A 288,358-nucleotide genomic window follows, 5' to 3' on the forward strand; every position below is an offset into this window, starting at 1 on the left:
GCCAACCATATGGCCTTGAGATGGAAATGGTCAGGATGAACAACTGGAACAAGCCTCTTTCCTCAGCACTGCAAAAGCCATCGTTTCCTTTTGCCAGGCTGGAGTGTCAGAGACTGAGAAATGGTCATTGGCTGGCAGAAGTGGGGCTCTTACCTGGAAGAAATGGCACTGATTTTTAACCACTATTTTTCATACCAAGGGGCTTATAGAGATCCTGTTTTTGTGTATATGAGAACTCAGAATCCTACAAGGTTTGTGTTAGTCTTCTCCAGGGAACTGATAGGATGTGTGTCAGTGTGTGTATGTGTGTGTGTGTAAACACATTTATAAGGAATTTTGGTGCACATGATTATGGAGACTGGCAAGTCCAAAATCTGCAGACCAGTGTCCCAGTTTGGCTACAAAGGCCAGACTCTGCTGCAGAAACTGGAAGAGCTGATGTTTTAATTCAAAGGCCACGGGGCAGGAGAATTCTCTCATACTTGGAAGAGGATCAGGCTAATGCTCTATTAAACGGACTAGATGAGGCCCATTCACATTAGGGAGGGTAATCAGCCTTATTCATTCTACCAATTTAAATGCTAATTTCATCCAAAAACACCCTCACCAAAATACTCAAAATAATGTTTGACAAAATATCTGGGCACTCTGTGACCCAGTCAAGTCAAGTTAATGTGTGAAATTAACCATTACAGGGTTCGTGCCAATTGGATGGTCAAGTAAGTATTCTGGGCCCGATGCTGAGGCAAATCGTTTAACCTCAGCAGAAACTTTGATTTTTGCATTGTAACCCACATCCAAACCATTAAAAATTGGATATTTTGAAAACAATTTAGCCAATTTACACTCCATTAGGTGGTACAGTACATACAAACAGAACATAAGAACATTCAGAGTTTTTTCAATCTTTGTCGTTTTTTTCTCCTTAATATTCAATACAACTAAATTTGAACAGTTTGGTGTTTTTATACACTCTTTGGGCTCTCTTACCTCTATACTTTTTTCATACTGTCCTCATAGCATAGAAGACTTTATCCTACATTTCTAGATAGATTATTCATTTCTTTGTTCATTTGGATTTGCAACTCAAATTCATTTCTCCACTAAGAAACTTCTGAACTTTCTCACTAAACAACAAAAACAAAACAATTCTGACTGCATTGAAACCTAATGCTAAATGACAAGTTAATGGGTGCAGCACACCAACATGGCACATGTATACACATGTAACAAACCTGCACGTTGTGCACATGTACCCTAAAACTTAAAGTATAATAATAATAAAATTAAAAAATAAAAAATAAAAATCAAAAAAAGAAAGACCACATATTATACTTCCACCTTTTGAATTCCATTTTTCTTTTTCTTTTTTCTTCTTTGATGTATTTTTAATATCCAAACTAAGTCTGTAAGCACTTAGAGAACAGAAATAGTATATTATTATCTATATATCTTTTCCAAGACCTAGCATAGTGCCCTGAACCTAAGTACTCAATGAAAATTGAATGAGTAAATGAATAAATAAATGTGAGTGAAAATGAAGTGAAATAATGTTTTTTACTAAGCAGTTATCTTAATAAAATATCACACGCCTCCTTGACTTTCTTTTCATCCTCTGACTTGCATATGCCTCATGAATCCTGGAAAGGTTTTGGAAGGCATTCAGCCTGCTAGTTACTACAACTGCCTAATCTTACCTTCCCTTGCCATGTCCATCCTAAGTCACCATCAGAAACGTCTGTTTAACATTTTCATATTGCAACACAAGAGATAGCATATTTCATATCTGGTGAAATGAACTCATATAAAATCCATCTATGTCTCTTTAATTGGGTTATTTTGACCTTTAAGACATTCAAGCACATCTCCTACAACTAGCTGTGTTCAGTTAAAGGAATGTAAATTATAAAATTAAAAGGACACATCTATTTTTCTTTTAAGTTTTTCAGATTCACATTAAACTTTTAATTATCTGACAATACACTATTTTAAGTCTCCTCTTACTGCCTTTGAAAGCAAAGAGAAAATGCCAGGTCTCTTAATTCTTACATATAAGCAAGCCACCCACAAGGACATGAGAATTATCTTCATTAAGTTTTGTTGGAAATTCAGGTTCTAATTTAATATTGAAAGTGCACTGGTGGCAGTACCAGAGGATTAAGTGAAATTATTCCTAGAATGAAATGATGGAAATTTCATTATCCACTTGACTTTGATCTTTGCTACCACTGAGCTAAAGGAGAGAGTATGAGAGAATATATATCCATCCAGTTAGACATACATATTAGCTGTCACTGCAACTCATTTAGAATGCATTTTCCAAGAACATCATAGATTCTAGGTAGAGAATGATGTTAATTGCAGGGGCTCTCACATCATACCTTGAGGCACCTCAAGGTAGTGAGAAAAACATTAACCTGACTCAACCAATCCTCCATGCATCTTTGAATTCACAACATTGAGGAAATTAATGTAAAATGAATCACCAGAAACTTGAGAGAAAATCTCTGAGACCTTGGGTTATGCAAATATTTCTTAAATTAAAACGATAATGCATAAAGAAAAAAATGGATATACTGGACTTGAGTAAATTTCGTCTTACTGTCCGCTTTTTAAAGGACATTGTTAAGCAAATGAAAAGCCAAGACATTGACTGGGAGAAAAATCTATGCAAAATACTCATGCAATGAAGTTCTTTATCCAAAATATATTTGAACTTTTATCCAAAATATATTTAAAATCTCTCAAAACTCAAAAATATTTAAAAAACCCAATGAGAAATGGGCAAGAGATTTGAACTGTTATTTACCTATAGAAAATATGGAGATGAAAAATAAGCACATAAAAATGCTAAGCATCATTATTTCTTAGGGAAATGTAAACAATTAAAGCCATGATAAGATACCACCACACACGTAATTAGAATTCTACAACAAGAGGCCGAGCGTGGTGGCTGAAGCCTGTAATCCCAGCACTGTGAAAGGCCAAGCTGGGCTGAACACTGAGGTCAGGATTTCAAGACCAGCCTGGGCAATGTGGTGAAACCCTCTCTCTACTAAAAATACAAAAATTAGTCAGGCGTGGTAACACAAACTTGTAATCCCAGCTACTTGGGAGGCTGAGGCTGGAGAATCGCTTGAACCCAGGAGGTGAAGGTTGCAGACAGCCCAGATTGTGCCACTGCACTCCACCCTGGGCATCAGAGCAAGACTCTATCTCTAAATAAATAAATAGTTAAAAAATAAAGAATTCTACAACAAGAGAATAACCATAACAAGTGTTGGTAAGGATGTGGTCTTGTTGGAAATCTTGTATAGGGTAAAAATCTAAAATGATATAAGCACTTCATGAAACAGTTTGGCAGTTTATGAGAATGATCAACATACACATACTGTATGATCTAGCCATTCTACTCTTTGTATATACCCAATATAAATTTAAAATATGTCCATACAAAAATGTGTGCCACATTTTCATAGCAGCTTTACTTGAAATAACTAATTATTGGAAATAATCCAAAGGTGATTATACAGGTGAGTGGATAAACAAATTGATATATACCCATGCAATGCACTACGACTCAATAATAAAATCAGCTATTGATACATGCAACAACATGGGTGAATCTGAAAATATTAATGTTGAAGAAAAGAGGTCAGTCAAAAAAGACTGCAGATCTTATCATTCCATTTGTATAAAATTCTAGAAAATGCTGAAGGATAGAAGGCATATCAGTGGTTGTCTAAAGATGTGGGAGGGAAGGAGAGTTAGCAAGGGAAATCATTTATATCCCTTTATAATCCATAGATGGAAACAAGGACATTTTGAGGGTGATGATTATGCTAATTCTTTTATTGTGGTGGTTTCTTTGGTGTATAAATATGTCAAAACTTAGCACATATAGGTATGCTAAAATGTCTATCATTTATAGCACAGCACAACTGTTAATATAATAAAAGATAATATTTGGGGGTTTCGGACTCAGGAATAATGTATCCAGCCTACAAATTTTAGTCTTGATGAAGAACAGGAATATATGAAGAACAGATATGTACAAAAATGTTTGAAAGGAATAAATAAGGCTGGAGACAAAACTGATAATAAATCTCCTTTAAAATAAAAAGTGAATGAGATCAAATTTTTTTTTTTTTTTGAGACAGAGTCTCACTGTCACCCAGGCTGGAGTGCAGTGGTGCGATCTCGGCTCACTGCAGGCTCCGCCTCCTGGGTTCACGCCATTCTCCTGCCTCAGCCTCCCGAGTAGCTGGGACTACAGGCGCCCACCACCTCGCCTGGCTAATTTTTTGTATTTTTAGCAGAGACGGGGTTTCACTGTTAGCCAGGATGGTCTCGATCTCCTGACCTCGTGATCCACCCGCCTCGGCCTCCCAAAGTGCTGGGATTACAGGCGTGAGCCACCGCGCCCGGCCGCAATCAAATGTTTTTAAAAAGAAAACAAGAGAAGAGACGTGATGTGAAATTCCAAGAAGGTGATTTCTGAAATGGCTCAGAAACTGTTGTTGGCAGTGCATGCTCATAAATAATTTTTAATCAAAATGTAAAAAACTAAAGACAGATATGAAAGGTCATTCCTGCTATGTTGACGACAATAAAAGACAAGACCCAAACCTACAAAAACAAAAACCCAGCATACTTTTGAATGGGCTTAGCGAGGAGTGATGGACTGAAGGAAGCTTTGGTGAACTGAATTCCAGAGAGAAACAAGCCCTCCATAAGTGAGCTAGAGTCACAGCGGCTTCCACACCTGCAGGAAGGCCCCTGGGCTGGGTACAAACAAGGAGGAGCAGGTGCTTTGTAGACCAAGGATCCCTTTGGAGGGATGAAGAGAAATCAGCTGCCTTACATAACAGTTGGGGCTAGTGAAAAAAAGAGCTTCAAACACAAAAACAAATCCTTTAACCTCACAATAGCTCCATCCCAGTTGCAAACTGTGTGGAAAAAGAAAAAGCAGTAATGGAGGGTGGGCTAAAGGGCAAAGAGAGCTCACATAGTCCCGCGCATTCTTTTTTTTTTTTTTTTTTTTTTTTTTTTTGAGACGGAGTCTCGCTCTGTCGCCCAGGCTGGAGTGCAGTGGCGCGCTCTCGGCTTACTGCAAGCTCTGCCTCCTGGGTTCACGCCATTCTCCTGCCTCAGCCTCCGGAGTAGCTGGGACTACAGGCGCCCGCCAACACGCCCGGCTAATTTTTTGTATTTTTAGTAGAGACGGGGTTTCACCGTGTTAGCCAAGATGGTCTCGATCTCCTGACCTCGTGATCCGCCCCCCTCGGCCTCCCAAAGTGCTGGGATTACAGGCTTGAGCCACCGCGCCCGGCCTGCGCATTCTTGCAGTGCTTGGATTCCAAAGTCCTGCCAGAATGGAATCTAAAGGTGAAACACCCCCGACACCATAAAAGGTGATGATATTGGTGGAGCTTTAGGGTTGGGCTTGCCACAGATGAAAAAAATCTAATAAGAGCTATGGCTCCCAGCCCCACTTTAGGAGGAATTCAAATGATCAACCCCTCACCTTAACCAAAGAGAATGAAGAGACTAGCAACTCCTTGATAAATGCACAAATCATTTTTTTAAAGATTCTTTAGTCTCCACCATTCTTTTATACAAAATGTTCAAATGCAATAAAAAATGATGACACATGCAAAGGAACAAGAAAACATAACCCTTAAGTTCAGATCAAGGAAGAGCAGTCAATAGAATGAGAATCACATGTGACTCAGTCATCAGAATTAACAGATAAGTACTAAAAATAAATAAATAAATAAAGCTACAAAATAATTTATAAGAAAAGATGAGTGTAATAAGTAGAGTATTTCAGGAAAGAAATGGAAACTAAAAATGAACTGAATGGGAATTCTAGAACTTAAAAATATATTTGTTTGAATGGGCTATTAGCAGCATAAATGCTGATAAGAAAGCATCACTACAGTTGAAAATAAATCAACGGAAATTGCCAAAAATAAAGAATAGAGACACCGATGTTTTAAAAAGATAATCAGAACATTAGTGACCTGTGCGATAATATCAAACAGTCCAATATACAGAAGATGAGAGATAAAATGGGGTAGAAAGAAAAAATGTTTGAAGAATTGATCAAAATTTTCTAAATTTGATGAAAAATATTAACACAGTTCAAAAAGTTTCAGTTCAAAAAGTTTCACGAACATAAGCTGAATAAATACAAAGTAAATCACATCTAGGCAAGTTGTTGAAATGCAATGATAAAAAAATCTTTTTTTTTTTAACTTTTAAGTTCAGGAGTACAAGTGCAGGTTTGTTACATAGGTAAACTTGTGTTGTGGAGGTTTGTTGTACAGATTATTTCATCCCCCAGGTGTTAAGCCTAGTAACCATTAGTTGTTTTTCCTGATCCTCTCCCTCCTCCCATCCTTCACCCTCTGAAAAGCCCCTGTATGTCTTGTTCCTCTCTGTGTGTCCTGTGTTCTCATCATTTAGCTTCCATTTATAGAATTAAGAACACGCAGTATTTGGTTTTCTGTTTCTGTGTTAGTTAGCTAAGGATGATGGCCTCCAGCTCCATCCATGTCCCCAAAAAGAACATGTTCTCATTCTTTTTTATGGCTGCATAGTATTCCATTGTATACATGTACCACATTTTCTTTACCCAGCCTATCATTGATGGGCATTTAGGTTGACTCCATGTCTTTGCTATTGTGAATAGTGCTGCAGTAAACATATGCATACATGTGTCTTTATAACAGAATGATTTATATTCCTTTGGGTATACACTTGGTAGTGGGATTGCTGGGTCAAATGGTATTTCTGTTTTTAGGTCTTTGAGTAATCACCACACTGTCTTCCACAATGGCTGAGCTAATTTACACTTCCACCAACAGTGTATAAGCGTCCCTTTTTCTCCACAATCTCGCCAGCATCTGTTATTTTGTTGACTTTTTAATAGTAGCCATTCTGACCAGTGTGAGACGGTATCTCATTGTGGTTTTGATTTGCATTTCTATAATGATCAGTGATGTTAAGCATTTTTTCATATGATTGTTGGCCATATGTATGTGATAAAGAGAAAATTTTAAAAGCAGCTAAAGAGGAAATCTATATTTTACATGCAGAGGAACTGTGATAGCAATAACTATATTGTCACTCATCAGAAACAAGGCTAACCCGAAGATAATGAAACAACGATGTCAACATGCCAAGGCAGAAAGAGGAAAAACAAAACAAAACTTCGTCACTCTAGAATTCCACGTCTAGCTAAGAGAACCTTCAAAAAGGAAGGCAAACTGAAGATACTTCACATAAACAAAACTTGAGCAAACTTGTCGCCAGTCCACCTGCAGTACAAAACACATACAGGAGTTTCTTCAGGCTCAAGGGAGCTCATACTGGTGGAAAATCAGGCAAATAGATGGATAAAGATAGAAAAGTCTGTTTTATCTTTTTATTTTATTTTTTTTAAAGGTAACTTACTGTTCTAAAGCAAAAATAGCAACAATGTACTATGGGGCTTACCCCATATGTAAAGTTAATTAAATCAGTAAATAAGTAAATTCAGTAAATAAATAAAATTTTTTATAAATTAATGACAACAATAGCACAATAGATAGAGGTGAGGTGTAGGTGACAATATGCAATGTAATGATAATTAATGAGAGATGAGAATAAATTAATTGTGCATAGTATAATTTTGACATCAAATACAGAGAAAGAGAGAGAGAGAGAGAACAGGCAGGAAAAAGAGGCACTTCAAAAATTTAAAGAAAGAAAATGAGGCTAGTAACCTAGTAGATGAGATAAAATGGAAGATTAGAAATACATGATTCATGGCTGGGCATGGTGGCTCACGCCTGTAATCCCAGCACTTTGGGAGGCTGAGGTGGGTGGATCACCTGAGGTCAGGAGTTCAAGACCAGCCTGGCCAAAATGGTGAACCCTCGTCCCTACTAAAAATACAAAAATTAGCTGGATGTGGTGACACATGCCTATAGTCCCAGCTACTCAGGAGGCTGAGGCAGGAGAATAGCTTGAACCTGGGAGGTGGAGGTTACAATGAGCTGAGATCGCACCACCACATTCCAGCCTTGGTAACAGAGTGAGATTCCATCCCCGCCCCTCCAAAAAAAAGGAAAGAAAGGAATACATGATTCATCCAAATGTAAGACTCTAGCTCATTTGTTTCTAACAATTTTTATAACTAAAAACATTGCATGTAACTCAAATTTATACCCAACTCATCAAAAATACTGATGATTTGACAATTCATTAGAAGTCTTTTAAATCCTTTGAATTTTCTGAGGTACACACAATAATGTGTTAATTTGTTTATGAATCCAAGTTCTAAAATATGCAAGCAGAACTGACTTTCTACTCCATGTCCTAGGAAATGGAAGTGACTTTATAGGCAAGCAAGTCCTTCATAAGATCTACTAATGCTACATCTTGGTAAAACAGATCTCATCAAGGTTTAATCCTTTTCCTATTTGGTATTAGGAGGAGAAAAGTACGGTTTTGAATATTTCTTTTTAAATTGTTCTTTGGGAGGGCACCAACATCTTATTCCCAGAAAATGGATAAAATATATCCAACTGTAGGCACTTTTTTCCTACATAAATTGAATTGTGGCTTATTTGATTTACAAAATTTTTAAAGGAAAAAAAGACAAATATACTGTAGCTACAAAACTAGTTTTTAAAGAATTGAAGGGAAATAGCCTCAGAATAACCCTAAATGTTCCTTTGATGGTGCATTCCCAAGGAAAATTTTTTAAAAATAAATAATTGTATATGTATTTGGTTAGTGCAAAAGCTGATTGTCTTTTCAGACATCTTTCTTGATGTGGTTGGAAATTGGAACAAGTTTGGAAAGCAATTTGACATTTTACAGCTTAGATATTTCCTCCTTTGCTTTCTACTTTCAGAAATGGAACACTTCATGATAGAGAGAACAGCCAGAGGCATGAAATTCAACCAGGAATAAATATTTTAAACTACAGGTAGCCTGTACCCTTCTGAATTACATCTGTTCATATGTTTTGTGCATTTCCTTCCCTTGTCATTCTATCCAATTTCCTTTGAAATGTATAGCAGAGCACGACGAAGAAAATGTTTTACAGTATTTCCAAAGGTACCAGTGAAAAATATGTTTTGTATATTCACTACTGTACTTTGATTTTTTTTGGTTGAACCAGGAAAATTACATTGAGTTGGTGGTTTTTCTGTTTTGTTTTGGTACAAAATTACTCTTTCCAAACAAGTCAAGAGGAGATGAAAGAAAACGATGTTCTATTAACGTAGTATTATTCCTTTAAATAATCATCAGAAGAAATGTCTAAAGTGTTTGTGGGGAAGTAAAAATTGCACCCTACATTACTGAGGATTTTGCATGCCAGAAAGCTTAACTTACTTACCATCCCATTCAAATACCAAACAAAAACCCATGGAAAATGTTCAACTTCCGCAAGGGGAAAGTCAATTTCAGTAATTGAATGGGCCAGGGACTTGTCCAGTTTTTGTTACTGCAACCAAAATGTACTGCAGATGTGTCTTTTGTATGTTAGCAAGGCCTTTCTTTCTAGTACTTGAGCAGATTTAACTGAGCCATGAAGCTCTTTCAAGGATTTCTCCTTGTCAAGTATTCCAGTTGCTTCATTGAGAACAAAAGCGGTGAGTTAGCATTCCTTTATAACCTCAGCATGTGTCTGCCCATCCAAGGGCCAGCCAAAACCATCTCTTCCCATCTCTTCATACCTTCCTTAAAAAAGGTTTTTTAGGAAGAAAATAATGGAATTTATCGTATTTTTTAAACCTAATGAATGACAACATATTTGTCATTAAAATTATTCCACTGAGCTACATGAAAATAATAATGTGGTAACAATAACCACATTTTGCTCCATACTTTATTCTAGAGACTGAACCACCTCTGAATACATTTGCTTTGTTTCTCAACACTCCTCCATTTTACAGAGGATTGAATGAAATCTTAAGGAGGTAAAGCAACTTGCCCAATCAAGTTCGTAAGTGGCAAAGGCTGGACTGGTCCTTCAACATGTGCAATTCCAAAGTGTATGCTTAAATTGAAATTTAATGCAGAAACTCCAATCACCTTGATACGTTCTTACACTTTTTAGAGACTAACAGCCTGTTTAGATTAGGACAAATCATCAAATGTCACAAGATAGAATTTCCATTTTATCCATGAAAAATTAAAGAATTTTTAACTTATTGTATTTCCTGCTTTAATTGCATCTGATTCTGATGGCTCCATTATTCTGTCTCTACTTTGTATAAATATACACATTCTGCATTGCAGAGAAATTAACTCAGACTCAGTTCATTTGGAATTTGTGATAATTTGACTGAGACTGGATGGGTTTAAATTAACTTTCCTATTATCTATGAAAAAAGAACTTTTGAAGAAAGCTAACACTATGAAAATGGTTTCCTGAAGCTTAATCTACCTAAGAAAATATAGCAATTCTCAAGAACCTGGCAGCTACAATTTGCATATAAATGATTAGTTCTCAAATATCTCATATGAAGTTATCAAAGACGGTTCCAAAATCTTGTCAGCACTCAAATATTAGTTGAAGTTACCCTAAAGAACTTACAAAAATAAAAATTAAAGAGCTCACCTATAATAACACAAGCTGTCCCCTTTCCCAATTATTTTCAATTGGTAAAAGTGTTTTACAAATTCACTTGTTTCCTATGTTGTTTGTTTTCAAGTCATGTCTTATGACCATCTTTGGAATTAGTGTGTGTAGCCTTTAAAAAGCAGGAGTTAGGTACTTTTAAAATTTTTACTAATACATAACAATTGTACATATTTAAGGGGTACGTGTGATTTTTTTTTTTTTTTTTTTTTTTTTTTGGTAGAGACAGAGTTTCCCTATGTTGCCTAGGCTGGTCTCAAACTTCTAGCCTCAAGCAATCCTCCTGCCTCAGGCTTCCAAAGTGCTGGGATTACAGGCCAGAGTCACCATCCCCAGCCCACATGTGACATTTTGATACACACATACAATGTATAATGATTCAATCTAGGTAACTGGGATATCCATCATCTCAAACATTTATCATTTATTTATTAAGGACATTCTCATTTATTAAGAACATTCCAAATTGTTTCTTATGAGTGATCTTGTTTGTTTTCATTTGTTTTAACCTAAGAGTTTGACTGAGAGACAAAGATTCTAATCAGGCTTTGCTTTTAATGCAGTTAGAATTCAGGCATATTATTTTGTCCCTAAACCTATTTCCAGTAAAAATAGATAAAATACCCAACTCACATGCAGCGGTAGAAACAAATGATATTAAGTAAATGAAAGAATTTAACACGGGACCTGGCATATTAGTAACAGCATCATGAGGGGAGTTTGCTTCTCTCCATCCTTCCCTTGTACACTATACAAGTCTCAGCATCCACGTGCTAGAAAGATGGCTGTACAGCGACTGATCCGCAAGTGCCAGATGACTATATCTACCACCTGGTGGCCAGCTGTGTCTTCCTCCCTCTCCCAGTTCAAGCCCTGTCCTGCCTCTTCTCTGTCCCAAACATGCCCTCTGGAAAGGACTCTCAAAGACTCAGAAGGGTCTTGGAGTCTTTGAGAAAGAACAAATCATAGGCTCTAGGACTAAAATACAATGGCTAAAACATAGTGATACAATCATGGAGGAATACCTGAAAAAGCTGTTCCCCTGTTCCAAAGTTCAGGAACCAGGCACCATGAAAAAATGAGGAAAGGGAAGCACGAAACTAAGCCATTTCAGGGAAAAGCATTATTCATTTGCTGCCTGGAGCCCTGGGGCTGTGACAGAAACTGTATCTTTCCTCTTGAGGCAGGCCTAAGGGATTGGTTAAGTAGTGACCATGCACATCCTGCCAATCAGATGAGAGAGAGTCTGATAATGAGATTCAGTCTGCAAATCCTCTCCCTACCTTTTTTTTTTTTTTTTTCCTTAGACAGGGTCTCACGCTGTCACCAGGCTGGAGTGCAGTGACACAATCTCCAGCTCACTGCAGCCTCCTCCTGGATTCCAGTGATTCTCAGGTTCCCAGCAAATCCCAAGTAGCTGAGTCTACAGGCATGTGCCACCATGGCCAACTAATTTTTTTGTATTTTTACCACAGACAGGGTTTCACCATGTTGGCCAGGTTGGTCTTGAACTCCTGGCCTCAAGTGATCTGCCCGCCTGGGCCTCGCAAAGTGCTGAGATTACAGGCATGAGACACCTGTGCCTGGCTTCTGCAACCTTTTTAAAAAGACACTTCCAGAATCTGAGAAGTGTTTTTCATGCCATTGTTATCAGGATGCATGGCAGATTCATGAAGAACTTTATAAAGCTGTAGACTTGCAATGTGATTTGTGCCTCAAATTCTGGGATGTATGGATAAGGACAGACATTAGGTTGAGTCAAGGAGAGCTTATTTTCATGTCAATTTGAACAATTAGGAAACCTGCCAGTGAAGTTATAAAAGCTGCTCTTCCCTAGGGCAAATAGCCAATAGGAACAGGGTAAAAGGCAGCAGACTAGAAACCAGATGCTTATAGGTAGTCGCTCACATTAAGCTTTGCAATCAATGTAATTGCACTGAGGTAGGAACTATTACCATCACCATGTTCATCCTCCTTCCTCCATCCATCCTCTTGCATCATCATCATCATTGTTGTATTTGATCTACAGACAACATGGTGAAGAATTTGAGACCTTAAATCCTGTAAGCCATAAGCTCAAATTCCTGTGGCTGGCACTGTAGGGACACTTCTGGTTTAAAGAAGGCAGGCCTGGCATTTGAGCTTGCTTCTGTCAATCATCACAGCTATGTCTGTGGGTACATTGGATACTGTCTTACGACATCAGTTTTCTCTGAAACATCAGAGGCTTAATGGAGAGAATAAATGCACAAGATCTAGAACTGTGTCTCACACAAAGAAGATACCCAAAGAAATACCTTCCACTTATGCTTACCCCTGCTAGCTGCCTTTTTCTCTTCCAGTGCACAGAAGAATTGTGAAAGGAATAGGAGTTGACGGCATACAATAGTATTGCTGCCAATGCTCGAAGTTTGGAGGCCCAGTCTTCCTCTTTAAAACACTCAAGGAAAGTAAGAAAAGAGATTGTATAAACAGCTCTGATTTTCCTGTCTCTTGCTGCACTTCTGAATTTCACCAGTAAAGAAGTCCGAGAGCCAGTGCAAACTGAAACTGCTTTCTGATCTGTGATCCAGCACAAACACAGGGACCAAATTATATTTCCAACCAATCAATCCAGGTCCTCTGAAAAAGAAAAGCATTTCCCTAGACTGATGAATGAACTTGAATTAAAAGAGAATGGTTTACATTGACAGGTGAGCCAAGGAATTCACAAACCACAAGACAGGGGCAAAAGTGTCTACCCCCAGGATAACCCTGATTTGCTCTCAAAGCGTGAAAGAAAAGACGTAGTACAATGCTTTTAAAGAGCAATGTTAAGGTACCTTTATAAAGGACTGAGTATCTACAGACATCTTTAAATAGAAACATCGGGACCTCGAGAAACATAATTTATCATATCCATTTTCGTCTATAAAAAGGATTCTTTGGCAGTCTGCCACAAAATCAACATATTCATATCACTTGGGATCTATTAATCTGACAAAATGTCAGCAATACAGAATGATTTGGGGCAGATATTTGGCAGCAAATATAAATATCTCCAGACTAATGTGTGGGGTTGGTGGTGGGGTGAAGGAAGATTCTGTTGGAATCTTTATAAGCTCAAATATCTGGCACGTATAGAATTTTCCTACTTGGCTACCTACAGAGGAATAATATTAGTAGGACCATTTGTACCAGAAAGATACGCTGCTTAGCTCTTTTCAAAAAATTTTGTGGCCGAGTGCAGTGGCTCACGCCTGTAATCCCAACATTTTGGGAGGCTGAGGCTGGTGGATCACCTGAGGTCAGGAGTTTGAGACCAGCCTGGCCATCACGGTGAAACTCTGTCTCTACTAAAAATACAAAAACTAGCAGGGCATGGTGGTGGGCGCCTGTAATCCGAGCTGCGTGGAAGGCCTAGGAGGGAGAAAATCTTTTACCCTGGAGGTAGAGGTTGCAGTGAGCCAAGATCTCACCACTGCACTCCAGCCTGGGCAACAGAGCAAGACTCTGTCTCAAAAAAATTATAATAATAAAATAAAAATAAAAAATTGTAAAACCTAGAATGTTACATAATAACTGCAGTAAAATCAGAAAGTAAGAATATTCAAAAAATAAAATGAGGCCGGGCCCGGTGGCTCATGCCTGTAATCCCAGCACTTTAGGAGGCCGAGGTGGGCAGATCACGAGGTCAGGAGATCGAGACCATCCTGGCTAACATGGAGAAACCTCTTCTCTACTAAAAATACAAAAATTAGCAGGGCATGGTGGCGGGCACCTGTAGTCCCAGCTAGTTGGGAGGTTGAGGCAAGAGAATGGCATGAACTCGGGAGGCGGAGCTTAAAGTGAGCTGAGATGGCGCCACTGCACTCCAGCCTGGGTGACACGGCGAGACTCCATCTCAAAAAATAAATAAAATAAATAAATAAATAAATAAAATGAAATAACCTACAATACCATTAATCCAGAAGTAACAACTATTGTCATTTTTGTGTATATCCTTCCAGACAGTTTTATATGTGTAACTATCTAGATTTCATTATTTATTACTAATGGGTCACCATATTTGTCTTATAAAAATGGAAACTTACTATATATACTCTTCTTCAACTAGCCACTCAAGACCATCATAGAAAACAAAAAATTCAAATAAACAAAAAAGAAAATGTTTTAAATCATCCAGTTCTCCAGTACTTGGTTTCTGTCTTCTCTAATATTTTCAACACATTTTTAAAACATTGACTAAAATATTTTGTATAAATGTCATTATTCTATACGACATGTTGTATTACCTCATTTCCTCATTAACCCTAAACAATCTTTCATGTCAAAAAACATGAGTATATGTTATCATTGTTGATGGGCTACTAGTCCAACTTTGAATATTTTTTGCATTTTTAGAAAAGATTTTTAGGTCAGAAAATACATAATTCACCCTCTGCAAAACACTGTCAGATAGCAAGCATTTCCCCATCACCTAGCTAGTGTTGGACCCTATCATTCATTTTACCATTGTCAGTTTCATAGAAGAAAAATGCTAAGTGTTTGCTAAATAAATGAAAATTCACCCTGAAAGATGTCCATGTTCATATGTTTAACAAATGCTTCTACAGCCTTTACTGCTTTTATTCCAATAAAATGCTTTTATACCCAAGCATCGTTCTAATACTCAATAGCTATTAATTAATCTAGTTCTCTTAACAACCCTATAAGATAGGTGCCGTGATAATTTTCTCCATTTGATAGATGGGGAAACCAAGGTATGAAAAACTGAGGTAACTAGATTGAGAGGATACAACTAATAAGCAAGGGAGCTGGAATTCAGACCAGGCAGCCTCTGACGTTCACCTCCAAATTTTGACACTTGGGTCCCTCACCCTTGTCCTTGGAGCAAGCAAAATCTCTTCACAAACTGGTCTCTTTTAGTGTCAGCAAAGCACTTATTCCTCAGTGGATTTTCCCTTAAATGATGAGATGGTTTGTCTGTGTCCCACCCAAATCTCATATTGAATTGTAGCTCCCATAATCCCCACGTGTTGTGGGAAGGACCCCGTGGGAGGTAATTGAATCATGAGGGCAGGTTTTCCCTATGTTGTTCTCATGAGAGTGAATAAGTCTCATGAGATCTGATGATTTTATAAAGGGCAGTTCCCCTGCACACGCTCTCTTGCCTGCCACCATGTAAGATGTGACTTTGCCCCTCCTTCGCCTTCCACCATGATTGTGAGGCCTCCCCAGCCATGTGGAACTGTGAGTCCATTAAACCTCCTTTTCTTTATAAATTACCCAGTCTCAGGTATTTCTTCATAGCAGTATGACAATGGACTAATACATATGATAACAATGTCCTAAGGCCAAGAGGGAAGCTTGGAAAATAAACAGGGGACAAAAATGACTATGATTACTATGATTGGGTTACAAAATGATAAATTATCCCCTGGGACTGGGTTACTGTCATTATGAGCAAAATTCAGGGTTCTGTCTGCAAATAAAAAGTGAGAGTGGTAGTGATGACTGTTGATTAACCAACAAAAGGTGTCTGCCACCACAGGTGTCAGTGCTCAGTGTCAGCAGTGACAGGTGCACATCTTCTGCTGGCCTGGCCTGCAGTGATAGCAACAGTGGACAGTGATGGCAAACAGAAAGGGGAATCTCTATCCAAGAACACAGGGGTCCTCCAGCTCAAGAAGAACATACCAGAGTTCTGGTCAGTTTCAGGATGAATGAAAATGGGACTGGCCTTTTGGTATAAGCCAGTTCTATGTTGTGCGTGCAACATCCCAAATGGAGGAATGGGACTCTCACAGAGTATGGAGAGCCTAAGAAAGGGCCGACCCAGAGATGAATCACACTAGTACGTGGAAAGGCTAGAATGGCACACAGCAGAAGTACCACCAATGGGACATTAAACTGAAAATAAAAGCAGTGTCCTAAGTGGTATGCTAAGCTAAAGACAAAACCAAGAATCAGAAACTGTGTAGGATGGTTTGAGGATGACATTCAGAAGCCTAAACTTGGCTGAGTGTAAGAAGAGACATGTCTTAAGTTCAGATATCTAAATGGGCCAAAGCGAGAATTTTAATGTATGTACAAGGCACAGGTCAAGATCCTGGGTCTTTAATGTATAGGAGAATTCCTATACACAAGAGAATTCCAAGCAGGAACAGCACCTCAAGTTCAAAGACAGGTACATCTGCATACTAATGTAGACCAGAGCTGTGTGCCTACTGCCCTAGATTGTCAATAACCAGTAAAGTCTAGACAATGTGAGCTCCTTTCCAGGCAAGTCAGGGCTCTGCAGTGGGCAGCAGGGCTTCTCTCCTGGGAGTGTTCTTCTTACTCAGTGCTCACTGCACCCATGTGCTTGCTGAGGCTTCTGGGGGTTGCAAGGCTGGGTGACTTATTCAAATGATGCAGCTTTTTCAAAGCTGTGAGCTGGAATTCACTGCAGTGTCCTTTTCATTTGCACCCTCGCCTGCTCAGTCTTACATAAAACCTGATTACACAAACCTATTTTGCTATTCAAGGTGCAATCTGCTGCCCAAAGCCCTAAGGAGTTTTCTTCATGCTTAACCAGTAAGGAACTGAAGCAAAGAGATCAATGAAATGATGTGCCTCTTTCTCCAATCTTAGGTCATTAAAGCTATATAGTAACTAAACAAATCATAAATATGGCAAGATCTTTGTCCCCAAGACAGAAAGAAAATCCAGATCCTAAAGAGGCATACACACAAACACACATGCACACACACACACACGTACATACACGTCTGTTAATTTAAGCCAGCAGGGAAGCTTTTCTTCTGCCACTCACCCTTTCGTACTTTACTTTTAACCTTTAAAGGATCAGAATATGTTTCTTATTGGAAAATGTAAAAATAAATCCATAGAAATGTCCCCCATGATTGAAAACAGAAGCTGGCCATTAACACATCCTCGTTGGAAAATAAAAGAAGAAAAAAAACTAATGGAAATTCAAATGAAATGGAACACCACCAATGCATTTTATCAACTGCATGTTGAGCAACCACACCCAACACATTTTATCAAAGGAATGACAGACACGCCGGACTGTTAATTACCTACAGGTTTCTCTTCTAAATTTATATCCCTCATGGGACAAAGGCTGAATGAAGAATATGCTGGCAACAAAGAGAGTGGTGGGGAGGAAGGTGGGTTAAGTCAGTGACTCAAAAATCCATGAACCTTCATTTCTTCATCTCTAAATGAGCCAAAGAACAACATGCCTACATAGAGTGGAGTTGGTACAATATTGGCAAGGTTATGTTCTTACAATCAAAACAACCTGATATCAGCCCTGAGCTTGGCTTATTTTTGTTGTTTTGCCTCCAGTTTTAAAAGAAAAGTCAAAGGAAAAAAGAAGTCATGAAAGTCTAAATTAGTCTCATGAGAGCCACACATAGCTTATTTTTTACTCTATTCTGTCTCTACTACTTGAGGACTAATCTTGGTTCCAGAGGAGCCTACAGAAAGTATTCATAAAGTCTGTATTTCTTTCTTTCTTTTCTTTCATTTCTTTTTTCTTTCTCTTTTCTTTCTCTTTCTCTCCTTTCTTTCTGTCTTTCTTTCTTTCTCTCCTTCCTTCCTTCCCTCCTTCCTTCCTTCCCTCCTTCCTTCCTTTTTCTCTCTCATTCTCTCTCTCTTTCCTGAATTCCCAGAAATAAACAGAATTTAAAAATCAACGTAAGATGATAATGGTCTTTTGAGGGTATTTATTTATGGTTGATAACAACAGCAACTTTTGCCAATGGCTGTGAATTTGGGGAAGAGTGCAGCTGAAAAGCCGAGCAAAAAGAAGAGTGTTTATACATGTGGGTGAATGCAGGTGTGTGGTGCAGGGAGGGAGAAAGTGATATAAAAATCTTCTTGCTTATTGGGGATCTATTATTAGTATGCATTCAAATAATGGAGTCTAACAGAAGGTGCTAAGCCTGGGGAGTACTGGAGTTTTGTTCTGCAAACATCTCTTTATCCATCATGGTTACCATTATTACCAGTGCACACTCTAACTCTAACTGGTTTTTGGAACATAGTGTGAGAAATTCCTTGAGAATATTTGATAATTGCAATCATAAGCAAGTGTGAAATATGGATTTTTTTATGGAAAACCACAGCACACTCCATTTTTCCTCCCTTCTGGGAGAGAGGGAGACACATCTAACTCTCAAAGTGCCTTGATTCTAAGGTCAGGAAGAAGTTTTCTATCATTCCTCCTTTCAAACAGACCTGTACAAGTATCTCTCAATTTTTCCTCTTAAGAAGGGGAGGCTCTGTGGGCTCTGCTCTGTCTGGGTTTATCAGGTTGGCCTCTTGCTTGGAGCAGATATAGCTTCCATCAGTGGGAGCGGGAAGTTGGGCGCCGTGGGATGGAAGCAAAAAAGGCGCAGCCAACAACAACAACGGAACTTTGTGTCAACACTGTCCTGTGCTGATGTGAATGAAATATAAATATTGCGCAGTAAGCCCTTTTTTAAAATTCTTCAAAATATTACACTCTTACATTACGGATGGCTAAGTGGAGGCAGCAGCCTTCTGTTTCATCCCAGCAGAAGTTAATAGTAGTCCAGGAGCTGGAAAACCAACTTCAGAAACACTTAATGTTTAGATCCACTTAGTGGTTGGAAAAAACAACTTTAGAAAAAAAAAAAAAAAAAAAAAAAAAAAACATGTTTAAGAGCTGCTCCAGCAAGTGGAAACAGCAATTCCTTATAAACAAACCTTTAACATGAAGCTATTTCTCAGTGGTGGAAAACCTAACTTCATAAAGTCAGATTTCTGAGATTTTTTTTTTCAGCTCCTCGGAGACTACAAAAGTAACCACATTCTGTCAGTTGATGCATCAAGTAAACAAATGCGAACAAGAGATTTTTCCGTATCGTATGTCAACTAATTGTGTGCTGGATAAAGCACATGTGAATCTTAGATGCATGTTAACTGTGGGGAAAATCATAAAGAAAATTAGTTATGATAAAAAGCACGCATGCTTTCAGCTCCGTAAACTACTCTATAGGGGACATGGACAGTTTTAAATGTGATGTAAGCAATTTGGGGGCTGTTTCCGGATGTATCTCTCCCTTTCCAGCTACCATAGTAGTTCTAATTAACCATGTCAGTCCTGAAGTTCTGGGTCTGACTGCAAGTTGAAAATTCTCTGCTCCTACCACTACCAGAACCCAGAGAAGCAGGGCGGTGTCATGCGACAGGCCAGACCCCACTTAAGAAATCATGCCCCTAGCCTCAGAATCCGAGGCCCTGTCTCTATGCAGAATAGAAACAATTCAGGTTTATACATTGAATGGCACTAGGACAGAACTCCTTGCCGAAAATCTCAATGAAATTCTACGATTAGAAATTAATACTCTTCAATTTTGCTAAAGAGCTACTCTTTAATGGAAAATATCTTTAGAAATGCCTTCATTGGGTTGTAGCAAAAATTTCTTGTTCTACTATTGTGCTAGCTCTACCTATTTTCTGCTAAGCAAATAAGAGCAGGTTATATAACCTGACTGTGCCTCAGTTTTCCAATCTGCAAAATGGGACAATTATACCTACTGCACAGTATTCGTGTAAATAATAAATAAGATTTATGTACGTAAGAAGCAGTGAGCTTAGTGTCTGACATGTAATAAGTGTTCAATACAAGGAGGATGATGTTCCCTGAATTTATTTAATCAGTTGTTTTTAGAAAGTATGCTTATCTCTCAAAGAAAATGAGTATTTTTCTGGAAAACGGGTCAGTGTTTAGGAGAGAGTTAGGGAGAGTTGCCTGTCTTAAGTTCAGATAAGCGGTGTTCAATGTGGTGAACCCAAGTTAGAATTGCTTTTTTATTATCTGAGCTTGAATTTCCATTTTGAATACATATTGCATATGTTTATATAGCTGCACACATATATAATATATAAGTGAGTAAAGCAAACACATATTGTGTACTGTTTTTTTTTCCAATGGGAACATGTTTGGAGATGGGAGACAGCCAGATAGCAACCACAGGTCTTTCGTATTGAGGAACACAAAGCAAAGAGGGAAGAGGATATTGAGATATAAGTGTTCGGAGATAGTCCTAGAACCTAAAGAAAGAAGCAAGTTCAAAAATAGACTCACCGGAGGTTCAGATGGGTCAGGGTCTTAGAGATCATTTTGTTCTGTACCCCTGGAGCTAAGGAACCCAAGTTTCAAGGCTGAGAAGTGATGCATCCAAGATCACCCAAGAGCTAAGGTAGGTATTGAACACAGGTGTGCTTAATCCCATTTCCCAGCTGTCTTTCATTACCTCATTTTACCTAGTCATTCTCTGACCTAGGACTCCTTTTATAAACAAACCCAGACAATGAAATGGTTCTTAAATTTTAACTTGTATCAGAATCACCTGGTGGGCTTGTTAAAACATTGCTGGACCCTTCCCCAGTATGTCTGATTCAGTGGCTTTTAGGTGAGGCCCAAGAATTTGCCTTTTTCTTTTTTTTTTTTTTTGAGACAGAGTCTCACTCAGTCGCCCAGGCTGGAGTGCAGTGGTGTAATCTCGGCTCACTGCAAGCTCTGCCTCCCAGGTTCATGCCATTCTCCTGCCTCAGCCTCCCGAGTAGCTGGGACTACAGGCACCCATCACTACGCCCAGCTAATTTTTTTGTATTTTTAGTAGAGACGGGGTTTCACTGTGTTAGCCAGGATGGTCTTGATCTCCTGACCTTGTGATCTACCCATCTTGGCCTCCCAAAGTGTTGGGATTACAGGCGTGAGCCACCACGCCCAGCAAGAATTTGCATTTCTAACAAGTCCCCTGGTGACCATGGATGTGATGCTGGTCTGGAGACTCCACTGCCACAATCACTGGCATATGTTTCAAAGTTAGCTGCCTATAACTGGCCACAGGTCTTTGAAATTAAAATAATTCTAATTTAGAAGCCCAGCTAGCTCAGTTGGTAGAGCATGAGATTTTTTCTTTTTTTCTTTTTTTTTTTTTTTGAGACAGGCTCCCTCTGTCGCCCAGGCTGGAGTGCAGTGGCACAATCTCAGTTAACTGCAACCTCTGCCTCCCAGGTTCAAGCGATTCTCCTGCCTCAGCCTCCCAAGGTAGCTGGGATTACAGACACATACCACCACACGTGGCTAATTTTGTATTTTTAGTAGAGACAGGATTTTACCATGTTGCCCAGGCTGGTCTCAAACTCCTGACCTTCTGACCTCAGGTGATCCACCCGCCTTGGCCTCCCAAAGTGCTGGGATTACAGGTGTGAGCCATCGTGCCCAGCTGAGATTCTTAAAATAATTTTAACTCAATTCTAATAGAGTAAATAAAATGGTGTGGTGGGGAAAATTTATTTCTGATGAGAAAGAGAAAGGAATGAAGAAAAGGAACTTCAAAGTATTGGACATGCACTGTAGATGGGGCACCTTATAAGGTGCTGTAGATACAGCAGTGAGCACAATAATTCTTTGGCTGCTATTGTGGAAAACAGACAATAAACAATATAAATAAATAAATCATATGCTATGTGGTAATGATTAGTGCCAGGGAGGAAGATAACAAAGGAAAGAGGAGTAAATAGGGGGCATGCAATTTGAATTACATGGTTAGGGAGGACCTCACTTAGAAGACGCAGTAAAGCAATGAGGAAGTTGCCCTGCGGCTATGTAGGTGAAGAGTTTTCCAGGCAGAAGAAACAGGTCTGAAGGCTGTGAGGTAGGAGCTTACCTGGTGTGCTTGACGGAGAGGCAGAGGGGCACTGGCTAGAGAGGTGAGCACAGGTCAGAGAACCAGAGATGAGATCGCAAAAGCAGGGAAAAAGGGTTGCAGGAGAGGAGGCAGATCATTGGCACCTTGAAGGTCATTGTAAAAACTTTGTTTTTTTCTGTGAAAGGAGAAAGCATGAAGAATGTCATGGTCTCACTTATTTAACAGGGTCTCTACGGCTGCTGGGTGGAGAACAAACTCAAGGACCTGGGAGACCACGTAAGGAGGCTATTGCCATAATCCAGGTCAGCTACCATGGAGGCTGGAGCTTAGTTAGGTGTTAGTGTTGCAGAGTCCAGGGACTTGCTGCCTGATGCACTAGAAACCAATACTATGACACTGGGTTTTTGAGAAAAGAAAAGCTTTTCATTGAGCTTTTCAAGGAGACAGGAGTTTAGCTCAAATCTGTCTCCTCATGCTGGTTTTACAGCAGTCATTTTATTACAAAAGGTTTACAAAGTGGATTCTGGGATTCATCTATGATGGGTAGAAGCAAAGGGGAGGTCTGGAAAGTCTTCTAGCACGTGCACTTCTTCATGCTGCCCCATAGATTGTATATGTAAATTTGAGGGTGGAATTAGTATAAAACATGCAGTGGAAATTTGGGTTGTGATGTCAACAAGCTCGTTCTGTGTGCAGACTCTAGTCGGCCAAATTGGTTTTAGCCAATTTTAGTCAGTTTTGACATCTTGCAAGCAGAAGGAGTTTCAGCCTTTTGGCAAGTTGTTTTTCTTTTCCTTCTCTGCCATCCTGCAAACTCAAGAATATTTGCTAGTCATTTTTTTTAAAACTCTTTGGGGCATGGTTTCATTAGTGATCGAAATGAGAATTGTTCAGATTCCACGTGCTTACTGCATACAGAGACAGCAGGCTGTGCTGACAGATTGGTCATAGGTGTAATAACAAGAGAAGAATCAAGGAAGTATGGAGTTGCCATTTCCTGAGATAAGCCAAGACCAGTGCAGCTCCTGATGCACACCATGGACCAATAAATGTGAGATAAGTAAATCTCAGTTTTAAAGGATGAAAAATCGGAAGCTCATAGAGGTTAGTTTATTTGCTTGAAATCATACCAAGACTAGGTGGCAGAGCTCGGAGGAAAAAACAGGCCAAAGATCCGTGATTTCTCCATGCAACCATCTAAGATGTTCCCAAAGACGTGAACCAGGGCCGAAGGAGGAGACCAACGGGCGCTCTGGTTTCCATTCTCAGCATATCATCGTTTCCCTTGCCCAGCCTGATCGAGGATCGGTCCAAGGGTCACAAACCAGCAACCTGTTAGCCTAATAAGAACTGCTGACATGTTTTGTTTGGCTCACATGGCTTAAAAAAAACAATTCATGTTTGAATGCCTTTAAACTGGGCTTGTATTTTCCACTTCAGCCACAACACACACCACTCCCTCTGGCTTAGAGCAGTGTCCTTCGGGATCCTGCCGGGTCCCTGAAGACATTTGATTTTTCAATCGGTGATTCAGACTAACAATCCAATGGGAATTTAGCTGTGAGGCAATGCAGTGTGCTAGAAAAAAAATTCATAATATCAGACAGCTATAGATTCACACCCAGCCCTATCATTTACCATGTGCATGACCTTGAACAAGCTTTTCCTCTCCTTCCCCATCTGTAAAGTGAACAGTATCCACTTTGAACTATTGTTGTGAGACCTGAATGAGAAAACCTATATAATGTACACAGCATAGGAAACACTAAATGTATGGCTATTATTATAAAGCAGGGATCAGTAGGCTTTTTCTGTAAAGAGCTAGATATTTTAGGCTTTGTGGGACACGTGATCCCTACCAGGACTCCTCAGCTCTGCCTTTGTATTATGAAAGCTGCCATGGAAAATACACAAATGAATAAGCATGGAAAAGAAAATCCCAGTGTAATTATATTTACAAACACAGGCGTGGCGGGGGGTGGGGGGATGGGATTTGGGGATAATTTACTAATCCTTGTTATAAAGTGCTATGATCTAAATGTTTGTGTTCCCCCAAATTCATATACTGAAATCCTAAAGCCCAGGGTGATGGAATTAGGAGGCCAATTTTAGAAAGGTGACTAGGTCATGGGGGCAGAGCCCTCAGGAATGGGATAAAAGAGACCCCCAAAAGACCCTCACCTCCTCTGCCATGTGAGGGTACAATGAGAAGAGAGTCATTGTATTAGTTCATTTTCACACTGCTATAAAGAACTGCCCAAGACTGGGTCTTTTATAAAGAAAATTGACTGACATTTTCACATGGCTGAGGAGATCTCAGGAAACTTACAATCATGGCAGAAGGTGAAGAAGAAGCAAGAACCTTCTTCACATGATGGCAGGAAGGAGAAGAGTGAGTAAGAGCTGGGAAAACTGCCTTCTAAAACCATCAGCTATTGTGACAACTCACTCACTATCATGAAAACCGCATGGGGGCAACTGCCGCCATGATCCCATCACCTCCCACCAGGTCCCTCCCTCGACACCTGGAGATTGCAATTCAAGATGAGATTTGGGTGAGGACACAAAGCCTAACCATATCAGTCGTGTATGAGGAAGTAGGCCCTCACTAGATATTGAGTCTGCTCGTGCCTTGATCTGGACTTCCAGCCTCCAAAACTACGAGAAATAAATTTCTGTTGTGTATAAGCCTCTTAGTTGTGATATGTTTGCTGTAACAGCCCAAACGGACTAAGACATAGAGCATTTTCATACCCCTCCTTATTCTGCTCTGTCACTTCCCCTCAATACCTCCCCACACCCCAAAGGAGCTCTTTAGTTATGGGGCAAAGACTTTTATACGCTTTTGATATAAGCTGTAAGGTGACATTACAATGATACTAGCTGCCATTTTCAAGTGTGCCCACCAGAAATGAGAAAGAAGGAAAAATCTTCAGTGGCCTTATTTCTTCTGTGAAATAAACCAAAACTGATTTTCCTAGGGAGTGAGGCATCTCCAGCAAGGCCAGCCTTTCTTCGGTCAGACGTCTGCAATTACAGATTGAACAGTGCTCTTCCCTGGACTTCCAGAATCTTAGGGACTCAAAGGCTTCCAAGGGAAAACTGCTTCTCCCCAGCAGATTCAAGGACTCAAAAGAGATGGAGCAAAATCTCCTGAGTGAAGCCTGCCCAGCAGCTCTGTCCCAACATCTGAAGGAACAGGAAGCTTCTACACCCTTGGCATTGAAGAGCCTCTGAGCAGCGATGTAGCCACATTTCCCATCCTTTGACCTAATCAGGGCTTTGATTTGCAGGCCATGAGGGAGAGGCTGCTGTGTTGTTCCCACTGGGCTATTTTTGGGACCTGGCATCAGAGGGAAGGACAGAGTTAGCAATCGGTGCTCCTGGGCAGTGCTGGGCAGGACCTCTGCGTAAGCCCTGTAGTAAACTTAGGTCATTTCCTCTTACAAATCTCCAGAGTTAAACAGCACCAGAAACTCTGAACGGGGGTCAGATATGGAGGAAGCCAAAGGCTTCATTTTTATCAAGAAATCTTTTTTTTCTCTCTCTCTACTCGCTTTCATCTCAAATTATCAGAAACGAAATTTGTAAAATAAAAGAACTTGCGGCTGGGCGTGGTGGCTCACGCCTGTAATCCCAGCACTTTGGGAGTCCAAAGCGGGTGGGCTATCTGAGGTCGGGAGTTCAAGACCAGCCTGACCAACATGGAGAAACCCCGTCTCTACTAAAAATACAAAAAAATTAGCTGGGCACGGTAGTGAATGCCTATAATCCCAGCTAGTTGGGAGCCTGAGGCAGGAGAATTTCTTGAACGCCGGAGGTGGAGGGTGCAGTGAGCTGAGATCGCACCATTGCACTCCAGCCTGGGCAACAAGAGCAAAACTCTATCTCAAAAGAAATAAATAAATAAGTAAAATAAAAGAACTTTCATGTTTTGGAGAGCATAAAATGGAGACCAAATTAATATACAAAAGGACAAAACCTTGGGTTGGCGGGGAGACGACAAACGCACTGAAACACTCATTGAGTTTCACTAACTCTTTCATTTTCTACCCAGGTATTAGCAGTTTGTTTCTAATCTAGGAAAAATAGGCTAAACTCGGCAAAAGGTGATTCTACCTTCCTTCTACACTATGGGCAACAGTCCTAATGATGAGGGAGGTTACTAAGAAAGGACACATCCTGAGTTGTCCTATGATACCCCTCAGAAGAGTCATCAGAGACACCACAGACTGCCTGTCATCAGGGCTGCCTTCATCAGTGTATATGCTGGACAGTCACACAGGAAGGATCTGGAAATTAGAAGGGCTCCGTGCTTGGTTTCCTGCTCTGCCATCACATCTTGAAATCCTTTATTATGTTTGACCTGTCTTCTCTTGTCCTTCCTTTTGTTTTTTTAAGATAGAGTCTCGCTGTTGTCACCCAGGCTGGAGTGCGGTAGCGTGATCTCAGCTCACTGCAACCTTGGCCTCCTGGATTCAAGCCATTCTTGTGCCACAGCCCCCCAAGTAGCTGGGATCACAGGCGTATGCCACCACACCCAGCTAATTTTTGTAATTTCAGTAGAGATGGGGTTTCACCATGTTGACCAGGCTGGTCTTGAACTCCTGGCCTCAAGCGATCTGCCAGCCTTGGCCTCCCAAAGTGCTGGGATTACAGGTCTGAGCCATCATGCCTGGCCTGTCTTCTCTTGTTCTTCTAAAACAGTGTCTCTCAACCATTTTTTCCCACATTTTCACTCTTCCAACAAGCCTTCTTAGGCATTTTTTAACTAATCAATCCTCCCATGAAATTGTACTATAACTATATAGTATTTCTGTTTATATATTTTATGTTTATGTTTTGTACATTAAAAGAATAAGGTTTTTTTTTGTTTGTTTCCCAATAAACAAATTTTTTTCCCTGTTGGGAATGATATTGCACCCAGTGAGAATGCAAATTCAAGATCTAGGTAACACATCTCAACCACAAGCATCTATGCAGGAACACGAGTGAAAGTAATAATAATAATAATAATTATTAATAGATATATGTTATTGAGTCAGGAACCATTCTAACTGCTTTACATTTATTAACTCATGTAATATTATTCTAAAATTTTATTCTAACACCCATTCTGCAAATGAGAAAACTGAGGCACAGAGAATTTAATGACTTGCCCAAGGCCAGTCATATAGCAAATGACAGAGCTGGAATTTGAACATGTGTTTCCTGGCTCTAGAACCCTATGAGAAGTGCAGGTTCAATCACTGAGCACACACCAAAAGGTGTACATTTCTCAGTATGCTGTTGGTAGAAAGAGACCTTTTGAATAAAGACACGGGGACAGCTCATTGGCACGTGCTGGTAAATCTTCAACTGCATGAAACCCTCTGCAGAAGAAGCAAAAGCTCTCCATGGGCCTAATGATGCACAATGTTCATGGTGATTTCTAATACTCGAAAAATGCTAAGTTTTCCTCGAGAAGGGAGGTATGGCTTTACAGAAAAATATTTCCAGATTGTCTCCTGGGACATGAGTTGGCCAATTCTTCTTTGCTTTCATTCTCAAAAAAAATGCTGCAGGGCTTGAATAGGAAGAATCTTGAGTTTGGGATTTTAACAACTTGTATGAACCTGGCAAAGTCACTTTTGGGAGCTTCAGTTTTCTCTGTAAAATAGGTGAATTAAATAATCTCCAACATTCCTTTAGGCTCTGAAGGAGACTTCTGTTAAACATACGCAAAAGCAACAAAAACACAAGCAAAATAATTGTCATTACATAATTCTAGCAAATGTTTACTATGGGACTTGTAACCATAAATGGCAGAGTGAAGCAGTTGACACAAATGAATAAACAATTAGACAAAATCAGAGAAGGGAATAATAGAAACTCAGGGAGCATGTCTAACCAAAGGGGGCTGTCAATAGCCCACTCCTGCGGGCTGATGCCAGGTGAGAATATGACCCCAGGGTCTACTCTGATTCTTTTTTTTTTTTTTTTTATTCAAAAGAAACTGAAAGGCCAGATGCAGTGGCTCACGCCTGTAATCCCATCACTTTGGGAGGCTGAGGCGGGTGGATCACAAGGTCAGGAGTTTGAGACCAGCCCGCCCAACACGGTGAAACCCTGTCTCTACTAAAAATACAAAAAAATTAGCTAGGCATGGTGGTGGGCGCCTGTAGTCCTGGCTACTCAGGAGGCTGAGGCAGGAGAATCGTTTAAATCCACGAGGCGGAGTTTGCAGTGAGCCAAGATTGTGCCACTGCACTCCAGCCTGGACGACAGAGCTAGACTTTGTTTCAAAAGAAAAGAAAAAAAAGAAACTGAAAAACTAAATTCTGTGCACTTTGCTAACTTGTATATGTAGTCAACTGTGGCAGGCAGACCCAACAGAAGCTCCCATGATTCCTGATACGTTGTGTGACCCCCTCAGCTGTAGGCTGAACTTGTGACTTGCTTCTAGCCAAGAGAATATGACCAAGAGGAAAAATCTTTTTTCTGGATGTAATTAAGATTCCAAGTCAGTTGATTCAGAGTTAATCAAAAAGCAAAGAATGATGGTGGATGAGCCTGACTTAATCAGGTGAGTGCCCTTAAAGGAGAAACTTGTCGCTCCCCGAAGTGAGATGAAGTAAGCAGCCATGGCAGAAAAGCCCAAAGGACAAGCAACTGTGCCTCTAGGGCCCTTGAGCAGCTTCCAGCTAACCAAATGTTGGAATCTTCAATCATACAACTGATAGCTGCACAAAGTGAATTTCATCCACAACCTGATTGAGCTTAGAAGTGGCTTCTTCCGGCCGGGCGTGGTGGCTCATATCTGTAAACCCAGCACTTTGGGAGGCCAAGGTGGGAGGATCACAAGGTCAAGAGATTGAGACCATCCTGGCCAATATGGTGAAACCCTGTCTCTACTAAAAATACAAAAAATTAGCTGGGCGTGGTGGCATGCAACTGTAGTCCCAGCTACTCGGGAGGCTGAGGCAGGAGTATTTCCTGAACCCAGGAGGCAGAGGTTGCAGTGAGCCAAGATCACACCACTACACTCCAGCCTGGGCGACAGAGTGAGACTCTGTCTCAAAAAATAAAAAAAAAATGAAAAAAAAAGAAGTGGCTTTTTTCCCCTGGTGCCTCCAGATGAAAATGCAGCCTGGCCAGCCTCTTGGATTGCAGCCTGGTAAGACCCTGAGCAGACTCGGCTAAGCCTGGACTCCTGAGCCGTGGAAATGATGAGATAATAAATGTACATTGTTTTAAGCTGCTGAGTATGTAGTAATTGGTTACACAACAGTAGAAAACTAATACAGCAGCTTATTCGAATTTCCAAAAACTCTTTGTAGGCCTAACAAACCTGAAAAAGAGATGTGGTCCACGGGTAACCATTGTGTGATCTATGATTGCAAAGTGTCCCAAAAATGTTACCCATTGCATACGGTATTAGTCATTCAGAGATGAAAGGCACAGTAGTGAGACAGAGAGAGATTTTACAATTCAAAAAATTGTGATAACTGCAGGACCCTGGGCTGTGGGAAGATGGACCTCAGGGAGAAACAGTTATTGGAATCTAACTGCAACCTGCATGAAAGCAGGAGCTGGCATTTTCCCATCTGATCTGGGTGCCTTTTAGAAGAACTGCCTTATCTCCAGTTTCTGTTTCTTGCCTCATCCTTATTATTTTCTTTTTCCCCATCACTCTATCTGCATTTTGCTTTAAAATTTACTCATCAGTGATTCCCAGTTTTGTTTTTTGTTTGTTTGTTTTCGAGACAGAGTCTTGCTCTGTTGCCCAGGCTGGAGTGCAGTGGTACAACCTCAGCTCACTGCAGCTTCTGCCTCCCCGGTTCAAGCCTTCTGAGTGGCTAGGACTACAGGCGTGTGCCACCAGGCCTGGCTAATTTTTGTATTTTTAGTAAAGACAGGGTTTTGCCATGTTGGCCAGGCTGGTCTCGAACTCCTAACCTCAAGTGATCCATCCACCTCGGCCTCCCAAAGTGCTGGGATTATAGGTGTGAGCCACCGCGCCCGCCCTGGTTCTCAGTTTTCTTAGAAACAGACAAAGGTATTGCCTCTGAGCCCAGTGATAAGAAAATTAGGCTTATCCCTTACCTTGTTAACTCAAGAGTATTTACAAGCTTTTTCAATTTTGTTATCAACTATCCAATGTTAGAATTTTCCTAGTTCAAAGATTACAACAGGATGGGGAGAGAAGAGGTGAGGTTTGGGCAAGTAACGGGTTCTTGGCGAGAGGCCATGTTCCCTAAACTGCATTATGACATCTGGAAAATTGGGACCGAATTTCAACAGTGTGACTTGGAACCAGCCATGTAGATTTTCTGAGCCCCAGTAACTTTAGGCCTAATTACCCCTTGTCTGATCTCAAAAACAAAAACAAACTAACTGGATTCCATGTTTCTACTGATGCCTCCGCAAGTACCTTCTCAGCACATCAGCTGAAGTGCTCTTCAAATATAATCCAGATCATACGTATCCAGTGGCGCTCTATCATGTTCAGATTAAAATCCCAACTCCTTCCCGCGGCCTAGGTGCACTGGATCACTACCTACTTTCTATTCTCTCCTAACACTCTCCCCTCCATCTCTCAGCTCTTGCTGTACTTTCTTTCTGCTCATGTAACATGCCACAGTCCTTCCCACCTTGAGGACTTTTGCACATAATGTCGCATCTGCCTGGGACTCCTTCCCCAGATAGTTGATGGCCTGTTCCCTCTATTCATTCAGGTCTTTGCTCAAGTGTCAATTCCTCAGAAAAGTCTTTCCTGACACCTAATCCAATACCCTTTCTCAAGCCTTCTTCTCTCCACTGGCCTGTTGTGCTTTGTTTTTCCTCAGCACTTATCACAACCTGAAATCACATCATACATTCTTTTTTCCCTTTTCATTTGTTGTCTATCTCCCCTACTAGAAGATAAGCAGGAATTTTTTTTTTTGTCGTATTCACCAGTATCTTACCAGTACCTTGATAAGTGTCTGACGTATAGTGGATGCTCAATAAGTATTTACAGAATTAACAAATGTGAGAGATAAGGAGATTGTATCAGTTAGTCATCAGGGTCCCTCTGTAGCTTCAAGTATACTGGTCCTGTCACCACATTCTAGAAACAAATATCAGCCTTCATAATTAGCCTGTATGCACTGATATGAGCATCTCAGTATTGTAAATATTTCTCAGTATGTAAATATTTCTATACCACTTGGTAAACTAGCTGCTACCCTGAGTCCCCTTACCATATCTTCTGCAGCCTCTTGAGCTCACCACAATCCCACAATTTAACTGTTAATCTTTGGGCAGAGCAGAGGGCCCCTTGTTTTCTGCTCCAGAATTATGGTCAATGTCCATTCCAGTTGTTCGATACCTGGGATGCATTGGTTGTTAAATATTTTAGCTATGATTCCTGGTGGCAGCTGTGCTATTCAAAGAAGAAGACACATGGAGGGGCACCCAGTCACCAAACAAAGAAAGGGAGGATTGAAAAGAAATAAAAGGAAAGGAAAAAGCTTCCTGAAGCCAAGAGCAGCTGTCTTTCAATGTGGTGGAATAAAACTTGCATCGTCATTCTGCTTGGGGAACAATAAATGGGAAATCTGGAAAATAAATACAAAGTACACACTTGTTTTTTGCACTACCAATACCACATGAAGAGCAGAGTAATTATGTATTCGAATATCATTGCTGGGAAAAACTCTGTGTGACCCAAAGTTCAATACTCAAACACATTGGTTCCAGGCAGGATTGCTTTTCATGGTGGTATACCCTTTCTCCTCTACTGCCTTGCTTCCAAAGGAAATTAGATACTGCTCCTATTTACCAGAATGGGAACTAATAAGGGCATCTTCTTGATTATAAAGCTACAAGATCAGCACTTTCCCTGTTGCTCATAAGAAACCACATAAAGTAAAACAACAGAAACCTGTAAGCATGTCCCCAGCTAATCACCCTGACCCAGCAGCAACTTTCTAGAGGAAGGAAAGTGACCAGAGTGAAACAAGATGATACCAGCACCATCTTTACTTTTTTCACGCTGCGTCTCCTGGTCTGGATGGATCCAGATGGACTCACGTGGCGTCCCAGCCCCTATAATTGCTTTACCAACTTCTCCAGGGTGGTGAAGGAGGGGATTAAAAACAATTCAGGGTTCTCACCCCCCAAATCTCATGGCCCAGAGACTAAATCTAGACTCCTACATTGTGTTCCAACTCCCCACTCCCTACCTCAGTCTCCTTTATCTATCAAACTTCTATCCAGGAGGTCAAAGGGATGAGCTGAGTCTCTTTGGAAGTTCTTTCCTCTTTCCAACTCACAGCATCCCTTACATTTTTTTCTATTTTAGGGCATGGTACTGAGCTGTTGCCTTGGGTCAGTGCTAAGCAAACCAACATCTGCATTTATCCTTGTGAGTGAAGGCCCTATTCCAACCCCTGGATTTCATAGCTGGCATCCTATTATGTGACCTGGATTTGTCAATCCCCCTAAATGGGATAAAATCCTTAAAGTCAGAGTTCCCACAACACCACCTACAACACACCTAGACTGCCCACATGTGCTCTGTCATCCAGAGTGGACTTTCTGGTGTGACTTGCTGGATCTTAATTTGGCATTTTTGTCCTTTGGAACCAGGACTTGGGATTGCACAGCTGCCATTACCAGGATTAATCTCCCCAGCAATCCCTTAGCCCTGTCTCACCTGCCTTTTCTCAGTAAACAGGTCCCAACGTGATTCTAACTTTATGAGCTCCCCAGCAGCCTCTTGCCTCTAACATCCCAACATATTTCATCTTCCAGCCCCTTTATTCTGGACCATGAAGCACTCCATCTACTTGAGTTGATAAAACGCACCTTGAGGATTTTTACCAGTTGGGAGAGCCCAAAATTACTCATAATTTTATTACTTACAACCTCGTCCCTGAAAACAAAAAGGGAAGATGTGTTCTCCATACTATTAACGGATGGACTAAGTGTCATTGTGTAGCCCGAGCAAAAGTTGTTTACCTCTTAGTGCCTCAGATTCAAGTTTTTATTTGTTTCATCTTGTTATGATAAAATGTGACTGGAGCATTTTGCTTTCACATATATTTATTTATGAAGATTTTGCTCCATTATGTAAAATAAAACCAAAAAGATCAGTTGGGGGGAAATGTAACATAAGTCCATCATTTAGTTAACTTTTCCAATCATATCTATTTGACTCTGACTTTCTGCCCAGATATGAAGGGAAAGGTTTTTTGTTTGTTTGTTTTGTTTTTTGTTTTTCCATTTCAAAAGCAACTATTGGCCAGGCACGGTGGCTCACGCCTGTAATCCCAGCACTTTGGGAGGCCAAGGCAGGCGGATCACCTGAGGTCAGGAGTTCAAGACCAGCCTGGTCAACATGGTGAAACCTCGTCTCTACTAAAAACAGAAAACATTAGCTGGGTGTGGTGGCAGGTGCCTGTAATCCCAGCTACTCGGGAGGCTGAGACAGGAGAATGACTTGAACCCAGGAAGCAGAGGTTGCAGTGAGTCGAGATTGCACCACTGCACTCCAGCCTGGGCAACAAAGAGCAAAACTCCATCTCAAATAAAAAAAAAAAAAGCAACTATCTTCCATTGAAAATAGTGCAAACCAAAAATGTGTCTTTTTTTGTTGTTTTGTCTAGCCATATTTGCTGTCTTTATCTCATAATGACCTTTCCCCAGCATGTTTTTCTGTTTCTCTTTAGTTAATGCCCAGTTTCTAAAAATAAAATGGCTAGTGGATCTTTGGATAATATTATTATTTCATTGGTACATACAATCAGGAAACGTATTTCTGTTTATACTTTTAAATCAGTTGAGAGTTGTAGATGAAGCCACATTCTGTCAGCACATTTTTTTTTTCCAAACCTGGAAAATGTAACAAAATCCAAAACAGCTGTAGGAAGTAGAGTATACACTCCATTTGCACTCAGCAGGAGAACTAACAGGAGGTAACGGGATACTTTCCACATGAAAAAGTTACAAAGAATTTAACCTGTAATAAAAATTCTGATAATCTCTAGGAATGAAAGGTGCTTGGATGATGGGTTAGGGGTTTTTCATAAGTTCAAAGATCTGGTTTTCCCTATAAATGCTATGCAAGAATCGGAGACGTCCATGTGGTCATTGTTATGTCTGATGGCCAACAAAAGTTCAGGCTTCATCATTAAGCCATTAAACTGTGACTGTGTGTGCATTTTAAGACCACGGATTACCTGCCCAAGCCTGTGTTTTCGAAAAGCATAGAAAGCAAAATCTCATCAGCTTATCACCATCTGCTCCAAGATAGAGACTCCAGTGCATGGGGATCCGTTTAAAAGTAGTTTCCTCTAAGATTCATTACGTGAAGCTCCTATAGCATAGAGCTTCTGAAACGTTGGTATGCACATGAAGAATTTTTGGACCTTGTTAATGCAGATTCTGATTCGGCTGGCCTGGGTGGGATTGGACCCGAGATGCTACATTTCTATCAAGCTTTCAGGTGGTCTTATGCTGCTAGTCCGTGGGCCACCATTGGGGTAGCAGGAGCACAGAGGATTTCTGCCACAACAACACTATCACATCTGTGGTAGGCAATCTCTGAAATGACTCCCAGTGATCCTACCTTTCTGATATTCAAGCCCACATGAAATTCCCTTCACTTGAGTGTAGGCTGGACCTATTAATAGTGACTCACTTCTACTCAACTGAATGCGGCAAAAGCAATGGTATGTTTCTTCTGAGGTTAGGTAATAAAAAGACTGTAACTTCAGTGTAGCTGTCACTCTCTCTCTCTCTCTCTCAAACCCCTACTCTCGATAAAGCAAGCAACCATCTACATTGTGAGTGGCCCCAGGGGGTCTCATATGTCTCCAGCCAATAGCTAGTAAGGACCTGGGCCATATGAGCAAGTTGGGAAGTGGATCATCCACTGGTCAAGCTTTGAGATGAATACAACCTCTTCTAACACCTTGTTCACAACCTCAAGAGAAATCCTGAGCCAGAGGTACCCAGTAAGGCCATGCCCAAATATCTGATACAGAGAAACAGAGAATAAACATTTGTTGTTTTAAGCATCTAAATATTGGAACAATCAGTTATGCAGCAATAGACAACTAATACAGCATCACTCATAAAACGTTCTTTACAAAAGTTAAATTTTTAAAAATCGGTACTTAGTGAATACTTTATTAGCCTTTACTAAGGGCCAAACATTTTGGATGCTCAAAATCCACACTTTTGTCACCCTACTTCTGAGGGTATCCATACACCACTGAGGCTGGACTCATCTTTCCTGATTGCTTTGAAATTAGGATTGAGATTTATAGACTCTCTTTATGTTGGGATTCAGATCAGTTTAGTTAGAGCTAACTCAGAGTGCAATTAGTTCAGGATCCTTTTATAATGTGAAATCCTGATCTTTTGAGGATAGCTTAAATTCGAACACAGTGTGAGATACGTGAGATATGGCCCTCTAGTCTACCAACTTAGCAGAAACTCGCTGATTTTCTAGAGCTTTGTGAGGCAAGAGCAAAGTAATTCTACTTTAAGAAAGACAACGCGTATGTCCAAAAGAGGCAGGGCAGAAGAGTTAAAAATAAACCAAAGATAGCTGTTCACCACCTTATTGACTTGCTTTTGATTCCTGTTCTTGGACACAGAGGTTCCCACCCATTTGTCTTAATCTGCACTTGAACTGACCTAGGTTCCTCATGAGGACTCAGTTTCAGAGAACTGAAATTCTCTGGCTCTTAATTTTCGCTTGTGATATCTGCACTTACTTTTTTCTATATTTACCTTACTTTTGTGCAATCAGATCTTTTTAGAAGGGAGGAGAGATCAAAGAAGAAAGATGTATTTGGAAACTTAAGGCAAAATTGTGATATGTTTTGATGGCTTGAAAGGATATACTATATGTATATCTGATTTCAAAATATGCTCACATAACTCTTCTCCTTTCCATGTCCATGGATATGACAGCGGCTTACTTAATTATTACCACATCTGGACTATGCTGCACTCATTAGTCTCCAGTCTCTTGATTTTCTGAATCACAGTGTCACTCTTCTGCACCCCAAAACTTGGACAGTGCTGCAGGGTCCATAGGATAAGCTCACCATTCACATCTCCCTAGGTGTCCCATTCAACATACCTTTCCAACATTATCATCCATTGCTCTTGTCCTTGGACCGTTCAATCCCGCAAATCCTTTTCTGTACCATTGTTCATGCCATTCGCCCTTCATATTCCATCTCTCTTTTCTTCCCACATAAAAAAAATTATCCTCAAATCATCCAGATCTAGACCAAATTCTGCCCACTCCAGGCCACAATGGTATCTCCCTTCTCTGAAGAAGTTGTGTTTAGTTTGTATGGCACTTGCTTAGAATCTTTCTTTGCCCCTTCCTTCCACTGCTGTAGGCAACTGTCATTTCCTTCTTGCACCAACTACATCCTCAGGTGCTCATGTATTATTATCATGCACTATCATTCAAGTGTTCACAGATTCCTTTCACAAAGAAATTATTAGTTCTGAGATTAAAGGGACGCTGTATTTACATTATTTACTTATTGATTAAACATCTAATTTCTCACATTTTAGAAACTCACTTAATTGATGCTTAATAAATATTTGGAGGGGGGAATCTAATTTATTTTTCCAAATTTTTTTCTTATTAACTTGTTTTAATTTTAGTTTTAATTTAAATATGTATTTATTTAGCTTATTTTTCCAACTGTCTTGAGCCTACCCAGAAACTTCTTTCTTGTACTAAGTAGTACAAAAAACACAGTAACTACATCAGTGACTAAACAAGACCATGAAGTGGCTAAATTATGTATATTTAAAAAAACCTGACCACACTCAAGGTGCCTTTTTCTGTCTACATGCTTAATTAGCCTATCTCATCAGACTCTGTATTTACTGGTGTGTGGGCACACCTCCTTCTCACGGATTTCAACCTGCCTTATCTATAGATAACAGTGAAGTTTAAGGAGAATGAAATATCTCACATTCTGAATATACTGCTTTAAAGCTTAGATTCACAGATTGTTAAAACTAGAAATAATATTCAGGACTTGTTTTCCCGTATCCTGATTTTATTGAGGACTGGAATGGCTGTGGGACTTGCAAATACTCATAGGGATATATGGAGTAGGGCACAAGGTCCTGATTCCCAGCCCTGGTTCTCACAGCCTCTCCGTGCTACTCCTAGTCCTCCAAACTCCAAGATACATCATTTGAGTCTTTTTTCTTTTTCTTTTTCTTTTTTTTGAGATGGAGTCTCACTCTTTCGCCCTGGCTGGAATGCAGTGGTGCAATCTTGGCTCACTGCAACCTACGCCTCCCAGAGTCAAGCGATTCTCCTGCTTCAGCCTCCCGAGTTGCCTCCCGAGTTGCTGGGACTACAGGCACGCGTCACCATGCCTGGCTAATTTTTGTAATTTTAGTAGAGACGGGGTTTCACCATATTGGCCAGGCTGGTCTCGAACTCCTGACCTTGTGATCCGCCCACCTTGGCTTCCCAAAGTGCTGGGATTACAGGCATGAGCCACCGTGCCCAGCCACAATTTGAATCTTTAACAAGGCTTTATGTGAGGATATTATTGATAGAAGTTGAGAAAAGTGATGTTAAAGCTAAGTCCTGGGAGGATTTACTAACTGGCATCAAAGGCTAAGATGGCAATGTATATTAAAATAAGTCTCTGAAAAGCAAAAGAAAAAGCATTGAAGGGCAACCAGAATGAAAGGCACCCACTTAAAATATGAATTACTAATGTCCACCCTACTCACACCACACAACTGCTACGTATGTGTGCACACACACACTTGCAGATGCTGATTTTGGCACTGTGTGGCCTTAAGTATTGATTGATCAAATTGAGCTAGCAAAAAAAAGTCTACAGTCCTGAATTTTTGATTTGTCAATCAAGGAAAGGGAACTACATCATTATTCAACAGTGAAGATTATGTTCAACTCATTTACATACATAGACAACTCATTTACATTGACTTATTTTAATACACATTGCCATCTTTTCCTTAGACGCCAGTTAGTAAATCTTCCCATGCTATATGACAGCCAGTCCTAGAGAAGAAGAAAATCACCTATCCCGGGAAAAGTGGGTAGGCACTGAGAAAGAAGAGCAATCAGCACACAAGATGAAGGCCATGGACCTTTGGAAACCTGTTGCCCAAATGAAGAAGGAAATCCTATTTTTGCTTGCTAATTTCAGGGAGAAAAAAATAAGGCATTATAACTATACATAAGGTGAGTTTTTGTTGCTGTTGTTGTTTTTGGAAATAGCATCTCACTCTGTTGCCCAGCATGGACTGCAGTGGCACAATCTGCACGTACTGCAACCTCTGCCTTTTGGGCCCAAGAGATTCTCCTGCCTCAGCCTCTCAAATAGCTGGGAATACAGGTGCATGCCACCATACCCGGTTATTTTTATTTTTATTTTTTTGTATTTGTAGTAGAGAGTGTTTCACCACATTGGCCAGGTTGGTCTCGAACTCCTGGCCCCAAGTGATCCACCTGCTTTGGCCTCCCAAAGTGCTGGGAATACAGATGTGGGCCACCCCACCCAGCCGAGGTAAGTGCAATTTTAAAATTAATGTCACAAAGGATTTTCTGGAATCAGTTTGCCCTGCTTGTATGCTTAATGTTTGATATAGAGCTAATTTAATATTTTCTGTAGGTTATGTGACAATCTCGATGATGGACTACTTGTCCACCATTTGAAGAAGTCAAAGAGGATTAGAACACACATGCATGCATACACACACATATTTTCAAACTGGTATCACAACATCTCAATAATTCATAGTGAAATTTGAGTAAAAGTTCACCAATACAAGTGTGACAAGAACATTAGTAGTGTCCTTAAATACCATCATTTTAATCATTCCCAAATATATCAGATTTAAGGATTAATTTATGTCAATCCCTGAAATTGTATTATTCTCTTTATCTCTTGCTAAAAGGAAACAAAATAAAAATTCCCCTCCTTCACTCAAAGACCTCAGAAGATAAAACTATGGAATTTTTCCTGACCACCTGGAAACCTTGGGCTTGTCTTCAGAAATACTATGTTCCATCACCATCTGCCACCAAAAAGCAATCAGGCACATCATAACCCTGTCACAGGGACATGTGTGTATATATGCCTCTGGATGAGTACGCATGAGAATCTGTGCATGTGAATGTACATGTGTGTACATATGAGTGTGTACAGGGGTGTGTGTATGTGTGAGTGCATTAAGAAAATCTTCCTAAGAAGGAAATGGAAAATTACTGGTCTAGATGGAAACTAAAAATAAAAACTTAACATATGAGAGATTTTTTTTCTTTTTTTTACAAACAGAAACATTTTATGTATGTTACTTTGCTCCAAGAATTTATGCCACAAAGATTCCTCAGTTTTATTGAAGAATATCATTTGTCCCCAGAACAATGTGAACTATGGTAAAAGGGAGATCTCAATCGTTTCTATCTTGGCTCCCAAGTCCTGTGACATCTGATGGTAATGTAAGTGTCCTGGAAACAGTAAACTATCTCATACATATTTATATTGGAAAATGTACCCATAAATATTCAGTTTGAAGCCCCCATCTGTACTGTTCTTCTGAGGTAGGTAAGATTATGCTAATCTCATAAAGGTAGTCACTAAGGTGCAAAGTGATTGGTTTAGCAAAACACAACTCTTTTACCTGCAAAACATTGTATTTAGAAAAAAAGCTCTGGGTTAAAATCTTGGCTTCACCACCTACTAGTTCTGTGATATAGAGCAAAATGGTTAACTTCTCCATGCCTCAATTTCTGCTTTCCAAACATTTAGTTGATAGTATGAATACCTGCTTTACAACATTATGGGTAAAAAATGAGTTAATGTATGATAATACATGATAATTTTAAGCTCTTAATAAATGTTTATTATTATTGCTGTAATTACTACAAATTTAGAACTAGCAATAGGACTTTTGACTCCTAGTCCTATATCCTTCACATTGGCAATGCGATATTGAGTGCCTTAACACTACAACCTACAAATACAGTTGTTTTCAGAAGAGGAAAACTTAGGTAACGGTCAGGCATTTAACAAACATGCATTGAGTGTCTCCTCGTGGCTTGATGAGTGTTGGAAATGGCGAACAAGATAGACATAGACTCTGCCTCTTTGAGTTATTGTTTCCGTAACCTATAAGAAACTTATTTATTGATTCTACTCAAAGAGAACAATGGTGGATACATTGGGATTTTAAAACATCATTCTTCAGTATTAACATCAAGTACGTGGCTTAAGGACAATTCAGGCATGCTCGATGTCCTTTTTCTAAATCTCAAGTACTTAAAGAAAATGTAAGGTAAGAACAAGATCTCTAAGGTGGCAAATGTTTCTTGAATTCATCAGTCTTTCGAAGCTCTTTTCCTTTACCTTCAAAGAAACTTATCCAGCCAACCAAAACTTTTCAGTAAGAAAGTGTGGTGCCCCAGAAGAGATACAAAATGTTTTTTTTTTTTCTTTTTCTAGAGGTTTACTGCTGATTGATCTAAAGATAGGGGAAGAAGTAAGGGAGGAAAATAACCCCAAATTCTCTTTGGATCAAGATGAAATGCTCTAGCAACATGAACCAGAGGGAGGCATCTAAGGGAAATGGTAATAAGCAACTGTTCATTGTTTTGGAACAAGTGCACCTTCTTTGCTCACTAACAATCTATCGTTGAGTGCCACGGTGCTGTTTCGTATCAAGATTGCAAAAACCATTACAAGCTGCATAGGTATTGGAGGCTCAACCAGATGTGATGAATTTCCATCGTTTTACTTAGTGCATGGAAAATATTACTAATGGCTGGTGTCAGGGAAGGCTTAACTGACCCCAATTGGCCAAACTCATCTGGGCGCATTTCTGTAAGTCAGACCCTTTAAATACTCTCTCTTGTTATTTCACAGGCCCCTCTCCCATTTTATGAGATGTTTGACTATATAAAGCTCATTTTAGCAAAGGAGAAATTCCATGACTGCATGAACAGGTGGTCTGGGAACTCGGGAGAGGACAGGGATATCTTTTCTTGAGACTGAATTTTATTTACAGCCAATTCTTGATCATCTTTGGACACACAAGACACACTTGAGCACAATGAAGAAAATAAAGTCTGAAAAATTCCATTCAGTCTTTTTCCCTGCCATTATCTTCACAAGAACTGCTAAAGGCTACAAAAATTACAAATCTAATTGAGCAAAATTTCATCTCCTGTTACAATTCAGGAGACGAATTCACTTCCTATTCCCTTTTTCCAGTGCATAAGCTGAGCTACAATCAAGCAGATAGAAGAAAAAGAGAGAAGGCCTTTTAAAATCCCTTATTCCTATACCTAGAGTTGACATTCAAGTTTTGATTTTAATATATGATTTGCACTTTGATTTTTCTTGGAGATATTGATAATAACACACATCAGATAAACACCTGACTTCCACTTTCTTAATATATCAAGGTTTCCAGAACAACCCAGTTCTTGCTACAGTCACAGACCTGTTCTTTCCTTTTAGTTTAGAAGGCCTCAGAATGCGTCAAATTCTTCATTTTCTGCCTCTAGAAGTCTTATTTACAAAAGACATCCTCTTTTGTAAACTGTCTTTAGATATTAGCTCATCAAGACCCAGAGTCGTTTCAGTTTAGAGGAACATGGAAAAATTTAAATGCTTTTCTAAATGTCATGTAACTTTATCTGAACTCCTATGTCTTTATGTGAACTCTTCTCATTGGCAACGCGTTGGAGATCCCCTGAGTATAAGTTTCCTTGCAAGAAGTTTTCTGGCATTTAAAATTTAGCCTTGAAATTATAAGTTAAAGAAAAGGTCAAGACAATAAAATGTGACTGTGAATTTGGAAATGAACAACATTTTAGTGAGCTTCCTATATTTTATTTTCTTAAATGTGCAGCTGATTAAACCAAATTTTAGTGTGCAGTGGCATTGAATTTTGAGAACTTCCTAACAGCTATTACACAAATGTACAATAGGCATTATTTTAAAAAATCAAAACTCACACACCTCTGGCCTCTGAATGCTTGTTTTAAAATATAGAATAGGAGTATCATTGGCCAGGTGTGGTGGCTCATGGCTGTAATCCCAGCACTTTGGGAGGCCGAGGCAGGTGGATCACAAGGTCAGGAGATTGAGACCATCCTGGCTAGCACAGTGAAACCCTGTCTCCACTAAAAATACAAAAAATTAGCCAGGCACGGTGGCGGGCGACTGTAGTCCCAGCTGCTTGGGAGGCTGAGGCAGGAGAATGGCGTGAACCCGGGAGGCAGAGCTGGCAGTGAGCCGAGATCGCGCCACTGCACTCCAGCCTGGGCAACAGAGAGAGAGTCTTGTCTCAAAAAAAAAAAAAAAAAAAAAAGAGTATCATTAATGAAAAACAAAGCCCTTACAGGTTTTACAGCTCTGTGACAAATTAAAGCTCAATAACAGCCTTTCACCATGCATGACAAGTACCTGCTTTTGCTGTGCAGTTGATGTATTTTCACTGGCTTCTTAATTGTTTCTGTTAATAGTGTGGGTCCCTGCAAAAGATTACTCGTTGTTAAACTGGGTACTCAATTGGAGGTTTTGCCTCAATATTATGAAAGTTGACAGAACTGAAGAAGGAAAAGAAAACAAAGTGTCTGTCTCAAGAGAACCACTACCAAGGCTGAAAACATCAAACATCATCACAAATAGTTGGTCTGAATTCTGCTGGGTCCTCCAGTCTTGTTTTTGAATGATCCTGAAAAACCAAGGTCTCAGAGCCGGCTTCAATAATTAGAGCATGGGATAAGTTTAAAACTGAAGGGAATAAATGAATGTGGCATGGAGGAAAGCGTTACTCGAGAAGTACCATGAGTATTTCCCAGGGCATGCTGCTGTCAGAAATCACTGCAGAAATATAATGGAATTTCTAATTGGCTTTAATTAGAAAAAAGTAAACACCGCCCTCAACATGTCATCATGTTTATATAGAAGCCCAACCAGCTGATTTTCTGCTGGGATGGCCCTGGAACCACTCAATTAAATCTCAGGGCACAGTTTCTTTTTATGAATGAAATACCATTAGTATGAGGCCAGATAATTTTTTTTTTTTCATCTGCTTCATTGGCTGTGTCTCTACAAGGACAAGTGACCAAACACAGCACCTTCCAATTTTAATTAACCAATTATAATTTCCAAGACTAGATCATTTAGGATTCTTCTTTTCAAGGCATTTACTTTTTTATTTTATTTATTTATTTATTTAGAGATGGAGTCTTGCTCTGTTGCCCAGGCTGAAGTGTAACGGCATGATCTCGGCTCACTGTAACCTCTGCGTCCCGGGTTCAAGAGATTCTCCTGCTTCAGCCTCCCGAGTAGCTGGGATCACAGGTGTGCCCTACCATGCCGATTAATTTTTGTATTTTTAGTGGAGGTAGAGTTTCACCATGTTGGCCTGGCTAGTCTCAAACTCCTGACCTCAAGTGATCCGCCCACCTTGGCCTTCCAAAGTGCTGGGATTGCAGGTGTGAGCCACTGTGTCCGGCCTGACTTCTTTATTTTAAAACCTTCCAATTTGCAAGACTAAGGAAACAAAAATACTTTATTTCTAGCATCCAATGATAACAGCAGAAAAATAAAAATTAAAAAATAAAAGAGAGAAAGAGAAGTTTACTTCTTAATATTTCAGGTATTTAATAGTTTTATAAAGTAAAACCGTAGGACTGTCAGATCCCATGAATTAAAATATTGATAGAATTTCTATGGAGCTGGAAAGAACCTTGGAAGTTATCTTCATGTTGCAGATTTTACAACAGATGCTCATTTTTCATAAATGTCATTGTTGAAGATATGGACATTTAAAAATAGCTTTGAGTCAGCCCTACAGTTTTTCAGATCTATGAAACATGAATCAGAGTTAAACAAATTGGGAGTTTTTTTGTTTGAGAAGCTTAGAAGTATTAATAAATAATCCTACACATTTTTCCCATGAAAAAGGAATGAGATTATGGTAAATATTTCTAGTAATTTAGAGCAAGGTAATATTATAAATTGTTATAATAAAAAGTTTTTCTGTTATTAATATGAAAGGAAGCAATAGTATTATAATTCTCAAAGTCCCTCAAACACCTGCATACTTTAAGCAAAGTGACAAGGGTCTGAAGAAAATTGGGTCACCCAAAAATGAAAGATAAACAATAAACAAAACAAAGCTGAATATCTTTTATAAGAAAGTACATATAATATTCTTGATATATTTCACATCACCTTCCAAGTGTCTAACCTACACATGTGTACTTGAGTTCTGTTCATCTTTCATTTCAAAACACAAAATGGACTGAAATTAAAAGATTCAAGAGCCAAATTTACCTAGAATAAGTGATAAAAACAAGACAGTGGAGTCGCTTCTACAGGGGCTTTTGTGTATATAATGAAAAGTGAAGTTCCACCTAACACACACACACACACACACACAATTATTTTTTAGCCTGTAGTATTCAAATTATATTTTACCTCCTATATTGAATCTTAAATTACTTCTTCCCTGAAAAACAGTAATCTTTACTGGTTTTATGGCAGAGTTGATTGTATCCAAGGCAAAATGCACCATCGGTCAGCATCAGATCTTACCACTTTTGATCATCAAGCACATTGCCTCTTAATTTATCAGGACTGTCAGATCCCAAAAGGGCAGCTTGTAAAACTTTTTTTAACCACCCTTCACACTAGACATCTCCAAACATCTTGGTTGGGAGGAGAAGTTCTTAAGGCATTTCTCCAGATAAATCAAGATGAAAATCTAGAATTAGACTACATTTCTAGTCTTCGAGCCACACAGTCAGGATGAGTGGGGAATACAGTGAGTGCTTGATATTTCTAGAACCATGAGTGTACTAGAGATACACGGGTGATGGCTAGTGCTCTGCAGCCCACACCGTCACTGCAGGCCAGCCACCACCTTACATGGCAGCTGCTTATGTGAAGGACCAGCTTGTGTAAATCCTGATACCAGCTCTTTGTCAGTGCCTAATGGTTATCTTCAGCTCAACATGAACACATCTAAAACTATCACCTTCTCTCTAAAACTTATCCAACATTCCCCATCTCAGTAAATGTCTCCAGCACTCATTCAGTTTTACAAGACAGATGCCTGGTAGATTTCTTAACCTTCTATCCTTTTTCACATTCAATCCATGACCAACTTTTTATGTTCATTTTTCTGAGTTAACTATCATATTTGTCTATCTCTTTCTCTATTGGCTGTCTTATCATAGTCAAAATTATCATCTTCTTTCCTAGCTTTTCTTCATGTACCAGTCTAATTCCATTGCAGTTCCCTGTAAATAGGGTGACTGTATGTCCTAGGTTGTCCAGGGCAGCAAGAGTTTTAATACCCGTAGTCTCAGCATAATTAGCAATGACACCACTTTTTATTCTCCAAATTGCCCTGGTCTAGATAATAAATTATGTTATTACAACACATACAAACAGTGTCTCCTTTTAAAACTGCAAGTCTAATTATACCATTTCCTACCTAAAACTCTTTAATGGTTTCTGCTAGTCCTTGGAACAAAGTCTAAACTCCTTGACCTGGTTTTTAAAACTCTGATTAGTCAGGGTTCTACCTTACTTGCCAGGCTCATCTTGGGTAAATCTTTAGCTGCCTCACATTCTAGGATTCTGTATTTCTCCTGTGATCATTCTAATCCCAATTTTTTTTGGAATTTCTTGGTTATTTGTTTATCCCATAGAGTTTAAGACCTAAATGCACAGATGATATCTAACTTCTCATTATTATATTCTCAGTACACAGTGCATATTAGTCATTCAAATATCATGGTCATAGCAGAAAGGAATACTTATTTGCAAACATACAGTTAAATGAGAGATAACATCCCCAGCAACCTGACCCTATTTGGTCAAAGTTGGATGACAAAGATGCTATATATAGCCAGAATTCAATTATAAAATTTTATGCAAATGTAAATAAGCTTCACCAAAGGGAGAAAATGGATGTCATCATTATTAATTTATCCTTGTATTATTATATATTTCATTATTGTTATGTCATCACTAAATAGACATCAAATGCAATCATTTGTCAATTATCTGTATGCAACATCCTCTTAGAATAATACCACAAGTATTTTACCACTTGGCCTTCCAGCATTAGAAGATAATGGCCTCATCCTACACAAACTTGATATAACTTAATTATATGAAGAAAAAACAATGAAGAAAATCTGCTGCTTAAGTTGTTATATATTCTAATGCATTTTAAGGTAAAATATGAATTTTCCTTTTTTATTAAAAGTTAAACATTAAACAACATTAAAAATGTCATAGAAGCATTAAAGATGCTATTCCAGATTATATATGCAATGAATAATGCCCCTTTTACTATGTCTTATTATTATAGATAATTTTTTACATATGAATACTTTGAAAACACAGATCAAAAAGACAATTGTTTTTGATCCGATCCTAACGAGATCAAAATTACTCTATTCTTTTTGCAGAAATCCAAATTCCATCTTTGCTGGCTGGGAGCTCTCTAGTCTGCCAATGAGCTGACACCAAAGCCTTCTTTTCCCAGTAGCTCATCATTCATCATGATCTTTAAGATGGCATTACATGTCAACCTATATATTTCTGGTTCCAAAAATAAATATTGCTGGTAAAGTAACAAAAACAACACAAAAAAAGCTATCTACACATTTTCTTCTCAAAACATATGCCAGCCCTTTCTCAAGACTGCAGAGGCTGAGTCTTGAAAGAACACCATACCTAGATCCCTGTGGCACATTTCTCAAATACGACGACCCCACTCTAAGTACGCTTGCTTCTGGTCAATTCTCTGTCTTTCATGTTTCAAGCACTGAGAAAATCCAGAAAGAAGACAATGAATAATGAGTAGTATTAGTTCTTAAATAAAACACATCATCTGTCATTTCCTCTTTAATAGTTCTCCAATGGGAATTGAGTCATTAACAAAAGAATTGTTCTAGGAGGCGTCATGACAAAAATTTCCTGCATTATGTAAGAATAACAATAGTATGAACCAAAGTATGCAAAAAAAGCTCTTACTCCCAAGCCTGAAAGCTTTTGAGTAATTGACAAGTTACATTTTTGAGATATAATTCACATATCATGAAATTCACTCATTAAACTATACAGTTTAGTGCTTTTTTAGTATTTTCACAAAATGGTGCAACCAACACCAATGTCTAATTCCAGAACGTTTCTATCACCCCCTAAATAAGCATTGTACTCGTGAGCAGTAATTCCCCATTTTCCCCTACCTCAACCCCTAACAAACATTAATCTTTCTGTCTCAGAGTGTTGGAATATTCTGGAGATTTCACATCAGTGGACTCAGAATGTATAACCATTTGTGCCTGGCTTCTTTCACTTAGCACAATGCTTTCAAGGTCCGTTCATGGTGCAGCATGCGTCAGTACTTCTTGTTATGACTGAATAATCCCATTGTATGGACATAGCACATTTTGTTTATCTGTTCATCCGTTGATGGACATTTTGGTTCTTCCTAGTTTTTTGGCTATATAAATAATGCTGCTACAAACATTCATGTCCAAATTTTTGCATTGACATGTTTTTCAGTTCTCTTGGGTATATACTTAGGAGTGACATTGCTGAATCGTCTGGTAACTTCATATTTAAATTTTTGAGGAACCACCAAAGTGTTTTCCATAGCAGCTGTACTATTTTACATTTCCACCAGCAATATATGAGTTCCAATTTCTTTATATCTTCACCAACAATTGTTATTTTCCTTTTTTTAAAAAAACAATTATAATCATTCTAGTGGGTTTGAAGGGGTATCTCATTATGGTTTTGATTTGCATTTCCCTACTGACTAATGATGTTGAACATTTTTTCATGTTTATTGGCCATTTATATATCTTCTTTGTAGAAATATCTATTCAAATACTTTGTCCATTTTTCTATTGTTAAATTGGGATTTTTATACTTTTATTGTTGAGTTGCAGGAATTCTTTATATATTCTGGATGTTTGTCCCTTTTGATATACGTAATTTGCAAATATTTTCTTCTGTTCAGTTTTCACTGTCTTGATGATGTCCTTTGAAACACAAAAGTCTCAATTTTAATGAAGTCCAATTCATCTATTTTTGTTGTTGTTGTTGCCTAAACTTTCGGTATCATATCTAAAAATCAGTTGTCTAATCCAAGGTCAAAAAGATTTATACTTTTTTTCCTAAGAGTTTAAAAAATTTAGTTTTCACAATTAGGTATTCGATCCATTTCGGGTTAATTTTTGTGTATGGTACGAAATGGTTTGGCTGTGTCCCCACCCAAATCTCACCTTGAATTGCAATAATCCCCACGTGTCAATGTGGGGCCACGTGAAGATAATTGAATCACAGGGGTGGTTTTCTGTATACTGTTCTTGTGATAGTGAGTAAGTCTCATGAGTTCTGGTGGTTTTATAAATGGAAGTTCCCCTGCACAAGCCTTACATTGCCTGCCTCAATGTAAGATGTGCCTTTGCTCCTCCTTTACCTTCTGCCATGATGGTGTGAGGACTCCCCAGCCATGTGGAACTGTGAGTCTATTAAAACTCTTCTCCTTTATAAATTACCCAGTCTCAGGTATGTCTTTATCAGCAGTGTAAGAACAGACTAATACATGGCGTAAGGTAAGAGTACAACTTTTCCCAGAGCTATTTTTTTGAAAAATCTATTCTTTCTTCATTGAATTATCTTGGCACTCTTGTCAAAAATTGACCATAAATATAAAGGGCTATTTCTGGGCTTTAAAATCGATTCCATTGATTTATATGTCTCTCATTATGCTACCACTTCCTTTTTTAGATTGTAGTTTGTAATAAGTTTTGAAATTGGGAAGTTTGATTCCTGCAACTTTGTTCTTCTTTTTCAAAATTTTTTGTCTAGTCAGGGTGCCTTGCATTGCTATATAAATTTGAGGATTCACTTGACAAATTCTAAAAATAATGGTAGCTAGGATCTTCAGAGTGATTGTATGTCATCTATAGATCAATTTGGGAAGTATTGACATCTTAAAAATGTTTTCTTCTAATCTATGAACACAGGACATCTGCCCATGTATTTAGGTATTATTTAATTTATTTCAACAATGTTTTATAGTTTTCAGTAAACAAGTTTTACAGTTCTTTTGCTTAATTTATTTCTAATTGTTTTATTCTTTTTAATGTTGTCATAAATGGAATTATTTTCTTAATTTCATTTTTGAATTATTCATTTCTATTATATGGAAGCACAACTGATTTTTGTATATTGATGTACCCTGCAACATTTCTGGACTCATTTATTACCTCTAATAGCCTTTTATTAGATACCTTAGAATTTTCTATATACAAGATCATGTTGTCTGCAGGTACAGTTTTATTTACCCTTTCTAAAATGGATGCTTTTTAAAAATTGCCTAATTACCCTCACTAAAACTTTCTGTATGTTAAATAGAAGTGACAAGAGTAGATATCCTTGTCTATTTCTGATATTTGGGAAAAAGATTTTATTCTGTTTTCATTAAGTATGACGTTAATAGGAAGTTTTATCAGAGTGAGGAAGTTCCTTACTCTTCCTAGTTTGAGTGTTTTTTTTGTGTTTTTTTTTAACATAAATAGTTGTTGAATTTTGCCAAGTGCTCTTTCTGCATCAATTGAAATGACCATGTAGAGAAGTTTTCTTTTATTTTATTAGTTTGGCCTATTACATACTGATTTTCATTTTGTGATCCCCCTTGCATTCCTGAGATAAATCTCACTTGATCATGTCATACAATCTTTTTATATGTTGCTGGATTGGTTTGCTAGTAGTTTGTTGAGTATTTCTGCAATTATATTAATAAGGGATATTGTCTGCAGTTTTATTTCCTTGTGATGCTTTGTGTGGTTTTGGTATTTGGTATAATGCCCTCATTGAAGGAGCTGGGCAATGTCTCCTCCTCCTATATTTCTTGAAAGAGGTTGTGAAGGATTGATGTTCATTCTTTTTTAAACATTTGGTAGGATTCATCAGTCATTCTTGTCATCATGTCCCAGGGTTTTCTTGTGAAAATTTTTTTACTACTAATTGTCACTTTATTGTTATAAGTATATTTAGCTTTTCTATTTCTTCTCAAGTCAGTTTAGGTAGTTTTCGTCTTTCTATGAATTTGTTGACATACAACTGCTTATATTATTTTTATTTCTTTAGGTTCAGTAATAAGTACTCCCATTCATACCTGATTTTGATCATTTACATTTCCTCCCTGTTTTTCTTGGTCAGCCTACCTAAACTTTGTCAATGTTGTTGATTTTTCCAAATAACCTACTTCTGATTTTATTTATGTCCTCTATTGTTTTTCTATTTTCTATTTTATTTACTTCTACTTCAATCATTATCATCTCTTTCTTTCTGTTTACTTTGCATTTAATTTGCTCTTGTTTTACTAGCTTCTAAAAGGGGAAAATCAGGCTATTGATTTGAGGTCTTTATTATTTCTTAATATAGGCATTTACCACTATCAATTTCCTTCTAAATGACTGTAATAGCTGCATTCTGTAAGTTTTAGTGTGTTGTGGTTTTGTTCTCATTTGTAAAAATAATTTATTTTCTTTATGCTTTCTCTTTTGGCTTTTTGGTTATTTAAGAGTGTTGGTTATTTAAGAGTGTTGTTTAATTTTCCAAATTTCCTTTTGTTATTAACTTCCCATTTCATTTTCTTATGATCAGAGAACATGCTTTGTATAATTTTAATTTTTTTACATTTATTGAGACATTTTATGGCTTCACATATGATTCATCTTGGGAAATGTACCTTCTGCACTTGAGAAGAATGTAATCTCAAGCTTTTGGGTAGGGTGCTAGCTATGTAGATCTCTTTTAGCTTTGCTATTCAGACATTCTATTTTCTACTGGTCTCTGTCCAGTTATTCTAGCCATTATTAAAAGTGAAATATCAATGTCTCCATCTATTAACATTGAACTATTTATGTCTTCCTTCAATTCTCTCAGTATTTGCCTCGTGCATTTTGGAACTCTGTTGTTCAGTACATATATGTTTATATCTAGTACGTCTTCTGATTAACTCTTTTATCATTAAAAAGTATCATTCTTTGTCACTAATGACAGTTAGTCTTAAGGCATATTTTGTCTGATATTAGTATAGTCATTGCAGCTCACTTTGGCACTTTACAACTCTGACTTAATCTTCACTTCCTGCTTGCATAGAGTCTCCAAGTTAGCCAGAAGTGAGAAATCAGACTTTCTAAGAAATTTCCTGGAAATTTACAAAATTCTATGTAGGCCTATTGCCTTCTAGAGTCTCAGAAATATGTTGGAGGTCTTCCAAGTCTCCATGGATATCTCATTTTCCAGCTTTTCTTTTTAAGATATTTATTCAGCTCCTTGTTTGGCCCAACTGTGTTATCAATGCCTCAGGCATCTGCAATGATGAGTAATTACTGCTGATTGTTTTCAACAAATGCCTTGAGAAAAAGGCCTTTCACACTGGCCAAGCTTTGAGTCAAATCAAATAAAAAGTCCTGTCAATTGGACTTCCAGGGTACTGCCCTACAGGAGTCAAATAAAGCTCAGGGATTGGGGTTTAGGGGAGCTCCAAACTCATTCTTCCCCTTCTAGTGGTTTCTAGGCTGCTGGTTGTCACCATGATTGCAGGGCTATGTTTTCAATGCTGCTGTAAATCCTGGAGGAGAGGATTTCACAGGGTAACTTACAACTGCACATAGATTGCTGTTCTTCCAAGAGACGCAGCAGGGTTTTTTCTGAGTAAATGCTCCTTGGATTTTTGCAAGGTTTCCCAGGTCTGAAAAAGCTGATTTGGGAAATTTTGCCAGTGTTCTTATTGCTTTTATAGAGAAGCAGATTTTTAGAAATCTTTACTCTTCCATTCATGCTGATGTTACCCTCATTACAGACATGGAGGTAGGCTATTCCTAGAAATTTTAGGAAAAAAACCCTTGTCGCCAAGTAACTCTGGAAGCCTGGTGTATGTTTCTATGCCTTCATTTCCAAATATCCTAAAAATAATGCAAGTGACCTCTTACAGGTAAGAAAAGACACTAATGAAAGTCACTATAGGTTTAATTGGCAATTAAGTTCTCTTCTTAACTGACTTTGAGTAGGAATTACTGTGGCTAGAGATGTGAGAAAGGTGAGCTCCAACTTGGTTTCTGTTCTCAGAAAGCTTTTAGTCAATTTTACGTGCTTATAGCATGTCTTCTATGGGAGTCCAAAAAGTTTAAAAAGTTTGTGGTGTCCGTGTTCCCAAGATGCTGGTTTGGCAAGGCGTGTGATAAAATCTAAAGGGCAAAGTGTGGAGATGAGAGTTGTCAATTATTCAATCAAGTTGTATAGACACCAATGTGGACTCTTCTGGTTTGAAAAGGCAGGGAAGAGTTCCAACTTGGAAGGCATTTTTCTATTTGAACCTGAGGATCAAGATTAACATCTTCTCTTACCAATATGTTCTGGATAGTTGTATTTTATTTTCAGGCTTTGATAAACCTGGAATGCCACTGCTTTATGGGTAGCCACGAGGGTGGACTTCACATGGGAATTCGGCTTTTGTGAGTCTAGCCTTAGTGCCGTTTCTTTCTCTTCTCTTCACTGTGCAAATGAACATAAACAATTCATTTCCCATTTGAAAACCTACCTATAAAATCAAGAAAAAAAATTTAAGTTCCCTTAACTAGTATCCTCTATGGTTTCTCTTAAGTCTTGATTTGTATTGCACAATAAGGTAGGATTTTTCCAAACTACATTAGGATGATAAATACAACAATGTATTTTATCCTAGAAGAAGTTAATTCCTATCTGGTAGCTTTGATAAATGTGCTTCTGATACCTCTTATTCTAATTATGCAATAAAATAACTAGGCTTTTTCAATTCACTTTTCTCAAGCAAACTTTATCTTACTGTCAGAGGCATGTGAACCACAGCAACTCCATCTTGAATAGGAGGTGGGTAAAATGAGGCTGAGACCCACTGGGCTGCATTCCCAGATGGTTAAGGCATTCTAAGTCACAGAATGAGACAGAAGGTTGGCACAAGATACAGGTCATAAAGACCTTGCTGATAAAACAGGTTGCAGTAAAGCAGCCAGCCAAAACCCACCAAAACCAATATGGCCACGAGAGTAACCGCCTGTTGTCCTCACTACTACACTCCCACCGGCACCATGACAGTTTACAAATGCCATACCAACATCAGGAAGTTACCCTATATGGTTTTAAAAGAGGAGACATAAATAATACACCACTCCTTGTTTAGCATATAATCAACAAATAACCAGGGCAACCAGCAGCCCTCTGGGCTTCTCTGTCTATGGAATAGCCATTCTTTTATTCCTTCACTTTCTTAATAAACTTGCTTTCACTTTATTCAATGGATTTTCCCTGAATTCTTTCTTGCAGGAGATCCAAGAACCCTCTCTTGGGGTCTGGATTAGGACCCCAGTAAAATTACCACACACCACTAGAGTAATTGACTTGTATTCTCTGTCCTCAAGATGGGAGGTTCTTGAGAACAGGAACTTGGTTTTATATTTCATTGTACCTCTGATATGTAGCATAAAACTTGGTGCATAATACGTGTCGATAGGTGTTGAACAAATTGTTGCAATTAAATTTAGTAAACATTGATTGAGTGCTTGCCATTTGTCAGCTAATGTTTTAGTAATGGGATACAGGTATGTGTTTAGATTCTCATTGAGAAAAGAAAATATAAGTGCACAAATGACATTAAGTAATGGCAGATGATGCTAATTCCTGTGAAAAATGTAAAACGGATAAATGGAGCAGAGAGTTACACAAAGAGACCTGGAGATTTCTTTCAGTCCAGACAGTTAGAGCCGGCCTCAGTGAAGAGATAACAGAGGAGACAGATTCATGATTGTAGGGAAGATTAATCCAGGCAGAAAAAGAAACAATTGCAAAGGCTCAGAATTGAGCCTGTTTTATTATGTCACACCCAACATGGAATTTCTTCCTAGAATTAGAGGAGAGGAGAGAATTTTTAGATTATGCATTTCTTTAATTGTTTTAATTGCAAATTTCTACTGCTGAAGAAAAGGAGCTTTCAGACAACAGAATATTTCTCCAAGACATGAAAACAGCTTTGCTCCTGGAGAATTATTTTAATTGTTCTGGTGGGAGGTACTGTAAAAAATATTTACTGGAGATTCACTTTAGGGCCACAAAATTAAAACAGCAATTTAGCAATAGGATCATAGTTAATGATGTTCGGAGATGTATTCGGTTGTTTCGGTTTATTTTATTTTACGGTAATTTAGCTGAGGTAGCTTTTATTTAATCAGAAATATTTACCCCTTTTCATTAATGATATGTGCTCTTACAATGAAATTTTTTTGCTTTTTTTTTTTTCTCCCAAGTACATCTTAATTAATGTTTAGCCAATTTTGTGCATTGAAAAGTGTAAAAGTATTCCCTGAGCTGAAATTCCTCTAAAAGAGTGGAATAGAGCATGCTTCTTACTGATCCCAAGTGTCCCAAATTCTGACCCAAATAAGACCTTTGGGGGTTCAAGCTCATTTACATTTCATAAAATGTAACTTCCTATTTCTGGAGAATAAAAGGCTTTGAAAGTCACAAGGAAATGGCTTCAAAGGCATCCAGGGCATGAAATAGCTTTAACAAATCCTGCTTGATGAGTTAAGTGTAAAGGAATCAGAAACATATGGATTACATTTCCCACAAAATACACATAGGCTTAACAGTGAAGAAGAAAAAGTGGCTGTGGCCCAGTGTGATTCAGGTTTTTTCGAACCTAAAACATTTGGAAAATAGTTCAAGATGGTTAATAAACCCCAAAGCAAGCCCGGTCTGTCCTTCCTACTGTAGGGAGGAATGTGCTGGATTTCAATGCAGTACAAGGGGGCGTCTGCTGGATTACTGACAACCCTCTTTGTCACACAAACAGTACCTCCTAGGGAGACAGAGAAAGGCAAGGCAGGTTTGCACTTGTCTGAGATAGACAGAATACTTTGGACCCCACTGGCAGAAAGTGCATGTTTGTTCGTCCTAACTCCTCCTAACAGCCATAACATTCTGACTGGGTCATTTTAAGTCATGGTTATGGAAAGGCTCCTTCTCTCCTTTCTTTCCATGGCCACCTCCATCTTACCCACTCATCCACCCCCATAAAAAAAAAAAAAGAAAAAGAAAAACATTAACATTTCTAAAATTGTTCTTTAAGAGATTGTTCTAATCTGAACTCATTTAGGAAATGGGGAGGTTGAATAAATTGCATTCCCAGGCTTAAATTACTGTGTCATTCTTGGTGACACAATGAACCCTTTCACCTAGCATTGTGTGCTAGGAAATTACAATTCCTGCCTTGAATGGACCTGCTAGAGAACAAGCAGAGGGTCACTTGCAGATCATTAGTCAGAGGGGATCCAGAGCCCATGAGTCAGGACCTCTCAGTGTTGCAGGAAGCAATCCTGACCACTTACCCCCAAGTCTCTTCAGGCCCACTGCCCTGGGGGAGCTACCACACACTGCAAAGGAATGTCCACACTGTGACTGCAGTGTGGGGGACCAGAGACCCACTGAGTCAGGCTGCTTTTTCAGGTGGAGGTCATTGCTGCTCTGTCAGGCAGGACCAGTACTCCTTTGTGATGCAAATTTTAGAGGAAGTGCTTTCCAGCAATGCTCCACTTTCTTCAACTTCACAAATTCTTTTTTTTTTTTTTTTGAGACGGAGTCTTGCTCTGTCACCCAGGCTGGAGTGCAGTGGCGCGATCTCGGCTCACTGCAAGCTCCACCTCCCGGGTTCACGCCATTCTCCTGCCTCAGCCTCTCCGAGTAGCTGGGACTACAGGCGCCCGCCACCATGCTCGGCTAACTTTTTTGTATTTTTAGTAGAGACGGGGTTTCACCGTGGTCTCGATCTCCTGACCTCGTGATCCACCTGCTTCGGCCTCCCAAAGTGCTGGGATTACAAGCGTGAGCCACCGCGCCCGGCCCAACTTCACGAATTCTTTAAGGTTATCATCTACTTTCCATTTTCACAATCACAACCATTATTCGGGGATTCTTATTCTACCCATTATGTACACAGTCTTCAACTTAAAGCACCAATCCAACTATATCACCTTTCAGTAACTCTTTCTTCAAACATTTGGTCATCCAACTACTGACCTGTCAGATTCTTACAAAAAAAAAAAAGACCAAGTAATATTGAAACCTGGGGAAGCCTTAGCATTTTCAATCTTAGAAGGCAACTGAAAACAACCTAAAGTGAGTAGTTATGTAAATGAGGTGTGTTTAGATTCTGAAGTTGATCAGACCAGGCTATCTGTGCCAGACTTCTGTAGGGACTCTGGAGTCTAGAGAGAAGGAAACTGAATATTCATGTGCTGCCTTAACCTTGGAGTCCTCAGGCTTCTAACTTGCAAGTTTTCTGCTTAGAACTCAGCATTTGGGGCAATGGCTTCCAGCATTTTTTTTTTTACTTTAAGTTCTGGGATACATGTGCTGAACGTGCAGATTTGTTACATAGGGATACATGTGTCATGGTGGTTTGCTGCACCCATCAACCCATCATCTAGATTTTAAGCTCCGCACGCATTAGGTATTTGTCCTAATACTCTCCCTCCCCTTTCCTCCTACCCTCCGACGGGCCCCGGTGTGTGATGTTCCCCTCCCTGTGTCCATGTGTTCTCATTGTTTAGCTCCCACTTATGAGTGAGAACATGCGGTATTTGATTTTCTGTTCCTGTGTTAGTTTGCTGAGGATGATGGTTTCCAGCTTCATCCATGTCCCTGCAAAGGACATGAACTCATTCTTTTTTATGGCTGCAGCATTTTTTAATATAAAAAATCTTACAGTTTACTATATTCACTTCCCCATTTTAGATCAATACTCAAGACCGAAGGCACCATCATGGCTCACTGCAGCGTTGACCTTCTGGGCACAAACCTTCCTCCTACCTCAGCCTCCCGAGTTTCTGGGACTACAGGCATGCTCGACTATACCCAGCTAACTTTTTGCTTATTTGTAAAGATGAGATCTCCCTATGTTGCCCAGTCTGGTCTCGAACTCCTGGGCTCAAGCAACTCTCCCACCTCAGCCTCCCAAAGTGCTGGAATTACAGGTGTGAGCCACCATGCCCAGCCACCATCTCTTATTCTAAACATATAAATCCAAACATCCTTTTGACAAAGTTGTCTTTTTTTGCGAGTTCTCTTCTTTTGCAACTCCTATTAACATCTAATAAAGACTAAGTTTATCCAAGTTAGTGAGATAATGTGCAATTTATGAATATACAGTATATATTCAATATTACTTTGCTACAATTAGCAAAACACCAAGAGGATTGTAGGTAGGCATGTCTGTGTATTTGAATATCATTTTATGTGATTTTCCTCTGTCTCCCTCCAACTAGAATGTAAAAACTTCATGGATGCTGTAAATTAGTTTATTTTGTTTACTTCTGTACACCCAGTTTCTAGAATAGTAAGCCCCCAAAAATATCTTTCTTGAATGAATAGATGAAATCCATTCTTCCATGGGGGTAATCCCATTGCAGAATAAACTCCTACGTCTTTAACCTTTCTACCCTATATTTCTCTGCCTCGCTGTGGTGACTAAGACCCGATTCTCCCAGAGGTAAAATTTCTCCTGCAGATCTTCCAAATCCATGAGTTTATCTGCCTGCAGTAAAACCTCTTTTCCCTTTGAAGTTCCTGCATTTGGCTCTCCTCTGCCCTGCCATGTCGTCCTCATCAATCCACTCCCCAGTACCCACTCTTCCTTCATCAAGGACTTTGACATGTGGCTTTCCATCTTCATTGACATTACAGTTCCTATCAACACTCTGCAAGGCTCCAATAGGCATAGGGATGACACCTCTGATGGCCGGCCCTCTTGGTTCCTCCACACTCTCAGCACTCCAGTCCCTTTTCCCTGCACACTTCATTAGCTCCTTGTTCCCACAATCAAATATCACCCTTATTACAGTAAATGCCACCTGTACTTCTTGGACCACAGCCACATACAGTTTTAGCTCTCTCTCAGGTGCTTCTCTTTACCTGTACTTCCCCTGCACACAATCTCCAACACTTTGGGCCTTTACTTATTCCCATAAGCCCCTCCTTCCTCACTTCCTTCCCTATGCAGCTCACAGTTCACCAGCTCAGAGACTTCTGTGAACCCAAAAAATCTGAGACAGGTCTCGGTTAGTTTAGAAAGTTTATTTTGCCAAGGTTGAGGACATATACCCATGACGCAGCCTCAGGAAGTCCTGATGACATGTGCCAAAGGTGGTCGTGGCATGGCTTGGTGTTAATACATTTTACGGAGACATGAGACATCAATTGATATGTGTAACATATACATTGGTATAGTCCAAAAAGCTAGGACAGCTTAAAGGAGGGGCTTCCAGGTCATAGGCAGATAAGAGACAAATGGTTGCATTCTTTTGAGCTTCTGATTAGCCTCTCCAAATAGATAATCAGATATGCATTTATCTCAGTGAGCAGAGGGGTGACTCTGAATAGAATGGGAGGCAGGTTTGCCCTAAGCAGTTCCCAGCTTGAGTGATTTTGGGGGCCCAACATTTATTTTCCTTTCACACTTGTTTGTCAGTACTTTGACCTCCCTAAGTTTAATGTTTTCGCTTTTTTGTTTGTTTTCTGTTCCAGCCACCCAGATAAGTCAAAATGTCACCTTTTTCCCTGCTTAGAGAAAATTATGCTGTCTTACAGATTGATGCCTTAAAAACACCTAACCCCTAACCTCAAGCCCCTAACCTCAAGGCATGCCTGATGCTGTCCAGCTATCTCTTGAATTTCTTTATTCAGCCTTCCTTTTCCAAAGGAACTATTTAAACCCTCTTAAGTCCTTCAACATTTTAACCCTGTCATTTGCCCCAACACTATGCAGGTAAGCACATCTTCCTGTTTCACAGAATAGCCAGCACACGGGAGCTCTTGACTTCCTTCTAGGCTTAGGAGCTAACCAGGGATGGATTCTCTTCATTCCATTCTAAAGGAAGAAGTGCAGCCCCCAACCTGCATTCTAAAACCCAACCTTTGATCCTTCTGATGGGCTTGGTTATCTTGATTGATTATCTCATTTCTCTTCCACGTTGTTAATTTCTCCATATATGTTGGCTCCTTTTCAATAGCATTTAAAGATGGGCAAGCCTATCTTACCAAGACAAAATAAACTCTCCTTGAAACCCACAACTTCTGCCACCCATCTTTTATCTCTGCTCCCTTTTACTGATAAATGTCCTTAAAAGAGTGTTTAGAGCTGGCCAGGTGCGGTGGCTCACGCCTGTAATCCCAGTACTTTGGGAGATCGAGGCGGGCGAATCACCTGAGGTCAGGAGTTCAAGAACAGCCCGGCCAACGTGGTGAAACCCTGTCTCTACTAAAAATACAAAATTAGCCTGGTGTTGTGGCACATGCCTGTAATCCTAGCTACTTGGGAGGCTGAGGCAGGAGAATCCCCTGAACCAGGGAAGAGGAGGTTGCAGTGAGCCGAGACCACGCCACTGCACTCCAGCCTGGGCAACAAGAGCGAAACTCAGTCTAAAAACAAAAAACAAACAAAAGAGTGTTTAGAGCTGCAATAACCACCGCCTCACTTTCCAGGGGACCACTTCTTCCTCCTGGAGCTCTCTTCCCTTGCAGTCTCCACATTTGCCACCTGCTTCTCTAGTTTGTCTACTCAGTGTCCTCTACAGCTGCCCTCTTCTAACCCTACCTGTCTTCCTGATGATGGTGTACCTCAGAACACCATTGTAGCAGAGACACATCTGTTTGCATCCCACCAACAATTTCAAGGTCACCTTGACATTTCCACAATACCCCCTCGTACTTTATCCACAGGTCATTACAATGAACATTTTCGAAATGGCAGCCAGAATTCAAAGATGAAAAAAAAAAAAACCATGATCGCTGCTCCCAAAAATCTCACAGTCTAGTGGAAAAAGCAAAAATGTACACATTGAATTACTGTACATAGCGTGTGGTAATAAGATGATTTCATAGCTACCTAAATTGTAGGGTAATTATGCAGATTAACCAATCTTGTTTCCACATTTTAATGACTCAATTTACAAAATAAGCTTTCAGACAGTTTCTCAGGATTACAATTCAAACAAAAAATTTTTCCTGTCTTCAAAAGTTATTCCTACTCATGGCCTATTGCATTAGTGAAATAACTATTTATTTTTACATATGACTAAAAGATTGCCACACATACTCCTAAATTAAACAACATACTTTTCAAAATATATCATTTTTGTTTCTACTTTGCAATTGGAAACAGATAATGAGACAAATTTAGAAACTAGTTGGCTGGCAAACTAATTTATCTGTCTCCTATATTAGCAAGTTTATAAGAATTTTGACATACCATAACATATGTATGTATTCAATCAAACCAAATTGGCCCATCAACAAATAGCAGCATGGGTTGAGAATAGCACTGAGTGTTGTTACAAATTATATTCCTGAGAAAACATTAAAAACAATTCTGAAGAAACTAAGTGAATGAATTACAAAAAAGAAAACATTTATAAACTAAGCAATAATATTTAATATTTGTTATAGAATTCCTTTCCAATGTTGTCATAAACTAGCTCTAAGCAAGCCATCAAGCCAAGTTTTCAGTTTTTGCCATCTTTTTACATCTTTGAAATAACATTTTCCTTAAATGAGATCATCATTTTACTCACCTTTTTTTTTTTGTTTGTTTTCTTTTTAGAGAGACGGAGTCTCACTCTGTCGCCCAGGCTGGAGTACAGTGGTGCAATCTTGGCTCACTGCAACCTCTGCCTCCCAGGCTCAAGTGATTCTCCTGCCTCAGCCTCCCAAGTGGCTGGGACTACAGACACACGCCGACACGCCTGGCTAATTTCTTTTGTATTTTAGTAGAGATCGTGTTTCACTGTGTTGCCCAGGCTGGTTTCGAACTCCTGAGCTCAGGCAATCCATCCACCTTGGCCTCCCAAAGTGCTAGGATTACAGGCGTGAGCCACTGCACCCGGCCATTTTACTCATTCTTATGGGATTAACTTTTAGTGACAGATATATTGTGTTCACTTGAAGAACAGAAACCCAGAGCCTAGAGGCTGCCTGTAGAATAGTCTCGCAAGTAGCTTTCTCTAAGAGATAGATTGGGATCTTTAAAGACAGGTCTCCTTGTCTCAACTTACTTCCTTTTCATGTACACTACCATGCGTGTCACAATATATAAAAGGTTAGTGTCATGGCTTTTATCTAAAACCACATTTTAGGCTTTATGAATTACCTGTTAAAGATGTAAGCAATGCTACTACAGTAGAAAGAAAAATGATCATTTTATTTCATTCAAGAATAAGTCTAGATAATAATAATTATAAATATTAGATAATACTTTGGTGTGTTGATGATAGATGGATAAAATAGATATACAAATCAATATATAATATTTACCTATATATCACTATGATTTACACCAATATATAAATATGTAATATATACCCATAGATTACATATAACATATAACATGTTTGTGATGGTTAATATTGAGTGTCAACTTGATTGGATTGAAGGATGCACAGTATTATTCCTGGGTGTGTCTGTGAGGGTGTTGCCAAAGGAGATTAACATTTGAGTCAGTGGACTAGGAGAGGTAGACCCACCCCCAATCTGGGTGGGCACCATCTAATCAGCTGCCAGTGCCGCTAGGATAAAGCAGGCAGGAGAAGATGGAAGAGCAGATTTGCCCAGTCTTCCCGCCTTCATCTTTCTCCTGTGCTGGATGCCTCTTGTTCTCAAACATCAGACTCCAAGTTCTTCAGCTTTTGGACTCCTGGACTTACACCAGTGGTTTGCCAGGGGCTCTCGGGCCATTGGCCACAGAATGAATGCTGCACTGTCGGCTTCCCTACGTCAGGTTTTGGGACTCAGACCCATCCACTACTGGCTTTCTCGCTCCTCAACTTGCAGACAGCCTATTGTGGGATTTTGCCTTGTGACCATGTGAGTCAATTCTCCTTAATAAACTCCCTTTCATATGTTGACGAAAAGAGTGGAACTCTGCAAAACATTTGAAGAGATTTATTCTGAGCCAAATGTGAGTGACCATGGCACATGACACAGCCCTCAGGAGGTCCTGGGAACATGTGCCCAAGGTGGTTGGGGCACAGCTTGGTTTTATACATTTTAGAGAGGCTTGAGACATCAATCAAATACACTTAAGAAATAAATTGGCTTCGTCCAGAAAAGTGGGACAACTCAAAGTGGGGAGTGGGCAGGGGGTGTGGCGGGGCTGGGGTGGGCGGTGTTCCAGGCTGTAGGTGAATTTAAACATTTTCTGGTTGACAATCGGTTGAGTTTGTCTAAAGACCTGGGATTAACAGAAAGGGAACGTTCAGGTTAAGATAAAGATTGTGGAGGCCAGGGTTTTCTTTTTTTTTTTTTTTTTTTGAGACAGAGTCTCGCTCTGTCACCCAGGCTGGAGTGCAGTGGCGCGATCTCGGCTCACTGCAAGCTCCGCCTCCCAGGTTCACGCCATTCTCCTACCTCAGCCTCCCGAGTAGCTGGGACTACAGGCGCCCACCACCACGCCCAGCTAAATTTTTTGTATTTTTAGTAGAGATGGGGTTTCGCTGTGTTAGCCGGGTTGGTCTTGATCTCCTGACCTCATGATCCACACCTCCCTCCGCCTCCCAAAGTGCTAGGATTACAGGCGTGAGCCACCACACCAAACCTGGAGTCTGATATTTGAGAACAAGAAGCATCCAGCACAGGAGAGATGAAGGCGGGAAGACTGGGCAAATCTGCTCTTCCATCTTCTCCTGCCTGCTTTATCCTAGCGGCACTGGCAGCTGATTAGATGGTGCCCACCCAGATTGGGGGTGGGTCTGCCTCTCCTAGTCCACTGACTCAAATGTTAATCTCCTTTGGCAACACCCTCACAGACACACGCAGGAATAATACTGTGCATCCTTCAATCCAATCAAGTTGACACTCAATATTAACCATCACAAACATGTTATATGTTATATATAATCTATAGGTATATATTACATATTTATATATTGGTGTAAATCATAGTGATATATAGGTAAATATTATATATTGATTTATATATCTATTTGATCCATCTATCATCAACACACCAAAGTATAAACTTCAAAAAGTTTTTTTGAAGTCTTATAGTGGCTGCCCTTAGAGACAATAGATGACAAATGTTTCCTATTAAGTTCTTAGTTAATCTTTTTAGGATTGGAAGAACCTGGGAGAAAAAGATGTAGCTATATTAATAGAGATTCTTTACAAATGCAAATTTTCTCCCACAAAGAACAGCTTTGCAGGGACAAAATATGGCAAAGAAACATGTTTTGGGGTAAGATATTTTGATTTTCTTCCTTATCTCATAATGTTATGCCAGAGTCAGGCTGGAAAATAAGTCATGATATACAGGGTTAAATAAAACCCATCTGATGAGAATTTACGGTTTGTAGGGCCTGACTCCCCAGACTTCTTAGAAAGGAATTTGGGCAAGATAAAAAAAATCAGAGTTTAGTCCATATATATATATATATATATCTTCTATTAATTCTGTCCCTCTAGAGAACCCTAATACAATTATATGTATTATATACACACGTATATAAATGGATATATATGCACACACATATGTATATACACACGTCTCCATTTTATAGATGAGGACACTAAGGCATAGAGAGACTGACAAACTTACCCAGAGTCATGAAGCTAGTATATTGCGTTGCTGGGATTTAAACCTAGGCTTTCTGGTTCCAGAAATAATGTCTTTCTTGTTCTAAAAGTGTCCATTTTCCTTGAATATTTAAGCAAATATAATATCTCTTAAGTTTTATCCTTCTTGGAAGTTTTATCAAACTTGGGAGCAAGTTAGCTTAGCTGAAACCGACTTGTCAGGATCAGCCAACTTTGTTCTATTATTGGTTTTGGTTTGGTTGTGCTCGTTTATTTATTGTGATGGTGGTAATTGTGTGTGCATATGTTATTAATGATGGTGAATTTTCTGTGAAGCAAAAGAAGTTTGAATTTCAGGGCCTCTTATTTGTCTGGGTCTTTTCTGTAGTCAAAGTCCCTAGTAATATGGTCACATGGTCATATGTTTTCATGAATTTTATAAAATTAATATATTTTGACTATAAACAGTTTAGGCCACTGTGTCTATCCACTCTGATTTCTCTTCATATCAGTTATTAAGTAGCCATAGACATATTGGTAGTTCAAATAAGAAGTTAAAATCAAAATACAATAAATCTGAGCTATGGGTGGGGGGGCGCTATGTAGGTAATTCAGTCATGTCCATGTATGCCTAAATTATTGCTAGACATCCCTACATAAGAATAGGTTCCAGGAAAATTTCTACAGTCTTCTCTACTGACTACACAATGTCATCACACAAAGAATGAGGGCAGAGGTTTAACAGGAATACAGCCAGATAATAGGCAATATAAAGTCCTTCCAAATAATATAGTTCAATATGTGAAAGAAAACATGATGGAGTTTTTCTCAATATCACAATAAGCCTAAAAATGTACATGTATTTTTAACAATTAATTAGAAACAAATAAAACTGTTCTAAATAATAATTTTCACAAAGTTTGCCTTTCAAGTAGGATATAGTATCTCTGGCAAATCTTTGCTCCTACTAAAACAACTAGGGAGAAAAAAGGATAAATTAGAAAATTATATTGTTAAAGTCATCAGAAAACTGTGGAAGCAATGAGAACTAGATGCAGCAAAATTCCAAACAGAGAGGAGCCCTTCCTAAGAGGGCTGGCAATCAACAGTTGTTTCTTCTGTGAGGGCATTTGCAAGTTTGGGCAAAGGCTGAGGCTCAGGCTTGGCACAGGTGGAGGAATTCCACTGCAGAAAACCAAGACGAATAATGCTTCTGAAAACTTCCTAATGGTAGATAGAGATCTGAAGGAATGCAGACACATGACCCCAAAGGACATTTGCTGAGTGCTGAGGCAGTATAGGAAGTGGGGTGTTTATCTGTTCAGGGTGCTTAGGTGACAAAATCCTTCCATAAATACAACAGATTTGCAAGGTTATGAACCTGTTTGGGTGGAAGGTTAAAGGGCTTAATTTAAAGGATCCAAAAGATACACATTATATTACTGAAGAAGTAGAGACTCATTAGACTTTTCATCAAAACCCTGGTAAAGCCACAGTAAAAAAGGATGGGGCTGAAAGGGAGAGTAAAATTTTGCTCAATTTCTTGGTACTTAGGATAAAATGTCCTGTTTTAAACCATGGCTCATCTCTTCCTCAAGATGTTTGTCAGATATTGAAGCTACATGGGGCTAGAGGCTAAATAGTTAAGCTCAAACTCAGAAAAATTGAATTGAAGGGTTTAAGGTCTGAGGAGACACACATCTACCAAGATCACAATCAGAAGATCAGTGATATAGCAGAGGTGGGCTGAATCTAACTAAAACTACAACCCAGCTCTGACCAAGCTCAACTACTGATTAGATTTAAATGACCTGGCCAGGCACAGTGGCTTATGCCTGTAATCCCAGCACTTTGGGAGGCCGAAGCAGGCAGATTGCTTGAGCTCAGGAGATTGACACCAGCTTGGGCAACATGGCAAGACCCTGTCTCCACTAAAAATACAAAAAACTAGCCAGGCATGGTAGTGCATGCCTGTAGTCTCAGCTACTCAGGAGGCTGAGGTGGGAGGATCGCTTGAGCCTGGGAAGCGGAGGTTGCAGTGAGCCAAGATCACACCACTGCACTCCAGCCTGGGTGAAAGAGTGAGGCCCTGTCTCAAATAAAATGAAATAAAATAACCTTCCCCTCGTATTATCTTCCCAAGAAAAGAAAGAACAATTCCCCTTGGGGAAAAATGACATTATAGTCATTATTTACAGATTTTTTAAATCTGTCATAAAATTTAAATTTAAAAAACCAAGAAACAAGATAATTTATCTCATAGTCAAAAGAAAAATTAAGCAAGAGAAGAACCTCAGTTTATCCAGATATTGAAATTTGTAAATAAAATATTAAAATAACAATTATAGCTATACTAAAGCAGAGGAAAGGATGGTTAAAATAAATGAATGAAAGGATGCATAATGTAATAAACAACTTGAAGCTATAAACATCAAATATACCTCCTAGAAATGAAAAATGCAATGATCTGAAACAAGGAATCCATTAGAACAATCTAGGCAATGCAAAACAAAAAAGATAAGTGAACTCAAAGACAAACCAATAGAAAAACATTCAAGCTGAAGAATGGAGGGGGTAAAGCACAGAAACAAAAACAAAAGAGAAGAAAATTCATATGGGAGACATTCAATTGTAACATATTGTATTTGGATTTCCAGGAAAGGGTAGAAATGGACCAGTGAAGTATTCAAAGAAATAATGCAGGCTGGGCGCAGTGGCTCACGCCGGTAATCCCAGCACTTTGGAAGGCCGAGGTGGGCGGATCATGAGGTCAGGAGATCGAGACCATCCTGGCTAACACGGTGAAACCCCGTCTCTACTAAAAATACAAAAAATTGGCCGGGCGAGGTGGCAGGCGCCTGTAGTCCCAGCTACACGGGAGGCTGAGGCAGGAGAATGGCGTGAACCCTGGGGGGCGGAGCCTGCAGTGAGCTGAGATCGCGCCATTGTACTCCAGCCTGGGTGAAAGAGCAAGACTCCTTCTCAAAAAAAAAAAAAAAAAAAAAAAGAAATAACGCAAATATTTTTTGGACTAATGAAAAGGAATAAATTGTAGACTTATAAATTCAGTAAACCCCAAGCAGGATACCATTCTTTTACTCTCTCCCTCTTTCTGTCTCTGTCTGTCTCTCTCTCTCTTCATCTCTGACACACACACACAGAGACATACTCCTAGGCAAACGTAGGTTAAAAACCATAAAGATCACATGGAAAATACAAAACACGAGCTACCAATATCAGGAATGTGAAAAGGGACATCACTACAGATGCAACAGATCTTTTAAAAATAATAACAGGATAATCACAAACAACTTTATGCCAGTGAAATTTCCAATAAAGTAAAATTTAAAGATTTAAAAAAAGTCACAACCTATGAAACCTGACAAAGGAAGAAATTAAAAAATCTGAATTAAATATGTAATTATAAGACGTTCCTATGAGAATGACCCAGATCTGGAGTGATTCACTAGTGAATTCATACAAACATTTGTGAATAAAATAGACCAATCTTATACAAACTTTAGAAACTAAGGGGAATAAAGGAAGTACTTCCTAACTCCTTTCTGAGAGCTTGGGACAAAACTTGATTCCATACCCTGAAAAGAAAATTTTAAAAAGAAATACTACAGACTAATCTCACTCATAAACTTAGAGGCAAATTTTTTTTAAAAAATTGGAAAAGTGAATTCAGTAATATGTAAAATGAGTAATACACCATTTAAACAAGGTTTATTTCACATAGCCAAGAGTGTATTAAAATTCAAAACTTAATGTACTTAACAGTAAATGTAATATTCAAAACTTAAAGTAATGTACTTACAAAAAATGTAATTTACAACAGTAGAAAATCATGCAATCATCTTAATGAATGCAGAAAAAAGTATGTGACAAAATTTAACACCTGTTTATGGTTTTAAAAACTTATAAAATCATGAATAGCAGAAAGCTTGTTTAAACTGATAAGCACATCTACAAAAAGAAAACCCCTCATATTTAATGGTAAAATGTGGAAAATTTTCCCCAAAAACAAAAATGAGGCAAAGACTATTACTATTTATATTCAATGTTGAAACAGAGATCTTGGCCATTTGAACAAAGCTATAAAAGTAAAGAAAATAAAGACTGAAAAGGCCTATTATAAAACCATAGTAATTAAGACAATGTCATATTGGCACAAAAATAGACAAAAAATATGACTAATGATACAGAATGACATTGATATAGACCAACTTATGTACACTCCCTGATTTATGACAAAGGCAGCACTACAGTGAAGAGGGGGAAAGGTAGCCATTTCATTAAATGGTGCTGGGTCAGTTAGATAACCATATGGACAAAATGAGTCATCCCAGAAGGTTGGAAAGCATGGAGCTGTTGTGACCTGGCTTGTTATTGTTACATCAGCCAAGTCTATTGCATAGTTTCAGCCACCCAGTGTTTCCAGCTTAGATGATCCAATGTTGTTAAAATAGTAAATTTTTTTTTGCATCTGGATGAACATATAGTGGTCTCTTCCCTGTTCATCAGGATGTACATACAGTGGTCTTTTCCTTGCTCACTTCAGAATTCTACTTGAAATTATTTCAAAAATTGCCTGAGTACCTGCAGTGTTCTATTATGAATTTGGCATGAAAGAACAAAAGAGAGGGAATGGTATCAAACAGATACACACAAAGTGAGTAATATTTGTCTTGCCAACATAGACTGCACAACGAAAGAAAAAAAAAAGGAAGAAAAAGAAAAGAAAAATTTGTCAAATTTCCATGAATTTGGAATTCAATCTGAACCATATGTAGCTCCAGATTAGGTCATATTCTCATGATAAAATTACTAATTTTGTCTTCAATTTTGTCTGCTACTCAGTATTTCCATGATCTCTTATTAGCTGATCTCATGCATTATTTATTTGGTCTGTATCATTCGAAGATAAGGGACTTTGAAGCCCTGAAGTTTCACCAGGAGGTTTGGTACTCAGTGATTGAGGTACAAGTGGAAAGGTAAGAGAGTTGGGTACAGTGGCGCACAGACTCTGGAACAAAGTCCCCTTACTTGCTAGCAGTGTGATCTTGGGCAAAGTTACTTCCTCTCCCTGTGCCTCAGTTTTCTTGTCTGTGGAATGAGTTTAATAATAGTACCTACTTCATTAGGTTGTTGAGAATATTAAGAGAGTTTGAGGTTAAGGCACTTAATATATAGTGCCTGACACATAATTAGTCCTAAAAAGATATTAGTTACCATTTTTAGATGGTAAGAACCATACAGAAAATTCTTGTCCTTTAGACATTGGCTTTTGCTAATTGCATATTAACCCAGGCTTTCCACAAATTGTGGTGATTTGGAACAAATTAGTATTTGCCCCTTTAAGCTCAGTTTTCCCATTAGTAGAGGGCAACTATGCCTTTCTGGTTTCCCATCAGAATCCAGTTGAGAATAAGAGGCAGTAGAGCACAGAAGCAAAGATTTTAGTCTTTGGAGCCAGTGGCCTTATTTTAAAACTCCTCTGATGGTTTCCAGCTGTGCTACCTTGCAGTGAATGATCTAATTCCTCTTCTCATCTTTAAAATGGGGACGTAATGGCATCAGCTTCATAAGATGATCAGGAGAGTTAAGTAAGAATGCATTTAAATTGTTTAATGATCAGTTTATATGATTACTAATAGTCATTGTGCTATTATTATTATTATTAACATTGGTCCCAACATAGAAATGCTTTGAATTCACTGGTAAGGATATATTTGAATAATTCAAAGCACATTATTATCTGTCAATTTTTAATAGCAGAGACTTCATTTCTTTTTTTTTTTTTTTTTTTTTTTTTTTTTTGAGATGGAGTCTTGCTCTGTCACCCAGGCTGGAGTGCAGTGGCACGATCTTGGCTCACTGCAACCTCTGCCTTCTGGGTTCAAGTGATTCTCCTGCCTCAGCCTCCCAAGTAGCTGGGACTACAGGTGCGTGCCACCACACCTGGCTAATTTTTTGTGTTTTTATAGTAGAGACAGGGTTTCACTCTGTTAGCCATGATGGTCTCAATCTTCTGACCTCGTGATCTGCCTGTCTCAGCCTCCCAAAGTGCTGGGATTACAGGTGTAAGCCACTGTGCCCAGCTGTGATTTTGCTTCTTTTAGCATGGTGTTGGTTATACTCCAGGCACTTGAGTTTTTACCCAATTAAGATACTCATTGCAGACTCTTTGCAGTTATTTGTTGACACAAGTAATGTACAATATTCGGGCTCTCATCTAGTTAAATATTAGATGTGATCCATAAAATATGTGTATAAACCAAACTCTCTTTAAAATGTAGTGTATCATTCATTTGCTCCAGAGTTTATGGACTATTCTTACAGAGGATCAAAGCTGATGATTTGTATGTAAATAATTGAAATTGATCTTATTACCTTGTGATCTTAGGCTTTCTCTCAATCACTATTACATTTCCATGACTCTCCTGATACTAATAGTCCAGTAGTATTACCACTTGACTATGAAAAAAATACAAAACAAAATAAAAACAAACACCTCACGGGGCTCAGTTCTATCAGCTGATTATGCAGCAGATGTCCACGAATAACAGAGAAGAAGAAAAAGAATAAGAAGAAAGAGAAGTTTCACAATTCCAAATGGAGTTAATTAGGAATGAAAGTTGCAATGGAATGGAGTGGGAAAGTCAACTGGAATGGAGTGGGAAAGTCACCCTAAGAGGGTGTCCAAACATCATTGAACTTCTCTCCAACTAGTCTCTAGATGGTTGTTAGCACCCGATTCCCTGGTAAGACAGCAGTGCAGTGGGTCATCAGTAAGACCAGAAGTTCCACAGACAGTTATAAATTATGAAAGGAGAGATTTACTTGAAAGAATAAGCCAGAGTGGCCTCCAGGAATTTTTGAAACATCACGTTGGAGCAGACAGTGAAATCTAGTAGTTGTCAGTAGCATACAAAGGGCCTGAAGCAAAGTAATCAGAGAAAAAAAATTATAAGGTAGTGGGTATATTGGCTCAGACCCAGTAACATAAGACATTCATTACACCAAGACACTGTAAGTCTCTGTACACTCCTCAACTCTCTCAGCTGTTAATATAAGATGAGAGTGAATGTTTGGGTAAATAAAATTATCTGCTATTTCCATATCCAAAAAGCAGACAGGGCTCACTAGTGGAAAAATGTAGAGGTTAACAGTAAGCTTTTAAATAAACAATTTGGCCTTATGTCATTCTATGCATAAGTCTTTCACTACCAGCAAAGAGTGGCTCCTTCAAAAAGTTACTGAGCCTTCGAGTTTTTCCAGGACAGAGGAGGCTGGATTTCTCACAGGTTCAAATGTCAGCCACCACTTGCAGAAAGGGTATTTGAAGGATGAGTGTTGTATAACCACAGGCTGAGGCTCAAAAGCCAATTCCAATTAAGCCTGATAATAGTTTTTGACATTCAGTGACACTTTATCCTTCAAAAGTCTCGGGTAGCTAAACTGCTTGCCTGCATTTTCTGTTTCTATGGCAACTGGAGATTTTAAAATGTAAATCTTAGTGGACCTCTTTTGTTCTTTTTCAGTTTGTCTTTTCCCTAAAAATTCAGCCCAGGGCTAAATGATTATCTGTTCTCTAGTCTCAATTAAATTTTCATCTTACGGTATTGCAGTGGTCTCCCAAGTGGGTTACTTATACTCCAGGTTTCCAAGACAATTCATTGTGGGTATAGAAAGAACATATTAGAACTTCTATTTGTATTTATTTTTAACCTAAAAATAAGGAAACTACATTTTACTAATTCTTAGCATTAGTGTAGACAGGCATACACAGCGATTTCTTGAATCAGAAAGGGCTGTGCTCAGCTAGAAAAAGTGAGGTTTCCTACAGAAAGGGGAAGTGTTCTGCAGAACTGGAAGAAGGCTGACTGTGGCAACCTTATCCTCATGTTTTCTTTTATCTTATTGCAATTTATCACAATTTACTTGCTTCTAGTTATGAATTCTCTTATCTAGTTTTAACTAAACTAATCTTCACAAAATGGACTAGTAGCTTATACAATCCATGCAAAGAAGCCATGGTTTGAAAACGCATTGCTGATGCAAACACAAGAAAAGAAAAACAACAACAACAAAAATCAGAGCCAAAACAGGATAGCATGGGATAAGAATGCAATTCTGAAGCCAAACTGCCTGGGCTCGCATTCCTGACACTATAATATATCAAAGTGACTTTGGGCAAGTTACGTAATTTCACTGTGTACCAGTTTCCCCTTGTCACGTAAGAATGTAACATGAAGTTCTCATCCCTACAGCAATGGTTTGTTGGGCAAATTAAATAAGCAAAGCCCATAGTGTTAATGCTTTAAAAAAAAATAGCTTTTACCATTATTCTTCTAAGAAGGGCAAAAGCACTGATGATCTAATGGTTTAGATCATCTAAAATTATCAAGACTAGTTGTAACATGGGTTCCCATCTACTATCATTAACAATAAACCTCTCACTATGGTTATGTAGGCATGTGACATAGCTAGATAATAGCATGTATTTGAATATGCATGTATGTATGTATGTGTGATGTGTACTGATACATATATACAGTCATGAGTCACTTAGCGATGGGGATATGTTCTGAGATATGCATTGTTAGCTGACTTTACTGTTATGCAAATATCATAGAGTATGCTTACACAAACCTACACTGTGTAGTCTACTACACGCCTATGCTATATAGTGAGGCATATTACTCCTAGGCTACAAACTTGTTAGGCCTGTTACTTTAGTGAATAGCATCAACAATGATAACACAATGGTGAGTATTTATGTGTCTAAACATTCTATCTAGAATTCTGGCATTTCTAGAATAACATTCTATTCTATTTCTAGAATGTCTAGAAATATCTAGACATTCTGTGTCTAAACATAGAAAAGGTACAGTACAAATACAATATAAAAGAAATCTGGCTGGGTATGGTGGCTCACGCCCGTAATCCCAGCACTTTGGGAGGCTGAGGCGGGCGAATCATGAGGTCAGGAGTTGGAGACCAGCCTGGCCAACATGGTGAAACCCCATCTCTACTAAAACTACAAAAAATTAGCCGGGCATAGTGGCGGGCGCCTGTAGTCCCAGCTGTTCAGGAGGCTGAGGCAGGAGAATCACTTGAACCCATGAAGTGGAGGTTGCAGTGAGCTGAGACGGTGCCACTGCGCTCCAGCCCAGGTGACAGAGTGAGATTCCATCTCAAAAAAAAAGAAAGAAAGAAGAAAGAAAAGGAAAGAAAGAAAGAAATAAAGAAAGAGAGAGAGAGAGAGAGAAAGAAAGAAAAAGAAAGAAAGAAGGAAATCTGGTACACCTGTATAGGGTAACTCCATTATAACCTTAGAAAACTACTGTTGTATATGTGGTCTATTTTCGACCAAGATGTCATTACACAATACATGACTACATCTGTGCATACACACACACACACACACACACACACATATGACAGAGTGAAAAGCATCTGGAACAAGAAAACAAACCTATAATTTTCTCACCATTTCTAAAGTCATACAATGCAAGTCTAAATTGTACAAAATCTCACTAAACTTGATAATGTTTAGAGGCCCCATTTACTAGCAAATGACAAAACAGCCATATTCCATGGGAACAACTGTGTTGTTCGCAACAGGGTTAAAAACAGCTAAGATAATACATAGAAAGCATTTTTTTTTCTGTCAATAGGTTCTTTTGGCACACACAGAGAAATTTAGCTAAACATTTGAAGAACCAACTATTAGATTACTATAAAAGTGATTTGCTGTACATCAAAGGAACTAAACCACTTTAGCATGTCTTTGCTGAATGTACTTGACAGGTTATATTCCAATAATGATACATGCTTTTTTGAATCAATAAAGGCAAGATGCAATTGAGAAAATATATTCTCAATGATAAATGACTACTTAATTTAAAAGAAAAAGTTTATGGGAATGCTACGTAAGAAAACACTGAGGAAGAGGATGCTTTGAATAAAATCTTGGGAATAAAAGATGATAAAGTAAGCTCATGAAGACAACGTGACACTCAAAATAGCTTCACAGCAGAGAAATTGGAGTCAAAAGTGTACAAAGTAGTACCAGATGTCTTTCCTGAGGTTATTTTTCAGACATAATACTTCTAAAACATAACACTTCTAAACTATAAATTATTTTGTATCATAGTTTAATTATTTTTAGCCAGATTTAAAAATAATTGCCATATTTAAATTTGAGTTATGGGATTTTTTTTTTTACAAAATTATATGCCCTTTTCTGTGTTAGCAAATGTCTATCAGGGGTCTATTTTGTACATTAGGGACACATTCTCAAACATGGGTCAGAATTATTACAGACCATTGTTTAAAGGGCAATAGAAATTCCACATTTAATAAATTTTAAAAAGACTCTTTTTTGAGGAAAATGGTCTATAACAATTCTCCAAAACTTGTTTTAGTATTTAACATTTGCTGGATGAAAGACATTTCTCATATCAAGCTTAAATCTCTCATATGCTGTATTTTGAGTGCATTTTTTAGTGTATTTTTTTTAAGTTGTACATTGTCCTCATGAGGAAAAAAATTCACATACCTAAGGGAGCACTATCCTTCATTAAATGTTTTTCGGGGCTTCACTAAAAAGGGATCACCTTAGGCCAAAATACTGAGTTTTAACTACAAAGATAGAAAGCAAATGTGAAAGTCTGCATATGGATATTAGTTTGAGGGAGTTATAGAATCAGGATCCTTTGAAGGAGCTGCTCATGGTAAAATATAGGTTGGTAGAGCCATGTAGATTTGGAGCTGTAGTTGACTGTATTTGTACCAACATCTTGGCAGCCAACTGCATGAGCTGCCACATGTTGGCACAGCATAACAAGGAGAGAGACTCTTTGGTAGTTCCGGGTAGTACATTCCACATATTAGGAGTAACCTTGAAAGCAGGTGAATTTTGCTTTCTATGGGGGATAAAGGAAGAGGTGCGGAAAAGAGAAAAAAACAGTGCAATTTCTATTACTGGAGTTTGAAAAGCGAACCTGAAAGAAATATGCAAATGGTCAATATCCACATCCAAAGATGCTCAACATTACTAATTTTTAGGGAAATTCAAACCAAAATCACAATGAGATACCATTGCCCAGCCATTAGGATGGCTGTAATAAAAATAAAAAAAATACATAAAAATAAAAACAGACAATAACGATTGTTGGTGAGGCTATAGAGAAATTGGAAACCTTGCAAACTGTGGGTGGGAATGCAAAATGGTGCTACCATTAGGAAAAACAGTATGATGGTTCCTTAAAAAAACTAAACATAGAATTACCACATGATTCAGTAATTCCACTCTTGGTTACATACCCAAAAGAACTGAAAGAAAGCCCTCAAAGAGATATTTGTGTGCTTATGTTTATAGTAGCATTATTCACAATAACCAAAGATGGAAGGAAGCAACTCAAGTGCCCATAGTTAGATGAATGAACAAAATATGGTATGCACATGCCATAGAATATTATTTGGCCTTAAAAAGAAAGGAAATTCTGATACATGCTACAACATATATTAATCTTGAAGATATGTTAAGTGAAATAAGTTGGTCACAAAGGGACAAACACTGCATTCTTCCACTCATACGAGGTATAGAGTACAATTCATAGAGACAGAAAGTAGATTTCCAGGGTCTGAATGTGAAGGCAGAAATGAGAAGTTATTGCTTAATGAGTACAGAATTTCAATTTTTCAAGATGGAAAAAGGTTCTAGTGATGAATGATGGTAATGGTTGCACAACAATGTGAATGTATTTAATGCCACTGAACTGTACCTTTAAAAATGGTTAAAATGGCACATTTTATGTTATGTATTTTTTAAATCACAATTAAAAGTAATTTTATAAAAGTTAACCAGGTTTTCTAAATTGTATAGTGTGTTCCTAGCTAATTTTACTGATGCCTTGAGTCACACATTAGAGATCACTTTCAAACTCATTTTTAGTGGTTTCATTAGCTTCTTCATTCAAAAATGAGCATTTTTTGAACCTTTTATTAAGGATCAAGGACAGAAGTTGATTTTAAAAGGAAATACAATTCTGATTAAGACACAGTGCCCAGTAATAAGAGAAAAAGCAAATGAAGAACAGGATTAATACTTGCAGAGTCACCCTCACAGTTTGCAATTTTATGTACATTATTTCAGTTGTTCTGACTCAGGCAATTATTATTACACTCTTTGGGTCATGAAACTGAAGCTCAGAGAAGTCCAATAACCTGCCAAGGTCACACAACTGGTAAGAAACAGAGCCAGGACTCGAACTTGGTCCAACTCCTAAATCTTTGCTCTTTTGTTACACCAAGAACTCTTAGATCCATCCTTGATTCCATCCCGCCTGGGCAAGTCATCCTATACACATGTTCTAAATCCATTAGATCATTTTGGGCAACATCTTCCTCTCATATTGGATTTGCCTTGGAAAACAGGTTGCAAAGATTCTACTTAAGCTTGAGAACCTCTGGACTTCTCACTTCTATCTCATTTCTAAAATCAAAGCCAAAGGTACAGCCTCCTTACATAATAATCATCCATGATATTACAATATTGGCTCTCATTCAAATTCTTATTCAGGCATACCCAGGATCATGTGTTCATTCATTCATTCATTCACAAGGATTATTATGTTTTCATAATTTCCCCAAGCATCAGAGTCTGAAGCCTAGTGTTTAAAACCTACTTACTACAGGCCATGCTCTAACTAATAAAATACTTTGCTTCTTTAAGCGTTTAACATCTTGTTTAATGGATAATTAGAAGGCTATTATGAGTTTCACAAGTTGCATGGTAATTATCTAGATTCTTACCTAATCACCCCAAATGCATACTTGCTGATATATTTTTAAAAAGATCTCTCTGTAGCCAATTATCACCCTCAATTATCTTAAACTAATCAGAATGCACCAATGAATTTTGCATCCATAATTCCTAAGGCAAACTGTCCACATTTCTATCTTCCAGTTTCTGTGTCATTCTGTTTAATTCAGACCTTCGCTGCCTAATTCACGCTTTTCTTCGCATCAAGGTTACTAGCTAAATTATTTCTTAAACTCCTAACTGACAGTTAATCTTAACATAGGCCTTCAGGTCTAACCAACGATGTATCAGGAAGCCTGAGTGTCATATCTCAGCAATATTCTCTTAGTTTATAGCACAGATACAATTTGGGGGCTTGAAGAGGAAAAAAGAAAAAAAGCAAATTTAGGATGTTTAATCTTAATAACCCATCCTAAAAGCAAGAAAAAAAATAATGCTTGAACATGGGATTACATAGCAGAAAATATTAGTATTCTGATTTTGGAACTAAATAACAAAATTTATGAGGAAAATGTGGCTCACAGTGAACTATAATGAACATTTGGGATGCACCCACTATTAAGTATTGCTTTTAAGTATTGTTAATGTCTTTCTAAGATGACACCTGGATCCGCTGTGAAATTGGAAAACTGCTATGGAATAGGATTCTGAAGCCTCCTGTACTTTAGTACCTGGTACAGAAAGAGCTGGCCCACAGCACAGATTGTCAGCTATAATGCCTTTTTTTGGTATTAACCCATTTGTATGAAATATTTGGAAGAGGCAGATCTATAGAGAAAGAAAGTGGATTTGTGGTGACAGGGTCTGAGTGGAAGTGGAAGGTAACTGCTTAATAGATACAGTTTCCTCCTGTGGTTATGAAAATGGTCTGGAACTAGAGAGTGGGGATAGTTACATAACATTGTGAACCTACTAAATGCCATTGTATTGTATACTTAATATGGTTATTATGATACGTTTTGTGTTCATATGTATTTTTTTTTAATTTTATTTCCATAGGTTTTTGGGGAACAGGTGGTATTTGGTTACATAAGTAAGTTCTTTAGTGGTGATTTGTAAGATTTGGTGCATCCATCACCCGAGCAGTACACACTGAACCCAATTTGTAGTCTTTTATCCCTCATCCCCTTCCCATCCTTTCCTCCGAGTCCTCAAAGCCCGTTGTATCATTCATATGCCTTTGCATCCTCATAGCTTAGCCCCCACTTATGAGTGATAACAAATGATATTTGGTTTTCCATTCCTGAGTTACTTCACTTACAATAATAGTCTCCAATCCCATCCAGGTTGCTGTGAATGCCATTAATTCATTCCTTTTTATGGCTGAGTAGTATTCCATCATATATACATACCACAGTTTCTTTATCCATTTGTTGATTGATGGGCATTTGGGCTGGTTCCACATTTTTGCAGTTGTGAATTGTACTGCTACAAACATGTGTGTTACAAGTATCTTTTTAATATAATGACTTTATAGCACATTTTTGAACTAAATAATTGACTTTGGAATTCATTTTTGTTGGTGTTGCAAAGGAAGCAACTCAGATCCAGCATTACATAAGATCACAGTAGACGCTCCCTCTGAGCAAAGCATTGAGGATAAAATTGACTTAACAGAAAGACTACACTAGCCCTGGCTTCCTGGCATGGTAATTGGTCTACCTAGGGCCAAGTTGTACACAGTCTTTGAGCTATAGACTTCTCAGCATGGCTATAACAGCTGTGTGAACTTGGGCAAGATATTTAACATGTTTGACTCTGTTTTCTCATCTGTAAAACAGGGCTATTTATGTAGAATCCCTAGTTCTTTGATCAATGTGAAAATTAAATAAGATAATACATGTAAAGATCCCACAAAGTAAAATCATTATGTTCTTAATAAAATATTATTAATATAGCATAATAAAAATATTAAGCTCTTAGTAAAAGAGCATAATAAGAAAGTAAAAGAGCATAATAATATTTTACTTACCCAATAATAGAACTGGTATAAAGCTGAAATGAGTTTTGGCATCCATAAATGAGGAAATAATCAATGTGTTCTCTCCCATAAGATAGCTGTGAAAATAAACATGTTAATATTTACAAAGCATCCATAACAGTGCTGAGCACATGGAAGGTGCTCAGTTAATGAGGTATTAATACCTGCTACCTTGCAGGGTTGTTACAAAAGACACAAGAGGTCATGTATAATTTTAAGTTACCTTGAAAATTTAGAGAAACACATAAAAATTATCTAACCAAAATGTTGGTTTTGAGGCTTTTGCCAGGTGTTTTATATTCCCATTATTTTTTAAGAAAGTTTTATTTTGGTTTTAATTGACAATAATCATACACATTTATGGAGTACAATATGATGTTTTGATATCGCTACTTTTCAAAGTCTTTCTTGACAACCAAATCTGTTTAAAAAGTAATGTTATGACTGAGAATTTACAGATATGGAATTTTTTTAACTGTGCTCAGAGGAACCCCCACTGTAGCTGCCAAAGAGGAGGATATAGTAGGGTGTATACATTAACCACATTCACAGTAATGCTGCACAACAAACAAAAACACAAATAGTGGCATACAACAATAAGCATTTATTTAGCTTATGCATCTATGATCAACCGAGGGCTGGCTTCTCTCACTGGACTCGGGTGGATGGTTTTATTGACCTTAAATGGAGTCACTCATGCTTCTGGGTGTTAGCTGGGAGTTGGATGCTCTAAGCTGGGCTCTCGAGAGCAGTTTGGCTGGGGCAGCTCTGCTCCATATGTGCTCCATCTTTCTCCTGGGCTAGCCTGGTTAATGTTCTTCTCATCATGATAGAAGACATATAAGTGAGCAAACATTTTAAATCTTTTGTCATTTAACATTTACTAATATTCTCTTGGTCAAAGCAATTCCACGGACAAACTTAAAGTCAAGTTTTAGGAAAATGCAGTCCACTTCTTTAATGGGAAAACTTCAAAGTCACATGGTAAGAGTCAGATATTCAAAGAGAGGAGAATTGAGGCCATGAATGTAATTTTTCATAGTCGAGGAACATGGTGACTGGCCAGACCTTTAGAAACCCACATCTGCTGTAATAATTTGTATGTTTTATCGGCATACACAGGTTGATAACATATAAATTTAATTAGGAATACCCCAGCTAAAAAATACTTGAACATAGTTCAGAGAAATTTTAAAAACAAAATTAACATATACTATTTGGATGATATGGAATTGGTACTAAAAAAAAATAAGCTTTGATAATGAGGGCCTAGCCATATTCATGGGATGTTTCACTGGAAAATTGTTGGCAAGTTAGAAGAAAGTGTAAAAGCTCAGGGCATTGGCCATCTGGTAGGGTAGGGCATTGAACAATGAAGAAAAGCTAAAAATGAAAGATGATTAGCAATTTTTAAAAAGCGAAAATTTGGCCCAAAGACAGCCCTAAAGGCAATTTTCTGTCAAACCTATCTGGCCATCTAATGTCATTAAAATGGAAATGCTGATGGTATTTTCAGTGAAAAAATTTTCCTCTTGAGATAAATATATAGCTACCTCTGCAACAGCTGAATTTTATTAAGAAAGTTCCAAAAATATTAGGTTGGTGCAAAAGTAATGGAGGTTTTTGACATTAATAGATGCTTACCTTTAAAGTCGGAATGTTCGTTTATTCTCTCTCTCCTTTGGGCACCTGGACAAATAAAGGCCAAGAAAACCAAAACAAATGATAAAATGAGGAATGGGCAAACAACCTTTTGTTCATTCAGATTCAAAAAAATCTCTTGAACTGGTTTCAAAATATTTGATTCAGAAAACCTAAACCATGTTTGTCAACTGCATTCTTGTTCTCATTTAAAAAGAAAAAGAAAAAGACAAAAGGACCTCCTATCTTCCCATGAGTATAATGGTGGAAATTCAACCCGTATGTTTTCTGATTCATTTACACTTAGCTCATCAAAATATTTTGTAAGAGCTGAGCTCTTTGGTGGCCAAAGATGCTTTGTGGTCCTTTTCCCTTGCAACAGAAATATTGTGGTTTATCATCAGCTTACACAAATTCAAAAGAAGGTTGAGGAACACTCCTACATTTATTATCTCATAAGGCTGCAGTGAGTTATAAGCTTGGAAAATCTGTTTTCCTAAACTGGCTTCCTCTATCTCATAATTTATCATAATATTTCACTTCTACCTGTATGGTGCTGATCTCATTTTCACCATTCGCGTTAGTACCAATGCTCTCACTGATAAGGACAAACCAAATAGCAAAGGATCAAAGTCTCAGAAACGATCCAGGAAAGAAAGGAGGCTTTGTGCAAAAAGTTCCAAGAAATTTTGGAGGAATATGAATGTTCTGGAGTGTAGTATGATTCTGTAGTCAGATTTCAAAGGTAAAGAGCATGTCTTCTATTCATCAAAACTCAAACGAAATGGCTGGGCTTTTCATTACATTTTGGGGCTCAGACTTAATGCCAAAACCTAATACGCATTTATCAAAAGAAAAGAGAAATTTTTCCTTTGTTTTATGTAACTGATCTGTGGCCCTGTCCAGTGAGGTGAACAGCTTTTACTAATAACATGTCAGGGGGAGATTTTAGGGAAATGCAAACAAAGCCAGAATAGAAATCATTCTACAGGTAGAAACAATAAGGAACATAATTGAGCAATGGTACAATAAGGGAGCAAACCCAGGTTATAAGATGCCATATACATGATTTTTCTATGCAGCATATACTGCTGAAAATTAAGTCAAAATATTTATGATGAATTCATTTATATTATTAGTTTGTCTTATGATATTCACTTAGAGTCAGAAAAGCTTAATAACAGGTAGACAAAGTCAATAGTGATACAATTGTTGACTTTTCTTCTTTTATGTTACCCATCCATTGGTAGGCAATGCTCTTAGTCCTACGTTCTCAAAAATCATGTAATCTCTGATCTTGATTTGCTACCTTTTGTTATTTTCAAGCCTAACACTGTATACAAGTCCGCATCCCACATCTTCAGGTAAGTCTCAGTAATATCAGATAAAAGGATTCCTTTGGTTTTAGACTGCATCAACCAAAGAAGTTTTCTTCAAAGCTGGTCAAGTGACTTTCTTTGCTCTTTTTCCCACGAACTAATTTTCTTTGCTCCAGTGGTGAATAAAGTTAAACTCAAAGTTTCATAACAAGAAAAATTCGATGATGAAAGTTATCTTCTCATCCCTGGTATATTGTTTCAATTTGATGAGGAGCACTGGGGAGAGCAAGTTTGCGATTCTTTTTTGTTTTGTTTTGTTTTGTTTTTGAGGCGGAGTCTCGCTCTGTCGACCCGGCTGGAATGCAGTGATGCGATCTCGGCTCACTGCAACCTCCGCCTCCTGGGTTCAAGCAATTCTCCTGCCTCATCCTCCTGAGTAGCTGGGATTATAGGCGCCTGCCACAACACCCGGCTAATTTTTTGTATTTTCAGTAGAGACGGAGTTTCACCATGTTGGTCAGGCTGGTCTCAAAGTCTTGACCTTGTGATCCATCCGCCTCGGCCTCTCAAAGTGCTGGGATTACAAGCATGAGCCACCACACCCGGCCTCTTTTTAAAACATCATCCACACAGAAATCAGGACTTTGGTGGCATGAATCCACCAGAATGCAAGCACTGTTTGTTTTCTTCAGTAGGGTACCTACAGTATCTAGAACAGTGTTGCTATGGTTTGAGTTTTTCCCCTCCAAAATTCATGTTGAAATTTGATCCCCAGTGTGGAGGTGTTGGGAGGTAGGGCCTAATTGGAGGTGTTTGGGTCATGAGGGTGGATCACTCATGAATAAATTAATATCCTCCTATGGGAGCAAGTGAGTTCTCACTTTCATGCATCTGGATTACTTAGTGGAGACACAGTTGTTATAAAAGTGAGTTCAGCTTCCAGAACTTTTGCTTCCTCTATCAGTGATCTCTTTGCACACCTGCTCACTTTCCTGCTTCCACATCATGTTTTGACCCAACATGTGCCCTTCCCCAGAAGCTGGCCAGATGTGGTGCTATGCTCTTGAACTATTGCAGCCTGCGGTTTCAAAAGCTAACTAAACCTCCTTTCTTTATAGATTACTTAGCCTCGGGTATTCTCTTATAGCAACATAAAACAGACTAAGACAAGTGCCTAGCTTATAGTAGGTGCTCGATAAATACTTGTTACATAAACAAGTTAATTCTAAGAGAAACTCCAAAGAGATCAAAAGGTCAGTACCCACATAACCTTAGAGCTTAAACCTCTTTTCTCATTGTAATTGTCACCACCCAGCATTTGACCATGAGTGCCCTGGAATTGACCCATCCTCATGAGCCCTCTTCCTTCTTGGGTGTTGTTAAATGACAATAAGGCTCTTGCCATTCCCTGCTATTTCAGACATATCCTTTCAGGGCTGCATCTTGGATCTCGTCATCATCTCAAATTCTTTTACTTTCAAAATCCTCATTCATGAGTTCCTTTTCTCCCAACTTGCTTTTCAGTCACTTCCACTATGACAGCTTTTCAACTTCATCAGGACCTCCAGTACCCTGGACCACCTGCATTTCCAAATCCATCCATCCCTTTATTCATTTCCTTCTATATACAGCTTCAACTCCTACTTTCTGTTTTATTTTTGCCTACTGCCAAGCAACCAAGAGATGCTAGGAAAAATACTACATGATAGGGCAAATATAATCCATTAAAAATATATGGTCGCCCAATTTAAATGGACCCATAACCTTGCTCAGCAATTCTACTACACTCTTGGTACTGGAAATGTGACCTAAAGACCAACAACATCGGTATCACCTAGGAACTCAACAGAAATGAAGAATCTTGGGTCTTATCTCAGATCTACTAAATCAGGATAGAAATTTTAAACAAGATCCTCAGCTGATTCACATGCATAAGAAAGTTTCAAAGCACTATACTAGACCATCTATTATCTTTTTCTCTTATGTAATCAAGATCTTCATCTCAGCTGGATTCTTCCTATAGAAAGAAGTCATGCTCAATGCCTATAACTACACATCTCCCTTGAACTACAGTTCTTTTTCTTCCGTCATTTATGGCCAGCTTACTCAAAAGAGATATGTATAATCACCGACACCATTTCTTCCTCTAACACTCCTCTGAAGCAAATTCCTGTCTGGCTCCAATTCTTATCACTTTATGGAAACAACTTTTGATAAGTTTGCTGGTAACATCCATGTCACAAAACCTAATGCATGTTTATCAGTTTTTATCTTACTTGATCTCTGATGAGCATTTTGACATTGTTAACGTTTCCTTCCTTTTCTAATAGCTGTCTTCCCTTCACTGCTACATCAAACACTCTTGGTTTTCTTTCTACCCATGTAGTCACACACTCTTTCTCTGTCTCTTCCATAGGCTCACTGCCATCCCCTCAACACTGTATTTTAATATCTAGCAGAGTGCCTGCCACCAAATAGTAAATCTATAAACAATTATTGGATGAATGAATGAATGTGTTCTGTATTGAAGAGGTGCTTATTGTACTCCAGAGGCCACTCTTCTATTTGCTATTTGTCTCTACTACTCAGTTTGAAACATAGCCCTCTGCTGTTGTGTATTAACCTTAAATCATCTATATTTCTTGCCTTTTTAATTAGGTATTACATTTCTTAAGGGTAATGCACTGAGTATTGCAAGTCTTTATTATTTACTCTTAAAAAAAAACCTTCATAACCATTAACAACATCCCTTTCTTCAGTAGCACTGCTAGTGCATGGAAAAGAGAGAGAGCCTGAGAAGATGAAAAAAGTTATTCATTTAAATTACCCAGAAAATTGTTTGAGAAATAAAAACCATTGGCCTGTGTTGTTGAATGATACACGCTAAGCCATCTTACAGATTTCAGACCCATAGATATTGTAATTGAAATAGATTTGAGCAATCATCCACCCAACCTCTTCATTTCCAAACTAGACAATGGAAACCCAGACACACAAAAATCATCTGCTACATGCAGCAGTTTTTGTAAGATAAAATGTATGTAACAAAAACAGAGTACGAGCTTATTCTTTATTTAAAGTCTGTCTCTGAAAACTATAATGAAATTTTTTCCTATCAGAAATAATTCTTTCACAAGTCTAGGAAAATAAAACCAGGCAAGCAAACATATTTGGCACCCAAACTAAGTTGGGCTTTCTAAAACCAAGTACGTTTCCCTGAAAACTTTGGTGTCTATGTAGAAAATGTTTGATTTGGTAGTAGGTAGTAGGAATATCCGAGTACATATGCCTATTATTTCAAATTGTTGTTTTCTCATATCCCTAATAATTAATTAAATTTACAAACGATAACCCTATTGAAGTAATGTTTATAATTCTGCATCATTGTGAATCAGTGTCTGTCACTCTTCTGAACTGCCTGAAAGGCTGAATCATATGGAAGCAGTAAAAACTTCACCAAAAATGTATTGGTGAGATGTTCTCACTTCATTTTCTGAAAGTGTGGATCCAGTATTCAATACAATTTCCATCAATGTTGAAATTCACCGGTGAAGGAAGACAGACTATTACACATCTGCACTGTAACAGCCTCGCCACTTAAAAGGTGACCTGTGCCACCAGTGGTATCTGTCTTCTCTGGAAGTTTGTCAGAAATAGGACTTGGAAATCTGTTCAGGCAATTCTTGAATGTGCAAAAGCTTCAGAAACACTGTGCCAAAACACAAGTTTCTGTAACATCAGTTAGCTCACTCATGTGGAGGTTGTGCTGATTCAGATGTAGTTTTGCTAGGCAATAGGAGAAACAAATAGGGAAACGAGAATCATAAACTTTAGCAGAAAGAAAAAAAATCCCTTAGCTCATCTATAGAAGAAGTAGAAGCACTTTCAGAAAGCTCTATTATTATTATTATTATTATTATTATTATTATTAAGACGGAGTCTCGCTCTGTCACCCAGGCTGGAGTGCAGTGGCGCGATCTCAGCTCACTGCAAGCTCCGCCTCCCGGGTTCACGCCATTCTCCTGCCTCAGCCTCCCGAGTAGCTGGGCCTACAGGCGCCCACCACCATGATGCCCGGCTAATTTTTCGTATTTTTAGTAGAGACGGGGTTTCACCGTGTTAGCCAGGATGGTCTCTATCTCCTGACCTCGTGATCCACCCGCCTTGGCCTGCTTCAACAGAAAGCTCTATTTTTAAAAAAATTAAAAATGAACCCTTCATTCAGGGCCTCCTTCCAGAAAAACACACACACTGACCTTGGCAGTTGCATTTCCTCCTGTTCTCACCAGAGCTCCTCTTCCATTTGCGTTGCCTCACTGCCTCTAAGTGTTTCCATTTTACTTACTCTGTGCGTTTTTAATAATCTGTGAAGCAGCTCCAGGCATGCTGAGCTGCTGCCTGCCAGTGTTCATTTTTGTGAGTGTTCTGGTTATAAAACTGCATAAGTTGTGTGTGGTCTCCCCAGCTCTATTTCCCCCAAGAGTCTTGTTATTTTTACCATATAATTTTGCACAAAGAAGTTTTTTTTAAATTTTTCAGGAATACAAATATTGTGTATAGTAGAAATCCTAGTGCTTATATGAAATGTGAATAATTTTGTCTATAATAATAAACTACATTGATAAAAAATCAAATCTTACTTTTCTACTAGTCACATAGAAAGTTAATAGCTGCCGTAAATGACTACTAATTAATTCAAATAAATGTTACTGTTAAATCGTGTATATGTATACTCACACCTTACCTAAATATAGCTTTTGAGCTTTGTTCCAAGAGCTGTAACATCAGAATGAAAAACTTAAAAGTCACCTTATTTAACATTTTGAGACACTTAGAAACACCTATTTTTTTAATCTAGATGTTTGCAAACACACAGACACAATTGAAAAAACATTTAATAGAAAAACGGATGTAATGCAGTTAACAATGTCTGTTAATAAGTAGGCATCAGGAGGAATGCAGAACTTACAAATTGAGCACTCTGGGTTAAAAAATATAACTGAAATCAAAATGAAAATGAAAATAATATTTAATATTATATTTGAACCAATCAATATCATTCAAAGAAACCTAGTCATTTAGATCTTGCACATCAGAAAATGAAGGCTAAATTTTCTTAAAAGTTACTTGTTCTGGCAAGAATACACCATCTATATTTCTTTGAAGTATAATTTAAATTTTCTAATTGAAAAAAATTGTATATATTTATTGGGTACAACATGATGTTCTGAAATACGCATACATTGTTGAATGGCTCAACCAAGCTAATATATGTATCATCTCACATATTTTTTGTAGTGAGAACATTAAAAATCTACTCTCAGCCATTTTCAAAATACAATACAATATTATTAACTGTAGCCCCCACATTGTACTATAGATTTCTTGAACTTATTCCTTCTGTCTAACTGAAATTTTGTATCCTTTGGCCAACATCTTTCCAACCCCCAACCCCAACCACTGATAACCACCATTCTCTTCTCTAATTCTATGAGTTTAACACTTTTAGATTCCAAATATAAATGAAATCATGTGGTGTTTGTCTTTCTGTGCCTCGCTTATTTCACTTAATACAACGTCCTCCAGTTTTACCAATATAGTCACAAATGACAGAATTTCCTTCTTTTATAGAACTTCACACTATTTGATTGTGTGTATATGCTGCATTTTCTTTATCCCTTCATCCACTGATGTACACTTAGGCTGATTCCATATCTTGGCTATTATAAATAATGCTGCAGTGAACATGGGTGTGCCGATATCTCCTCAAAACATGAATTTCATTTTCTTTGGATATATGTTTAGTAGTGAGATTTATGATGTTAGGGATCAATTTCATTATTCTGCATGAGGATATACAGTTTTTCCAGCACTGTTTATTGAAGAGACTGGTGTTTCCTCATTGTGTGTTCTTGCCACCTTTGTCAAAAATCAATTGAGCATAAATGTGTACATTTATTTTAGGGCTCTATATTCTGTTCCATTGGTCTATGTGTGTTTTTTATGTCAGTATCAGACTGTTTTGATTATTATAGCTTTGTGGTATATTTTGAACTCAGGTGGTATGATGCCTCCAGCTTTGCTCTTTTTGCTCAAGATTGCTTTGGCTATTTAGGGTCTTTTGTTGTTGCATATGAATTGTAGGATTTTTTTTTTCTATTTCTGTGAAGAATGTCACTGGTATTTTGATAGGGATTGCATTGAATCTGTAGATTGCTTTGGGCAGTATGGACATTTTAACATTAAAGATAACTTTGGATAGCATGAACATTTTAACAATATTAATTCTTCCAATCCATGAACATGGGATATCTTTTCATTTATTTGTGTCTTCTTCAATACAGTTCTTGTTTAATTTACTGTCAGGCTGGTCTGATTGGTAGATTATACAATATAATAATTTACTTGAAAAATAAAAGAACCATACATTTTAACAGATCTATGATTCATGGAATTAAGAACATTTTGGCTGGGTGCAGTGGCTCATGTCTGTAATTCCAGCACTTTGGGAGGCCAAGGTGGGTGGATCACTTGAAGTCAGGAGTTTAAGACCAGCCTGACCAACACAGTGAAACCCCATCTCCACTAAAAATACAAAAATTAGTCAGGCATGGTGGTGTGCACCTGTAATCCCAGCTACTCAGGAGGCTGAGGCAGGAGAATTGCTTGAACCTGGGAGGCAGAGGTTACAGTGAGCCGAGAATGTGCCATTGCACTCCAGCCTGGGTGACAGAGTCAAATTCCATCTCAAAAAAAAAAAAAAAAAAAAAAGAAAGGAACGTTTTGTGTTGGAGGCAACTTCAGAGACTCTCTAGTTCAACATTTTCTCCTTAAGGATTATTTAAAAATGTTTCTGACAGATAGTGACCCAGCTTCTTCTTGAACACAAACACTACAGATTTTTGTGTGTGTGTGAGAAACTCTATTTGGGGGAATGCTTCATTTCTTAGTTTTTCCTTCCGTTAAGACAAAACACGACTCCTCATATCTTCTAGTTATTAATCCTAGCATTGATGAATCTAATTATTTTTCCATAGATTGCTTTAAGTGTTTATGATTAGATTCCTCAGCCTTTGAATTTTTCAACTGTCCATCATCTGTCTCTATTTTTTAAATTATAAATAATATTCAGTCATCACCACCTGCTAGCACTTTTCTGAATGTACTTCAATTTAAAGTCAATGTATTTCTACAAATGCAGCATTAGAATTGAACAAAATTAAAGATGTGATCTTTCTGATAGGGGGTACAAAGATTCTGTTATCTGCCTTCTTCTAGACAATAAACTTCCATCCAAGCTGTTTAGTGTTAGCTATTTTTAAATTTACCATACGATAATACTATTCATAAGTTCCTTATAGCTATCTAAAACCTCCAAGATTATTACTAAATTATTATAAATTATTACTATGCTACTAACCTTCTGATACTGTGTAAGTTAATAGCCGTTTGTAATGCTATTAAGGATATTGAGACTGTCTTCTCACCCCCCACCCCACTAAAAAAAGCTGAAAGTGGTTCATTAAGAAAACTTATTTTGGGCTGATTCTCTTCCCCACTTTTTTTCTTGGAATGAGGCAATGTAGACGGTCATGTTTTTTCCCACTATATAATTATTTCATGCACATTACTTTACCTGGCCTACAGAGATACCCATGAGGATCTTTACTAAAATATTTGTATAAATAAGATTTAAAGCATTTGTTCAATCTATCAATATAGTATTACTTGAAAGAAAGGAAAATGGGAAGGAAGGAGGGAAGGAAGGAAGGAAGGAAGGTAGGAAGGAAGGGAAGGAAAGAAGGAAGGAGAAGGAGGGCAGGAGGGAAGAAAAAAGGAGGAAGGGCAAAAATGTGTCAAGTTTCAAAAGATTTGATGTCAGTAAACCCTTAGCAGCCCCTAAAGATCCTTGCTTTCCTTCTAAGTGTTCATTAAATAGGCAGTAATAAAAAAAAAAGTTAAAGCAAACACATAAACAAAAACAAAGAAAACAAATAAAAAGTTAGTACTTTTTATAAAGCATCATATTTCCAGATTCATAAACTTGGTTAAAAACTTTGCATTCTTGTTTAATTTATTTTCAATTTTTGTACCCAAAGAAGTATAGCCTTTGAGAAAAAGGATATAAAAGTCACAGACAAAGGTAAACCTCCTAGGATTGCCACTTGAAAGAGAAAGCCAAGCCCCCACCCCAAAATTCATTTGACCACCACTTTTGGACAGGGAACTGAACTAAAGAAGTGACCAAAATTGCAGTAGGCAGAAATATATTAGCAAGCAGAACTATTTGCACATTGTATATAGGCAATTAGTTCGTATTCTGAATAGCACTTTTTGAAGAAGAACAAGTCACAGTATCGTGATCTTTTCTTTAGATCCCTTTCATTTGTCATTTTTGCCTTGGGACAATCTGAGCTAATCCTCAATCAAGGCAATAATGTTAGATAATATTTGTGATTTTATTTCTCAAGTAAAATTTCAAATACCTAACATAATACATATTATATTTAGGATTATTAAGGAGATATAAAATAGCATTTAGGTCTTGTTATCTGATTCTACATGTGATTCTTAAAGAACCCAGCTTTGCTACCAAAGGGAGGAAAGTATTTTATTACTTAGCAGAGAAAATTCAAATTTGAGTCTTCTCAGGGCAAAATCAAGTTGAGGGTCATGTAGTCATGGGAGGTTGGTTGATGGTCAAGAAGGCTTTCAAAGCTTTAGAATTATGTAGAGAGTGTATTGACTTGTGTGAATTGAAAATAGCAGGACACAGACTATAGATAAAATAAAATAGCAAAATGATGGTTAAGAACTTGTACTATAAAGTTAGACTATCTCAGTTTAAATCAGGGCTTCACTACTTACTTTGTCACACTAGGCAGGTTATTTTAAAATCTCTATGCCTAAACATACCCACCTGCAAAATGGGATAATAATGCTACCAACCTCATGTATTGTTCAGGGGATTAAAATGATTTAATGCACATAAAGTACTTAAACAGTATCTAGTATATCATAAACATTCAATAATTGTAAGCTATATTCCTACAATTTTAACCATGTAACTTATGCTTTTAAAAAGAGCAGACAGAAAGACATACAAATCTGTGTACAATGTTTTGCAATGTGTACAATGGTTTATACAATAAGTTACAATTGTTTATTCAATGGCTTTTGTAATTGTGTATAAAAACACATGTTGCTTTTATAATCGGGGTAGGGTGGATGCATAGGGATTCAGCAAAAATGTTTGTTATTCTTCTTTACTCCAGAGTTTTGTCTTCGGGGTTATATGTGTATTAAGATGATATTTAATGATCGGCTTTGTCAGTGGTAACTAGGCACGACAACAGCAACAGAAAAAAAAAAAAAGCCAGCTTATGCAACTCAAACTCACATGAGACTGACTTGTGTCAAAGAACCAAGAGAGTAATTTATGAGGCTCTGACTGCCAAACAGACTGATATTCATGTTGGCTATTCAACACATTCTCTTCTTAGTAGAGAAATTTACTCCAGAAATGAAATGAAGATCAAGCTGCCTGGTGAGTAAGAACCGGGAAGAAATCTACAGAAATAACCCCCCGCTCACGCAACCAGAGGTTCTACCAATTAGTCAGGATACTTTCTTCCCTGAAGGGCCATGAAGACATACTCCTTCAGTCTTTTCCAAGTTTTCTTTTCAGTTCTTGGATAATATCAACATCAGTGTTTTCTGTTTACTTCAGAGAGAACAGCTCTAATCATTTGTCTTCAACTGCAATTGACCTCCTCTCAAAAAAGCTGTGACTCTACCTCCTAAGACACTAATGGAACCCTGGGTTCACCGTGATTCCCAAAGAGTAAAGATAATGTCTCTAAATGGGCAAAAACTGGAAGCGTTCCCTTTGAAAACTGGCACAAGACAGGGATGCCCTCTCTCACCACTCCTATTCAACATAGTGCTGGAAGTTCTGGCCAGGACAATCAGGCAGGAGAAGGAAATAAAGGGTATTCAATTAAGAAAAGAGGAAGTCAAATTGTCCCTGTTTGCAGATGACATGATTCTATATCTAGAAAACCCCATTATCTCAGCCCCAAATCTCCTTAAGCTGATTAGCCACTTCAGCAAAGTCTCAGGATACAAAATCAATGTACAAAAATCACAAGCATTCTTGTACACCAATCACAGACAGAGAGCTAAATCATGAGTGAACTCCCATTCACAATTGCTCCAAAGAGAATAAAATACCTAGGAATCCAACTTACAAGGGATGTGAAGGACCTCTTCAAGGAGAACTACAAACCGCTGCTCAATGAAATAAAAGAGGATACAAACAAATGGAAGAACATTCCATGCTCATGGGTTGGAAGAATCAATATCGTGAAAATGGCCATACTGCCCAAGGTAATTTATAGATTCAATGCCATCCCCATCAAGCTACCAATGACTTTCTTCACAGAATTGGAAAAAACTACTTTAAAGTCATATGGAACCAAAAAAGAGCCGCATCCCAAGTCAATCCTAAGCCGAAAGAACAAAGCTGGAGGCATCACGCTACCTGACTTCAAACTATACTACAAGGCTACAGTAACCAAAACAGCATGGTACTGGTACCACAACAGAGACATAGATCAATGGAACAGAACAGAGCCCTCAGAAATAATCCCGCATATCTACAACTATCTGATCTTTGACAAACCTGACAAAAACAAGCAATGGGGAAAGGATTCCCTATTTAATAAATGGTGCTGGGAAAACTGGCTAGCCATATGTAGAAAGCTGAAACTGGATCCCTTCCTTACACCTTATACAAAAATTAATTCAAGATGGATTAAAGACTTACATGTTAGACCTAAAACCATAAAAACCCTAGAAGAAAACCTAGGCAATACCATTCAGGACATAGGCATGGGCAAGGACTTCATGCCTAAAACACCAAAAGCAATGGCAACAAAAGCCAAAATTGACAAATGGGATCTAATTAAACTAAAGAGCTTCTGCACAGCAAAAGAAACTAACATCAGAGTGAAAAGGCAACCTACAGAATGGGAGAAAATTTTCACAACCTACTCATCTGAGAAAGGGCTAATATCCAGAATGTACAATGAACTCAAACAAATTTACAAGAAAAAAACAAACAACCCCATCAAAAACTGGGCAAAGGACATGAACAGACACTTCTCAAAAGAAGACATTTATGCAGCCAAAAAACACATGAAAAAATGCTCATCATCACTGGCCAACAGAGAAATGCAAATCAAAACCACAATGAGATACCATCTCACACCAGTTAGAATGGCCATCATTAAAAAGTCAGGAAACAACGGTGCTGGAGAGGATGTGGAGAAATAGGAACACCTTTACACTGTTGGTGGGACTGTAAACTAGTTCAACCATTGTGGAAGTCAGTGTGGCGATTCCTCAGGGATCTCGAACTAGAAATACCATTTGACCCAGCCATCCCATTACTGGGTAATACCCAAAGGACTATAAATCATGCTGCTATAAAGACACATGCACACATATGTTTATTGCGGCACTATTCACAATAGCAAAGACTTGGAACCAACCCAAATGTCCAACAACGATAGACTGGATTAAGAAAATGTGGCACATATACACCATGGAATACTATGCAGCCATAAAAAATGATGAGTTCATGTCCTTTTTAGGGACATGGATGAAACTGGAAAACATCATTCTCAGTAAACTATCGCAAGGACAAAAAACCAAACACCGCATGTTCTCACTCATAGGTGGGAATTGAACAATGAGAACTCATGGACACAGGAAGGGGAACATCACACTCCGGGGACTGTTGTGGGGTGGGGGGAGGGGGGAGGGACAGCATTAGGAGATATACCTAATGCTAAATGATGAGTTAATGGGTGCAGCAAACCAACATGGCACATGGATACATATGTAACAAATCTGCACATTGTGCACATGTACGCTAAAACCTAAAGTATAATAATAAAATTAAATTAAATTAAAAAAAGAAATTAGCCTATCCCATTCATTATTTGCTGTGCCATAAGATGTATCACTAAATGTCTTTACACATAATCACAAAATAGAGAATTAAAGATATCTCTAACAAAGATATACAAATGCACATGGATGGAAATGCCTATAAAGTGATGAATTTAACAACAATCTCAGTATATCTGAGTACCTTCATTATTTCCAGAAGCTCTACTAATCTTAAATTCTGCAGATGCATAAAAATTTATTCTGAAATCTGAAGGTGTTGAATTCACCTCACGAACTCACCCTACCTTCCTTCTATCATAGACCACGGATTGAGCAGCTCATCCTTCTAAAAGATAAGAATTTGAAAGCCCATACACTTGACAGGAGAAAGGTACAAATGAGATGCATGGAAAAAATATGTCCACAGACAAATTAACTGACCAAAATACAATGGGAGGAGAGAGAGGTTAACACTGGCCCAATAAGATTTCAGCCTCAACAGCGTTACACAGTATACTGAAATATTACAACAATGATATGGCTCATGCTGAATCACAAGAAAAAGAATATCTGAGTAATTATTCTGAATGTTCTTCATTTTAAAAAATTACATGCAGAAATATTCAGAAAATTCTGGAAAATCAACACTATTTTTTGTATGTTTGTAAATATTTCCCAAAATATCAATCTCCAGGATGTATGGTCTTCTCATTTTTTATTTGGTTAAATATGCCAGTCACACTTCAACCAAAGCTGTTTGCATATTACACAAATAAATCTTAATACCCCCCACACACTTGCATTTGAGAAAATATTCAAATACCAAATGAAGCCAACTGTTAAATAACAAATCATAATATTTGTTAACTAACTTTTAAATTGAGCTGCTGTTTTTCCCCTCTAAGCTAAATGAGTTCCCTGTGTCATTATTTTGCTTATGCTTGAGAAACACATTGTGTAATGTCTACAAAAACGTGGCTGAAGGCTTTTAAGATCTTAATTTTAAAAAAACTAGTGACACTACTGGAGAAATAAACATGATGTCTAGGAACGGGCTCTTTTAACAAATATGAGGAACAATTTTCAAGTTGCTGTAAGCGATTCAAAATTCTCAACTTACATAACACCGATCACTTTGCAAAGAGTTTAGGAAACATAACACATTCAGCTTTGGACATTTCACAAGGCAAAATGTCAGATCCCCTCAAACCAAATATGATAAATGCAAGCACTTTATTTTCCATAGATCACAATACAAAACAGTTCATGGAGTTCAAAGGGAAACTAGGGGTCCCAGTGTTTCTGTGTGTAATGGGCCAGATGCTGCTTCTGTGCCCAATTTTGGGGCAACTTCCCTGAGAGATTTTTATGCAATTCCCTAAACTGGATGAATATTTGTTCTCCTAGACTCTCACATCAGTTTATTTTCCCAGTGGTAAAAAATATTTTTTGTGTGCCTGCTTGTGTACTTCATCTCTTCCTTAGTAGATGGGATGCTTTTAACAGCTGAAACCCTGTCCTATTCATTTATAACAAGGCTTCCTAGAGGTTTTCCATTGGCAGAGATATTCAGTAGTTTACCTTTCAACCCCCCAGCCACCTCATGCTTCATTTTATTTCTTGCTCATTTTGATATCTTTGTACATCCTACTCCTCTTCTCCAAAAGATTGCTCATTTCCCACACTCTATTAGCCTCATTCACACACATACTCTACTTCAGCACTTCTCATGTTTATGGTACTTTGTTCACACATCTGTCTCCCCGTCTCCAATTTGTTAGCTCATTAATGATAGAAAACAAATAAAATTTTATTTCTCTTTACCTAGGGCCAGGTGCATAGGGGTCATTCAATAAGAAAACAAGTTATTATAATGGTTAAGAAATCGGGCTCTGGGATCAGACTAGATATGTAAAACTCCAGGCTTTGCCCTTTCTAGTGGTATGAACTGGAGCATTTAAAAAATTTCACTAAGCCTGTTTCCTCATCTATAAAATGGGGCAAGTTATAAAGTCTACCTTATAGAGTTGTTGGGAAAATACAATGAGAAAAAATAAAGCAGTTAGGAAATACACAATGACTGTTAGATATGCACACCTTCGTGGAATTAAATGTAATTTCATAACCTCTGCTAAATCACCTATACTCTAGGATGCTATATCCTCAATAAAAAATAATAATATGAAGGGTATAAAAAGCTTTTATTTTTATGCTATTATAAAAAAATTAAAATGTTATTAGCTAGAAGACAGGATCAGCTACTAAGCAGTTAATCCATATTTAAAATGCTTTCAGCTGGGCACAGTGGCGCATGCCTGTAATCCCAGCACTTTGGGAGCCTGAGGCAGGCAGATTCCTTGAGCCCAGGAGTTTGAGACCAGCCCAGGCAACATGGTGAAACCTCGTGTTTACAAAAGAAATAAAAAAACAGCCAGGCATGGTGGTGCACACCTGTAATCCCAACTACGCAAGAGGCTGAGGTGGGAGGATCTCTTTAGCCTGGGAAGTCGAGGCAGCAGTGAGCCAAGATCGTGCCACTACACTCCAGCCTAGGCAACACCCTGTCTCTCTCTCTCTCTCTCTCTCTCACACACACACACACACACACACGCACACACACACACACTCTCTCTATATACATATGCTTTCTATTTTAAATATTTTAATTAAGACAAATTCTTTCTTTCACTTCAAATTTGCCTAAAAAAAGAAAGAAAAATATATTAAAATAAACCAAAATAACAAAAGAAGTCAATTTTAAAGCTGTATGTTACATTTCTGTTTTCACCATGAAGGAATAACTGGCACCCGATTGATCTTCCCATCATAGAAAACTAAAAAGTAGAAAAAAATGTATTTGTAAAATGGCTTTCAAACATTTGCCAACTGGCTGGGAAGGATTGTGGTATTCAAGAGAAGAGAAACAAATGAAATGATTTCTCTGATCATCCTGGCTTTCTATCTTGAAGGCTTTACTGAAAACCAGCACATAGCTCAGATACCCAGAAAGGGCATGACATTCTCCATAAGCTGGAGAGAAATTATGAAAAGGCAGGGAGGGAAAAGGAGAGGGAGGGAGGGGAGGCAGGGAGAGAGAGAGAGAGAGAGAAAGAGAGAGAGAGATCTCAGAACTCAGGAAAGCAAAAGCAGCTAGAATTTGTGGAGCTATGTACCTGAAAAAACTATTTAGGAAAATACCTCCAGAAATCTTCATAAGAGTCTTCTTAAGCCTTTGGCTGAACTCTAACCTGCACGTGCATAGGGCGAGACTCTAAGATTGGATAAAAAACAAGCAGTTGGAAAAGAACAATTATTTCTAGAGCTTAACAAGTAGGAGTTATACTTGTTCTAACCAATCAGTGTAAAGAAAACTTGTTGATCACTAGGGCATTCAGTGGACATCTATGAAAGACTATGTTTCAGAGGAGGACTAAATTAAGCCTATACCCAACTCAACATAAAGTAATAATATAAAGCATGTAGAATAGTATTAAAAAATTCAAGGACCAAACATATAGAAAAATCTGCAGACTCAGAATGAACAAAGATTTCTTAGCTAGGGCATAAAATGAATGAACAATGAAAGGAAAACAATACATATCAATTAGACTTCATCAAAATTTAGAATTTCTGCTCTTGAAAAGACACTGTGAAGAAAATAAATGGCAATTTAGAGACTAGAATAATTTTCAATATATCAACAGAGAGGTGGAATACAGAGACTAGAGAATCTTTAGAAGATTCGTATCCAGAATGCATATATTTATATATATATTGTCAAATATTACAAATGGCTCATTAAAATATAGGTCAAAGATTTGAACAGATATTTCACAAAAGAAGACAAAGGAATAGCCAATAAGCACATGTTCAATATCATTAGCTATCAGGAAAACACAAATTAAACCAACAGTGATACTTCACACATATATAATGGCTAAACTGAGAGTCCTGAGTGTTGGCGAGGGTATGGAGCCACCCAAACTCTGCTATATTGCTAGTGGGAAAAATGGTAAAATCACTTTGGAAAGCAGTTTGACAAGTTCCTGTAAAGATGTACATCTCTACATTTACCATATGACTTGGTAATTTTAATCCTAGAGAAGTAGAAACCTATGTCTACATAGAGAATTGTAATTCAATGTTTATAGCAGATTTAAACATAATAGTCAAAAGTCTGCAAACAGTCTAAATGTTCTACCTCAAGGGAATAGATGGCAAATTGTGGATATTCATGACATGGAATAGTAGTCAGCAGGAAAAAAGGAACAAGCTACTGTTATGTGCATGTATCTTGTACAGGAATGAATTTTAGAAATATGCTGAGCAAAAGAGGAGGCAAAAGAGTACATATTATATGATCCTATTATGTAACCTTAGAATAGGCAAAACTAATCTAAAGTTGTGTAAATTAAACTTCTGATTGCTAAAGGTGGAGACTGCAAACAGGCATAAAGAAACAATTTGCAGTGACAAAAATGTTCTGTACCTTGATTTAGAAGGTGGTTATACAGATGTATACACTTGTCAAGTTGAACTAAACATTTAAAAGGGATATATATGATTATGTGCAGTATTGTACATTATATTTGATTATCTATAAGTTATAGTTCAATAACATCAACATTTAAGTTTTCATGAAGAAAATCCTCTTGTGTGAATAAAGAAATAATCCCCTTGTATGAATAAAGAAAAAAATAATAAGTAAGATTTTCTTAAATTTATCTTTTTTCTTCTTCTACAAAAGGGGCATTATATCATAGCTATTTAATACAAAGCTTTAGGAGTGGAAAAGACCTGTGGTCAAATCCTAGCGTTGTACTTTGCTAGATATAGACTTTTGGCCAAGTTACTTTACCTCCCTACACCTCTGTTTTCTCATATGTAAAATGTGAATAATATACCCCCGGGAGAATTATCGTAAAACTTCATTGAGACAATGCCTCCAAAGCATTAAGCACGATGCTTGCATATAAGTACTCATTACCTATAAGCCATTATTATTTTAAATGTCATTATTAGTAATTTCATCATAGCATGATTTCAGGAGGAACTTACTTATAAGTAAGCCTATACGTCAAGTGTATTTATCAAGCCAAAGTAATTAATAAATAATGACTTGATCTTATAATGATATAAATAAATAGAGGCTTAAGCAACAGCTCAAACTTTTAATATCACTTATTTGACCCACTGAAATTAAAATTAATGAAAGAGGAACATGGATTTCGATTTCTGAACAAACAAGAATTACTCAGCAGCTCAGACCATTTGACCCAGCCATCCCATTACTGGGTATATACCCAAAGGACTATAAATCATGCTGCTATAAAGACACGTGCACATGTATGTTTATTGCGGCACTATTCACAATAGCAAAGACTTGGAACCAACCCAAACGTCCAACAACAATAGACTGGATTAAGAAAATGTGGCATATTTACACCATGGAATACTATGCAGCCATAAAAAAATGATGAGTTCATGTCCTTTGTAGGGACATGGATGAAATTGGAAAACATCATTCTCAGTAAACTATCGCAAGGACAAAAAACCAAACACTGCGTGTTCTCACTCGTAGGTGGGAATTGAACAATGAGAACTCATGGACACAGGAAGGGGAACATCACACTCCGGGGACTGTTGTGGGGTGGGGGGAGAGGGGAGGGATAGCATTAGGATATACCTAATGCTAAATGATGAGGTAATGGGTGCAGCACACCAACATGGCACATGGATACATATGTAACAAACCTGCACATTGTGCACATGTACCCTAAAACTTAATGTATAATAATAAATAAATAAAGAACATTGTATAGCTAAAATATAAACATTAAAATAGAAAAAAGAAAATACATTCCATGTAATTTTAATCAGTTAACTACACAACTTCTAGGGTGGGTAAAATATGAAGTTTTTTTGTGTGTGTGTCTTTTTTAAAATTTGTATAAATGTATGGGTTACAAACGTAATTTTGTTGCATGCATAGATTATATAATGGTGAAATCAGGGCTTTTTGGGTATCCATCACCTGAGTAATATACATTGTACCCATTAAAAGTAATTTCTCATTATTCACCCCCTCCCACCCACTCCCCCTTTCCAGTTATGTTGTTAATTTCATTAAACAAAAATGAAGCATCTGGACCCTGTAAAAAAACAAACAAACAAACAAAAAACGTGGAACTTCATCCCCAGTGGAGGATGTCCCTGTTGCTAACTAGAATTTTCACGCCTTAACAGCTGCAGTTCCTAAAGACTCTTTTTTAGATCATTGTATTAATGTTGCTGGCTTAGATGTCAATTCAATACATGGCATGGAAAAACATTGTCCAAGGCAGTGTTTCTTACCCATGGGAGTCTATAAAGCCCTGGGCTTTTCAGGAGTTCTGCTACTTACCTGAAACTGTAGGTATAGCTGGGCAAATGTATTTATGAACATATTTTGGGGATGTGGTTATAAGTCAGACATTTAAAACAGTCTATAAACTGAGCAAAGATAAAGGATACTTGAGAGACAAACACATTAGTAGCCCTGAAGATCCCCCAGAAAATATCCAGGAAAACATCTGAACACCACTATTGTTTTCCTATTTTTAAAAATGGAATTTCATTTGCTATAGTAAAGTGTCTTGGAAATTCCCTTGATGTTGATGATAATAGATTAGTCCATCTGACTGAGTGATCATATGAAGGGTAGCCCCAGATTAAAAGCATTGCATAGAACAAGCTGATCGGAAAGGAATTCTATTTTTAGCCTCCAGCTTTGTCATATGTCTAATTTTCCCTGTGGTTACAATGGCCCGTTGCCAGTGTCCTCTGAGGATGACTGGGCTGAGGAAAATAGGGATTCGCTTCCTACTGCCGACCACCAACAAAGGCAGGATATATTGGAAATCCTGGCATGAGATGCTATTCTCTATTATGAATATTATTATGTTATTTCATTATTTTTTAGGTGCTGAAGGGCAAAGTCTATTTTTGAAACACAGAGGAAGAAAAACAGAAATCTCATATTCTACAAATTTGTAGACTTCAGAACCCAAACAGTACTGCCTAGCGTGCTTTCTCCTTCGCCTTGGGGATGGAGGGGGTGCTTTGAAAGGTTGTCCTGGCATGCTCTAGGCCCTGGACTCCCAGAAAGTTTAATGACATAATGGGTACCTGTACCTTCATAGGGTTTATCTACCACCCTGTGAAAGTTGTCAGAAGCAAAATGGAGTCACTAATGTTAAGAAAATCCTGACAGATAGGGCCAGGGAAGGCCATAAAGAGAGGATTCTCGCACTTGTATGCTTGATAACAACAACAAAAACGACAGCAAAAATGACAAAATCCACAACCTTACACAAAGACCGTGATAACTTTACACAAAAAATACTTCTGCCAGGACATCTGCCCAGCAACTGCCTCCCTAACCTTGACTGGTGTCACTCTTGTTAATGATCTTTGTAACCAAGTATAATTATTTCAAAATAATTAAGTGGTACTCCTGAGTTTTTTCCTTTAAAAACCTTTGTCTTCCTTTACCTCCCTGAATATGCACATATTTACTATGGCATGCATATATTCCCATTGAAATGTTTCATTCCCAAATAAATATGTTTTCTTTTAGAAAGCCTCTGTTTGTTATTTAGGTTGGCAATCTTTTTGAGTGCACGTATCTTACCAAGACTTCCAATAGATTTTCCATTTCCTGTTCATCCATTCCAATAACACAGTATCACCCATATAGCTGACCAGTGTGATGTGCCGCAAAATACCAAGGTGACCAATATCCCTTCAGACTTTATTCTGATTATGGAAGGAAAATTAGTTTGGCCTTGGGACAAGATTATATATATATATATATAAAAAATACTGTTATTATATATGTATATATATATATAGTATATATACTGTTTTCTATCCCATGCAAATTTGATTGTGTACTGTTTCTGGTTGTCCTTCCTAAGAGTGATGGAAAAAAATGTATTAATTAAGTCAATGGTCACATAGTATGTACCAAAAGCCATGTCCATCTGCTCTAGCAAAGATATAGTATCTACCACCACTGCTGCAATCAAGAGGCTTCTAGTTGATGGAGTCTGTGATACCCCACTGTCGTTCAACAGAGTCTGTGTAGCATTGTAGCAGGCCCTAGACTGATGGGTTAAACAGAGACATGATGGGGATCATCATTCTTGTAGCTTTGAGCTCTTTAAAGTTGGCATCAATTCTGTCATTCCCCCTGGAATTCAGGAGCATTATTTTTCATTTACATAGAGTAACATTTACTGCTTTTGGTAGACAGATCTGAGTTTTTACACACACATAAACTTTTGTAACTATACTATATGTAGGATACAGGATAATTCCAACACACCAAAGAATTCTCTTGTGCCATCTCTTTCATTGCAATCTCCCACAACATGCACACACAGACACATAGACATACTATCTAACCTCTAACCTCTGGCAATCACTGAGCTATTTGCTCTCTTGCCTTTTCCAGAATGCCAATGTAAATATACTCATACACAAGTAATGTTTTGAAACTGGATTCTTTTGCTTAATAAAATGCATTTGAAATTAATCCAAATTGCATATAACAATGATTCATTCCTTTTTCATTGCTGAGTAGTATTCTACTGTGCAGATGCACCATAGTTTATCTGTGCATCAACTGAAGAACATTTAGATTATTTCAAGTTTGGGAAAGGTATACATTTTAGAGCTATTGTAAACACTTATGTACTGATTTTTATGTGAATGTATTTAAAAATTTTTTCTGGGTTAATGTATTTATCATCGATTGCGATGTAACAAATTATACCAAAACTCCACAGCTTTAAACAATATGAATTTATTTCTCTTTATTTCTTTGAGTCAGGAGTCTGGGCATGGGATGGCTGTGTCTTCTACTTCAAATCTCTCACAGGATGCAATCAAGTTTTGTCAGCTGGCCTAGGGGAGGATTCAAGTCTTAAGTCTTCCATGGTGGTTAGTAAGACTGTTCCATGTGGCTTTTGGACTGTCTGAACCCATGCAACATTGTCAGTGGTAGGTTTTCTGACCTTTAATTGCATATCCAATTGGCACGTCCACTTCTCTGAGCCTTTTGAACCTTTACCATTTGCCATGGCAATCCTGGCATTGCTACTTCACTTAGTAGTAGCTATCACCTTTTACTTGTTTACTTGTTTTCTTTCCTTTCTTCCTTGTTTTTTTTTTTTTTTTTTTTTGAGACAGAGCCTCACTCTGTCACCCAAGCTTGAGTGCAATGGCACCACCTCGGCTCACTGCAACCTCTGCCTCCCAGGTTCAAGTGATTCTCGTGCCTCAGCCTCCCCTGTAGCTGGGATTATAGGTGTGCACCACCACACCAGGTAATTTTGTGTGTGTGTGTATATTTTTAGTAGAGACAAGGTTTCACCGTGTTGGCCAAGCTGGTCTTGAACTCCTGACCTCAAGTGATCTGCCAGCCTCGGCCTCCCAAAGTGCTGGGATTACAGGCATGAGCCACCACGCCCAGCCTCCTTTTACTTGTTTTCAAAAGTCATTCTAGCAGCATATTTGTACCATCTCCCAGGGTTGCTATCAAGGTATAAAATCCTACACTTTAGGAGGGATCTCCTTTATCAACACACTCTACTTCATCCAACATTATATATTATCCCCCTTGATCCACTACCCTCAAGATCCAGCCCCAGATATACTACCCTGGTTAGGTCCTGCAACTCCTTCTGTCTATAGTCATTGTCTTCCTTAACTAATTTATCACTTCCTCAGCTGGGCCCATGCCACATTGCATTTCAAGTCTATTAGTCTATTGGCTAGCAGAAGAGGTGAGAGTATCATCTGAGATTAATCAAACGCAGACAAACCTCATCAGTAAAAAGTGGGCTACTTCTGCAGGGCCAGAATGTCCAAAGAGATTCAAGACTTTCATGTGCATCAGCCCAGGTATAACCAACCCAAGTTTCAGGGTCTCACTCTTTCCCAATAAAGGCCCTGACGATGGCATAGTAGATCTGTTGGGATTAAGAATTTGACTTTTGGCCAGGCGCGGTGGCTCACGCCTGTAATCCCAGCACTTTGGGAGGCCAAGGTGGGCAGATCACAAGGTCAGGAGATCGAGACCATCCTGCCTAACACGGTGAAACCCCATCTCTACTAAAAAATACAAAAAAAAAAAAAAATTAGCCAGGCATGGTGGCAGGTGCCTGTAATCTCAGCTACTCGGGAGGCTGAGGCAGGATAATGGTGTGAACCTAGGAGGCGGAGGTTGCAGTGAGCTGAGATCATGCCACTGCACTCCAGCCTGGGCGACAGAGCGAGACTCCATCTCAAAAAGAAAAAAAAAAGAATTTGACTTTCTCTGGAGCTTAGCTACTCTTGAAATTAAGTTCTATGTTACAATCACCTTTTTCTGCCCACTAGCTGCAGGAGATGTGAAACTTTATATGTTGTTATGGAGACTGGCTTTCAAGATTTACCTTATATTGATTATTGATCACAGGCTTTTTGTCATTTTCTAATAAATTGATAATCATCATAAATAAACATCCAATTCCACAGTACTTATAATTAATACCCTCCTCCAATTTCTAAAATGCATAAAACAGTGTTTCTCTAAGAACATTCTCTTTCACTGATCTACCATCACAGTCAGTTTCCTGGGTCCACTTACAGTGCAACTTCTAATACCAACTGTCATAGGTCAGGTTCACTAGGAAATAAACATTGAGATTCTGAGTTTTATGTGTAGCAAGTTCATTGGAGAATAAGGAAAGCAGGACTTGGGAAAGAGAGGTGTTTAACTGTGATGCAATGCAACAGATGCCTCAACCAATCCAATCGGGGGTTTTAGGACTTGGAGAGTTCTTCAGAGTGATCCCCATGGAGCAAGGGGACAGAGCTTTGTACTCCTACCTCAACCAGTCATTGGATATGGGCCAACCACAGGGATGGAGCATAACCTGGGGTGAGGCAGTTTTCTTACACTGAGGACTGTTTCTAGAGAATAACTAAGCTGCTAGCCATTAATGGGCAACACCTCTAGCAGCTAGAAGAATGAGTTCCTTGGTTCTGAAGTGGGAATCAGGACAGTGTTTACTGAAAGGCATAACCCCAAATTGTTTTAAGTACTTATAACTTATACAGATGGAGTTAAAGAACGTAACAGAGAGCCTCATGTCCATTGGAGATTTGGGAATTCTTCCTGACAATAGGCATTTAAACTAGGGAGTAGGGGTGTTGAAGATAAAGCATGTGTGATAGTCCCGGGGTAGGAAGAGCTGGGCAATTCGAAATCGAAGATTTCTGGAGCAATGATTTCCATTGGGATAGGATGAGAGTAAAGATGTAGAAAGGTAAAGGTCATGTGGAAATTCATAGAGCACCTAAGAGATTTTGGATTTTATCAATGGCAATAAACTACTGAAGAGATTAAAGCAAGAAAGTGTCATTATTATTATTAGTGCAGTTAGAAAAGCTCACTTTAGCTAGCTATTGTATGCCAAATGAATTATAGAGGAGCAGAAATAGAAGTTAGGGAACTAAGAGAGTTTGTAATAACCCAAGTTAGAGATGTTGATTTAGTGTGACAGAAATAGGTTTAGGAATAAGTGGACTGATGTGATACGGATTTCGGAAGAAGACTTGTTGCTTAACTACAAATGGAGAATGAGAGAGTGAACCTTGTTAGGAATGATGTCCCAGTCTCTTCCTCCTCTGTAGCAAAAGAGAATGAGGAGAAATGACCTATAATATGAACTAAAAATAAAAAATTTTATATCATATATTCCCTCATAAAGATACTAGATTGGTACCAAGAAAGAAGCAACATAAAGACATTAATTATTTTTTTCTAGACTCAAATTGTCTGGGCGGAAAATAAAAACATTTTGTCTAGCTGAGCCACAAACCGTTTCACCTTCACTTTTGAAAAAAACTTTAGGCTCACACCTGTAATCCCAGCACTTTGGGAGGCTGAGGCAGGTAGATCACCTGAGGTCAGGAGTTCGAGACCAGTCTGGCCAACATGGCAAAACCCCGTCTCTACTAAAAATACAAAAATTAGCCAGGCATGATGGCGGGTGCTTGTAATTCCAGCTACTCAGGAGGCTGAGGCAGGAGAATCACTTGAACCCAGGAGGCTGAGGTTGCAGTGAGCCAAGATCACGCCACTGCATTCCAGCCTGGGCGACAAGAGCAAAATGCCATCTCGAAAAATAAATAAATAAACTATAGCAAATCCATTAGTTTTTCCTTATCTGCTGGTTTGTTTAGGACTACGTTTGGAGACTTACTGTTGGTGGCCTTTAGAGAGATTTTATGAACAAACGTGATCCCTGCCCTCCAGAAGCTTATTAGAGAAATGAAGTCATCTACACACTGTATGCGTAGTGAGTATCCTGGAAGAGGAAAAAGGAGGGAAGGCATGGGCTGTCCTTATAGCTATCATTCCCATGTTTATTTCCTCCTTTCTATTTTTTTTTTTAAAGAGGAGATAAAAATGTTTCTTAGTGAAAGAAAAATTGCAAAAGGCCATACTGGAAAGTAAATAGAACAAAATGTGGCTTTACTGGCAACCAAAAATATCAAGTCCAAAGACTATACTAGTGTTACAGGATTCTTGGGGTGTCACTTTTTGGCCAGAGACCTCTGTGGCCAGTGGCACCTTGGCCCGGATTTTTCTCAGGCCTCTGGGCTCGTTCTGCCCGCTTAGCCTGGTGGGCTGCACTCAGCTCATGCTAGCAGCCTGGATCCCACACCTGCCAAAGACGAGTCAACCATAGAGTGGCGAGGGGTGTGTGAGTGAGCATGGACTCTGGCCACTGTGTAATCAGACATGCCAGGTGCTGCAGTGGGGTGGGCAGCTCCAGGTGCTGGCATGGGTACCAGCTCTCTGTGAGGCTGTGGCTGGACCAGACACACTGCAAGCAGCTTCCACAGCCAGCACTGGGGAAAGTGGTGGTGCACAGAAGCTTGGAGATGCCAGGAACCACAGGACTCCAAAGAGGGAGTCACAGCTCTGGAGAGTTCCCAGATCTGGGCTCCCCAAAGGGCCACAGCTCTTCTTTCCTTCTCTTTACCCAGAATGTGGTAAGCAAGGGACATGTTTCAACCCTGTTTGTGTTATAGCTCCTTTAGCCCCACCATTCAATGGGTTCTGAGTTCTTGTCCTGTGACCATGAAGAATGAGGTACACAGAGAAGTGGTGGGTGATCAAGGTGAAGAGGACCATGTTGAGTGATAGAAGAACTCAGTGGAGACCTGCAGTGGGTAGCTCCTTTCTGCAGCCAGGGTGTCCCAACAAGTGTTCAGCTCCTAGCAGAGAAGAGACCCTGAAGTGGGAAGCTCCTCTCTGCAGGCAGGTCATCCTGTCATCTCTGCAGCTCTCAGCAGAGAGGAGGCCCTGGAGAGGGTAGCTCCTCTCTGCAGCTGGTTGTCCTGACATCTCTGCAGCTCTCAGCAGAGAGGAGGCCCTGGAATGGGTAGCTCCTCCCTGCAGCTGATCATCCCAATATCTGCTAAGGTCTGTCTGAGCCTGGAGGTTTTATGGGTCTTAGATGAGAGGAAGTGCATGCCAGTTGGTCCATGAGCGGCCATGGGCAGGCCCAGAAAAGGTACCACAAGTTCCTACTCCAGTCTGCAGGACTGGCAACCCAGGCCTCAGCCTTGAGGCCCTCCCTGGCCTGAAGGTGAGGCCTCACCAGGGACCCAGCCCCTTCCACCCAGAAACCTGTTAGCCGCCTCCTGCTGTTCATGGTGCCCAGGCTGTAGGTGCCAAGGGGTGCCTGAAGGCCAGCACCAAGCTGCTCTCAGCTCCCCCTAAGCTTCCCCCCATGCCTGTTGGTGCCCAAAGTTGGCACCATTGGGCCGAGGTGGCAGGGAGCTGGTGTGTCAGCACTGCCGCAAGTGTGTGCACACCCAGCCAGGCTGCAACAGTGCCTCAGTACAGCCTTGACTTTGCTTCAAAATTGGAGTGGATGCCAACAGCGGGTAGAAGCCAGGCAGTGGGAGCAGGCACTTCCAAGCCTGCGAGTGAAGCGGGGGGCTTTCCCAGGCCCCCAAGAGTGTGAAGATACCTGGGTTCACAGTCATGGTTTGGGCAGGTGCCACTGTGCAGGAGTGAGGCGGTGGGTGGCTGGAGTCGGACTCCTGCCTGCTTCATGGAGGTGGAGGCCTGGGTCTACGGCCATGACTTGGGTGGCTGCAGCTGCACCTGGGAGGGTGGGCCTCCTGCCTGCTCCTGGGCCCCAAGAGCACAGAGATGCCCGGGTCTGCAGCTGTGGCTTGGGCAGCTGAAGCAGCACCTTGGGAGTTTCTGCCCTAACACAGAAGGGGTGGGGCTTTGCTTGTTTCCAGCTCCACTGGCCCCATAGACTACGCAGCCAGGCCGCACCTCCCTGCTGCAGTTGGCATGGTGGCAGCGGCTGCTCTAGATGGCCTGCCACTGTCATCACTAGAGTTTTACGTAATGGCACTTACAACGCTATGGTTTGCTGCAGGAGTTTTCTAGGAGTTGAGATTCCCATCAGAAAACTCAGAGGCCAATAGACCTTCAGCCTTTCTGAGTCCTGACTTGGTGCATCAAAGCATACATCCAAGCAGGCTCTGTACCCAGCCTTCTCTTCACAAACTCCGCAGATGAATGAGTAGTATGAAGGGGAAAGAAATTAAAGGACGTGAAGTTAGGTTTATACAGTGCATGTCCAGGAGTCTACTTTGGGCAGTATTAAAGGCACTGTAGTCCAGTTTTCTCAAATCCCATACTCATTCTACAAATGGCTATCTATGTAACCTCAGAAAAGTTCCTTAAGCCTCCATTTTCTCATCAGAGAAATGACGACAATAATGTTGTCCCATCAGAGTTCCTACAAAGATTAAATGTGACCATTGATACAGAGTAGAGGCTTGCTCCATCAAGGCTTCCCAATACGTGTTAGCTGTTATTACCAGTACCACTAGAAAGAGAAGGAGGATACAAAAGTAATAAAACAGAGTCCTTGCAATTCATTAAGGAAAATAACACATTTATATAAAATAATTTTATGGCCAATAGAGGTAAGTCACCATAGGACTCAGCAATATCAAACCAAAAAGGTAGGAATGAATAAGTGGAGTGTTTAGGATTTCCAAGAAGTGATGTTTGGTCATATAAATAGAAAAATAAAGAAGTTCACTCAACACATAATATAAATTATTCACCAAAAGTCACCCAAGAAGACCATAGATATTCAATAATGTCAATTACCTCTACATCTATGTTCCAGTTACTATAAGTGGTTTCATAGACTATCTTACAGGAGAAGAAAACAGGGTTGGGGATAGAATGAGTTGATACACATCAGTATTTTCTGTGAAATAACTATTAACTTGGTAGCAGCGTGATTTCTCTGTGACCTTGGTTGCTTGCGATGCATGAAGAACACGAAGTTAATTAGCAAATGAGGCAGAGAAAAAACCATGTACTGATTTTCCTTTCTACGTGTGCTCAAAGGTTTGTAGGAGAGGGGAGAAAATGGACTGACAGTCCCATGATGGTGAGCCAGACCACTCAGCCTTTGCTGTTTGGAGCAGCAGCTGTGGTACAGAGTGAGCAGCCTGTCACCAGAAGAATGCAGCAATTCCTGGGCATAGAAAAAATGTTGTGAAAGTCTCTTTAAGGGAAAATGCACACCCAGGCATTGAAAAAAAAAACGGAAACAAAACATAAATAGATTCAGAAGTGTGGTATTTTGATTGCTGAAGTTTAGGAAATGTGGAAAATAAGAAAATGGAGATGAAATTAAAACTGAATCAAATTATCCTTTTTAATTTTATCCATTTACAGAAATTAGATGCTGGTGGACTCCCAGGGAAAGTTCAGATTCCCACAAATGATTCAGAGCTTGGTTTTAAGTAGCAGCCGATAAAAAGGAGCCATGTGGCTATTTTGGTGTTCGCGGTTAAGGGATGCTTCAGGGCTACAAAACAGTCCAGTTTTTGAACCACTTTAAAATAAATAATAGAAAATGACTTTACCAACTTACCCAAAGCTGTTGACATTGTTTCAGAATTCCTTAAATATCCCTGTGTAAGAAAATTCTTGTGAACTTAAAGTGACGCTTTTAATAGTATTAGTTATTTTTTGTTAAAGTGCCCAGCGACCTTGATTGCCTGTGAGATCCAAAGACTTACAATGGGCTATCCTTTCAGTAGAATCAGGAAAATCACCATTTTAAGAAGAAATTGAATTTTTCCACCTTAAAAATTCATGTACTAAATTGCATTTACAGAGATTTGAAGAGTATTGTTCTACTGCATGAAGAAAGCTATGCAAATGGTTTTGCTGCCTTAACTATTTGCCATCTCTAAGCAGTTTCACAAGGAGATTCACCTGGAATACACACTCACTCACCTGGCAGACCTCTGAATGGGGGTACTTACAGAAGGCAGCTACTATAAAAATGTTGGATTTAAACTGTTACATGTAAATAAGAAAAAGAAAAAAAATGAAAATATTTTCAAATGTACTAGAAAATGAAAGTTCTGAGTGCACTAAGCTAGCTTCTCAAAAAGTTGTTTTGGTAAACAGTAATTTCAAAAGAGGCTTGAGGAGGTCCATACCATATCCCACCTCTAGAATTGCAGGATCCTCCCAAGTCAATAGGGTTCACTCACTCGGTAAGATATCTGGAGTCAGGACACACAGGGGTCAGCCTACTGTTCTCTTTTTCATCTCAAGGAAAGCGAAGAAAGTGCAAAGTTATTTCACTAGTCCCTGGAGGCATGCCCACATTTTTATGGAAACATCTTTAGGCATGAGTCTCCAAAAAGATAAGAAGTTCTTATGCATGACTCTTCTCCAACTCCTTTATCCCACTCTGAATGTGTACATTTGGAAATGATTGAAAACATGCCACAAATGTGTTTTTGACCTGGATGTCTTTGAGTTGAGGCATCCCTCCTTCGAGCAAGTGCCTAAGATACAGGTTGAGCACTGTGGGTAAATGTAAACATAAATACACACTGTCCATGCATATTATGTAACATTTACCTATGGGAACCAGATGAGAAGGCAGACTGAGGATCTTAAAAGGAGATACTTCTTGGAGACAATGACTTCAAAAAGAATATGTGAAGGAAATATCACAGGCAGGATAACAAATTTTGTACTTCAGAAGCCTGATGTCAATCAGCCTTAATTAAATCAAGACCTCAGGACTTCTGATGTTTCTGTGAATGAGTGAGCAGTAGATATGTTTTAAATATTGTAAAAAGGTTCCTTAAGTAAAGACTTTTATGTCAGTTCAAGGCATGAAAAAGATTCAGGATATATCCAAGGACAGTTTTCCCAGAGGGACATATCACATCAATCTTTTATTGTTTCATGTCAACCTGTCTTCTTATAAATATTGGTAAATAGTTAACTGAGACTCAGAAGTAAAAGTGAGAAAAAATATCAAAATATAAGATTACAGGCTATGTTCTAGAAATGCCACATCAAAACCATAGACAAAGCCAGCTTTACAGCTGTGAAATCATACTTAAAAAATACTTTATTTTACTCACCAAACTCACAGATAACTATGATAATTTTGTGTAAATAGTCAATAAACACATAAGTCACCTCTATTGACTCAAGCATATTTCCCCGTTTCCATCGGAGCAATGGATGGATATGTGCTTAATATTTGTTAATTGTGATTGAGTTTGATTAACAAGATAAAATAGCAATTGAAAGTGAAGTTATTTTTTGTCTGCACCCATCAACTACCCATTCTCCAACTGACTTTATATGAGCAAAAATATGTAAAATGTGGATGTCAGTTAAAATTGAACATAAGGTCAGGCACCGTGGCTCACACTGTAATCCCAGCACTTTTGGAGGCCGAGGTGGGTGGATTGCTTGAGCCCAGGAATTCAAGACCAGCCCGGACAACATGGCGAAACCCCATCTCTACAAAAAATACAAAAATCGGCCAGGCGTGGTGGTATGCACCTGTGGTCCCAGCTATTCAGGAGGCTGAGGTGGGAGGATCTCTTGAGCACAGGAGGCAGAGGTTGCAGTGAGCAATATCACACCATTGCACTCCAGCCTGGACGACGAGAGTGAAACCATGTCTCAAAAAAAAAAAAAATGGAACATATTTTCCCATCCAAACATTAGCCCTCTGCCAAACTTAGAAGAAAGTGCATCTTATTCTCCTACTATAGTCTCCAAAGGCAGCCGCAAGATTATAGTTCTGAATGTAGACAGAACTGAGAACATTGTGTTCACTTTTCTGTTCTCTTCATAATCATTGCAACGGGGATAGTTATCAGTGAGAAATAGCTGGACAATCAAATGACAGTAATCACAAGAGTGTAAACAAATCAAGGAAGGCAGGAGGGTGGGGAATGAAAAATGAGGTTTTTTCTTTCAGGGAGTTCATGCACTTTTTGAACATCAGTTGAGTTTAAATAAGTGGATTAACAGGACACCAAAGATAAAACCTTAAAGATTGCTAAGGTCTCAAATAACGTCTCAGGTCACACATGGATAGAATCAGCAGGAGAAAATTTAATCATATATAATGGTTAAATTTTCCGTGTGTGTGTGTGTCTGTGTATCAACACCAAATTTCAAAGAAATTTCTATGACTTCCCTTTCGGAAAATTTCTTACCACCTTTCTTCTATGAAGTGTTAAAATGAGTATTGTCTAAATAATTTTATTCCAAAGAAAATTGGTTCTCTGGATTGAAATCAGTTGGGGACACACCAGTTCCCTGAATATCAAGACAATTTTGGCTAAAATGGGAAAGATCACCTATTATTTTTATGTAACTAACCAAAGAAACAGATGGATGATTATGAAAAAATCAGTAGCATCCAAGAAAAACAATAATCAAACATTTTACAAGAAAGCCCAAGGAAATTTTGACACCTCAGTGCATGTCATTCACAAACTCTATTTCCCCTTCCATCTATCTGCATTGACATTTTACTTCACTTTCAAAGGCCCATGTCTTTCCTCTATAGCACAACCAAAGCACCAAAGTTCATTTGCCTTCTAAATATTTCAAATTTACATTTCAACAAAGGAAAACCATCAACAGAGTGAAAAGACAACCTACATAATGGGAGAAAATATTTGCAAACCATACATCTCATAGTGGAATGAATCTCCAAAATGTCATATATGTAACTTCTACAATTCAACAGAAAAAAAGAAACCTAATAACCAGAATTTTTTGAGGAGCTAAGGGCTTGAATAGATACTTCTCTGGAGAAGACATATTAATGGCCAACAAATATATGAAAAATGCAAATTAAAAGCACAATGAGATATCCTCGCACATCTGTCAGGATGGCTATTATCAATAAAACAAAAGACAACCAATGTTGGATGAAGATGTAGAAAAATTGGAACCTTTCCACACTATTGGTGGGATTACAAAATGGTGCAGCTGCTATGGAAAACAGTGTAGAAGTTCCCCCCTTAAAACAAAAATAGCACTACTATATAATTCAGCAATCCCAGTTCTGGATATTTATCAAAAATAATTAAATTACAATGTAGAAGAAATATTAGCACTTTTATGTTTATCGAGCACTACCTCATAGTAGTCAACATTGGAAATGACCTAAATGTCTTTTTTTTTTTTTTTGAGACAGAATTTCACTCTGTCGCCCAGGCTGGAGTGCGGTGGCACAATCTCGGCTCACTGCAAGCTCTGCCTCCCGGGTTCATGTCATTCTTCTGCCTCAGCCTCCCAAGTAGCTAGGACTACAGGCACCCACCACCACGCCCGGCGAATTTTGTTTTTGTATTTTTAGTAGAAATGGGGTTTCACCGTGTCAGCCAGGATGGTCTCGATCTCCTGACCTCGTGATCCACCCACCTCGGCCTCCCAAAGTGCTGGGATTACAGGCGTGAGCCACTGCGCCCCGCCCCTAAATGTCTTGACAGATGAAAGGCAGATAAAGAAATGTGGTCTATACATACAATGCAATATGATGCAGCCTTAGAGGAAAGAAGAAAATTCTGCAAAGACAACATAGTTGAACGTTTATGAAATAGGCCATCCACAGAAAGATGCATACTGCATGATTCCATTTCTATCAGGTACCTAAAATAGTCATATTGATAGAATCGAAGTGAAATGGTGGTTGCCAGCTGCTGAGGGGAGGAGGAAATGGGGAATTATTAATCAATTGGTATAAAGTTTTAGTCAAGCAAGATGCATAGGTTCTAGAGATCTGCTGTACATTATACCTAGAGTCCATAATAATATATTGTACACTTAAATTGTTAAAGGAGTAAGACGACATGTTAAGTGTTCTTATCACAATAAAATGAAATAAAATTTACATTTGATTATGATGGAAATGAGATATTACAGGGTGAGTAGCTGATACCTAAAAATTCATGCAACTAAGTAAAATTTTGAAGTATAGTGTATGTTGAAGTATTTTCAAATCATTATAAAAACTAAGGAAAATTGTACAGAATGAAAGTCAGCTAACAATTTAAATGAAAATCACGTCCTTTAAAGACAGCAAAGAGAGATAGATGACTAAAACATAATTAAAGACTAATCATTTTAATTGCTTCTGTCTTATGTCTGGACAAAATGAAGTGAATCCATGGAATTGTCAGGAATTCATAATCAAATTAGCATCTTTGCACTTGGAGAGTTCATTGCATGACCTTATACTTCTTCATTCCCAAAGTCTGAAACCATGTCTCTGCTACGATGAAGCACAGACTTGGCCCCTGCAGCATTTTCAAATGTGTTTGGTCTGAACATGCACAGGCTATCAGAGACCCAACCTTAAAACCACAGAGGATTCTAGAGTAACCTAATGCTTTCACCTGTCTCTAATCAAATCCTTTCCACATATCCAGAGTTTGGTTTTAATTTTCTACTGCAATCAGGGAAAACTGTTGAGATTTTATATTTTTGGTCTCTCCACATCAGCACGAATGGTAATACATCATCATTTCAGTTGGTTTATATTATTCATCACCTTCCTGCTTACAAATGCCTCTTGTAACTTGTGTTATCCAAAAGAATCCAATAAAAATAAAGAATGGGGTGAAGCAGGCTTCTGAGAAAAAAAAGCAGATTAAATGCCGTGCTTTCATGACCAGTGAATATTATTCAACAGCATATATGTTTTTGAGTTGTTATAAAAGAACTCATAGCAATCATTGGAACTCATAGAGGCTCTTTGTTTGTCTGCAATTATATTCTCCTGAACTAGTGTAATACTTCTACTTTGTGGAACCACCGTTTTGATCGTTCTGATGAGAGGCCTGATTCTTAAACTATAACATTTCACTTGTAGACGTTTGTGGTTTCTAATATTAAATCAATTGAAAAATTAATATCAAGAGCAACTAATTTTGGTTTTGTCTCTCTCCTCTGTCTGTTTCTCTTTCTCCTCCTCCTCCCCTCTCTCTCCAGATACCAACGTGCCTGTCAGAAGCAGAATGAAATGTTTTCTTCAAGTGACTTTTTTTCTATATTTTAATCTTATATATAACTTTATACACTCTTGTGATGATTTTACATTTAAGAGTACCTTATATGGCATTAGTTCCTTATCTTTAGCTGTTTCATCCAACCCATTACATTAATCCAAATAAGATTAATTAAGTCATTATTATATGCAAGTCATCCCTCACTAGCAATTGGGGGATTGACTGCAGGATGCCTGTAGATATGAAAATCCAAAGATGCTGAAGTCTAGTATCTAAAATGGCAAAGTATTTACATATAACCTATGTGCACTCTCCTGTATACTTTAAATCATCTCTAGATTACTTATAATACCTAATACAATGCCTACATGTGACTTCATTCACAGGGATTCAACATAGTACTAAGTTTAGCATGGCAAATTCAAATTTCACTTTTGGGAACTCTGGAATATTTTTTTCTAAATATTTTTGGTCTTCAGTTGGTTTAATCTGCAGAACCCATGTATATAAAGGGCCCACTATACTAGCACTGGGTGAAGCACTGGAGACATAGAAGTATATCACTGACCTCCAGGAACTTACAATCAATCTCCTTCATAAGCACATCTATTCAAGAGAAGCCTTTGGAGAATGCAATTATCTTACCTCCATCAGCTTCTAATATATAATCAGGCACTTATGGGTGTATTAAAGAAGAGTGGCAGTGATACCAGTGGGCTAAGGCAGGTCCTCAAACACCAGTGGGACCTCAACCCCAGCTGGTTTCAAGGCTCTTGACACCATCGTGAGAAGGAATTCAAGGATGAGTCAGAATATAGTGAAAAGTATGGATATGTATTGCAAAATGAAAAGTACACGAGAAATAAAGAGGGGTGTGGGTGCACTCAAGAGAGTGAGTTGTGCAATGAGGTTTGAGGTTTCTATCTTTATGGGTTTGTTTAACCAAGGAGTGGAATATTTATGAAAATTCTTGGAAAAAGGTAAAGATTTCTTGGAAGTATGGTGCCACCCATTTTTACACTAGATATACGTGTTCCCAGAACTGTCCTGGTGCTGGTGGGTGTGTAATTGAGAATGTTAATGAGCAGATAATGAGGTCCTAGGTGAAACCTAGGTCAAATCTAGCACTATGTAGGGACCAGTCGGTCTTAGCCAGCTTGGCCCACACTCTGGTTTTTTAGGGGTTTATCAGCTATTACCTAATGTACACAGCTATTTCACGAGCTTCCTTTTGCTAGTCATGTAAAACTGCTGCCTGAAATTTTCTATTCTCCTGCAATCACCCTGTATTATTCCTGTCTCGGTAGAGTAAAATGATAACTCACTCTTACCCTCATGCTTACATCATATGCATTTTTTCTGGTAATCAAGTGGCATCGATGCTGTCAAATTATTATACATTATATCATAACATGTAAGGTATAGTGACAAAAACTGAAGTTTGGAGTCAGACACAGCTTTTGATCCTGAATCTGTATTTTCGTTTTACCTGGGCTGGCACTGCCTTTAGAAGGAGTCATCTGTACTTGATTGTACTTCACTATCTAATTCTAAACTCATAAGCAATCAAAACTCACTTTCTCCCTGATCATATCTGATGTTCAAGCAAATCCAAGTATTTTCAGCCTCAGGAAACACACCTTAACTCCTAATCTCCATGACTTTGCTCATTCTGTCTCTTCTGCCTAAAACATCTTTCCAATCACCTGTGTCTGGCTACTTCTTGCTCATTGTTTAGGATGATGCCTAGACGTCACCTCCACAAATTTTTTTTTAGTCCTGAAGATTGATTTTAGTACCCTTCCTATGTACTCTCATAATAACTACCAATTCTTTCTCGTTGCAGTCTAAATGAAAAAAAAAAGTGATTTATCTTTTCTACATAACTTCATGGTTTTCTAATCTCTATACATTTGATTTCTAATATGAAGGTAAGATAATCAGCCTAGAATCACTAGGCTATATATAGTATCATTATTTTAATAACAATGATGAATTTGCCTGAGCCAAATATATACCCAATCAGCAGGCTTAAGGAAGAGGAGTGGCCTCACAGAAAAGGTAAATATTTCAAAGAGTCCCACATAGTTCCAGGTAAAGAGAAATAAATCTCTAACTAGATAGTAGATACTGTAATTTTGACAATGATAAAGAAATTGTATTATCATGATAACCAGAGTAATCTCAGAAAATAGCAAAGACTAAAACTGCCCATGAAGACATAATGGAGAACTAAAAGAAGTCTGTTTGCATTACAAGTTCATCAATTTTTAGAGGTCGTTCAAAGTTTTTATTATACAAGTTTAGAACCTCAGGCCAAGAGATGATATGATATTCGGAACTGTCTACTTTTTTGATGAATTATATTAGTCAGAGTTCTCTGGAGAAATAAGATAGATAGGATACATGTTATATATCCTATTTTATAATATAAAATAAATATGATATAAATATTAAATATTATAGATATTTTATATATAATGAAAATTATAATATATATTATATGCATAGAATGAATAGTATGAATGTGTGCATATACACATGAGATTTATTATGGGAATTGGCTCACTGTCTTATGGAGGATGAGAAGTCCCATGATTTACCACATGCAAGCTCAAGACCTAGGAAAGTCAGTGATGTAATTCAGTCTGACTCCAAAAGCCTAGGAACAAGGGAAGATGCGGATGTAAACTCCAGTCTGAAGGCAGGAGAAGGTGAGATCAGATGTCTCAGCTCAGCGAGCCAAGGAAAAAAAAAAAAAATGCAAATTCCTTCTTCTTCTACCTTCTGTTTTATTTCTTCTTTTTCAATGGATTAGATGATGCCCCCCGCCCCTGCCCCATTGCGGAGGGCAATCTACTTTACTGAATCCACCAACTGGAATGCTTGTCTGATCTGAAAACACCCTCACAGATACACCCAGAAAGAATGTTTACCCTGAGCATCTCATGGCCCATTCGAGTTGACACATAAAATTAATCATCACATGAATTCGACTTTGTTTCACAGGCCAAGCACTCTACAATATCAAACTCAACACTAGGTCATCATAAACAAGAAAGGTACCAGCTAATATTCATCCTTTTCAGTGGTTCCTACTCTTGGCTGCATGTCAAAATGAAATTGGGAGTTAAAAAATAATGGATTCCTGGATCACATCTCAGATCTTACAAGATGAAAATTTCTTGAGCGTAGACACCAAGCCTAATACTTTTTAAAGTGCCAGGGTATATTCTTATAAATCTTTTCTCACCTCAGTCACTGGACCAACACTGGGGAGCCCTCTTATATCTGAGACAGATTTTGAGACACAGCCCTAGAAAGAAACCTTAAAGACATGTAGTAAAGAAAATAGGTGAGGTTCAAAATCAGAAAGATCTATCAAAATGGTAACAATAAACAGGAAATTTGAAATTAGTAAATAGATATCTTTTACATGGCTAAAAATAAGCCTTCATATTTTAATAAATTGTTTTTATGAATGCAATGAGAAAGCTCTCATAGATAAGGTCTCAATAGCATGCAATACTACAATATAGAGGAAGTTATATGAATATTTGTATGCTAAATTTGTCTCAACTCACAGATACAATGGAGTATGAAATACAATACAGTACTTATTTTTCCACTTCGTACACACAAAAATACAGGATTATTGGCATGTTAAGGTTTTCCTTCCATTTTCAATTGATGGTCACCAAAACAGCTGTAAACAAACTAATCTTTCAGAAAAGTTTTTAACAAAGCAAAAAAAAAAAAAAAAGGAAGAAATCTCACTCAGGCATTCTCCCAAATTACTAAAATTATATTCATTTCAGAATTAAATACTGAGTCATCTATTGTGCCAGCACATTCAGCATTTTAGGCTTACTGTGATTGTATTTGTTTACAATTCTTGTTATTACAAAACATAATGCTACTGAGACATGTTCTAACATTTAAAGCAGTGTCTGGACATTACCCAAGTAGTCACAGACTGGCTACAGTTTCACTCATAGCTGAGTTATGTGCTATGCCAGCAAGAGTGGTCTGTTTTCTGAGCAGTAGGAATCTACATTGCTTGTCTACATTTTTGTAAATTTTCTCTAAAGATAATAATTGATAGCTACATGTCTTCAGCTCAATAAGAAGAAAATTGAAGAATCTGTTCATTTTAGGCAAAAACAATGATGCTTGAGGCTTTAGTCAAGGATGTTTATGACCTTATTTTAATTCATACTGCATATAGGTTATCAGTCTATGTTATTATATGACAAAATTAGTTGACAAGACAGTAGAATACTGATCATCAATCAAAAAAGCAACCCGAATAATGAATACCTAGATATGCTAGTTAGCTTGGGTCACCATAACAAAATACCAGAGATTGTGCAGCTTAAACAACAAACATTCATTTTCTCAAAGTTCTGGAAGCTAAAAGAATGAGATCAGGATGCCAGCATGGTTGGGTTCCGGTGAGGGCTCTCTTCCTGGCTTGCAGACAGCCGCCTTTTCGCTGTGTCTTCACGTGACGGCGAAAAGGAGGGGAAGCAAGCTTTCTAATGTCTCTTCTCATAAGGACATTAATCCTATCATGAGGGCCCCACATTTATGACCTTACCTAACCCTGATTACCCTTCAAAGGCCCCATCTCCAAATACCATTTCATTAAGGGCTGGGGCTTTCACATAAGAATTTGATGGTGAAACATTCAGTTCATAACCCTGCTGTATATCAACAAGGCCACCCAATTATAGATAGATTATTGGGCCAAAATACCCAGGCTACTATTACTCAGTGGAGATTGAGGTAAGGATTCATGTTTAACGGCTTTAGACAAGTTAAGCCATGTTCCTGAAGAATGGGTAATCCATTTGATTGACAGATGCTAAGCAGAGAGATTTATCTTAAAGGGTTTTAAACATGACTCTCATGGCCTTGGCCAGATAATTATTAATACTGCATAGAAAAGGAAAGCCCGGAGTGATTCTGTTAGAGAAGCAGAAAAAAAAAAGCTCTGTCCTGCCATTTTCTATAACAAGGAGAAAAGGTGGCCAGAAATTAGCAGAAAATATTAGATGAAAACAATGGCGTCCCAGGAACATGGTTAATATATTCAATATAAACCTTAAACAGGCACATAAGCAAAGATTACGAATGCTTTAGTAGTTAATAAGTGTCCTGAAGCAAGAATTGTGTAATTATATTAGACTAAGTGGACTATCATAACAGATTCCAAAAATCTATAAGAAAATTTCAGTTCTGGCCTGAACTGTATCTGTAATGTTAATAGTTAAGAATTATCACCAAATTTCTAGGAAGGAAAAACTGAAGATTCATAATAGAAAACAATTTTAATGCCAAAATTTTCTTGAGAAAGTTGAGAATATTTCTCAAGTATAAATTTGCATACTAAACTATGTATAGTTTCAATTACAGACTATGCTATTAGTGAATGTCAACACATTTTTTTCACCTTGATATAAAGTCCTTAGTTAAAATACCACTCTAAGATTTCTTACCCATGAATAGCTGCATCAGGTGAACCCTTCCTATTAGATTCAATTTTTAGGAACCCAGAGTGAGCAAAAACAAAGCAGGTTGCTCTCCTTATAATTTTTTTTTACCCAAACTTATTTCTAAATATGATAATAACTGCTCAAAATAATAATGTTAATAGTAAGGATTAAAATAAAAAGTGCTAACAATTCTAATTTAAAAACAAAACAAAACAAAACAGTGATGCCGATGATTTCGTTGTAAAAGATGCTGGTGGCCAGCGATAGAAATGTCTGAAATCCTACTACATGCCTAAGTTGCTATCTGAAGACAGCATACTGCAGAGGTTAGCAAATACTCTTAGATTATAACACTCTCAGTGTTTCAGAAGCTTTTTCCAGGCAACGATAGGCCAAAAGAAATAACAATTCCATGTACTAAGTCAGGTTCAAATGACTTAGATATAGTAATCTATAGCGTCTAATAGATGTTGCTGTGTTTCTCTAGAAAAATTAAAATATCCCAGAGTAACTCCAGGAGTTTGCTTACATTATCCAAGAGTGTCTCAGTACATAGTTTGAGAACCATGGGTATATTGTATGGGTTAATTCAGGTTTTCGAGCCACACTACCTGGATTTAAATCCGGTCACCACTAATGATTATATATGTAACCTTGTGCAACTTGTGTGACTTGTAGTTAAATTTTCATACTTTGGTTACTCAATTATAAAACAGATTTGATAATAATACTTTACAGAGTTGTTATTATGACGATTCAATCAATAAAATCTATGTACAATTAAAATGCCTGGAACTTAGATCAATAAATGTTAGCTATTTTGTTATTATTGAGCATGATATATCAAATAATATTCTCTTTCTTGTGATTGCAATAGATTTATAGAACACTAGAGGTTCTTAGAAAAAGCTGTACATAACAACGGGCACAAGTTTTCACCTCTCCCTTATTTGTAACAAGCTGGAGTTATAAAGTTCTGAAGATAATCTTACCAAGGGATTCTCATGGGTACTTTCTCCCAAAACATACCAGAAGTGGAACTAAGTCTTCCATGCTGCTCCTCCTTGAAATAAAATTCTTGTGTATTTTGTTTTTTTGTTTTTTTGAGATGGGTTCTCTCCTTGTTGCCAAGGTTAAAGTGTAGTGACATGATCACAGCTCACTGCAGCCTCTACCTCCCCTGGGTTCAAATGACGCTTCCATCGTGGCCTCCCAAAGTGCTGGGATTATAGATGTGAGCCACCACGTCCAACCCCTTGTTTTAATTAGTGCTTGAGTCATGCAAATAGTTGGAGTTTCCTCAACTATAATGTCTCTATATCTTTAGCATCTAATTAAATGCAAAAAGAAATGCAAGAAGTTAGCCAAGCTTTTGACTGTAGACATGAAGATTTTCCAGCCCACTCAGTGAACTAGCATTTCACTCCTGCACTTTTATCAGCAGAAAAAAGTAGTGAGATTATGATGCCTTTGAAATAAGAAATTGCCAATAAAGGAAAAGAGTAAATGCAGTGAATTTTTGCAGATACGTGTGTAGTTCACTGCATGTACTTTGTTTTGCTTAACCACTTAATTGGTTTATAGTTATAGGATATAGCTTTAGAGAATGGAAAGCACATGAATTCCAAAGTGTGGTCATTGCCTAGCTCATTTTTAATACTAACATGATCTTTTGGCAATTTTATGATGATATAAGCTATATATTTCTATTACAAAGATTGTCTTTTTAAGCTTTGGCAACTGGCTTACAATCTTCCTCTTCGTATTACGAACACATAACATTTATAACAACCTCAGTATCTACATTATCAACCATGGTAGATGAAATTATTTGTTCACCATGTTTCCATAGAAGCAAAATGTGCTTCTTTTGCCCCATTGGTTTTGGGGTAGGTCCTGTAACTTTCTTTGACCATTGGAATTTAAATGAATAGGAGGTATACCGCATATGGGCTGAACCTCAAGGTACAGCTTTATTGTTTGATTCTGTCTCTTTCCTTTTGTCCTGACCATCAGAACACCATATTCCAAACACCGGCTGCTTAACGGGTTTGCACACAGACCTGAGCCCAGCAGAGCCAGGTCATAACCAACTTCATCCTGGCATCAATGAAAGAGGATGTCTTTTTTTGCAAGCCCCTGAGATATTGAGGTTGTTTGCCACCACCACAAGAGTTGACTAATACCCATTAAAACTCTACTTGAAAATTGCTCTAATCTCCTCTCCCTTCACGGCATTCACCTCTATTATTCAAAAACTTACTATACATGTAATCATTATTCCCCAATTTCTTTACTTCTGAAATTTTAATTTCCAGGATTTTACTCCCTTTCTTACTACAATGTCCTGACTCTTCAGATTCTCCAACTTTTCACTTCTTTACTCCCTCCACATGCAGCCTTAAGATGAATTGAGATTTCTGTATCTTTAACATCTCATATTTCATTCACTCCATTACCCAGTTCGTGGGCCCTACTTCTTCCTCTTCCCAGCCTGGTGCCAATGGTGCTTCCTTCTACACTATTTATGCTATTAACTCTCCAGGGAACAATCCTACCATTGCCCCCTCTCTTCTTCTATATCCATTCTAATTTATTCTGGAAAACGTCCACACACCTATTTCTATCAATGGTTACTATTCTAGTTACTATTGCTACATGTCGAACTGCTCACATAGTTTTATTTATTGTATCCTTTGGATCAAGACATTGCCCACACAGTTTTATTATTTATTGTGTCCTTTGGGTCAAGAGGTCAGGAGTAGGACTCAGCTGAGTGATTCTTCCTAGTGTTATATAGTTTATTGGTTACAAATAAGACATAAAGCCAGCCTGAATTCATGAGGAGGAGAGTTAGACGTTATCTTTTCATAGGAGGATGGCAAGTGTTACTGAACCAAACTGGGTTATTTTGTCTGCACTCACTAGAAAACCAAACACCAAACACCAAAGCACCAGTAAACTGGTAAGGACACAGGAAGAAATGCTCAAATGTGTCTCCTTGAGCAGTGGGCTGGGTCAGGTTTTATAAGCATACGCTGAGATGTGATTTGATTGGATCTCACAATGAGGTGATGCCAGGAGGCATGATCTGACTGGATCCTCCCATGGGGTGACAACAAGGCTCAATTTGACTGGATCCTGGATTCTGCTATAGGGCATCTGTTTTGTAATTCAGTCCCCACTCAATCTGAGCACTTACATTCCACCCAGGGATGCACTTTTGGTTCATCTGGGCATGCTCAGGTTATGTGACCTTCAAACTGGGGACACATGGCAACTGAAAAACATCTCACTACCTAAAAGTTGAACCAGATTGGTCTGGTGTGGTTACACAAAGCCACATCTTAACATTACATGTAGAATGGTTAAAATTGTTGAAACCATCTATGGAAAATACAAAATGCCATTCTAGCCCCCCAAAAAAGGGATAAATGGCTTTAATAAGTTTGAATGATGACATATTCATCTCATATTTGTCTCATAATTATGCTTATAATTTATTCTGCTCATAATTATTTGAGTCATAATCTCATTTCCTAACAAAATTTAAAACAAATGTTAAGTAACAGTCCTGAGTATTGAGAAAATCAGTAGAGTCCACTTATTTTCTAGGGGCATGGGAACAGCAGGCCACACAGACAATGGTCTACAGGTCAGGAGATCTGAATTAGAGTAAGTAGACCTGAATTTGAATAAAAAATAGCAAAGAAAAAATAACAAATCTGTGCAGGAGACTTTATTTTTATATTACATCTCATATTAGAATCAGCAGGGAAAGCCTCAATAACTAAAACATGCTTTCTTGGAGGCTCGCGTTCATTTCCTTACATTCATGACTGATAACTGTGTGTCCCATCACACCAGGCAATTTCACACACACCATTTCATTTAGTGCTCAGTTGGCTCAGGTGAGAATTATGATCCTGACTTCCATCTAAAAACACTGTAGTGAAAATAGAGCATGTAGACACACAGTTAATAAGTAGAAAAATAAAGATTCAAAAATGACACCTTTGTGACCCAAACCCAGTACATGGTCTACAAACATAAGATTCATTCTGAAGAAGATGCAGAGAACTCTGTGAGTAGTAACACCAAGAGTGACAGGATTATATACACAGGGTAGATAACAACTGAAATAGCATAGTAGCAACTGCTAGAGAAGTACTCTCACTGACCCACATGAAGGGATTTCTGGGCTGAAGGGATTTCTGGGCTAAAGGGATGCATGTTCAAAATAAGACTGCATATTCATGAGCTAGCCCTGCCAAAAGGCTGTACTAACTTATTTGGTCACAACTGGGAAGGAGTGTGCATGTTTCTCCTACCCTCACCAACATAGAGTAGAACAAATTATTTTCTAACATGTATCCATCTCCTAGACAAAATATATCTCATTTTATTTGTAGTAAATTGGCTATTATTGATAATGTGCACCTTATATGTTTGTTAATCACGTGGATCTCCATTTTTATGTATGTACACTTCATTCTTCCTGGTGCTCTAGTGAGAATACCTCTCCAGCAGCACACTACTGAGAAATGTCTTCCAAGTCCAGTATCTCAAAGGAAGTCTCTCTTCATCTCTGAGAACTGTGGGCCATTCAGTCTCCCTACACTTTCCAGCTTAAAATATTCATAACCCTCCTCTAAGACTCCATACAAAGAAAAGCCTCACATCTCTCATCACCCTAGTGTTACAGATCTTTGGGGTGTCACTTTTCTGACTGGAAACCTGTGGCCAGTGGTGCCTTTGCCCAAGTTTTTCTTGGGCCTGGGCTCATTCTGCCCACTCAGCCTGGCAGGTTGTGCTCAGCTTACGGTGCCAGCCTAAATCCCATACCTTCAAGGGAGACGCAAGTCAGGTGTGGAGCAGCAATGGGTGTGTGAGTGAGTGTGGGGTCTGGCCACTGTGCAGTCAGACCCACCAGCTGCCTGCCAGCTACCATGGGGCAGGCAGCTCCAGGTGCTGTCATGGCACTGGCTCTCTGCAAGGCTGTGGCTGGACCAGGTGGACAGCAAGCCACTTCCCTGGCTGGCCCCGGGGAATGAAGTGGCACTTGAAAGCTTGGAGATGCCAAGAACTGCAGGGCCCCAAAGAGGGAGTCACAGCCCTGGCTCAGGGAGCTCCCACATCTGGGCTCCCTGAAAGACTGCAGCTCTTCTCTCCTTCTCTTCACCCACAATGTGACAAGCAAGGGGCATGTTTCAGCCCTGCTAGTGTTACAGCCCTTTTAGCCTCACCATTCAGCAGGCCCCAAGTTCTTGTCCTGAAACCAGGAAGAATGAGGTATGCAGACAAGTGAAGGGTGAGCCAGACAAAGAGGAGCTTCATTAAGCAATAGAACAGCTCAGTCTCCTGAAGGGGGAAGCTCCTTTCCACAGCCAGGGTGTCTTGTCGCGTGTTTAACTCCTAGCAGAGAGTGTAGCTCTGCTCTGCAAGCAGGTTGTCCCAACAAGTGTTCACTCGCAGCAAAGAGAGTAGCTCCTCTCTCCAGCTGGTCATCCCACCATCCGTGTAGCTCTCAGCAGAGAGGAGGTTCTGTAGTGGGTTGCTCCTCTCTGTAGCTGGTCATCCTGATGTTTGCAGCTCACAGCAGAGAGAAGGCCCTGGAGTGGGTACCTCCTCTCAGCAGCCAGTCGTCCCAATGTCTGCTCAGCTTTGGCTGAGCCCAGGGCTTTTATGAGCCTCAGAAGGGAGGAAGTGTGTGCCATTGGTCCAGGGGCAGCCATGGACAGGCCTGGAAAAAGCACAAGTTCCCACTCCAGTCTGTGGGACTGGCATCCTGGCCCCCAGCCTTCAGGCCCTCCCTGGCCTGAAGGTGGGGCCTCACCAGGGACCTGTTCCCTTCCACCCAGGAACCTGCCTGTCTCCTGTGGCTGTTCATGGCTCCCAGGCTGTAGGTGCCAAGGGGCACCTGTAGGCCAGCATTAAGCTGCCTTCAGCCCCCTCATCAGCTTCTCTCCTATGCTCATCAGCATCCAAAGTCTGGAGGGGGCCAAGGCAGCAGAGGTCTGACATGTCAGCATTGCCCCGAGCATGTGCACACTTGGCTGGGCTGTGACAGTGCCTGGGCTTGGCCTTGACTTTGCTCTGACATTGGAATGGACACCAACAACAGGGAGAAGCCAGCAGTGGAAGCAGGCACTTTCAAGCCTGCAAGGCTAGGGGGAGCCTTCTCAGATCCCCAAGAGTGCAGCAATGCTTGAGTCCACAGCCACGGTTTCGGTGGTTGCAGCTGGGCCTGAGGGGTTGCAGGACTCCTGCCTGCTCCTAGCATCCCCAAAAGCAAAAGGAGGCCTGGGTCTGCAGCCACAATGTGGGCAGCTGCTGCTGTGCCCAGGAAAGTGGGGCTCCTGCTGCTCTTTGGAGCAGGAGGCCTGGATCTGCACCCATGACTTGAGTGGCTGCAGCCCTGCCTGGGAAGGTTGGGCTCCTGCCTGCTCCATGCAATGGGAGGCCTGGGTCTGCAGCCATGGGTTGGGCAACTGCAGCTGTGCCCAGGAGGGTGGGGCTCCCACCTGCTTCTGGGCCCAGAGAGCATAGGGGTTCCAGGGTCCACAGCTGAGGCTTGGGTGGCTGCAGTGGCACCTAGGGAACTCTCACCCCAACTTGGAAGAGGTGGGACTCCCACTTGTCCCTGGCTCCCACCGGCTCCATGGAGCAGGCAGCCCCAGCCATGCCTCCCTGCTACAGCCAGCGTGATGGCAGCAGCTACTCAAGACAGCCCGCCACTGACATCAATAATCTCTAAGACTCCAGCATGAAGGTTCATCCATTTTCACCTGGAAATATATCCTTAATCTGCTAATCTAACCTTGTATCATGCCATCTTCTCCATAGTCCCAAACTCTTACTTTGACATATGGAACTTGTGGTCCAAGCATGGGTAAGCACCTCTATATCTTCAATCTCTATTCTGATTTGTTCTTTCACTTTTTTTCTCCTAAGTCAACTTTAGGTCCCCCTGAGAACAGTGCCACCTTGGCAGTTCTTTCACTGAAAGTTGATTTTTGTTTAAACCCCAAGTACTTCAGTGTCTGGAGGTGAAGGGATTATCCTTTCTTCCCTCCTCGTTGTCTTTTCTAAACTCTTTTCTCTCCTTCCTCCTTTTCTTTCCTTCCTTATTTGAACTGAATGCACCCAGAACATACCTATCCCCTGCCTTTATTATTATCATCTATGACCTCACTCTCTCTCTGTCAATTTCTCTCTCTCTCTCTCCCATTTGTTGGATAGTCTATTCATTGATTCACTATTTTCCTCCTTACTCCTATTTCTGTTGTTCTTGTGTGACTTCAACATGAATCCACGTGAATGACTCATCAACTACCTTTTCCCCTCAATCTTCACTCCTTTCCTTCAATAATCTTTTCTTCAGCCTTACTTCAGCACTCCCAGGGTCTCACCCTTGGTTTTGTCATTACCAGTAACCTCATGGTCTTCATAATTTTACTTTTCAGCACCTTACTTTCTCATTTCCATGTCCTATTTTTCAAACTTACTTGTACTTGTTTTCTCATGCCAACCATTCTGTGTGTGGTCAGCTAAACATATACTTTGTTGATCCAACAATCTTTTTGTTACCTTTATTATACCTTTCTGTGTTCGTCTGCTAGTGCTGTCCTGACAGTATCACAGACAGGATGGCTTATGCAACAGAAATTTTTTTTTTTCTCACAATTCTGGAGGCTAAGAATTTGAGGTCAAGAAGTCAACAGGGTTGGTTGGTTTCTTCTGATGTCTCTCTCCTTGGCTTGTAGATGGCCATCTTCTCCTTCTGTCTTCACATGGTCTTCCCTCTGTTCCCTCTGTTTGTAGCTGTGTCTTAGTTTATACTTCTTGTGAGGAAATGTGTCTTATTGCATAAAGGCTTTTCCCTAATGGCCTCATTTTAACAGAGTTGCTTTTTTTTTTTTTTTTTGAGATGGAGTTTCGCTCTTGTTGCCCAGGCTGGAGTGTGCAATGGCGCGATCTCAGCTCACCGCAACCTCTGCCTCCTGGACTTGCTTCTTTAAAGGCCGTGTCTCCAAATACGGTCACATTCTGAGGTACCGAGGATTTGCATTTCAATGTAGAATTGAGTGGGACACAATTCCATACATAACACTCTCTCATCTCTCCACAGTTCCCTCTTTATCCAGCTTAGATTCCATGTTCTGTCCCTTCAGTCACTACTTTGCGAAATTCATCAGCCCCTTGCCTCTATCTTCCTCTGCTACAATAACCTAGGAAAACCCCAAACTCTGTGAACCCTATTATTTCTTTATTCCATACTGATGCCCATGTAGTATACCTGGCAGGAAATATATACACACATACACACAGCCATGCCATTTGGCCTCCATTTAAATTAATAACCGCGGGGCATATAAGCACTTAATACTAAGTATCTTACCACATGTCTAGTGCTTTTCTGAAACAATTCTTTTATACTTTTTTGTATCACCTCAACTTCCACCACCTTCTTCTCTCACTACAGTTTTAGCCTCCAATCTTGCCTCCAAATACATTGTAGGGGAAAATAGTTATACTTTGAGGACTCCCTTAAAGAACATCACCAAGTCTAGTGGCCTATGCATGTCTGTATGGACACTGCCCACCATACTCCCTGGCATAACCACATCTTACAGTTGGCCCTTCCGCTTCTTTTCTGGATTTCAGCTTCTTTTACCTAATCACGAATGAAGCTCCTTGGTTTTAACTGTCCTCTCTTTCACTATCAATTTCTTTCTCCCTACAGGGTCACTTCCATCAGAATGCCAGCATGTTTAGAATATTTTATTTTTTGACCAGGAGCAGTGGCTCACACCTGTAATTCCAGCACTTCGGGAGGCCGAAGTGGGCGGATCATGAGGTCAGGAGTTTGAGACCAGCCTGGCCAACATGGTAAAACCCCATCTCTACAAAAATAAAAAATTATCCAGGCGTGGTGGTTGGTGCCTCTAATCCCAGCTACTTGGGAGGCTGAGGCAGGAGAATCGCTTGAACATGGGTGGCAGAGGTGGCAGTGAGCTGAGATTGTGCCACTGAACTCCAGCCTGGGCAACAGAGCTAGACTTCATCTCTTAAAAAAAAAAAAAGAATATTTTATTTTTCAAAGTGCCTTGCCCTTTATGCACTGCCACATTTTTTCTCCCCATAAAAGTAAAGTTTCTGAAAGAATTGGCCATTGTGGACTTCCTTGTAACCTAATCTCTCCTTAGCCCACTTTGACCAAGCCTCCATCTCCACCACTCTACTGAAACTGCCCTTCTTAGGGTCACCAGTGATGTCTGTGTTGCCAATTCCAGGAGTCACTTTGCTGTATTCATTTTACTCAGACCACAGTAGGAATTTACACAGTTCGCTGGTCTTAGTTACTAAAACACCACCTCTTCTTGCTTCTGCGATACTCACGCTCCTGGTTTTCCTCCTACCTCACTGACTACTCCTGCTTAGCCTCCTCTGATGGCCACCACCCCCTTCTGCTCAGTCTTTAAACCTTTAAGTGCCCCAGGGACTAGTCCTAAGCCCCGTACTTTTCTCTTTCTATGCTTTCTTTGTAAGTTTTATCTCCAGTTCCAAGCCCTTAATACTACCCTTCTGCTAATAACTCATTTCTCTAAGTGTTTATCATTTCCCTAAGTTCCGAATTCAGATATCCAGCTGCCTGATGCATATCCATACATGTGTCTAAGAGGCCCTTCAAGTTTAGTATGATGTAAGCATATTACAGATTAAGAAAAGTATTCCTAATCTATAACCCCACTTCACAAAACTCCTTGGTCCAATTCCCCCTTGGATTACTGAAATATACTCTGATTCATTTCCCTGTCCTCTCTCTTGCCCCCAAACCTCCCCCAAACACACAGAGCAGCTGGGACAATCCGTTTAAACTCACGACCTCAATATAAAACTCTCCGTTGGCTTCCCAATGCAGTAGGACGTTAGCCCTACCACCTTATAATACATACAGTGCTTCACGTGACCCAGCCTTGACATGCACCTCAACCTTAATCCCCTGCCGCTCTCCCCACGTCCTGACATGCAGGGAGCCAGAAATACTGGCTTTCTTTCTGTACCTTGAACAGGCTAAGATGTTTCCTATTTCAAGGTCTTTGCACTTGTTTTTCTCTCTACTTGTAGTGCTCTGCCTTCCATTTTTATACACGAGTACATATTTTAACATTTGGGTCTCAGCTCAAATAGTTACTCCTTATTGAAGTTTTTCTGTCCACTCCCTCTAAAGTGAGCTACCAATTACTTTTAAAATAATCACCTTATGTTATTGTTGCCATAACACTTATAATCTGTTGATTACTGTTTGTTTGCTTATTTATGATGCTCCTTGCCTCCAAAAATGTAAGCTCCACAAGGAGAAGGCTTTTTCTTTCTACCCCTGTAAATCCCCGATGCTTAAGCTAATACCTATTTTTCTGTATAAATGTTTATTGATTCAATGAACAAATAAATGAAAGAATGAATTCTGCCTCAAGGAATTTATCCTAATAAGATAATTGAACTACACATACAAGGATGTCTATGATAGTACTATTCAAAAATAGCAAAGAATTAGAAACAATCTAAATGACCAACAGATCAACTACATAATTTCTATATTACCTATGTCACAGAATAATGAATAAAAGAATAAGAATTGAATAGTAGATTTATATTTATTGACTCGGGAAAATGCTAACTAGATACTGTTGAATGAAAAAAGCTATGTAACTGAAGCCCAGAGTGTGCACCCATTTATATAAAATTACATCTATACAACATTATATTGAACTATGCATTAATATACATGTATGTGTAGACAGATGTCCAGAATTATGTCTGGAAACATTAACAGTGATTATCTTTGAGAAATCTGGAACTGATTTTTACTTTGTTACTATACCTTTTTGAATCATTTCAATTTTTATATGAGCATGTATTGTGTTCACAATCAGAAAAACAAAGACTAAAATTTCTACTACTAGCCTTTGGCTCATCAGATTGACAATCCTAGGATTTTTCCAAGTAATTTTTGAGAAAAAAGTTTTTCAACATACTTCTAAAGCTCTCTATTTAAAGTTTATTTATTTTCCCCCTGTCTTGCTTTTCTTATTGTTATTTGAAATGTGGAAACACTAAGCATTGCAAAAAATAATAAAATAAATCAAAAAATATTATTAGGCTAAGCTTTTCAAAGTGTATTTTAATGTAGCATCAAGCATGTTCACATTTTTATTACTGATTATAATGTTCAACAGTCTGTGACACAACAATTCAGACTTTTTGGCAGACAGACCCCTGTTTCCATTTCTTTTAGTACAAGATGTAGGGTGTGGAAACTTTCTACTTCCTTGGAAACTCCTCTGAAAACGGGTTTTCAACTCAGTGCAGCCTCTAAGTGTTTAAGAGGTGACTGAATTTCTGAAAGTGGTCTGACTGTTTTAGTGCTGCTGGCAACCACTGTAACTTTCACACTATGTGAAAGGGGGAAAAATCCATATTATTAAAAATTTGCCCTAGATCTCTTTCCCATTTCCTTTTTTTTTTTTTTTTTTTTACAGAGGCCAAAATATCAGGATAATTTTTCTATGGAAACATTTAAACTCAGCATCAAAATATTTGCTTATATGACTACATCTCTGAATAATAATGATCATATTAATCACTTAATTGTTAGTGAGAAGGCAGCTACAAAAAAAGATGTCTAAATTCCATGCATGTTTTTCTTTTCTTTTCTCTTTTTTTAACCTCTGTACTGCCAAGTAGAATATCCATTTCTATTCAATTTCTTGAGGCTAAATAGGATACCTAACCCTATATATTTTTTATGGAAGAAAACAAAACAAAAAAAAAACCACTGCCTTTAATTAACTTTTTAACTGGGAAAAATATATTATAGCAATTTTTTTCAAATTAAAATAGTCTCTGTCTGCTCCTATCATTCAGAAGTTGGCTGGTGTATTAGTCCAATTCAGCTCCTATAACAAAATACCAAAAACTAGGTGGCTTGTAAAAAACAGATATTGATTTCCCACAGTTCTGTAGGCTGGTAGATTTAGTGGCTGGTGAGGGCTGACTTTCTGGCTCACAGAGAGTGACTTGTTGCTGTGTCCTCACATGGTGAAAGGTGTAAAAGGGCTCTCTGGGGTCTATTTTATAAGGGCACTAATCTCATTTATGAGGTCTCCACCCTCATGACCTAATCACCTCCCAAAGTTCCCACTTTCTAATACCATCACCTTGGGGGTTAGGATTTTAACCTATTAATTTGGGGGGAACACAAGCACTCCGACCATTGCAGTTGGCTTCCTAGGACAAAATCCTAAAACTAGGCAACTTTTATGTCTCATTTGGATGTAGCTATTTGCTTTGCTGGAGTAATAAGTTAGCATTCCAACTTCCCAGAGAGTCCTTTTGCATTCTCTGCAGATGGAGTTCAAGAAGAAGCTGGCCATGAACTTTTGTGGACACTGTCTCTGTCCCCAAAGCTATCTTTCCCACTCCCTTAGCAGGGAGAAGAAGATAGGTAGACTGTGGTGAAGGATCCAAATTATCCAACATGTTTTAGGGCATAATCAGAGATGAAACATAGGTTTCCATTTGTGTGTATCATTGATTTTTTTTTCAATTCCAATATCTCATCAGTTCCTATGACTTTGATTATCAAGTCATCATGGATGCACTATACGTCTTAATCCCCAGCTTCATTTCTCACTTCATTCCTGAACTTCAGGCCCATGTGGACCAATGCCTTCCCGAAAATTCAGCTCATCACAAATTGAATCCATCATGTTCTCCACAAATTGGATCGCTCTCTTTTGAGTTCTCTATATTGGTTGATATGCATCACTCAATATCCTTCAGTGCGGATATCTAAAATTGAAACTTAAAAGTCATGGTCAACTCCATCATGGTCAACAGACCTTCCTTAAGACCTGTAAATTCCACCCCGGCAATGTCTTTGGTATCTATTCTCAGCTTTTTATTCTAAGTGTCATTTTCACAATCAAGTCCCCACTATCTCTTGTCAAGTCCAAGAATTGACCGTCTCTGGCCTGTAGGCCAAAATTTAGTCCACTGCCTCTCTTTGAAACAAAGTTATATTGGACTGTTTGTGGCTGCTTTCACATTACAAAGTCAAAGTTGAATAGTTGTAACAGGGACTATGTGACACATAAAGTCTAAAATGTTGACTATTTAGCCCTCACCTTCATGGTCTAAACCGCAGCAAAAGCCTTCAAAAAGTTTACATTGTTTATGTAAAATACTCAATAGGAGGAACCAATACATAGTTACGCAGAGAAAAGGAAAGAAACAAACACAACCTTTCAACCCACAATAATAACCACTATGAATCTTTCTATGCTTTTCCTGGGCACATAATATTATTCTTTACAATAATTGAATCTTATTGTACATACTATTTTTCCCAAGTTGAGTCTTATCTTTTAGTAATATTAAATGAGTTTTCTCCTGATAAGTTTTTACAGTTATGTAATATTCAATATTATAAAGATTTTAGGGCTCTAAACTTTTTTAATAGGCATTTTCAAATTACTTTCTGGACAGGTTGTATATTTACATCACCACCAGGATTGGGACTTAAAGCTAAACCAAGTTTTAGCCTCTTCAATTCTAGCTAAATATAAGTGTCACTTTTTATGATATGGTAACTCAATGCTATTTTTATTTTTACCTCTGTGATTAATAGTAAAATTGAGTATTTTACAATATGTTTAATAACCACTTGCATTTTTCTTCGTGTGAATTGATTAGGCTTATTATTTTCCACTTCTCAATTTCAGTGAACATCTTGACCTTAATTACTTACTAGTATTTCCAATAAAACAAAAATAATCGTGGTCCATAAGATCACAAGGTAATGTACAGTGATGCACAATATCAAGATTCTAGATATGGTTCTTCTTGATTGACAGACTTATGAACAAAATAACTAGTGTCTTATTGTATTAGTCAATTCTTGCACTGCTATAGAGAAATACTTGAGACTGGATAATTTACAAAGAAAGGTTTAATTGATACACGTTTCTGCAGGCTGTACAAGAAGCAAGACACTGGCACCTGTTCCACTTCTGAGGAGGCCTCATGAAACTTACAATCATGGTGGAAGGCAAAGGGGGAGCAGATACGTCTTACATGGAAGGAGAAGGAGCAAGAAAGAACAAGGCGGGAGGTGCTGCATGCTTTTAAACAACCAGATCTCATGAGAACTCACTCACTACCATGAGAACAGCACCAGAGGGATGGTGCGAAACCATTCATGAAAAATCCACCCCCATGATCCAACCACTTCCCATCAGGCCCCACTTCCAAGATTGAGGACTACAGTTTCACATAGGATTTCATGAAGACACAGATCAAAACCATATCACTTATCCACAGACACCCAATATAAGCAATAGTCATTGTTAATAAAACAGCAATAATAAGGTAAGCACTTTACATACATTTACTCAGTTTAAATCTCACAACAGTGCCATGAGCACATATCATCCCCATTTTATAGATAAGAAAACTGAGGCACAGAGCACTTAAGAGATCGAGGGCTCTCTTGGCATCAAAAGCCATCCTTTTAACCATATGCTACGCTGCCGCCTATGCTGATAGTAAAAGTAGGAATCCTCTGTTTATCTTATTAGCCTTAAATATTGTGGACAGTGGCCCTTTAATTTTTTTTGTTATATGTGTGCTTGAAGGAAATTTTTTGTTATATAGAAATTTCCTATGAATACCTATGAATACATAGTTAAATATAATCACTTTTCATGTTTATTTTTTCTTTCTTTTTCTTTTTCAACAGAGTCTTGCTCTGTCTCCCAGGCTGGAGTGCAGTGGCACAATCTCGGCTCACTGCAACCTTTGCCTCCCAGGTTCAAGCAATTCTCTTCCCTCAGCCTCCCAAGTAGCTGGGATGACAGGCATGTGCCACCACGCCCAGCTAATTTTTGTATTTTTAGTAGAGACAGGGTTTCACCATGTTGGCCAGGCTGAGTCAAACTCCTGACCTCAAGTGATCCGCCTTGGCATCCCAAAGTGCTGGGATTACAGGCATGAGCCACAGCGCTTGGCCACGTATTTATTTTCTTTCTTTCACATTGTTTAGAAAGACATGCCCAAGCATGGAATTTACTTATTTTTTTCTATTTTCACTATAGTTGTATTTTCAAATAATTGTTATTTATCTCTGATTGTAGAAAACTTAACTCTATGTTGTCAATTCCAAATCATCACTCACTGAGGCATCATGTGTATTCTTAAAATCTCAATCTAGTCATGCAACATAGCTTCCCCAAAATCTTCAGTAACATCCCAGATCATACAGAAAAAAAAGATAATTTTTTTTTTTGAGATGGAGTTTCACTCTTGTTGCCCAGGCTGTAGTACAATGGTTCAATCTCTGCTCACTGCAACCTCCGCCTTCTGGGATCAAGCAATTCTCCTGCCTCAGCCTCCCGAATAGCTGGCATCACAGGCATGTGCCACCATGCCTAGCTAACTCTGTATTTTTAGCAGAGATGGGGTTTCTTCATGTTGGTCAGGCTGGTCTTGAACTCCTGACCTCAGGTGATCTGCCTGCCTTAGCTTCCCAAAGTGCTTGGATTACAGGTGTGCACCACTGCACCGTCTGATAATTTTTGTTTGTTTGGCTTTCAAGATCTTGTAGGATCTAGTTCCAATCTACCTCTAATATACTCCTCACTATTTCTCCAATTTTCACTAGATAAGCTATTCAGCATTTCCAGAAGACACCCCATATTTCCTATTCTCCTGCCTTTTCTTATTACCTGTTTCATTTTTAGAGGATGACCTCCCAAATTGGACACATAATTTGCCATCAAGCTCAAATACTGTATCTTCTCTGGAGACTTCCTGAGTCCTTACTAGGAATTATCTCTTAGGTTGTCATTTCATGGTATACATGATTATTGCATTAATTACATGGAATAATAAAGCCCACCCCACATCCTCACAAATGTTCATTAGCTCCCAAAGGGCAAGGACCAAATCCTACTCAGTTATCTTTCCATTACAGAGCTCAGCAAATGAGCAAATACTCAATAAAACATTGTGCAAATCAAATTGAATGAAAATGCTTGTGTCAGTTCACTCATTTGTCTCTAATGCATTTCTTTCATCTCCTATTTTGTCTCTTCTCTATTCACATCATTGCGTACCATATGTGAAGTTACCTGCAGCAGCATTGTAATGCATTATTCATATCCTACAGCCTTTTTATGGAACAATTAATTTGAGGAATAAAAATATTTGGAAGTTTTCAGCTTTCTCTTTTACTCACATTTTGACTAAAAACGTTGGATAGTTATTAGCAGCAGGACTCTTAAAGGTAATGACATCTTATGAATGTGAATAAACTGTAGTCTAAGACATTTTAGGCAAAAAAGGGGTTTTGAAAAACTGACTTTTCTGCATCAAGTTGTTTTAAAAAAGACCCACAATAACATAGTCATAAATATTTGCCAGCTGAAAGCTATACCTCTATGAAAATTGAGAGTGTTCAAAAAAATGCTGTATGTATTTTTCAGGAACCTGAAGTTGTACTTACCTTATTTATTTTATTACATAGCCTAGGAACAAAATGTGTACTCCTTCAGAAGATGTAGGGTATTAGTTGAAGCTGTACTAGGCTTCCAGAATTGCAATTCTCTTCCAGCAGTACTTCACAATTAGTATTCAAAAGCACTCATATAATAAAATAGAGATTATCTTATTTGAAAATACTATTTATGTCTTTTTCTAAAGAGGGCTTCCTTTTAAAATTAAGCATCAATCTCTGAAGTGAAATCTGCATGTAATGGGCATAAAGCAGTTAACTGGAAGATCTTTTGTGACCACAAAACAATTTGGGAATACTAAGAGAGCACACATGTGAGAGCATCTTGCAGTCAAAATTCAACTAAGATGAAATTTCAAAACTATTGTAGACAACAAACATCCTTCCAACTTCAGCAACAGATATTTTAAAGCAGTAAGAATACTTTTAGGAAAGTTTAGCAAAATACAGTAAGTAGCAGAAGTGGATATTTCTGCATTGCACTCATTGGACACATTTCAGGATCTCTGGTTCGGCGCATGAACTTGCCACAGCCTCTTTCTCCCATATCATCATCTTCTACCATTCACCCTTCATTACACCCACACCAGTTTGTGCTTTTCTTTTTGCCTCAGCATATTTTGGACTAAAAGGGACAGAGACATTACAAAATTAAAAGAGGGTTTGGGCCTCTGAATTCTATCAACAGGAAACAGGCCGAGAATACTACCACTCAACTGCAAACACAGGGCAATGCTCATTGAAAAGCAAAGACGGACAGGTGCAGTGGCTCACACCTGTATTCCCAGCACTTTGGGAGGCCAAGGCTGGTGGATCACTTGATCAGGAGGTCAGGAGTTTGAGATTAGCCTGGCCAACATGGCAAAACCACATCTCTACTAAAAATAATACAAAAAATTAGCCGGGCATGGTGGCGGGTGCCTGAAATCCTGGCTACTAGGGAGGCTGAGGCAGGAGAATCACTCGAACCCAGGAGGCAGAGGCTACAGTGAGCCATGACCGCACCATTGCACTCCAGGCTAGGCAATAAGAGCGAAACTCCATCTCAAACAAAAAAAAAAAGGAAAGAGGAAAGAGCACTCAGAGGTCAGAGCCAAGAGCCATGGAGAATCATTTCTAGGATAGAGCACTAAACCCTAACTAAGAACGCCATAACTGTGTCCAGATGGATTTCAGAATCACTATGGACTAGGGATGAAAGTGTCTTCCAGTTTATTCCTTTTTGAACTGGAGTGACTATAGCAATTATCCTATGCCTAGCCCACATTCCATCATTGTATGTTGAGTGTGTGGGGAGCAGATAATTTGTCTTCATTGCTCATAGGCTCTCACATTGACAAAACCTGTATTAGAGGATCTGTAGTCAATGAACTGCAAGGAGCCTCATGGACTTGGATCTAGTGTACTTGGACCTGATTTGGATTGTGGGATCCTGGACCATGAATTTGAGCATAATGCCATAACGGAATGAGATATGGGGAGTCTTGAAGAGGATAGGAGTTTATCTTACCAGTGAAAAGGTTTGAATTGTGTGGCCAGAGAGCAGACTGTATTTTCAGAAAATGTCCACAACGATCCTTCCAGGCCAGAATCTTGCCAACCCACCGGAAAGCAGTAAAGCTGTATTTTCCCTACCCTTGGAACCAAAGAGCCTTTGTGACAGCTTCAAAGAACAGAAGTTGGTGAAGTAATGATGCAAAACACCTAAGGCGAAGTCATAAAAAGATACAGCTTCTGCCTGACTCTCTCTCTCTCTCTCTCTCTCTCTCTCAGGATATTTACTGTTAGGACTCAGCCACCCTGTTGTGAAGAAGCCAAGGCCACATGGAGAGGCCATATAAGGCTGTCCCAGGCAACAAACCCAGCTAAGTTCTCAGTTGACAGCCAGCCTCAAAGGGCAGATGTATGAATGAGCAGCCATTAGCAACTGGTAAATGCCCTTAAAGACTCTTCACTGGCACTGCTGCTTTTGGAAAGCTTTCTCTTATGCCCATGATCTGGTGTGGATTCCCCTCCTCTGGGTCCCTAGCATCCTATGCCAGTTCTAGTGGCACAAATCACACATACATTGACTCTTAGGTTAGTATCCATCTCCCTCATCAGAAATAAAGATCTAAAGATCTTATTAACAGTACCTGCCTTTCTTATTTATATTTTCAGCACTTAGCATAATGCACAGTAGATAGTTGAACAATGGTAAATAAATGTGTTGGACCAATGAGGTAATAAATATAAAACCAGAAATAATAAAAATAGCGTAAGTGATTAACTAAGATATTTGAAGGAGGACACCAGCAAACCGTTAAATTTGTTTTTAGTGGACAGACACTGAGCGCACTGTGCAAACAGACAGTAAGACTGATACCAAAGTCTGAGGTATGGATGAGAGAGGGATGCCAAAATCACCAACTCAGTGTTTGCCTCCAAGGGGCATTTTACACCTTGAAAGATCACTGGGAGTCCCAAAGAGATTTTGTTTACATGGGTTAAATTTTTCAGCATCTGCCACATTAAAAAATTAACACTGAGAATTTCAAATTATTATTTGTTTACTGACTCATCTTCCAATAACAATAAGAAACCAATTATATGCTAATATAAATCACATTTTATGAAAAATAACTCTATTATTCAAAAAATAATTTAGTGAGAAGAGTGGCATTGATTTATAATTTTGAAAATTCCTTTAATGTCTGGCAGAACAGAGAAGGCTGGATTCTCATACCATCTTGGGCATTCCATCTGCTATGATATATTGTTTTGGTTGAAGTATATAAAGAAAATCCATCCACACACAGCTATGTAGTTGAAAAAATTAACTTTCTCAGATAATTGTGATACTTACTTTGATACTTCATCAACACCCAAGTGATAATTTCCTAAAGGTTAGTTGCAATATGGAATCTAAAACAATATTAATGACCTTTCACTCTCAGTTATATTAAAATCCCTTGGTCTATCCTGCACTTTGAATGGACCTTTTAGTCATCCACAAGCTTGTAACATCATATATTGGTCATTTAGAAAATGTTAGTTCATTGAGTTATGCAGATTCTTCAAGTATTAACATATTTTATAATTCAATATCAAAAATTCAAGCTTGACACTTTCCCGGTATTTAAAGGTTTAGCTGATAAGATCAGAGGTGATATTAACAAGGATATTAACAATGTTTAACAAATATTAACAATGATTAATATGAACAATGATATTAACAATGATCAATAGTAACAATTATTAACAATGATATTAACAATCATTAATATCTCTGATTGTATCAGCTAAGTCTTTAAATACCAGGAAAGTGTCAAGCTTGTAGTAACAGGCATGGTTTTTAGAAATTCTAATTTTGGTTAAAAATCTGAATTTTTAACATTAGCATCAGATATTGTTAATTGTTGCCCTTGAAGTGAAAGGCTCACTTGATCCTTTTCAAGAAAATGTCACTTAAATACTCAAATCTGAATATCCATAGTTTATCTCTCAGCTGTTCTTTCAAGTAAAAATTGTGTTCTGTGAACAAAAAAGTGTCTATTCCAGCTCACAGCCCAAACTGTCACGCACATACTTCTTCTTGAGACAACCATCATGCTTTGGAATGCAGCAGAGGTGCTTAATGTGAATTTCCCATTTCATCACACAGACTATTGGGGCAAAGGTAATCAAACTTTGAGATGTAATAAAGTCAATAATTATTACAGCTTTATCAAGGACATTTGTTAGTAAAACTAGTTCCTTTCTTTTTTCCTTCCTCCCTTCCTCCCTCCCTCTCTCCTTTTTAAATTGTATATTATTGGTATTGAGGTTTCAGCATCAGTAGCTTAACTCTCCATTGCTTTTGCAACACCAGTAAAAATGTCCACAGAATAAAAGACAAATACTGTCTCAGTGTTAGAAAAATAGTTTCGGCCTCACAAACCTCCTGCAAGGACTTAGAAAAAATTATACTTTTTGTTTCTTCCTTGCCCAAGGCTCCATGGAACACACTTTGAGAATCATTGTACCATCTTTACACAGTCCTCATTAAGAGCTTTATTTGTTTTCTAGTATTGAAAAAAGGGTAAATTGCAGAAATGCTATGTAGTTAAACCTCAGATTTTAAAATTCAATGTATCTGTCATCATTTTTAGAACACCATTCACATAACTCTGTTAACAGAAATTAACGTCTGCATCTCAACTAACTAATTTGATGTGAACAATAATATTATATTAAAATACAAATAGAGAAACAGGACAGGGAAAAAAGAAAGAGGAGTAAGTCTGCGAGTTTGTAAATAATAAAGAAATTTGATACTGGCACCCTGTTTATTACAAAAAATGTGCTAATTCTTCTCAGATATTAGGTATTACTATATATACCTATATATGGATGTATGTGAATGAGTCTAAATAGACATATAGTTGTAACCATATGTAAGTTTGCATACAATTCCTCCCATAATGTGAGTTCAATTCTTTTCAAGAAGACTCTTTCATCTTTATACAGTTGCAAGGTAAAGTGTCTGTATTGGTTTAATTGTGTTCTCCCTAAATTTCCATATTGAAGTCCTAACCCTTCGTGCTTCAGAATGTGACTCTAATCCAAGATCACTGGTGTACTTCTGGAAACAGGAGATGAAGACATAAACATACACAGAGAGAGGATGACGTCTTCTGTGAAGACAGACGAAGTTAGCTATTTAGAAGCCCAAAAGAGAGGCCTCAGGAAAAAAATCAACCCGGCTGACACCTTGATCTCAGACTTCCAGCCTCCAGAATTGTGAGAAAACAAATGTCTGTTGTTAAAACTGCGCAGTCTGTGGTATTTGCTACGGCAGCTCCAGCAAACTAACACAGTGTCCTTCAAGTTAGTTGAGTAGAGGTAGCTCAGTGGAGCAGACTAAATAGACGTGTATTATGCTCTTAGTGTTCTCATCCAGTAAGACCAGTTAAGGGAGGATACTCAGAATCAGCAGAACTTCACATTTTGAAACCTCCAAACTCTAAACCTCAGCTGAAACTTTTCCAACATGGAAGTTTCTCCTTTGGGGAAGTGTATTAGTCCGTTTTCACACTGCTAATAAAGACATACCCGAGACTGGGAAGAAAAAGAGGTTTAATGGACTTACAGTTCCACATGACTGGAGAGGCCTCACAAACATCGTAGAAGGCAAGGAGGAGCAAGCCAAGTCTTACGTAGATGGCGGCTGGCAAAGAGGGAGCTTGCACAGGGAAACTCTCGTTTTTAAAACCATCAGATCTCGTGAGACTCATTCACTATCACGAAAACAGCACAGGAAATACCCGCCCCCATAATTCAATCACCTCCCATCAGGTTCCTCCCACAACAGGTGGGAATTGTGGAAGTTATAATTCAAGATGAGATTTGGGTGGAGACACAGCCAAACCATATCAGGAAGTAAGCAAGTTCTCATATGTATTATTTCTCTGATAACTCTGTTTTGTTTGATCATAAAAAGAGAATCCAACCAGAAATATGCCATGACTTTCTGTCACCTATTGCTCCTCTCCTATCTACTGTGATCTTTAAATTACTTACATTTAATGAACCGATGAGCTTGAACCTATTTCACCTCTCATTCATTCATTCTTCTTCTTTGTCATTTAATAATTGGAAAAACCTACTGAGAGGTAACTAGAATTAAAGAACCATTCTATATGCTGGCAATACAATTAAAAACATAGTTCCTGCCATTATGGAGCTTACATTCTGTTAGGGGAGACACAAGATAACAACAATATCAATATCAAAGAGAATAATATGCCAGCTACTTAGATTTTTTTTTTTAGACAGAGTCTTGTTTTTGTCACCCAGGCTGGAGTGCAATGGCATGATCTTGGCTCACCGCAACCTCCACTTCCCAGGTTCAAGTGATTTTCCTGCCTCAGCCTTCTGAGTAGCTGGGATTACAGGCACCTGCCACCATGCCCAGCTAATTTTGTATTTTTAGTAGAGACGGGGTTTCTCCATGTTGGTCAGGCTGGTCTCAAACTCCCGACCTCAGGTGATTCACCCGCCTCGGCCTCCCAAAGTGCTGGGATTACAGGCGTAAGCCACCGTGCCTGGCCTCGCCAGCTACTTAGATTCTATGAAGAAAAATAAATTATGCATAGGATGGAGACCAGGTGAGGCAATCCTATGTTACTTAGAGAGGCATCTCTGATGAGGTGAGAGTTAAGCCCAATCTGGAAGGAAGTACAGGTGCAAGTCAGGCAGATATCTAAAGAATTTCATTCTAAGCAGAGGAAACAGAAACTTCTAAGGCCCTCAGGTGAAATTTGTGGAAGAATCTGGGGACACCTGGATTAGAGTATGCAAGAAAGAGAATAACAAGAGAATAGGTTTGAGATATTGGGAGTTGGCTTTGGAGGTTACTCTAAGGAGCATTTAATTTTTATTCTTAATGAAATAAGAAACCATAATGCAGAGAAATGATCTAATCTAACACTTTCTTAATTAATTAATTTATTTATTTTGAGACAGAGTCTTGCTTTATTGCCCAGGCTGGAGTGCAATGGTGTGATCTTGGCTCACTGCAACCCCCACTTCCTGGGTTCAAGTGATTCTTGTGCCTCTGCCTCCCGAGCAGCTGGGATTACAGGAGTGCACCACCATACCCAGCTAATTTTCATATTTTTGTAGAGATGAGATTTTGTGGTGTTTCTCAGGCTGGTCTCAAACTCCTGACCTCAGGTGATCCAGCCTTGACCTCCCAAAGTGCTGGAATTACAGATGTCAGCCACCGTGCCCAGCCTCTTAATTTATTTTTTTTAATAGACACATAATAATTGTACATACTTACCTGGTACAATGTAATGTTTCAATAAATGTATACATTGCATAATGATCAAATGAGAGTATTTAGCATATTCATCACCCCATACATTTATTATTTCGTTGTGGTGAACACACTCAAAACCCCCTCTTCTAGCTATTGTGAAATATGAAATATAATATTGTTAACCATAGTCACCCTACTGTGCAATGGAACACCAGAACTTCTTCTAATTGTAACTTTGTACCCCTTAACTAATCTGTCCCTATCACCCCCTCCTCTCTCCCTTCCGCATCCTCTGGTAACCACTGTTCTACTCTCTACTTCTATGAGATCAATTGCTTTTGCGTCCGTGTATAGTGAGATCAGCTGGTATTTGTCTTCCTGTGCCTGGTTGATTTCACTTCACATAATGTCCTCTAGGTTCCCCCATGCTGCCACAAATAACAGGATTTTATTCTTTCTAATGGCTTGCATTTTCCGGCCCAGTGTGGTGGCTCACGCCTAATAATCCCAGCACTTCAGGGGGCTGAGGAGGGTGGGTCACTTCAGCCCAGGAGTTCAAGACCAGCCTGAGCAACATGGTGAAACCCCAACTCTACAAGGTACAAAAGTTAGCCAGGTGTGGTGGCATGTGATACTGGTCCCAGCTACTTGGGAGGCTGAGAAGTGGGAGGACCTATTGAGTCTGGGAGCTCGAGGCTGCAGTGAGCTGAGATCATGCCACTGCACTCCAGCCTAGGCTACAGAGTGAGATCCTGTGACAAGCAAACAAACAAACACATTTATAAAAAGAATACAAAATAAAAATAAAAGCCTGAATAGTATTCCACTGCATATATATACCATATTTTTTATCCATTCATCCATTGATGGACAGTTAGTTTGATTCCATATTTCAGCTATTGAGAATATTGCTGGAACAAACATGGGAGTGAAGCTATCTCTTTCACACACTGATTTTATTTCCTTTGGATATATACTCAGTAGTGAGATTGCTGGATCATTTGGTAGTTCTATTTTTAATTTTTTTAAGGAACCTCCATATTCTTTTCCATAATAGCTTTCCTAATTTTCATTCCAACCCACGGTGTATAAGTGCCCCCCTTTCCCCACATCCCTCCCAGCATTTGTTATTCTTTGTCATTTTGGTAATAGGCACCTTAATTAGGATGAGGTGATATCTCAATGTGGTTTTAATTTGTATTTGCCTGATGATTGGTCATGTTCAGTATTTTTTTCATATACCCTATCTCCTCAGGACTTTTACCCAATTTTAAACAGGATTATTTGCTTTTTTTCTGTTATGGAGTTAGTTGAGTTCCTTCCATATTCTGGATATCAACCCTCTGTCAGATGCATAGTTTGCAAATATTTTCTTCCATCCTGTACATTGTCTCTTCACTTTGTTGATTATTGTTATCATTTTTTGTTGTGCAGAAAGCTTTTTAGTTTGATGGAATCCATTGTCTGTTTTTGCTTTCATTGTTTGTGCTTTTAAAGTTTTATCTGAAATATCTTTACTCAACCCAATGTCTTGAAACATTTCTCCTATGTTTTCTTCTACTAGGTTTATCAATTCAGGTCTTATATTGAAGGCTTTATCCATTTTGAGTTGATTTTTGTATGTAGTAAGACATAGCTTCATTCTGCATATAGATATCTAGTTTTCCCAGCATTGTTTATTGAGGAGACTAATTATTTCCCCAATGTACATTCTTGGCACCTTTGCCAAAAACCAGTTGGCTATTGGTGTATGGATTTATTTCTGTGTTCTCTATTCTGTTCCATTGGTCTATGTATCTGTTTTTATGTCAGTACCATGCTGTTTCTATTTCTGTACCTTTGTAGTATATTTTGAAGTCAGGTAGTGTGATGCCACCAGCTTTGTTCTTTTGGCTCAAAATTGCTGTGGTTATTCAGGGTCTTTTGTGGGTATAGGTGATTTTAGAATTCAAAAATCAAACAAGAACACACACACACACACGCACACTCAAAAACACAAAAGAAAACTACAGGCCAACATCTCTGATGAATATAGGTGCAAAAATCCTTGACAAAATACCAGCAAAACAAATTTGACAGCACATTGAAAGATGATTCACTATGGCAAGTGGGACTCATCCCATGGATGCAAGGATGGTTCAACACACAAATCAATAAATGTAATATATTGTATTAACAGAATCAAGGACAAACCTCATACGACCATTTCAATAGACATAGAAAAAGCATTTGATAAATGTCAACATCACTTCATGATAACAAAAAAAAAACTCTCAACAAACTCAGTATAGAAGGAATATACCTCAACATAATAAAGGTCATATGTGACAAACCCACAACGAACATCATACTTCACTGGGAAAAGGTGAAAGCTTTTTTCTAAGATCTGGAATAAGACAAGGATGCCCACTTTCACCACTTTTATTAACACAGTACTGGAAGATCTAGTCAGAGAAAGAGAAAGAAATAAAAGACATCTAAGTTGGAAAGGAAGAAGTTAAATTATTCCTGTTTGCAGACTACATTTTCTTACACATAGAAACTCTAAAATTGCTACCATGAAACTGTTAGAACTAATAAAAAAATTCAGTAAAGTTGGAGGATACAAAATCAACATACAAAAATCAGTAGCATTTTAGAACTAATAAAAAAATTCAGTAAAGTTGGAGGATACAAAATCAACATACAAAAATCAGTAGCATTTCTATATCACAATAGCAAACTCTCTGAAAAAGAAACAGAAAGCAATTCCATTTATGATGGCTACCAAAAAAAGATACCTAGAAATAAATTTAACCAAAGATGTGAAAAATAACCTGCAATGAAAACTGTAAAACCTTAATGAAAGAAACTGAAGAGGATATAAATAAATGGAAGACAATCTGTGTTCTTGGGCTAGAAGAATTAACATTGTTAAAATATATGTACTACCCAGTGATCTATGGATTCAATGCAATCTCAGTAACATTCTACACAGAAATGACCTAGCTTTTTATTAGGACACCATTTGATTGCCATTTAGAAAATGGACCAGAGCTGAAGCTGGAAGATCGGTTAGAAGATTTTTGCAACAAGCCAGGTAGGAAAAATGACAGTGGCTTTCTGCAGATCTCATACTTGCTTGACAAGGGTCACCTTGGGTCCTTTACAAACTTTGATTTAATCATTCCACATTATATACATTTATCAAAATATTGCATTGTTGCTCCATAAATGTGAGCAACTGTAATTTGTCATTTAAAATAATATCCATTAAAAATAGACAAAAAAATACAAGACTTGCAACATTTGAAAAAATTTGGATTCAATAGGCTTGAGATGGAGCTCAGCAATTCATGTATTCAATAAGTGTCTCAAGTGATTCTTCTCACTGGGCAAATTTGGAAGCACAGGCTTGGAGCAAGTGGAGAGGAGAGAGGCAGAAGACATCAGAATCTGGATAGATATTTTGAAAGTTGAATAGACAAAAATAGATGCTGACAGGACAAAGGACAAAACCAAGGCTGATTCCAAAAGCTGGGGCCATTAGAGCCACAGAACAGGGCAACAAATATGGGTTTTCTTTTGGTAGAAATATTTGGGGAACCCCTAGGAAGGACAACCTACCTAAAAATTTTAAAAGATTTGCTTGAATCCCCACCTCCAATCCACGGAACCCAGTAATTTGTATTGACTCTTGACCCACCCTATCCATCACAACCACCCTGCTTAGAAGCATGGGTGAATAGAAAAGGCTGAGGAGCTTGTTGGAGGGGGTAGAAATAATGAGTTCAATAACTTACAATAACTTTTATTCATTCTTCAGGCAAAGCAAAAATTATCAAATTAAGTGACGTTTAGTAAAGCATTTTGTCACATTCTTTTAAAACTAATCTCTTTTTCTCATTGTGAATCAACACATTGGAACAATATATTAGAATCAACACACTGGAATTCAATCCATTACTATCAATACACTGGAATAAACCATGCGATGGCTGATTTTTGTCAGCTTGACTGGGTTAAGAAATACTCATAGCTAATACAACATTATTTCTGGATGTTTGTGAGATTGGCATTTCAATCAGCAGACTAGGTAAAGAAGATCTGCCCCTAACGATGCAAATTAGCAGCATCCCATCTGCTGAGGACTCAAATAGAACAAAAGACAGAGGAAGGGCAAATTCTCTCTCTCTCTCTCTCATCTTGATCTGGGATGTTGTTTTTTCTTGACTTCAGAAATCAGGGCTTCAGGTTCTCAGGTCTCTAGACTCTGGAACTTAATAGCAATGGCCCCACCAGTTCTCAGGGCTTTGACCTCAGACTAAAAGTTACGTCCTTGGTTCCCCACGTTCTCAGGCCTTCGAAATCAGGCTGGATTACACCACTGGTTGTCCTGGTTCTCCAATTTGCAGATGGTAGATGGTGGGACTTCTAGGCCTCTGTAGTCACATGAGTTAATTCTCAAAAGAAATCTCCTCATAGATATGCATGGATCCTATTGGTTTTGTTTCTCTGGAGGATCGTGACTAACACAAACAATAGTACAAGTTGCTTCACACTTTAACTTTGGGTAACCTTCTTTACGTAACAAAAGCCTGACTGAACAAACTAACTGAGTAGTTAAACAAATAATTCCTTTTTCGCATAGGAAATAGCTAAAATTCTTCTTCTAACCCAAGAGAAAGAAATCTTAAATTTGATATGATTTAAAAAAGAGATTTATAAAGTGATTCATGTTTTCCTAGTGAAGAAAAGTAAACTTATCCATTATAACTCTGATATATCTTATTTATGGAGAGGCGTTCATTGTTTTGTTCCTCTGTGTCTTTCTGTACAAAGGCCAATGCAGTTTATATCATCAAGAGCTGTCTTTCTGAATGTAAATCACATTTAATGGTATCACTTACATATAGAAAGTTTTCCATTTTCTTTAACTTACAGAAAATAAGATGAAAAGAAAAAGACTCCATTTCCCAGAAGGCATGATCAAATTTCAGATGACTTTTTCTACTCCATAATAAGCAAATATCAAATTTAAGCCAGAGAATCATCTGAAAAGGCTTGGCAATGTTATAAGAGCTCATAGTTTTGAGGAGCTTGTTGGAGGGGGTGAAAATCCCAAGACTGATAACTAACAATAGCTAGTATGCATTATTCAGACAAAGCAAAAATTGTCTAAGTGGTGTTTTATAGAAAAATTTTTATCAGGTTGGTTTAAAATGTTGAATCTCTTTTTCTAATTGTGAATCAACACGTTTACATACAGATATCCAAATTTTACACTTGATCACAGGAGTAGCTAAAGACAGATTACAACGTTTTATTCCCAGAAGCCGTTTTTCTTCCATTGCATTGGCTATCTCTTCAAGTTTTTGTGGGGCTTTTTAAGCAGATGCTTTAAGTTGCAATTTGAGTTACAGTTCTCATTTCATTCTACCATTGATTGGTAGATTCCAGGCACCCAGAATCTACTGGAACATTCTCACCCTTCATCACCTTTTGCTAAATATTTGATGGACACGAAAGCATCCCATAATAGTAGAGAAGTAATCAGCTAGCAAAAGGAAAAAATTATCCTTCCTAGCATCATTCCCTTTTTAACTCTTCCATGGGCATGTGCTTCTTTTCAAAATTCGTGAATAAACAACTTGCAGGCCATATCATCCCTGCCTTCTAGGAGCATTTATCCATTTCTTTCTTCAACAAATATTTAGCACCTTCTCTATGCTAGGCAATTTCCTGAACATTGAGGGCCTAGTGACAAGAAATAAATTTGTTACCTTTACAGAGATTACATGCTGGTGAGAAAATGGAAAATTAACAAATAAAAATGAAAAACAATACAATTTCTGATGGTAATATGACATGACAAAAATAAACCATAATCTTCTTAAATGTAATTTAATTTTGTTGCTGTTGTTGTTGTTGTTGTTGTTGAGACAGAGTCTCGCTGTATTGCCCAGGCTGGAGTGCAATGGCATGATCTTGGCTCACTGCAACCTCTGCCTCCAGGGTTCAAGTGATTCTCCTGCCTCAGCCTCCTAAGCAGCTGTGACTACAGGCACCTGCCACCACATCTTGCTAATTTTTTTTTGTATTTTTAGTAGAGACGGGGTTTTACTATGTTGGCCAGGTTGGTCTTGAACTCCTGACCTCGTGATCTGCCCGCCTCAGCCTCCCAAAGTGCTGGGATTACAGGCGTGAGCCACCGTGCCTGGCCTAATTTAATTTTTTTTTTTTTTTTTTTTTTTTTTTGAGACGGGGTCTTGCTCTGACACACAGGCTGGAATGCAGTGGCTGGTATGATCACAGCAAGATCACGGCTCACTTTCCAGGTTTAAGCAATCCTTCCACCTCAGCCTCCCCAGCAGCTGGGACTACAGACACACACCATCACACCTGGCTAACTTTTTCCTTTTCATAGAGACAGTGTCACACTGTGTTGTCTCAGCTGGTCTCAAACTCCTGGGTTCAGACTATCTGCCTGCCTCGGCCTCCAAAAGTAAAAGCAGAATTTTAAAACAGAGAAATGCCATTAGTGAAAAATTGGTGAAATTTGAATAAAATCTTCGGTTTAGTTAATATTACTGAAACAACATTAATTTTCTGTTTATGACTATTATACTATGGTTAGGCAAGATATTAACATAAGGGGAAGTGGGATAAGTGGTATAGGAGAACTCTCTTTTTACTATTTTTGCAACTTTTCTCCAAATCAAAATTAGTTCAAAATAAAATTGAAACAAAAATAAACAAAGTAGAATAAGAAGAAAAAGAGTAGGCCTGGCGCGGTGGCTTATACCTGTAATCCCAGCACTTCAGGAGGCCAAGGAAGGAGGATCACAAGGTCAGGAGTTTGAGACCAGCCTGGCCAATATGGTGGAACCCCGTCTCTACTAGAAAAATACAAAAATTAGCCGGGCGTGGTGGCAGGTGCCTATAATCCCAGCTACTCAGGAGGCTGAGGTGGGAGAATTGCTTGAACCTGGGAGGTGGAGGATGCAGTGAGCCGAGATCGCGCCACTGCACTCCAGCCTGGGTGACAGAACAAGACTCCATCTCAAACAAAAAAAAAAAAGATAAAAGAAAAGAAAAAAAAAGGAAAAAAAAGACTACTATTATAATCCTTGAATTATACAAGGAACAAGAGGTTTCCAGAGTTCATATGAGTCATCAGTGGCAGAGTTGGGAGCAGGATGGGGAATATTTTAAAGAAAGAAACAAATATAAAAGACAAATATAAACAAGCTTCTATTAACTACAGAACTATGGTAGTGCTGGTATTTGAAGTAGGAAGATACATATGAATGGATATAGATACTGATAAGGAGATAGATGTCGTTGTAGATGCAGACATAAGCTGTCCTATAAAAGATAAAACTATTGAGCCTGCATAGCATTTTCATTGATACGCAGTCACACGATGGCTATTAATTTGGGGGCAGAGGACAAAACAGGTATAACTATACTTCTAATGTGAAAAAGCAAAGGAGAAAAGGGTGCAATCTGAAGAATCCATTAAGACATAGAATTAGAGCTGTGTGTATGCCAAAAGAAGTTAGAAGGTCATGGTTAAGGAACACAAAACCCTAAGTCAGCCTTAGTCAGAGAAAGCCAGTCAAATTTTTTTAAAGAAAAAGCTGCAGGGTTTAGAAGCACGGTGTTGGCCATGCAATCAAAAAGATGTGTATGAAGGACATGGGTTTTAGAGTTAGAAGCCTCACTTCAAATCGCAAGTCGGTTACTATCTTGCTTTGGTTAAGGTTTCTAACTTATCTGAGCCACAGATTTTCAACTGTAAAATGATCATAATAATTATAACCATGTCTTAGCATTGTTACAATGAATAATATGAGAAGACTTAGGAAGTGCGCCTACACATTATCTAGAAGTTTAATAAATGATAATATCCTTTTGCTTCCCACCTTCTCCTTACCAACCACACATCTGTATACCTCTCCTATTCCCAGAACTTACACCAAATTTTCAGAGAGCAATGCTTGCCATACAGCAAAAAATGACATGACTATAGAGGCTCTGGGGCAGAAGGCCAGGAGAAAGCAAAGGTGCACACCTCATAGATTCCAATAGAAACATCCTTTTCTCCCAGATAGCTACCAACATTGCCGCTGACATTGAATCACATATCATGTGGGGCACTGCAACGTGGTTTTTTACCATGAAATTTATAGTGTTTGTTGGCTTTTTTTTTTGAGGGGGGGAGTTGTTTCTTTTCTACCATCTCAGATTAAGAATGCAAGAAAATAATGGGGATTAGTTTGTCCAGGGATTTATTTTATGTTAATTCCTGGTTTTCCAAGTGTTTGATCAAATAAGAAAAAATGTGATAACTCCCCAGAATAAGAAATTATGGTGATATTATACTCCTGTGTACATAAGGATGTTTCATGCTACATATCAGAAAAGATGAATTTAACACTAAAAAAATGAAATGTTATGTGTAAGTCCTCAATTCTTTTTTTTTTTTTTTTTTTTTTTTTGAGACGGAGTCTCGCTCTGTCGCCCAGGCTGGAGTGCAGTGGCGCAATCTCGGCTCACTGCAAGCTCTGCCTCCCGGGTTCACGCCATTCTCCTGCCTAGCCTCTCCGAGTAGCTGGGATTACAGGCGCCCGCCACCACGCCCGGCTAATTTTTTGTATTTTCAGTAGAGACGGGGTTTCACCGTGGTCTCGATCTCCTGACCTCATGATCCGCCCGCCTCGGCCTCCCAAAGCTCACTTCTAATTAAAAGTACAAATTTCGAATATAAGAGCTGATATGAAATCAAATCTCCTTAGAGAAACTAAAGCAACACATCAGCCCATTTCTTTTCTCCAAAAATATGTATAGTGCTTTTCATTCATAAAAATAACAGATGAAGTAGGGAGTTGATACAGTTACCTAATTCATTTGGACTTCAAACTTATAAAATAGACATGATCATGTAAAATACCCATGAAATAGGGGCATGTCATCCGTAACCCACAGAAGTGATAGCTTTTCATTCCCTACCACATACATCATTTTTGCTATTCTCTTCCTTCCCATATAGTCTTCTCTTAATCTCACCTTTCAGGCTAAGGAGTATAAATAGAAATTAGTGTATAATAATGGGAATAATCTCAGGAGTTCTATTTGTGTAAATGAACATGTGTGAGAATGTTTGGTTTTTGGCTATACAAAAGAGAAATGCAGATGGCACAGGAGAAAAAAAAAGACTATTTTTGGAAATGGTATTTTTTAAGTTTAAGGCACACAAAGTGTTCTATGGAGTCCTTACAAAAATATGAGAGATTGAGAGATCAAGGTTTGGGAGAAAACCACCTACCATCACAGACCTTTATTTCTTCTTGACAACTCATCAAAACAGAGGTGCTGAGGGAATGCAGGGGGAGCAGAGATGGCAGTGTGAGAAAACAGGCAAGGCAGAGGAAGAGAAGACATGCCCTGTGGTTATTTTGTGATAGTTGTTCGTGCTGCTGCCCATCATTGAGTCTCACTCCAGTGGCAGGAGCACCCTGTATTTGCTTTAAGGGGAGTACATTCCCTTACTTTCAGCCTTCATGTTTGTGGTGGAGCTGATACCAGTTCTTGGCTCCAAGAGTGGAGAATGACGCCAGGTGAAGGCAATCAGTGCATTTCATCTCCCAGGCCACAAATTCAGATGTAAGCACCTACCCCAGGCTAGACCAACTGGAGCCCCAGGCTCCATATGGAGATTCTACTTGAGCTTTTGAGGAAGTCAACTCTCCTTTCAAAATTTCCCAAAATATCATGTTGGGTAGTTGCCACCACCAAAGTGTGACAATAAAGACATCCTAGAGAAACTGATGCCAGCCTTTGAGCCTAATTCAAGTGATGAAATAAGGTACAGGCAGACCTCAGAAATATTGTAGGTCTGATTCCACAACACTGCAACAAAGTGAATCTCACGATAAGTCATGTCACACAAATTTTTGGTTTCCCAGTGCATATAAAAGTTATGTTTACACTATACTATAGTCTATTAAGTGTGGAATAATATTGTATGTAAAAGCACAGTGTGCATATCTTAATAAAAATAATGCTAAAAAATGCTAATCATCCTCTGAGACTTGAGCAAGTCATAATATTTTTGCTGATGGAGGGTCTTGCCTTGTTCATAGCTACCGATTGATCAGGGTGATGATGGCTGTGGCAATTTTTCAAAATAAAACAACTTTGAAGTTTGCTGCATTGATTGACTCTACTTTGCATGAAAGATGTCTCTGTAGCATGCAATGCTATTTAATAGCATTTTACCCACAATAGAATTTCTTTCAAAATTGAAGTCAAACCTCTCAAATCCTGACACTGCTTTACCAACTAAGTTTATGGAATATCCTTTTGTTGCCATTTCAAATACATTCACAGCATCATCAGTAGCAGTTTCCATCTCAGGAAATCACTTTCTTTGCTCATCCATAAAAGCAATTCTTCCACCATTCAAGTTACATCATGAGATTGCAGCATTTCAGTCACATCTTCAGGTTCCACATCCAATTCTAGTTCTCTTGCTATTTCCACCTCATCTGCAGTTACCTTGTGCACTGGTCTTGAACACTTGAAAGTCATCCATGAGGTTTGGAATCAACTTTTTCCAAACTCTGGTCAATATTGATATTTTGACCTCCTCCCACAAATCATAAATGTTCTTTTTTATATAATTTCAACTTTTATTTTAGATTTAAGGGTAAATGTGCAGGTTTGTTACATGGATATATCACACAATACTGAGATTTAGGGTACAATTGATCTTGTCACTTAGGTACTGAGCAAATAGTCCAAAATAGTTTTTCAACCCTTGCCTCCCTCCCTTTCTCCCCGTCTAGGTGTCCCCAGTTGCCATCCTTATGTCCATGAGTGTCCACTGTTTAGCTTCCACTCATAAGTGAGAATATGTGGTATTTGGTTTCCTGTTTTCGCATTAATTCACTTAGGATAAGGGCCTTAAGCTGCATCCATGTTGCTGCAAATGACTTGATTTCATTCTTTTTAATGGCTGTGTATTAATCTATACATTTTCTTTATGTAATCTACTGTTGATGGGCATCTAGGTTGACTCCACATCTTCGCTATTGTGAATAGTGCTACAATGAATGTAGGAGCATGTATTTTTTTGGTAGAACAATTTATTTTCTTTTAGATCTATGCCCATTTAAATAGGACTGCTGGGTTAAGTGGTAATTCTATTTTAAGTGATTTTGGAAATTGCCAAATGGCTTTCCACATTAGCTGAACTAATTTACATTCCCACCAACAAGGTGTAAGTGTTCGTATTTCTCTGCAGCCTCACCAGCATCTATTGTTTTTTGACTTTTTAATAATGGCCATTCTGATGATTGCAAGATGATATTTCATTGTGGTTTTGATTTACATTTCTCTGAGGATTAGTAAGGTTGAGCATTTCTTCTTATGTTTATTGGCTGCTTGTAAGTCTTCCTTTTTGAGAAGTGTCCACTCATGTCCTTTGCTCACTTTTTAATGGGGTTGTTTTTTGATTGTTCAATTGTGTAAGTTCCTTACAGATTTTGGATATCAGACCTTTTTTGGATGCATAGTTTGCAAATATTTTCTCCCATTCTGTAGGTTGTTTGCTTACTCTGTTGATAGTTTCTTTTGCTGTGCAGAAATTCCTTAGTTTAATTAGGTCCCATGTGTCAATTTCTTTTTTTTTTTTTTTTTTTTTTTTTGGCAGTTGCTTTTGAGGACTCAGTCATAAATTACTTCCCAAGGCCAAGGTTCAGAATGGTGTTTTCTAGGTTTTCTTCTAAGATTCTTAGAGTTTGAGATCTTACATTTAAATCTTTAATTCATCTTGAGTTAATTTTTGTATGTGGTGAAAGATAGGAGTCCAGTTTCACTCTTCTGCATATGCCTAGACAGCTATCCTAGCACTATTTATTGAATAGGGAGTCCTTTCACCATTGCTGATGTCGGCTTTGTTGAAAATTAGATGGCTATTAGCGTGCAGCTTTATTTCTGGGTCCTCTATTCTGTTACATTGGTCTATGTGTTTGTGTTTCTGTACCAGTACCATGTCTATTTTGGTTATTTCTACCCTTCTATTAATAGTTTGAAGTTGGGTAATGTGATGCTTCCGTCTTTGTTCTTTTTGCTTAGGATCCATTGGGCTATTTGAGCTCTTTTTTGGCTACTTATGAATTTTAGAATAGCTTTTTCTAATACTGTGAAAAAAATGACATTAGTAACATGATAGGAATAGGATTGAATTTGTAGATTGCTTTGAGTAGTATGGTCATTTTAATCATATTAATTCTTCTAGTTCATGGAATACTTTTCCAATTTTGTGTCATCTGTGATTTCTTTTACCAATGTTTTGTAGTTCTCCTTGTAGAGATCTTTCCTCTCCTTGGTGAGATGCATTCCTAGCTTTTTGTTTTGGTACCTTTTGTAAATGGGATTGTGTTCTTGATTTGGCTCTCAACTTGAATGTTACTGGTGTATAGAAATACTACTGATGTTTTTATACATCAATTTTGTATTCTGAAACTTTACCAAAGTAGTTTATCAGTTGCAGCAGCCTTTCAACAGAGTCTTTAGGGTTTTCTAGGTATAAAATTATATTCTCAGAGAAGAAAAATAGTTTGATTTTTTTCTTTTCCTATTTGGATCCCTTTTATTTCTTTCTCATGCCTCACTGTTGTGGCAAGGATTTCCAGATCTATGTTGAATAGGAATTGTGAGAGTAGTAATCCTTGTCTCTTTCCAGTTCTCAAGCAAAATGCTTCCAGTTTTGCCCATTCAGTACAATGTTGGCTGTGGATTTGTAATACATGGTTCATATTATTTTGAGATATGTTGCTTTGATGCCTAGTTTCTTGAGGGTTTATATTATTAAAGTACATAGACTTTCTGTATGGAAAGCTTTTTCTGTATCTATGGAGATCGTCATATGGTTTTTGCTTTTAATTCTGTTAATGTAGTGAATCACATTTATTCATTTGTGTATGTTGAACCAACTTTGACTTCCAGAAATGAAGCCTACCTGGTCATGGAGAATTAACATTTTCATGTTCTGCTGGATTTAGTGTGCTAGACTTTTATTGAGAATTTTTATGCCTATGTTCATCAGGAATATTGGCCTGTAGTTTTCTTTTTTCATTGTGTCATTGCCAGGTTTTGGTATAAGGGTGATGCTGGCCTCATAGAATGAATTAGGAAGGAGTCACTACTCTTTGATATTTTTTGCAATAGTTTTAGTAGTATTGGTACCAGCTCTTCTTTGCACATCTGATAGAGTTGTTGTTGTTGTTGTTGTTAGTATAGTAGTTTTTTTTTTATTACTGGTTCAATTTCAGAAATTAATATTGGTCAGTTCAGGCCTTCCATTTCTTCTTTTTTTATTATTTTTATAGTTTAAGTTTTAGGGTACATGTGCACAATGTGCAGGTTTGTTACATATGTATACATGTGCCATGTTGGTGTGCTGTACCCATTAACTCGTCATTTAGCATTAGGTATATCTTCTAATGCTCTCCCTCCCCCCTCCCCCCACCCCACAACAGTCCCCGGAGTGTGATGTTCCCCTTCCTGTGTCCATGTGTTCTCATTGTTCAATTCCCACCTATGAGTAAGAACATGCGGTGTTTTTTTGTCCTTGTGATAGTTTGCTGAGAATGATGATTTCCAGTTTCATCCATGTCCCTACAAGGACATGAACTCATCATTTTTTATGGCTGCATAGTATTCCATGGTGTATATATGCCACATTTTCTTAATCCAGTCTATCGTTTTTGGACATTTGAGTTGGTTCCAAGTCTTTGCTATTGTGAATAGTGCTGCAATAAACATACGTGTGCATGTGTCTTTATAGCAGCATGATTTATGGTCCTTTGGGTATATACCCAGTAATGGGATGGCTGGGTCAAATGGTATTTCTAGTTCGAGATCCCTGAGGAATCGCCACACTGACTTCCACAATGGTTGAACTAGTTTACAGTCCCACCAACAGTGTAAAAGTGTTCCTATTACTCCACATCCTCTCCAGCACCTGTTATTTCCTGACTTTTTAATGATGGCCATTCTAACTGGTGTGAGATGGTATCTCATTGTGGTTTTGATTTGCATTTATCTGATGGCCAGTGATGATGAGCATTTTTTCATGTGTTTTTTGGCTGAATAAATGTCTTCTTTTGAGAAGTGTCTGTTCATGTCCTTTGCCCACTTTTGAATGGGGTTGTTTGTTTTTTTCTTGTAAATTTGTTTGAGTTCATTGTACATTCTGGATATTAGCCCTTTGTCAGATGAGTAGGTTGTGAAAATTTTCTCCCATTCTGTAGGTTTCCTGTTCACTCTGATGGTAGTTTCTTTTGCTGGGCAGAAGCTCTTTAGTTTAATTAGATCCTATTTGTTAATTTTGGCTTTTGGTGCCATTGCTTTTGGTGTTTTAGACATGAAGTCCTTGCCCATGCCTATGTCCTGAATGGTACTGCCTAGGTTTTCTTCTAGGGTTTTTATGGTTTTAGGTCTAACATGTAAGTCTTTAATCCATCTTGAATTAATTTTTGTATAAGGTGTAAGGAAGGGATCCAGTTTCAGCTTTCTACATATGGCTAGCCAGTTTTCCCAGCACCATTTATTAAATAGGGAATCCTTTCCCCATTGCTTGTTTTTGTCAGGTTTGTCAAAGATCAGATAGTTGTAGATATGTGGCGTTATTTCTGAGGGCTCTGTTCTGTTCCATTGATCTATATCTCTGTTGTGGTACCAGTACCACGCTGTTTTGGTTACTGTAGCCTTGTAGTATAGTTTGAAGTCAGGTAGCATGATGCCTCCAGCTTTGTCCTTTTGGCTTAGCATTGACTTGGCGATACAGGCTCTTTTTTGGTTCCATATGAACTTTAAAGTAGTTTTTTCCAATTCTGTGAAGAAAATCATTGGTAGCTTGATGGGGATGGCATTGAATCTATAAATTACCTTGGGCAGTATGGCCATTTTCACGATATTGATTCTTCCAACCCATGAGCGTGGAATGTTCTTCCATTTGTTGGTATCCTCTTTTATTTCATTGAGCAGCGGTTTGTAGTTCTCCTTGAAGAGGTCCTTGTAAGTTGGATTCCTAGGTATTTTATTCTCTTTGAAGCAATTATGAATGGGAGTTCACTCATGATTTGGCTCTCTGTTTGTCTGTTATTGGTGTATAAGAATGCTTGTGATTTTTGTACATTGATTTTGTATCCTGAGACTTCGCTGAAGTTGCTTATCAGCTTAAGGAGATTTTGGGCTGAGACAATGGGGTTTTCTAGATATACAATCATGTCATCTGCAAACAGGGACAATTTGACTTCCTGTTTTCCTAATTGAATACCCTTTATTTCTTTCTACTGCCTAATTGCCCTGGCCAGAACTTCCAACACTATGTTGAATAGGAGTGGTGAGAGGGGGCATCCCTGTCTTGTGCCAGTTTTCAAAGGGAATGCTTCCAGTTTTTGCCATTCAGTATGGTATTGGCTCTGGGTTTGTCATAGATAGCTCTTATTATTTTGAGATACGTCCCATCAATACCTAATTTAGTGAGGGTTTTTAGCATGAAGAGTTGTTGAATTTTGTCAAAGGCCTTTTCTGCATCTATTGAGATAATCATGTGGTTTTTGTCTTTGGTTCTGTTTATATGCTGGATTACATTTATTGATTTGCGTATGTTGAACCAGCCTTGCATCCCAGGGATGAAGCCCACTTGATGATGGTGGATAAGGTTTTTGATGTGCTGCTGGATTCGGTTTGCCAGTATTTTATTGAGGATTTTTGCGTCAATGATCATCAAGGGTATTGGTCTAAAATTCTCTTTTTTGGTTGTGTCTCTGCCCAGCTTTGGTATCAGGATGATGCTGGCCTCATAAAATGAGTTAGGGAGGATTCACTCTTTTTCTATTCATTGGAATAGTTTCAGAAGGAATGGTACAAGTTCCTCCTTGTACCTCTGGTAGAATTCGGCTGTGAATCCATCAGGTCCTGGACTTTTTTTGGTTGGTAAGCTGTTGATTATTGCCATAATTTCAGAGCCTGTTATTGGTCTATTCAGAGATTCAACTTCTTCCTGGTTTAGTCTTGGGAGGGTGTATGTGTCGAGGAATTTATCCATTTCTTCTAGATTTTCTAGTTTATTTGTGTAGAGGTGTTTGTAGTATTCTCTGATGGTAGTTTGTATTTCTGTGGGATGGGTGGTGATAACCCTTTTATCATTTTTTATTGCATCTATTTGATTCTTCTCTCTTTTCTTCTTTATTAGTCTTGCTAGCAGTCTATCAATTTTGTTGATCTTTTCAAATAACCAGCTCCTGGATTCATTAATTTTTTGAAGGGTTTTTTGTGTCTCTATTTCCTTCAGTTCTGCTCTAATTTTAGTTATTTCTTGCCTTCTGCTAGCTTTTGTATGTGTTTGCTCTTGCTTTTCTAGTTCTTTTATTTGTGATGTTAGGGTGTCTATTTTGGATCTTTCCTGCTTTCTCTTGTGGGCATTTAGTGCTATAAATTTTCCTCTATACACTGCTTTGAATGTGTCCCAGAGATTCTGGTATGTTGTGTCTTTGTTCTCATTGGTTTCAAAGAACATCTTTATTTCTGCCTTCATTTCGTTATGTACCCAGTAGTCATTCAGGAGCAGGTTGTTCAGTTTCCATGTAGTTGAGAGGTTTTGAGTGAGTTTCTTAATCTGGAGTTCTAGTTTGATTGCACTGTGGTCTGAGAGACAGTTTGTTATAATTTCTGTTCGTTTACATTTGCTGAGGAGAGCTTTACTTCCAACTATGTGGTCAATTTTGGAATAGGTGTGGTGTGGTGCTGAAAAAAATGTATATTCTGTTGATTTGGGTTGGAGAGTTCTGTAGATGTCTATTAGGTCTGCTTGGTGCAGGGCTGAGTTCAATTCCTGGGTATCCTTGTTAACTTTCTGTCTCATCGATCTGTCTAATGTTGACAGTGGGGTGTTAAAGTCTCCCATTATTATTGTGTGGGAGTCTAAGTCTCTTTGTAGGTCACTCAGGACTTGCTTTATGAATCTGGGTGCTCCTGTGTTGGGTGCATATATATTCAGGTTAGTTAGCTCTTCTTGTTGAATTGATCCCTTTACCATTATGTAATGGCCTTCTTTGTCTCTTTTGATCTTTGTTGGTTTAAAGTCTGTTTTATCAGAGACTAGGATTGCAACCCCTGCCTTTTTTTGTTTTCCATTTGCTTGGTAGATCTTCCTCCATTCTTTTATTTTGAGCCTAGGTGTATCTCTGCATGTGAGATGGGTTTCCTGAACACAGCACACTGATGGGTCTTAACTCTTTATCCAACTTGCCAGTCTGTCTCTTTTAATTGGAACATTTAGTCCATTTACATTTAAAGTTAATATTGTTATGTGAGAATTTGATCCTGTCATTATGATGTTAGCTGGTTATTTTGCTCATTAGTTGATGTAGTTTCTTCCTAGCCTCGATGATCTTTACAATTTGGCATGATTTTGCAGTGACTGGTACCGGTAGTTCCTTTCCAAGTTTAGTGCTTCCTTCAGGAGCTCTTTTAGGGCAGGTCTGGTGGTGACAAAATCTCTCAGCATTTGCTTGTCTGTAAAGTATTTTATTTCTCCTTCACTTATGAAGCTTAGTTTGGCTGGATATGAAATTCTGGGTTGAAAATTCTTTTCTTTAAGAATGTTGAATATTGGCCCCCACTCTCTTCTGGCTTGTAGAGTTTCTGCCGAGAGATCTGCTGTTAGTCTGATGGGCTTCCCTTTGTGGGTAACCCGACCTTTCTCTCTGGCTGCTCTTAACATTTTTTCCTTCATTTCAACTTTGGTGAATCTGACAATTATGTGTCTTGGAGTTGCTCTTCTCAAGGAGTATCTTTGTGGCATTCTCTGTATTTCCTGAATCTGAATGTTGGCTTGCCTTGCTAGATTGGGGAAGTTCTCCTGGATAATATCCTGCAGAGTGTTTTCCAACTTGGTTCCATTCTCCCCGTCACTTTCAGGTACACCAATCAGATGTAGATTTCGTCTTTTCACATAGTCCCATATTTGTTGGAGGCTTTGTTCATTTCTTTTTATTCTTTTTTCTCTAAACTTCTCTTCTCGCTTCATTTCATTCATTTCATCTTCCATCACTGATACCCTTTCTTCCAGTTGATCTCATCAGCTCCTGAGGCTTCTGCATTCTTCACGTAGCTCTCGAGCCTTGGCTTTCAACTCCATCATCTCCTTTAAACACTTCTCTGTATTGGTTATTCTACTTATACATTCGTCTAAATTCAAAGTTTTTAACTTCTTTGCCTTTGGTTTGAATTTCCTCCTATAGCTCGGAGTAGTTTGATCGTCTGAAGCGTTCTTCTCTCAACTCATCAAAGTCATTCTCCATCCAGCTTTGTTCCGTTGCCGGTGAGGAACTGCGTTCCTTTGGAGGAGGAGAGGCGCTCTGCTTTTTAGAATTTCCAGTTTTTATGCTCTGTTTTTTCCCCATCTTTGTGGTTTTATCTACTTTCGGTCTTTGATGATGGTGATGTACAGATGGGTTTTTGGTGTGGATGTCCTTTCTGTTTGTTAGTTTTCCTTCTAACAGATAGGACCCTCAGCTGCAGGTCTGTTAGAGTTTGCTAGCGGTCCACTCCAGACGCTGTTTGCCTGGGTCTCAGTGGCGGAGGCTGCAGAACAGCAGATTTTCATGAACCGCGAATGCTGCTGCCTGATCATTCCTCTGGAAGTTTTGTCTCAGAGGAGTACCCGGCCGTGTGAGGTGTCAGTCTGCCCCTACTTGGGGGTACCTCCCAGTTAGGCTGCTCGGGGTCAGGGGTCAGGGACCCACTTGCGGAGGCAGTCTGCCCATTCTCAGATCTCCAGCTGCGTGCTGGGAGAACCCCTACTCTCTTCAAAGCTGTCACACAGGGATATTTAATTCTGCAGAGGTTACTGCTGTCTTTTTGTTTGTCTGTGCCCTGCCCCCAGAGGTGGAGCCTACAGAGGCAGGCAGGCCTCTTTGAGCTGTGGTGGGCTCCACCCAGTTTGAGCTTCCCGGCTGCTTTGTTTACCTAAGCAAGCCTGGGCAATGGCGGGTGCCCCTCCCCCAGCCTTGCTGCTGCCTTGCAGTTTGATCTCAGACTGCTGTGCTAGCAATCAGCGAGACTCCATGAGCGTAGGACCCTCCGAGCCAGGTGCGGGATATAATCTCCTGGTGTGCTGTTTTTTAAGCCCACTGGAAAAGTGCAGTATTAGGGTGGGAGTGACCTGATTTTCCAGGTGCCATCTATCACCCCTTTCTTTGACTAGGAGAGGGAACTCCCTGACCCCTTGTGCTTCCCGAGTGAGGTGATGCCTTGCCCTGCTTCGGCTCATGCATGGTGCGCTGCACCTGCTGTCCTGCGCTGACTGTCTGGCACTCCCTAGTGAGATGAACCCAGTACCTCAGATGGAAATGCAGAAATCACCCCTCTTCTGCGTTGCTCACACTGGGAGCTGTAGACCGGAGCTTTTCCTGTTTGGCCATCTTGGCTCCCTCCTCCCATTTCTTCTTGATTCAATCTTGGGATCTTGTGTGTTTCCAGGAATTTATTAACTTCCTCCAGATTTTCTAGTTTGTGTGCACAGAGGTGTTCATAATAGTCTCTAAGGATTTTTTTGCATTTCTGAAGGACTGGTTGCAATGTCACTTTTGTCATCTCTGATTGTGGTTATTTGGATCTTCTCTCATTTTTTCTTTGTTAATCTAGGGAGCAGTTGATTGATCTTGCTTATCCTTTCAAATAACCCATTTGGGGTTTTGTTGATTCTTTGTATAAATTTTTGAGTCTTAATTTCATCCGTTCTGCTCTGATTTTAGGTATTTCTTTTCTTCCGCTAGCTTTGTGGTTAGTTTTTTCTTCTTTTCCTAGTTCCTCTAGGTGTGACTTTAGATTGTTAATTTGTGATATTTCTAACTTTTTGAGGTAGCCATTTAGTGCTATAAACTTTCCTTTTAACACTGCATCCCAGATATTTTGGTATTTTATGTCTCTGTTTTAATTTACCTTAAAGAATTTTTTAATTTCTCCATTGAAATTGAAGGAAGAAATAAACATCTTAAGAAGAAATCAATCAGAGCCTCTGGAATTGAAAAACTCACTTAAGAAATTTCAAAACAGAATTGAAAGCTTTATCAATGAACTAGACCAAGTAGAAGAAATAGTTTTACAGCTTGAAGACCTATCTTTCAAACTACCCAGTCGGGCAAAAATAAAGAAAAAAGAATTTTAAAAAACGAATAAAGTCTTTCAAAAATATAGGATCATGTAAAGCAAAACCTACAAATTATTGGCATTCCTGAGAGAGGTGGAAAAAAAGAAAACAACCTGGAAAATATATTTGAGGGAATAATTTTAAGAAAATTTCTCCAATTTTGCTAGAGGGGCAGACATCCAGGTACAATAAATCCAGAGAACACCTGTGAGATACTATACGAAATAAACATCACCAAGGCATATAGTCACCAGACTGTTCAAAGACAATGCTAAAGAAAAAAACCTTACAGGCAGTTAGAGAAAAATGTCAAATCATATACAACAGGAACTCTATCAGGCTAACAGGGTACTTTCAGCAGAAATCTTTCAAGCCAGGACAGATTGAGAGCCTATTTAAAGCATTCTTAAAGAAAAGAAATTCCAACCAAGACTTTCATATCCCACCAAACTGAGCTTCATAAATGAAGGAGAAATAAACTTCCTCAGACAAGCAATCCCTAAGGGAATTCATTACCACTAGACAAGCCTTTCAAGAGGTCCTTAAGGGAGTTCTAAATAGGGAAACAAAATAATAATACCCACTGTCAAAAAAACACACTTAAGTACATAGCCCACAGACCCTATAAAGCAATCACACAATGGAAACTACAAAGCAACTAGCTAACAACTTTGTGATAAGTTGTTGTTATCACACCTCAATATTAACCTCGAATGTAAGTGGTCTAAACACAGCACTTAAAAGGCACATAGTGTCAAGTTGAATAAAAAATAGGAACCATTCATATACTGCCTTCAAGAGATCCATCTAACATGTAATAACACCCATAGGCTCAAAGTACAGGGTTTGAGAAATATCTATCACATAAATGGAACACACAAAAAAGCAGTGCTCACTATTCTTTTATTAGATAAAGCAGACTTTAAACCAACAACAGCAAAAAAGGACAAAGAAGGGCATTACATAGTAATAAAAGATTCAATTCAACAAGAAGACTTAACTATCCTAAATATATACACTCCCAACATTTGAGCACCCGGATTCATAAAACAAGTACTTCTAGACCTATGAAAGGACCTAAACAGCCACACAATAATAGCGGGGGATTCCACCACCCCACTGATAGCATTAGACAGATCATCAAGGCTGAACACCAACGAAGAAATTCTGGACTTAAATTCGACACTTGATCAGTTGGACCCAATAGACATCTACAGGGTAACTCCAACCCATCAGACACAGAATGAACATTCTTCTTATATGCATATGAAACATACTCTAAGAACAACATGTTCAGTCATAAAGCAACTCTCAATAAATTTAAAAAAAATCAAAACCATACTAACCATACTCTCAGACCACAGTAAAATAAAAATAGAAATCAATACCAAGAAAATCTCTCAGAACCACACAGTTACATAGATATTCAGTCTTGCTCCTCAATGACTTTTTGGTAAAAAAAAAAGAATGTTTTTAATAAAATCTAAAATGGTGAATTCTTTCCAGAAGGTTTGCAATTTACTTTTTCTAGAACCAACAGAAGAATCAATATCTATGGTAGCTATAGCCTTACAAAATGTATTTCTTTTTTTTTAATTTTTTAATTATACTTTAAGTTTTAGGGTACATGTGCACAATGTGCAGGTTTGTTACGTATATATACATGTGCCATATTGGTGTGCTGCACCCATTAACTTGTCATTTAGCATTAGGTATATCTCCTAATGCTAACCCTCCCCCATCCCCTCACCCCACAACAGTTCCCGGAGTGTGATGTTCCCCTTCCTGTGTCCATGAGTTCTCATTGTTCAATTCCCACCTGTGAGTGAGAACATGCGGTGTTTGGTTTTTTGTCCTTGCAATAGTTTGCTGAGAATGATGGTTTCCAGTTTCATCCATGTCCCTACAAAGGACATGAACTCATCATTTTTTATGGCTGCATAGTATTCCATGGTGTATAGGTGCCACATTTTCTTAATCCAGTCTATCGTTTTTGGACATTTGGGTTGGTTCCAAGTCTTTGCCATTGTGAATAGTGCCACAATAAACATAAGAAACAAATTTTGAAAGTCAAAATTACTCCTTGATCCATGGACTACAGAATGGATGTTGTGTTAGCAGGCATGAAAACATTAATCTCCTTGGAAATTTTCAGCACAGTTCTTGGGTGACTAAGTGCATTGTCAATGAACAGTAAATTTTGAAAGACTTTTTTTTCTCAACAGTGGGCTTCAAATATTCAGTAAATCATGCTGTAAATAGACATGCTGCCATCCAGACTTTGTTGTTTCATTTACAAAGCACAGGAAGGGTATATTTAGAATCATTCCTAAGGGCCATAGAATTTCTGAAATGGTAAATGAACATTGACTTTCACTTAAAGTCACCAGCTGCATTAGCTTCTAACAAGAGAGTCAGCCTGTCCTCTCAATCTTTGAATCCAGGCATTAACCACACCTCTTGAGCTATGAAAGTCCTAGATGGCATCTTCTTCCAATAGAAGGCTGTTTTGTCTACACTGAAAATCTATTATTTAGTGTAGCCACCTTCATCGATGGTCTTAGCTAGATCTTCCAGACAACTTGCTGGAGTTTCTACATCAGCACTTGCTGCTTCACTTTGCACTTTTATGTTATGAAGATGGCTTCTTTGATTAAACTTCATGAACCAATATCAGCTGGCTTCCAACTTTTCTTCAGCCTCCTCACCTCTCTCAATTTTCATACAATTAAAGAGAGTTAGGGTCTTGCTATGGATTAGGCTTCAGCTGAAGAGCATGTCATGGCTGGTTTGATCTCTTTTCTAGACCACTCAAACTTTCTCTTTATCAGCAATGAGGCCGTTTTGCTTCCTTATCATTTGTGTGTTTGCTAGAGTAGTGTTTTTAATTTTCTTTAAGAACTTTCCCTTTGCATTCACAGCTTGGCTAACTGTTTAACACAAGAAGCCTAGCTTTTGGCCTTGCCTGGCTTTTGACATGCCTTCCCCATTAAGCATAATCATTTTAGCTTTCAATTTGAAGTGACAGGTGTGCAACTGTTCCTTTCACTTGAGCATTTAGGGGCCATTTGTAGGGTTATTAATTGGCCTAATTTCAATATTGTTGTGTCTCAGGGAATTGAGAGGCCTGAGGAGAGGGAGACCGATGGGGGAACAGCCAGTCATTAGAGCAGTCAGAACACACATAACATTTATTGATTAGGTTTGGTGTCTTATAGGGGCACAGTTTGTGGTTCCCCAAAAGAATTACAATAATAACATCAAATATTACTGATGACAGATCACCATAATAAATATAATAATAAGTTTGGAATATTGTAAGGATTACCAAGATGTGACAGATGGACATGAAGTGAGCATATGCTGTTGCAAAAATAGCACTGACAGACTTGCCCGATGTATGGTTGCCACAAACTTTCAATTTGTAAAATCACATATTATCTGTGAAGTGCATTAGAGCAAAGTGCAATAAAATGAGGCACGACTGTAGTCATAGTCATAGACTGTAGTAGTTTGAATCGTTTCTTTTGGTTAAAGCTAATTTGAGTTGGGTTTTCTAACACTTGTTAGAGAAACAAACCATATTCTCAGAATTCCCCAAATGGTACCCACTTAAATTATCCATTATCATCAGTCTCATGAATGGTCATATACCTCTGTGGTCATAGTGGGTGCAAGCACCTTCTACAGACTCCTGTATTGGGATGAGGGGGAGGTGCTATTAAGGACTTTAGAAATCTAAAAAGTAAGTTGTCTTGGGAAATTTGAAGTCCTTAAATGGAAATATAAAACATCAAAGACCAATTTCACCTGACTCAAATGTTTCCCCGGAGCCAACTCAGTGTCACAACTTAATTCAAATTGCCAAGAGAAACAACTATCAAAGACACGTAGATTCTTAATACCAAACTGGGACTATGTGACATTATAAGATCTGTCTATGTCTGTTCAATGGGTTTAAAGCCCAAATGAATCAGATCAACTCTCTGCTCTAGCTGAAAACCCTGAGCTAAAAAAATTAAAGCTCTCATATATAGCAGAAATGAATTTCCTAACCTTTAAAATGCCCTAGCATAAACAACATAATTGCTGAAGGTGATGGTTGAAAACAAAGGTATAACTGAAGAAGTTTAGTGATTAGAATCACTGAAAAATTGGGAGCATTTCTTTCTATTTGTTGATGTAAAACTGAGTTAAGCAAACCAAAATAGCATTTTGCAATAAAAGTAGAAAATTTAAAATTGACGTTAAAATACTGATCCAGTGATGATTGGTGCTTTGAAATAATAGCACACATGGAACAACAGAAAATTAAAACATTGAATATTAAAAAAAATATAGTGGCCAGGCACGGTGGTTCACGCCTGCAGTCCTAGCACTTTGGCAGGCCAATATGGGCAGATCACTTGAGCTCAGGAGTTCCAGATGAGCCTGAATAACATGGCAAAACCCTGTCTGTAATAAAAGTACAAAAATTAGCTGGGCATGGTGGTGCGTGCCTATAGTCTTACCTGTTTGGGGGGCTCAGGCAGGGGGATTACTTGAACTTGGGAGGTCAAGGCTGCAGTGAGCTGAGATGGCACCACTGCACTTCAGCCTGAACAACAGAGCGAGATCCTGTCTCAAAAAAAAAGAGAGCCCTGAGGGTGAGGACAAGGGTTCTGTTACAGAAATCTAGTTCATAAAACAAAAAGGCAATTCGGTACGTTGTCTCCTAAATGGTTACCATCAATTAATTCCTTTCCTCCCTGTACATATATGCCACATCCTGTCAAGCTCATTCCTTCCATCTGCTTGAATCCGGTCTGGCCTTAGTGACTTGTTTGACCAATAGAATATGGTAGAAGTGACATCCCAGGACTTCTGAGACCAGGTCACAAGAAGTCTTTGCAGTTTCACCTGGGCCTTTTCATGCTCCCTCTATGGGAAAGCTTCTTCTGGGAGAAGCCAGCTGCCATGCAAGAAGCCTGACTTCCGTGAAACCACCATGCTGTGAGGAAGCTAGTCATGTGAAAAAGTCACATGCAAAGAGAGAGAGACAGAGGAGGAGAGGGAAGGGGATTGGCGAGGGGTGGGAGGGGAGCGGGAAGGAGAGAAGGGAGAGGAAGAGAGAGGAGAGGGGAGGAAAGGGGAGAGGGGAGATGAGACGGGGAGGAAAGGCATAAGGTTGGGGAGGGGATGGAAGGGAGAGAGTAGAAGGGAGGGGAGGGGAGAAGGTAGAAGGGAGGGGAGGATAGAGGGGAAAGGGAAGGGAAGAAGGGGAGGGGAGAGGAGGTGGGGAGGAGAGGGGAGAGAGGGGAGAGGAGAAGGGAGGGGAGAGGAGAGGAAAGCGAAAAAAGGGGAGGGAAGAGAAGAGGGGGAGGGGAGAGAGGGGAGGGGAGAGAGGAGAGGGGAGTGAAGAAGGGGATGGAAGAGAAGAGGGGGAGGAGAGAGGGGTAAGGGAGAGGGGAAGGGAAGGGAAGGGAGAGAGGAGAGGGGAGGGAAGAAGGGGGAAGGAAGAGGAGAGGGGGAGGGGACGGAACGGAGGGGAGGAGAGCAGAAGGGAACGGGGAGGGGAGAGGGGAGGGGGAGGAAAGGGGAGAAGGGGGAGGGAAGAAGAGGGGAGGGGAGGGAAGAAGAGGGAGGGAAGAACAGAGGAAGGAGGGGAAGGGAGGGAAGGGGGAGGGCAGGGGAGGGGAGGGGCAGGGGAGGGAAGGGGAGGGGAGTAGAGAAGAGGAGAGGAGAGAAGAATGCCTGGCCAGCTTTACCTTTTCCAGCCATTGCAATTCAAGTTCCAGACACATGAGTTAAAAAGCTGTTGTGGATATTTCAGCACAGCAGATGTGTTATAGAGAAGAAGTAAGGAAGGCAACCAACATCCCATACCAATATCCTAGTCTAGCCATCCCACCCAACTCCAGCCATTAAAGCCATAGCCATATGCCACCTGAGGTCCCAATCAGTATCGAGCACAGATCAGCAATCCCAGATGTATCCTGCTCCAATTCCTGACACACAAAGTGATGAATATGATAAAAATGATTGTTGTTTTGTACCACAGTGTTAGAGTCATTTGTTACACAGTAATAGGTAACCAGGGCAACAACTGTCATCTGAAGTCAATATTGTTCATCTGAAATTAACACTTTCAAAATTGATGGCTCATGAAGATCTAAAATATGCATCAAGAAGCAGGAGAGTCATATGTTTCACAGAAGCAAAGTCAAAACTGAGGTACCAAGTTTTTTAAATGGTCATATTGCACTTGGTTAAAGCCGAGAGCAAATAGTGGAGATCTTACAGAACATTTTAAGGAATAAACAAATAGAAAGCAATACTTACCAACCTGAGTTCTGAGACCGCATCTTAAAATATTCAAGATTATGAAGATCATGCAATCAGCAATTGATGACTTAAGGAACAAAAGCTTCTCACCATCTGTTGCAGTTAATTTGGCCAAGTTAACACATCTGAGATTAAGTAGTTTTGCCAACACACATTTTGTTTCAGATTTTCTAAACTTACACTACCTCTGACCTTTATGATTAAAATCTAATTAAAAATGTAGTTATTTTTAAAAGATAAAGATGGTGTAATTGTCTCATCTATTAAAGTTATGACTAATTGTTAACCTTCTTAAATTGCTGATTCACTGCCATGCCTTTCATTTCAACCTTTTCAAAGCAAAGTCCAAAAAATTCAGATTGCAAAACAAACTCTGCTGAAAAAGAAATGCAATTCACTTTCATTGCATGATCAAAGCAATTTGAAACTTTTACAGATTTACGGGTCTAACCTTCAAAACCATGAATTAACTGAATCTTTGATTTACTTAAGCAACTTTTCAGTTTAAACTTATTAACCAAAAATATGTATTTTACAACTGCTGTATGCCTATCCCTATCCTAAGTGCTATGAAGGAGTATAAAAATTAGAAAGCATTGCCTCTTGCTATCTTATTGGGAAAATAAAACTGTGAACACAAATCAATCTAATAATAACATAAGACAGGTCTGCTTTCTTCCAGGGACATAACTTACCTACAGATGGAAGAGGAAAATCATATATGCAGATGGCAATCTTGTAACCCACTGAATACCACAAAGTTTTTCCCAGTGTTTTCTCTGGATACTAGCTGGCCTTCTCTGCTAGACACAGAAGGATCCTTATTTTTAATTAAGTCCCTCTCTGCTGTTACCCTGTATCGTAAAGTTGTCCAGTGAGAAACAGCTGTCACTGAAATTCCAACATTTCAGGCTTTGTTCTTGAGACTTGATTTGGGGCCCATGTGAGGACCCACCATGTTCTCTGTCCATGGTCCTCAGTATAAACGCCATGTCTGTTCTGAACCAGGCCTCTTGTCAATCTTGGCTTTAAACTCTTCAAGAAGATGACTCAGTATCTCTTTGATGTGTTTCCCAGGGAGTCTCTAAAATTAATTCTTTGTATGCCACATAACTGTATGGGAAATTAGGTCACACAAAAATGCTGTGCAAATTTGATGAAAACACTTCACAGCCATACTCACATAAAGCACTAACAAATATAATTTTCTTAGCTTTACTTGTTAAAATACATAAAGCATTTTAGGAAGGACTAGGTGTATTTGAATTGCATTTGGCTTCTAAAAAGAGTTAGGAAAGATTGTGTATTTGCTCCTCAAATAAGGTTTTTCTTTGTTAAGTGTAAGTGCTTTCAGAAAAAAAAAATCTTAAGCAGAAGGTGAAAATAAAACAGATTAATTTTGTTCTGATGCCCTTTGAAATACCATCTACCTTGTCTCCAACCACTTAGCTCAAAGTCTTCACACAGAGCCCCCACTGTACAGTATTCCCCAGAAATGCTGAAATGCCACTGAACCCCCAACTACACATTCTCTCCTAATCTCTCACACGTGTCATTGAATTAATGTTTTTTTCTTTAGAACCACCATAACCTCAGATTTATCTCTCCAGAGATCAAAGATAGGCAAATTAAGAATGTCAAAAGACTTTGCTGAATGCAGCTCCTTATAAAGTATGTCAGGATTAAATGTTCTAAAGCCAAGATTATCTAGCCCCACCTCCACCCTCCAAAAAAGGAAAAAAAGACAAGAAAAAAAAGGCACCAATCCTTTAACAGCATCTGTGTATTTACGGAGAACTTACTTTGTTTTTCTCATCCATCCAATTCAAAATTTTCCATGTGAATTTAGTTTTGTGGAAGAAAGCTCATTTTTTTTGAGACAGTACCCCTAGATGTACAAATTTAAGCCCCTCACACAGACACTTTGTGTCATAAAAATACTTCATCTGAAGCACAGGGCTTTGATTCTTTGATTTGATTTTACCTGTAGTTACCTCTTGCTTTCCCTGTCTCCTTTTCTTCCATTTAGCTACAATTAACTATAACATGTCTAAGTCTTCTTCATTCCTGGGCTAGCACGTCCCAAGTATGACCATCCATCATTCCATTCCTGTAAGTTTTCCTGTCTCTTGGTATCCACTTGGGTAAAACTTGAATTAAGAAAAGTGATTTTTGTTTTACATCATTGGGCATCTTCTATTGCTTCTTTAAAAAATGATTCTTAGAAGTCTTGTGTACCTCACCCCAGTTATGCTGTTATATCTGAGACATTTTTCCTCCCCAAAACTAAACTGAGTCTTTTAAAAAGGAATAGAGACCTTTGTAGAAAAAAAAAATCTATGGTCCCAAGAATGGGTAAACATTCCAGAGAGGTTCTTGTTTTTCCCCCAACAGGTCTGCCCATCCCTACAAATTGCGTTCTTGTAAGAATACTCTCAAAGTGAGTCACAACAACAAAGTAAACGGAGGGTTTCTCAACGTGACACAGGAAGAATTTTTTTATTTGAATTTGCATGTTGTTTATATTTTCAAGTAGGAACTGGAAGAAAGAGGTTTCACTCTCATTGAGGATATCCAGTCATGAGTTCTTTTTAAGCTTTGCTGTTTGCTCAATTCCCTTCAGCAGTGCATATTTGGACTGGGGGACTATGACTCAATTTCCCTTCCTTTCATCTCACTTACTCTTTCATCCATCTTTCCCAACACGCCAGGAGGAGATTCTTTGCCAGTGTTCCTTCCAAACTTCAGTTCTAGCCACATCTCTCCACCAATCTATTCCTACCTTCAAAAGTCCAAGTTTCCACCCTTTCAAAGTTCCTCATAGCCCTTCCTCATTCTCTGCTCATAGGCATCCTCTGTTGCTCCCCTCGCACATTGCTACCCCAGCTAATCTCCTCTGTGTGTCTTTCCCCTTGCCTAAAACAATATTTTTCTAAAATTCCTAATTCCTTTCCCCTTTGTTATTTGGTCTCCAGGTCCATAAATAACTATTCTGAATTTCACCTCTAAGAATAATTCTTAGAGGAACACCTTTGCCCTCAATTATTATATTTTTCATATTTTTGCCAAGTACATAAAATACTGCCTTTTATGGCTAGGCTTCCCATATTTCTTAAATTAATATATAAATAAATCATGTTTGTCCTTGTTTTTGCCAATTTTATCAACAATTCTCTCTCCTTGGGTCAAGAATAATGAGAACTCTGATTGTATATCCTACCGCCAAGATCAATGTGTAAGGAACACATTTGATATGTTATAGTGAAGCATGGCTATGTAGTAACCCAGAAGATGAGAAAAAAGGAGTTCTGTACCTGGTCAGATTTGAGGGAAAAGGGAAAGGAAGGGAGGTGTTAGATAGAGAAGCAGGAGGACAGGATGAAAGCAACATGGTGGGAAAATGACTCAATCCAAAACGATTATAATTCCCAGTCTCATTTTAGTCAAGTGATCTGTGCCAGAGTTGCAAGACGTAGTAGGACATCAACATGTAAGGAATCCTGGTGAGGTATCAAGCATAGGAGTCCTATTCAAAGTATAGAAGAACTGCAGCAGACAGAAGTATAACATAGGGGAAATTCTGAGTCACTCAAAATAGAAAACTTTAGGAAGCCTCACAGGTTATGTTGGGGTGGATGGGATTGGGACTGGCATTTACTTAAATACTTCTTAGGTCAATATTAGGGGTGTAGGGTGAGACTGGCCCTATATATGAGAAAATTAGTAAGCCCAGCTTTGGAACTAGGAAACATAGAGAAAAAAAGAGAGTGAGACTGACAGTAACTTTGATTAATGAGTGGTTTTATTCCTGTGCTTCCATTTCTTACTCTGTAAAATTGAGAGAGTAGGATTTGCCCTTTTGCTCTGTTGGGCTGTTTTAAGTTTAAATCAGAAGTATGTAAAGAGCCCCTAAAAGCCAAAAGATAAATTATTATTGTTGCTATTATTTTCCATTTTTGGAATTGAAAATTTCTGTTAGAAACAGTCTAGAAGTTAACATGCTACTACACATTATTGTATAAAACTAAAAAGGAAAATCAAGTTGATCAAGTTTGTTTTTAAAACTACTACTTGGAGATTAGGCAAGCATGCTTAAGACTTCTGTAATATTTGTGGAAGAACTAATATTTGTGGAAGAGCTACAGCTACCATTATAAAAATAATATCTCCTATACGCCAAACATAGTGCTAAGGGGCTTACCTTTATTTCTTTCAATCTTCACAAAAGCCCTGTTCAGTTTACCCAAGGTGATACAAGCCATTTTTTTCTATCACTGCTTGATTTCAAAAATAATGCTGTTTCTACTAATATAGTTCCTTTCAAAACTTAATTATTTTAACATAAAACTTTTTTTACAGAAATGCTATGAAGAAATCCAATATAAAAAAATGGAGTTGATCTTTTGAAGGAGGGATGAATGAGAGAGATTCCACCCATTTGCCTCCTCCCCAAACACGATATCCCCTAGAGACACCTCCAGTGATTTCTTGGGAGTTCCTGGAATATAATTTAGAAATATCTATTGATTCCTCCTTGTCCACTTTTCAATGTAGTCTGCCTACCCAATACTAAATATAATTTTCATCCATTTGGGGAAGGAGGGTAACATGGTTTAAGGAGCGGAAGTGCTATTCAGTCAGTGCTGCAGCAGTTTGTTTAAATCAATGTGTTTCTTTTTATATCAGCTCTGATGCCATTCTTTGTGGGTCACTTAAAAGGCATTTAGTTGGTACTTGTCATGATCAAAGCACAAAATGAGGATGATTATCTCTCTCAGACATTTCATGTGAAATGTGTGAAAGAGAAGAAAATCTTCTGTGTCATAGAGTTGAAATCGTCCTGAGCTGGTCATTCAAGCCCTAGCTGCCATGCTTTTGTGGTTTAGTTTTGGGGAGATTACCACTAGGGCCTCAGTTTTCTCATTGGTCAAATCTGGTTGTTGAGTCAGGTATTCTCCAAGGGTTTCTAATTTCTAGAGCCCTATTAAGTCTGTGAAGAGTCTCTCTAGCCCTGTTTACCCCTCAATCCAATTCACCATCTCAGCCAAACTACGTTAGTGCTTAGAAAGGCTTTGTTCTTTCTTTGACTATTCTTTGGTACACATGGTCCTGCCTAGTGTTGTGTTGGTAAATACTTAACATTACCTGATTTAAAATGTTTCCCGACTTTTATGGTGTGAAGATTCCCATCATAGCCAATGTCAAGCTACCAACGTGAGGTCAGCTGACTGCATGGCACTGCCCCACCATATAGTATTTTTGCCACATGAATACATTAGGCATCAGTAACCTCAGTGACAAGTTTTGAGTATTCTTTACCTTTGTCTTTAATATCATCTATTTGTATAATTTAACTTTTAATAATGGCTCACAGTTCTCCTCCCTCCCCCCACACTGCTGAGTTCAGGTGGGTAACTTACTGCAAGTCTGGCTCTCTATATAAGAAAATTAGCAAATCAAGCTTTGGATCCAGGAAACACAGAGTGAGGAAAAATGAAAGCGAGACTAATAGTAACTGATTAACGGGTGGTTTTATTCCTGTGGTTCCATTTCTTACTCTGTAAAATGGAGAGAGTAAGGTTTGCCCTTTTGCCCAGCTGGATTGTTTTAAAGTTCAAGTGAGAAGAATGTGAAAAGACATTGAAAGCCAAAAGATAAATTATTACTGTTGCTATTATTTTCTCTGTTTGGAATCGAAAGTTTCCATTAGAAGTCTGAGTCTGACACAAAATAATAATATAAAATCAGGTATATTAGAAAACCCACATGTAGTAGAAAGAAATCAGTTCATCGACTCAAAGAGGCTGAAGACCTACAGTTTCATCCACTTGGTTTTAAAGCTCTATAATGCTTAATGGTTTGACAGAAGTTTAATTTGAGCTCAGAACCACTGCTATAAAAAAATACTGCACTGGATGCACCTGTGTTCATTGTATTAAAATAAAAACCAAAAAAAAAAGAGGGCTTTTTGGCATTTCTGTATTTCTGGCCATTTTCTAATGATTTATGCAGCTGCTCACTGAATAGGAAAACTTATTTAAGGAAGTAACTGTTAAGAATTAAGGGAAAAAAGGAGAAATCTGGAGGTAGTGATGGAAGCATTATTTTCGAGATCTTGGTAACTTTGTCAATTTTTTTTTGTTGTTGGGCTATTATGGTACCAGCTTACTCAAAATTAAGTAAGTAAATGATGTGTGATGCTACCTGGATGAAATCCAGGCTCATATGGATGAATGAAATATTCAAAATGATATCCTGACTTTTATTAAAGTAAAATATGTTGCAGAAAACAATTCTAAGAACGTGAAAACCATTATCTCACGTTCAGTCACTTTGCATGATTGAAACTGATGGTGAAATTTCACTTGGAAAAAGTTACAATAATTTGCTATCTGTGTTTCTGTTACTACCCACATATGGTCAGTTACCAAAAAAATGTAGTACAGTTTGAACAAGAGGTAACAGTTTATAGAGTTCCTCCCAATCCACGTTTGCAGTAAGCAGGTTTGATCAAATGAGCAACTTCTCACAGCTAAGTCAAATACGTAAGATGCATATTTGATAAGAAACCATGAAGGTGGGAAGAAATGATAACTATGTAACATTCTTAAAAGGCTTCACGTACTAACAGAGCTCCATGGGAAACAGTCTCTGACTCTATTGAAAAATATTATTTATTTGAACTAAAAGATTAAAATCTTTTTCTTGGAACTTAGAATAAAGTATGCTTGTTTATTTTAATAAAGGTCCTAAGGTTTCTGTGGACATGGCATTTTTGATTGATATTTTTGTTGCACTGTATCTAAGGAAAGGCAGTACAATACATGGCTATGTAGGTTTCCAAATGCATGCTTAACCCCTGGAGAAGGATCAGACAGAGGTGGTGTATGTACAGCCCAGGTGCTTACTTCTCTTAAGCAAAATGAAATTTAATAATAGTCAGAATTCTGATGAAAATTTAAAAGTTGTGTTTAGGACATAAAATAGGAGTTGATATTGATAGTGTGACTTTTTGAGAGATGGACAAAGGAAAATATGTGTAAGACTGAATTATGGCAGATTAATGGGGAGGCAGGTATATGATACACAGAAATGGGTTTCAGAGTTAGTCAAACTTGGATTCAAGTTACTAGCACTGTCAGTTACAAATTGGATGACCTTGGGTTAGTTAGTTGACTAAACTGTCTTGTTTTTAGCTTCCTCATCTACCAAATGGGAATTTAATGTCCAACAGAACAGGACAATTATGAGGAATCAATGCAGTGATAATTGTGAATTACCCAAAACTTGGTCACTATGAGGATAAAAAGAAATTGTATAACAATCTCCCACTTGCAATTTCTGTAGAGTCCATGGGTATGAGGCACCCACCCTAGAATGAAATCGAAAAATACTTGAGCTAGGTCATATACAGTACTGTGTCTTTCTATAAAGAATGGGATAGTTGAAAGTGATTAAACGCAACAGTCTGGAACTAAAAAATGGAAAGATTGGGCAAGATATTAAAAACAAACCAACCACAATAACCTCCCAAGTCGTAACAAGAATTGGGCAATAGAAGGGTAGCCTGAGTCACCATGAAGAAGATGCAATGATAGCTTAGAAAGTAGATGAAACCACTCTGGAATGACTACAGATGAAGACTGCTTGAGGTCGATGATATGAAATGGATTTTCCAATCCCAATCTAGTTTATTTTTATCTTCCTCATGAAAAGTAAAATAATTCACATGACATTTTGATTGAGACCTTATGAGTACCATTTCCATTGTGCAAGACAGGAACATTTAGGGCAGAAAGCTTTTGCCAGATAGTAACAGAAGATGGCCGGTGTGAGTGAGAGTCAAGACGAGAGTTGAGCAAGAATTTAGTGAATTTGAGAGAAAAGGCCACCAGGGTAATCCAAATCAAAATGTGTCATTGTCATCATTAAAGTCTCCTTTCATTTGTGTCACTTATAGACTCAATGAGGGAGGAAATAATAAAAGCCTAGAAGTCAAGACCTTTATCAATGCCCTCTGGTCTGTATTGTGGGGTTATCCTTCAGGGAGTGTCTGCATATTACATATTAAAACAAAGCCCTAGGCAGCTCTCAGATGCCCCCAAAGCCTCTGTTTCTACAGCAATTCCTGAAATCTATGGGAAATTGCAAAATTAATAAATTTGGCTTACAAGTCACTAGCTGTGTGTCCTTCAGGATTACTACTTGGTACCTGTGACAATCTAGATGAGATTTTAAATTCTCTAAAAAATGTCTAAAGACCAGTGTAGACCCAGTTTTAGACAATCTCTTCCTAATTTTTCTTTGCCCGTGGAGGACTATTAAGAGTTTTATAAAAGGATTGCCATTTCAGTGCTGGCGAGCTCAGACAGTTTACGTCTCCAATGTATATTTGAGAGTGAGAATAATTAGAGTTATGAAAAATCAGTCTCTCCTGTCAATTTCCAGGTACAGGCTGTACCATTGTTCGGCAATTTCATAATCTCATTTGCACATCTGTGTTTGTTTAATGTTTGAGTGTGCTTGGATATGCTGGCCATCTATAAATCCCCATCCATTAGGTAGCCTGGACTTTCATAAGGAGATCCAAAGACCTAATGAAAAGAACATTTTGGTACCAATTCTTTGTTTACAGAGAGCATCTTTTTCTTTTCCCCCAAAGAGCTCAAAGTACTTTTCATTAAAACATTACCGCATGTCTATGAAATAGGTAGTAGGTTGGAAGCAGAAGCTCTATATTTTATAGATGAGCAACTAAGCCTCCAGCCAGCATGACAGAATCCTTAGAAGACAGAACCCAAACTTCCAAGCCAGCTAAGCTCAGTTGCTTTCCACACAGTCACTTAGTAATACACAAGCCAAACAAAATTTAAGTTTAGACTAACTGCAGAAAAATGAAGACTTAACCTGAAAAAAAAATGTATTTCCAATGCATTTCTATTATATTTCCTTTACAGATGTGTATTTTCAATGGTATTCTATTAATAATAACAGCATCGTGGAGTTCTCATTTACCTTTCAGAAGTAGGGAAATACCTCTGTATATGGTAGGGAGATAAGACCTGAAAAATCAATCATAAAAATGTGAGAACAAAACCACAATTCTAAATTCTCATTTTCAGGGAAAATTGTTATTAAGACATGTTTTATAAAATGCATCTGATAATGTTCACCATATGTATGCAAATGTGTGTGTGTGTGTGTGTGTGTAATCATAAATGTAAGAAGAAATGGCTTAAGATAAAGTAGGGAAAACTTCTGTTTGATACAAGAAAAATATTTCAAATAACAGAATGACAACCACTAGAACAAGTTACCGAGAAAGATTGTAGGCAAATCTGCCCTTAGTATTTTCAGGCCTCGAGCAATAGTAAAAATGATGCTTGATTTAAATATTCTGTTCCCCAATTTTGACAAATAGACCTTTGTAATCACAAAATAAGAAATGCATTAAGTTGTGGTTTGTCATAAGACTAAGAATTGACCAAATATCTAAGAAGATTGAGCATGGACTAATGGAGTAAAACATAAAATGTAATTGTATTCAAAGTATTCAAGTTTGAGTGTATTTTCAACTAAAACTAAAATTATATGTAAGATATAAAAAATAAATTGAATATATTTTTTAAAAGTCATTTTTCTTTAAGAATTCAAAATTATACAGTAAGCTATACAAATAAAATTAAAAATTAAAAATATTTTTGTAAAAATGAAATTATTTGCAATTCTAGTATTTGGGACCTATCTAGTCAGCATTATAAACATCAGTATCACATATCATGCATGTTATTTACGTATATGCAAATTTAAGAGTAATATGGATTGTTTAATATAATAAGATAATTTTTTAGCTAATCCTTGCAAATCCTGCACTAATTTAAGAGTTTCTCTGGAATCGCAAACTAAAACATTAAGAGAAGCAAGAAAATGAATAGTTGGCACTGTTGAGAAATGATATTTTATCATGTAATAATCTAGTATTCCTGTTACATAAAGCGTCATATTATTGGACAAATTAATCGATTTGTCTTTCCTCTAAATCAAGCCCTTCTGCTGCTCAAATTCTCCCCGCACTCTGAAGCAAGGTCCATCTCTGATGTCAACAGGGTTGCAATACACAAACCTTCATGGCCTTTGGACACAGTTTCTTTTGTTTTGTGGACACACAGCAAGGAATACAGAGGAGCTTTTCTCTGGGACTTGGACAGTATTGGTTAAAAGAGTAGATGTTTAGGATTATTGGTCACACTATGTCAGCACCAAGTGCTAGACCCAAATGACAAAGAATCCTGTGTGTTCTTTAATAAATGTGTGTGTGTGTGTGTGTGTGTGTGTGTTATGTAGGACCCTCTAAAGTCCAAAGCTCAGAAGAAACCTTTTGCCTGGGTCTAAGGATGTTGTTGGTTATAGAGTCTTAGCACCATCAAAACTTTCAAGAAGCTTTTTAGACAGCCATAAGTTATTCAGGAATGTTTGTAGGGCTAGGGGAGAGGAGAACCTCCATACTAAAGCTGATTTCTTCTTCTCCTTATAACTGGATATGTGGGCAATGCACCTCAGATCTATAAACCAGGTTGCAGGACTAAAACATTTGCATGCAATTTATATAAGGATCTTTGTAAGATATGCAAAATGGGTATGGTGAGGTGTCCTGGTTTAATGGTAGCGAAGGAGAGATTCTGTTTTATTTTCATCAATTAAGACCATACTCCATGATAACAGTGCATACCTAAATTCAAATCTCTCTACACATCCACAAAACACCAGGTAGGTCAGCAAGCAGAGTAACTAAAATCTACCATAGTTCATACCTCTAGCATAACTATAAAACAGAAATGCTACTGACTCTGATGTTCATATAACTAGGTAAATATCCATTGAGACCAGTGGTGAAAGATCTGGAGTCATGCCCGAGCAAAGAATCAGGTGAGGGCTATGTAATAAAGAAGAAAGTGTTATAGGATCCAAGTGGTGAAAGAAACCAGACAACGTCACTCACAGAAAGAGAGGAACCTGTCCTGAGTGAGAAAACAGAGAACAGTTCTGACACCCGAGGAATCAGAATTCTGGCACTGCAGCTTCAAGAGGAAGAACACTTGAGAGTGTGCGAGATCAGAAGTGGCTCTGTGAGAAGGCAGCACTCTTTGGGGAGAGGGAGGTGACATATAAGGGAAAAGCTTGGCATCTCTATTGGATCAGGAAAAGGGAGGGAGTGCTGGACAATTGGGATTCTGGGCTAATGAAAAGCATTCAAATGGAATAACATGTTAGTTCAGTAGGATGGATTACCAAGTACATTCTAAAAAATTGAGTAGCGAAGATATTCCAGATGCATGTAATATCATCTGCAATATCTTCCAGAGCATGTAGATGTCCAGGGTTGCTCTTGCCTGTTAAACACACAGCATACCAAGTACTGTGATGTCAAAGAGTAATCTGCTTTATTTTCTCTTCTATACTGACAACTTTTGGGATATTAGACACTCAGTAGACACTCCTAAAGAGATGATTTGAGATGAAGTAATAATTATTATCACTTCAAATTAAAGGGACAGTAGGTATAAGCAAATCCATTTATAATCCTCTTTGTGTTTGTTTGTTTGTTTTGCTTTTTTTTTCATTTGTGACAATTCTGACACTAGGACAGAGAATAGAAGCATCCCTGCAATCACAGAGCAAATAATCAGATAGTTGGAACTTTGAACAACAAGGAAAAATGATCTGCTCCCTTATGAACCAAATTGTCATTTTCTGTAATAATGACCTCAGAATTCTGCTGATAGAGGAAATAAAACACTTTGGACTAGAGTTCTTTCCCTCTTAGGAAAAAAAGAAATCTGCTTCCAAATTCTGCCAAATCAATGTGATCCAAAATCCAAGAGAAGAAAACCCAATGTACTTGGAGTATTTTAAAAAGACACTTGTACTTTTGTCTACCCACCCCCACCACTTCAAAAAGCAAACACATTTGAAAAACTCATGAGAACAAAAAGCACTAGCACTAGCAGGTTATACAAGATGCTTCTGGATATATTTTGCCTAGAATTCTGCATTCTTTTAACAGATGTTTGACTTCTAGACAGTTTCATTTTGCGAAAAAGCTTGGATGAGAGCTCACATTTATACACATGTTACCTTTGAGCCAGCTGTTAGATAAACCTGGAACTTATTGCCAGTTTCATCACCTGCCATTACTGAGATCAAAATGGAAATGATCTTCTGCAGAATCAATTGAGAGAATGATGGGGAAAGACTAACTTTTGCCTCTTTCTTCCTCATCCACCAATTCAAGAGTGAAAGAGCAAAGCATCCGTTAGCAACCAGGCTTCCTAGCTAACTATAATGACAAGCCATCAAGCTCATCATGGGTCAGAATGAAAATAAGGGCGACTTGCTATTCTCCTTTAATGTCTGAGAGACAAGAAAATGGCAGTAATTAGTGCTGGGAATAATTTGATTTAGACTGAAAAAGGCAAGCTTCTACATGCATGAAATTTGGAGCCATTGAATGGATCCAAGATAAAATGAAAAGCTTCCTACCTCAGGTCCTTTATCAGAGAAAGAAACCATATTAGTCAGCCATAAGAAAGAATGAAATCTTGTCATTTGCAGTGTCATGGATGGAAATTAAGGACATTATCATGAGTGAAATAAGCCAGGTGCAGAAAGACAAACACTACATGTTCTCACTCATATGTAGGAGCTAAAAATGTTGATCTCATGGAGACAATGAGTAGAATGGTGATCACCAGAGGCTGACAAGGGTAGGTGGGAGATAGGGATGAAGAAAGGTTGGTTGGTTAATTGGTACATGCAATTAGATAGAAGGAATAAGTTCTGGTGTTTAATAGCATAGTAGAACAACTATATTTATCAATAATGTATTGTGTATTTCAATATAGCTAGAGGAGAAGTTTTGGAATGTTCCCAACACAAAGAAATGATAAATGTTTGAGGTGATGGATAGCTCAATTACCCTGATTTGATCCTGATACATTGTATGCTTGCATCAAAATATCACATGTACCTTGTAAACATGTACTATTATGTAGATAAAAAAATAATTTCAAGGGGAAGAAACCAGAAAATAAAAGATGACAAGAAAATAATAGTAAATTGAATATCTAATATGTATTGATTACTTACTAAATATGAGATACAATGATAATTATGTACATGCATTATTTCAATTCATCATTACAGTTATCTTTATAAGGCTGATATTATTATTTTCCAAATGTCCATATAGGAAAGTTAAAGCTCAGGGAGGTAAAACAACTTGTCTAAAATTAGAGCTGAAACTCAAGTCCAGAACTTTCTGATACTACAGGTTATAATGATTCTCATTACTATATCCTATGGGGGGAAAAAAGACTACATATAAAGGACTGAAAAAAATTTGTAAGACAAACAATTGGAGGAAATATTGGCAACATGTGACTGAAGAATGGTTAATATTCTTAATATATAAAGATCCCTTAAAAAGCCATAGGTAAAAAGTAAGTTCAGCAATATAAAAAAACAAGCTAAGGGTGAAGGGTAAAACAAATATGAAAAGAAGAAAGAATGCTGGAGCAAGTTACCACAAAACAGTGGATTAAAAGACCATAAATGTATTATCGTAGAGTTCTGGAAGTCAGAATCTAAAATGGGTCTGCAAGAATGTTGATATGGTTTTGCTGTTTCCCCACCCACATCTCATCTTGAATTGTAGCTTCCATAATTCCCATGTGTTGTGGGAGGGACCCAGCGGGAGGTAACTGAACCATTGGGGCAGGTCTTTCCCGTGCTGTTCTCATGATAGTGAATAAGTCTCATGAGATCTGATGGTTTTACAAGGGGGAATTTCCCTGCACAATCTCTCTCTTTGCCTGCTGCAAAGAGACAAGACTTGCTCTTCTTTGCCTTCCACCATGGTTGTGAGGCCTCTCTAGCCATCTGGAACTGTGAGTCCATTAAACCCTTTTCCTGTATAAATTACCCAGTCTTGGGTATGCCTTTATTAGAAGCATGAAAATGGACTAATACAGATGTGTTCCTTCTGGAGGTTCTTTGGGAATCTGTGGCTTGCCTTTTCCAGCTTCTAGAGGATGCCCACATTTATTGGTTCATGGCCCCTTCGTCCAGTTGCAACAGCATGGTATCTTCTCTCATCTCTGACCTCTGCTTCCATCCTCACATCTTCTTTCTATAACTCTTGCTCTCCTGTTTTCCCCTTATAAGGACTCTAGAATTACACTGGGCTCAACAGGGTAATCCAGGATAACCTTCCCATCTCAAAATCCTTAATTCAATCACATCTATAAAGTCCTTTTTACTATATAAAGTAACATATTCTTTATTATTATTATTATTATTATTATTATTATTATTATTATGCTTCAAGCTCTAGGATACATGTGCAGAACGTGCAGGTTTGTTACATAGGTATACACGTGCCATGGTGGTTTGCTGCACCCATCAACCCGTCATCTACATTAGGTATTTCTCCTAATGCTATCCTTCCCCTAGTCCCCCACCCCCTGACAGGCCCTAGTGTGTGATGTTCCCCTCCCTGTGTTCATGTGTTCTCATTGTTCAACTCCCACTTATGAGTGAGAACATGCAGTGCTTGGTTTTCTGTTCATGTGTTAGTTTGCTGAGGATGATGGTTTCCAGATTCATCCACATTCCTGCAAAGGACATGAACTCATCTTTTTTATGGCTGCATAGTATTCCATGGTATATATGTGCCACATTTTCTTTATCCAGTCTATTATTCATGGGCATTTGGGTTGGTTCCAAGTCTTTGCTATTGTGAATAGTGCTGCAATGTGCATGGGTCTTTATAGTAGAATGATTTATAATCCTACAGTAACCAAAACTGCATGGTACTGATACCAAAACAGATATATAGACCAATGGAACAGAACAGAGGCCTCAGAAATAACGCCACACATCTATAACCATCTGATCTTTGACAAGCCTGATAAAAACAAGCAATAGGGAAAGAATTCCCTAATTTATAAGTGGTGTAGGGAAAACTGGCTAGTCATATGCAGAAAACTGACACTGGACCCCTTCCTTACATCTTATACAAAAAATAACTCAAGATGGATTAAAGACTCAAACATAAGACCTAAAACCATCAAAACCCTAGAAGAAAACCCAGGCAATACCATTCAGGACATAGGCATGAGCAAAGACTTCATGACTAAAACACCAAAAGCAATGGCAACAAAAGCCAAAATTGACAAAGGAGATCTAATTAAACTAAAGAGCTTCTGCACAGCAAAAGAAACTACCATCAGAGTGGACAGGCAACATACAGAATGGGGAAACTTTTTGCAATCTATCCATCTGACAAAGCGCTAATATCCAGAATCTACAAGGAACTTAAATAACTTACAAGAAAAAAACAAGCAACTCCATCAAAAAGTGGGCAAAGGATATGAGCGGACATTTCTCAAAAGAAGACATTTATGCAGCCAACAAACATATGAAAAAAAGCTCATCATCACTGGTCGTTAAAGTAACATATTCACAAGTTCCAGAGATTAGGACATAAGCAGTTTTTTTGGTGGGGGAAAGGTGGGGGAAGCATGATTCAGCCTGCCACAGTTGAAACCAAACTCTTTATTTAAAACAGCAAAGAGGTGCCATTTTTGCCAACTGAATTGGCAAGAATACAGAAAATGAATACATTCACACTCTATTGGTAGGAGCGCCAACTGGCACACGTTTTTTGAAAGGCAATGTGGCACAATATATCAAAAAAATTAAAATTCTACTGCCCCTGACTCAGAATTCAATTTGTTGGAGTTGATCATAAGGAAATAATCATAGACATTAGCCAAGGATGATAACATAATTGGCAAAAATCCAAATTGCTTCAATACATTATGGTTTATCATTCAATGGTTCTCAAAGCTGTTTTTAAAATCATAATGTAGAAAAATACTTAAAGATATGGGAATGTCATGTTATATGAGAAGGGCTATAAGCAAAAAGATATATTTCCTTTTTAAGAAGAATATTAATAAATAAAATTTTGCATATTCGAAGTTATTTTTCTATTCTCCAGCTTTTCTTCAATAAGCATGTAAGACTATTATAATGTAGTAATATCAACGCTATTTATCAAAGAACCCTCTTCAGCTTGATACCAAGCAGGTAGAGTTCCTGTCTTGCCAGGTACCAGGGAGAAGGATGTTATCATCTTCTGGGTCCTGACCAGCCTTGGACTTCTCTAATTTTCCTCACTATCAATAAAGTCTATGACAGTTCATGAGGATGAAACACTAGAAGCCAGGAAAACAGTGGAAAGAGAAAGGACCTTGAATCAATGACCTAAATTGGAAAGTCAGTTTGGCTATTTATGAGCTGTGTGATACTGGACAATTTATTTAACTTATCAGAGCTTTGGTTCATGATTTGCAAAGTGGTTCTAATGATACTTATCTTCAGGATTCTCATGAGGAGTACATGAAATTATGAAGAATATAGAAGTCACACACAAGTGCTTTGGGGTGAGGCAGCTGGTATTCAGAGCCTGGGTTTTTCCTTTACTGAATATATGGATAAATTAAGTATGCTTTTACCCTTTCTTTCTCAGCTTTCTCCATCTTTTATAGAGCTAATAATACTTAGAAAATAAGTGTATAAAGCACTTTAGAATTTAGCACAGTGCCTGGTCTCCCATACATAGTGAAAACTTAATAATAATAATAGCTGATATGGTTTGGCTGTGTCACAACCCAAACCTCATCTAGAATGGTAGTTCCCATAATTCCCATGTGTCGTGAGAGGAACCAGATGGAGATAACTGAATCTTGGGGGTGGGTTCCCCCATCCTGTTCTCATGATAGTGAGTTAGTTCTCACAAGATCTGATGGTTTTATAAGGAGCGTCCCCCTTCGCTGAGCACTCATTCTCCTTCCTGCTGCCCTGTGAAGAAGGACGTGTTTGCTTTCCCTTCCACCATGATTTTAAGTTTCCTGAGGCCTCCTCAGCCATGCTGAACTGTGAGTCAATTAAACCTCTTTCCTTTATAAATTACCCAGTCTCAGGTATTTCTTTACTAGCAGAATGAGAACTAACACAATAGTGAATATATATCAGGTATTCAGGCAATTATCATGTTTTTGTTATTTCTAATTATTATAATGTTACACAAGCATGTTTTGACAGTTCTTGGTTAACATCTTGATAACAAAAATCAGGTTACTTATGTTACTTATGTCTTGTTTTATTTTCTATTTTTCCTACTGCCTGTATAATGGCAGAACAGGTTACTCATCTCTTTATCACTTAATTTTGGAATAGCCAAGTGGCCAAAGCTTCATATTGGTCAGATACATGGCTTGAGAAAATATATTTTTTCAGACTCTATACAAGTCTTCCTTCTGTGTCAATGAAGATGTGAGTGTTTGGTATAAATGTTCTTAAATTAGTTGCCCATGGTAATAAGCCTAAGAAATTGCTTATGGAGATCCCTGAAGGAATAACTAATATTATACTCTCTACCTCCATGAGATCAATTTTTTAAGCTCCCACAAATGAGTGACAATATGCAATATTTGCCTTTCTACATCTGGCTTATTTTAATCAACATAATAATGTCCAGTTCCATCTGTGTTGCTGTAAATGACAAGATTTCATTCTTTTTTATGATCAAATAGTATTCTATTGGCTGTGATATATATATATATATATATATATGTATATATATATATATATCTCACATTTTCTTTGTGCAATCATCTTTGATGAACACTTTGGTTGATTCTATATCTTTGCTATTGTGAATAGTGCTGCAATAAACATGGGGGTAAATGCAATAACTTTTCAGCCTACTTTTTTCTTTATTTTCTCCCAAAATATTCCCTTTCATTCTAATTCTCACTCATTTTCAACAGTAATTTTTGCAAAATTTGGCCAAGTCATTTCCAAGCTATCTCTACAGAGAATCCTTGAATAATTCCCCTTCATGCTTAGGAGGAAAATTCAAACTCCTTATAACAATATGCAAGCTTCTTTGGTAACTCACCAGGTCATCTATTTAGTCATATTTCCTATCATGTTCTTTCATGTATCTTACCCTTCAGAGTTGCAAAGTACTAAAATTCTACAAGGTAATTTCAATGTCCTGGTCTAGGATGCTTTTCCCAGTTTCTGACTCTTGCCGTAATTCACCCCAACATTTACATGACTAATTTTGAATTGTTTTGCAAGTCATCTCAGTTGCCACCTCCTCTATGAAGCTTTTCTCAAAGAAGATTCTTCTTGAATAAAGTCTCACTTCTAGTCATGAACATTTGCACAGACTACAGCATCACTGTCCGATAAAATTTTCTGTGATGATCATAATATTCTACTTCTGCCCTATCTAAAATGGTAGCCACTAGCTACATGTGGTTGTTGAACACTTGAAAGGTGACTATTACAACACAATTGAATTGTAATTAGATTTCATTTTAATTGATATCCATTTCATTTTAATTGATGACACTTATCTTGGGCTGCACAGGTCTAGAGGCTAATTAGGTACTTACAGTCTATATGTGACCCTGGATACCTTCATACAGGTTGCAGCCATACATTCTTGGAGCAACGTTTTCTCATTATAGAGGGCCTCTCTGACTTTGCAGAGGGATAGACAAAATCTTTAAATCAGGAAACCTTTTACCTTAAGGAGAGTTCCCATTTGCCGACTGTTATTCTGATCTCAACTATAGGTTCTTCCTGAGAGTATGCACACTTGGCCAGAATTGCATAGACACATAGGACATCCAGTTGCACGTTCTTATCTTATTGCCCAGTTGTGCCTCAAATTCTTGTTTTTTTTTGTCATTTCAGGTGGCTTGAAATCTGAAACACCATACGAAGGTTGGGAAGTCTCAGGGACAGCCCAGCTGGGGATCTGAAGTTGCTGGAGAAGATTTTGCCTAGGCTAGCCAACAACTGGCAGACAAGAGTCATCCTTTCACAATTGCTGGAGACAGTAGACCTTCTTCAGGACCACAAGCAAGTCACCATGTCTGGGTCGCAGCTTCCTCAATTAAAAAGTTAGAAGATAGAATCATATTGCCTTTGAAGTTCCCTTTACCTCTAATAAAACTTTACCAATAGCCAGGCCTAGGTTTTACGCTATTTCCATTTTAAGAAGTTTTCTTTTCCACACAAAGTAAATCTCCTTTACAGATGTGCTTTACACTGGAAAGAACAGAAGAGCTGAGAACAGAAAGATCTAAGTTTAACTCTTGCTCTCTACTTCTTAGCATTACGATATTTGCTAGGTTTCTAGCTCCATTCAATTTGTCTGTAAAATAGGATGATAATGTTATTGTAGGAAACAATGGCACATAATGTCCTTAGTATGAGACACATACTAAGTACTAAATAAATATGGTTTATTATCATTAGTGTTATGGGAAAACCACTCAAGTTTACAGGCTTTCCCCTAATGCACAAACTCCTATTTTTTTCTGGTTATCTTTAATATCTAAGAAATCTGAGATAACCAGTTTTGGGCCATCACTTTATTTCCACATTTGAAAGATTCTTCCTTTGTCTACTTATGATTCCCAGCACTATCTGTGCAGTCCGGACCATGTGACAAATTGTCTTTCAAGGGAAAAAGGGCATTTACAAAACAGAAAGAAACCATTTGAGAACGGCTGCCTCCCTTACTCTTCCAAGAAGAGATGGGTCAACCCCTTGATTCCTATAACTTAAAATTATAAGTCATGAGTAGACTCAACATTTAATTATTATTCTGAACTCGATTTAGAATTATACTCAAGCGTGAGACCTGGATCACATCAGCAAAGCTGAAGAGCATAATGTCTACCTTATTCAAGATGCCAGACTATGGAAGAAATATTTAAGATACACTAGAAGGCACAGGGTTCAAAGATCAGGCCTGGAATCTTTCATATGACTGACATTTGTGAGAATTCCCTCATTGCTACTCTACCAGAACTAAGATCACAATATTATCAAAACCCAAGATGGAGATCTCTCTGTTTACCTTTCATGACTTTTTCAAATGTCATATGGTTCTCCAGAGAAGGACGATTTCAATGAACAGAAAACTGGGGTCTCTGGGAAGATGAGCCCTACTTATCTGGCAAAGTACTTGAGAACTCCAAGGTACGCTAACTTTACCAAAAGAACAAATACAGTCATTAATTCTGCGTGGGGGAGAGAGAGCGCCCTCTGCACCTAGGACAGAATTAGCCATGAAAACCTAGGCTGCTTACAGATTAAAGATACCACTTAGCTCTTACCCAGTGTTTGAGCAACACACTCCCTGTGTTGTTATTAACAAAAATTTCCAGGTAGCTTTTTCATCCATAGCATCCCTGGCCAGAATAGTTGATTCCTACCTGTCCCAGCTATAACCCAAATCTGCATTGACTGCATCTATGGCCCAAGCCCTGCTAGTAAACCTGATTCGCACTGATGCCTACCTTCCCCACCGGGCCTTTGTGTCCAGTGTAGGCTCAGCCCTTCTAAATTTCAGTGTGCTGTCCTGGTACCATGACACAGCCCAAGAGGTAAAAGTTCAAAGCCAAGATTTCTTCTAACATTATATTCAGATAAAGAAAAAATGAATTAATTAGATCATATTCCAAACACCAGTTTTAATACTTTGTTATAGATTTAGTACTCCTGGAAATGAGAAGCTAACAATAACAGTGGGGCAGGCCAAGAAGGACCATCCCTGAGGATGGCCTCCTGCCCACTCACACTGCCAAGAGTGTTAGCCCACAACACCCCTGTTCCCTCAACCTCACCTCCCAAGACGTTGATCTCAGTCCTGACCCTCAACACAGCTGGCTGAGATCTGATTGCCCTGGGCTTTCTGAGAACAGCGATCTGAAAAAAGAACACGTTGTCCAACAGTTTCATGGCAGGCAAGAATTTTTGCCTTTGGCATCGTTCATAGGCCATCAGAAGATTTAAAGATCTTTCAACCCAAATGTACTGCTCTGACTTTCACACTTTTTCAGAACTCCCTTCTCACACTGTGCTCTCTGGTTTCCATCCCCCAACACTCCACTAACACTGTCCTTTCCAAGGTCATCAGCGACCTCACTCTAAATAAATCTCAAGGCGATTTCTCTGTTCTCATCTTCCTTCACCACACCCTTCTTCTTAAAAGTCTTTCTTCTTTTTCTTTGTAATTTGCAAGCTCTATTGTTTTTCTTTTATCAATCTATCTATCTATCTATCTATCTATCTACATATATATATATTTGTGTGGGTACATAGTAGGTGTATATATTTATGAGGTACATGAGATATTTTGATACAGACATGAAATGTGTAGTACTCATGCAATCATGTAATAATCATGGAGAATCGAATATTCATTCCCTCAAGCATTTATCCTTTGTGTTACAAACAATCCAATTATACTCTTTTAGTTATTCTTAAATGTACAATTAAATCACTGTTGACTATAGTCAACCTCTTGTGAATAGTAGGTCTTATTCATTCTTTTTTTTTTTTAGTACCCATTAACCATTTCTACCTCCCCCCAACCCCCATACTACCCTTCCCAGCCTCTGGCAAACATTCTTCTATTCTCTATCTCTACGAGTTCAATTGTTTTGATTTTGAGATCCTATGTTTGTTGCAGCACTGTTCACAATATCCAATATTGGGGAACAACCTAAGTGTTCATTTACAGATGAATAGATAAAGAAAATATGGCACATATACACAATGGAGTACTGTTCAGCCATAAAAAGAATGAGATCTTGTCATTTGCAACAACATGAATGAAACTTGACATTATATGAAGTGAAATAAGCCAGGCACAGAAAGGCAAGCTTTATTCTCTTGACTCAACATCTTTTTGCCACCTCTTTCCTCTTCCTCTACTCCCTTATTTTTCTCTGACACATTTGTGCTATAAATGTCTTCCCAAGTATTAACCTTTTTTTCTCCCTGTGCATGCACACCCTCACCAATCACTTCTATGGTAAGAACACTCAGAGCTCCCTAGAGGAACTTTTATTTGCCACCATCCACAGCTCTGGCCAGGTCCTCTCTGCTTTGGCCACCAGTGTTACCAGGCCCTTTCTGTCTTGGCCACAAGGGCTACCAATCTTGATCTGTCCACACTTGGACAGAGCAAATTGTGACAAAGAGAAAATGCTCTTGAACAGGGCGAGAAGCCCTCTGGCCAGAACTTGGGGGAAGGCAAAAATCTGGTGTGCAGATTCCACAGGCAGGGGAAAAACCAAGCCCTTTTATTTTGCAGCTGGGAGATGGGTATCCTGGGGCAAGTTCTCAATCCCACCTCACTCACCGTCTGGAAACAGACTCAGGGCTGTTAGTAGGGGCACAATGGGAGTGAGACCGGCCCTTCAGTTTGTATGGGAGCTGAGTAAGGCCTGTGACTGCTGGCTTGCATTCACTTCTCTGACAAACTGCATGACTCAGCAGAGGCAGCCATAATTCTCCTAGGTACACAACTGCACTGACCTAGGAACTTCATCCCATCCCTCACAGCAGCCACAGTAAGACCCACCTAAGAAGAGTGTGAGCTCAGACATGCATAGCCCTGCCCCCACCTGATAGTCCTTCCTTACCCACTCTGTTAGCTAAAGACAAAGGGTATACAATCTTGGGAGTTCTAGATCCCTGCCCACCACCACTTCCTCTCCACACTACCACAGCTGATGCTCTCTGGAAAGTGCTACCTCCCATCAGAAGGCCAGCCAGCATGAAAATAGAGCATTAAGCCACCAAAGCTAAGAACCCTCATGGAGTCCACTTCAGCTCACTGCCACCTCCACCAGAACAGGTGCTAGTATCCACAGCTGAGAGACCCAAAGATGGTTCACATCACAGGACTCTGTGCAGACAACCCCCAGTACCAGCCTGGAGCTGAGTAGACTCACTGGGTGGCTAGACCCAGAAGAGAATCAATAGTCATTGAGTTCAGCTCACAGGAAGCCACGTCCAAGAAAAGTGGGAGAAAACTACATCAAGGGAACACTCCATGGGACAAAAGAATCTGAACAACAGCCTTCAGCCCTAGACCTTCCCCCTGACAGAGACTACTCAAATAAGAAGGAACCAGAAAATGAACTCTGGTAATATGACAAAACAAGGCTCTATAACACCCCTTAAAAATCATACTAGCTCACCAGCAATGTATCCAAACAAAAAAGAAATCCCCTTTTTACCTGAAAAAGAATTCAGAAGGTTAGTTATTAAGCTAATCATGGAGGCACCAGAGAAAGGTGAAGCACAATGCAAGGAAATCCAAAAAATGATACAAGAAATGAAGGGAGAAATATTAAAGGAAATAGATAGCTTAAAGAAAAAAAAAATCAAAAATTCAGGAAACATTGGACACACTTATAGAAATGCGAAATGCCCTGGAAACTCTCGGCAATAGAAGTGAACCAGTAGGAGAAAGAAATTCAGAGCTAGGCCAGGCGTGGTGGCTCACGCTTGTAATCCCAGCACTTTGGGAGGCCGAGGCGGGCGGATCACAAGGTCAGGAGATCGAGACCACAGTGAAAATCCATCTCTACTAAAAACACAAAAAATTAGCTGGGCGTGGTGGCAGGCACCTGTAGTCCCAGCTACTCTAGAGGCTGAGGCAGGAGAATGGCGTGAACCCGGGAGGCGGAGCTTGCAGCGAGCCGAGATCGCGCCACTGCACTCCAGCCTGGGTGAGAGAGCAAGACTCTGTCTCAAAAAAAAAAAAAAAAAAAAAAGAAATTCAGAGCTCAAATACAAGGTCTTCCAGTTAACCCAATCCAACAAACACAAAGAAAAAAGAATAAGAAAATATGAACAAAGCTTCCAAGAAGTCTGGGGTTATGTTAAACAACCAAACTTAAGAATAATCGGTGTTCCAGAGGAAGAAGAGAAATCTAAAAGTTTGGAAAACATATTTCTGGGAATAATTGAGGAATACTTCCCTGGCCTTGCTAGAGATGTAGACATCCAAATACAAGAAGCACAAAGAACACCTGGGAAATTCATGGCAATGTGCCTAGGCACATTGTGATCAGGTTATCCAAAGTTAAGACAAAGGAAAGAATCTTAAGGACTGTGAGACAGAAGCACCAGGTAACCTATAAAAGAAAACCTATCAGATTAAGAGCAGATTTCTCAGCAGAAACTCTACAAGCTAGAAGTTACTGGGGCCCTATTCTCAGCCTCTTCAAACAAAACAGTTATCAGCCAAGAATTTTGTATCCAGTGAAACTAAGCATCATATATGAAGGAAAGATACAGTCTTCTTCAGACAAAAAAATGCTGAGAGAATTCACCACTACCAAGCCACCACTTCAAAAACTGCTAAAAAGAGCTCTAAATCTTGAAACAAATCCTGGAAGCACATCAAAACAGAACCTCTTTAAAGTATAAATCACACAGGCCCTATAAAACAAAAATACAAGTTAAAACGCAAAAACAAAAAACTAAAAAACCGAAGTACACAGGCAACAAATAGCACAATTAATGCAATGGTACCTCACATCTCAATACCAACATTGAATTTAAATGCCCTAAATGTTCCACTTAAAAGATACAGAACTGCACATGGATAAGGACTCACTAACCACCTATCTGCTGCCTTCAGGAGACTCACCTAACACATAAGGACTCACATAAACTTAAAGTAAAAGGCTGGAAAAAGGCATTTCATGCAAATAGACACCAAAAGCGAGCAGGAGTAACTATTCCTATATCAGACAAAACAAACTTTAAAGCAACAGTGGTTAAAAGAGGCAAAGAGGGACATTATATAATGGTAAAAGGCCTTGTCCAGCCGAAAACTATTACAATCCTAAACACATATGTGCCTAACGCTGGATCTCTCACATTTATAAAACAATTGCTAATAGACCTCAGAAATGAGATATACAGCAACACAAAATAATGGGAGACTTCAATGCTTCACTGACAGCACTAGACAGGTTATCAAGGCAGAAAAGTCAACAAAGAAACCATGGATTTAAACTATACCTTGGAAGAAATGGACTTAACAGATATATACAAAACATTTCATCCAACAACCAGAAAATACACATTCTATTCAACAGCACATGGAACTTTCTCCAAGATGGACCATATGATAGGCCATAAAACAAGCCTAAATAAATTTAAGAAAATTGAAATCATATCAAGCACTCTCTCAGACCACAGTGGAATAAAACTGGAAATCAACCCCAAAGGAACCTTCAAAACCCTGCAAATACATGGAAATAAAATAACCTGCTCCTGAATGAGCATTGGGTCAAAAACAAAATCAAGATGGAAATTTAAAAAATTGTTTGAACTGAATGACAATAATGAAACAACCTATCAAAACTTCTAGGATACAGCAAAGGCAGTGCTAAGAAGAAAGTTCATAGCCTTAAACACTTACATCAAAAAGACTGAAAGAGCACAAACTTGAATTCTAAGGTCACACCTCAAGAAACTAGAGAAACAAGAACAAACCAAACTGAAACCCAGCAGAAGAAAGGAAATAACCAAGATCAGAGCAGAACTAAATGAAATTGAAACAAAAAAATACAAAAAATAAGTGAAACAAAAAGCTGGTTCTTTGAAAAGATAAAGTTGATAGACCATTGGCAAGATTAACCAAGAAAAGAAGAGAGAAAATCCAAATAACCTCACTAAGAAAGGAAACAGGAGATATTACAACCGACACCACTGAAATACGAAAGATCATTCAAGGCTACTATGAACACCTTTATGAACGTAAACTAGAAAACCTAGAAGAGATGGATAAATTCCTGGAAAGATAACCCTCTTAGCTTAAATCAGGAAGAATTAGATACCCTGAACAGACCAATAACAAGCAATGAGATTGAAATTGTGACTAAAAAATTACCAACAACAAAAAAAAGTCCTGGACCAACAGATTCACAACAGAATTCTACTAGATATTCAAAGAAGAATTGGTACCAATCCTTTTGACACTATCCCCAATATAGAGAAAGAAGAAACCCTCCCTAACTCATTCTATGAAGCCAGCATCACCCTAATACCAAAAGGACGTAACTGAAAGAAAAGACATAACTGAAAAAGAAAACTACAGACCAATATCCTTGATGAACATTGATGCTCAAATCCTTAACAAAACACTAGCTAACCAAATCCAACAACATATCAAAAAGATAATCCACCATGGTCAAGTGGGTTTCATACCAAGGATACAGGGATGGTTTAACATATGCAAGTTAATAAATGTGATTCACCACATAAACATACACACATAAAATCACATGATCATCTTGATAGATGCAGAAAAAGCATTTGACAAAATCTAGTATCCCTTTATGATTAAAACTCTCAGCAAAATTTGCATACTAATGTAATAAAAGCCATCTATGACAAACCCACAGCCAACATAATACTGAATGGGGAAAAGTTGAAAGTATTCCCTGTGAGAATTGGAACAAGACAAGGATGCCCACTCTCACCACTTCTCTTCAACATAGTACTGGAAGTCCTAGCCAGAGCAATCAGACAAGAGAAAGAAATAAAGGGCATCCAAATCAGTAAAGAGGAAGTCAAACTGTCTCTGTTTGCTGACAATATGATCGTTTACCTTGAAAACCTCAAAGTTTCCACAAGAAAGCTCCTAGAACTCACAAAAGAAGTCAGCAAAGTTTCTAGATACAAGATTAATGTACACAGATCAATAGCTCTTCTCTACACCAACAGCGACCAAGCAGAGAATCAAATCAAGAACACAGCCCCTTTTACAATAGCTGCGAAACAAAAAATAAAAATAAAATGCGTAGGAATATATCTAACCAAGGAGTTGAAAGACCTGTACAAGGAAAACTATAAAACGCTGATGAAAGAAATCATAGACAACACAAACAAATGGAAATACATCCCATGCTTACAGATGGGTAGAATCAATATTGTGAAAATGACCATACTGCCAAAAGCAATCTACATATTCAATGCAATCCCCATCAAAATACCACCATTTTTCACAGAATTAGAAAAAACAATTCTAAAATTCATGTGGAACCAAGAAAGAGCTCACATAGCCAAAGCAAGACTAAGCAAAAAGAACAAATCTGGATGCATCACACTACCTGACTGCAAACTATACTGTAAGGCCATAGTCACCAAAACAGTGTGGTACTGGTACAGAAATAGGCACATAGACCAATGGAACAGAATAGAGACACAGAAATAAACCCAAATATTTACAGCCAACTGATTTTCAACAAAGCACACAAAAACATAAAGTGGGGAAAGGACACGCTTTTCAACAAATTCTGCGGGATAATTGGCTAGCCACAAGTAGGAGAATAAAATTGGATCTTCATCTCTCACCTTACACAAAAATCAACTCGAGATGGATTAAAGACTTAAACCTAAGACCTGAATGTATAAAAATTCTAGAAGATAACATTGTAAAAACCCTTCTAGATATTGGCTTAGGCAAGGATTTCATGACCAAGAACCCAAAAGCAAATGCCAAAAAATAAGAGATAAATAGCTGAGACCTAATTAAATGAAAGAGCTTTTGCACGGCAAATGGAACAGTCAGCATAGTAAACAGACAACCCAGAAAGTGGGAGAAAATCTTCACAATCTATACATCTGACAAAAGACTAATATCAAGAATCTACAATGAACTCAAACAAATTAGTAAGAAAAAACAAACAATCCCACTGAAAAGTGGGCTAAGAACATGAATAGACAATTCTCAAAAAAGATATACAAATGGCCAACAAATATAAAAGAATGCTCAACATCACTAATAATCAGGGAAATGCAACTCAAAACCACAATGCAATATCACCTTACTCCTGCAAGAATAACCATAATAAAAAAAAAATCAGAAAACAGTAGATATTTATGTGGATGCAGTGAACAGGGAACACTTCTACACTGTTGGTAGAAATGTAAACTAGTACTACCCCTATGGAAAACAGTGTGGAGATTCCTTAAAGAATGAAAAGTAGAATACCATTTGATCCGGCAATCCTACTACTGGGTGGGATTGAAGTGTAAGAAGTCATTATACAAAAGAAGAAAAGAAGTCATTATACAAAAAAGATACTTGCACATGCATGTTTATAGCAGCACAATTCGTAATTACAAAATCGTCAAACCAACCCAAATGCCCATCAATGGACGAGTGGATAAAGAAACTGTGTTATATTTATACAATGGCATACTACTTGGCCATAAAAAGGAATGAATTAACGTCATTCACAGCGATCTGGCTGAGATTAGAGACTACTATTCTAAGTAAAGTAACTCAGGAATGGGAAACCAAACATTGTATGTTCTCACTGATATGTGGGAGCTAAGCTATGAGGATGCAAAGGCATAAGAATGATACAATGGACTTTGGGGACTTTGGGGGAAGAGTGGGATAGGGGCGAGGGATAAAAGACTACAAACATGGTGCAGTATATACTGCTCAGGTGATGGATGCACCAAAATCTAACAAATCACCACTAAAGAACTTACTCATGTAACCAAACACCACCTGTACCCCAATAACTTGTAATATATATATATTTATATATGTAATATATTTATATATTACACATATGTGTAATATATTTATATATTACACATATGTGTAATATATTTATATATAAATATATATATAACATATAAATATATATGTAACATATAAATATATTACACATATGTGTAATATATAAATATGTTACACACGTGTGTAATATATAAATATATTACACAATATATTTATATGTTACACACGTGTGTAACATATTTATATTTATATATAATATATATTTATATATATATATATAAAAGAAAATGCCCTTTGTTTGGAGATGAGTGATCCTATCTCTCTAATGCTGTCTCTTTGAACCCAAGAGTCAATTTTTAACTTCAAAATGAAGTTCAGAGCCTGGTTCACTGGAAATTCACATCTTGTCCATCAGCTCCTTCAAACTAAAATTGATACTGATTTCGACTTGTTTGCTTTAAAGCCCCTTTAGAACTGTTTTCCTCAGTTGCTTTTCATTCTGCTTCTTTTTAACTTTAAATTTGGCACCTCCTTCTTGACTTGACTCAAGCTCTCCTTGCATAGAGTTCACCATGGTCTTCCTCCACCAGGGTCATGATAGTGCTAGAAATAGAGTCCTTGTCCTTATTGAGGGGGGAAAGTAGGCATCAGCTAAGTACTCCCAAACTCTTGTAGGATGACAGATTGTGATCAGAGTTAAGAAGGAGATTTACAGATGCTGTTTGAGGGAATGACAGGATAATCTGAGTAAGTCTGGAAATTAGGGAAGAGAGTAAGCATGAGCTGAGATTTGAAGGATAAGAAGCAGTTAACTTTTACAGAGACCAGTGGGAAGAGCATTCCAGGAAGCTGGAATGGAATGTGCAATGGTCTTGTGGCAAGAAGAATCACAATGCATTAGATAATCAGAAGAAAAGACCAGCAGAAAAGATTGAATCGTGGAAAATGGGTTTGTGAGTGCCTGAGAGATGATACTGCTGCCAAATCAGGTAGGACCTTTTCGGCCATGCTAAGAAGGCTGACCTCAGGAAGAATGTGTAATCTTTATCCCAAAGATAAAAGGATATTATTAAATTAATTTAAGCTTGTCATGATTAGAATTGCCATGTGTATAGAACAGATTGAGGGTAGGGGAAAGGGACCCAGGGATGGATGCAGGGAAATCAATTAGGAGGCAAGAGATACATAAGGCACAGTAACCACTTTTGAGGTGCTCTGAGTTTATATGGGAAAATTATTAGCAATTAATAAAGCAAGACTGCACTTCTCCCATTCACATGGAAAGATTAAATGATCTACAGTAATAGAAATCACTATCTCCAACATCGACTACAAAGTTAACTTTTTATGTATTATCCTAGTAATTTTTCCCTTCTGTATGGCAGAAATAACCCCTTCCTTAATGTCCACACTTAAATATTAAAGTATAATTACACAACGATCATAACAGAAATTGCCATAAAAATATGTGACATTGCTGCTGCCTGCGATGACATTTCAAATTGGAGCCTGCACTGGAGATAGTAATATTTAGGGAAACTATGTACAAAAGCAAGCTGGAAACTATTGTGTCTGTATTCTCTTAAATGCAGCAACAACAGTAATAATGGTCTCTATAATGCCACACCTGAAAGAGAAATTTGGGGAAATAGCCAACCTTGGCTAGGAAGCAAATTGTAGAGGGTGGTACAGTCAGTTTGCCCAAGGCTGTGGAAGACTGGCTCCTGGCTGCCCACAATCTCATAGTCACATGTTGCTTCAGGCTTCAACAAGCTTAGTACAGTCATAGGCAGGAAATAGCAAAGTCAAAGGGATTAAGTGACTCTGCTGCCTGCATGTGTGTTGGCCCTATAGCAGACTCAGGAGCTGCCAACCGGCACTCGGGTTGCAGCTTCCATCTTAAAGAGAAGCAAGCTCTCCCCTTAAACAGACCCAAATTTCCCACTTCTGAATTAACCTGTCCTGGAAAACCATCCTTGGCTTTGCAAATATAGGTAAAAACACAGCCCATCTTTTCTCCTCTCCCCACTGTGCATCTGTGAATCTCTACTGGGCACAAATGCAAAACAGTTGCCAATGTCCTTTTTGGAATTTGTAGGGCAAGCAGCCAATTGGCTGCCTGTAGGTTATTCACACTGCAATAGGAAACAAATTTCTTGCTGCAATTATCCTTAAAGTTCTACTGTTTACCCCAGGAATAAACTAATTGCTGCTGTAAAACACCGTTTCTCACACTGTCCAGCACACATCTGTAAATTCCAAGAGGAATGAAGGTGAGCAGGTTACCAGTTCAACACTTTTGGGAAGGAATGGAGATTGGCCAACTGGAATTCAGCTTATTATTCATGGTGGAATAGAATTTGAGCTTCTTATTGCAAATACTCTTGCATGTTTCAGTGCTTACCTGTGTATTTAACCCAACTTGGATCTCAATTTGTAATATGCCCTTGTTTACTACTGGCTGTGAACTGGAGGAAATAAAAAATAAAGACAACATGCACACCTCGAATATTTACTGAATACCTACTAAATGCCAGGTAGTGTGTTTGGTGCTGAAAATTGTCCACGGGAATTTTATATTATTTAAAGAATTCAGTAAGGTATACTTTTTCCATCACCATCAACTATTTGACTTGTAAGTGAAGATTTCATTCCAAATAGCTTTTCAACTTCCCTTCACTAAGCTTCAATCATCAAGCTTGGTGGTCTTATTCCTGGCCAACATTTCATACAGTGTTTACTGAAACCACCTTCTGAAGTAGCTCACCTTTAGAATGCTTATGCTTCTGTCCCTTTAAATAGACTGTTGTTTTTGCCTGGAATACCCTTCTCCTGCTTCTCTGACCATGAAAAGCCTACAAATCTTTGCAGACCCATCTCAAGCATGGGAAGGCAGGGAGAGACACCGATATCCCTTAAGGGTGTGGTAAGAAATTTCACAGGCAAAGACTAAAATGAGTCCAGAGTTGCAAAGATTGGAACTGGGAAGCCCCCTAGGAATCTATATTTTTAAATATGCCTTTCAAATATTGTGATCTGTTTCTCATCTGCTTTCTGTCTGCCTCTTTTCTGATTTTTCTTTTAGCTGACCAGCCACCTCTGATTGCACAGTGTCCAACATAAACAATAGCCTCATGGCTTTATCATCTTCAAGGCCCAGTGATCACCATTAACGATTACATTCTCTGTGTTGTTTAACTGATGTTTAAGGGAGAGTCTAATGTGTTCCTGGTCTATAATGGCTCCAGCTTGGACCAGTGTCTCACTCTGGATGAACTGCCTATGTCTGGGAAACTGGATTCCATGGTACTAGCCAGCTAAAGCTGTCATTTCAGCGAGACCACAGACAGGTTCATGGGGGAAGGTTTTGTGAGCAATGCAGAAAACAGTCTGTTGTGTAACTTACCACACTTATGTTGTTACTAATGGATGTGTCTTTCTTCCCCCCACACACACTCCAATCTATTATGCTATAGATGCCTCTCCAGAGCCATATGTTATTTTTCTGCTACAATATCACTTGGCAGAGTCTTTGGCAAATAAATAGATTTTCAATCAACATGTGTTGAGTAAGCCTTTTAAAAATATAAATTGGATTAAGTTGCTCTTTTTCTTAAAAACTTCAGTGACTTCCTACTGTATCTAAAATAAAATTCAAATTTCTTTCCATGACCCCAAAGGCCCTGCAGGTTCTGATCCCTCCTACCTCTCCAAGTTAGTCAGGTGCATCTCACCTCATCATTCTCAGTGGTCCCACTAATGGAATTATTTTCCTTTTATTTCCTCTAACACATAAAAATTGTTCCAGGCTCAGCACCTTGACAAATATTGCTCCCTCTGTCTGGGATGTTGTTCTGATCTTCTCAGGGCTGACACCCTCTCAGTTCCCCTTTGGGATGCAGCTTAAATTTTATATCACCAGAAAACACTTTCCTGACTCTCCATGTTTCCAACACCATTCTCTAGCATCCTGCTGTGTTGGGTTTGTTCGAAGTGTCTATCACAATTGTGGATAGTTTACTTATTTACTATCTTTACCCCAGGTTAGACTGTAAAGGCCACAAAGTTGAGGGCGTATCCCTTTTGTTTTCTCCCATATATAACGAGCTTCATACGGTGCTTAACACTCAATACATATTTGTGAATGGATGAATGTATTAGAAAAAAAAAAGTGGTTCCAATTCTGTATTGCTCACTGATGGTGATTTTAGGCAGATAGCTTTTCCTTTCTAAGCTTCAGTTTCCTCTTCTGCGAAATCAAGAGATTCCAGAACTGACAGAATGGTTATCTCTCTTCACATAAGAACTTCTAAGGCTTTCTCTTCTGCGATGCTTTCCCAAGCTAACGTATCTCATTCTGGGCCCACTGAATGCCTAACCTGAAATACTATTTTGCAGTGGTTGTCTTAGTTACTGTAAGATCCCTGGAGACATGAACCAGGGGCACTTGGAGAAAGAGAGAAGGCTGGGCCACATAGAAATTTTGAGAATCCTGAAGAATCTTTTAAGAATGAAGAAATTCCCAAATATGGTAACAAAAAGTGTCAGAAATGTAACCATTTTAATTTTGATGAAAAAAAACTGTCGAAATTTCCTTCAACAGAAATACTATTCAAATGTTTACTGAGCATTAATTATATGCATTAAAGACCATAAAACATTTTTCATCCACTATCTCATTTAATGTGACAACATTTGGGGGATCCCATTGAACGATGCCTCCCAGATGCATACACTTGTAAGTCTCAATCCATTTGGAGGCTGGGTTGGCCCTGTGACTAGCTGTGACCAACAGGATGTTAGCAAGAATAATGCAGTGGAGGTTTGATACGTGCTTGCAGACTGGGGCTTGTCTTCTTGAACTGTTCCTCCATGAAGCCCAGCCACCATGCTGTTATGAAACCCAAAAAGCAACCTGCAAAGGCCCACAGAGAGGAGAATCAAGGGCCCTGGTCCATAGCCCCAGTAGGGCTCCCAGGCCACAGCCAGCACCAATTGCCAGCTATATGAGTGAAGACATTTGGGGCCTTCCAGATATCCCACAGTGACACTCCACGAAGCAGGACTGCCCAGTGAATAATCTATAGAATCATAAGAAAAATAATAATAATTTCTTTTTCTAAGCCACTGAATTTTGGGGTGATTTGTTACTACCCCAAGCAGTCTCAAGACTAGATAGTATCTCACTTATACAGAGGAAAAACAGACTCAATGGCAAATGATAGAAATCTGATTATTATTTTAATTCTGGTTTATATTTGTCACCTTCTCTGGAGAGTAGTGAAAGACCCTTCAAAATAGCTGATTTACCTAGAGCTCCAATTGAAGAGGAATCCTTGTATGGATCACACGACCCTGTTTCCTCCACCTTCAAGCCACAGGTGACTGAAAGAAATTGGCAACTAACTCAAAAACAGCCAAATCATCAGCTGGCCAGCAACCTACAGTGTGGCTTAGAGTGCAAGTCAAAATAACAAGTCAAACTAAACCCCATCAGGTTTCCTGTCTCAAGAATTTTAACTGAAAATACTGAATGACTAAGGCAGCTAAGTAGTAGAACCTGAAGTCAACATGACAGCATGTGTTAGGCAGAAATATGACATATCACAACACACCAAAGTTATGAGAAAGCATAATATAAAGTAATATGAGCAAGCAGAAAGTATAAAGAAAAACAATATGTAAGAATACAGGTGAATATTGTATTGATCGATACCCAAAAGCAGAAGGAGGCAGAGGGAGCTGTGCAAAGACACAGAAAAAGGAAAAACAGCCACAGTCAGAGCCTCCATATGACCCCCTATACCTGCTTAGTTTCCCAGTGGTTTTTCAGTTATGAATTTAATACATTGCCTTTTAATGAAGCCATCTTTCCTTAAAATAATTTGAGTAATTTTCTATCTCTTGCAACCTCGACAGCCAAACTAAAACAAATTTCAAACAGGAAATAGTTTCCACCATGAAAAATTTACCTAGGAATGATTATGATTTTTTCTAATTCCTTTTAACAATAATTTTTAACAAGCAGGCTTTTGCGATTGTTAGATAGAGATAACGGAAATGGGGAACCCTGAGAAAAATTTATGTCCCAAGATAATTTTCTATCCAGAATGACTTTAAGCTGTGCGGAATAATTTGAGCTATTTGATTATCAAAACATTGAATTTAGAGTTCAAGGCCCCAGTACCTCCTTCAGACACTTGCAAACAACAGCTTCTCATTTGACCCAATTTGCCTGGTGAATTAGTATGCACACAAGCATGATAACTAGCCCCCGAAAATTTATATCATCCGTGAGTAGCTGTATCAAACTTTACAAGTCTAGAAAGGAAATGAATAAACTAGTCCAAGGAAGAACGGAAATACTAGTGCTGCAAAGTAAGTTAATTCTGCAAACAAATTTTATATAATTTTAAACCTGATTTTGATTAGAAGATTTAAACCCTTAGAATAATTTACTTTGGTTATTCTTTGTCAGATTTATGAAGTTCTGTCTTTAAAAAATGTGTATATTGCTGAAAGATTGTAAAATTTAATAGCAAACAGATTACGTGCTTAGGAATAAACTAAGCACAATTAGCGCTCACATTCCTCCCACTCCTATAAATAACTCAGTTTCCTTTCCATGTCTGCAAATTTCATTAGAGTAGTGGAAAAAAAGAGCGGGGAGAGAATAAAAAGGGAAAAAGAAAAGGCTTCTGATTCTCTTTTACTGCAAAATACAGATCCAATCATTCAATCAGGGTCTTTGTACAGCCCTAGGAAGGGGCACAGGGAAGGAGTGGGGCAGAGTAAAATGATTCTGTCTCTGGGTCTTATCCCCCTAGCTTTGGAAAGAAACTTTACTACATGTGGCTTTGGAATTCACCTGCTAAAAAAGTGTACTGGCCTTTCCAGCAAGCAACCTGCCTCATGGACTTCTCCAAGATGAGCTTCAATGATCTCAGAACAAAACACTTTGTCCCTTGCATAGTTTCAAGTTATATTTAGTTTAGAGATTCTACTTAATTTAGCAGTTTAGTGTTAATCGTGTCTGTAAAAAGAAAAAGACTGAGACAGGTGTTAGAGGAAGGTATCCGGAAGAAGTGAAATTCTGGAAGCATGAAATGTACAAGTTCCTTCAGAGACTCTTGTGCCCCACCCACCATGTCACTCCCCTCTAGGGAAAAGTTTGTGCCTAAACATATTTTAAGCTCCTGGGTTTATGTTCAGTTCTTGGAGAGGTCTCTTTGTGTAAGGTGAGGTGGAGAATAGATAATTTGCTTCATTTTTGTACTGTGTGAAGGAAAAAACTTTCTTTTTTCATAATCTGGATATTTCAAAACACTCTTAGGTGAAAGTTTGTATTTAAAAGGTGAAAAAAAATCTAGTTTAAAAGTGGGTAAAGGAATTAGTAGATATTTCTCCAAAGAAGAGATAGAAATGAACAGCACGTATATGAAAAGATTCTCAACATCACTAATCATTAGGGAAATATAAATCAAAACCACAATGAGATACCACATCATACCCATAGTGATGGCTATTATAAAACAAAACGAAAAAAGAAAAACAGAAAATGACAAGTGTTGATGAAGATGTGAGGAAACTGGAACCCTCATGCATTTTTGGGGGGAATGTAAAATAGTGTAGTTGCTGTGGAAAACAGTATGACAGTTCTTTAAAAATTAAAAATATAATTATCATATGATCCATCAATTTCATTTCTGGATATATACCAAAAAAAATTGAAAGCAGGCTCTCAAGGAGATATTTACATATCCCTATTTATGGCAGCGTTGTTCACAATTACCAAAATGTGGAAGCAACTCAAGTATCTACTGACAGACAAATGGATAAAGAAAATGTAGCATATACACATAGAATATTATTCAGCCTTTAAAAAGAAGAAAATTTTGTCTCATGCTACAACATGAATGAATCTTGAGGAGATTATTATAAGTGAAATCGGCCAGTTACGAAAAGACAAATACTATGTAAGCCCATTTATATGAAGAACCTGGAGTAATCAAATTTGCAGAAAGTAGAAGTGTGGCTGACAGAGACTGGGGAAGGAGAGAATGAGAAGTTGCTGTTTGAAGTGTAAAGAGTTTCAGTTTTGTAAGATAAAAAAAGTTCTAGAGATTGGTTGCACAACAATGTGAACTAATTTAATACTAGTGAAGTGTATGTTTAAGCATGATTATGATGGTAAAATGTATGTTATGCCTATTTTTACCATAATTAAAATGTTTCAAAAATATTTAAAAGAAGTAATTATCATAAAGTTACTAGAAGATTTTTATAGGACCCACTTTCTGAGAAGTAGAGCCTGATCCCTCATGACAATTAGAAAAATCAATAAATCAAGGTTTCTTTCTTCTTCCTCTTCCTCTTCTCCTTCTCCTCCTCCTTTATCTATATTCGCATCCCACACCGCCCCCCTCTCTCTCTTTCTTCTTAGATTTTCTATTTCTGCTCTGTGGCAGACACTCTCTAACATGACCCTCAATATGACCCCCAGCTTCTAATAGCCACACACTTGTGTAAGCACCTTCCCTTGAGGGCGGGCACGACCTGTGTCTTGCTTCCAATCAATAGAATATTGCAAAGGTGATGGGGTGTCACTCCTAAGATTACATTACTGTATACTGTAACTCCTGTATTGCTTGCAGATTCTTCCATTGCTGGCCTGATAAAGCAAGCTGCCATGCTGTAAGCTGCCCTAAGGAGAGACACACATGGCAAGAAACTGAGACTCTCAGATGATGGCGAGCTAGTAACTAAATCCTGACAACTATGTAAGAAAGCTTGGGAGTGGACCTTTCTCAGAGGAATGTTTGGATGAGACTTCAGTGCCAAGCTGACATCTTGATTACAGCCTTGTATAATCAGAAAACTCTAAAACAAAGAACCTAATTAATCCCTGCCCAGATTCCCAACTCATAGGAAAAAAAAGTTAATAAACATATATTGTGTTAAGCTACTAAATTTATCACAATTTGTTACAAAGTCATATATTAAAAAATGCACGCTCTATTGCCCTCCACAGACAAGCTCCCTTGACAGGATTTTAGTTTTTATGAATATGCATAATGTGATTTGCCCCAGACCTTGTCAAGGATTGCCTCAGCTCCACTATTGCTTCTCATAAGCAACCTAACTGATCTCTGGGTCTCAGGTCCTAGTACCTAGGAGCATCAGCTAGCCCAACTATGATCACACCCATTCACCATGGCAGATGAGCACCTGCAACTAACAGATCTGCCTTCCCATCAGTCATCAAGACTGTAATTGAAGGCACATATTTTATAACAGGAGGAGTAGCCTGAAGGCCCTGACCAGTGTCTTCAGCACGTTACACTGGCCCTGTCTGTTTTCTTTTGAAATGAAGTTGAGGGTCAGATTATTGTAAAAGTTGTCCTGAGACTTCAGAATTCTTCTATATAGATGGAAGAAATAGTATAAATAATAGTAGTTATCTAAGCTTTGCAACTCAATAAATAAATTTTTAAACTAAAACTATATAAAGAATACATACAGTATTTAATCTAGCAACTAAAACCCAACGTCTCTGACATTTGCAGATTACAGTGGCCTTCACAGGTGCCTGAAACTAAATTTGCATCCAAACTAAGTTTTCATATTGGAAAAACACTAAATAGTGAAATATTCCCAGTGCGAGCAGTTCAATTTCAGTTAAAATAATTATTTGTAACATTTATCAAAACCTTATTTTGCTAAACATAAATACTGAAAAACCATCCAATAAACCTCCGTATAATTATTTTTTCTTTGGTATGTATTTTCATTAGCTGCCTGAATTTTTTTGAAACAAGGTTATATTTATAAAATAAAGGGAGAAAAGTTATTCTCTTTCTCTAAAGTCTTGTTTATTGGGCCATCAACAAAGGATCAAGAAGATATTTTGGAATTCTAGCCAGTGGAGCAGCAGAATTGAAATGCTTGGGACTTTGGCTTGCCTAAATGTCTTCTAAGCTACTCATGAGTAGAAATCAGCTGCATATATTAGCATGTGAGGTATGTTTTTCTTAAATCAGGAGGTAAATTGTTAAATTCTTTGGTGTTTCCAAACATGGAGCAGACTTCTATTTCTTCTCCAAAAAAGTTGCATAATTAATAAAATTCATATCATTGAACCAATTCTTTGCTCTCTTTGCTTGCAAAAGTCTAAGTTTATTTTCCTACTCTCCCTTTGAAGAAAGACATTTGTGATAGATGGTGGATGACAGTCCAGGAATCCGACCAAAATGACAGTACACGCCCTATAAGCAGCTGTGAGTTGGCTATGATTCTGTTTTTTGTGCACATCTAGTGCAATGCAGCCAATGGAAAGAAATAGTCACATTTGATCATGCCACTAATCCGGAAGGCATTTGCATTGGGTGTCAAAGACACACAAGATGCAGTCAGTAGAGGTCACTCCAGCTTACAGAAATGGGAAGACAGGTAGGACAACTTTGACAAACTAGTTTAAAACTTCTCTGCATATATGTCTAATTCAACTGTATCTAATTTTAACCATTTAAAAATTGTGGTACATAAAGGCAGGCCATGGAGAGAAGGCATGGGAGGGTGGGTTAGTTGATGTAGAGCATGTACGTACAGATGGCGAAAAGAATCAGGTCAGACTCCATATAAGGAGGTATGCAAGAGTCACCACCGTGCCCACCTTCTATGTTCCAGTGGCTTGGCTTGCCCGACTGCTCTGGCTATACCAGTATCCTCGCTTGGTCTGCACGAAGCCCCACGAGGGGTAGTCACTTACAAGTGGTGGCGGGGTTGGGATGGAAGACAGCTGTGTTTGCTTTTTCCTTCCTACAATGAGTAGTCTCTTATAGTCTGAAGAAGAGATGGAACCTCAAATTTGAAGGTCACCACCTATGATCTCATTATTGGTAATTTACCTAAAATCGTATAATTCAGTGGTGTGATACGCCCATACCCATGATCTTGAATCTTTTGTAGATTTATATCTACAATATTTAGCTGAATCCCAGGTTTTGTTGTTGGTTTTGTTTTTCCTTTTTTCTCCCCTAAAGAACTGATGTAACATAAAAAAGGTATTTTTTAGCCAGTGGCTCGAACTCGTTGAGAAAAGATGAAACAGTATCTTATTATATTCGTAAAACAGTGAATTTAGTGCAAGCTCAGCATATTTGGGGTCCTTTGTTTAAAAAGGCATGTGCCATGGCCACATATCAGAGGAGTCTGATTCAGTCTATCTGGGACTGAAGCCCAGAAATCTGTATGTAATACAGGTGCCCTCAGGTGATTCTGATGCAGCCAGTCCGGGGACCCCATATTATAGAATCAGCATTTAGAGCCTTCCACCATTCCCACACCATTAGATTATTACAGAAATATAATATTCTGGGCTTTTGAAAGCCTGTTGTTTGGGAGAGTTCCCCTGTTCATTATTTCCTGATTCTACCAAGTCAGAGAGAGGCAACCTATAGCCCCTGGTAACATTGTTGACATCTATCCTTCCTCCCTATTCCCTTCCCTCTTTTACTTTCCATTTCTTCTATTTTTGTTCCTCTTCTCAAACTCTTTCTTGTTTCTTATTCTTTTCTTTTATTTCTAATATATTTCCCATGCTTCAGCCATGGGACCATGTGGGTTTTTCTGGTATAGCTGCCTAGTCAAAGAGTGAGCTGGCCTAGAGTGTTGGTGCCCTGGAGTGTTGCTGTAGAGTACTGCACTCTGCTGCCCTAGAGTGTTGGCGTAAGGAAATACATTCTCAGGAGCAGAGGGATGTATGGTCCCGAAAAGTTATTGTGAGTATCTGGCATAAACTTCAGTGGCTGCCATTGCATTGTCCAGTGTGTCACTCTCTCAGTAGGATTCAATCAGAAGTCAGGAAATTATTCAAACTGATGATCCACATGGTTATAATGCCAGTAGTCTCATCAGAGTTTCTCCATAGCAAAGGTGTCCAGGACAAAAATTCAGCCTAAAATCAGTCCAGCTTTCATCAAAGGCAGAGTTCCAGAGCAGGTAATCACTGGGAGGCAGCCTAACGTCTGTTGAAGGTTGTGGACAATTGGATTATAAGGGCCAAGTCTGACTAAGATCATGCTAGTAAACTGAGCCAGCCACATTCAAGGGGATGAGAGAAAAGGATGGAAGACTGCCAGTTGAGCCCTGCTGTGTGTCAGGTGCCATAGGATACATTTGCATAGGTAACACCCCATGTGATCCTCGTGAGGGACCTGTGAGGGTGAGTGGTTTTGTCCTGTTTCCCAAATGACGGACATGAGACTCAGAAAGTAAGTATAATTCACCCAGGGTGACACATTTACTAAGTGGAGTGGACTAGCTCCAAATTCAGAGCTCTTTTTATTCCATGACACTCTCCCTCCAATATCTCAAAGGTTCTGGCCTTGGGATTACCATCAAGTATTAAAAGAGAGATGGCCGGGGGATGGGGGGAGTTGTCTTGTTCAAATTCACTCCTCTGTGAGGATATTTTGGATTCTTCTCACATCACAAAATTATGGAGCTAGAAAGGATCTTAGAGGTCATTTAGCTATAATCCTAATATTTTAGATGAAGAAACAGAGACCCAAAAAGACAAAGTGCTTTGCCCAAAGTCACATGGTTACTGATAGATCTGAATTAAACCCAACTCTTCTAAGGTGCACTTCGGTATTTTTCTTGTTGTTGCAGCGTTTTCCAAAAGACTATCATACGCATTTTGAAAATACATCAGAAATTAAAATGTGGCCATGTAAACTTTTCCCCAAGTTTCTATCCTAGTCCCAGCATGAAACTTGCTTAGCATCTTTTGAAATATATGCTCTTAAAATTCCATTATGTGAAGCTGTGTGACTCTGTCTCTAGGTCCCTGTTCCAGTTGGAACCATCTAGAATTGCTATAAATTCTATTACTCCTTTTAAGGATCTTGCCACATCAATGCTACCTGCCAAAGCTTGACCTCCCAAATGAACAAGATATTAGTCATAGAGATCTCTAACTTTAGGGAAATCCTATGCCCCTTTTATGTGAATGTCGCTGGCATCAATAAAATGGGAAGCTTACAGAGTGGTACCTGCCCTCTCTAACTCTCAAATCCCAAGACAAAAGATGAGAGAGGGAGGACCTAATGATCTTCTGCCACTTACTCTTCCTCACTCAGTCCTTAATCCCTGCAGGGAGTCAGCCTTGAGATAGATAGATAGATGATAGATAGATAGATAGATAGATGATAGATAGATAGATAGAGAGAGATATAACATATCTATCTAAATCAATACTTTACACACACACATAAACATACACACAAATATATATTTATCTAGATATATCTATATATAGATAGATTAGACAGTAGAGATGATAGATATAGATATAACATATCTATCTAAATCAGTACTTTACACACACATAAATATATACACAAATATATATTTATCTGTATATATCTATATATAGATTAGAGATAGATAGATGATAGATAGATAGATAGATAGATAGATAGATAGATAAATTTATATATGTTTGTGTGAAGTATATACCAGGCAACTCCTAAAGTTAATCTTCTCTTGCTCCTTTCCTATATCTTATTAGCAGAAGGGGTTGGGAGGCTGAGTATATTAGATGTTAAAATCCATGGGATTTAAGTATAACTCTTGCATGAAAATGATAGCTTTAGCATCTGTCTTTTAGCCCAGTATGTGCATTTCTCCTTCCCACTTGTTCTAACTTGTAATGACTAACTTGATGCATATATTTCTTAGTAGTTGATGGACTCCATCAATACAGAGACCAACCTGTCTGATATTTTAAGAGACAGTGTTTTGCTCTGTCACCCAGGCTGGGGTGCAGGTACATGATCATAACTCAGCGCAGCCTCAACCTCCTGGGCTTGAGTAATCCTCTCACTGCAGCCTGCTGAGTAGCTAGAACTATAGGTGCATGCCACCACACCTGGTAAATTTTTATTTATTTTTTGGAGAGATGGGGTCTCACTATGTTGCCCAGATTGGTCTCAAACTGCTGGCCTCAAGTGATCCTCTTGCCTCAGCCTCCTCAAAGCACTGGGATTACAGGAGTGAGCACTGCACCTTGCCCTGTCTGATCTTTTGATAATCAATCTTCAACACCTACAACAGTGTCTACAACTAAGGAAGTAGTTAAGAAATACTTCTTGAGTGAATGAATAAATGACATAGCATAACATGGTATGACACAATATTGAATAGCAAAATATATTCACTAATCCCACATGATCAGTGTCTCAAAACCCAAAACTCGGTTTTCCCAAATTAGCCCATGTTCAGTGAGTAAAACAGGTTAACACCACTCTCACTGCTAACTAGTGTCAGATCTAAGAGAACTTCATAAAGATCTTATAAAAAATTAATCAAGCATCTCTGAAGTCAGAGATCAGGCAATATATAATAATTAAATTAGAACAAAGAGAAAATTTCCAACATGTAGTTGAAATTCAACAAGCTGATTGTAGGAAAGAGAAGGGAACAATACTAGTTTTCATGTTAGAAAAAAATTTTCATGTATTTCATATGATTATAGTCATATTAATTTTTCTTCTCCATATTTTATATTTTAAATGTTCCATAGTAACCATTTGTTACCTGGGATGGGAAAAAGAATAAAATGTGTTAAGAAAAAAAAAGAATGAAAGGGATAGAGGGAGAGAAGAAGAAAAGAAAAAGGAGGGAGAAAGAGAATGGAGGGTAGAATACACCTCATGAGATGAAAAAGGACAGTCTATTTCTCCATGACTGTAAAACCACTGATTGAAAATGGAGAAAAGTCAAATCAACTGGTTGTTTTGTCTCCATGACACTAAACACTACTGGTTTTACTTTTTCAAAGGATATCTTGAAATGATTAGCTATTTTGGCATCATGGAGACACACCACCATGTAAACAAGGAAAACAACATATGAGCAACCAAGGAGGGCCACAGCCCACGTTGAATGACTTAAAGACACCACAAAACACACTGGTGTATCCTTATCTTGAGAAATTAACACAGTTAATTAGTTTCTCCAGAGAATGAATATGGTTCAGTCAGTGGAAAATATTCGAGACTTAGGAATCTGAATCCCTGGGTTCTATTGTCTACCCTTTCAACAAGTAAATCTGGGAACTAAAGCAGGTGATTTAACCACTCTTCCTCTTCTATGAAAATTAGGATAATAGCTTCTGTCTTATTCATTCTCACACTGTTGTAGGTAGAACAGTGTTTAGAAAATTACATTTTGTAAATTAGGGAAAAGTGGCATTTTAAATATAAAATATAAAATAGTTAATATAAAATGGTTGACTAAGTATGACCTTACCATGTGCCATCAGTTGGATACTTTAAAGTGCTCCTCATGAAATGATAATGTGAAAGTCTTTATAGTTATTTGTTAACATTTGCTTCACAGAGAAAAGGCAATGGAATTAAGTGCAGTAGCTACAAGTGAAAAGCAGAATATGGTCGACAGACATGAACAAAGCTATAACCCTACATGATTGGCTACAGATTATTAGTTCCTGGAGCACAAGCTTTGCACTTACACTCATTTGTATTCCTTACCTTAGTATGGCTTTGATGTAGTAGAGTAAGGACTGAATGTTTTGACACTTAATGATATTTAAAATATCTTAATAAAATAAAAGGGTTAAAGTAGCCAGTCTCTACTATACAAGAGGATTTTCAAAAGGTATTTTATCTGAGGACAATGGTAAGGAAGTAGGTAGCACCTTAGTGATTCATGCCAAAAGGAAACTAAGAAAAATAGGTTTTCCCTGCTGCACCTGACCTGACAGCATCTCATTAAGCCAGTCCTGGTCACAATCGTTCCTGACGTCATCTCAGGACAATCTTCACAAATGTGTTTGTGTGTTAGGCGCCTCCACAGACCAACAGAAACTGATGCCCACTACTAACCAGATGCACGGCAACCACCCCTGCTTTCCACAAGATTCTGTAAAATGCTGATGGAGCAGGAAATAGCTATAAAAGTTCCCCTGAAATCCTCTAGGGATGTCCTGTAACATTTTCCATGGAAATGTCATAAAATATTCCATGCAATTAGTTTCACTTAAAGAAACATTTGTCAACTTGTTTTACCTTCTTAAAGGTGACATTTTTTTTCTTTAAATATGTATCATGTTTAAAAAAGGTTTTTGTTGTTTAACAAAATACATCAACGGCGTTACCACCGTGGGATTCTGACTGACAGAAAGATAACAACGGCAAGATTAACTTCAACAAAAACCAAAGTAAAACACCATAAATGAGGAACAGAGTTGGGGGTGGTGGAGTATAGAATGTGGATGAAATTTTTTTAAAGATTTTTTTAAATCAAAGTCCTACCTTTTTATGGGGCTGTTTTCGTTTTCAGAAAATATGAAATTACCTAAGAATAGAAAGACTCACTGTTATCCATGTAACCCTAGAGAATTCATATGAATTAAAATTTACTCCCAGGCTCCTAATCTGACATTAAGAAAACATGCTACAAATCAAACTATATTTTCCAAAGAAGACAGTAATGTTACCATGTCGTCCCCACATGCTTGGGATGGAAAACAGGTGTATGGGTGAGGTTTCCTGAATGCAGCTATTTCACGCTCAATCCCCAGGTGGCTCGTCTATACCCTGCTCCACACATAGGTCACTCCAAAATCAGCATAGAGTAATTTTCCACTGGGAACCCCAGGGTTTTCAGAGTGACTGTTGAAATGCAGGATTATCCCACAACACTTTCCCTCCCTGAAGCCATGACACCTTTATGTATCTTTCCATTTCACCAGCAAGTCTGCCATCTGCAGGCCCCCATGACCTTGCCGGGTTCTGCCCAACAGCAACCAAAAGCTAAAAATTCCCCTGTCTGGATTGATTGGGTTGTTTGATTAGTAGTTGTTGCTCAGATGCCTTCATTTCACCGGTTTCTCAAAAGTCTTCTTGCTCTTCTTCTCTGGTTGACCTTTATGGTATAAGGGGATGATATGACTAAGAAGAATTATCCAGCTTCAAAAGGCATTTTTAAAAGTTTAGAGAGATTGGAACAATGGAGAGGGGGAAAAAGAGGTAGACAAAGGAAGAAGTACCAGATAGAAGTCTTAGACTCTGTGTACACAGTCCTTAGAAGGAGTCACTTTTGAGCAAAGTGCAGGAAAACTGGAAATATAACTTATGCACAGAACTGAAAACAGTCATCAAAAGACATGGGCAAAAGACATACATCAAAACCTACTTTGTGAAGAAAAACCAGACTTAAGAATGTGACAAACCAGGAGATATCCATCTGAAGTGAACAAAGGCAACATTTAGAAGGTATAGAGAAAGGTAAGATTTATTAAGAGAATGAGCTCGCAAGTCATCATGGGCACATAATTTTTTCAGACAAATTTGTATAAATAGTGAGTTAATTGTATCCAACAAAAATAACCCTGGAACCTAATTGGGTCATTCTACCAGTTGTAGCCTTAAGAGTCTTGTTTTATGATGAGATCTAAATTAGGGATCAGAAATGGAAAAAAAAATGATATAGGGACTAAAAGGAAGAAAAGGACAAGCTAACCATCCAAAAGTGTTCTCGGAACACTCAGGGCCTTAACATTGGTCAAGAAGAAAATGGAAATCAAGCTTGATGGAACGACTGAGAAAATAATTTCCTAGTTAACTGAATGACGGCACATGACATTGTCTGGCTAACAGAACATGACTGGCTGCCTCCAAAGAGATGTGCAAAGGGTGCCACGTCCTCTGGGATTGTATCAAAGGCTCAAGCCAGCACTCCACATTGTACCAAGCCAGCACCCCAGTGCTAGTCATTTTCTTAAGACCAACTTATTTCATCTAGCCATCAATCTTAGGTTTAAGACAAGAATTTTAATCTATTAATTTACATGGAAAAAGGAAAGAGCCTCTGAAATGAAATTTTTGCTGAGGAATGAATAGTGTAAGCTATCCTCATTCAAAGCTTATCGATGGAGTTAGTTAAAAAAATATTCATTAGGCTGATTGATGATCATAGAATGTTAACAAGCATTGTTAATTAGTCATCTGAATGTTCCACGAAATCAATCTAAGAAAACATAACATAGCCATCTCAACAACCAGGATGGCCTTGCCTGGGAGCCAGGAGTGCTTAAAGTCCCTCTACAAAAGCTTTGTTTCCCCTGGATAGCATTTTATAGAACCCTGCCAATATTTACCTCTGTGAATTTTCTGTTTGCTTTGCTCACCCATCCGACTGGCATAAGCTTTTCTAATACATTCCATGGCTACAGTTCAGTCTTCTAAGCCATAGAGTCTTTCCCTTTCCTTGTCTCTACACATCTCTGTTGTGACCTATGGAATAATGTACTGGTTTTGAAGTTTAACTTCTAAGAGATTAATCCCATGTCTGCTTTTAGGTTCTTGGAGGGAAGGATAGTATAAGGCACTTCTCTGTACTACCAGATCCTGGAACAGAAGTGACTGGCTTTCCTTCCCATTTAAAAACTTAATGAGATTTTTAAGGCCTATTATTGTACTTTTCTTATTTATATGTTCATATCAACAGGCCCCAAATAATGTTAGTCCTCCCAGCATGCTGGACATGGAAAGTTCTTTTTATCAAGGTCATTAATGAATTCACACTAACAAAGAAGCTTTATCTGTGTTACATTCAATATTTGCAGAGGCAAAATAGTGAGCTTCTCTAGAGAAACCCTAGCAAGTGATAATCAAAAGTATCAAGGAAACAAATGAGAAAAGAAGATAAGTTGTGCAAATCACATTCGTATTTTAGAAAGGCGAAGTTGAAAGAGACAGATTTAAGGCGAACTCAGAATTATACAATGGAAAAATACTGCACCAAAGATTAAAGGCCTGCCTGGCAAATAGATAATGCCAAATTTGATGAGAAAATACATTACATTTCCTTTTCTTTGAAATCTTAGTTGATATTTTCCACTTTAACTGGAAAGAAATAAGCTCTAAGATGTCAGTCAACACTTGGAAAGAGAGACCTCCCTTTCCAGATACAAAAACATGGAGGAAATGCCTAAATGTTTTTTCTATGAAGCACAAACCCCTGGAAAGTTCAAGATCAGCTCACGGGCTGTGAAAAAAAAACCTGCTTCGGGCCTTTTGTTTGGCTGTTAACATTTAGGAAAACTGCTGAAGGGGCTGGAAGCAGGAGAGAGGGGTGGGTGAAAAGAATATACTTTCCCTCTGCTTTTCAGACAGGTCCTCTCCCTCGGGGCCTTTGCTTTGATCTTGCCTTTGTATTTACGTGTTACCTGGGCTTTAATTTACCACCAGGTAACTGCTGACCTTGCTCTGTCTAACCTACATAGATAAGGGAACATGCTCATGAACTTAGTCAAAATAATCTCAGGAGAACCGAGACATTTTCTCACTACTCTCACCTGGACTGTCTTGGAACACTGGACCCTTTGCTTGTCATCTATAATTCTGCAACTAAACTGAGTTAAACTCTCAGCTCTCTGTTATTTTCCCCCATTTTAGAAGCAGCACAAAGATTAACCTGTTCGTTTCCAACTGGATGCTCTGTGCTCTGTGATCAGAGTCAATTTCATATGTGTGCTACACAAGTCTCCAATCTTAAAAGGGCTCTGCTGATGGTTCCTTGAAATTCTTAATGTTTGAATAGTTGCACACAAGGCCAGCACAAGGCCCTGAAAATTATATAGCTGGTCTTGTGTGTAACTATTTTTCCCTGCCTGAAATCCAAAAGCACAATTGCATTCCTGATGTGACGTGACAAAACCCAGTCTGATGGGGTAAAACATGCATTACCAGTCGAGAAAGCACCTAGATTAAAAAGCTAAGCATAGCCAGCTGCAGCTCCAGCCACACATGCTGTCACGCTTGTCAAATATTCAGGAGCACGCACTCATTTGCTTGGTCACTGCACTAAGAAAATAAAGGCCTCCAGTCATGTCACATGCTAACATCGAGGAGAACCAGAGACCACGGTTTGTATTAATTGAAAAGTCATGTCCGGGCTTCAGCCCTTGCTTCCAGAAATTTCAGGGCAAAACTCATGAATTCCAGGAATGCACGGAAAGAGAACCAAAGAACAAAATTGGATTTCTACCTAAGTTTAGAAATCAAAGGCTACTGATCTAATGCTTTAGCTGAAATCTTTTATTAGAAATGGCAATAAAACCCAACTAAACAGCTAGAACACAGACCATGTTTCATTCCTTTACATAATCATTTCTTAACTTCATGTTGACAAGAACAAAGTGATCATAAGTTATATTATTTCCTGGCTTAGAGTAAAAATGCCTACCTTTTTTCAGCTGGGGAATGATTTGTCACTCTTCCTCTCCATACCACACTTCTTCTCTTCCACCAGAAACCCACTATCTGTCGGAGGGACTGAGGCAAGGGGCTGAATCATATATTTTCCTAGTGCCCTTTACTTGTTACATCTGTCTTGTTAAACACAGAATGGAAACTGATATGCTTTGGCTCTGTGTCCCCACCGAAATCTCATCTCGAATTGTAATCTCCATAATCCCCACATGTTGAGGAAGGGACCAGGTGGGAGATGATTTGATCATGGGCGCAGTTTCCCCCATCTGTTCCTGTGATAGTGAGTGAGTTCGCGCAAGATCTGATGGTTTTACAAGGCAGTTTTCCCTGCTCACTCTCTCTCACCTGCCACCATGTAAGATGTGCCTCTTCCTCTTCCGCCATGATTGTAAGTTTCCTGAGGCCTCCCCAGTCACGTGGAACTGTGACTCAATTAAACCTCTTTTCTTTATGTATTACCCAGTCTCAGGTATTTCTTTATGGCAGTGAGAAATCTGACTAATACAGAAACCTATGAGGCACTTGCTTCTGAGGGACCCAAGGGACCCAAAGGCAGGTTTCTATTTGAAGAATTTAAGAAAAAATTGTTGTAGCAAGATCTTCAGAGGGGGTCAACTACATCTACCAACCTTATCACACACTTGCACCTCAAACTCTTAGTGTAGACCTGTGTTAAAATCATAGCCCCACAATCAAAGAAATTCAGACACCGACTGGATATTAGATGGTATTTTTAAAAAATCATTGTTTTAATTTAGGTATAAAGTGATGTTTTCATTATACATTGAATAAACATTTCTCTTTTGGAAATATGTACTGAAATATGCTCTCTATAATACATTATAGCATCTGCTCCACGGTAAGCCATGTGGGGAAGGACTGGAGTAAGGCTGGTAGAGATGAATAGAATTGTTTATGAGTTAATAATTTTTGAAACTCAGTGATGCGTTCAGGAAAGTTAATTGTGATGTGCTTTCAACTCTTCTATGCATATGAGATTTTCCATAGTGAAAACTGTAAAAAATATATTTTGATGTGTTACATGTCATTGTGGTCCTGATGCTACCATTTCTCAGCTGTGGAATATGAGGCAAATAGCTCTCTGAGCCTGTTTCATCTGTGTACTTTTCATAATCATAGCTACCTCTTGGAGTTATGAGAAATGAATGAGATAGTATGTATAAAGTGACCAGCAAAGGGTAGTTACTCAACGAAGGAAAAGGCATCTTCATCATGGCCCGATTTCTTCTTCCCCTCCAGATCATCCTTCAAGTAGAGTCTGCTACTGGCCCTCAGCTGAGTGTATTCCTTTCTTTTGTCTGCTTGTCAGCCAGAGTCTAGACTGAGCTCCAACTTCTGCTTATTTTATGAAATAAGATAGGACTTTAAGAATTCAGCTTGCCGAGTGGAAAGATAGAGTCTTAATCTCCTGTGTGAGCTCCTTTCCAACTCCCACCCCATCCAAAAGAACACAAATATACATTTGGATTTTCCATAAACAAGAGCACGTGCCAAGCAGGTTTGTGTAGATTGCGGAAAAATGCTCTTTTGATTCAGATCCTGAAAACACATCACTGAATGACTGTACTAAGAAACAGTATTCACCAGTTCAAAGTTGCAGCTGCCTGCAAAGAACTAATACAACAGATAAAGTTATAGAAGTAACTCGTGACTGTTTTAATCATGCTGACCTTCCGAATATTTTTAAATTAATACACTTATTTTTTTTTTTTTTTTTTTTTTTTTTTTTACCAAACACAGCATTGAATCTCCCTGAATGTTAATGGTGTAAACCAAGCTTGTCCAACCTGTGGCCTGCGGGCAGCATGTGGACCAAGACAGCTTTGAATGTGGCCTAACACAAATTTGTAAACTTTCTTAAAACGTTATGAAGTTTTTGTTTGCAATGCTTCTTTAGCTCATCAGCTATTGGTAGTGTTAGTGCATTTTATATGTGGCCCAAGACAATTCTTCTTCTTCCAGTGTGGCCCAGGGAATCCAAAAGATTGGACACCCATGGCTATAAACAAAAGTGAACAGTGACCTAATGGTGTTTACGTAGTGGACCTTCTACTACGCTGAATTTCCTTAAGGGAGGTAAATCAGTGTAAACAAATACTGTATTCTTCCAAGAGAGTTGGTAGAGAGAATTGTAAATGGAAGACTATCTCAGGTTAAGTTACACAGAAAAGGTATTTTTCCAGCGTTTTAACCTTAATTTCATCTTTGGAGGATGGGAGTATTATTTTCCCTCACACAGCATCTTCTTTCTGTATTCTAGCACTGTGCTGGATATTGAAAGTAGAAAGACAAAGTCCTCACTTTAAAGAAAACTTCCGGCCGGGCGCGGTGGCTCACGCTTGTAATCCCAGCACTTTGGGAGGCCGAGGCGGGCGGATCACGAGGTCAGGAGATCGAGCCCACGGTGAAACCCCGTCTCTACTAAAAATACAAAAAATTAGCCGGACGTGGTGGCGGGCGCCTGTAGTCCCAGCTACTCGGAGAGGCTGAGGCAGGAGAATGGCGTGAACCCGGGAGGTGGAGCTTGCAGTGAGCCGAGATCGCGCCACTGCACTCCAGCCTGGGTGAAAGAGCAAGACTCCGTCTCAAAAAAAAAAAAAAAAAAAGAAAACTTCTGCAAACAACCAACATTGACTAAGGGTTTAATGTGTCCCAGGCATTGCAAGGAACACTACATTTATCCACTCCTTTAACAAATATCAAGCATCTACTTTGTGTTAGGCAGTGTTCTGGCACTGGGGATGCCGCAGTGAATGAAATATAAAATTGCTTCCCACATGGTGCAAACAGTAAGCAAAATAAAATGAATTTACTTGTTAAAAAAATTCTATGAAATGGTGCTTTATAATTCCCGTTTACAGATGAGGAAATTGAGGCACAGAAAGGGTGAGTCATTTCCTTAACATTCTAGCAAACAGTAAACCTGGATTTTGTATCTAGTCATTCTCTCTCCAGAGCCCAAACTCCTTATCATTCTAATGATGATTCCTCTGGTTCTGTTTTGCCACCCAAAAATGGGCCCAATGAGACTGGACCCAGTGGGGCACTGCAGCTAGAACACCATGCCACCCAGAGTCACACCTGGACAAATTACAAGACTAATGAACTGGGGGAAACATTTCGGAGGCAGGGTCAGGTCTACTAAAACCCACCCTGGCCACTCTGCTCATCAACCCAGGCCAGCCTCACCAATTTGACCTTCTGCCTCTGGCCTTTTGCTTTTTGTCTCAGCCATTATTATCATATAATCTTAAACCCTTAAAGATGGGAGAAATTTGAGATCATTCTTAATCTGGTTTAAGCTGAGAATGAGCCCATGGTTGGCATCTCTCTTTCCAGACCTAAAATTAAATCTGCAAAGCCCCGTATCAGATTTCTAATTTTTTTTCTCCCTAACCTTTCTGCCACTTTAATCTCTTAACCCCAAATCACAATTGGTACAACAGCTTGGGGCCAAGCCATTTCAAACAAATTCCTACTGGTGATAGGTTTTGCAATATACCAAGACTACAAGGGCAATTAACTTTGGCAAAATAAGGGTCACACCTAATTTCCTGAGAAACTCATAAACTTCATGTAATCCTGGGTAATTGGACATCTATCAAAGGGTTCATACAGTAATTCTCTTGAGAGATCATTGTAATCTGCCAGTTTGATTAATTCCCCAGAAATATAGAGCTGAAGTTGATAAGCTTAGCCCTCATCCTGCTGTGCAGAGAAAAACTTGAGCCTTCTAAGACACTGCTCAGGCCCTACTTGCCCGTGGGAAATTGTTTTCACACCTTTGTAATATTTTCCATTGACTCTATGCTCAAGGGAAGAATCTGAAGCTGTATAGACACAGATTCACTATGTTTACTTCTCAGCTTCATGAGATCTCCGACTTCACCTTTAAACAACACCCATCTATTTGGTAACTCCAATATTATGAAAGAACTGGTGTTGGTATAAAGATGTGAGCTTTCTTGTACATATTGTTAAAGTCAAAGAAAATCATCCATATTGTGATAAGAGAGAATATATGCCAGTTGAGCTGTCTGCTGTCAGAAAGTGGAATAAAGACGTGATATGAAACCAGGAAAGATACCTAGAAGCCCACTGCCTCCTTGGCTTGATGCTTGGATGTTCTGGTGTTCGCCTATTACTTGATTCCTCAAGGTTGCTCAGAAACTTACGCTTCTGTGTCATCAGGAGACAACGTGAATATTTTGCTACTGTTCCTCATTCAGCTTTGACCTTCCTAGCAGATAAAGGACAAGAACATACCACATTTTAGGTATTCACCAAATAATCTCAACATAGGCTGTTTGCTCAAGCAATTAGAAACATCTCTGCTGTTTTCAGTGTGTTTTTGTTTGGTTGATAGTTGTGCTGGTAGTGGAGGGGGCTGTGTTTTCTTTTTTTAAATTTCTTCCAGCAATTCTACAAACCTTGATACATTTCTTCGTCAAAGGATTTGAATCAAGTATTAGGAAATTGCATGGAATATTTTGGGCATCAGCTCCTTCTACCGGGACTGATCCTTAAAATCAAAGGCAAAAACTGCTCTATTCCTTTGTCATGCTTGTTTGCAGTCTGTTTGTCAAATTATCTGTTTGTTTTTAGCAAAGGCTATTAAGAATTATTTTTAGTTTAAATACGCAGACCCTTCTCAAAATGTGGTGATGTTAGTTTCCTGGATACTAGATATGACATTTGCAAGTAGACATTGGTTTTCCACACTATTTTTTTTTAAATAATTATATCATTACCCATGATTTATTGCACTCCGAGGGGCCTCCCAGGCATTGTTAAGTGATGCTTGCCTGAGCCAACTTTTAAAAGTCATAATGCCCTTCTAGTATTTATTCAGGGACATTCCATCTATTCTTTCCCTGAAAAAAAGACCACAGTGCTTTTCTTCTATGTTTAATAGCCCAACACAAATCACTAACCAGTGTTAAGGCTGACAAGCCCAGCGAGGGCCGTCTATTCAACAGCCAAGCTCAGCAAAGGTGCATCTTCCACAGCAAACAAAGGGCCCAGAATTAAAAACATCTGCTGGCTGCTCTGGTCCCAATCTGTTAATACTGTGAAATGAATGATTAAAACCACTTCATTAACTGTAGGTACTAGAAATGCTACATATAGGTGCATTATCACTCAATGTGTGGTTTAATTTAATGTCTTGATTCCACTGGGAAAATGCCTAATCCATAGGCTATCAGTGATTTATCACTATCCTCAGATATCTACAGTATTGCTAACATTTTTTAAGTTAAAACATTCTTTGTCAATGATGTTTAAAAGGAAATGGTATGGAGATGGTTAGTGAAGGAGAAAACAACGTAGGATAGAGGATTACTAGGTATTGATGGCTTGCTTACAAAAACATAAGGGTTTTTTTTTAAGTTTTACAATATACAGATCTGCTGCTTTAGACATCAATTATGATATTTTGCACAAGTTAGTCACCTGCTCTTGCTGCTGACTTTGCTTTGATTCACCTCTCAGTTGACTCATTGATTTTTAGACTCTGGTGCAGACAACAACAAACTATGAAAATACCAAGGTTTGAGGCACTAGATGAATTAGTCAATGATTCTCTATTACTGCCACCGAGGCTCTGAGCAAAATACAAAGTATAGAAGTGTAGATTCCCCAGTTCAGTTTGTGTATTTGACCAGTTTCTCAACAAAATCACACTTAGCCCATGGGCATGACAATTATTTGTGTCATCTTACTGCAACTGTAGGATGTTTAGCATTCACGGCCTCAGAACCAGACGGTAGTATTCCCCTCCCAAATGCACACACACGTACAAACTCAGTCACACCCCACATTTCCAAAATCCTAAATATCTCACTCTTTCTGCCATATTGTAGCTGTCCAAAGTACACACCCAAAGTACTTCATTCTCCCATGTTTTCCTTCCCTTTTCCATGCCACTTCTCCACCCTCCCAAAAAAAAATTGCCTAAGTCCTGGTAAAATGCCTCAGCCCAAATTGTTCACTATAATATTTGTTGATTTAAGGATCAATACGTGTTCTGATCCTTGCCATTTGTAAAGATAAAAGCAATTTAATGATCCAATTAAAGTAACTCACAGAAGGTCTCAATGACTAATAGACGTAATCTTTTTAGGGGTAATTACCCATGAAGAAAGAATAGCCCCACCTACAGCCTTCTGCCAATGCCCATCATGCAAGACAAAAATCATGAACTCATGACTCCCTTTATGAAAGGTTGATGACTCCTGGTACAGTGGAAAACTCAGGAAACCCTCTTTTTGACTACAAAAAGTTTATAACAAAGAGATTTCATTTCTCCAGTGTCATCAAAAACACCATATCCAGATTAGTGTTATTATTTTCCCATTCTCTAAGAGCAAAGTAAAGTTAAAACCAAGGAAGAGGAATAAGAGGTCTTGGGTTTTCTGGTTGTACCTTGATTCTTAAGTCTTTCTGACTTGTCTTGTGACAGACTAACCAGAAACCCAGACATGTCTTCTCAGCAAATCTCCTAAGTTTCTATTTTATTTGGCTGCAAAAAAAAAAAGGCAGTTTTATTTAAGTTTTTAGGTTTTACTAAATGCAGTCCCTCTTCCCATAAAAATTACAGCTAAATTCAAAGTCCAACGAAATGGCAAATGGTGTTGCATAAATTTTAGTACATAAATTTTAGGAGGGAAAAACAGGTTTGACTTTCATTTTATAAAAAATTCATAGTCAGGACTTTCTTCTTGTGGAATTGCATTGCTGTCTTCAGCATTACCTCACAAATACTCAGAGAAAACACTGGTGCTCTTAAAATGATTTGAGTATTTTTCTTTCTTGGTATGCCTTGGTACATCATTACGTTGAAGGATTTAATTGCACGTGAAGAAACCCAGTATGTTCTCGGAGTTATTTTCCATTTTTCCCTTAACATGGGCATTTTGCTTTGACGTCACTAACAGTCAGTGAGAGCAGAGACAGGCAGTGGTTAAAAGAGACCACAACTAGCGGAAGATACACAGATACTGTTTCTTTTATAGTTGTCATTCATTGGTGGTGTCATTCATCATGCACTATTGTGTAAATAGTCATTTTTAGCCCTACTGTGCAAGAACAGAGGCAGATTATGCTGTTATTCCTGGAAAACTGGTACAAGAAAGAAGGGTCACAGCTCCCCCTTGGAGCTGTTGATGATAAAAACCTGTTCACAATGTTTAGCTGCAGCTCTATGATTGGCTCGTTTGAGGAAAATGCATCTTAATAGTGCTATTGTTGAAGACATTTTTGTAAAAATTACTTTATTTAATCATTTACTTCTTTAAATTCTGTGATTTTTGCCTTCTATAATCCTCCTTTGCAAATGGAAATTACAACTAACTAGTTAATTAAAATATAATTTATTGGGGCTTCATTATAGACAGCGAGAAAGATATAATACGTGAGAAGTGTTTCCTTACTGTTGTCTTACGTCAATATATGTGTATACGTGTGTGTGAAAAAAATAATTTTTAAATCATGTCCTTTGTAGGGACATGGATGAAACTGGAAACCATCATTCTCAGTAAACTATCACAAGGACAAAAAACCAAACACCGCATGTTCTCACTCATAGGTGGGAATTGAACAATGAGAACACATGGACACAGGAAGGGGAACATCACACTCCGGGGACTGTTGTGGGGTGGGGGCAGGGGGGAGGGACAGCATTAGGAGATATACCTAATGCTAAATAACGAGTTAATGGGTGCAGCACACCAACATGGCACATGGATACATATGTAACTAACCTGCACATGGTGCACATGTACCCTAAAACTAAAGTATAATAATAAAAATAAATAAATAAAATAAAAAGATTAAAAAAAACATATTGTAAAAACCCTAAGTTGAGTTTTTTTTAATCAACAGAACATCATGTTGAATATAGCTGATAATTGAGTCGTATGCATCTCAAGAGAGGAAATTTCTAGTGCTCTTATTACAAAGTAGGTGAAGTATGAGTTGATAAATATGTTAATTCACTTAATTTACTCATCCCACTTTATATTCAAAAAATCATAACACCAGTTTGTGCCCCATAAGCATATGCAACTATGATTTGTCGAATACAATTAAAAGTAAAAAACAAAACAAAAAATCCCTCTAAAAAAGAACCTGTGGAATCAACTTAGCTAGTTCTCATTCTTCTATTTATACCCTAAGTCATCAAGTTCTGTGCTTTAACATGTTTTAAAACATATCTTGCGTTCATTTGGAAATGCCAAAAAAGTATAATTACAGAATGAGCAACAATGTACCCACCACCCAGCTTAAGAAATAAAGTGGGCAGGGTGAGGTGGCTCATGCCTGTAATCCCAGCACTTTGGGAGGCTGAGGTGAGCAGATCACTTGAGGTCAGGAGTTCAAGACCAGCCTGGCCAACATGGTGAAACCCCATCTCTACTAAAAATACAAAAATTAGCTGGGTGTGGTGGCAGGCACCTGTAATCCCAGCTACTTGGGAGCCTGAGGCAGGAGAATAGCTTGAACCCAGGAGGCAGAAGTTGCAGTGAGCCAAGATCGTGCCACTGCACTCCAGCCTGGGTGACAGAGTGAGACTCTGAAAAAAAGAAAGAAGGAAGGAAGGAAGGAAGGAAGGAAGGAAGGAAGGAAGGAAGGAAGGAAGGAAGGAAGGAAGGCAGGCAGGCAGGCAGGCAGGCAGGCAGGCCAACATGGTTGAAGCCCCAAAGAACCACTTCCCAATTATATCTCCTCTCTGTCCCTTAGAAGCTAATTATTGTCCTGAATTTGGAATCTATTATTCTAATAAGTTTCTTTATACTTTTACTACCCACATCACACAACATGTGTCTCTAAACCATATGTAAGTGGCATGCTTTTACCTTTATATGGCATTATACCATATATTTTCTCCTGCACCTTGTCCTTTTTGATGCTCTATGCTGTATTTGTGAGATTCATCATAGTACAGTACATTCTTAGCATGGAATAGTATATAGTAGTGAAAGAAAAAGAAGTGTAAATGATGTTCTGTATTTGTTCTTCCTCTGCATTGTAATGACCAGTGCCCTATTGCAGCCTCTCTGGCCTTTATACTTGCACCATTATCACTGCCTCAGGTCTCTACCTACTCTAAAGTAACTTCCATTATACTGCCAGGCGTGTGCTTAGAAACACTACTTTCAAGATACTAAATTGTGCAAAAATATTTAGTGAATCTCTGCTCTTTAGCACATCAGGGCCAAGTTCTCATGCCTAACTTTCAAAATGCCAGTGCCATGCACACATCCTTCAGCCCACCCTGAAGGTCACCTGCAGCATCAGGGGGCAGTTCCCACACACATTCATGGTTTTCTGCCTCAACTGTCTGCACCCCTTCCTGCCTGTGGCTCTGGCTACAGGTGTGAGCTCAGCCTGCAGGAGGACAGGCCAGGTGAGTTATTGCCCCAGGCAATAAAGAAGCACAGAAGCTGGTAAATATTCGGTGGGGCCGGGGTGAGAAAGGCCCACCTGTGTCCTGGTTGAGGGTCTTCAGGGTTCTTTGGGGCCCGGGTATTCCTGAAATCATGGATCACCCACCTATGCTTTGAGACATGCTTTAATTTTTTTTTTCTGGAAGCCCTGCGACTTCCCTAAAAATTGAATGAATTATAGAACAGACCTGTGGTGTCAATGGGTCATGTTTGGTTAGAAGGTGATAATCTACAGAATTCTACAGATTCCAGGTACTATGGACCTATTCCATATGGACTAATAAGAGGATGAATCTTCTTTAAGATTTGGCCTCTGGGTGATTTTGGACTTTTATGTGCCAGCCCTAATGGCCACAGATTTTCTGATGATTAGTGAGCATTTATTCTTTTGACTTAATTATTGTCTCCTTTTCATGTGAATTTATACTCCCATTGAAACCATGTACTTACCAATAAACTATTTGCTATTCAAAAAGAAGAAGCTGGTAAATAAAGACCCAGCTTTTTTGCCCACAGTGGAACACTCCTGAGATATGCTCTGTGTGGCCTTTTAGAAAGTCTCTAGGATGATGGAACCCCAGTTGTCCATAGTGATAACCCATTCATTCACCTAAACTTTATTGGCTTTTCTCCCTTCCTGTCTCACCTCCCCACTGGCCACGTGTGCCTCATGGGTTCACCTCCCACAGAAACTACTTATACTTGAGTCCTTGCCTGAAGGTGTCCTTTTTAGACAATTGCTACCAAAATTGGCCCTAGATAGTTACCCTCAGGATGAGATTCTGGAATTGAATCACTTGCCAGTCAATGGCAAGGGGCATCCTCCTGCTGATGGTAAGTGGGGTCGTGATAAGCCTGGTGGGCTGCAGCCTCACACTTACTAAGATGCTCACCTGTGGTGGGTCAAGTCCAGGTAAAAGGTATCATGCGTTTACTCTGGCACTGGAAATTTATAACACTAGCATATGGGCTTTCTCTAGCACTGGAAAGATATAAGAGCAACACAAATTGTAAAGATTCTAGAGTTAAAATAGTTTTTGTCAAATGTCCTAGGCAGCTTAAAGAAAGAAAATTACAGTCCGGAATAGCTAGCCATCAACTCATGGCAAGCTGTAGGAGCTGGAAAGCCTGCAGGCATCTGTAGAGTTGTAGAGAAACCTACGCAACCTGCAGCCAGCAGACAGACTATGCTGAAAGGCATGCCTAAGCTTTGATCTTAAAAGTGGCAGAGTTTGGTTTTTTGTCCTTGCCATGGTTTGCTGAGAATGATGGTTTCCAGCTTCATCCATGTCCCTACAAAGGACATGAACTCATCATTTTTTATGGCTACATAGTATTCCATGTTCTCACTCATAGGTGGGAATTGAACAATGAGAACACATGGACACAGGAAGGGGAACATCACACACTGGGGACTGTTGTGGGGTGGGGGGAGGGGGGAGGGACAGCATTAGGAGATATAGCTAATGCTAAATGACGAGTTAATGGGTGCAGCACACCAACATGGCACATGGATACATATGTAACAAACCTGCACATTGTGCACATGGACCCTAAATCTTAAGGTATAATAAAAAAAAAAAAGTGGCAGAGTTACAAAGAGATTGAATTCACAGCTTAAAGTGTTCCCTAGATAAAAACCCAAAGGGCTAAAAAGGTAGCAGTAGGACCTATAAACTTAGGATGGAAATTTTGTGGGCTGATGACCTTAGGAATTTTGAACTACCTGAATGCCCTTAGGAACTTTGAACTTTGGAGACTGATGGACCCTCCAGGTGTTCAGAAATAGCACCTTGCCCTTACTAGTAAAGAAGAGCGTACCATGCCCTGAATACTATCACCGAAGAAAAATGCCATGCAAGATGGTATTTGACTGCTCAGAAATGACCCTTGGCTCCCTTCATTGTTTCTAGATCAAAAACTAGGGTCAATTCTCAGTACAGCCCAGGTGAGGAAGTGCATTGCTGCTGTGGGAGGAAATGAATTATCACCAAAATAGCTGAGGGATATGGCTTCTCTGTACTTGGGATAACCAAGAGAAAATGCCTGGAAATTAAAATGAGGACACGGGACTAAGGATGGTGCAGGGCACAATATAAGCTTGGATAGGAGATAATTTACTGGTAAAAGGGAACTTTTGTATGACTTAAAATTTAACCTCCCGGCAAAGACTCCTCGAGCCTTTCCTAAAACATTGCTGGAATAATAGCCCCTTGATGACTGGAGAGGATAATGGCCTATAGCAAATTAGGTGGAGATGCCAGAACAGGCTTAGCAAAGTATTAAAGGGATCAGAAGGTCTAGTTTTAGCATTGGTTTGGGGTTGATATACTAAATGTTGGGGTACTGTCCTTCAAAATGTGGTATATACGTTGATCAGACGGCCCATTATATGGTGCTATCTCCCCAAGAGCTAGAATATATGGTTTTAGAACCAAAGTTCTGTTTTATCTTATTAGAAATTAAAACTGAGATATTTATAATAAACTTATTTCCTGATTTGTAGTAATATAAGCCTATTACATGTTAATATAAATAACACTTTATTAATAATAATGTATTTACCTAAAAAAATTTAGTGAGAAGAGTGGATTGTTTTGTCTTATAAATCTGTCATGTCTGGCTTGATTAAAGATATTTAGTCTTTGTTAATAATGTAAGGACCTTCCATTCTGCCTGTCATTGCCCATGTCATGTAACTGTTGATAAAACTCATCATTGTAGAACCAACAACACATCCATGGTGTTGCTCTCAAGAAATTCACTCAGCTGAGAAATGCATGGGAAATTGAGAAGTGAAACTTCAATAGAAGACTTTCAATTGACTTCCTTAGAACTCAACTTATGGACTCCATAAATGATCTATTTCTATTTTTGTTAAATGACTATTATTAATTTAGAGATTATTTGCTTCTGTAGTCACTTGCTAAACAAGCTGTATTATAATTATTCATGTACATATTTATTAATCATCATGAGTTTATTTACACATCTGTCAAGCACATGATATATTCTGGATGTTCATTTTCAAAATGAATAGTACATCATTTCTACTTCTGAACAACACCAAATCCAGCCAAGGTAATAGACTGCAAAGAAATCATAACAGTAAGTGGATATAGATTATACTAGCCATAGGAACAATGGAAGCCCATTTAACTCTACATTTAATATGTAAATGGTAAATATTTAACGCTACCTGGAGAGGTCAAAGAAGGTTTTGAAAAGGAAGCAGACTTCAAGATGAAATCAGAAAGGACTAGTAGATTATTTTTCAGGTTGATAAGATAAAGAAGACAGCAGAAGAGGTTTTATGAAGAGTTAACAGCAGGTACAAAATCATAGGGTCTTGAGGGACCACTGCATTTGCAGACATACAAGCAATTTTGTGGTTGGGATATAGGGAGAGAAAAGAGGGAGACGGGCACTGAGAAGATCATAAAGGCCTTGCACAGCATAATGAGGAGTTCCTACTTTGTCCTGTAGAAGTAGGTTTCATGGCCAGGCATGGTGGCCCATGCAGCCTGTAATCCCAGCACTTTGGGAGGCCAAGATGGGAGGATTGCTAGAGCCCAGGAGGCATAGGTTGCAGTGAGCTGAAATTGAGTGACTGCACTCCAGCTTGGGCAACAGAGCAAGACCCTGTTTAAAAAAAAAAAGAACTTAATTTTATAAGAAAGAAGTGAGTTTCACATCTGCCCACACACCAGCCTAACAACAGCACATGCATTTGTGAAATTGCTAGGGTATGAACATGCAGATATTCTTTCAGATATTCCTTGACTTCTTACACAGAACATAATGATTGTTAATAAATTTACATTGTCTAAAAAAAAAAAATGTGGTGGGACAGTGGTAGCAGCAGGAAAGAGAAGGTGGACATGGTGGTAAAAATATACCATATCGCAGCCCCCATCATAGCAGGTGAAAGAGATTTACAAGGTACTCCAGAATGTCAAAGGATGTCAAGATGCAAGATCGGGATTGCAAAAGCTCAGGCCACTGCTGTTTCCTTACATCTGGAGGTGGGTAGGTGGGAACGATACAAATTCTCACACAGACCTACACTCAAAAATTCACAAATGCCTATTAAGTCTGCCTCAAGTTAGCTACGACCACTAGAAGGGACAGGTCAGGAGTGGTGCCATGGGAAAAAAAAAAGCTGCTCAGTTTTTTGGCCATGCTCCATAATCAATAACCACATCACCATGGTGTGCTGCTCTGTGCCCCATAACATGGTCCCTTATTTTAACTTTAATGTTCCTCAGACCCTTCCAATTTACTGATAATAACATTATAAGTTTCTAATGATTCAGTAAATGTTTCTATAGAGATCTTTGTAAAAATTTCTTCAATTTTTGCGGCCAAATAAAGAATATAGACATGCACTTTTGGGAGGCCGAGGTGGGTGGATCACCTGAGGTCAGGAGTTCAAGACCAGCCTGGCCAACATGGTGAAACCCCATCTCTACTAAAAATACAAAAAATTAGCCAGTTGTGGTGGCACGCACCTGTAGTCCCAGCTACTCGGGAGGCTAAGGCAGGAGAATCACTTGAACCCAGGAGGCAGAGGTTGCAGTGAGCTGCAGTGAGTTGCTGGGCAACAAGAGCAAAACTTCTTCTCAAAAAAAAAAAAAAGAATATAGACATGATAACTTAAATACAAGTCATATGAAAATATTGAAAACAAAAAAATTAAAGATTATTCATATTCCTATCATTTTTAGTAAAATAATGTAAGAAGTAGAACTATCCTCCATGTTCATACTATGATGGTGGTTAATTTTATATATCCAGTTGACTGGCCACAGGGTACCCAGATTCAATGTTATTTCTGGGTGTGTCTGTGAGGGTGTCTCTGGATGAGATCAGCGTTTGAATCAGTGGACTCAGTAAAGTAGACTGCTCTGCCCAGTGTGAGTGGGCATCATCCAGTCCACTGAGGTTCTGAATACAATAAAAAGTGGAGAAAGGAAGAAGTCATTCTTTTTCTTTCCTGCCTCACAGTTTGAGCTTGAACATCCCATCTCATCTTCTCTGTCCCTTGGACTAGGACTTGGCCTGAGTTATACCACTGTCTTTCTAGGATCCCCAACTTGGACAGCTGATTCTAAGTCTTCTCAGCCTCCTCAATCTGTGAGCCAATCTCTCATTATAAACATAAACACACACACACACACACACACACACACACACATATCCTACTTATTCTGTTTCTCTGTAGAATACTAATACTAATCATTTAGGACAACCTCCTAATATTACTCTATTTATAAACATATATCTATCTAAGCTTACATGCATTTTTTAAAAGAAAGAGCAACAACAAAAAGACTGTTTTATACCTACAGACGTCCCATCCTATATTTTTTCCACCTAACGATTTCATGTACATACTTCCAGGTCTTTGTACAGTGATCCCCCCTTATCTGCAGTTTCTCTTTCTGTGTTTTCAGTTACCCACTATCAAACAGGGTCCAAAAACATTAAATGGAAAATTCAAATAAACAATTCATAGAGTTACAAATTGCATGCCATTCTGAGTAGATTGATAAAATCTCAAGCTGTCCCTCTCTTTTCCACCTGGAACATGACTCATCCCTTTCTCCAGCATCTCCACACTATAAACACTACCCACTTGTCAGTCACTTAGTAGACACCTCAGTTATCAGGTCAACTGTGCAGGTATTGGACAGTTGGTCAGTCGCTTAGTAGACACCTCAGTTATCAGGTCAACTGTCCAGGTATTGCGGGGTTATATTCAAGTAATCCTTGTTTTACTTCATAATTGTTCAAAAGTGCAAGAGTCTTGTGCCTAATTTATAAATTATACTTTAACATAGGTGGTATGTATGCATAGGAAGAAACACAGCACATAGAGGGCCTCATGTTATCTGAGGTTTCAGGCATCCACCGGGGGTCTTGGAATATATTCCCCATGGATTAGTGGTGGACAATTGTACATAGATGTACCTCTTCTGAAGATTCAACTGATTATAAAACACTGTCTTTGGGGCTTAAAAAATGGGGGAGAAGAAATGGAGGAAAGAGAAAGAGATTGATTGAAAATAACAATTCTTATATGATATTTACTACATAAAATATCTCATTTTGTTGCTATGTAAATATACATATTAGTATCCCAGCTTTATCAATGAGGATACTGAGGCATGAAGGAGCTAGACAGATATTAAATGATAAGGTTGGGTGAGATAAATCTTAGGCAGTACGATGGTTAGTACTGTCAATCTTGATTAGACTGAAGGATGTAAAATATTGTTCCTGGGTGTGTCTGTGAGGGTGTTGCCAATGGAGATTAACATTTGAGTCAGTGGACTAGGAGAGGCAGATCTGCCCTTAATCTGGCTGGGAACCGTCTAATCAGCTACCAGCATGGCTAGGATAAAAACAGGCAGAGGAACTTGGAAAGACTAGACTGGCTAAGTCTTCTGGCCTCCATTTTTCTCCCTTGCTGGATGCTTCCTGCCCTCAAACATCCGACTCCAAGTTCTTCAGCTTTTGGACTCTTGGACCTACAGCAGTAGTTTGCCAGGGGCTCTCTGCCCTCCAGCCACAGACTGAAGACTGCACTGTCAGCTTCCCTACTTTTGAGGTTTTGGGACTCGGACTGGCTTCCTTGCTCCTTAGCTTGCAGACGGCCTCTTTTGGGACTTGACCTTGTGATTGTGTGAGTCAATACTCCTTAATAAATTCCCTTTCATATATACATTTATCCTATTAGTCCTGTGCCTCTAGAGAACCCTGACTAATACAGGCAGTCTGTTTCTAGGATCTTAACAATCAATCTCGGTACTATTCTACCTTTGAAAAAGAAAGTAATCAATATATTCGATGTTATGGCAAAGAAGAAGTCACATCACACTTGGCTTTAAAAAGAGAAAACAATTAAGATGTATTTTGGCAAACACTTTCAGTACATACAGGTTTGTTGTTTGTGTTTAAGAACTATTACCAATAGCCTTCAATGGAACATGGTCTTGTGAACACTATTCTGGAAATCCATGTGTTATAACAGAATACTCGATGCTTATTCAAGCTCCTGCTTTTCACCTTTCCTTGAAGCCTCCTAGAAGTTTATCATCTGGGGCTCTTGCTCTGGCCTTTGAACTAAGGCTGAAAGTTGGGAAACAAAGAGGACATTTCAGGAAATCCTAGAAACTGTGTTTCTCAGAATATTAGGACTGTCCAGAAGTAGGCAGCGCTCTCACCAAAAACCATCACCTCCCCTGGAGTCCTAGCTCCATTCTAGACTTTACAAATTGAAAACAAAGAAACAGTTCCCTCTTCTCTCTAATCCTCAAGAGCTTGGCACCCAGAAAACCTCTGGGACTGAATAGAGAAGCTTGGTGGGATACAGGTGAATTCAGAACTTCTTAGAAACCAAGACTTCAGGTTGCACCAGTGCATTGGTGAGTTGATTCTCTGCTGGACTAAAGGTGAGTGTATTAGTCTGTTTTCATGCTGCTGATAAAGACATACCCAAGACTGGGCAATTTGTAAAGAAAAAGAGGTTTAGTGGACTCACAGTTCCACGTGGCCTGGGAGGCCTCGCAATCATGGTGGAAGGTGAAAGGCATGTCTTACATGGTAACAGACAACAGAGAATGAGAACCAAGTGAAACGGAATTCCCCTTTTTATAAAACCATCAGATCTCATGAGACTTATTCACTAACATAAGAACACCATGGGGGAACCACCCCATGATTCAATTATCTCCCCCTGGGTCCCTTCTCACAACACACGGGAATTATGGGAGCTACAATTAAAGATGAGATTTGGGTGGGGACACAGCCAGACCATATCACTGAGAAACAAACATAAATTTGAAAAAATTTTTCTCAATAAATCCTGACCAGAGCCTCTCTTTCCTGAATATCTCATATTTTGAGGGAAGCAGAGTACAAGTAACAGGATGACAAAAAGAGCAAAATAAAGAAAAAAGAGGAAATGACAGGGATAACTGATGCATGGGTAGGAGAGAGATGGGGGTGGTCAGAGAGAAGACAAAGGCAAAGAAGAGGTGTAAGAAAAGTCAGAGAGGAAAGAGAGTGTAGTGAGTATTTGGGGTTGCTTATCAACTTTCACTTCTCCCTTTTTCCTGGTTGGCAAAGGCCTCATTTTGTTTAGGTATCTGATTATTACCGCCTCCATCCCACCCCACGTGTATTATTCAAAAGAGGGTTGGCTATTCCTGCTGAGGGGGAGCCCTGATTGACACGGGTCAGTCATGGTGATACTGTTTTCCTTGCCAATGATGAAGTTCAGGGCAAAGTTCTACTAACTGATGCTCCAACAGAGGTCTGCCATGTGGCATCTGCAAAATGTTCCCACTCTTAAGGAAACACAGAATGAGACAGTCCTTGATATGGCTTGGCTGTATCCCCACCAAAATCTCAACTTGAATTGTATCTCCCAGAATTCCCATGTGTTGTGGGAGGGACCCAGGGAGAGGTAATTGAATCATGGCAGCTGGTCTTTCCCATGTTTTTCTCATGATAGTGAATTAGTCTCACAGATCTGATGGGTTTATCAGGGGTTTCCACTTTTGCTTCTTCTTCATTCTCTCTTGCTGCCACCAGGTAAGAAGCACCTTCTGCCTTCCGCCATGATTCTGAGGCCTCCCCAGCCATGTGGAACTATAAGTCCAATTAAACCTCTTTTTAATCCCAGTCTAGGGTATGTCTTTATCAGCTGCATGAAAACAGACTAATACAGTAGATTGTATTAGTAATTGGTACCAGTAGAGTGGGGTGTTGCTGAAAAGATACCCAAAAATGTGGAAGCAACTTTGGAACTGGATAACAGGCAGATGTTGGAATGGTTTGGAGGGCTCAGAAGAAGACAGGAAAATGTGGGAAAGTTTGGAACTTCCTAGAGACTTGTTGAGTGTCTTTGCCCAAAATGCTGATAGCAATATGGACAATAAGGTTCAGGCTGAGGTGGTCTCAGATGGAGATGAGGAACTTGTTGGGAACTGGAGTAAAGGTGGCTCTTATTATGTTTTAGCAAAGAGATTGGTGGCATTTTGCCCCTGCCTTAGAGATTTGTGGGACTTTGAACTTGAGAAAGATGATTTAGGGTATCTGGTGGAAGAAGTTTCCATTAAGCAGCAAAGCATTCAAAATGTGACTTGGGTACTGTTAAAGGCATTCAGTTTCATAAGGGAAGCAGAGCATAAAAGTGGAAAATGTGCAGCCTGACTGTGGTAGAAAAGAAAAACCCATTTTCTGGGGAGATATTCAAGCCTGCTGCAGAAATTTGCATAAGCAGCAAGGAGCCTAATGTTAATCCCCAAGACCATGGGGAAAATATCTCCAGGCCATGTCAGAGATCTTCATGACAGCCCCTCCCGTCACAGGCCTGGAGGCCCAGGAGGACAAAACGGTTTTGTGGGCCAGGCTCAGGGTCCCTGAGCTGTGTGCAGCCTAGGGACTTGGTGACCTATGTCCCAGTTGCTCCAGCCATGGCTGAAAGGGGCCAACATACAGCTTGGGCTGTGGTTTCGGAGGGTGGAAGCCTCAAGCCTCAGTGGCTTCCATGTGGTGTTGAGCCTGCAGGTGCACAGAAGTCAAGAATTGAGGTTTGGGGACCTCTGCCTAGATTTCAGAAGATCTATGGAAACACCTGGATGCTCAGGCAAAAGTCTGCTGCAGGGGCAGTGCCCTCATGGAGAACCTCTGCTAGGGCAGTGTGGAAGGGAAATGTGGGGTTGGTCAGAGCCCCCACATAGAGTACCTACTGGGGCAGTGCCTAGTGGAGCTGTGAAAATAAGGCCACTGTTCTCCAGACCCCAGAATGGTAGATCCACATTCTGGTGCAGCTTGCACCATGCACCTGGAAAAGCCACACACACTCAATGCCAGCCATGAAAGCAGCTGGGAGGGAGGCTGTACCCTGCAAAGCCACAGGGATGGAGCTGCCCCAGACCATGGGAACCCACCTCTTGCATCAGTGTGACCTGGATGTGAGACGTAGAGTCAAAGGAGATCATTTTGGAGCTTTAAAATTTGATTGCCCCGCTGGATTTTGGACTTGCTTGGGCCCTGTGACCCCTTTGTTTTGGCCAATTTCTCCCACTTGGAATGGCTGTATTTACCCAATATCTGTACCCCCCATTGTATCTAGGAAGTAACTAACTTGCTTTTGATTTTACAGGCTCATAGGCGGAACGGACTTGCCTTGTCTCAGATCAGACTTTGGACTGTGGACTTTTGGGTTAATGCTGCAGTGAGTTAAGACTTTAGGGGACTGTTGAGAAGGCATGATTGGTTTTGAAATGTGAGGACATGAGATTTGGAGGGGCCAGGGGTGGAATGATATGGTTTGGCTGTGTCCCCACTCAAATCTCAACTTGAATTGTATCTCCCAGAATTCCCACATGCTGTGGGAAGGATCCAGGGGGAGGTAATTGAATCATGGCGGCTGGTTTTTCCCATGCTATTCTCATAAGAGTGAATTAGTCTCAAGAGATATGATGGGTTTATCAGGGGTGTCTGCTTTTGCTTCTTCCTCATTCTCTCTTGCTGCCACCATGTAAAAAGCACCTTTTGCCTTCTGCCATGATTCTGAGGTCTCCCCAGCAATGTGGAACTGTAAGTCCAACTAAGCCTCTTTATCTTCCCAGTCTAGGATATGTCTTTACCAGAGCGTGAAAACAGACTAATACAGCCCCTTTCTGCCTCTGGCTATTGTCACATCTGGAGGTGATGGCTTGAATCTGCTCCTGCCCTTCTCCCACCACAAGGAAAATGAGCTTTAGAAAGCAGGCTTTACTGGCAGTGACAGAGATGGAAGTATGGAAGAACACTGGATTCTAAAATTAGCTTTTCCTGCAACCACAAACAGCTCTAATGTGTTAGTGGCTTAAGGCAACACACTACACACTTTTCTTTCCCTTTGTCATGTGAGGGCTGTGGGACTTCCGGCCTCCAATCATCCCCCATTGTCTTCTCATTTCAGACCCAGGCTAAGCAGCAGCCACTACTGAGACCTGCTGCTCTCAATATCCAGAGGCAGAAACAGGCTGTCTCATTCTGTGTTTCCTTAAGAGTGGAAACATTTGGCAGAAGTCGGAAGGCAGCAGCTTGCAAAGGGAACTGGAGCCAACCTACTCCTCAAAACTTTCTACGTGGATGTGTCATGCTTGCTCTCTCCCTACTGTCCAGAGCATGTTATGGGCTAAGCCCAAAGTCAATAAGATGAGGGGTAAGGGAGTGGATGGGGGAGGGAGGAGAGTGGAGAATCCTCTTCCCATAAGGACAGGGCAAGTCATGTGACCATAGGCAGAAACATTTAATCTTCTTACAGGAAGAAATAAAAATTTGGAAACAAAAATCCAATTGGTCAAAGTCCTTGGTGGCATTATTGAGCCACTAGTGAAAGTACCCCCAGGACACTATTTCTGGATTTCCACTTCTGTGAGATGAGATACTTCCTTATTGTTTAAGTCTGAGTTTTCTGTGATTAATGCTTTTTTGGAAAAGAGCACCTTAATTATGCAGAGAAAACACCGAATGATTTGCTCATATTCAGAAGTGGAGGAAGAAAACGGAAACTGTCAATGGACCAGGCAAAAGACAAAACCCTAGGCACTGATTCTCCTTCCCAAACACTTCAACGCTTTTCTCTCCGACTGTGAAAAGGAAGACAAGGCTTCCTATAATGTTGGGATAGTTCTGAGGCTAGATAATGAAGAATAAATACAGCCAGGAGATTCAGGCAGTATGATGGGTGTGTATGAGTTTTTATAGGTTTTGTTCCCATTCGGTTAAGTACATGTATATGTGCCAATGAATCTGAGAAAGAAAGAAACCAAATTGACATTATTTTTCCTTACCAGTTCAATCAGATATATCTTACAGGAAGAAAAATAAAATGTATCTGTTTATACCTTCTGTGGAGTCCTAATTAGGAAAAAACAAAAAAGTCATGCTGGTGGGACCGAGGAAAAGCAAAAAGAGAAAGCAGATAGGCTATGAGTCTGTCTTGCCTTTCTTCATGGTCCATTACATGCCCTCCTGCACAAATAACTCACCATCTTCCAGCACCCAGCTATCACCAGACCCACGGCTGATAGAAAATTGAAAGTTAGCTCACTGCAACCTTGGCGTTATCAGTATTGCACAAAGCCCTCTTCAGCACACACCATCCTGTAAAATCCCCAGCAAGCCTTCGTCTCCTCACAGTCAGCCCCTCTCTTACTCATCTGCCCATTGCACCCTTTCACCATATTTTCATACTTTAATAAATCTTTCTTTTTCTTTCTTTTTTTTTTTTTTTTTTGAGATGGAGTCTCGCTCTGTTGCCCAGGCTGGAGGGCAGTGGCACAATCTCGGCTCACTGCAAGCTCTGCCTCCCGGGTTCACACCATTCTCCTGCCTCAGCCTCCCGAGTAGCTGGGACTACAGGCGCCCGCCACCATGCTCAGCTAATTTTTTGTGTGTTTTTAGTGCAGACAGGGTTTCACCATGTTAGCCAGGATGATCTCGATCTCCTGACCTCGTGATCCACCCATCTCAGCCTCCCAAAGTGCTGGGATTACAGGCGTGAGCCACAAACGTGCCCGGCCAATAAATCTTACTTTACCTACAACTGTCTTGGTAAGTTATTTTACCACCCACACCATTGGCCTCAGATAGTCATGAATCACCTGCAATATCTTCCACTTACCCATTCCTTCATTTCAATATGCTCCAATATGGTCTCTCTGCCAGGCCAAAAAAGTATATAAATATATACACATACATATCACTAAATATATAATTGTAGTTATATATATGGTATATGCATATATGTAGATGTATTGATTTTTATATGTGTATGTATTTTTAATATATATGTACAATTTACATGAGAGAGGGCAGATTTTAAAGTCTATCTGATAAAACACAATCTTTTTTTAAATTATACTTTAAGTTTTAGGGTACATGTGCACAACGTGCAGGTTTGTTACATGTGTATACATGTGCCATGTTGGTGTGCTGCACCCATTAACTCATCATTTAGCATTAGGTATATCTCCTAATGCTATCCCTCCCCACTCCCCACACCCCATAACAGGCCCCAGTGTGTGATGTTCCCCTTCCTGTGACCATGAGTTCTCATTGTTCAATTCCCACCTATGAGCGGGAACATGCAGAAAACACAATCTTATCATACGGAGTTTGGGAAGAGAGGTAGACCTAAACGATCTGCTTAAGCTACTGGTACAACCTAAAATGGCCTGGTAAGAACTTTTACTGAACTCACTGAAAGAAAAAAAAATTAATGAAAACATGCGAGCTGTGCAAGAGGACAGAATCAAGGGAGTTACAACAATCATCTTTTGTTTCATTTTGCTTTATTATTTTTCTTTCTTTTTTTAAGAACGTTGAAGCTGTGACCACAGAGGTGATTGGAGAATCACAGCCCTCCTGAAATGATATCCAAACAGAAAATTTTCCAATACATATCCTAAAATCACAGAGCATGTAATTCCACATCAGCTCCAGGAAAGCAGCATCTTTGCTTAGGATATGGAAATTTGGAAGCTCATTGCTATAATCTGTGGTTATGATTTCAAGCTCCCCCAGTGATGCCGGGAATCAAACCACAGACTCCTAGTGCTAGGAGCCTTTATTGTAATCCAATAAAACCTTAACAACTAGTCTTCATTTTTATGATAAATTAAGGGCCTCATTTGCTTTAAAGCAGCCCCTCTGCCCTGGAGTTTACCTCACTGTGGAAGCAGTCCTAGAGAAACACTCAATTCAATTCAGATGGGGTAAAGACGGTGGGGGAAAAAGAGCCCAGATTCCCCACCTTGGTTGGTTTCACGGGTTCAGAAACTTCAAAACAAGTGAAAAGCTCTCTTTCAAAAGAACTGATCTTTTAGTATGAGACTCTGCTTGGGATTTTTGACAATGTCTTATGGACACTGACTTCTTAACCTGGCACTTCAGTCAGTCACAGAATGTCACCTTGAAATCATTAAAGGGACATCTGGAACTGAGGCCATGTGTACTATCCACTCACTTTCAATTTAACTTTTTTATTTTATTTTATTTTGGCTAATTTGAATTTTTGTTCAGAAGCTCAAATTCTGCTCCAGTTGCCGTATTTGCTTTGCTGTTATGTCATCTTTGTGAACTAATTTGTTGCAGAATGACCTTTAAGTCCAAAACAAACTTAAAACAAGGATCATATTTATTTCACGACATGAATTCCTTTCTAAGATCCAAGGCACTGGGACATCAAGCCACCCCAACATCTACATGTGTGTTTTTAAAGAATTCCGAAGGTCAGCTTAGAAGGGTCAAAAATGTTTAAACCCTACATTAGAGAGACAATAAATTATGGCAAATTTGAAATGAAAAGTTTTTCAAATTTAAGTTCAAGGTCTCAATTAAGCCTTCCCCAAATTAAGAACAAAATATAGGCAGCCAACTTTGCATCTCCCAATTATTCCATAACCAACACCTTAAAAAAAAAAAACATTTTAACGTTGAAGTTTCTGCACTTATTCAATTACTAATTAAATGTATTCATTTCATGTATTCATTCATGAGTAATGCATGTAGTAGGAAATGAATATGTTACACCAAATTAGAAGTTTCAAGACCAATATTCTAGTTCTAAGCAGCCAATTCACCAGCTCCGTATTCTCAGAAAATCAATCATTGTGAGAACTTAAAAATGAGGTAATTATTCTAGAGCTGATCTTTAGAAATAAGGTCTCTCTTTTCAATACTACCAGTCTATTATTGAACACTAAGATTATCAATTAATATTAAAATTTGAATTTGAATTCTATAAAAACATTAAATAGAAACATGGAGAAAACATTACTAAAGCATGCTCGGTTATCTATGAATAATCCAATTCACATTTAGATGATTCAGAGTCACTTGTAAATAATTATGACAGCTAAGAGTTAATGTTCACTCTGTGATAGGCACTGTTTCGTCCTAAATGCTAGATACACATACACTCATTAATTCTCATTCAAACCATATGAGTTACGTTCTATTAATATCTCTCATTTTACAGATGAGGATGCTGAGACACAAAGAATTAAGTACCTGCTATGTCTCATATTGCTAGAAAGTTAGCCAATATCTAAACCCAGAAAATTTAGTTCCCAAGTCTGTGTCCTTCATCTATATTTAATGTCTCCAATAAGTGAAGGGGAACTAGATTAAAGCAGTAAATATTGAATATAATTCAGCAACACAGTTTATTCTGAATGCATACATTTAAATACCAATGTTTCTATAGCATTCATATTTGGAAGAGATGCTTGTGTTTATTCAGAAAGTAGATAGTATAATGTATAGCTCTCCAAGGGTATCTCAGAAGCCCATTGATCCCTAGTAAACATGTCTTTTCTTCTATGTTATTGACATATTTTTGGATGAAAGTATTCATAAGATAACTCATTTATAAAACACATACCACTTGTCAGGCAGTATGGATGGCAGTCTACAAACATGGTCCAAATAACTGGTGTCCCTGCATCAATGCTCTCAGTTAGTCATCTCTTACCCTCACTCTGGGCTTGGTGATGCGACCTTCTATGGCCAGTGAAATCATAGCAATAGCAAATGGGATACCAGCAGACTTGAAAGGTACTTACTCACTGGGTACTGGCACATCCTACTGTTCTTGGAAACACTGCCGGTTGCTAAAAAAATGGTCGAGTCTTCCCTGTTACCCCAACTGAAAACAAACCAGCCACCAGATATGTGAGTGAGGCCATCCTACATCAAAATACTCCAATCAAAAGACCCACCCAGACAATCCAGAGATTCTCAAGAAATAATACTTGTTTGTTGTTTTAATCTACTAAGTTTTGGAGTGGTTTGTTATACAGAAAAGGCTAAATGATACATGCATTATGCCAAGTCTTTAACAAACATCATCTCATTTAATCCTCACAATAACCAGGCAAGGTTAACATAATGTGATTATGTTGTTTTCAGTATAAATAAAGTTGTGTCAATGAGGTACTTTCAACGTAGTTAAATTGCATGGGATCATAGAACTTAGTGTATCTCAAACTATAAGACACAAAGCATTTACTCATGACATTTGTCACTTAAGAGCTACATTGAGGTTGATACTATAAAGAAAGAATTATATATAAGGGTATCCTGCCCCATCGCTTGCTTCTTACCATGCAAAACTTTGTGTAAAAATTATACTTTGAATAATTTCCAAAAATCATACTTTGGATAATTTCTCAGTGAGTAGTAAATTGGACACAATGATTACTAATTTTTTGGCAAATTAAAGATGCTAACTTTCTGCAAATGCTAATCTGTGGCTGATATTTTGACTCTGCTTATGTATGACAGCAACCCTAGTGCAGATACTTAGTTCATCTATCACTCCTGTTACATTCTAATTTCTAAAATGTTTTTTGTCAAATACGAATTAATATTATCTATAGCTATCATGTCTCAAAAAGTAAAAATAATAAAAATGTTTTTAAAAAGATAAAATACCCTAATGAATAAACTATAATAATAAATCTTATGGGGCCCAAAGGTTCATCATAGACATTTATTGCATTAGTTAAAAGTAAATCTAAAAGATGATCACCTATTAGACTTTTTTTCTAACATCCTTAAACCTAGGAGTGGCCCTAAAAATAAATATTCATTTCCAGGACATTCATTTTAATATTCCTAGTTACATTAAAATGAAAAGGAAATGGAAAATGAAAGCCTAAGAATATGGAAGGAGTCAAAAGAGTTTGAGGGAGAGAAGGAAGACAAAAATGACCTCGTGGCCAGCATGAAACTCAGTGTTCAGCTCCATCTTCTATATCCAAATATCAGGAAAGGCCAATGATAAATTCAGCCCCCAGGAACTCAGCCCAGTTCCTACTGCACTTGTTAGTAGGTAGAAACTTGATATATACATTTAAAAACCTGGAAACTCTTTTATGCATGCACAGCTTTTCCACGTCCAGTTTATTCTCAATTTTATGATTTTCAATAAATGGGAGAAGAAAAAAGGAGAAAGAAACGAATTTATCCAAGCTGTGAAATTTTAGATATTATAAAATGCTTCAAAATTAGTGGTTTGAATGAGGTTTATACTGGTTTATGCTTTTTTCCTTTCCACCATCTCCCCAACAAAAGAAAATCCCACATTGCTGATTCCAAGGGGGTAGTATTTATTTAAAGATAATTGACAGCTTCAGCCAATCATTTCCCTCCTCTTTCCAAAGGAAACAGTGGATTTTGTAATTCCAGATGCTTTCTTTACACACTGCAGCAGTCATAGGGTTTTTCAGTAGTAAACTTGACATTATTATTACTAATTCCTTGGCAAATTAAAGATGTTAATGTATTAAACTAGAGCACAATATTTTTACCTTACAATGTATTCACAATTAGCAGCTTTTCTTGCTCTCCCTATGATTCTAACTTAATTATCAGTTGACACATCAAGGCCATTTTATTTAAATAGAAATTCCATTTGAAAATAACATGTATTTTCTGGGTTTTATCATCCCATCAATATTTGCTCAACTGAGAAATCAAAACTTTCAGTTTAATTTAGTTGTATTTATAATCCTAACTATTCCACTCCAGACCCTCTTAAAAGAATAATTGTTAACGTTGTTGATATTAATAACAAATTATTGTGCTGACAATGGCTATCTCATCATATTGCTCTCCCCACATTTGGTTCTTGTCCTGCCTTCTCTTTTAGAAATGTAATTTATCATTGTCATATATTCATGTAGTATAAAACATAAAATGGGTCTACAGAACTCATTTTGAAAATTAACAGTTCTTTTCCCCTTCCTTGTATTGTATTCCCATTCCCCAGAAGCAACTACTTTACACGCTCTTAGATGTTTCTTTTGGTATTTACTTTCCAATACCTGAGCAACAAATAGTATTATTTCTTGATTTTCAGTTTTAGAGATCTGCCTATTGGCTTTTGCTATAAGAGATATAAAATCTTTTAGCTATATTATATTTTATATTATATAATATAAAGTATTTATTTTATATTATATAATATAAAATATTTATTTTATATTATATAATATAAAGTATTTATTTTATATTATTTTATATTATATAATATAAAATATTTATTTTATATTATTTTATATTTTATAACTATCACTCTAAAATCTGAGGTTTTAATTCCTAAACTACCTCTACCCCCAACAACTACTCTCCATACACTCACCCTCCCTGCAGTCTCTCAACATTGCTATATCAAAATTTGTTAGATTAGTACTCAGTCATGATATCATTATTACTATGCAAAAATTTTTCACAACTAAGCCATGCCATATAGGTCAAGCATATTCTCTTTCTCTCATACTTGTGATCATCATGGAGTTGATGTTTATTTTGCTTTGGTTTGTTTTGTTTATACTGTTGGTGCCTATTTTTATACCAATCAATCACGATTTTATACCCAAATTCTCCATCAGAAATATTCTCTCCTCAATTACATTTCAGGTATACTACCATTTTCAGCCACTTAAAGACTATCCCTGGGATCCTTTGCTCTATAGTTGCAACTGAGACCAGTTGCTCTCTACGTTCACTATTTTGCTCTCATCCTGGACTCTTCTTTCACCACCTTCCCAGAGATTCCGTTTACTGCCTTGTATTGCAAGCCCTGTGTCCCCCTTTGTGTTTGTTTACTCCTTTAGATTATGGGAGTACATTCTTTAGTAGCACCAATGAGTAAAAATGAGGTAAACTGTTTGAGATTTGAATGTCTAACATTTTCACTTAATTCATGGATATAGAATTCTAGGTGCAAAATCATTTTCTCTCAAAAATTTAAAAACACCATTCCATAATTTTCTAGCTTCTAGTTTAGCTGTGGAATCTCAAAGTCACTTTGTCTTTTCCCAGGCAGTCAGCCACACAGTCTCATTATACATCAGGAGTGTCTCTTGAATTTATTTTCTTCTCCTTATGCTGCTGTCACTGCTCCAAGACATTTGCCATCTCTTCTCTATACTGCTATGATAGCCCTCTCATGGATTTCCCTGCTTCTAGACTTTCCTTCTCCAACAGTTTTCTATTTCCAAACACAGGTCTGATCATGCTACTGCCAAGCTTAAAACTGGAAGGTGACTTTTTATTGCTTATTTTTTAGAATAGCAGCCAAGATCCTTCCCCTCGTCCTACTTTACCATCACCTCCCACTCCCAACCATCATTATTCTCTCCTCTAACCACAGTGAAGAACATGATTTTCCATTTATCTACATCATACATGCTTTCATGCCTTGGAAGATCTTTGTGGAATGCCAAGCTGTCTGCCTTTTCTATCTGGTGAACTCCTATTTATCCCTAAATACAACAACATGGTGTAGAGAAAAAAGCACAGACTTTAGAACCCCAGCTTTAATACCAACTATCTGCATGGCCTTAGGCAAGTTAAATAATCTTTCTGAATATACTTCTTTATTTGTAAATTAGTAATAATAATACCTCCTTCATAGGATTGCTACAAGGTTGAGTGAAATGATGAAAGCAAAGAAATTAGCATGGTGAGAGTGCCTTTTCATGAATAAATATTGTTTTTTATTTTCATTTATTCAATCTGACATCTTTTCTGTAGAAAACTGAATTCCCTCATTTTCATTCTCATTACCAATTACCTTCACTCTCCTTCACTCATTTTTATTCTCATTACCAATTATCTTCACTCTCCTTTTACTCCCATTTTTGCCCACTTCATAATAACATTTAAACTCTCTTATCTTTAAAAAAAATTCATGGCGCCAAACTGTCACTGGTATGAACATGTGCACAGACACTGGTGGGCACCCCCCTGCAGCACCTACACCCCCCTGCAGCACTGCCACTGCTGGAATGACTGCCCAGAGGCTGGAACCTTTGCACCTGCCAGTGTCCCACAGCAGCCAACTAGAATGCATCCCACCACACTGCTACCACTGCTGGCACATGTGAATGAGCATGGATTCCACTGCCACTGCCTGATGAAGAGCTTTGGCTGGCATCACCCATCAGAGTGTTGTAACCAGTGGTCTGTGAACACCTCAGACCCTGCAGTGCAGCAGGTTTCTGAACTCCAGGGGCTGGATAACAAAGTCAGGGTCCAATAGCAGCCCTCCAGAGCTACAGCATGCAGCCCAGGAATCCTGAGCTGAGCCTTGGTCCCTTAAAGTCTTCCAGAAATAAAGCCAGTTGACTGAATTCATCTTATACCATAATCAAACCCCAAAGGACATCAAAGAGGATAAAATTTTAAAAATCCAAAAAAAGGCAACTTCAAAGGTTAAAAGAACACAAGCCCACAAAGATGAGAAAGAACCAGGGCAAGAACTCTGGCAACTTGAAAAGCCTGAGTGTCTTCTTACCTCCAAACAACTGCACTAGTTCCCCAGCAATGATGGGGAACTAGGCCAAAATGACTAAAATGACAGAAATAGAATTCAGAATATGGATAGAAAAGAATATCATTGACATTCAGGAGAAAGTCAAAATTCAACCCAAGGAATCTAAGAATTAAAATAAAATGATACAGAAGCTTATAGATGAAATCGCCATTATAAGAAAGAGACAAACAGATCTGATAGAGCTAGAAAACATACCACAAGAATTTCATAATGTAATCACAACTACTGAAAGCAGAATCAACCAAGCTGAGAAAAGAATATCAGAGCTTGAAGACTGGCTCCCCAAAATAACTCAGTCAGACAGAAATAAAAAAAAAATAAAGAAGAACGAACAATAAAATATGGGATTATGTAAATAGACCAAATCTATGACTCCTTGACATCCCTGAAAGAAAGGAAGAGAAACCAGCCAATTTGGAAAACATATTTCAGGGTATTATCTATGAAAATTTCCCCAACCTTGCTAGAGAGGGCAACATTGAAATTCAAGAAATGCAAAGAATCCTTGCAAAATACTACACAGGAAGACCATGCCCAATATACAGAGTCATCAGATGCTCCAAGGTCAAAATGAAACAAAAAATGCTAAAGACAGCTAGAAAGACGGAGTAGGTCACCTATAAAGGGAAGCCCATCAAGCTAACAGCAAACCTGTCAGCAGAAACTCTATAAGCCAGAAGAAATTGAGGGCCTATAATCAGCATTCTAAAGAAAATTTCCAACCAGGAATTTCACATTCAACCAAACTGAGCTTCATAAGCAAAGGAAAAATAAGATCCCTTTTGGACAAGCAAAAGATAAGGGATTAGTTACCACCAGACCTACTTTACAAGAGGCCCTGAAAGGCACTGCTAAACAGAAAGGAATGACTATTCCTAGCCACTACAACACATACATTTAAGTAAACAGCTCAGTGATACTATAAAGCAACCACCCAAACAAGTCTGTGTAATAACCAGATAACAACATGATGACAGGATCAAATCCACGCATATCAATACTAACCTTTAATGTAAATGGACTAAATTCCCCCAATTAAAAGGCACAGAGTGTCAAGCTGGATAAAGAAGCAAAACCCAATGGCATGCTGTCTTCAAGAGACTCATCTCACATGCAATGACATAAGCTCCAAGTAAAAGGATGAAGAAAAACCTATCAAGCAAATTGAAAACAGAAAAAAATACAGGGGTGGCCATTCTAATTTCAAACAAAACAGACTCTAAAATAACAAAGATCAAAAAAGACAAAGAAGGGCATTACATAATGGTAAAGGGCTCAATTCAACAAGAAGACCTAACTGTGCTAAATATATAGGCATAGAAGCACCCAGGTTAAAAAGCAAGTTCTTACAGACCTAGGAAAAGACTTAGATAACCACGCAATAATAGTAGGAGACTTCAACACCTCACTGATAGTATGGGACAGATCATCAGGGCAGAAAACTAACAAACATATCTGGGACCTGAACTCAACATTTGACCAAGTAGACTTAATAGACATCTACAGAACTCTCCACCCAAGCAACAGAATATACATTCTTCCCATCTGCACGTGGCACATACTGTAAAATTCACCACACAATTGGGCATAAACCAATACACAGGACATTTTTTAAAAAAACAAAATCATACCAACCACACTCTCAAACTATAGTGCAATACAAATATAGAAATCAATGCTAAGAAAATCACTCAAAACCTTACAATTACATGGAAATTAAACAACCTGCTCCTGAATGGCTTCTGGATAAATAATGAAATTAAGGCAGAAATCAAGAAATTCTTTGATACTAATGAGAAAAAAAGGTACAACATACCAGAACTCTGGGACACAGCCAAAGCAGTATTAACAGGGAAGTTTATAACACTAATCGTCCACATTAAAAAGTTAGAAAGATCTCAAATTAACAACCTAACATCACAACTAGAGGAATTTGGGCCAGGTGTGGTGGCTCACACTTGTAATGGCTCATGCTTATAATCCCAGCACTTTGGGAAGCTGAGGTGGGCAGACCACTTGAGGTCTGGAGCCTGATCAACACGACAAAACCCCAGCTCTACTAAAAATACAAAAATTAGCTGGGTGTGGTGGCACATGCCCATAATCCCAGCTACTCAGGAAGTTGAGGCAGGAGAATTGCTTGAACCTGGGAGGCAGAGGTTGCAGTGAACTGAGATCATGCCACTGCACTCCAGCCTGGGTGACAAAGATTCCATCTCAAAAAAAAAAAGACTAGAGTAATTAGAGAAAAAAGAGCAAACAAACCCTAAAGCCAGCAGAAGACAAGAAATAATCAAAATCAGGCCGGGCATGGTGACTCATGCCTGTAATCCCAGCACTTTGGGAGCCTGAGGCAGGAGGATTACTTGAGCCCAAGAGTTTAAGAACAGCCTGGGCAATATGATGAGACCCTGTCTCTATCAAAAAAAAGAAAAAAATTAAAAAAGAAAGAACCCAACTCAGAGCTGAACCGAAGGAAATTGAAATGCACAAAAGTATGCAAAATATCAATGAATCCAAGAGCTTGTTCTTTAAAAGAATTAATAAGATAGACTCAAGCTAGACCAATAGAAAAAAAAGAGAGACAATCCAAAATCCAAACAAACACAATCCAAAATGACAAAGGAGATGTTACCACTAACCCCACAAAACACAAAAACCTTCAGAGACTATTATGAGCATCTCTATGCATGTAAGCCAGAAAACCTAGAAGAAATGGATAAACACCTGGAAATATGCAGTCTCCCAAGATTGAACAAGGAAGAGAATAAATCTCAGAACAGATCAATATGACTTCTAAAATTGAATCAGGATTAAGTAAAAAGCCTACCAACCAGAAAAAGCTCAGGATCACATGATACATAGCTGAATTCTACCAGATATATAAAGAAGATCTGGTACCATTCCTACTGAAACTATTCCAAAAAAACTGAGGAGGAGGGACTCCTCTCTGACTTCATAACCAAGTAGGTTCATTCCTGGGAGACAAGGTTGGTTCAACATACACAAATCAATAAATGTGATTCACCAAATTAACAGAATTAAAAGCAAAACCCATATGTTCATCTCAATAGATGTAGAAAAAGCTTTCCATAAAATCCAACACCACTTCCTGACAAAAACCCTCAAGAAACTAGGCATCAAAGGAACATACCTCAAAATAATATGAGCCATCTATGACAAACCCACAGTCAACATACTGAATGTGCAAAAGCTGGAAGTATTCCCCTTGAAAAACAGAACAAGATAAGGATGCCCTCCCTCAATATTCCTATTCAACACAGTACTAGAATCCTAGCCAGAACAATCAGGCAAGAGAAAGAAACAAAAACTATCCAAATAGAAAGAGAGGAAGTCAAACTATCCCTGTATGCAGAGGATATGGTTCTCTTCCTAGAAAACCACATAGTCTTTGCCCAAAAGCTCCTTGATCTGATAAACAACTTTAGGCAAGTTTTGGGATGTAAAATTAAAGTACAAAAATCAGTGGCATTCCTATATACCAACAACATCCAAGCTCAGAGCCAAATCAAGAATGTAATTTTATTACAATAGCCACAAAAAGAATAAAATATCTAGGAATACAGCTAACCAAGGAGGTAAAAGATCTATACAATGAAAATTACAAAATACTGCTTGAAGAAATCAGAGATGACACAAACAAATGGAAAAATACATCATGCTCATGGATAGGAAGAATCTATATTGTTAAACTGGCCATAGTGCCTAAAGCAATGTCCAGATTCAATGCTATTCCTATCAAATTGCCAATAACATTCTTCAGAGAATTAGAAAAAACTATTTTGAAATTCCAACGAAACCAAAAAAGAGCACAAATAGCCAAGGCAATACTAAGCAGAAAGAACAAAGCTGGAGGCATGACATTTCCCAACTTCAAACTATACTACAAGGCAACAGTAACCAAAACACCATGGTACTGGTACAAAAGCAGACACATAAGCCAAGGAAACGGAATAGAAAGCCCAGAAATAATTTCACACACCTACAATCATCTGATTTTCAACAAAGCTGACAAAAGCAATCAATAGGGAAAAGACCTCCTATTCAATAAATGGTGTTGGGATAATTGGCTATCCATATGCAGAAGACTGAGATGGGACCACCCCTTCCTTACCCTATATACAAAAATCAACTCAACATGTTTAGATTAAAACCTAAAACTATGAAAACTCTGGAAGATAACCTAGGAAATATCATTCTGGACATAGAACTTGGCAAAGATTTCAAGATGAAGACACTAAAAGCAATTGCAGCAAAAACAAAACTCATCAAATTGGATCTAATTAAATTAAATAACTTCTGTACAGCTATCAATACAGTAAACAGGCAACCTACAGAATGAGAGAAAATATTTGCAAACTATGCATCCAACAAAGATCTAACACCCAGAAACTGTAAGAAACTTAAACAAATTTACAAATAAAAGCAAACAACCCCATTAAAAAGTGAGCAAAGGATATGAACAGACACTTTTCAAAAGAAGAAGCTGGGCATGGTGGCTTACACTTGTAATCCCAGCACTTCAAGAGGCTGAGGTGGGTGGACCCCTTGAAACCAAGAGTTTGAGAACAGCCTGGGCAACATGGTGAAACCCCATTGCTACAAAAAAAACAAAATTAGCCAGGCATGGTGGTGTGCACCTGTAGTCCCAATTACTATGGAGGCTGAGGTGGGAGGATTACCTGATCCTTGGAGGTTGAGGCTGCAATGACACCTGATCATGCCACTACACTCCAGCCTGGGTAACAGAATGAGACTGTGTCTCAGACAAAACAAAAAAGACATATGCATGGCCAACAAGCAATGCTCAACACCATTAATCATTAGAGAAATAAAAAACCACAATGAGATACCATCTCACACCACTCAGAATGGCTACTATTGAAAAGTCAAAAAATAATAGATGCTGGCAAGGTTGTTGAGAAAACGAACACTTATACACTGCTGGTGGTAATGTAAGTTGGCTCAGCCATTATCAAAACCAGTTTGATGATTTCTCAAAGACCTTAAAACAGAATTACTATTCAATCTAGTAATCCCATTATTGGGTATATACCCAAAGGAATCTCAATTTTTTTTGCCATTAATACACATGCATGTGTATGTTCATGGCACCACTGTTCACAATAGTGAAGGCATGGAATCAACATAAATGCCCATCAACGGTAGACTAAAGAAATGTGATACATATACACCATGAAATACTATGCAGCCATAAAAAAGAATAAGATCATGTTCTTTGCAGCACCATGGATAGAGCTGAAGGCCATTATCCTAAGCAAACTAACACAGGAACAGAAAAACAAATAGTGAATGTTCTCGCTTATAAGTGGGAGCTAAACATTGAGAACATATGGACACAAAGAAAGAAACAACAGACACAGGGGCCTTCTTGAGGATGGAGAGTGGAAGCAGAGAGAGGATTAAAAAGCCACCCATCAGGTACTAGGCTCATTACCTGGGTGACGAAATAATTTGTACACCAAACCCCCATGACATGCAATTTATCTATATAACAAACTTGTGCATGTACTCCAAACCTAAAATAAAAGTTATTTAACAAATTTAAAAAATATTTATCTTATCTTCCCCTCCCTCTTGCTACTGTCCTTTCTATTAGGTTGGTGCAAAAATAATTGCACATTTTGTGTTTTTTGAACTAACCTAATACTTTCTGTTACTGCTGGGCCTCTTTAATAAACAGATTCGCTTCACTATTTCTATTTCCCCTCCCACTAGCTACTCCTTATCCCACTATGATCCAGTTTCTGCACCAACAGGCTTCTGATACTACCGTCTTCAAGGACATCAATTTTGTCTGTGTTGCTGAATCCTATATATATATAATATATTTACATTTAGATATGCTGAAATTCATGTAACATAAAAGTGGAGATGCTCATTATGTTGTTGAAAAATGAGTCTCAGGCTCAGGAGAAAGGTTCAAATTCAAAATACTTGAATTTGCAAGTCTTCATGGTATAGGAAGTAAATATATCTATATCTATCTATCTATCTGTATCTATATATCTATCTGTATCTCTATATATCTATGTCTATATATCTATCTATAGTTTATAGAAAATGAACAGACAGGTAGAAGGTCAAGCTCTTGCTTTGCTTGATAGATATATAAATAGATACCTATCTATCTATAGATATATAGATATATATATAGATATATCTACATATCTCTATATATATCTCTCTTGATTGACAGGTAGAAGGTCAAGCTCTTGCTTTGCTTGATAGATACACACATAAATAGATATCTATCTGTATATCTATAGATATATCGATATATCTCTCTTGATAGATACATCTATCAAGCAAAGTGAGAGCTGGACTTTCTACCTATCTGTTCATTTTCTATAAACTCTTCCTTACCCCAACTTTTATGATGCCTACATTTTCCTGGTTTTCCCCCCCTCTGACTTCTCCTGCTTATGTGGCTTTTCTGGCTTCTCATTCTCTTCTCATCTCTTCCTTCCTATTAATATTTTGAGCTCTTTCAAAAACCTTGTCGTTATATGCTATGAACCTTCTCTGAGCAATAATCTTGGTTTCAGAACTTGACTGTCATTACTTCCTATAGCTTGAAGTCTTGCAAATCTACATCTGCTACCCAAACCTTTCTCCTGAGCCTCAGACTCGTTTTTTTTTCAACAACATAATGAGCAACACTCCTTGTATGTTTCATGAAACTCGGCATATCCAAATGTAAACTCATTGTCTTCTGTCCCTAACTGGCCTATCCTCCTACATTGCCTCAGATGAAATGACATCAATACTTCCCACATTCTTAAGTCAGAAATACAGAACTACATTCTCTCCGTTATTCCCAACATGTAGGCAATACAAAGTCCTTTTAATTCTTCCTTCTAAGTATCTTAAATCGATTCATTTATTTCTAGTCCTCTGCCAACCTCTTAGTTCATGCTAACTTTGTATTTCATGTTGACTATCACAACCTCTCCTAAATAGTATCTTTGCAGGTAGTCTTGCTTTTTTCCCAATCCATTATCCCCCAATAGAGTCAAAATAATTTGCATTCTAAAGTCCAAATCTGTTTATGTCATTTCCCCATTTCAACCTTTCAATGGATTCCCATTGCCAGGAGATTGAAATCTGATCTCCCCAACATGGTTTATAAGCACCTTCAAAACCACAATATTCTCACCTCCTGAGCCTTATCTCGAGCTGTTCTTTTCAGTCTACATCCAGGCTCCCTCCAAGAGGAAAGAGATTACATTTGTCTTTATCATCATTTTAACCCCCAATGTCTTACACTGTGCATGCTTTTTAAATGAAGAGGAGGTCTTCTAACACATAAAGGCAGTAGAGTATGATTACAAACAGGCGCCTGTGCCAAACTGCCAGAGTTCAAATCTCACTTACCAACTGTGTGAGTTGGGCTCCATTTATAGAATTAGGAAATAGTCCTACATTTTTACATTATTGCAAAGATTACATGAGTTAATATACAACAAACACTTGGAAAGAATCTGTCAAATTGTAAATACTTTAAAAAGTAAATTTGCTATTATTATTTATTGCATTGAGTTTGAACTTCGATATACCTATTTTTTTCTAGACTTTGAAAGCACTCGTTTTATTCTGGCACATTAAATACATCTCAAGGATAGCTTGTGTAACGAAGCGTGAATGAAAAAAAAATGCAAGATTCACATACTCGAATTAGCCATGGATGAAAGTCATGGTAAATCCAATCCATCACAGCCAAGCCATACAATTTCAATGTGATGAGTAAGTTCCAAAATGTGAATCTTTGACATTGATGAGATAAAGTTCACAAGTAACAACAACAAAAATTCAGACAGACTCATTGCATTTTAATTTCATTGTAGCTAATTATCTTGTTGAGGATGCATAAATAGCAAGAAAGCAGATTTTTTTTGTAAAGCTGTGCCTAGACATCCATTCTCCATCATAAAACCAAGAAACTTCTTTCAAATAGAAAAATCAAAGAAAAGTACCCATAATCTTTGCATTTTATTGAGTGGACCACTTTGACTTCCGAATTATGAATAGAACCAAATATAGAAAAACTGGATTATAAATTATCTATTGTTAAACAAATGAAATTATGCTACAAATCAAACCATATCACTTATATAAATATATATCCTATATTTTTAAAAGCCTTAGGCTAAGATGTTAAACTTGACGATTAACACTAGAGCTAAAACAAATATTTTATGATTATATATCATCTCTGATTTTTAAAAATCATATTGCTACAATTTTTTGTTATGCATCAATATAGATGTCTATTTAATCTAAACTAATTTATAAATTTATGCAATTCCAACAAATGGTATCAGATTTTGCTTTAAAGCCAGACTTTATGAGTTGATTATTCAAGTTATTTGGAAAAACAAATAAGCAAAAATAGTAAAGAATACCATGAATAAAGATGAATATGTAGTAGTGAGAGAAGAGAGCCCTGCCAATATCAAAGCATACTATGAATTCTCTAGAATTAAAACAGTATACTAACAATACAAAAATTGTCACAAACTAATGGGACTTATTAGAAAATCCAGAAACATACCCAATTAAAGGTACAAATTTAATATGCTATAAAAGCAGCATATCGTATCATTGAGTTAAAGATGGACTATTTAATAAGTTGTGCTGAGCTAACTGGGTAACCATAGAACAAAATAGCACTGGATCCTTTTCTCATATCATACTCCAGGACAAATTCCAAATGGATAAGCTATTTAAATGTAAAAATTTAAATCTGTGGTACTAGAAGTGAATTCCTTTACAACCTGAAAGTAAGAGAAGTTTTTCTATGACTCAAGTCCTAAAGATATAAGGAATTAGAAAGATAAATTTGATAAAACAGAAATTAAAACTTTTACACAGCAGATTACCAGAATTAAACTAAAAGACAAATGATAAAATATTAAAATATTTTAAATTTTTAATCAAAAAATTTTAACATGAAACACTTCTAAACATAGGGAAATTCAAAACACTAGCAATCCAATAAAAAAAATGGGCTAGATTAATGAAAAGAAAGTTCACAGAAAGAGAAATGCAAGTTACTCCTGACTACCATAACAGAAATACAGAACTACACAAAAGAAATCAAAGCTACATTGAGCTACCTCTTCTCAATTATTTACTTGTCAAAAGCCAAAAGTTTGAAAACACTCTGTGTAGGAAACAGTCTCGATGTTGTTGGTGAGAACAGAAAACAAAGAATAATTTTGCAACATATGCCAATATGATATATGCATCTACTGTTTGACTCAGCAATCCCACTTCTAGGAAGCTATCGACAAAGCCACACTTACACAATACACAAGGGGTACATGCACCAGATTGTACACTGCAAGACTTTCACAGTAGCAAAACACAGGAAACAACCCAACTGTCCCCAGGAGTCTGACTGAGTAATCTACAGCACACTCACACATGTAAACTGTGCAGTTTCACAAATGCACAGGGAGTCCCTCTACATAATACCAAGGCATGATTTTGATATGTATGAAGTAAAAAGAACAAGATGAAGAAAAGTTGTTTTGGTGTATCACCACTCATATGAGACAGGTTGATATAGGAATATATTAAACTATCTGCTTATAGTTTAAAACAAACAATAAAATAATAAATCTTAATTTTTTAAAAAATCTGCATATATGACAGGAAAAAAAAGAATGGAGTGGACAGACCAAGAGAAGAAATTAGCTTTGTATGAATCTACCTCATTCTAGATACTTGCCTTTGAAACCATGTAAATGTTTTACATAATTATAAAATATAATTATTTATAATGCAATGTCAAGAAATTTAAAAATAAATAAATAGTCTTAAATATATTACAGGTACAAATATAGTTCATGGCATAGTCACATGCAGAGAAACTAAACTATGTGACTCTAAAACACAACAATTTGTCTGCACATTCTGGAAGGGTCTACTCTAATGCTATAATATGCTGAGGACAAAGACAATTTCCAAAAAATAAAGTTGTATACTCTTTTCTGTAATTATATTGTTGGTATTAACATTGATATTTTTATTTCCAGACTGTCATGTGTACATTATAGGAACAAACAGGTGAGTATTTGTGTGATACTCTAATTCTATAATCCCCTGTATTATTGAGAACAGGATTACTGAATTGGAGAAAGAAGATAAAGATGTGATGTCAAAATAGGTTAAGTGAAAACCTCAAGCAGTTGTGAATCTGAATTGGAAGATCAATACAAACTCATGATTTTTTATCTTTAAAACATATCTATATATTTCTTAGTATTGCCCACTAAGAAAGTCATCCCAGTAGCAATGATGACCCCTGCAGACTAGACTGTAGTGTCCAAATACTTTTTCCCACTGAAAGAACCGAGGCTTCTTGTAGAAATGGTTGTGTACAGATACAGAACAGGAAATGTACAAATTAGATTGGAATTCTACCATATGAAAAGAACCCTCTAGAAGACAATAGATGTCTTGTAAAAGCACTCAGGAGCCACCTGAATAAGCTCCCGCTGGTCAAAGTGGGTGATAATTTGAACATCAATAAGGAGAATAACTGCAATGGATTGGCACATCCCAAGGATGTGTTTCATATATGCATGCCTGTATTTTTATACGTATGTATAATATATGAGATCACAATAATCTCCCCAAAATAAATAATCACACTAATTGATCATAGCTGGACGATGCTTACTACCTCATTATTTTGAAAACTAAAAAATACATAGAAAAGAATTCAGCATTTATTATTTTCCTATCGAAATTGCACCATTTGGAAGAAAAGTTGTAAATGAGGCATTTCTCTTTATAGAAGTTCCTAGTTAATGCATGAAAAAAATGTTAGAATTAGACTATAAGAATTTTTCAAACCCCAATGAATTCACCTAGGATCTAGGTTGCTAACAGCATCTACAAACACCATAAAAAGAAAATAAGGCTCCCTCCAGAAGAAACTAAAGCCACCCACAAGCCTCCCCCTGCCCACAACCATACCACCAGTTAATTTTCAGATTTATCTGATGAAGTCTTTACACATAACTATCAATTTATAGGAAGCTCAGAGGACAGAGCCGTGTGAAATACTATCTGCAAAATCCAGACTATGGACAAAATAGCCCAGTTTATTAAATGAATAAATTGCAAAGAGAGAGAGAAAGAAACAGAGAGAGAGAGCAAGAGACAGAGCCTATAAATTAAAAGTTATTTGAAAGACTTCAAATATCAACCTATTGTAACACGGAAATTATTTGGATCCGAATTTGAAGAATTTGTAAAATTTTAAATACAAATAGACACTGACTAGATATTTGATGACACTAAGAAACTACTGCTAATTATTTTTAAGTGAGATAATGGCACTGTGGTTTTATATTTTGAGACCTTGTCTTTTAGAGATGCAAGCAGAAATATTACGGATAACATGATGTCCAGGATTGCTTTCAAAATAACATAGGAGGAGGGTATCGGTGCAGAGATAAAGTTAATTTGGCCATGAATTGTTAGTTGTTGAAGCTGGGGGTTGGGTACTAGCCAGATCACTATAGTGGTCTGTTTTCTTTTGTATTTTGGAATGTTCTATGATTAATATTTAGGCAAAGAAAAAGATCTTGAATGTAAAGTATTTAGACAGTACCTGTCACATAAGAAACATTCACTTAGGGCCAGGCTCAGTGGCTCACGCCTGTAATCCCAGCACTTTGGGAGGCCAAGGCAGGCGGATCACGAGGTCAGGAGATCGAGACCATCCTGGCTAACACGGTGAAACCCCATCTCTACTAAAAATAAAAAAGTAAAAAAAAAATTAGCTGGGCGTGGTGGCGGGCACCTGTAGTCCCAGCTACTTGGGAGGCTGAGGCAGGAGAATGGCGTGAACCCGGGAGGCGCAGCTTGCAGTGAGCTGAGATTGTGCCACTGCACTCCAGGCTGGGTGACAGAGTGAGACTCAATCTCAAAAAAAAAAAAAAAAAGGAACATTCATTTAGTTATTGGTAATTAACTATTAATATTATTTTATTACTTTACAGATGAGAGTTCACAAGGTTAGTTTTCCCAAAGATATTTATTTTATTTTTAAGTAAGGTAAATACGTGTGTATAAAACATACAGCAATTCAGTAAGCAATGCATATATATGTATACCAAAATAAACCATTATTATCAGTATCACCTCATGTTCCATATCATTGGGCTCTTCAGAGGTATGGGTTATTGAGTTCAAGACTAGCAACCCACTTCACAAAATGGCTTTTGTAAAAAGATATTTTAGAATTCATTTATTGAAACATCACAAATTTTAACAAACACTATAATGAAATGTAATTGACCGATTTTATTATCTCTTTATAAGGAGATAATTACTCTTTATAAATAGTAATTTACTATAATTTTACTGTAGTAAATTATTTTGTAAAAATTAATAAGTCATGAGAAATTGAAATGTTTTGTTGTTCAGTTGCATAACCACTTTCTCTATTTGTCTCAATCCAACTGAAAATAAACAAGGTCTACCCCATGCAAAGCCCTAATGTATTGTTGATTGCTTATATGCCCAACTTCCCTTTTCTGTACCTGTTTTCCCATTGTCCTGCCTGATAATCTTTCTTACAAACTCAGTCATCCAACACCCTCCTGCAATCTTCAGTCCCTATGCTATCAAAAGAGATCTAAGTGGTTTTTACTGGTCAAATTGGATATACTTTGATTCACACTAAATCATACCAAAAATCCTGCTTTAATCTGGTATTTACCTTGTAAAGATTTTGTTTGTTTGTTTTATAGAAGAATACACTAAAGCACTTCTCTACTTTTATTAAGGGGAGATTTAGTGATCAGAAAAGATCTGTTCAGGCCTGGCACCCTCTGTCCCAGATGGTTGAGACAAAGCTCATCTCTAAGTCAACATAGGTAATAAAAATAATTTCAGGAAGGTGGCGATGGAGATGACATTCTAGGCAAAGCGAAAGGCAGACATAAGCACACAGCTGCAGATAATATGAAAGTGCATAACTTGTTTGGGGAGAACGTTGTAAAGGATTTGGTGGTTGGGGGATTTATGCTTTAAGCTATAGGTTAGCAAACTGGAGCCAGAGGCCCAAATCCGGCCTGCCACCTGTTTGGGAACCATAACTAAGAATGGTTTTTACATTCTTTAATGGTTGGAAAAAACATAAGAATAGTATCTAGTAAGATGTGAGAATTATATGAAATTCAAATTTCAGTGTCTATAAATAAGTTTTATTTGAGCACAGTTTACCTGTGTTCTATGGCTGTTTTGTGCATGACAGCAGAGCTGAGTAATTGAAATAGAGACGACATGGCCCATAAACTCTAAAATATTTTCTATCTTGCCCTTTACAGAAAAAGTTTGATGATCCCTGCTTTAATTAAGGGGTAACCAACAGAGGATTATAATGCAGAAAACCATGATCATGTTTATGTTTTAGGATAGGTAAAATAATATGAAGAGTTGAAATTCTGAATGCATATATTACCAAATTGGCCTTTAGAAAGTTATACCAATTTGGGCCAGGTGTGGTGGCTCATGCCTGTAATCCCAGCACTTTGGAAGGCCAAGGTGGGGGGATCCCCTGAGGTCAGGAGTTCAAGACCAGCCTGACCAACATGGTGAAACCCCATCTCTACTAAAAATACAAAAATTAACTGGGTGTGGTGGCATGTGCCTGTAATCCCAGCTATTCCGGAGGTTGAGGCAGGAGAATCGCTTGAGCCTGGGAGGCGGAGGTTGCAGTGAGCTGTGATTGCACCACTGCACTCCAGTCTGGGTGACAGAGCAAGACACTGTCTCAAGAAAAAAAAAAAAAAGAAAGAAAGAAAGAAAAGAAAAAGAAAGTCACACCAATTTCCAAGGCAACAAGAAGTTTAGAAGAATGCCTACTTCATTAATTGGGCACTTGATTTCAATGGGTACCATTATTGAATATATTCTTCCTGTTTATACTATTACTTTAATGGGCTCAAAAATAATGCTGTCATATTACTTTCATTAGAATTACTTGCTTGTCAGAGTGAACATTTTTTCAAATGTTTAATAGTAATTCCACATTTCCTGCAAGTCTGTACTCTATTTCCAATAAACTTTTAAATTGATGTATAAGAACTCTCCATGTGATGTTTAACCTTCAGCCTCAAGTCTGAGCGAATAGGTCAACCAACGTCTCCTGGAAGGGAAGGTCTCAATAGGATGTCCTAGTGTGATGTCCTCCTGTGGGATATCAATTTGGTGGGTTCATGCTCTCAATAACACTGATACAAAATTGCCATCTGGAGAGTTAGACTAATAGAAATAATGTACATATTCATCTCTTTGGCTCATTTTCCTTTGATTTTGTATATTAAGAGACTAATTTGTTCTTGTTTCTGGTTTTGCTGTTTGTTCATTTGCCTGTTTGTTTTTCCTTTGAACACAAAATTTGTTTCAAAAAATTCCAAGGCAATAGAATCAGCACCTTCTTACTGTATCTTATCTGCCACTAACAATCTGTCTGGGCCAACTTGGATGCCCTGAGCAAGCTCAATGGCTTACTCATCAGGAACACATTTTCCTGCTAGGACACTGATAAGCCATCAGCAGTACAATTGATCTTAACTTCCCCAGCCTAATTCCAAGGAAATTTACCCACATTGACTACTTGCAGAAAGCCATTTAACTACTCAAAGACAGTGAAATTGGTATAGAAACACTTTGCAGGAAATAAATGTAAACCTAAAAAACCATCCAGTCACAGTTGAAGACTTGGCTCTGTATAACTCCAAACCTGAGGTTCCTATTTTCCAACCTCTGGGTTTTCTTTTCTGCCAAAGGACTAAGAAGAATAAGTGACAGAACGAGAGACAGAGACAGAGAGAGAGAGGTATTTTCTTTTAATAATTATCAAATAAAAATCTTGAATAGAGTTATGAAAATTGTATGTTTACTAAAGAAACTGCAAGGTGACATCTCACTTCAGACTCCTAATCTTCAGTCCCTTTATTCCAAATATTCAAATTTCATTAGAAAATAACAATTCCAAAACCCAAAATTCTTCAATTAACATGTACTTGAAATTACTAGATAATAGGAAATTTGAAGATCAACTTTGCTCCATTAAATTTTCTCAGCTTTTGTACTCTGTCATGGTGCAGAATTTGAATTTTAAATTTTCTTTCTTTTTTTTTTTGAGATGGAGTCTTGCTCTGTCACCCAGGCTGGAGTGCAGTGGCACAATCTTGGCTCACTGCAAGCTCCACCTCACGGGTTCACACCATTCTCCTGCCTCAGCCTCCCGAGTAGCTGGGACTACAGGCGCCCGCCACCACGCCTGGCTAATTTTTTTGTATTTTTAGTAGAGACGGGGTTTCACCGCGTTAGCCAGGATGGTCTTGATCTCCTGACCTCGTGATCTGCCTGACTCGGCCTCCCAAAGTGCTGGGATTACAGGCATGAGCCACCGCGCCTGGCCGAATTTTAAAATTTCTATGGTAAAGATAATAATCTATTGGGATAAAAATTCATCTAAGTTTTGCAGCCAAGGACACTGAGGTAAGCACATTCTATTCTGTAGAAGAGAAATAAAACTTTTACAATATTCACTAGAAGGAACACAGTGAAAAACCAGCTGCATGAAACTAATCCCCCCAACCCAGAAAGAAGTATGGACAATTGAGGCTTAATAGTGGCAGTCATGAAGAAACAAGGTCAAGTCAAATTTAAAATGGTAACAATTTTTAAGGGAACTCTGAAAATTGACTGATTGTATTAGAAGAGTATTGCTTATGTGGCCCTCATTGTCCAGGGTGGAAATCAAAAGCTCAGTTTACTAGGGGTATCCACATTGACACCACATGGCCTCTCTTCTCTACCCATTCCTACCCCGTAACTATACACAAGTGTTTCTAGGCTTCCAACCTAGCCAGGTTTCATGGTGGGATGAAAGTATCATTCCAAATTCACAGTTATTCAAGAATACTGAGAAGCCCCAAATCTCCCGTTTCTCATTGCCCCAGACAAAAGCCTTGGCTTCCCCCTCTGTCCCAGGAAACTATACTGCTTGGGCAATTTGAGGGTGTAGATATACTGCATTTGGATCTCAACCATTGTGTTCAGTGGTTGCTCTCCCCATTCAGAGTTCCCAGGGCACTCAGTGGTGGCGTGACCCAACATCACTTTCTCATACCATCTGTAGAGGCAGCACCCGCTAATTCCCCGCTGAGATTCCTATTGGCAAGGCTTGCCACAAGCACTTGTACAAAGCTCTGGGAAATTGCATCATATTGTGTTAACTTTCTGACTGTACTTCCTGCTCCTGTCTGTGGTTCTTTAAGGTAAGGTACATTTTCATTCATCTTCTGTTGAGTGAAAGTCATACAAAATTTAAATTTCCTTACATATTCATTCAACTTCTGTTGAGTGAAATTCATACAGAATTTGAGTTTCCTTAATGGCCCTCACAGATAGCAGCAATATAGAGTTTATCAGTCACCTCTCCCGGGATAGAATGCTGTATTATAGTCCCTTGCTGTTGGAAGGGTAGTCTGAGGACCAGTAGCATTGGCATCACCTGGAGGCTGAATAGAAATGCAGAATCTCATCCCCCACCTCAGCCCCATTAAATCAGAATCTGTATTCTATCAAGAACTCAATGTGATTCATATGCACCTTAATGTTTAAGAAGCATGGCATGCTGGTGGGGCTGTGGAGAAATAAGAACACTTTTACACTGTTGTTGGGAATGTAAATTAGTTCAACCATTGTGGAAGACAGTGTGGCAATTCTTGAAAGACCTAGAACCAGAAATACCATTTGACCCAGCAATCCCATTACTGGGTATATACCCAAAGAATGTAAATCATTCTATTATAAAGATACATGCACACCTATGTTCACCGCAGCACTATTCACAATAGCAAAGACATGAAATCAATCCAAATGCCCATCAATGATAGACTAGATAAACAAAATGTGGTATATATACACCATGGAATACTATGCAGTCATAAAAAGGAACAAGATCATGTCCTTTGCAGGAACATGGATGGAGCTGGAAGCCATTATCCTCAGCAAACTAACAGAAACAGAAAACCAAACACTGCATGTTCTCATTTATAAGAGGGAGCTGAACAATGAGAACATGTGGACACAGGGAGGGGAACAACACACACTGGGGCCTGTTGCAGAGAGGTAGGAGGAGGGAGAGCATCAGGAAAAATAGCTAATGCGTGCTGGGCTTAATACCTAGGTGATGGGTTGATAGGTACAACAAACCACCATGACACACGTTTACCTACATAACAAACCTGCACATCCTGCACATGTACCCCAGAAATTAAAATACAATAAAATGAAGTGCGGCAAAAAAAAAATGTTTATTTCTGTGCATCCCACTTACATATGAAACAAAGGGGCATACATCCAAAACTCCTTTTGGAAATAGCCCTTGCTTTTATCCAGTAAATTTCCAAGGAAAATGCACAATGAAACATTGTAATATGTGTGGGTTATACCTAAGTGAAGAATCCCTTGAGGTTAATCAATGGTTTTCTGTGCAAAAATGGAAATCAATGGCATTGATATGAGCTGATTTAACTTGCAAATGATATGGCATATTTATGCAAATAATGGCAAGTAGGCCCCTAGTCGTCTCTACCAAAACCCACGCTTTATGTCACACCTGATTTTTGTCTCATACTCATGGAACTGTTCATGATGACACTTTCATGAAACTGTTCCTAGTGAGAGGAAGAAAACCTGAAAACAATTTTTAATATTCTTTGTGAGTTACCTATAATAGTTCTTCAATAAAAGCCAGAAATTTTGCAAATTTGCCTTTTACCTCGATATTCCTCACTGGTATTAACTATGATCAGAATAACTCAGCATATAAATCACCCAGTTTCATCTCCACTCAGCATCTTTAGTGAAAGGGCCTAAAAGACTGAATGTTTAACAAGCACCAGCATGATTCTTAGCAACAAGGAATTCCGAAAAACTTGGCAAGTTGTTCCACACTTGAGAGGGTATCAGATTCACCAGCATGCACTCTGTTAAAAAGATCAGGTTTCTGGATCCCAGCCTGAGGTCCTGATTCAGTAGGTTGATGGAGGAGCACAGGATCTGCATTTTAAACAAATAGCCGAGGTGATGCTCAATGAACTATTCCAAGAACCACCCCTTGAAGGGCATTGCACAGGGGCATTACCCTACTGCAAATTTGTCCCCATCCTGTTGTCTGGGACCAAAGCCACTCTCAAGTCATTGTCTACTGGATCATATTTCCCAGGGTTATGGTTCAGACCTTTACAGCCCAATTTAACACAAAATGTGTTCTTGCCTCAATGACGTTACTAACTAGTTCCCTGTAATTTTCCTATCAACAACTAAACTCCCTACCAGTCCGTTAGATCCTTAGTAGTTAAGATTCCTGTCCTCAAAGCCCAAATTACCCCTGATAAGGTCATGGAAAAATTCTTCCGGCTCTATCCAATGCCAGCTGCTTGAGCAGAACTTTGCTGTCTACCTGCTGCCTGCGACTGGGGATCCTTGTTCGTTGTTGTGATCTTTTCTTTGCTTAATTGATCAGAGGTTTTCATATTTATTTTTAGCCATGAAACTTTTCCAAGAAAAATCTTACATGGAACTCCAGTAAAATATCAACCAAGTAAAACTGCTCTGAGATAGTGGGATAAAGGAAAGTGCAGGCAGAATCTAAGTAGGCATTCTTCCCCCTCCCAATGCACACATGCATGCACACGGTCACATCCTCATTCACCCATTTACACACAATTATTTGCTCACATTTATGCACACTTGCATTTGCACACTCCTGTTCAATCACACTTACACATACACAATCACATGTACATCCTCATTTATACAAATACACTCATATGCACACACCTTATTTGCTCACATTTACACGCACACTTACACACATGACCCTGAGGCAGTTCTGCAGAACCTTGTGGATCTATGGAACACAGTCTGAAAATCTCTACTCTGGGTTACAGATTCAATTTTTTAGCCATTGTCTCATTGGACTGCCTTCCCAGACTTGAATTCCTGACTTTAAATCTACCTTCGAAAGATAAAATGCCTCTTCTTGAAAAACAACTAATGAAATAAGCTCCCGTGTTTACACCTCCAGTTCCTCTCTTACTCTATGGATTGAGTAAAAGTTCCCATCCAAACAATTCCTGTTCAGGCCTACTGAACCATTTATCAAGCTTGGGCTGTTATATGCTCATAAATATTTTCTGGAAAAATAAATTAACAAATTAAAGTTAGAAATCATTATGTGCAACTGAAATACCTAAGTATTTAATGCCTTGGTACTATTATTATATTTTTTAATTTAAATTTATATTTTTTCAATGCTAATGTATTGAAATACGTTGATTTTTGCACATTAACTTTGTATCCTGCAATCTTGCCAGGCTCATTATTACTTTTAGTACCCTTCTGAAGATTCTTTAGACTTCTCTACACAGGCAATCATGTTGTCTGCAAATATAAACATGGCTAGTTCTTCCTTTCCAAGCTACATGCTTTTTATTTATTTTGCTTATATAATTGCACTGGCAAGGACCTCCAGTATGAGGTGGATTAGGAATGGTGAGAGCAGACATCCTTGTCTTGTTTTTAATATGAGAAGGAGAACATTCTATCATCAAGTATGATGTAAGCGCTAGGCCACCTTTTAGTATATGCTCTTTATCTTATATAAGAAAGTTTCATCCTACCTCTGGTTTACATAAAGAGTTTTTATCATGAGGCAAGGCACGGTGGCTCACACCTGTAATCCTAGCACTTTGGGAGGCCAAGGTGGGTGGATTGCCTGAGCTCAGGAGTTCAAGACCAGCCTGGGCAACATGATGAAACCCTGTCTCTACTAAAAATACAAAAAATTAGCCGGGTGTGGTGGTGCGTGCCTATAATCCCAGCTACTCCGGAGGCTGAGGCACAAGAATCGCTAGAGGCAGAGGTTACAGTGAGCCGAGATCATGTACTGCACTGCAGCCTGGACGACAGAGTGAGACTCTGTCTCAAAGAAAAAAAAATAGAGTTTATATCATGAACAGATGTTAAGTATTATTAGAAGATCACATGGTTTTCTTTCTCCAAGCTGTTGATATGATGAAGTTCATTGATTGATTTTTGCATATTGAACCAGCTTATATATCTGGCATAAACCCCAGTAGGTCATGATATATTATTCTTTTTATATAGCACTGGATTCACTTTGCTAGTATTTTCTTGAGAATTTTTACATTTATGTTTATGAGTGATATTGGTCTATAGTGTTCATTTTTTGAAATGTACATGTCTGGTTTTGGTATCATGGTAATGTTGGCCTTATAAAATGAGCTGAGAAGTATTCTTTTCTTTTTTTTTTTTTTTTTTCTTTTTTGAGACTGATTCTCAGTCTGTCACCCAGGCTGGAGTGCAGTGGTATGACCTTGGCTCACTGCGACCTCTGCCTCCCAGGTTCAAGTGATTCTCCTGCCTCAGCCTCCTGAGTAGCTGGGACTACAGGCGCCCACCACCACGCCAGCTAATTTTTTGTATTTTTAGTAGAGACGGGGTTTCACTGTGTTAGCCAGGATGGTCTCGATCTCCTGACCCCATGATCTGCCTGCCTCGGCCTCCCAAAGTGCTGGGATTACAGGCATGAGCCACCATGCCCAGCTGAGAAGTATTCTTTTACCCTTTATTTTCTGAAAGACTTGGGGTATAATTTGTTTTTGTTTTTGTTTTTTTCTTAAATCTTCGGTGTAACTCACAAGCAGACATCTGAGCCAGGAGTTCCCTTCAGAAGAAGATTTTTAATTACTAATTCAGTTGCTTTACTTGTTACAGGTACATTCATATTTTTCTCTTTCTTCTTGAGTTGGTAACAATAATTTGTATCTTTCTAGTAATTTGCTCGTTTTATCTAAATTGTCAAATTTTTAAATTTAGTGTGTTCTAAGCTGCTATTTAATTTATTTAAGCTCTTTTGTCTAAAAAGGGTTACTCTATTACAATAATCAATAATGTTCTTTCTCAATTTTTTTAAGAAAAGTTAGAGTACATATATTTCATCATTATATTTGAGTATCTTGACTAAATTCACAGAAACTACATTTTCTTCTTTAAAAATTTATTTATTATAGAAGAAATAGACGTCTATTATAGAAAACCTAAAAAATGATACAATCAAAATCTTTCTCATTGACAAATACAGGACATCCTTCAATGTATATTCTCCCAGTATTTTTTCCTGTGAAAAATAGTTTTCACCAAAATGAAATCGTGTTGAACAAAATGCATAGTTGGAAGGTGGATTAGTTTCCTATTGTTGCTATGACAAATTATCACAATCTTAGTGGCTTAAAACAAAGACAACTTTGTAATTTTACAGTTCGGGAAGCCAGAAGTCCCAGTGAGTTTTACTAGGATTAAATTAAATTGTTAGCAGAATCCGTTCCTTTGCTTTTTCCATCTTCCAGAGGCTGCTTGGTTTTCTTAGGTCATGGCCCCTTCCTCTGTCTGCTAAATGAGTAGATGTTAGCTGTCTTGCCACAAAAAACAAAAACAAAAACGAAAACACCAGAGGTAACCATGTGAGATGATGGATATGGTAATTAGCTTTTCTATAGTAACCATTTTGCTATCCACATGTAACCAATAACATCATGTGATATACCTTAAATATGCAAAATAAATTTTATTTTAAAGGCCACGAAATATTGTCAAGTTTTTGGCACTGATTTTTTATAGTATTTCTTGATAATCATTTTATTTTCTGCAGAGTTCATGGTGATGTCTCCTTTTTCATCCCTGGTCTTGCTAATATGTGTCTTTGCTTGCTTTAGTCAGTCATTTTAGCTAAGGGTTTATCAATTTGTTGATCTCTTCAAAGAAACAACCTTTGCCTTTATAGATTTTCTCCACTGGTTTTCACTGTTGTTTTATTGATTTTCAGTGTAATCATTATTGCCTTTCTTCTGCTTCTTTGGTTTTAATTTACTCTTGTAATTTCTTACAGTAGAAGCTCAGGTTACTGATTACAGGTATTTCTTCTTTTCTAATGTAGGTATTTGGTTTATAAATTTCCCCCTGGGCAATGCTATAGCTCAGTCCCAGTTTTGATATGTTGTGTTTTCATTTCATCTCATTCCTAATATTTTCTAATTTTTTCCAAAAATTCCTCTTTGACCATGGATTATTTAAAAGTGTCTTTTTAAATTCCCAAATATTTAAAAAATTTCCGTGTACTTTTCTGTAATTCATTTCAGGTTTAATTCTATCAGAGAGCACAGTTTGATTAATTTTAATTATTTTAAATATGCTAAGACTTGTTTTATGGTCCATCTTGAACTATCTTGGTGACTGTTTCCTGTGTGCTTGGAAAAAACATGTTTTCTGCTGTTGTTGGGTGGAGTATTCAATAAACATTAGATAAATTGATTGATAGTGTTGTTCTGGAATTCTATAGTCTTACTGGTTTTCTGTGTACCTCTTATAGCAATTCCTGGGAAAAAATGATTGTTTATGTTTTCTTCCTTTTGCTTCTAACCTACATATGTCTTGATATTTAAAGTGTAGGCATCATATAGTTGGGAATTATCTTTTTTTTAATTCAATTAGACAATCTGTTAATTTGTTCAGGTCATTTACATTTAATGTATTTATTGATATGGTTGAACTTAGGCCTATAATTTTATTATTTGTTTTCTCTTGTCTCTGCTGTTTTTCCCCCTCAGTTTCCCTTTTCTGCCTTTTAAAAAATTATTTGAGTATCTTAATATTCCATTTAGTTTATCTACTAAGCTTTTGTTTATACCTCATTATATAAATTTGTATAGTGGCTGCTCTAAGTTTTACTGCATACATCTAACCTTTCATAGTTAGATCTAGAGTTAATAATTTAATATTTCAATTAAAATGTAGAAGCCTTCCTACTATATAGATGCCTTTACCCTCCCACTTACATTTGTCAAATGTAGTATCTCTACATATACTGAAAAGCAAATCAGAAAATGTTGTAGATTTTGTTTTCAAGAGTAATGCAGACCTTAAAAAACTCAAGAGGAGAAAAACTCATTCTAATATTGACCTAGATATTTGTCACTTTTACTGTTTATTCTTTATTGTTTCTCTTCATTCTAAAGAACTTTATTCAGCACTCATTTTAGAGCAGGTTTATTAGTGATGAATTTTCTTAGTTTCACTTCATCAAATATGTTTTATTTTGCCTTCATTTTTAAAAGAAAGTTTCTCTGGGAATTCTGGATTGATAGGTTTGTGTTTTGTTTCCTGTCTTTTGTTATGTGCCACTGGCTTATTGGTCCCAGTGATTTTCGTTCATTCAGATTACATTTTCTCTTGCATATAACATGTCATTTTTCACTAGCTTCTTCCAAGATATTTTTGTCTTTGTTTGTATTTTTGTCCTATCATTTTGACTATGACATGTCTGGGCACGGATTCCTTTGCATTGATTCAGTTTGGGGTTTGCTGAACTTCTTGAATCTGTAAATGTTTGACTTCCTCCATATTTGGGAAGTTTTAAGTCATTATTACCTTAGACATATTCTCTCAATCAACCTTTCTCCTATCATTCTGAAACTCCAATGATACATTAGAATTTTTTATATTATTCTATAGGTGTGAGAGACTCTGTTCATTAGTATCCTAATAAATTATTCTCCCTTTTCTTCATATTGAATAATTTCTATTAATCTAGCTTCAAATTCACTGACATTTTTTCTCACGCCCATTCTGGAGTTGGGTCTATATGGTGGCTGTTTTACTTTAGATATTGTCTTTTACAGTTATGGAATTTTTATTGCCTTTTTTTTTTTTTTTTTTTTTTTTTACAGGGGCTCTGTCGCCCGGGGTTGGAGTTCAGTGGCACAGTCTCAGCTCACTGAAACCTCTGCATCCCAAGCTCAAGTGATCCTCCCACCTCAGCCTCCTGAGTAGCTGGGACTACAGGTGCATGCCACTGTGCCTGGCTAATTTTTGTATTTTTTGTACAGATAAGGTTTCACCGTGTTGCCCAGGCTGGTCTGGAACTCCTGGGCTCAAGCAATTCTCTCATCTCAGCCTCCCAAAGTGCTGGCATTACACTCATAGGCTACTGCTTTATTTGCCTTGGCATCATTTCTGTTTCTCAGATTAGAATTTCTTTCTGTTCATTTCAAGTGTGTTTACCAATACTTTGTCTGATGCTTCCAACATTTATTTAAGCTAGAAATTTAGTCCATTAATTATCTTTTCTCTTGAGAATTAGTCACCTTTTTCTGCTTCTTTCTTTATGGACTAATTTTGAATTATATCCTGGACATTTTTAAAATTAGGTTGCATAAGCTCCAGATTTTGATAAAAATCTATTGGGTTATGTTCATTTGTTGTAGCCAGCAATAAATGCAGTTGGATTTATAATGCATGTTGGGTCTCACTTTTTGTGCTCAGTGATCTTAAACTCAGCTCTGCTGTCAAAGGCTGTGCTGTGCTGCTTTGGATCTGTCCCGTAGATGTACCACTCAGGGATTAGCCCGAAACTTGAGCAATTGGTTTAAACCTTCATTCAGTTCTCAAGGCCTTTGCTATGTTGTTTGGTCTATCTCTCAAATGTGCTGCTCAGAGATAAGCCTTGGACCTTTGGGGGTCCAGACACAGAATTAGGTGTTGTCTTCTCCAGCCATCTGCTCTCTGTGATGCCCTCACACCCCCATGAACTCACAGACTGGTTTTTTTTCCTGGTTGCTCTGGCTGGGAAGACAAGGCTTCTCTCTGAGTTTTAGCCGCTTGCACTGACAATTTCATGCTTCTCTGTCACTGAGGCCTGGCTTCAAAGCAAAATAAGAGAAAAAAAAGAAATAAAATAGGCATCTGCTCACATTATTCAGACTACAGGGACAACTTTTTCTACTCCCTCAAGGTAAATAAGTCAGGTTGCTATTGGAGTTTTCACCTCCAGTTGCACCTCCATTGCATAGTTCAGGACTATAAGAGTGAAGAACAGGCCAGGCGCAGTGTCTCACGCCTGTAATCCCAGCACTTTGGGAGGCGAAGGCGGGCGATCACCTGAGGTCAGGAGTTGGAGACCAGCCTGGCCAACATGGTGAAACCCCGTCTCCACTAAAAATACAAAAATTAGCGGGGCGTGGTGGCAGGCACCTGTAATCCCAGCTCCTCAGGAGGCTGAGGCAGGAGAATCACTTGAACCCAGGAGGCAGAGGTTGCAGTGAGCCAAGATCGTGCCTTTGCACTCCAGCCTGGGGGACAAGAGTGAGACTTTATCTCAAAAACAAAAAAAAAGTGAAGAATAACAGCAGCAAAAACACATTCCCTTAAGGTTCACTTCTCCAGTGTTTTACTGTATTCCACAACACTCTATTTTTGTTGACTTTTAAGTAACTTCAGAGAGTTGATTTTTTTGTTTTGTTTCATCCAAACATTTTTAGTTGTCATCAGTGCAGGAGACAGGCTTACATTATTTCATCTTGGACAACACCAGAAGCCAGAGAAATCTATAAATAAAACTTAATATACATGGTCCCACATGAAATATCAGGTTATCATAGGTCTTAATTAATCTATTTCTAAAGTGTAATGACCCTGGACCACAACTTTATTGAAAACTTTTAACAGCCTGGTTATTAAATATAAGTTTCAGAGGACAATATAAGAACATACTAGAAGATACTCCCCAAGATGATTTTGGTAATGCTCAAGTATCTTAAATCATTTTCAAAAGGTTTTGAGAAGCAAAAAAAAAAAAACCTAAGACAGGCTGTGCCTTAATCCTCTCTTATACCTTAATTTTACAATTTGTGTGTATTTTGAAGGAAATCAAATCCATCCATATCTAATCCCTTAAACTTTCATCAATCAAATAGTGCTTTTTAGAGCCATTTGATATTTAAGACCTTAGTAGAGGTTGTTTTTTCCTTCCTTATAAAAACAGGAAGTGGTCATCTGGCAAAAGTAAATTTACTTGAAAATTTTAAGTTGGTCATGCTGAGTTCACAACTTCAAATGCGTGGTTCATGGGCACATTCTTGACTTGGCAACATTAACTTATTTGCTTTCTTCAGTCCCAAAAATCACCTGGAATTAGATATGTTTACAGAAATTAGAATTCATTAATTTTTTTTTTTTTTTTGGAGTCTCGCTCTTGCCCCCCAGGCTGGAGTGCAATGGCGCGATCTCGGCACATTGCAACCTCCACCTCCCGGGTTCAGGTGATTCTCCTGCCTCAGTCTCCCGAGTAGCTGGGATTACAGGCACATGCCACCACATCCAGCTAATTTTTGTAGTTTTAGTAGAGACGGAGTCTCACCATGTTGGCCAGGCTGGTCTCAAACTCCTGACCTCAGGTGATCCACCTGCCTCGGCCTCCCAAAGTGCTGGGATTACAGGTGTGAGCCACTGTGCCCGGCCCATTAATCTTAAAGGTAGTCATAAATATCATTTTTTATAAAGGAAAGGGATTGGGTGGGCACTGAGGAAAAAGCATAGGAAATTTTTGTTGAATATAAAAGCTGAAACAATCTGAGTAAAATAAATAACATAACACAGTTGACCTTTGAACAACACAGGGATTAGGGACACTGACCACCCATGCAGTTGGAAATCCAAGTATAACATTTGACTCCCTAACATCTTAACTACTAATTGCCTACTGTTGACTGGAAGCCTTACCAATAACATAGATAGTAGATTAACACATATTTTGTATATATATCTATCCATATAGATATATAGATAGATAGATATACAGTATTCTTACAATAAAATAAGTTAAAGAAAATGTTATTAAGAAAATCATAAGGAAGAGAAAATGTATTTACTATTCATTAAGTGGAAGTGGCTCATTAAAAAGTCTTCATGTTGAGTAGACTGATGAAGAGGAGGAAGAGGATGAAGAGGAAGGGTTGATTCTGCTGTCTCAGGGCAGAGGCAAGAGGAAATCCACATACAAGGGCCCATGCAGTTTAAACCTGTGTTGTTCAAGGTCTACTGTATTGAATTATTCCCCACCATGTAAAATAAATACTTATGAGTGCATACTGACATAAATATCATTGAATGAATGGATAAACAAATAAACACATAAATATAAGGAAAAAACAAAATTGTTTCCTTTTCTACACTCACAACACTTCTAACACCAAATGTGTATGGGTTTTTTTCCACCACAAGCAATTTTTCAGGTCTGTGTGGAACCAAACTAGGTATCCTACAATTCAATTCAATTCTGACGCTATTCACCTGCAGTTAGCTCAGACCCCACAGGTTAAAAGCTCAGACCCATAAGACTGCCCCTCACTTCAGATGCCAATCACAAGTGGTGGGTCCCCTGGTTACTCACTACTTCTATCCAATGGGCTACCCACAACTCCCTTCTCAGGTTCAAGCATTTGTTAGAATGGCTCACAGAACTCAGGAAGACAGTTTACTGGATTACCAGTTTGATTACAAGAGATACAACTCAGAACAGCCAGATGGAAGAGATGCATAAGACAGGGTATGGAGAAAGGGGCATGAAGCTTCTGTGTCCTCTCCAGCCATCCCACCCTCCCAGCATTTTCACCTATTTGAAACCGAGGGCTAACCTGATTAAGCCTGTCAAACTTAATCTGCCTTGCTTGCCTTTAATCACTTCTTAGTTAATCTTAAAACATATGTAGCTAAAAGTTACATAGCTAAGCAATCCACTAGCTTTCTTACAGATAACATCTCTGACATATACATCTCCATGGTAATGGCTGCTTAGAGTTGTTTTACAGGAATTGGGGGTTGGGAGTAGGCTGGTTAAAGGTAGTTGAAACCACCAACTCTCTGACTGGGCCTGCTCAAATGCCCAAGAGGTGACTTTTTTTGACATCAGAGGGCCAAAACCTCCTCCCTTGGATAATGCTAATGCCACCGTTTTCTGAACACATGCTCTATTAAGAACCATGATGCAAAGAACAATAGACTGGATTAAGAAAATGTGGCACATATACACCATGGAATACTATGCAGCCATAAAAAATGATGAGTTCGTGTCCTTTGTAGGGACATGGATGAAACTGGAAAACATCATTCTCAGTAAACTATCGTAAGGACAAAAAACCAAACACCGCATGTTCTCACTCATAGGTGGGAATTGAACAATGAGAACTCATGGACACAGGAAGGGGAACATCACACTCCGGGACTGTTGTGGGGTGGGGGGAGGGGGGAGGGACAGCATTAGGAGATACACCTAATGCTAAATGACGAGTTAATGGGTGCAGGAAATCAACATGGCACATGGATACATATGTAACAAACCTGCACATTGTGCACATGTACCCTAAAACCCTAAAGTATAATAATAAAAAAAAAAAAAAGAACCATGATGCTTGACTACACATGGTAGATCAACAATTACCTCGTGATATAGTTTGGATGTTTTACGCCCTCCGAATCTCATGCTGAAATGTAATCCTCAATGTTGGAGGTGGGCCTAGTGAGAGGTGTTTGGGTCATGAGGGTGGATTCCTCATGAATGGCTTAGTGCCATCCCCTTGGTGAAGAGTGAGTTCTCATTCTGTTAGTTCAAGTAAGAGCTGGTTGCTTAAAGAAGACTTGTATCTCTCTCACTTCCTCTCTTACCATGTGACATGCCTACTCCCCCTTCAACTTCTACCATTATTGTAAACTCCTGAGGCTTCACGAGAAGCCAAGAAGATGCAACTACCATGCTTGTACTGCCTGCAGAACTGTGAGCCAAAGAAATTGCTTTTCTTTATAAATTATGCAGTCTCAGTTATTCTTTTATAGTAATGCAAAATGGACCAGTAGAAAATCATAAGGAAGAGAAAATATATTTACTCTTCATGAAGTGGAAGTGGCTCATTAAAAAGTCTTCATGTTGAGTAGACTGAGGAAGAGGAGGAAGAGGAAGAAGAGGAAGGGTTGGTTCTTCTGGAAAAGCATACCTTGCTTTTCCTTGTCCCCAGTCACCTTTCCCCATGTTTTGGACCACTTTGCACCTTTATTCCATAAATATCTTTAAAACCCTATCTTTGGGGAAGCAGATGTGAGATTTGCTCTCCCTTCTCCTCGCATGGCAGCCTTGTGCATAAAATCTTTTCTTTTTTCCAAAACCTGTCATCTCAATAATTGGCTTACTGCACACAGGCATCTTGAACCTGGTCACTAACATACTCACCAATTTGGAAGCTCTCTGAAAATTATCCTTGTGGGTTTCTATGGAGGCTTTATTATATAGTCATGATTGATTAAATCATTGGCCACTGGTGGTCAACTCAACCTTCAACCTCTCACCCCTATCTGCAGGTCAAAAGATAGGGTTGAAAATTTCAGTCCTCCTTGGTTGGGTGTGGTGGCTCATGCCTGTAATCTCAGCAGTTTAAGAGGCCGAGGCGGGTGCATCACCTGAAGTCAGAAGTTCAAGACCAGCCTGGCCAACATGGCAAAACACCATCTCTACTAAAAATACAGAAATTAGCTGGGCATGGTGGTGTGTTCCTGTAATCCCAGCTACTCAGGAGGCTGAGGCAGGAGGATTCCTTAAAGCCAGGAGGCAGAGGTTGAGTGAGCCAGGATCACACCACTGCACTCCAACCTGGGCCACAGAGCGAGACTCCATCTCAAAAGAAAAAAAGAAAAGAAAAGAAAAGAAAACCTCAGTCCTCTGATCACAGGCTTGGCCTTCCCTGCAACTAGCCCCCATCCTGAGGCTCCTCAGGAGCCACCAGCCATCAGCCATCTCATTAGCATGCAAAAACACACATCAATTAGGGGATTTTAAGAGTTTTAGGTGCTGTATGCCAGAAAATGGGGATGAAGACCAAATATAAATTTATTATTATAAATCATAATATCACACTAAATAAGGAATAAGAGATAATTTTCCCCTCAAAGAGATAGACCATAACTCCCCACCCCATAAGTGTAAGCTACACATATTGACTTATTTCCAAACAGTACAAAATGGAAAGCTGGCTGTGGTGGGGAGAGGAGGAGAGCACAACTTTTTTTTTTTTTTTTTTTTTTTTTTTTGTAGATGGAGTCTCGCACTCTCACCCAGGCTGGAGTGCAGTGGCGCGATCTCAGCTCGCTGCAAGCTCCGCCTCCCGGGTTCCCGCCATTCTCCTGCCTCAGCCTCTCCGAGTAGCTGGGACTACAGGCGCCCGCCACCACGCCCGGCTAATTTTTTGTATTTTTAGTAGAGACGGGGTTTCACCGTGGTCTTGATCTCCTGATCTCGTGATCCACCCGCCTCGGCCTCCCAAAGTGCTGGGATTATAAGCGTGAGCCACCGCGCCCGGCCAGGAGAGCATAACTTTATAATAAACCTCATCTCAGCCAAGTGATCAAGGTTAGCAGTAATAGTGATGTCATGTTAATACCATGTACCTTTGATGTGATTTAATAAGAATAGCCCTTTACCTCTGTGTTCTTCCTCCTCAAAATCTGTAACACCTGTATAACTGAAAAAAACATCATAAAAATTGCAATACGGAGGCACCTTACAAACTGACTACTACTCCTCAAAACTGTTAAGGCTAGACAGATGTGATGGGTCACACCTGTGATCCCATCACTTTGGAGGGCCAAGGCAAGTGGATCACTTGAGGCTAGGAGTTCGAGAGCAGCCTGGCCAACATGGTGAAACTCTGTCTCTACTAAAAAATACAAAAATTAGCCAGGCATGGTGGTGCACACCTGTAATCCCAGGTACTCAGGAGGCTGAGGCACGAGAATTGCTTGAATCTGGTAGGCAGAGGTTGCAGTGAGCCGAGATGGCACTGCTGCACTACAGCCTGGGTGACAGAGCAAGAGCAAGACTCTGACTCAAAAAAAATAAAAAAATAAAAATAAAAATAAATAAATCAATAAAAACTGTTAAGGCTATTAAAAAAATAAGAAAAGTCTGAGAAGCTGTCACAGCTAAGAGAGGCACTAAGAGACATGACTAAGTATAATGTGATATCCTAGATAGAATGCTAAAAAGATCACTAGGTTAAAATGAGGGAAACCTGAATAACATATGGACTTTAGTTAATATATCAACATATTGGTTCATCAGTTATGACAGATGTCCCATACTAAATGTATGATATTAATCATAGGGGAAACTGAGCACATGGTATATGGGAACCATCTGGACTATTTTCACAATTTTTCTGTAAATTTAAATCTATTCCAAAATTTAAAAGTTTACTTTAAAAATCCATTCTAACTTATCTTCTCCAGCTGCCCACTACCAATCTTAAGTAAAGAATGTCTCTACTCATTTTAAATTTGTAAAAAGTAAATTGAAAATTGAAACCAACATTTTCAAAATGCCCCTTTTGATCATCCTCAATATTGGCACGTGGCAAGTTTATTGGCAATGATAAAAGTGTGTGTTTTGTTTATCTGTATTTCTCCCTGCAAGGAAATAGTCAAACTTTCATGCTCTATTGTCTGACAGTGTTTCTGTTGAAAGGCAGAAGTCTGAAGTTGTTGTCTGAAGACAACTTCAGTTTTTGGCTTGTGTCTTCAAAACCCTAATTTTTTTTTTTTAGTAGATGATAGTAAGTGTATTTCATATGGGGTGAAAGAAGTGAGAGAAGTATTGAAGAAAATGAAATATTAGGAATAGAGAGAAATAGGAAAATGTATGGTTCCCCAAACTCAGGTATGTTAACAGAGATCCTTGAGTCCTATGACTGGTAGGGATCCCAAACCTCTTTCCTCTCTGCTGCCAAGAAAATGACCAGGCCTCAGTAGACAGAATGGATCAACCTAGGAAGGCTTCACTCAGAACACTAGCAATCCTGACCTTGGCAAAGATGCCAATGCCCAGATAGAGAAGCAGCAGAGCCCCTCTACAAGGGCCCACACCGGGGTTAGCCCTTGAATGTTTTCTACACTGCCTAAGATGCCAGGAACTTTCTTTCAACTACTTAGGAGCCCCAGTTTTGATTGACAGTCAATTCCCTGCTAAGCCAGCAAGTTAGAAACTGAGAGTCAAATTTAATTAAATTTTTGTAAAAATAATCTAATCTTTCCTCTGAATTTGTACAGTAAGTTTTGCACCTGCTTCAGAAACAAAGTGTAGAGCTATCACTGAAAGAGCATCAAACACCACAGTTTGAGTTGAAGAATAAAATGTTGCATAAAAATATCATACCAGATAGAAGGGAGACAAAGGACTCCTGAAAGATGCTCTCAGCAAATATTTTATAATAAATATAATATCATTTATTGAATCCCTAATTGGACACGTCCCTATGTAAGTTAAAAATCATCAAAAAAAAAATCATCTACCAAAAAAAAAAGCCTACAGCTTACATCATACTTAGTCATTAATGGATTATATGATAAAAACATGCTAGGATTTTGCATACATAGTTGCAGTTATCCATACTGTATGGAGGGAACCAGACAGAATTAGCCCCACTTTGAGATGTGAGAAATGAGTCTCTATGCAGAAAAATAACTCACCTGAGATCATGCTGCCAGTAACTGTCATGGCTACAGAGATAGAAGGAAACTCTAAACCGGTCCTCTCTTGAATGCCAAGGTTCACCTTCCTCTTTGGCCTCAGCTAGGTCTGCTGTTTTTATCACGGGACTACTTTTATGCAAGATTTGCCAACCTGGGAAAGAGTAGCTTTGTTTTTATAGGTTGTGTCTTCTTCGGGTAAAGAAAGATTTGGGTCAAAAACAGTTCCATTTCATTTTGTAATCAGAAACATTTCATGGAAAATTAAAATTGCTACACAAGCTATACTGCAAACACCATGAAGTGTTCACTCATAAGAGATCATTGAGGCATCCCAGGGCGCTTTGCCCATCTTCAGATCACACTCCTTTCATTCTATGTAGAACATGTGGTTTGGGCTTCAGAACCCATGAAAACTGAGCTGATACTTCATACGTTGGATACTTCGGGTCAGGCAAAATAGCATGGAAACTCGTACATGCCATAAGCACCTCATCTATCCAAGCCAGAGGAAGACAACCACTAAGTGTCTGCATTCAGCTCTAAACCAGCCTCCCTAGGACCCACAAAAACACCAGCATGTCCCTCCATTGTAATGCAGACTCTACCAAATAAACAAGCACCTACAGATTTAAAAACTTTTGAGATAATACATCACATTTTAAATGATAACATAAATGAAGCTTCTTCAAGATTAGGACCTTACATAAGTGGTATTAGAGTCACTGCAGCTGTTCAGTGAAAGTGTCTCTTTCTACTTCTTCCTGCTGATTTTTTTTTGTCCTTCTCTGCCAAAAAAGCATTTACTACATTTTTTTTTCATTATTTTCTTCGTGTCAAGTGGAACTTTTTCATCCAAATTTCACTGCTCAGGTCCATATGTCTCCTTTTTCTTCTTTTTGTATTTTTTTTTAAGATACCACATAACAAAAATGTTTCTCTTATATTAATTTTGTTACTCAGGCAAAGTAAACCATCAGTCCTTAGTATGTCATACAAAAGCCAGAAGAGTAGTGACTCACTCATGCAGAGATTTTATTTAAAACATTTGCTCTGTGGTCAGAGTAGATTAAAGACAGATCAGGTTACCCTCAGAGCACTGCAGGCATAGTGAGAGTGAGAGATGTTGCCACTTGGTAGATAAACCACACACCACTCACATGACAGTCACTTTCCTTGGTCCCCTCCTTCAAGACTGGAACACCTGCATTCAGCAGACTTGGGCTTACTGACCTTGTAACTCTGAAGGGTTCTTGGAAGGATCTGACATTTTAATTTTGTGATAAAAAATGAAATGGCTGCTGAAAGAAGATCTGAATGTCCCTTAGGGACTCCTGGTACATGAAGAAATGAAAAAGAGAAACTGGTGGGGAAGAAAAGGGAAAATAAAAAAGAAAAATGAGGGAAAGGAAATAAACCAAAAAGAGAGCACTATGACAAGTTTCCATTGTTCTTTTTCTGTGCCAGAGAGAGTGGAATTTTAAATGATTGCAAATTGAGCGGCTCATGGGTAATCGATTTGGTCTCCACCAGTAGAGGTCAGAAACCCATGACATGTAAATAATATTTATACAGTTGAAACAAGGAACAGATGAAGTCCATGGAAAAGAATGAATCTCTGCTGCTTGATTTTTATAGAATAGCACAAATTTCAACATCTGAGACCGACACAGTAAGAAAACTGCTAATGGTAAAAGCTGATGTGTGAATGAATATCCGTTAACTGCCAGTATTTGTTAGTGTATGTGCTATTTATCTCAGGTCTACCTACTAAAATTAGTTAATAGTCAACCAAATTCATTGGTCAATTCATAAAAATCAGCTAATTAACTGATTTTGTGTGTGCGCGCACATCCATTTTCAAACATGCTTGTCCTAGAGCAACTTTTCTTCTTCCCTTTTGTTCTTCCTCCCTTTTTTTCTTTCTTTTTTTTAAATATGCAAAAAAATCACTAATTCTTTCACACTTAAAACAGCTTGTGACCTGCTGAAGATGGAAACTGTCAAGAAGATCATAGGATCTGCAGATTAGAAGAAATTCCAGTGGTCATCTAGCTGGACCTCTGACAAGGGCAGGAATCCTTTCTATAACATCTGGTAGTATATGGTCACCAAAGAAAGCCTGCTTGTATACTCTCATTGATAAGGGATCTGCTATTTTGTGGGGCATTTAGTTCCATTGTTTATGCATCTATATGTTAAATCCATATTTTTAAGTGTGGGTAATTAATAAATAAGAAAATCATAAGATAGTGATAAGTATAATTCAAAGCATTAAAACAGAATAATGTGAGAATGAGTAGCTAGCTACTAAAGACTGGGTGTTCAGTGATGGTCTATTGTAGGATATGACATTGGGGCTCAGAGATAAGTGTTTTCCAAGCAGAAGGAATAGGTAAGATGAAGAGTCTAAGGTGGGAATCAGCTTGGCATGGAAAAATAAATAAGCAGGCTGGAGACTGATGGGCTAGGTTCAGGGTGCTGAAAGACAAGCCTGGAATGGGTGCAGAGATCATTCAATGCTGGGCTTTGTGGGCTGTGACGAGGATTGTGTGTTCTATTCTAAGCACAATCAGATCTATTAGGCAGTTTTAAACAACATATTTAAAAATATTGCTCATGTAGAGAGAATAGAATCCAAAGCAGCAGAAATAGAAGCAAGGAAACCAATTATAAGGCTATTATGATAGATCAGGGAAAAGATTTTGATAGTTTGGATTGTGGTGGTGATGCAAGAAATGGAGAGAAGTGGAAGAGTTTGGATTATGCTTTGGGGAGGTTAGATTGGCACAACTGGCTAGGTTGACTTTGCAGCAGGGGTTGGGGATGAGTTAAAAAAAAAAAAAGAATCATATGCACTGTCAAGATACCTGGCTTGCGCACCTGAGCAGGAGATGGTACAAGTTACTGACATATAGAAAACTGGGGGATGACTAGGTTTCTAGGCAATGAAAGTAACCCAAGAATTCTGCTTTAACCTCACTCTGTTTGAGATGTCTGCCATGTAGGGAGTTGGCCAAACAATTCAGATGTTCCAGATAGAGGCCAGATATTTTTAAGCATCTGCATTTTGTAAGATAATTAAATTATTAGTAGGTTAGTCATAATATTGAACTGAAATTTTCTCCTTGTAATTACTACCCACTAGTCCTAGTTTTGTCTTCAAAGGAAAGACCATTTCTCACATGATGATATGGTTTGGCTGTGTCCCCAGCCAAATCTCATCTTAAATTGTAGCTCTCATAATCCTCATGTGTCGGGGAGGAGGGACCCAGTGGGAGGTAATTGAATCATGGGAGCGGGTTTTTCCCATGCTGTTCTTATGATAGTGAGTAAGTCTCACAAGATCTAATGGTTTTATAAGGGGCAGTTCCCCTGCACATGCTCTCTTGCCTGCTGCCATGTAAGACATGCCTTTGCTCTTCCCTCACCTTCTGCCATGACTGTGAGGCTTATCTAGCCATGTGGAACTGTGAGTCCATTAAACCTCTTTTTCCTTAAAAATTACCCAGTCTTGGAAATTTCTTCATAGCAGTCCGAAAATGAACTAATACACATGACAACTCTCCAAATATTTGAAAAAAATGAAGGTTGATATTTACTGTACACCTGGTATAAGCCAATTATTTTGCTCATAGTCTCTTATTTGGACTTTCTAGGGTATGTGAGGGCATGAATTATTTCCCCATATTAAAGAAAACAGAACTGAAGTACAGAGAGAGTATCTTGTCTAAGGTCACAAAGCTATAAAGTAGAGAGGCTGAAATTCAGTGCAGATCAGTCTGATTCCCAAGCTCATCATTGGACTGTATCTCTCAGACCCAGGTGAATTAACACTAGTGCTCTCAAGTGTTTCTCAGACAGCAGGGTTTCCAGAATGTTTCAGCATTCTCAAAGTCTTCTGCTAGCTTCCTACTTCAGCAACATCTCGCTTAAAATGTTGGTCCTTCCAGTGAACACATTTGATCTGACCAAGGAGGAATACACCCATTTTCTGGACAGATGCCTTCATAGAATGATGCTGGACATTGCATTAGAGTAACCACATCACACTGTTGGCTCATATAAAATTTGTGGTCAACTGCTGTCTAGCCAGGGATCCCACATCCTATACTTGTGCTATAATTTTTTTTGCCTACATTAAAAATGTCAGGATATTTGAAACCTGAGTCTTTTAACTAGCAAATTAGTTGTTCCCTCCACTTTTCTTCCAAAAGCAGGTCTGATAAGTGAGCCTTTTTTCTTTGTCTCATTTGTTGATTAAAATGACATTCACGTTACAGAATCAAAAATTTCAATATAATAAAAAATAAACGTTAAGATTTATTGTATGCCTACTGTGTTTCCAATATTATTTTAAGTCTCAGTTTTCTCATCTTTAAGATGGAAATAATCATAATAGTACCAAAGAGCAAATGACAAATTGCCTGTGAAATTCTTAACTATAAGGTCATACTTATCTATCACTCAAAACTTTGGAAGACCATCTTATTTTAAGACAATGTCCAGCCTTTGATATTAAGCCACTCTCTGATGTAACTAAGGAATATTGTATTAGGAAAGTATACGGAAACTAAAAATTAGTCCGCCAAAAGCAGTTTGCAATGGAAAACAAGAGTAAATGATCTTATTATGTCACTGAGAGTTGCAACTACGGCTTAATTGCCCACTGATAGTCTGGTAAGTAAGGCATTGTTAATGTGCTTCCCATTCTACCCCAACAAGGAAAGGGGCCTCCAGGAAGAAGATCCTAGGGAAGGACAGTAATGGAAGGAATGTGCTGAAACTCCCCCCTCTGCCCAAATCCAATACATCTATTTATTTTTGCCCTGCACGTAATCTGTGCTTCCCTTAGTTCAGATTCCCAGAAGCAGATCATGAGACAAGGGCTCAAGTGTCAGTTGTTTGTTTGGAGGAGATGCTAGGAAACACCAGAAAAATGGGAAAGTGAGCCAGGAAAGGAAAATAAATAAAAGGTGCATTATTAAGGTAGTTACTGCTGAGAGTAAATGGAACATAATCCTGCTGGGGAACTCTGGGAGCCAGTGTAGAATTTGTGTCTCAGCGTTATCCCATCCTAGTTAGTTAATTATACACTAATTCCCATCAGTCATCGATTGAGACTGTCAAGGTAGGGGGTTATTTCTCAAGCACTTCCAGAATGCCCTGTGCACCAGAGAAAGCTGTCAAAGAGTTGGAACCGTGATCAGGCCTGAGGGAATGTAGACTGGGAGTAACAGAATATGCTGCACCCAATGAAGGTTTCTCAAGACCTCCAAGCTCTCCAATAAGCTAAATGATCAGATGTATATTTTTCTGGCAGGGTGCATGGCCAACAACAGCAGTTAAAATAATAGAAGAGTGGCCAGGTGCCATGGCTCATGCCTGTAATCCCAACACTTTGGGACCCCGAAGCAGGCAGATTATAAGGTCAGGAGTTCGAGACCAGCCTGGCCAACATGGTGAAACCCCACCTCTACTAAAGATAAAAAATACTAGCCGGGCGTGTTGGCACACACCCGTAATCCCAGCTACTCAGGAGGCCGAGGCAGGAGAATTGTTTGAACCTGGGGGGTGGAGGTTGCAGTGAGCCGAGATTGAGCCATTGCACTACAGCCTGGGCAACAGGGTGAGACTCCATCTCAAAAAAAATAATATAAGGGTATACTCTGGACAACTCAACAACAGCAACCACAAAAATGTGTAAATGGGCAAAAGGACTTAAATAGGCATTTCTCCAAAGAAGATACACAAATGATCATTCACTGTGCTTATTGCACATGAAAAGATGCCCAACATTATTAGGGAAACGCAAATCAAAACCACGGTGCGGTATCACTTCATGCTCATAAGGATGGCTCTTACGAAAACAAAACAAAACAACAACAACAATAACAACAAAAACTAAAAATAACCCGTGTTGGTGAGGATGTGGGGACGTTAGAACCCTTGCAAACTGGTAATATAAATGTAAAAAATGCAGCCACTATGGTAAACAGGAAGTTCCTCAAAAAGTTAAACAGAATTATTATACTATCCAGCAATTTCACTCCTAAGGATATAACCAAAAGAATTGAAATTGAGGACTCAGACATATACGTGTGCACTAATGTTCCTAGCAGCATTATTCACAATATTCACATTATTTACGTTTTTGTTCCTATTTTCCCACCAAAAGGTGGAAACAACCCGACTGTCAATAGATTAATAGATAAACAAAATGTGGTATATACATACAATGGAACATTATTCAGCTACAAAAAGCAATAAAATTCTGATACGTGTTACAACCTGGATGACCCTTGAAAACATTATGGTAGATAAAATCAGCCAGAAGGACACAAAAGGACAACTATTGTATAATTGCATCTAGATAAAATACCTAGAATATGCAACTTTATAAAGACAAAAAGTAGAATAGAAGTTACCAGGGTTTGAAGAAGGGGCATTAGAGTTTAATGGGTACATAGTTTCTATTTGGGATGATGAAAAAGTCTTGGAAATAGATAGCAGTAATGATTACCCAA

This window comes from Nomascus leucogenys, chromosome 14 (assembly GCF_006542625.1).
Source record: "Nomascus leucogenys isolate Asia chromosome 14, Asia_NLE_v1, whole genome shotgun sequence".
Taxonomy (NCBI): Eukaryota; Metazoa; Chordata; class Mammalia; order Primates; family Hylobatidae; genus Nomascus; species Nomascus leucogenys.